This window comes from Hakea prostrata, chromosome 8 (genome assembly GCF_041222555.1).
Source record: "Hakea prostrata isolate BN-2017 chromosome 8, UWA_Hpros_2, whole genome shotgun sequence".
In the NCBI taxonomy this organism is placed as follows: Eukaryota; Viridiplantae; Streptophyta; class Magnoliopsida; order Proteales; family Proteaceae; genus Hakea; species Hakea prostrata.
The window spans coordinates 13,857,327-14,088,487 of record NC_142607.1 but is presented as its reverse complement, the minus strand read 5'-3'; the positions used below and the strand labels follow the sequence as shown (position 1 = coordinate 14,088,487).

The 231,161-nt window shown below is 38.2% G+C and overlaps 18 protein-coding genes, 1 non-coding gene and 1 pseudogene across 31 annotated transcripts; 11 read left to right on the top strand and 9 right to left on the bottom strand.

Annotated features, from left to right (window-relative positions):
- Positions 1-6,684: 6,684 nt before the first annotated feature.
- On the bottom strand, positions 6,685-29,137 carry LOC149007110 (zinc finger (CCCH-type) family protein / RNA recognition motif (RRM)-containing protein). The gene is made up of 7 exons (XM_089164768.1): positions 28,852-29,137; positions 21,277-21,395; positions 16,911-17,863; positions 13,296-14,528; positions 12,689-13,024; positions 10,347-10,881; positions 6,685-7,644 (listed from the first exon to the last, which is right to left on the bottom strand). Exons 1-7 carry the CDS (start codon positions 28,917-28,919, stop codon positions 7,598-7,600), a joined length of 3,291 nt encoding a protein of 1,096 aa, XP_089020894.1. The 5' UTR covers positions 28,920-29,137; the 3' UTR covers positions 6,685-7,597.
- Positions 29,138-32,399: 3,262 nt separating this feature from the next.
- LOC149007109 (basic salivary proline-rich-like protein (DUF1421)) lies at positions 32,400-42,792 on the bottom strand. The gene is made up of 3 exons (XM_089165506.1): positions 42,389-42,792; positions 39,904-40,182; positions 32,400-34,509 (listed from the first exon to the last, which is right to left on the bottom strand). The coding sequence occupies exons 1-3, from the start codon at positions 42,626-42,628 to the stop codon at positions 33,373-33,375; spliced, it is 1,656 nt and encodes a 551-aa protein (XP_089021632.1). The 5' UTR covers positions 42,629-42,792; the 3' UTR covers positions 32,400-33,372.
- Positions 42,793-43,116: 324 nt separating this feature from the next.
- Positions 43,117-51,528, top strand: LOC149007108 (D111/G-patch domain-containing protein). Of its 3 annotated transcripts, XR_016175112.1 has the most exons (11): positions 43,117-43,241; positions 44,883-44,988; positions 45,076-45,142; positions 46,554-46,611; positions 46,689-46,783; positions 46,852-46,944; positions 47,042-47,314; positions 47,672-47,895; positions 48,737-48,955; positions 50,280-50,909; positions 50,988-51,528. XR_016175112.1 is itself a non-coding variant. In XM_089166160.1 (10 exons), the coding sequence occupies exons 1-10, from the start codon at positions 43,147-43,149 to the stop codon at positions 50,367-50,369; spliced, it is 1,311 nt and encodes a 436-aa protein (XP_089022286.1). In that variant the 5' UTR covers positions 43,117-43,146; the 3' UTR covers positions 50,370-51,528. The 3 variants fall into 3 exon arrangements, 2 of the variants coding, with proteins under 2 accessions (XP_089022286.1, XP_089022285.1); XM_089166160.1 differs by having other exon boundaries at positions 45,076-45,133; positions 50,280-51,528; XM_089166159.1 differs by having other exon boundaries at positions 50,280-51,528.
- A 4,748-nt stretch (positions 51,529-56,276) lies between these two features.
- Positions 56,277-59,736, top strand: LOC149007107 (short-chain dehydrogenase TIC 32 B, chloroplastic-like). The gene is made up of 8 exons (XM_089165394.1): positions 56,277-56,453; positions 56,912-57,143; positions 57,258-57,337; positions 57,813-57,966; positions 58,579-58,657; positions 58,747-58,834; positions 58,960-59,006; positions 59,120-59,736. Exons 1-8 carry the CDS (start codon positions 56,324-56,326, stop codon positions 59,300-59,302), a joined length of 993 nt encoding a protein of 330 aa, XP_089021520.1. The 5' UTR covers positions 56,277-56,323; the 3' UTR covers positions 59,303-59,736.
- A 13,586-nt stretch (positions 59,737-73,322) lies between these two features.
- On the top strand, positions 73,323-77,038 carry LOC149007106 (protein neprosin-like). The gene is made up of 7 exons (XM_089166729.1): positions 73,323-74,193; positions 74,279-74,365; positions 74,456-74,668; positions 74,978-75,142; positions 75,337-75,390; positions 75,518-75,664; positions 76,221-77,038. The coding sequence occupies exons 1-7, from the start codon at positions 73,810-73,812 to the stop codon at positions 76,596-76,598; spliced, it is 1,428 nt and encodes a 475-aa protein (XP_089022855.1). The 5' UTR covers positions 73,323-73,809; the 3' UTR covers positions 76,599-77,038.
- A 2,628-nt stretch (positions 77,039-79,666) lies between these two features.
- LOC149007105 (2-oxoglutarate (2OG) and Fe(II)-dependent oxygenase superfamily protein) lies at positions 79,667-89,380 on the bottom strand. The gene is made up of 9 exons (XM_089166213.1): positions 89,093-89,380; positions 88,607-88,768; positions 85,708-85,870; positions 85,418-85,535; positions 83,944-84,013; positions 83,757-83,837; positions 82,312-82,368; positions 82,111-82,222; positions 79,667-80,487 (listed from the first exon to the last, which is right to left on the bottom strand). Exons 1-9 carry the CDS (start codon positions 89,306-89,308, stop codon positions 80,006-80,008), a joined length of 1,461 nt encoding a protein of 486 aa, XP_089022339.1. The 5' UTR covers positions 89,309-89,380; the 3' UTR covers positions 79,667-80,005.
- Positions 89,381-89,691: 311 nt separating this feature from the next.
- On the top strand, positions 89,692-99,721 carry LOC149007104 (Sec14p-like phosphatidylinositol transfer family protein). Of its 3 annotated transcripts, none has more exons than XM_089166132.1 (6): positions 89,692-89,848; positions 90,677-90,829; positions 91,757-91,903; positions 95,174-95,326; positions 96,305-96,427; positions 99,437-99,721. In XM_089166132.1, exons 1-6 carry the CDS (start codon positions 89,723-89,725, stop codon positions 99,512-99,514), a joined length of 780 nt encoding a protein of 259 aa, XP_089022258.1. In that variant the 5' UTR covers positions 89,692-89,722; the 3' UTR covers positions 99,515-99,721. The 3 variants fall into 3 exon arrangements, with proteins under 3 accessions (XP_089022258.1, XP_089022259.1, XP_089022260.1); XM_089166133.1 differs by having other exon boundaries at positions 89,758-89,848; positions 90,626-90,829; XM_089166134.1 differs by having other exon boundaries at positions 89,824-89,903; positions 90,626-90,829.
- Positions 99,722-102,546: 2,825 nt separating this feature from the next.
- Positions 102,547-116,432, bottom strand: LOC149007103 (Core-2/I-branching beta-1,6-N-acetylglucosaminyltransferase family protein). The gene is made up of 11 exons (XM_089164986.1): positions 115,288-116,432; positions 114,104-114,220; positions 111,923-112,023; positions 109,149-109,220; positions 107,948-108,029; positions 107,740-107,820; positions 106,554-106,592; positions 106,278-106,343; positions 104,260-104,409; positions 103,805-103,933; positions 102,547-103,159 (listed from the first exon to the last, which is right to left on the bottom strand). The coding sequence occupies exons 1-11, from the start codon at positions 115,519-115,521 to the stop codon at positions 103,118-103,120; spliced, it is 1,113 nt and encodes a 370-aa protein (XP_089021112.1). The 5' UTR covers positions 115,522-116,432; the 3' UTR covers positions 102,547-103,117.
- A 4,565-nt stretch (positions 116,433-120,997) lies between these two features.
- On the top strand, positions 120,998-125,874 carry LOC149007102 (uncharacterized). Its single transcript, XM_089166899.1, has 3 exons — positions 120,998-121,331; positions 121,488-121,671; positions 125,188-125,874. The coding sequence occupies exons 1-3, from the start codon at positions 121,190-121,192 to the stop codon at positions 125,408-125,410; spliced, it is 549 nt and encodes a 182-aa protein (XP_089023025.1). The 5' UTR covers positions 120,998-121,189; the 3' UTR covers positions 125,411-125,874.
- A 2,127-nt stretch (positions 125,875-128,001) lies between these two features.
- Positions 128,002-131,478, top strand: LOC149007101 (uncharacterized). The gene is made up of 2 exons (XM_089165828.1): positions 128,002-128,220; positions 130,742-131,478. The coding sequence occupies exons 1-2, from the start codon at positions 128,021-128,023 to the stop codon at positions 131,193-131,195; spliced, it is 654 nt and encodes a 217-aa protein (XP_089021954.1). The 5' UTR covers positions 128,002-128,020; the 3' UTR covers positions 131,196-131,478.
- An 849-nt stretch (positions 131,479-132,327) lies between these two features.
- Positions 132,328-135,216, top strand: SIRB (sirohydrochlorin ferrochelatase B). 2 transcript variants are annotated; one of them, XM_089166784.1, is made up of 6 exons: positions 132,328-132,595; positions 132,948-133,045; positions 133,209-133,270; positions 134,396-134,506; positions 134,649-134,741; positions 134,835-135,216. In XM_089166784.1, exons 1-6 carry the CDS (start codon positions 132,555-132,557, stop codon positions 134,934-134,936), a joined length of 507 nt encoding a protein of 168 aa, XP_089022910.1. In that variant the 5' UTR covers positions 132,328-132,554; the 3' UTR covers positions 134,937-135,216. The 2 variants fall into 2 exon arrangements, with proteins under 2 accessions (XP_089022910.1, XP_089022909.1); XM_089166783.1 differs by having other exon boundaries at positions 132,329-132,595; positions 132,828-133,045.
- Positions 135,217-135,559: 343 nt separating this feature from the next.
- On the bottom strand, positions 135,560-137,727 carry LOC149007099 (chaperone protein dnaJ C76, chloroplastic-like). 3 transcript variants are annotated; one of them, XM_089166779.1, is made up of 6 exons: positions 137,495-137,727; positions 137,069-137,228; positions 136,759-136,945; positions 136,382-136,488; positions 135,942-136,149; positions 135,560-135,813 (listed from the first exon to the last, which is right to left on the bottom strand). In XM_089166779.1, the coding sequence occupies exons 1-6, from the start codon at positions 137,575-137,577 to the stop codon at positions 135,683-135,685; spliced, it is 876 nt and encodes a 291-aa protein (XP_089022905.1). In that variant the 5' UTR covers positions 137,578-137,727; the 3' UTR covers positions 135,560-135,682. The 3 variants fall into 3 exon arrangements, with proteins under 3 accessions (XP_089022905.1, XP_089022907.1, XP_089022906.1); XM_089166781.1 differs by having other exon boundaries at positions 135,560-135,810; XM_089166780.1 differs by having other exon boundaries at positions 137,069-137,225.
- Positions 137,728-138,109: 382 nt separating this feature from the next.
- LOC149007098 (U6 spliceosomal RNA) lies at positions 138,110-138,216 on the top strand. Its single transcript, XR_016175416.1, has one exon. It is a non-coding gene; the product is annotated as a U6 spliceosomal RNA (small nuclear RNA).
- A 76-nt stretch (positions 138,217-138,292) lies between these two features.
- Positions 138,293-180,658, bottom strand: LOC149007097 (alpha-glucan water dikinase, chloroplastic-like). Of its 4 annotated transcripts, none has more exons than XM_089164728.1 (34): positions 180,434-180,658; positions 179,780-180,077; positions 176,868-176,909; positions 176,671-176,780; positions 176,473-176,551; positions 176,254-176,345; positions 176,017-176,170; positions 165,948-166,172; positions 165,439-165,777; positions 165,238-165,345; positions 164,993-165,091; positions 164,746-164,877; positions 164,566-164,654; positions 162,144-162,278; positions 161,735-161,897; positions 161,503-161,592; positions 161,241-161,426; positions 160,764-160,826; positions 160,624-160,686; positions 160,465-160,524; positions 160,236-160,388; positions 159,982-160,065; positions 152,510-152,686; positions 152,318-152,424; positions 151,782-151,995; positions 151,556-151,659; positions 145,364-145,502; positions 144,961-145,086; positions 144,430-144,540; positions 143,393-143,491; positions 140,589-140,762; positions 140,390-140,482; positions 140,170-140,285; positions 138,293-138,746 (listed from the first exon to the last, which is right to left on the bottom strand). In XM_089164728.1, exons 2-34 carry the CDS (start codon positions 180,059-180,061, stop codon positions 138,542-138,544), a joined length of 4,413 nt encoding a protein of 1,470 aa, XP_089020854.1. In that variant the 5' UTR covers positions 180,062-180,077; positions 180,434-180,658; the 3' UTR covers positions 138,293-138,541. The 4 variants fall into 4 exon arrangements, with proteins under 4 accessions (XP_089020854.1, XP_089020855.1, XP_089020856.1 ...); XM_089164729.1 differs by having other exon boundaries at positions 180,483-180,658; XM_089164730.1 differs by lacking the exon at positions 161,241-161,426.
- Positions 180,659-184,898: 4,240 nt separating this feature from the next.
- Positions 184,899-185,453, bottom strand: LOC149007096 (uncharacterized). Its single transcript, XM_089167016.1, has one exon. The coding sequence runs from the start codon at positions 185,451-185,453 to the stop codon at positions 184,899-184,901; it is 555 nt and encodes a 184-aa protein (XP_089023142.1).
- Positions 185,454-187,171: 1,718 nt separating this feature from the next.
- On the top strand, positions 187,172-188,539 carry LOC149007095 (universal stress protein PHOS32-like). The gene is made up of 4 exons (XM_089166682.1): positions 187,172-187,431; positions 187,811-187,920; positions 188,028-188,146; positions 188,272-188,539. Exons 1-4 carry the CDS (start codon positions 187,257-187,259, stop codon positions 188,357-188,359), a joined length of 492 nt encoding a protein of 163 aa, XP_089022808.1. The 5' UTR covers positions 187,172-187,256; the 3' UTR covers positions 188,360-188,539.
- Positions 188,540-190,058: 1,519 nt separating this feature from the next.
- Positions 190,059-192,821, bottom strand: LOC149007094 (high affinity nitrate transporter 2.5-like). Its single transcript, XM_089165606.1, has 2 exons — positions 191,381-192,821; positions 190,059-190,445 (listed from the first exon to the last, which is right to left on the bottom strand). The coding sequence occupies exons 1-2, from the start codon at positions 192,565-192,567 to the stop codon at positions 190,199-190,201; spliced, it is 1,434 nt and encodes a 477-aa protein (XP_089021732.1). The 5' UTR covers positions 192,568-192,821; the 3' UTR covers positions 190,059-190,198.
- A 6,361-nt stretch (positions 192,822-199,182) lies between these two features.
- Positions 199,183-201,701, top strand: LOC149007093 (high affinity nitrate transporter 2.5 pseudogene; annotated as a pseudogene).
- A 4,730-nt stretch (positions 201,702-206,431) lies between these two features.
- Positions 206,432-208,874, top strand: LOC149007092 (high affinity nitrate transporter 2.5-like). Its single transcript, XM_089164661.1, has 2 exons — positions 206,432-207,576; positions 208,486-208,874. The coding sequence occupies exons 1-2, from the start codon at positions 206,432-206,434 to the stop codon at positions 208,859-208,861; spliced, it is 1,521 nt and encodes a 506-aa protein (XP_089020787.1). The 3' UTR covers positions 208,862-208,874.
- On the bottom strand, positions 207,571-225,182 carry LOC149007091 (putative apyrase 7). Of its 3 annotated transcripts, none has more exons than XM_089164659.1 (4): positions 225,009-225,182; positions 222,964-224,173; positions 210,658-211,227; positions 207,571-207,768 (listed from the first exon to the last, which is right to left on the bottom strand). In XM_089164659.1, exons 2-3 carry the CDS (start codon positions 224,060-224,062, stop codon positions 210,659-210,661), a joined length of 1,668 nt encoding a protein of 555 aa, XP_089020785.1. In that variant the 5' UTR covers positions 224,063-224,173; positions 225,009-225,182; the 3' UTR covers positions 207,571-207,768; position 210,658. The 3 variants fall into 3 exon arrangements, with proteins under 3 accessions (XP_089020785.1, XP_089020784.1, XP_089020786.1); XM_089164658.1 differs by lacking the exon at positions 207,571-207,768 and adding an exon at positions 209,333-210,000; XM_089164660.1 differs by lacking the exon at positions 207,571-207,768 and having other exon boundaries at positions 210,008-210,960.
- Positions 225,183-231,161: the final 5,979 nt, after the last annotated feature.

Below are 231,161 nucleotides of genomic sequence, written 5' to 3'. Positions count from 1 at the left end.
CTAAATCGTCCAATAACATTCCTATTTTTTTTTCTATTATTTATTATTTATGGGTTAGTCATAAGATCTTAGGGAAAACGAAAATTTCCTTTTCATTTCTTTAAAACGACAACAAAAGAATTACTGCAATCAAAGGGTCCAAACTTATGAATGTAGATGAATGAATTTTTAGAGCCGGAGAGGGAACAGAAGAAGAGATAAAGAAGGAATGGAGGGAGAATAAGTTTAGAAGAAGAGATAAAGAAGGAATGGAGGGAGAATAAGTTTAACTGTTACTCTAATCACCAGCGAAAATCTAATGTTATTTATTTTTTATTATTAATTTTTTTTTTCTTTCTGAAAATTTGACAAGTGATAGAAGATTATTTGAATTAATCCATAAATAATAAGAGAAAAAATATGAATTTTATTAGATGATTTAGATTTATTCAACAAATCTGACTGTATAAATTTAGAGTCATTCAGTTAACATATTCACACGTCCATTCAGCTACCCTCCTTTGAAATAGGTTTAGATTGGATTCAAAGAAAAACCCTTGCAAATAAAATCTACGAATCTGCATCTTCCTTAGTTTGTTTAACCTTCCAGTTCCACAGTCAAGGGGTTTCATATGATTTTTTGCACAAATTTGCAACGGTATGGATAAACTTGGACTGAATTGTCCAAATGAAGAAGAAGGAAATCCATCATTTTAGGGAGAATTTAGGGTTGGTCGCCAAAATCGTGATGTTTGCAACACCTTTCTTCTTTTAATTTGAAAGAACTGATTATATCAAGAGGCAATCTTCTAGGCATTAACATTCTCTCAATCACAAGTCTTTCTCATGCCCATAGAGTATTAAATCTGTCATTCAAAACTGCGATTCCCTTTGCAGAACTTGAAAAGAGGTTTTCTCAAGTGCAGAAAATATAATTTGGAACCCAACTCGGAGACCTACTCCTGTAAATTTGGATCATATAATTGTAAAGAGTAAAATAAAAAATTTTAATTTGCACTTAAGTCCTTGCTTTTTGATTCATGACTGTTAGATTCATTGTTGTACACATAGTGAGATCTTGATTGTCCGCTATTGCAGCAGCTGCAGCAAATAAAAATCTATTGTTCTACACTTCTAATGCAAGATATCGGAATCGAAGATATCCGAATCGAAACCAAAAACACTCATTTGTCATTTTATAAGATATATAAATATAAAATAATACAACAACTAAGGGTGTAGTTGTCATTTTCTCTAATCAATGAACGATTCTAACGGAAAAGAGGACAACATTTGATAATCCACCAAGTGTTTCCATTTCGAATAACATTAAAAACAATTTTGATTGTTTCTAGAAGCAGAAACACTCATCTAGGCGTCAAATAAAACTTGCTTTTGGAAGCGAGAACATTGTCAGCAAAGGTTTAGCAGAGTTCTTATGCTTAGGATGTCAAATTTTATGAATAATCCTCTCTAAACTCTTTTATGTAAACCTAGTTCGCACTCAATTTTTGCTTTGACAAATTGCCACAACAAATTATTTTTGCGTCAAAAACTTGTTTCTTGGGGGAGGTTGGAAGGCACAATTGGGCTTGTTTCTTGGGGTGAAGAGCACATTCGTGGCAATCCGTAAGGACTCGTGCACTCCAAGATTATACTCGGTGTGGCTTGCTCTAATATGATAACTTACCACGTATTTGGTAAGCTACCCGACAAGCCGTTGCCTCCGAAGATTTCGCCTTTATTGGTTCCAGCTAGTGGTAGACTCTCTCGAGAGAGTATCTTGTAGCGTGAGTACAACCAACCATTCAAGTGTTCGTGGAGATTCCTCAACAAGTTTTTTACTTTCTCATCTTTCCGTTCACTAAAACTTACCTGCGCACCACAACAACCATCGGCGTGGGATTCCTCAACAAGTTTTTTAACATTATGTCTATGTATTTTGTCAATTATCTTATAATGTCCTTAAAAATCTTCTCAATTTTTGGGTATTGACTCTCAAAGTATTCATATCTTAGGATTTGTTTGATAATCCACCAAGTGTTTCCATTTCGGATAACATTAAAAACAATTTTAATTGTTTATAGAAGCAGAAACACTCATCTAGGCGTCAAATAAAACTTGCTTTTGGAAGCGAGAACACTGTCAGCAAAGGTTTAGCAGAGTTCTTATGTTTAGGATGTCAAATTTTATGAATACCGCTCTCTAAATTCTTTAATGTAAACCTAGTTCGCATCCAATTTTTGCATCGAAAAATAGACACAAGAAGTCCTTTTTGCATCAAAACTTGTTTGTTGAAGCAAAAAAATTTCATCAATTTATATTTCAAAAATCACATTTCTCAAAGCCAATAACTACAGAAACTGTTTATCAGTTGTTGAGCCATTTTGCCCTATGGAAATCGAGAAATTGCTAACTCATTTCCTCAATGACCTCTAACCATAAAGAGAACTTTCTCACCTTCTTTCTCTTTGATGGGTCTCCATCCCAACCTTGAAGATGGCAATCCCTTCATGGAGAAAATATGTATCTTCCTTCCTGAGTTCTGGCCTTTTGGGCTGGGGACCATTCAATAAAGCTCTTTAAAAGTCATGCCATGAATGTAAATTTGCAAATAATGATCCAGAGCACATATAATGCATATAATATATCTATCAAGATCAGAGGAATATGAAAGTTATCAAACCCTCTATGCCTCTATCCTACTGGTACTTTTAGCTAAATATTCATTTACTCCATTATCTTTCCCTAAGTTGCTTTGCCAAATCTTTTGGGGTCCCACCTACATCCCATGCACTCTGGACCATATGAAGGATGTTTTGAAAGCTCCACTCAGTGGAGTCTGGATCACCTCTTCGTCAGAGTGACGGTTTTGAGCTACATAGTAGAAAATAGCACTCACGTATAAATATTATTAAAAAAAAAATTAAAAGTAAAAATATTAGTGGTCCCGTGTAGATCCTCATCAGTAACTGTGTGATGCAAAACCGCTAGAAGAGCACGTTGTTCTCCTCTGACGTGAAACTGATCTGAGATCCAGCAAGTGAGCCGCTAATTAAGGTTTCGTTACCACTTCAATCTCTGTACTAATAGAATCAGAATCAACATATACCAAGCTTTTAAGATATTCTCACATGGGATGAGAATAAGACCAATCATAAGACCCTGTGTTAGGCTTGAAGATCATGATTTGAAGTGTTATTTTTGTATCATTCATATTGAAACCACGCATTGATGCAGACACTTGGAGAAGTAAGTAGTTATCGTACACGTGTATGTTTAGCTTTCTGTTTCTTCTTTTCCCACCGTTGGATAAAGACCATGTGAACTATTTAAATTCTACACTAACGATTTTTTCACATGTATAAAATCATAACCTAAAGTCTCTAAGGATTTTAACTCATGGTCATGTAAGATCCAATGATATGACTTTAATGAATCCACTTGGCGTCAATCGAGTGGCCATATGGATAGGAAACACGAGGTTCCTGGACGTAAACGATCCGTGGTTCTCTCTTCCTAATTTTTCTCACTCGCTCGTAGGGCCTACAACAGGGTTGGGTAGGCCGGACTTTTGCAATTCTAAGTCCAGCCATATATATTATAATCTAAGTTCATTTCTGACCTGACCCTAATTCAAGGCCAATGATTATTGTTCTTGACCCTAAGCCCCATAGAGCCAAGTCAAACCTATTTCCGCCCTAATTGGTCCTATCCTTGACTTTGATTGGTTCTGTCTTTGGCTATGTCCCTAGCCCTGATTGACTCTATCCTTAACCCTAGCCCTTATTGACTTTATACTTGGCCCTGTCTTTAGCCTTGATTGACCCTATACCTGGCGTTGAGCCTGATTGGCTCTTTGTCCATGTTCATAATTCATTGAGATCAAGCACTAGAGACAAAATTAGAGTCAAGATTAAGGCTAGATCAAGGCAAGGGTCAGGGCAAAAAATTAGGGACAGGTCGAAACAGGCCTGGCGGGTTAAAGAGTAATCCCAGGCCCCCCTTGGCCCTAGTCAAGATCAAAATATTTTGGCTCTATTATGCCCTCAAGTAGGGGTGTCAACGGTGCGGTTTGGAGCGGTTTCGGGCTGAAAAACCCCCAACCCAAACCAGCCCATTTAAAAGATAACGGTTTAAGTGCGGTTTCGGTTTGGTGCGGTTTGGGTTCGGATTGACTAACGGTTTGGCCTAATGGTTTGGATTCGATTTGACTAATGGTTTTGACTAAATTAAAAATCAATATTGAAATTTTAATTTTATTTTTTCCTCAACTCCAAATCCTAGTTTCTCACACACAAAACTACAAAAGATAGAGGATAAAGACTCCAAGTAGATCCAACGACAAGTGATGGCATTAGCTTGATCCAAACCACTTTAAGAGTTTTTTTTTTGGTAAAGACTTAAGAGTTAAGAGTTGTCAATTAAGACTTTTAATTTTAAAATAATAAAACTAAATGAAATTTGAAAATTTAAAATTTAACGATTAAGATTAAGACTTAAGAGTTAAGAGTTATCAATTAAGACATTTAAATTTTAAAATAATAAAACTAAATGAAATTTGAAAATTAAAAAGTTAAAACTTAAAACTTAAACCGTTAAACGTATTAACAACTCTCAACTACTCAAACTCAAGTCTCAACGTCTCAAACACCGAAATTCATGGATCATTAATTACATTTAAACAATATATAAAAAAAAATTACATTTAATATTTTAATTTTATTTATGTAAAAGACTAACGGGCTGACGGGCTGCACATGGGCTGGGCCGGGCCAGCCCGAAACCGTTCGGGTTGAGGACCCTCAGCCCAATTACGGCCCATTAAGGATCGGTTCGGCGGGCTATAACAGGCTGGTTCGGTCCGATTTTAACGGTTTGGGTTGAAAATTGACACCCCTACCCTCAAGGCTAAAATATTGAGCTAAACCCTATTCGGGCTCAGGGCTAGACTTAGGGTGGGTCAAGGCCGTCAGGGCCAACTTGCACCCCTACTTGCTGAGAGGTAATTCTATGCTTGAATTAAAGCTCTTCTTAATGGAACTAATAATTTTATATTAAAGGGTGAAGGAATATTACATATTCGGATATATAGGAAGAATTGAATCAATGACCTCTCCATTAAGAGATGTTGGTCATTATGAACTAAGCAATCCTTAATGGTAAAATTAAAGCTTTTCTTTTTAAGGGTTCACCTCCTCGTCCTCTCAAAACTGTTAAGTGGAAAATCACACTAATGGAAGATTGGTCCCCGTAGGCCCTCGAGTCATCAGTAAAGGGTGGAGAAAATTCTAGGTACCTGGAGTTTCCAATTAAGAACCCTAGATTCCTCCCCATTTTTCTCCACTTAAAAGATCGCATTGTGAAAGTTTGAATGGGACTTGAAAGAGACTTTATTGGTCTGAAGTGCCTGGACCAGCTATGTCATTTAATGATTGGAAGCATAAATCTCCATTTTCTCCAATATAGAGCACATTCAAAAGTATCTTTTTATATACATTCCTCCAAAAACACTACACGTTAAACACGAGATACCTCTCCAATAATCATACTTACCTTCATATCTTCCCAAACTAATCCGGTTAAATGCTCAACTAAATCAAATGAATAAAAAAACATACCAAACTCCTGACATCCCCTCAAAAATATTCACACCTTATATTTAAAGTTTCGTGTAAAAATAATCATAAAATTATAATTTTTTACCTGGAAAAACAAGGAAAAAAGAAAAACCTAACTTTGACCTGCTCCTTTCTTCCCTTTTTTTGGTCTTATTTTGTTCCTCTGGTTAGCCAATGTCATGAGAATAGACGCAGAAGAAAATCCACCCCTCTGCATCTTCATTCTCCATTTTTATCATCCATAGCTTTTTGCTCTTCATCATCTTCTAGTTGATATTTCCAACATCAGATTGGACATTTGCATTTCTTATTCTTCTTTGAACCGAACAGGGAACAGTACAGAATCTCCATCCCCTTCTAAACCACCCCCCCCCCTTCTCTTTTTTTTCCCATCTCCCAGTGAAACCCCCTTTGTCTTTTTTCTTCTTCCCATCTCCCAGTTAAACCCTATACAGTCATGGTTATACGTGAAGGAAGAAATAGTAGAATAAAAGGTGGGGGAAGAAAGCATATTTGAATAAAACCCCAATGGAGCTCCCTTACTACAAACCCCCCCCCTCCTTTTTCCTCTTCTTTTTCTTTCTTCCTTTCTTTCTTTCTTTTTTTAATTTTTTTTTTAATTTTTAATTTTTATTAATGAGGGAGTGATACTGAAGCTCTAATTTTAAATATTCATACCAAATAAACATACAAAGTAATAACCTTGAACTGAAACTTTGACAGTAAGAGTTTTGGAAGACTATTTATAAGGCATAGTTTTTGGCGAGGTTGTCTTTTTTGGTAAACAGCACTTCTTTTAAATAATTAAAAAAAAAAAATACAAACTGCATGAGTCCAAGTTCCGACCGGGCGGCTACCCGCGCCGCGGCGCCGCGTGGGGGGCGCCCAAATGGCGCGCCTTCCCTTGCAACCCCCTGGGGGTCCCCCCGGGGGTCCCCCCTGGGGCCCCGCCGCGGCGCCCTCCTCGTTGGGCGGGTGCCGGCGGGGGTGGCCGCCTCCGCTCCCGGGCGCGTCGCTCGCGCCTTGCCCGTTGGGTTGTTTCCCTTGTCGTGGGCGCGCTTGTTTTGTCTTGTTTTATTAGCTACATACTGTGAACTGACCCAAAAAGTTCACCTTTACCAATTAATGAATTCATGAGGAAATGAACACATCAGGGAGGTTAACCAAAGGAGTTGGGATCCACTACCCTACCCATAGGGTAGAGGACTGCTCCCCTCACACTTGTCAATCACAAATTTAGGAAGGAACCCACACCTCTTATTTACTTTGTTAGTACTTAGAGGTAGACCCCCTTCAAAATGTATAATTGAAGGATGTAAGGGAAGCACAGTCCTCTACCTCAGCAGGTAAATGGTCTAGCCTCCAACCATGGTGATAGAGCTCTCCGGCCTGGTCTAGACAGACCTGGATCCACCCTCAACCAAAGATATCAAATCCGAAATGTGGCCTCAACAAATAGCAAACAAAATAAAGATCTGCGCAAACTGGAGCATTGGCATTAATCAGAAGAAAGAACTTTCCCACTACAAGTACCAAGTAACAACCCTAGAAACGGAATGCAACATTTCACTGCGTTAAATTTGCTTGCAAGATAACCCAAATACATGGGACAAATTAAACCCACCTTAATCTCAAAACAAATTCCATCTGACAACAGTTTCAATAGAAGTACACTGGGATTGGATCTGCACAATGGCCTACAAGCAGCCCATATGAATGAATGCTGTTCGAGTCCAGGGAAAATTTCCTCAGCCAGGTGAAGATTGGTTTACTTTATCTCTTTTCCTTAATATTTTTTTTTCAAGAAATTGGGGGGAAAAAAATACTCACAGCTGAAATTAAACTGAAGGTGTAGATACAAAACCTGCCGATTACCGATTTCATGAATAATACCTGCAGATATTACAATTAGAATGAGTCTACATTAAGAAGTCGAACCTGCTGAGAAGCCCATTCAAGCATTGGTATGGTCATGCAGCCTTTGTGCACTGATACTGTCATGCACCCTCAATTATACAATCTGATCCTTGAGCATCAAAATGATCTGTAAAACCAAGCAACAATAGTCATAACCCATAAGTCGCAAGGAAAATTTTAAACCAAGACTATTCTAATGCAAAATTCTAGAAAATCAAAATCATGTATAAAAGCAGAATATTTCTTTTAACTTCTACTCCAAGCACTTGACTTGAATGGTACAGAAAAACTCACGCGCAAGATGGTGATGTTGCATAGATAACTATGACAATGTCCTAAGCCTATGATAACTACAGTGGGTAAGTGAAGACAATTGTGCACTCAGAAAAAGATGGTGGAGGTTGCATTCCAACCAGAATGCCTAAAGAAACTGGAAATCCTTGCATATATCAGTTACCCATATAGCGATTAGCAAGGCAATAGCTTTGCTCAACACACTTTCTCCATCACGGGAAAGCAGTCCTATTTCCACCCTATTGCTTTCCACAAGCTTTCACTACTAGTTCCTGCACAAAATATATAGAGTTTCTTGCCTGTGATACATTTATGAGTGGCAAGAAGGCCGCATGCATGGGTATGAGTCCTATGACCGATGTGGTCACCAGCATAGCCAGCATGGCATTGCCATAAATTCTTTAACTATTATTTCAGCAATTTCTTGAAGACATCTCCATGATCACATGCTGCGGGTCTTTTTGTAGTTATCATGGGTAGTTACTAAGTGGATTGGAAGCAATATGACTTGGCAGTCAACACCCATGACCCATGACCTACACTAGAATTCCCACCACTCAACCTGCTGAATTGCTACAGCTTAAGTCAGCTGAATCACCACAGTACAAATGAGAGGTAGAAGGTTATTCAACTCCAAAAGTCATGGGTTAGGCTGCAAAGTGCTGCATATAAATAGAATCTAACAAAATTTAACTGTGACCGAATTTAACAAGTCAAAAACAACTAAAAATCCATCGACATGCAAGCTGGAATGAAAGATCCCATTCAGATCAGTCCTTCAATGAATAAAGACTAAATAGATTCTAATTGTGTGGGTTTCAGAAATTCTATTCTAGAAATGGGAAACAATACAGTAAATAAAAACTCCTAAAAGTAGCCACAAACTGAGAGGCTTGGCAGAACCAGAAAGTGGTTCGAATGAACTATGAATGGACTCAAGCTGGAACCACAGGTTTTGAGTTACACCTGGCCTGATTCCTATTGCTGTATTTCAGCTTTGATCTCTGATCAGCATCAGTTACCAACTAAAGCTCACTAATTGTCACACGAAGGCAGCAGATTCAACTAGTCAAAATTGTGAAATTCTAACCCAACTAGGACTTGGGAGTAATAATCTTAATCACAGTAGCAAACAAATGGAAACAGGAATTGGAAGTTGGAACCCACCCAAATTGTGTTAAAATCTCTACACAGAAGACTAGAGTTTCTATTTCAAATCAATAATAAACTAGAGCTCAGATTCATATAGGAACTGAGCAAGCATAACAGACAACAACAATAAGCCTTGTCCCAACTAAATGGGGTCGGCTACATGGATTCTTGTCTTCCAATCAGTTTTGTTTGAGGCCATGCTAGATACAAGGCCTAAGCTATGCATATCCTTTCTCACCACTTCTATGGTTATCTTAGGTCTACCCCTAACTCTTTTTTAGTTCCTTCAATCTAGATTATATCATTTCTCCGTACATGGGCATTTAATGATCTTTGTTGAACATGGCCATGCCACCTCAAACAACTTTCCCAAAGCTTATCACTTATGGGAGCAACACCCAAACCAACTCTAATATGATCAAAAACAGAATGAACGAATAGGATAACAGACAGCAGCTGATAATGTGAAACAATGGATGAATAAGATAACAAAAACAAAATTATGACAATTTCCAAATGGGAAAAGTTGAAGAGCAATACAGGGCCTAATTCAGATTGAAATACACTCGAACCGGCAACAGCATTAAGACATGCCTCTCAAATGTAGTCGTGAAGGTGTCACAGAGGTGTCTTGTGGGTAGTGCCTTGATTTTTACCCCTCCATCAATGACTAGGTCACTTAGATGCCTTGACAGCTATTCTCTCAAATGAATCCCAAATCTAGAACGGGGCTTAGGCGCGAACACCTTACCAGAATTTGGACAATTCTGTATCCACAACTTCAACTAAGAACGTAACCCGAGATCATAAGATTCAGCAGCGCTGGTCAACAATGGCCAAGAAACAGCCCACAGCTTTTCCCAAGCAACATAACATGATCAATTTCCACCCACCTAAGAAGCTTCAATAAAATGAGTGTCATAATAACTCACTTTCGAACTCCTCCATGTACAGGTAATTATCTCTCTAGGTTACTGGGTAAACCATATGTAGATAACCAAAGGAAAAGGTATGCTGACTCCAGACATAACTGAGCATTGAGCAAATTCATCAGAAACTACTCTAAGGCTCAAAAATCCGATCCAAGCACAACATGAGCTTCTTAAGGCGGTAAACGTAGGCCGGTCAAGTGGACCCATTAGGTTCAACTGAAGATGCATATCAGCCTTCCATTTTACCTGAATCGCCTCCCTTATTAAGTACTAGCATTTAAAAAACAGATTCAATCACAGAACCAGCACTACAACACAATTAAAGCATCCAATGCACAAGAATCCTGCCACTTTAGGGGCATGCATAAGACAACAACAATAGAGAAACAAAAATGAAAAATCCCCTAGGAAGGAACCCTGAGGTTAATGTCCACAAAAAAGCAGTGTTTACCTAAATGTGGAGAACTGACATTTGTGCCTTCCTCAATCATCAGAACGTCACCTTTAGGTGACAGAGTCTCACTTGAGGATACAGTGGTAGAGCTTGATGGGTTACCTTCTACCACTTCCATACCCTCAGCTTCACCCTTTATCCCTTCGGAATTGCTAAGGCTGTAATCCCCAGCAACAGGCCCATCCTGAGAACAGATGTCAGTTGATTTTCCTGTACTTGAAGACCCAGAAGTTGATGTTTTACTTGGAACTTCAGCATCTGGGAGTACCCCAGCAGAAGGAATAGGAGAATTTTCTTTGCCACCTTGCTCATTGCTAGAATTACTGGAAGTAGTCAACCATGAAAACTGTAGGCTGTGGCCTTGCCAGGATTTACCATTCAAGAAAGCCCTCTCAGATGCACGACGTGTTGTGAAAGTTACACGAGCAGAACAATTTGCAGATGGCTCCAAACCAGTATGGGAGTCTGAATCGTCTAGTTCAACAGAGACCAGATCACCAAATGATTGAAAATGTTCCTTCAAGGCAGCAACCTGGAAATAAAAAGGAATCAGTACCAGCATACAACGAACCTGATATTGTTCAGAAAACATAATTAACAAGTAGAAAACTTCTTGTGAGCGGCACATCATTGTTTATGCCTCATTGTTTACAGCAGGTCCTAAAAGCAGGGTTTACTAGTCAAAACCATAGACAGCAGTCTATGCTGTAACTACATGCAAGACCCATCAAAGCTCACACGTGTGTAATACGTTACCAGCAAAATGAACATTCGACCTTTCTAATAGGTTTTTTTTTGGATGAATAAATAATGATATTAAACAAACAACGGACTACAAAGACAAAACCAAGCGAGAAGGATCAGGGAGAAGGGGTGATTTGGGAGTTGAGGCCCCAGGAGACCTTTCTAATAGGTTAGTGACTAGTAAAACTAACTACTTTATAGGCATCTCAATGCAGCATAGCCTTATACCAACCCAAATCCAATTCAGACCCAGAATGGGAACAGGTCCAAATATGGATTTTAGACTAGAAAGGTGTGGGGAAAGTCCAAGATGAGGGAAATGAGAAACTGAGAGACTAAAAAGTGAAATCGAGGAGGAAATAAAGAGGTGGTGGTGGCTGAGTTCCAGGCTCAGGAAGAATCCCAAAAACAGTTCCTGCTTTAATACCTTGATAAAACAGAGAGAGCCTTGGGGGAAAAATAATGACTTGTGTCTCAACAGAGCAATCATGTTCTACTTACAACCATAGATAGAGAAAATAACAGGTAGACCCCAGAACAATATGAAATTATAAATATACCTAAGGCTCAGATTACAACTCTTGGAATTATTGTCATTAATTTCAGCAAGCAATGCAATAACTCCTTACCCTAGGACTTGACTTCTCCTACTGAGCTTTGACCTTAGTTTGGTCGCATCAGATGAATACCATGACTGCTATCTGAAATCACCCAAACCAGCAAATTTTGGCATTCAGAACTAGTTTTATCCAGGCCACTTCATTGATCTAATTCTTTTGAGGGCTCCCCCCCCCTTTTTTTTTTTTTGGGGGGGGGGGGGGGGTGTTTGGAGTAGATTGTTGGAATAGAGAATCAACCCAAGTTTCATTCAGTTTTGTTGGCCGGATCAATTTTATTTTAGTTTTCCATATAATGGATCTCTAGCTATCAGATCATTGTTTCTCAAATTAAACCCAAACATTTATCAGATCACTCCCATATTTAAGGGATTCTCATCCTTCTTATTAACCACTGTTTCTAAAAGTCTGGAGCTACTCCAAGGGGCATTTTCAGTCAATTTTCTGTATTATCCGCTTGAAATGTATTGTCTTGGAATCTTGCCGGGAAGGTTGTTCTTCAAGCCTCCACCATACAGAACACAAGCCCATAACCACCTCTAGAAACAAGCCGCAAAACAACTCCAGCAAGGTTGTGTGAGGTGGCTGCTATGGGGGAAAGCTATTAAAGTTCTATTTATGTAATTTTGTTTTCATCATTGTATTGACCCTGGCTGCCATCAATCTCCTGCCGGTTACCACTATTCAAGGTTAATACTTGCACCAGAACTTCTGTTATGTTTCTTATTTGAAGTGACAACAATTCCTTTTGACTGTCTTCAAATCTGATGGGGATTGATATAAAATTATGATAATGCATTCACATCCCATCGGGTTTTTTGGGTCAACATGATTATTCCCATATCAATATTAGATGATGCTTCATTGCTCTTTGAAAAAGGACATGACTCTTTTTATTTACCCAAATATTAAAAAGCATCAACAGCATAGAGAAATATATGCACCACAAAAGCATATAAAGAGAAAGAGAGGACCTACATTTGCCAACTCAGCTGGTAACGGCGGATGAATTTTAAATGCAGTCGGACGGTTATCCAACTTGAACCTATTCACCAGAAAAGGAGGCCCTATTGGTACAGATGTACGACTCAGCTGCTTCAAATTCCTAGGTGACTGTGACATCAAGTTTGAACTTGTTTTTGGACTGGGGGATGCACTATTCTCCTCTGAATTGTTTTTATCAGCCTTTCTTTCACCTGTAGTACTAGGATTTGTGGCTCGTGGACTAGCAGCCCTGGCAATATCAGTTGCAGTCCCCACTTTATGCCTTTTAATAGCTTGGTCAGCAGCTGCTTCACCTTTAACTGATATAGCCTGCACAAACACAAAATTCAGGGTTTGAATGCCACCCAGTGGGCTTACAATTTTACATAATTCACGTTATTTGAATTTTTTTGCCAAAACCTAATTTTATGCATGCGTCTTCAAACACAAGTCCATACCCAAGACCTGTACAGAACTTTCTTTTTTTGCAGATAAATAAGAATGTAATGACCAAATGATTGAAAACTGTAGGCCTCTCAAACATATCAAAAATGCATTTAAGATTGCATAAAAGTAAAATAAAGGTGGAAATGGGTCTTACCTGTTTTTCAAGCTTATTCAGCTTGCGGCGAAAGTCATCCCGCTTCTGGTCCAGCATCTCCTGCTTTTTTCGGAGTTCTTCCTTCAAAAGCTCCAAATTCTCTAACTTCTTTTGCACAGGGGGGATAGCCTTGTGACTATCTACCACAACAGGTTTAGGGTGAATGGCAGCAGGCACGGGAACATCAGATGAAGATGTACTAACCTTCAGAGGTGCAGATGGGATATTTTCCTTTGCTCCATCAGTCATTGATGTCTGGGAGGGAATAGAAGCAGTTGTAACACCACGGGAAGCTGCTGACACAGCATTGCTACTGTTAATGCCGTCATCAGGAATGCTATCCCTATTAGCCCACCACAACTTGATGAAACGGTTGCCCATCACAGCATCAGGAGCCTTCAGAGCAGCCTCTGCTTCTTGTCTTTTGGAGAACTGAACAAATGCTCTTTCGCTGTTCAGTGGAATATAAATGTCAATAACCTCCCCAAATTTTTGAAAATGAGAAAGAAGGGCCTCCCTCTTGTTGCTTTTCTGGGGAATACCATTCACAAAAAGTGTACGTAACGCCTTCTGCATCGGCCGTCCACCATTTCGCCCAGGATCATTCCGTAGCTTTGAAATAGCAGCAGAATTCACAGTTTTTGGGTCATCGTCCCCCATAAAAGTCAGTTTCCCATGAACAGCCATACCAGGAAAACTAGGTAATGCCTCCTCAGGATCTTCCTTTGCTTCATTCCCAATAGAACCTAAGGAGGGTAATGGATTAACATTTGCACCCGAAGCTTCTACTTTAACTCCTGAATTCCCAATCCGTCCCCAAACAGATGCCGTTGAAGTAATGCTTTTACCTGGACGTTCACCTTCAACTCCATCAGAAACCCTTGAACTGTGGAAATAAGATGTATCAGAATCCCACAAGGACTCAACATCACTAATCTTGGAAGAAGGGGCCCTTAAAAGTGCACTTGATGTCTCTGGATGGTCAGTATTCCACAAAGGCTGGTCAGGATCATAAAGATCAGCTTCACCCACACCAGCAGAGGAAGACGGTACCCCATTCAGGCCTATTCCATCATCATTTGTCCCAGGTTTGGTACTTTTACCATGCAAACCTTTGTTATTCGTCAACAGGCCTGAAGGAGCACTAACTGAAGCTAAAGGTCCTGTTCCAGATGGCACCCCCAATAGGCGTGCACTAGGAACTGAAACAGGGAGGTTGAACTGAGAAAGGCTCTGTAATTCAGAAAACCAACTGTTACTGCCAAGTTGGGACATGATTTAAGCACAGAATTTGAACACTCTGATTGCAATGCACTATGACTACCTCAATGCAATACAGTCTTTTCTTATCAATTATACTAGCGGCATAATATATATATATGAATTCATCTAGGGAAACACCAACATGCACCAAGTAGTTTAACCAATCAACAACTCTTCGATCTTGATGATTGTTCTGGGAACAAAATTCCATGAGTTGAATGACCCTAATTATTGAAAATTATAAACTTTTTCAGATTAATCATTATATAGTCTTTCCAACCATTTAAACAGTTTTATAGGGTTAGCAATCTGAAAGTGTGAATAAAAACTCAATAGCCTAGACATGGATTTCAAGTGCTATCTCAAACAGGTGACTGGACAAGACTCATGAGAACATAAACTGAATATGGACATAGCATTACAAGTAGTAACAAAGCAACCATGTCAGGAAGCAAGTACACAAGAAGCCCTTTTCCAGACCTTATTAGTAGTACATCTAATACAGATCCAAGAAGATATCATGACCAGCAGACAGGTACATAAGAGATCTTTGAGGTCAAGACCTGTTATGATACAAATGAAGATAAACATTATACTAAAAGATTATTTTCCAGGCTTTGCTATTCCCAAACCATTGAAATACAAGACACATACAAATTGTTGAGCTAAATCTGATTTAGTACCAGGTGAGGAGTTCTCCTGTATCAAATCCAACAAGATGGTATCTTCATCACATGCATGGCAATGTCAGGGAATGATACTTTTTTTCCAGATTATTCATCTTCAACTTCAGGTACTCTGCCTCATATGGTGGCAGCCATGGATCAAGAACTCATCGAGATCTTAGTTATATATTTTCTTAGGGATTCGCATAAAACACTAGGTATGAGTTAAATAGGTAGAGAATATCTTCATAATATCTCAATATTTTACTTTAACTGTATGCACGGTACTACTTTTCGCTGAAATTCGCTAAATTTTGGCTGTTTCTGTGATCAGCGATTTGTTTCTCCCAGCGAAAACAAAACTTTCTGAAATTCGCCAGAATTCTGGCAAGTATTGCCGAAAGTCTTGAAAAATTACTGAATATCGACGGAGATGGAAAAGAAGGCGGAGACGATACCAAACCCTCATCCCTGTGTTCTCTGGCAAACCCTGCAGTAAGGACCACAAACTCAGTTGGTTAGGGAGAAACCCCTTTCCCTGTGAATGTTTGAGTCGATATTAGACTGGCTGATTTTCTTCATCACATCAGATCTCGAATCATTCTGTTTTTTTCTGGCCGATTTTCATATCCCAGAACTGATTCTATTACAAACCTCCAAATATCTTTAATCGGTGAGTATAAACCTTATCTCCAAGAAAGAATCTTTAGAGAATTTTTTGGGAGCAGCTTCGATGAGAATGGAAGAGGCCAAAATAAGAGCGACGGGGATTCAAAAGATCGCTGGTGAACTGAGATATTTCAGTTGAAGGGAATAATGAAAAGCTCCAGCGGATAAGAATGAACGGTTGACTGGCAAGTTACAAGGAGGCAGAGAAATGGAAGCTGACATCACCATGGTCGCCACCGGTAGCTTGCTGCTGTAGTATATAGCTTTTTATGCAAAACCTGACCTTCCCCCATAGACCATATTCACGGTTTCTGGATATTAGACTCATAGGAACGTGTTAGGAAGAAGAACAGTCCATTTCCCATTTAAGTCTAGGCCCAAGTGAAAAAATTGACTGACATTTAGCATTTCTAGCCACACACGTGGTAGAAGAATGAATGAATCATAATTTTTGTCTTATTATTTTATCATTTGTTTTCAAGAATTCTGCACAAATTGCGCCATTAATGTTGGTGAAATCTCGCCTAAATTTCTTACAGTGATCGTATGCTTCCCACCAAAACCTAACTTCAATCTCCCCCAACTCCCCAAAATAATAACTAAAAAAATGTCAATGAAATCTCGCCAAAATTTCTTACCATAACCATATGCTTCCCACCAAAACCTAACTTCAATCTCCCCCAGCTCCCCAAAATAATAACTAAAATATGTGCATGCAAACTCACTAAGATTTTTGGCCAACTCTATTTTAGCTAACCAAGCTGCAACTTGAAACCAAGACAACATTAGATATGAGTTAATATCTTGGATATCTCAGTATTTTATAGTAATTGTAAGTTTTGCACTGAACCTGGCTTAGATTCAATAAGAAAAGAGAAAGAAAAAGTGCATCAACTAGCTGATAACATTGCACAACTCAGTTTTTTGGCTGAATGAGTTGGGTTTTGAAATGGCAACAAGGGCTTTAATCCATGGGACAAAATGAAATCGCATGAAGCAATTGAAAATCAAGTTGTACCTGAACATCTTCAACAACAATCCGATTCACACCATGCTCCATTGGGCACATATCCCCTCTCAGACAGAATCCACGCTCCTCAAAGTCTCTACACCGTTGGCGTGCCATGCCCATATTCAAGGATGGAGGGATTGGTGGTCTGAGCGTTCCTTGCAAACCAAGGGAATGGAATGTATCAAGGTTTCCATTGGGCATTCTTGGAATTAAACCAAAAGCATTCCAGGATCCACTCTGTGCATTTCCAACACTTGGCAATCCTCTTCCAGGAAATAGGTTAGAAGGGGTTGCTACTTGTGGAGGCATATGCGACGCAAAATCAAGCGACTCCACAGAGCTGAACCTGGAATCATGTTGGTTCCAGAGGCCAGAACTCCTTCCTCTTCCCCTACCCAAGGGACGACCTGCCAATGCAGATAAATCAAAACGAGCACCAAGATCACCACGAGATGCTTGATTTATTCTTGCTCTCTGACCTAAGTCCAATTGAGCATGTGGATGTGTTGCTATGCCAAGACGTCTTTTTTCAAATTTTGCAGAAAGGTCTCTCTCTGACTGGGAAAGATTATATCCTTTTCGTGTTTCACTAGGCTGAGGACCACTCTCAAGGTATAGCTGCCCATTCTCAAAAGGTTTACGCTTTCTGTTTGGCCTGCTCAAGAATTGTTCAGGTGCATCTCTGTCAAAAGACCCAGATCTTGGCTCCCTCCTACGATGTTTATGGTTTCGATCATCATCCTCATCATCACTGACCTCTTTCTCCTCAGGGTCACTGATGCAGCCTGTAGGAGATAGGTCCTCTGGCTTTGGAGATGAAATTCTCAGTTCTGTCTGATCCTGCGCAATGAAAGATGGAGATGGTTCACCCTTCCTGATGGCACCCAAACTCTCAGCAGGTGCTACAATAGAACCATCTTCTAGAGCCTGAAACAACTTTGTAATGAAGGAATTTGTACCTGTGAACAGAAATAAATAAATAAATTACGGCATCAAGCTGCAGTCAGCAACCTAAAGAGGGATTAGAGCTATTTAAAACAAGTTTTTCTTCTATACATCAACAAAAATTCGTATACTAACAGAACTCAGCAAAGGATTTCAAATATGCTTGAGCTCTTCACATGAAGAAAAAGGACCTGCAGCACTTGCACAATACACTGCAGGTTGAAATGGAGAGAAGGAAAGTGCTCACGTATTTAGGATTTTGTTATTTATTTATTAGGATAATTATGTAATCAAATTTTTAATTTGAGTAGGATATTTAGGATCAGTCTTAATTAGTTTTAAATTCCTAGGAGTCTTGGTAACTGGTAAGATCAGCCTTTTTTTGTGTTAGTTTTAAATTACCAAGAGTCCTACTATCGTAGTTTTTGTATTGAAGCAAGTCTCTTTTATTATTTAGACATTTGTAACTAGTTACTAAGCAAGGAATAGAAAAGTGAGGTACAGATTGAGATTTGTACATTTGCACCCCCCCCTCCCAGAAAACAGAAAAAGACTCTCTCCTCTTCTTCTTCTTCTTAAGAGTGTTCTTCTCCATCTTCCCCTTTTTCAAGTCTGATTCTTCTTAGGTTTCCCTTCTTCCCCCAATCTTCTTTATCCTTCATTCTCCTGTATTATGTCCCCCATTACCCCCTTCATGAAATTTGGACCGAAGAGAAAGGAAACAGGACCCTGGCTTGGATCCCTTACGAGCCCACCCAAGCATGTAGTGACTCAAACAATAGGGCTGATAGCATTTCTGTAAGCAATTCAAATTTTACAAAGGGAGTGACATACTTCGTAAATTAAACATAATCTTAAAGGGGTTGCTTGGTTGACAGTACGGCTAGGATTACAAAAGGGATTAGTATCATTAGTAAGGTAAATCGGTTACTCACAAACAGAGAGGGGGAAAAAGAGCAGATTAAGAATAGGACACAGAAATTTGGGAAAGAGAAGAGTACAGTAAAATGTAGAAATTGACGAAACTATAAACCAAGTTTCAATTACCGTTAAATTTTAGGGAACACTTACCAACCCAAAGCCCCTTCAAATACAACCAATCACCCCAAACAGTACATGAAGAGGGAGATTTAGGGTATGCAATTACACCCTAATTGTAAGCACTAGTTCAGATCTGATAGATGGTATGATTCTCACAATTCCAGTAAGATTTGGATCTAGGAATTTGAAAATCAGGGAACCCATAGTATTTATTCTAGCCCAACCTTTGAGGCTGAAAAGTGAATAATGGAAAGAGGTAGTATTTTTCTCTCCTTGAGCCAGCAGTAATGCCTGAATAGGCAAACGGTAGGGGAGAGATAGCAAACAGAGAATAACAGAAGAAACAGCAGCGGAAAGAAAATAATAGCAGTAAGGAACAAGAAAGAAGAATAGCAGAAAGGATAAAGGAACAGAAAACCTGAAACTGGAAGAAGAACAGATAAAGGATAAATCAGCAACAAACGATCATGTCACAATATTGTAACAACAGGTAACTTTGAACTCCCAATGCAATATTCATCTGTCTAAATTGTTGGATTACGAGCATTTGAATAAAGAGAGCTCCTAATTACATTCCAAAACAAAAACAAAATTCAACTAGGAAAATGACACTCAAACAGAAAAGTAAACTATCTCCTGTGTCAGCCACTTCCCAAAATTCAAAAAAGAAAGACGTGCCCAGTGCATGAGGCTTCTACCACCATGGGGTCTGAGGAGGGTCATACTGTCACAGCCTTACCCCTGCTTTCGCAAAGAGAAAGTTTGCAGACTCAAATCCATGATCACTTGTTCACTATGGAACATACAATTGCACCCTCTAAAATTAACAAAATAAAAAATAGACCATGATATTATATCCTGCCAACCCCCTTTTGACCAAAAACCTGTTTTAAGTCTGGTTCTTGTAGGTCTGAGATCCCAAATCCAGATGCCCATCCAACTAGGCAACCACGATATTGCTACTGTATTACCTTCTCGCCAATTAAGCTAGAATCAATAAGTTACTCCCTTTAACCTAAACTTCTCAGTCTTTGTCCATAATCTCCCCATAAAGTTACTATTGTTTACAAGATCCCATTTCCGTTCTTGTTTTTTATCAAGATACAATAATCAGAAACATATTTGTGAGTAAAGCAATAGTTACCATGTCCCCATAAAAGTTACTATTGTTTACAAGATCCCATTTCTGTTTTTTTTTTTTTTTTTTTTTGATAAAGATACAATAATCAGAAGCACTTCTGCGAGAAAAAGCAATAGTGAACGTGTTGAAGTAAGATAAAAAAAGTACATATAAATTTACCAAAAGCCAAACCTAGACAAAGTATTATTAGAATGGACAAGAAAAGTTTTGACACACACGGACACCCCTAAGGACATGTAATTAACAGAACATGTCCCAATGATACTTAAGACCAAGACTGTAAAACAAGCCAAGGGTTTACACAAAATGCTTTCACACAAGAGGATGTTCTTCTAGAGTATTTAGCCTAGGACACATGGCATCCTATAATTGCAAAATGAACTTTCATACTTTTGCATTTTGAGCATATGTGCATGAGCTGCTATAGGGTCAGACCTTAGGACAGTTGCCTGTTTCATAAAATGATCTTTAAATTGCCTAAAATAAGAGGCAGGGGAAGTGCAGATTGACCATTGAGCAGAATGGCCTCATTGACCATCGGAGTCAAAAGCCTGACAGTTGCAACTGCCAGGCCTGAAGGTCGACCATCAGCCTGCTGACTCATTACCATCAAGTAACCGTCAGGCCAACTAAGCTTCCAACGGCTATTTTTCACCAGCTAGTTGTGTGGGTCAACCATCTCATTGTATAGGTTGATTGCTAGGCCAGAGATATGACCATTTGCTGTCCTTTGGGATTCAAATCAAACATACATTTTGGATAGAAATAGAGTTCTTAATGACACTCTAAACCACAATTCAGAAGACACTAATTAGCTACTCATTATTGCTACTCATTATTGCTTCTCTCTATCAAGCCTCGTCTCCCTAGCCAGGTGTGAAGGAACACAAGGCATCCTCCCTTAAACATCATCAAGAGGAAGAAGCAAGTTGAGGAGACCTTTGGTGCATTGCTCATCATTCCCAATATTGTGCATCACCGTCACTCATTCAAAAGGGTATTTTGCCACACCCTTTAATAAGTAACACCACTATCAAACGTCTAAGTTGATTTAGAAAGGTATTATTAACCGATAATTTGAAAACTCAATTAGAAGAAATATAATATTTTCTCTAAGAGATAAGCAACCCTTATCAACAGTATTTTACCACACTCCATTATGCATCTGAGAAATAGGAACACTGCTTCCAAAAGCCCAAAGTAGATAGGAAAAAGAAAAAGGGAATCACAACAAACCAAACATACCCTGACCAAGAAATTCAACTAAATTCTCAGTACAGAGCTTCTGTAATTCTTCAACAGGTTTATCTTTCTTTAGTAATGCAGCCACATATTCAGCAAGAATCACAGGGTCAGCCTCTGTCCTGAAAAATGCAAAACACACGCTATCAGAAATTAGTCCAAATAAATTAACCGAAATAGCCTTGATACCCCTCCCCCCCAAATACCATAATTATCATCAAGACCTTAATCAATTACTCAGAGACACACATGCGAATCTAGATCATCCATTACAAGGGATTCAATAATGCACTCAACTCAACACAACTCTACCTCAACTACTTCAGCAAGATAATTAACCTGGTATTTATCTAATCAATAACTTAAAGTGAATAGCCAGTGAACAATTGTGGAAGGAGAAATTAAAAGATTTGAATCCTACGAATGAAAGACAATTTAATGTCTGTTCAACTGCATTCATCTGAATGGATTATCTTTTGGAGAATTTTGCTGACCCACTAGCTACTGTTATATAAGTAGAAAAAGTAAAACCATATTGGTTTCAGACCAGCACACACAAAACATTTTTAAGAATCACAACATCCAGTGAAGAAGTTGGATATCCAGCCGCCTTAAGTCAGTGCCAAGTTTTCAGCAACTGAGTGTAAGTAGTGAACTCTGTTGAAATTAGAAAACGAGTTCAGTACCTCACCAAAGAAGGCATCATTTCAGAAGATTAGTGAGGATAATTGGCTGAGAACAAAAGTTTCCAGTTCCAGATATGTTTGAAATGACAACCTTGATCATTTTCATTTTTTAATTAGAAATTCTTGGATTTTTTCCCTGGATACTTTGGAACGCTCAGCGCATAATTAGTGATGCAGTTAAAACACAAAATTGTGCTATTTTAGTGGAAATAAGCCTCAGGTTGTATTATAATGGGTTGAGCCTTTAGATGAATGGGTTTTCTTTGTAATAGGCCATTTAATGAGCTGAAATTGTAGGTAGGAGGTAGGAAAGCACAAGATTTACCTTATTATTTAATTAATTTCATTAAGGAGCTGTAATTTTCTTGGTTATAGGATAGGATCGTGTTTGAACTTTGAATAGACCTCCTTTTCTACATTAGGTAAGAGTTTGATCATATGGAACTCCTAAAAAAACTAGTTAAAGTAGACTTTTAGTTACAAGGATATGAGTTCCATTATTGATAAGAGTTTTCAATTTCTCTTTCCTATTTTAGTATATTCTACGTTCTAGTTATAAAGTACACCTATAGTTTCTATTTAAAGGTATAAGGCCATAAAGCAAAACACCCTCCCCCCCCCAAAAAAAAAAATGTTTGGAATTTTTCTGTTGAATAATACTCAGTTTCAAAGTTCTTCAAAATTCAGAATGCTCTATTGTGGGATGCAACAATCCTCAGTGAGATGCTAAGAGAGGTGCTTAAGTCTAGAGATTTTGGTAATTAAGTATGAATCCCACTCAATGGGATGTACCAAATCGACTTTTGCAGATGATATCTTCTTCTACCCAACCCACCAACCGGGCATACCACTAGTGGCATCATATGACTTGTATCACAATGGATCGGCAGGTCGCTTCACAGTTTAATGATCCATCTATGATGCGTACTCAGAAAACAATGCGCATCAGATCCATCAGGTGTTTACTAAGTACTAAACAATTGTATTAGGACTTTAGCAGAGAGTATGATATGACCATGTCCTTGAAAATTATGTACTTAATTATTAAGAATCTTTAACAATATCTAACTTGTTTGAAACTTTAAATTGATTATCATTATGCCCTTTAATACTTAAGCGATGTATAATTATGCAATTAAACATGAAGAATCAACCGTATACTGCCAATCAAAGGTGTAAAAAATACCAATTTTTCGTAGCAACTTTTGCAATATGATCGTCTGAATTTCTTGATATAGCTTAAAATAGGGTTTCCACGATGTTTCAGGCCTCTTTCTTTTTTCGGCTGACAAGGGCATCTAGGCCTTCAACCTGACAAGTCCCGTGGGTCCATACTAACCCTACAATCACATGGAATGGGTCACACCAAGGTCAAAAAAGAACCATTCAACTTTCAACAGAAGCAGTTACAAGCACCAAACACCCCCTATGTGAGTCTCCCAAGGGCATGAATAGTTGAACTCAGGACCTCACGCTTCCTTAGGCAATAGTCCCTTGCTAACCTGACTCCCCCTTTGGAGTATGAAATTTCATGCCTTAACTTGGCCTAAAATCAACCAAATGGCCCATCGAAACTTGGCAGTAAAAAAAAACCATACTTCAGCAAATCACACCAAAATTCCGGTATCTCGGTCAACTTGATAGGACCAAAATGCCACAATGAAATGAAACTTTGAATTTGGAGATGATAGGGCTGGAAGAATTCCTAATTAGCATGGAACGTTTCCTTTATTGGAAGATTGCAATTAATCAATAGAAAGCTTGCACAGGTTTCATCATTGTCTTGATAGAATTGATAGTGGCAGTAAGAGTGTCAAACTTTGGATTAGATTTCACTAATGGCTGCCAAAAAGAAGATAAAGAAGTGTATACTCAAAATTGACTCTATAAGTGGATGGAAAATTGTAAAATATAAAACTCAGTTGAAGACAGATAGTTAATAAATAAAACTTTATCCGTGGATGTCTTAATTAATGATACCCTATTAGTGGAAGACAGAATCATAAATAAATGAAACTCTACCACTGGATGGCAGAATTGTAAATAACTGAGACTCTTTTAGTGGATAGTAGTTTTGTAAATAAGGTGTTGTTTGGCAATGCTCTTTTGGAGCTGTTTCTTGTGCTCAGGGCTATTTTGGCACAGAATCAATGAAATCTTGTGTGCTAAAGCATGCTAAAAAGGTGTGCTGGTTCACCAAAATGGGCAGAACGGGGCATGAACTGGGTGTTTTGGCAAACTTCAGATCATGCCCAATAAGCTCCAAATTGAAGCTTCTTGGGCACGGGCAAACTTTGGGGCAAAAATGCAGGGCACACATGGGCCAAAAGGCTGGCCAAAACAGTAAATGAGGGTATCGATGTAAATTTACCTTTTAAACACAAATGCCCCAAAACCAAGTCATTCCTCTCTCTCGTTCACACTCAACTCTCGATTGATCTTTTTCTCAGCTCTCTCTCTCTCTCAACGAAAACCCTCAAATCAAAGGAGCAACAACAAGGTATACTCACCATTCACCATCGATCGCAAGTCAAAGCTACTGCAGATCACAAGAAGATTCGACACCGTCTCTACAAATCAAAAAATCCGTTATGAAAGCTTCTCGATTTAGGTATTTTGATCCAGCTTCTTCTCTGCTTTCTCTCTCTGTTTAATGTTTGATTCTGACGTTAAAGCGGCAGTTCCTCTCTTCTAACCTGCTCTTCTCTGCTCTTGATTTATGTTTTTTTCCCCACCTGACAACTATGGAATCAAATCTAGATTTCTACCTCTGTGCGATTTTTGGCTTTGTTTCTCTCTGCTGTCTAGGTAGGTGATACATGTTGTAGGAAGGCCAACCCTATAAATGCATGCTCCACAAGAACAGGAACTATTTAGGATTTGCAATACAATTCAAAGTCTGTTGTGAATTACTCTGTAAATCATTAGAGTGGAGTGTCACTTTTTCTAAAAACACTTGATTGAAGAAACTGAAGTTCATTACCTTCCAGTTTCTCCATCATATTGATAGCATTCAACAAATATTGATCATTTTCCGTAGGAACTATTCGGTGATAACCTCAATCTAATGTATGCGTCTCAGCACAGAGTTGTGAAATATGGACTTGCATATTAACTTGCAATCCAATGGTACACAAGTTGGAAGATTCCATCAATTTTAACTCACATGAAATACATATTGGGATTGACTTTAATAGATTCAGTATAGACTGAATATTGACTTCAATAGATTCAGTATTCACAGTGAATATTATGCCAAAAGTGGGTGTCCAAACATCCACTTACTTCTGGCTAAGGATCCATAGAAATTTGATCAGCAATGATGCCACAGCAATTCATAATGAATAGTTCTTTGTTTATCTTTTCAGGTTCGGGGAATTTTGATCAGCAATGATGCCATAGCAATCCATAACAATTACAAATGAATTGGCAGCAAAAGAGGGATTGCCTCCAATCACTTAAGACATTATATTATTTGGAGCTGTAATTATATTGTTAACAATTTTTATAATAATTGTGGTATTGTGACCAATTCAGGAGTTAAGTTTAAATACTTCTATTTTAACTTGTTTTTAAGATGGTTTTTATTTAAAAAAATAATAATAATAACATGCCCACTTTTTGCACTTGCCAAACAAGATTGTGTGCCCATTTTGCCACTAGCACATGCCCATTCTAGTTTTACCAAACAAGATTTCAACTAGGTGAAATGAGAAAATGGGCGCAAGCACACCAGAAACTGATTCTCGCCCAAATAATCATTGTCAAACAACCCCTAAATGAACCACTATAATTGAATAGCAGAAATGAAATACTGAAAACACAACAAGGTTTTAATCGCTTGGAATGGAGATCAGGACAAAGATTAAAGGCAAAAAAAGGATTGTTCTGGGATATAACTCACTATACGGATATCATTTGCTGCTTACTGGGGAAGATTTGGCTATATTCATCTCCATTAGGCAAACTTACTATCCCCAATATTAGGTTCAATACTGCCAACCAAGGTTGTAAATCCAAATTGCAGAATACTCTTTTCTGAAAATTTATACTCAAAAGATTTAAGTACATCCATTAAACCTAAAACAACGCTCCCCTAAAGTTTTGGAGACAACTAAGTCCATTTGCCTCCACTAATAGAACAAACCAAACCCCGACCAACCCTCCCCCAACCCCCCCCCCCAAAAAAGGAGAATTTGCCCATGTTACCTGTTTTGGTTGTCTCAGCAGTCGGTGCCGGTGGGTTTTTGAACTCTGCGACAAGTGTGGGAATCTCATCATCCCCAGTGCATCCTGCAGCATAGCATGACTCCAAAACAAAAACTTTTTTTTTCTTTTTTAAAATTAAATCGTTGGCAACAGAATCCAAAAACATCATTGTGTTTATAAAGTTGACTCCAAAATATACTGGATGTTTTCCTAATTAAAAACAATTACAAAACAACCCAACCATCATCTAATTAGTTAGAAGACAACTAATCCTAGAAAAAGGAAAGTACTAAACTACTAATAACCTATAAGAAGAAAATAGTCTCTAGCTTATACGCCCAATGCAGGATATGAAAACTACAAAAAATTTAGGACTCATAAGGCCACAAAATTCTTCCCTGACATAGCCAATCAAATTTCAATCTCCTTCTCCAAGCTAGCTGGCTTTGGAGTCCACAGGTTCTGGTCACTAGCCTCTCATACACCAGCAGAAAAATCTGGGAAACATCTTCCTTCAATAAAGGCTGTTGGACGTAGCAGAATGGTAAGGTATAGACTACTAGATATAGATTTGAATAAACACAGAACTTGGGCCAGATATAATCCTGTGTTAGCCCAAACAAAAGTCCTGGGTCCATCGCTGAGATTCTCTTTAGATCAATATGGATCTAATTCTTCTTCACTATTTTAACCCTTTTGGAGGACTATAATTCCAACAATATCAATGTTCTAGGATAAGTTTGGTATTCAAACACTAAAATCCCGAGATGCTTTTCAGGGAAACCTTCCACAGAAGCTGTAACCTGAATGCTGCTTATTGAATAGATACACATAGCACTCAATAAGCCTTACATAAGAAGGTTCTTATCATCCTCTACCTTGGATACGTTCTCTTCATATTGTACCAGTATCTTTCTTCCTTGCCATTCAAGTCTATAATAATTACCATTGAAGGGAATACAAAAGATGAAAATGTTCCATTCCTCCTACACCTTCTCTGTTCACGTGTTGCAGGCCTCACTAGTTATTCAAAACCTGTGCAAAGTTCCTGTGGTTCCAATTGTTTAGTTCTTTCCCCATCTAACCAATAACTGCCATGTGATGTCCAACAAAAGAAGGATACTTGGAAACACAAGGATTCTGAAGAGTTATGTTCTTCATATGACACATTTACTACTTGTACAGACAATTTCTGATTGGTTACTTATGTGGTTGTCAAAGCCCCATTTTTGGGTTGAGGCTCCCGCTGTCGCCTAGGAAATGCTTTGCCAGTTTGGTTTTCATTGCAACCACTAACTTATTTGGTTGTCAATTGTCCACCTAGGAGCCTAGGCCCATTTTTGGATCAAGGTACCTGGTGTCACCTTGTCACCTTGGTTTTCATTGCCCTCTATTGCCTAGCCTTGCCTTGTTGCTTTGACAACCATGTTACTTGATTCCTATTCCACTTTTCAACTCTTTTAGGACCAAACTCTACAATATTTATAACAAATTTGCTTGTCCGTTATAATACAACTTATGAAGTGCAATTTGTAAATCTCCTGTGCTAGTAATATCCTTCCTACATTATGATTATACTGATAAGTGTTTAAAGAAATAATAATAATAATAATAATAATAATAATAATAATAATAATAATAATAATAATAATAAAAAAAGCAGATGTCATTAGCAGGCCACATGACCCTTAAATTGCAACAAATAACTATCAAACAAAATGAATAGCTAGAAATACCCCAAGCTCAGGCACATACACATCTGCAATTGAATGTGCTAGATTTGAACAGGCATCGACCAAGCAGAGGTTACATCTCGAAATTAAGTGCAAGTTCCATAAAAATGATACTGACATCCATGCATCAATCATCATGCTGGAGATGAGCAGAACTCAAGAACCTAGTTATAGTGCATGAAGCTTGAAATGATCACACCAATACTAATGTTACACGACAGAATCCTAAACCTAAAATGAACCAAACTGCTGTAGTCCGAGTCTACATGATTATCAGGTTTAAGAATTTTTGGAGAAAACCATATGTTTAACACTTTGCCTTTCACACTAAATAACCCGAACACTTTGAAGTCCTAAATCTAATATTAGTTACGTTTTTTTCCTCTGCCTCTAACCTCTAACTATGTTTAAGTTTGATTTGGCATCTAAAAGGACCTAAAAGAATTGAAAGAAGATAGTTGAAGTATTTAGACCTATTTTCAGCTCAGTAATAGCAAAATATCAACAACAACTACATTCGTTGTTGAAAAAATATATATATATAGGGTAGATAGTTGAAGTATTTAGACCTATTTTCAGCTCAGTAATAGCAAAATATCAACAACAACTACATTCGCTGTTGAGAAAATATATATAGGGTACGACTTTTTAAAAAATTGCCCAAAAGAAAATAAAATTGCAATGAAGCATGTTCAGAGATTAATGAACAAAACCGTATTATCAACCAAATGGCTTCAAGAACTATCAACAATATTCTATTGGCGTATAGAACGACGCCCATCTTCTCAACCATAATTTTAGGCAGAATGAATATTTTACGCATCGAACATGTTCAATAAATAAGTTCCGAAATAGAGACGGTCCATTTTCACAAGCAATTCCGAACGCCCCAAATAAATTTGGATGAACAGCGATGAAAGAACACCATATATAAAGTAGAAATCACTCACAGTGTTTCGAGATTCTTCACGAGATATCCAGTTAATGACGACTCCTCAAATTTCATATCCCCAACCATTCCTCTTCATCGTCTATGACCCAACCGCTCCGAAGACGAATCCCTACAACGCCATTAGCTAATAATGCAACTTTCAAACCTCACGCAGAACACTATTTCTGAGATAATTATCGAAACTTCTCTTCGGAGCTTTTACTGTAAGACCCTGGTAGGGTTTTTTCCCAAGCTATTTCCCCTTCCTTTGGGAAGAAGCTTAGAGGGATACGGATGCGGGAGTCTTCTTTAATTTGTTTTGTTTTCGTTTTGTTTTGTTTTTCTCTCTCTCTCTTCGTTTTTCCCCTTCAATCGGGGCTCGGGCTCGGGGCTCCGACTCTTGGCCCGTTAGTGACCCAAACAGAATAATTTCACAATTCTATTAGATAAAAAAGAATTTTTTGAATGCTAGGTACCTTAATGTAATATATTACATATAGATCCCAAACCAACTAACACCATTTTCACCTTTTAGGTTTTTTCAAATTTCAAATATGGAATGATCAAAATACCCTTCAAGGTGTTTAATAATCAAAATAACCTCATTTATCTATCATGTTTTTATTCTTATGCTACTCATCCTAATACCAACCAAAACTGCGGCTTCTTTATTCAGTGTTTGATCGAAGACTCAGCTTTCACAAAATTTTTCACAGGCAAAAAGTCCAAATGAGAGAGAAAGAAGAATTTCCCATGGTACCTTCATTTGTCACCCACTTCCGTCAGCCAACTGCTATCATCACACCACACGCCCAAATGCTAATCCAACAGTCGTAAATGAAAATGTAGGATTTAAGTATATTTATATATTTACAAAATCTCACATAATCTTTTGAAATTTATAGAAAAAACTTTGTTCACTCGAGTCAAATGAACTCAATTTAAGGCTTTTAGATTTCTTCCGCTTTCTTCTTCCTCTCTTCCTTTCCTTTCTAATATTGAAAAGCTTGGGACTAGCGTAATTGGTCAAACCCATTAGATTTGTGGTGTTTGAGAGATTGTCTTTTTTCATAAGCCAATTTGACTAACCAAAATCAGCAAAAACTACATAAAAACAAAAGCTCAAAAGTCATAAACCAAGCATAATGACAATGAATCCCAAATCCATTTACAAAGAAGCAACATCAGATGCTAACCCACTTACAACTATCACACGAGAACATCAAGAAACATAAAGAAAAAAGAAGTAGACCAAATTGAATAGAAACCAAGGAAAGGAGAGAAGCGAAGGAAGAGTGAAGAGGTGTTAGGAATGCTTGATATTGAAGTGAACGTTCTAGACCTCAAGGTAGTATATCAAGCGAGTTACACACTTGCACCCCATGCCCTGGTCGCAATTCCTTGCTTTGTCTTCTCCCTCACATCTCACCTCGCATGATTTACAAGTCATCTCTCTCATTTATGATAAGTTTCCTGGGAATAAAAAGTCACGGTTTTGGTTAGGTATTAAAGATGGGTGGCATAAGAATAAAAATATGACAAGTAAGTAAGGCTATTTTTGTCACTAAATGTTGTGAGGGGTATTTTGGTTCTTCCGAGTTTAAAATTTCAAAAAACTTAACAGTGGATTACGGTGTTGGTTGCTTTAAGACTCATACGTAATTTATTGCATTAAGGGGATCAAACATTAATTTATGTTTTACTAAAATGACCCACACGTAATTCTATAAGAAAATGATAATATTGTGAAAACCGACCAGAGCAAACCCTAAAACCGATTGGAAATGGACTCAACATATATGGTCGGACTATACCTAGATCCGACCCATAGGTCCATGACCCCCTCATCTGAAAACGAATGATTTTGAGAACTAAAAGCTGAAACTTAACCAAACAGGATGGAGTTCTATAACAGATGGCAAGAGCATTTGATACTAATGGTAATATTTCAAGATCAATAAATATGGTAGGTTTTGATTTTTTTTTTTTTTTTGGGCGATAAAATACGGTCATTTTTAAGTGTATTGATTAAGTTAATGAACCAAGTTCTTACATAAGTCCTAATTTCAAAGACCCTTCTTCCTACAACCACTTGTATTGTCGTTGTCAATTCAAAGTCCTATTTAGGTGAAGACAAAATTTGATGATAAATTGCAATTCAAACCCACTTCAGGGTAGTTGACATGAAAAGCAAATGAGGTTGTTGTTCCCATAATGCATGTTCTACCCTAACACATAGGGAAAAAACACTCATAAGATGTACTTCCCCACATAATGGTTGCTATTTCAAATTCTTAGCCAGGGGGGTAATGGCTTGTCATTTATGTATTCAATTGTAAACTCTTAGCAATAAAAAAAAAGGGGTGCCATGAATTTGGTTTCCAAATGACATTAAAATAACATCACCCCATGATAAAACTCAAGGAATTATAACATTTATATCAAGGAAAAAAAAAAAAAAAAAAAGAAACACGCATAAGATGTACCGATGATCCCAAATAATGAGTCAATGCATATGTCAATATGTCTGCCCTTTCATCCATGGTACCACCATTAATTTCTTGTCATTTATGTAACTCTAATTGTAAAACTCTTATTCAATAAAATAAAAAAAAAAAAAAAAAAGACACCATGAACTTTGGTTTCCAAATGACATTAAATAACATCACCCCATGATAAAAATCAAGGAATTATAACATTTATGAGTCATAAGATAAAATTAAATGAAAAGGTAAAATGAAAGAAGAATCATAAGAGAAACTATTTGATCGATTTGAAATGATGAGACAATGAATATGTGAATATGTGAATATGATCTGCCCTTTCAAGCCCTCTTCAAGTAAGCCACCATTGTTTTCTTCTTTACCAACCTAATTTCCTAGGGCTACATTTAGGTGCCAAAAATAAACAAATAAATAACAAAAAAACTTAAGGGAAAAAAAGAAGATATAGATTGCAAGAGAGATAAACCATAGAACAAATTTTTATCTCAATATGTTTTTTTACTTTTATTTTCTGCATATCCAAAACTAGCCTAGATCAATACATCCTTTAGTTTTAGAAATTAAATTTTTGGGGATTGATAATGTTCTCTAAGGTTGAGGTTAAACCAAAATCAAGATGAGTGGGTAGGGAGTAACCAATGAATCACCCAAACTACTTTAATTTTTTGCTACCCTAGCTGCCTAGCAACTGAAAAACAATTTAAAAGAAAAAAAAAATGTGGGTAGGGAGGATGTGCCGTTAACGTTTCCATAAAAAAGACCACTTGATGATTTAAAAAAGTGATAATTACTGTTGCTCCCCTGTAGTTTGATTTTATTACTAATAAATCCCTGTTCTTTACGAAATCACTGTTGCCCCCTTCCTTATAACGATGTTAAGTAGCCGTTAAGTTTGAATATGTAATGTCTAATTTGCCCTTCATTAAAATTAAGAAATCAAAAGACAATGCTACCCCTTTTATAAAAATCAGATTAAATGTCAATTTTACCCTGAACTTCATTTATTTTGAATTAAAATTGAATTAAAGAAGTAAGCAAATTCCAAATTCAATTCAATTTGGTTTCCCACTTTCACTAAACTTCATTTATTTTGAATTAAAAAAATGAAAAAAATCCAAATCCAATTTGGTTTCCCCCCTTCATTAAACTTCATTTATTTTGAAAATATTTTAAGTAATATTCAGTTTTCAATTTGAGTTGAATTCGATTTGCCTTCATCTTCGGTTTCTATTTGATTTTTATTCAATTATTCTTTATTTATTTGGTGGTTTTTTTTAGAATAAAATGGGTTATAGTTATTTTTTACTCCACAGTTAATTAAGGGTAATACTGTAACTTAACAAAAGGATAAATAAATAAAGATATATGTATAAGGGTATTTTGGAATTTTTTTTAAAAAATAAAAAAATGCCACATCATTAATAAATTAACAGAACTTTACTGTAAGAGACAATAGTAATTGTAGACAAAGTTAAAGGTTGGATTAGTAATTTTAAAAAGTACAGGGTATACAGTAATAATAAAATCAAAATACAGGGAGAATACAGGGAGACAATAGTAATTATCCCTTTTAAAAAAAGGAAAAAAAAGAGTTTCCCCGCCAAGACCAACTTCTCTTTGACAAATTTATAAATGACATGAGAAAAGCCATAAACAGAGAAATCATCGACTAAATAGGGAGCTCCGAACGAGTTGAATGGAAGAACACACCAATGAGTCATGCATTATGTATCTGCAGGATCAGTCAGGGGACCAATAATCCTGAATAAACAATTAAAATAAACTGGTTTATATATGCAATTAGAAGATGTACAGAAAGTTACAACCCTCAAACCCTCAATGCTGAACAGGGAACACAACATCAGATCCCGAAGAACATTAACAATTTGTGCAATTATTATGAATCAGGCATCCACAAGCAAATCAACAAATGCAGCAGGTACAGTGAAAAATCTTCAAGCAAATAAGAGTCGTAACAAAGAAGCAGTAATTCACTTTATACAAAAATAGGTGAAGAGTGCCAAGAACATAAAATGTCACCGACCGAACCAACCTTTCTGGGGCTGTACTTCACCCCCACCATTCATGAGCGTATCGAGCACCACATTTAAGTCTACTGATTGTCCATTCTCTGTCAGTTTCCTCACTGTTGCCCTCACCTGGTCCCTTGAGAATCCCATCATTGACACCTTCTCAACCACATCATCAACTGGAAGTCTATTACCAGCACTGCCAGAACTAGAGCTACCACCATCGCTGGTGGCAGTTGGCAATGCATGTGGTAATATCTGAGCAGTTGGTAGACGAGGGTAATTGCTTCCACCACTTGGGGCTGAAAAAGAAGACGAATGTTGGGATGGCTTCAGCATTGAGCTTCCATAGTGAGAAGGTGACCCACTGTAAGAGTATGAATCATTATAGTTGGGCACAGAAGTTTGGCCATATCCTTGGGAAAACCCTGAACTGGGTTTGCTCGAAGGAGGTTCATATGCACTGGAAGGTCCACCATAATACTGTTGGGGTGAAGGAGCTCCAGTGGGTGGCTGAGTCATTGATGGTGATTGGCGGATGCTTGGAGGGTAACTCTGAGATGGCATGTAAGAGGCTTCTTCAGTATGGTGGCTTAAAGGAGGTGGGAATTGTGGAGGATGACTAGGGCCCATGGGTGGGAGATGCTGAGGATGCTGAGGTGGTTGAGAGTATTGTGGAAGCTGGGGAGTTGGCTGATAATGTTGAGGTGCGGGTTGGGACTGTTGAGTTGAAGGTAATTGATATTGTTGATGTATGGCCTCATGTGTCTGTCCAGGGGGTGGGAAGCTGGGTTCTTGCAGTTGGTTGGATGGATTCTGGGGCAGTTGAGTTGGAGGAGTCTGATGGCTGGGAGGTGGAGGTGGTGGAGCATTAGGATGAAGAGCAGGAAATGGTTGAACTGGCTGTTGAAGAGAAGCAACTGGAGGAAATGGTTGAGTTGGCTGTTGAAGAGCAGCAACTGGCGGGAGGGGTTGGTGAGATGGCTGAGGAGCGGAAGCTACTTGCTGCACAGAATCTGTGTGGACAGTAGCATTCTGGTTTTGAGGTTGATGCTCAGCGCTGGATACTTGCAGCTTCATTAGCTGCAACTGGGCCTCTGCTATTTCTTGCTTATCTCTTACCACTTGTACACTAATTTGCACCTGCAACAGATTTGATGATGTACAATAATAGGTATCAAAGAATGATTTAGGAACAAATTTCCAGTTGAACTGCCTGAATAAGAAAACCTCTCACTTAGGTGATGAATGAAAAAAAAAAAAATTCAATATTTATAAGGGAAAATTTCCCAAATGGTCAAATTAAAATTTTTTTTGCTTAATAAGATATTAAAAAAAAAAAGTTTTAATTAAATGAATCTTATTTTTAAAAATAATTACCAAAATTCCAAAATTTGTGATAATTTTTCACGCCCAAATAATATTCTACTATTTACCTAATTACCCTCATGTCTTTAAAACTTTGTGAGAAGCGCTTACCAATTTCCTTCAATCTCTGGCAATTCTAGGGCTGACAACATTTTGTCTTTTGTAGCTCTCAGTCCTCCTATCATTCGTCAATTTCATCGTTTGCAACTGTTGGTTGGTTCAATTATAAGTTGTGGATCAAGTTATTATTATTAAGTTGTTTAGTGAGGGTAATTATGTAACTTTGTATATTTCACGTTATTATAAATAAGAATCTTAGGGGTCACATTGATTACCTAAGGATTCAATTATTTCCACATGGCATCAGAGCCAAGTTAAAATTAATTGAAAAACCAAGATTCTTCTAAGCAGTTTGAAGATTGAAGAACAGCAGGTTTTATGCGGTATTGATCCGAAAACTACTGCAACATTGAATCAGAAAATTACAACTGCGCAGAGAAATATTTTATGACCTCTTAATTCTCTTGGGATATTTCAGATTCTTCTAAATGAGTTTGAAGCCTGCAGAACAACAGGTTCTATCAGATTTTTTTTTCCCAGCAGATTTGATCAGCCCTTTCAGCAGGTTTGAACAAAATTGTTTTTGGTGGTGGACTGAGGATATGACTAGACCGGATGTTTCTGCAGTTCCGACAAGTCATGAAATTATCCCAACCTTCCTTCACTCTTTGTTAAGTTCGATGGAACTAATTACTTGATTTGGTCTTGTTCTGCCTATTTAACAATTACTGGAAGAGGTCTAGTCGCTCATATTATGGGCACTAAAACCAAACCTTTGACTGCTAGCATTCTTCAAGATAAGTGGATTTCACACGACTCTTTTATCATGTCGTTCCTCTTGAGTTCCATGCATCCAAATCTAGCCAAAGGATATTTATTGTTGGATATAGCAGCCCAGATTGGGAAGGCTACTAAAGAGACTTATGGACAACTGGGGAATGAAGTGCATATCTATGAGCTACGAAAGAAACTTCATGAGACCACATAGAAAGAGTTGACAGTTGCCCAATACTATGCTGAATTACGCTCTCTCTGGCAAGAGTTGGACCATTATGGTGACTACCAACCGACTAATCCTGATGATGTGGTTGCCTACAGGAAATATGTTAACAAAATTCGGGGATATGATTTTTTGGCTGCCTTAAATGTGGAGTATGATCAAATCCGAGTACAGGTTTTGATTCGCTCTCCCTTTCCTACACTAGAACAATCCTATGCACTTCTTCAATGTGAGGAGAGTCGTCGTCTGGCTATGCTACATAATCCGATAATAAAAAAATCTGCTCTTCAAAGTGTGAGTATGGTGTCCCGAATAGAATCAGTCAAAGATATGGTTAAGTGTGAGCACTGCCACAAGCCTTATCAACCAAAACCACATGCTGAAAATTACATGGGAAGCCTGCTGATTTTGAACAAAAAAGGGCTAAAACCCAAGGCTCATTATTCGAAAACTATTTCTACCGTACCTACTCCAGATATTGGTTTTCCCCAGGAAGAGTTGCTTGCTCTGAGGCGCATTCTATAGTCATCTACTGCTGCCATTGCCTCGTCAACTGCACATTCGAATTCCTACCTTGCTACTTCAAGTACCGTATTTAAAGGCTTCCATGCTTCTTCAGTTTCTGCTCCATGGATTATTGATACTGAAGCAATAGACCATATGACAGGTTTTGCTTCTCTTTTCTTGAATTATTTACTCTTCCATATAACATTCATCGTCCCTTTCTTTGTCCTCAGTTTTACATGTTCCATCTTTGTCTACTAACCTTCTTTCCATTAGTTGTCTTACCAATGACTTGAATTGTAAGGTAACATTTCTTCCCTCCTACTATGTTTTTTATGATCTGGAAAAGGAGATTGGAGGTGGTAAACCAGACAATGGACTCGACTTGTTGGAATCGAATGGAGCCTCTTCTTCTGTTATGCTTGCTACTCCTCATCATGTCAACTTGTCAAGTCTCCATCAGTGGCATCGTAGGCTAGGCCATCCCCCTATATGAACTCTAAGAAAACTTTTCCCGATTTAGTTTCATCTTGTCATAGGGAATTTTTTTTGTGAAGTTTATGTTTTTGCTAAACAGATTCGTTCAAGTTATTTGCCTTCTAATAATAATATAAGTTCTATTCCTTTTATGTTTATTTATAGTGATGTGTGGGGGCCTTGTCGCCGTATATCTATTACTGGCCATCGTTTTTTTGTTACTTTTATTGATTGTCATTCTCGCTTCACACGGATTTATCTTTTAAAACAAAAAAATAAAGTTTTCCGATGTTTTCAAGATTTTCATAATGTGGTTAAAACTCAATTCAATGCCACTGTGAAGGTCCTTCACAGTGACAATGGAACCGAGTATAGTGAAAAAGAATTTCAGAGATACCTCTCTGATTCTGGCATAATACATCAGACTAGTTGTGTTGATACCAAAATGGAGTGGCCGAACGGAAGAACATACATCTTTCAGAGATTGCTCGTTCTCCTCTAATTGCCATGAATGTCCCCAACCAATATTGGAGTGACACAGTTATCATTGCATCATACCTCATGAATAAGATGCCTAATAGAATCCTTAACTTCAAATGCCCCAATGAGGTCCTTCAAGGGACATCTTCCTTTATAGTTCCTACAAGGATATTTAGTTGTGTGTGTTATGCTAGAACTTCAACCCACAAAAGTAAGTTGAAACCTCGTGGCCTCCACTGCATTTTTCTGGGGTATTCTGCTATTCAAAAGGGTTACAAATGTTACCATCCTCCTTCGAGGAAGACAATAGTGTCCATGAATGTCATCTTTAATGAGTTTACTCTTTATTATACACTTCTCCAGGGGAAGACTCCAAGAGCAGAGGTGTTTTTTCCCACTTTAGATGTTCCTGTCACATATAGAGACCTACCAAACTTAATTCAGCCCCAGTTAGAGGTTCAAGAAGAGATTCCTGAACAGGGGGAGCATTCGGCCAGCATACATGTAGACCCAGTCTTCCCTATCCCTATCATAACCTTGTGAGGATCCTATTTAGGGGAAGACCACTCCTATAAGGCACACTATTGAGGTATTTCAAAGGCTAAAATGACCAAAGTAAGGATGTGCAAACCTATCAGAAGAAGAAAACCAGTAGGCAACAACAGGTAAAGAAGGTTGACATATTACCACTCCAATCTCCTAATTCAGATTCAAGTCTTGTAAGTATCCCTGAGGTATCTTCTTCTGACCTCCTTATTGCTGTTAGAAAAGAAATCAGATCATGTACTTAGCATCCTATAGCTAAATATGTTTCCTATAATTCTTTGTTTGGCTCCTACCAAGCTTTCATATCTTCTTTATCTACTGCATCTGTTCCAAAGACTTGCAGGAAGCCTATACTAATAAAAATTGGAAGATAACAACGGTAGAGGAAATGCAGGCTATGAAGAAGAATGGTACTTGGTAGTTGGTTACTCTTCCTCTAGGGAAACAACCAATAGGTTGTAAGTGGGTGTTCGTGGTAAAACAGAACATGGATGATTCAATCAACCGATTGAATGCTAGATTGGTTGCAAAAGGGTTCACTCAGACTTATGGAATTGATTATCAAAAGACCTTTGCTCTTATTGCAAAATTGTATACAATGAAACAATCAGGGTCTTGTTATCAGTAGCTGTAAATCAAGATTGGGATTTACATCAATTAGATGTAAAAAATGCATTTTTGTATGGAGAATTGAAAGAAGAGGTTTACATAGAAATCCCACATGGATTCTCTAATAGCAAAACAAAAGGGAAGCTTTGTCGGTTGAAGCGATCAATTTATGGATTGAAACAATCTCCCCGGTGTTGGTTTGACGCCTCCTAAAAGCCGTGACATCGATAGGTTATAAGCAAAGTAATGTTGATCATAGTCTCTTTTTGAAAAGGTCAAGAACTCATATCATGCTTCTTATAGTTTATGTAAATAACATTGTCATCACTAAGAATGATGGGGCAGAAATACAAAAGCTGAAGAGCTTCCTCGACAAGGAATTTGAGGTTAAAGATCTAGGGAAACTCAAGTATTTTCTGGGAATTGAAGTCGCTAGATTAGAAAAAGGCATCTAATTGTCCCAACGCAAGTATATCCTGGACTTACTTCTGGAAGTGGGAATGTTGGGATGTAAAGCCATGGATACCCAATTGAAGCAGGTATTAAGCTTACAAAAAAAGATGGAGTACCAGTAGATAAAGGGAGATATCAAAGGTTGGTTGGAAAACTGATTTCTTTTGTCTCACACCAGACCTGACATTGCTTTTTCAGTAAGCCTAGTGAGCCAGTTTATGCATGACCCACAACTAAAATTTTTTCCCTATTTATAATATATTCAATCCAGCCTCAAATCACAATCCTTAACAGAAGCGGGGGCCGGGGTTCAGTCAAATATAAGCTGCTGTGAAGGAGACAAGGAAAATCAGTTCCAACCAAAAGCTTGTTAAAGTATAGCCCATTCATGCAGCTTGATATTGGGCAAACCCGGTCCTGAAGGCTTCCACACAAGTAGGGTCTAAACTAACATCTTGCTGAGTTGGTGGACCTTTTTTCAGTTAAAGTTGCACCCAGGATTGGGTCAGAAGAATACAATCAAGGTAAAATTCAGAGGTCTATTGGGAAATTGTAGAGATACCTAGATATTTGAGATATTACTCATGTACCATCTCATCTCAAATCCCCCCCCCCCCAAGAAAATAAAGAAAAAAAATATAGATACCACAGAGATCTAGGGAAGTTCTCGACCTATGGCTAGGCAGCAGAAAAAGATAATATGTAGCCAAAAACTAAAATAACCACATGTCAATTGGACCTTAGTTCGATGCAAGCTAAACATTCCACATCTAATCCTAGATATCAATTGCAAAACAGAAGGTACACAAGATGCTAGCTTGTTCACTGGAAACCACAGACTTCAGTTAGAAATCACCATCCAACAAGCAGATAGTTTGTCACCGAAAAAAGTTCACTTCCTTTCCAGTTTTCGATTCAACATAGCAGCATAAAATCATGCGACTTAGGATGCAAAATATTGTTATGGCCTGAATAATTAAAAAACACAAATGGAGGACCATGTGAGATTGGTCAAGTGAATCATGGACAGGGAAAGATACCTCTCTTAGAATATTCTCTAGCTGCCTCAATTTTCCATCAGTGCTGCCATGATTATTTCCTACTGATAATTTCAAATCATCAACCGAGTTCTCAAGGTGGTGACTTCTGCTCTCCAGCTGAGATAATCTTGCACTAACTCCTTCCAACACCTGTAGCAAGTTATCAGCATGCTTCTTCATTGTTCGATCAATCTCAGAAACAATTGCTGTGTCACAGTCACTCCGATCTTTCTCCACAGAAATCTTAGCAGGTTCACTAGGGTATGAAGAAACATAATTCTGCACAGCCAATGCAAGAACAATAAAGAGATCCATAAAAGTTGACAGCAGGAATGGACAAGAAGAAAAGAATAACATAAATACTTCTCATATCAATTTAGAACAAACATTTCAGTAGATATTGGACGGCTGGCTGGTGCCTCAGTCTGGAGCTGAACACCTGCTAGCCGCCCCATTCTCTCTTGATTCCCCCCTCCCAACAAAAAAAAGAAGAGATTTTACAGAAACAATCTTGTCCCCTTTCTCTCTCCTCTTCTCCCCTTTGTATATTTTAACTGCTGAGTGGACCAGGCCCATCTAGGACTATTAAGTGCTGTTTGACATTATTATTGTAATTACGCAAATGCTTCTTCTTATATTTCTGTTACATTCGTTTCTCTTTTTTGCTTTTACTATATTTTGCAAGAAGGGAATTCCAACATTCCTTTGCGCTGCATATTTTGAATGGCTTGCCCTTTTTGACTGCTTGTCTCTTTTTCTAAGTTCACTGCTACAGAAACTGATTTCATAGATCAATTCATATATTTGTATACAACCCCACAACACTTCCCAATTTAACATTTTAACTTTTGGTGTTTTAAAGAAAAGGATAAATCAAGAAGGCCTGAATTTTACATCCACTGGAAATTATATCTCAGATTTCCATTGGTATAACCAAGTTGGGCTTAACAAAATTAAACATGAATCAAAAAGGGAAGATGAACAATTTTTTTCTGTTTTAATGTTTTAACTATAGGCCCTTTTTAATATTAGGATATCCGAAAAGCATTCAAGTACAGTTAGGTAATTTAAAATATGGTCCTTCATGTTAGGGGTATCTTTGCCCAGGTCATCCATGTTACAAATACCTTAATTTAGGTCTCTTTACTAAGGCAACATAGCCGGAGCAGTAATATCTGAAGTACAATGACTAAATACAGCATCTTAGGGCCTGTTTGGTTACATGAGTCTGGAGATTTCAAATATCTAGAGATTTCAAATCTATAGACTTCAAATTTATGGAGTTATAATTTATAAAATTAAGTGTTTGGTTGTGGAATGAAATCTATGAATTCATCCTAAAAATTTATTTGATCGACATGATTTTGTGAATGTACAATTATATAGCTTTTTTGAAATCTTTGGATTTCACCCCTTACCCATAAATCTACAGATTCACATTTTTACACTAAAAACGTGAATCTGTAGATTTCATGAATCTAGAGATTTTTACAACCAAACGGGTATAATTCTTAGATTCATGAATCCAGAGATTTGAAATCTCTAGATTCATGTAACCAAACAGGCCCTTAAATCATCCTATTCTGAATCCCAAACTTCCCTTCCTCCTTCCATTTGCATAACACAACTCTGGTAATAACTGCTAGACAACAGCGGCACCGGGGGTTGAAGGAGAGGCTTGCATAGAGGCAGATATGGGAAGCTCAATCTTGCATGGCAATGCCAGCATCAAATGAGTGAAACAGGAAAGCAACATAACATACTTGTCTGGGAACAACTACTACTGTTCTTTCTCCTTCATATTTGGAGTTAAAAAGCATTGATTAAACTTTGTCTATACTGTTTAGCATGTTTACAGAGAAATTCCCAACCCTTTGTATCTGACTCCTGAATCCTTGGTTCAGGCTTTACAGATCTGGAAATTAATGAAACAAGTCTACAAAACCATTCACAGGTCTGAAGAGTTCACAAACTATGATTTGCATAATTCCAAGTATACTTCCATAAGGTTGTCTGCAACTATCTGAACTTGCATGACAGGCTCATCCTGGCATTGGCAGGACTGAAATTGTTAAAGAAAATTTCTTAGGTTCACTGGGTATCAAACCTGTTTTCAGAATTGGCCAACTATCACGCATTCAATTTCCCTTTAGATTTCCATTTGAATGTTATAAAACTGCCTGAACAGCTTGAAATTTTTTATTACAAGCTACAAACCACTTTTCCAAGATACCCGAACAAAAAAAAACAAAAGAGTCGTCAATAATTATGATATATGATGACACCTCCGTTAAACCATGCCGTCCATAATAACTATCCAAAACTAACTATTCCTCAGGTGCATTACCGGCCATCTCTATCTCTACAACTTTAAAAACCAAAACAAAAGGATTTTAGTCGCCGATAATTGCAGCAATAAATTCTCAGATTTTAACCCCGTAAACTCCCAAATAAATGAAATCATTTCGAATTATAATAATCTTACCTTAGGATTTGATGCGTTGGCCCATGAATCTGCCGAACTCCAAACCCTAGTTCCACCAACATTGTTGCCCTCCAGATTCATCGATTGAGAAGCACCAGCGGGGCGAATAGGCATGAAATCATAGCTGGGCAAGACATCTTCTTTCTTATCAGCACTCTTTTGTTCATCCGGAGGATTCAAAAGCTCGAAGAAGTCGTTGCTTTGCATGATCTGCTTATCTGTAAACTGAGAAGAATTCATCGACCTTCTATATCCTTTCTCGATTCTCACGCAATTAAGGTGTTTTTTGACAATCGTCACAAATCCTTAATAAATAACGCGTTGCAGATTTTCCGAGAGACCAAACAACGGAGACGTGAAAAATGACTCTAGTTCCTTCGTTACCAAGGAGCAAAGGGTCAGGAACGTGACTCTTAACTCTTAAGACTTACAAATTCGGGTGTACTGCTTAGATGCTACCCCCGGTGCATGTTAGAAAAACCTCCACGTTTGATTATACGTGGTCGACCTTGGGTCCCACGTGAAGTAGATCATTAAATCCAAGCCATGAATCTAGATAGACTTTTTTTTGTGAAATGCATCTATATGGATGCCGATGTAAATGTGATGGATTCGGATCGAACGGACGATGATTGATTCCGGTTTACCATCCCGTTAGTCATTGAAGCGGAAAACCCGAAAAACCGACCTTACTTCGGTTACTTTTATAGATCAGACATCATAATCCGCAGCAGCTTTGCTAACTGAGATGGAAAGAAATGGCGGGAACCCAAGACCTCGAACTTCAAGAGTTGCAGAAGGATGAATGCTCCTTTGTATGGGATGAAGAATCTAAGCTGTATTACCATGCCAGGTTAGCAAATATGCAAGTACTTTCACAATTTACTTTTGTGTATTAGGGTTTCAATAATTTGAACCTTCATGCGATCCAACGCCTTCTCAACTAATAAATTTGGCTGGAGTTTGATTTTTTTTTCTTTTTAGCCAAAGATTGATCGAGTTTGATTGCAGATGTAAAACGAGATGTGCTGAGCATCAAACTTGTGGAACTTGAACAAGGTTTTCAGCGAATAAAATCCTGTCTTGGGAGGTTTATGTATCTCCTGCTAGAAGAATATCGTCTTTCCTGAACCTGTTTCTTAGGGTTTACTTTTATCCAGTTATCCTTGTCGTCTGCACTGATTATCGTTCCGGTCTTCATGGTAGTTTTTTTTTTTATCTCTTGTCGTTCTTGCCCCTAAACCAACACTCTGGATTATCCTGTTTTTGGCTAGAAGTTCTAGTCATAGAATATGCTTGGAAGTATCGTTGGTATCAGAATCTCATTTGCACTAGTCCAGTTTTAAATGCTACTCAATGTTTGTTTGGATCCACATCCATTGAATTAGAAAAAGATTGATCAGCGATCAAGTACCATAATTTATGGCCTTTCTGATTTTAAGTTATTCCGCCTGTGTCTTTAAGATGGCCTATTTTCTCATTTTATCTTTCTTGGTGATTGGTGTCAGCCCGAGTATTACAATTATTTGAATTACAAGCTTTATGATGCTCAACATTAGGATCACCACCCTGTGGTTTAGCTTAAGTCAGATTTGATTAAAAAAAACAAATCACATTTTGCATTTGGCTCCCCGGTAGCATCGAAATATGACCAACTAAAGACACACTCTTATCTCATTAACAGAGACTGTTAGCTTAGTGACTTTTATGATGAAAATGCCCTCATAAGAACATGCCTTCACCTCTACCAATTTCAAACCTGCAGAAACGAAGATGGAAAATAGCCTCCTTTTGGTAACAGAATTCTGTGCCAGGCTAGTGTGCATTTATATACTGTTCATAATCTTGTTGGCTGGTCAATGCCTTGTTCTGATCCATGTCCTGTGATCTGGTTCTTTCTTTTACCTGTTTCATCCACTTCTCTTTTCTGTCTTGAATTTGATCTCTAATCCATTCCCATTAAATTCCTGGGGTATTGTTTCGAGCATCCAACTCTGACTTTTGCATTCTGTTCTTATCATTATTTAGTCAGCCCTGAGATTCAATCGTCGGTATTTTGCATGTTTAAACTGTTTTTGGACTTTACTTGATTTTCAAAGAGATAGGGATTCTTCTACTCTGAATTTTATTTCCAAGGTTCTTGTTTCTGCTGTCAAGTCTGACCAGATAGTGTACTCAACCCAAAGGTCTTGCTCATCTGATCATTATTCTGTTAGTTACTATATTTTTCATTTTATTCTTAGTTCTGAAGAAGTTCTGGTTCATTATCTGTTGATTGGGAAGAACTACTAGGAAACTAGACTTGGATTTCTGGTTTTCATTAGGTAGGGTTCAAGAATTTTTAGTAAATCATAGCAGCAGTTTGGAACTAAGTTACGAACGGGGAGGTCCCTTAAAGAGCTATAAAATGCCTGAATACTTATCCATCTCTCTCTTTTTGGGTGTGTCTGGTAGGGATATTTTACTCATCTTGCTTTTGCTTAATCTGCTGCAGTACTGGATTTTATCATGATCCTGATGCTGGTTGGTACTACAGCGGTACAGATGGTGTCTATTACAAATTTGAAGATGGGCATTATGTTCCATTGGAATATGACAAGGTATTAGTTGGGATTACGAAATTTAAGTTATATATTTTTGAATTCCATTTTTGCTGATGCTTCCTGCTGTTAATTCATTGTTTATAGGGTGAAGAATCTAAAGCCAACCAGTGCATGGAAATGGTTTCTGATGAACATGTACAAGGTAACCTGGGTACGTTGTATTTAAGTTTTGGATGTCAACATTCTTATTTTTATTGGTGATTAAGACAAATTTTTGTTCTTTTTATTCGTTAAGCTTGTCATTATACCTTTCTGCATCCCAAAAAAAATGCCATCCACAATATACATCATATGGTGGGTTACAAGGCATAGAACAAAATTCCATCGAAACTTTCGAAATTTCCACCTAAATTTCCCATTTTGGAAAATGTGAAACGAAACTCATGAGGACCGAAAAAAAGTCCTCAGCTTTGATCGAAATTATCAAAATTCGTCGAAACTTGTCGAAACCTCGAAACCTGTCAAAACTTGGTTCAACCCAGTTGGACCGGCTGGTTCATGAGGAAAAAAATTCCCAAATTTCGTGGGAAACTTGGGAAATTTTCATGGGAAACTTGGCAAATTTCGTGGAAACTTGGGAAATTTTGTGGAAACCTGGGACTTTTTCCTGTAAATTTTGTAGCTTTCCCAAAATTTCCATTTTTTTGTTTATTTCATGTTTTTCAAAATACCACGACAAATACCCCCTCCATCAGGACTTCCCTATCCAAAGTGTGTATTCCTTCAAGTTGGTTATCTTAAGCATATTGATGACCAGACTCATAAAGTTACAGTTGTCGATTAACTTGACAACCATAGGCATAAAATATCATGGGATGTCTATGTTCATTGGTTGGAGGAGAGGACGTTACAGGCATAGTACTACTCAGCTCATAGGATGAATCCACTCTTGGCACTTTTCTTAACACTAAGTTGTATTTTCCTTTTATTGTCAACTATTTTGAAGTTAGAAATTATATATTGAATGCTATGTGCTTAAGTAGTTAAGTTTATGATGTACTTTTTGGACAACTCTACATTGATGTTATGTACATTGAATGACATATCTACATTGATTTTTTAGCAAAATACAACAAATGTATTTTTTATACTCTCATTAGCTTAAATACAGGATCCCACCCCAAAATACTCTCTAAAACCTGTCAAAACTTGATGTCGAAACTTGTACGGAAAAGTCCTCGGTTTCCTCGAAATTTCCCAAGTTTCCACCTAAGTTTCCCATTTTCACCCGGTCGAAACTTGAGTTTCCCTCGAATTTTTTACCATGTTACAAGGAGTGCCATGATTTACATGTTGAATATGCTGAGTGAAGGAGGAAACTAGGACAGTGTCAGTGTCATTAAGAAGGGAAGTTTTGGAGGTAATTGAGTGTTATCTCGCTCTGCATCTTGACTACAACCATGATACTCATGGTGTTTCTAGTGGACCACTTAATTAGTTCTTCAGATTTATTAATTTCATATATAAGCATGGTGTACTCACAGTATCAGGAGCACTTTTAATCCAGATTTCTCCACACAAGTGTTAGGTGGCTTCAATTAATCTGCCTTCTCCATTTCCAGGTCAAATAGAGTGCATTGACAGTGGTGAGCCGGAGAATCCTCCGCCAACTTCAGAATGGTATTCAACAATATTCCTATGTTATCCTATTCCTGTGAATGATTCTTCGCTAATGTACATAAAATTCTTGTTCTCAGGTTAGAGGACACACTTATTGATCTATACTTGACGGGGTATCCCAACTCAGAAATAAATACTTCAGTTAATCCAGCAATGCCCTTGGAAGATGATGGTTGGTATAATCCTACTTAAAACTTGGGTCTCAATTTGGTGGGGGAATTAACTTGCCTTCTATTTCAGGTTCAGCCAATAATGATACTTATGAAATAGAGGAAGGTGAATGGATCCCGGAAGACTATCAAGATACTTCAGTTAAAAGCGTCTCTGATGAAGGTGAACCAATACTATAGTTCTTATTTCCCCTTGCTACCACAACACCACATAAGCAGAAGTTAGCTCCATGCGCTTTTAACAAGATGTTTTTCTGCAGTTGTTTCATGGGATGAAGAGAACTGGCGAGCTCAATATGGTCAAGTTGTAGCATCTGGGGAAGAGGATGTGCAGCCTTTCCGTGCTGTAGATTTATGGGATTGGAGAATGGTTAAGGAGACAGCAAGAAAGAAAAAACACAAAGTGGCAAGACTGGTTGGTAGGCTGGTGAAACCATCCACTAAGCTTCATCCATCCTTGCCTTGTAGTGGGGGTATTCTGAAAACTTCTACAATATGTGAAGTACATCTTGATCTGGTACGGGTTGCATCAGGTTCGCTGCTAATTCAGGTCCTAGGAAATGCTACTTCTGTTCTGTTAAATAACTTGTAACTATTATTTGTTGTTTTAGTTATGATGAGGCTTAGTTGAGTCAATTTGGTGGATATCATTTACAAAGCTTTCTAGGTGGAACCTATTAATCATAAAACGGTGGTTTCTAGCTGGGACTGGTGAACCATGGGTTGGTGTTTCTCTTGTCATTTTACCACCTATGACAAGTTTAGGCATTTCATTTTTTTCCTTCAGCAAAAAATATTCCCTTGGATTTGTGTTTCTGTAGCAACTATCTCCATCTTTTGGTGTTGTTCAGGATGAAGCTTATGTATTTCATTTCAATCTCTTTCTCCAGGGGAAATATATAGGCTGAGGACACCTAGCATGGGATACTTGGCTTCTTTATCAGCTTATGATTCTTGTAACCCAACAAAGGACTGGGGCTTCCCTGACTTACCAGTTAATAACCAAAATCTCTCCATATCAAACGTTGGTGAAACTTGTGAAGCTGCAACTCCAGTTGAAGTTCCCATTGGTACGGATTCTTGTGCATCACCAGTTGAAGTCTCAGTATTGAAGGTACATACTGATTTACACCTGTCAAGGTTTCCTTGGAAAGCAAACCCCCACCCACCTCTCATCCCCCAGAAAAGAAAAGAAAAAAAATCTCCTTTGTTCTTTTAGCAAGTCTAAGTCATGAATTTTGGAATGTGAATTGAAGATGAGAGAATTGTATGAAATTTTTTAAGAAGTTATACATAGATGCTTTCCTGATGAGCTTAATAGGTCAATGTGATGTTATGATAAGATTGAGAGATTCTAATAAAAAAAAATCTCTTTTTTGATTTATATACAAACCTTCCTTGGTCAACCCCTGTTTGATCATGTTAACGAATCTAGTTTCTAGAATTTTAGGTTGAACATGAGCCCAAGTGATAACCAAATTGTACCATAAATACTGGTTTACTGCCAACTAATGTGACAGTTGCAGTATTTCAAAATTGTTTGAGATGCCATGTGAATTCTTACTACCTATCTCATCATGTTATAGATCTTAGCCAGGAGATCCTCTTAGCTAAATGTAGATCATCCAATTTCTCTGGTTCTTCCAGGTGTTGGTAAATTGCAGGCTGATTTCCTTAAATTTCTCTGTCAATATAATGTTACTGTTTGAGCTTACCAGAGATTCATAACCGTGTGCAATCTTCCCATGAGGATGGATTATGCGGAAGCTATATTCTTGAATATGGACTGTCAGCCACCTTCAATGTATATGCGGATGCTATATTCGTGAATATGGACTGTCAGCCACCTTCAATGTTCTTTTTATCTACTTTTATTAATGATTGAATTCTCTCTCCATTCACAAGTATTGGTTTCTCCTTTTTCTCTTGGAACTTATATCCAGTATGTCTTGCAGCACAAGATCCCTGAATACAGGGATAGAGCCGCGGAGAGAAGAGCCTTACATGGCAAATTTGGAGTGGGTCTGGGCCAAAAGAATTCAGGAGTTGGTGATTCTGATACAGAGTCATCTCCTCCTGTTTGTTCAGAAAAAGCTGCTGCTGAAGCCTTGGATAACTCATTTGGAGCTGGTAGTTATGCTAGACGAATTTTACAGAGCATGGGCTGGAAAGAGGTTGAGATCTATACCTGTCTGTTGTTTAGATTAGTCTGTTAGAGATGTGAATTATGACATGTGCTGGAGTTGGGGTTACACTAGGTTCTTCCAAGTTCCAATATTGAGATTCTTCTGGTGCATTTTTCATATGATATGCACTTGCAGTCCTAATCTATCCCATTTGTCCCTTGCATGGATCCCTTTATTTTAGTCAATGATTACACTTCATATTTCATAGTTCCCCTGCCTTCTTCCATAAACATGTTCAGTTCTTAATTGATGCTTTTGCAACCAACCAGTTATTGGGGTTATGTGGCGGTTTCTTCTGAAGAAAACTTCCGTTGCTACCGATGGGTTTCCATTCAAGTAAATCTGACCAGTTGCAGCATTTGTTTGCAGTAGTCCTTTCAAGATAGTACCTTACAGTTGCAGCGGGGTTTATTTGTATGAATACTTTTCCATGGCATTTGTGCATGACATGGGCTGGATGCTGTCGCTGGTTCCCAAGGCACCCAAAATATGTGCAATGCTTTGTGCACCCCTAATTTCAGCATGGATGCCTTGGAGCAAGCACCCTTCTGAGACTATCTAGTGCAAATTATTTGTCCTGCTCCTCTAGCATTTGTACTATTGTTGAATCTTGCTACCCTATAACCTTCTAAACGTTCTTTGAACCGGAAGATGCTTTTTGCCTTTCAATTCAAGCTTTAATGGCACCAATGACATTATATTTTATGCCACAACATGCACATGCATTGAATGGGGTGGGGGAGATTTCAGCCTTTCATGTGGCACAGGGCAGTTGCTCCTCCATCCCCGCACTTCCCCTTTCTTCTGTTAGTCTGTCTGGAAGTGAGCAGTTCTCTCCCCCCACCACCTATCCACCCACAGAACTTTTCTCCTATTCTTACATACTGTTGGCTTCACTCCGTGCCACTTGAGCAGTAAAAGCCTACTGCTGTATTATTTGACCTCAAGATGAACTCGATGCCCATAAAAAAGTATGACAAGAATTTTTGATATTAATGTGCGAAGCTGCCACATGTAGGTTAATTGGTCATTTCAATGTTTTCATGACATCTTGGTGGTTTCTAAAGGTTCTTCTATCTCGCTAAAAGCAGCAGAACACCTGCAATTGATTGAGACCTGATCTGGCTAACTTTATGACACACACATTTAATTGTAATAGATTCATGGTTTCATGAATTTCTTTATAATGGCCATGTCATTACTTGGATGGAGTGCTTTCTGGATTCCCTACTGCCCGAAATATGTTGTTTCTTTGCTTTGTAGCTTACCTTTGAAACCTGCCTAACTTCTCTCATCTGTGATGTATATTCAGGGTGAAGGTCTTGGAAATACCAAGAAGGGTCTTACAGAGCCACTAAAAGTAGTTGGGAACAAAGGTTATGCTGGATTGGGATGGGGATAATAATGGATCCATCAATCACTTGAACAAGCGGGGCCGTTCTGCAGACTCATTTGTAATCAATTTTAAGTTCCAACTGATAATTTATAATGAATTACTAATGGTTCTATTAAAGACTTCTATGCAGTACTGAATAGAGAAGGTAGCCAGTAATGATACTCAATGGCACAAAAGCAGGTGGCATCTGAAAAGTGCTTGGCAAGATAAAACTTTGGCATATCTTTAACTGTTTAAGCAGAGTTGCCAAGGCATCCTAGAGACTGCTGTTTCACTTTTTGTGGATAAAGTGGCCATACGAACCCCTATTTGTGAGCATGCAGAGCAGCAGAGGATACAATAAGTATTGAGTTTAACCAAATGCAGCTAATCCCTTTACATGCCTTCCATTTGCCTCTCTTGTGGAACCTTATCATTACTAGTAGTTCCACAAGACTTGGAGAGGATGCTCTCTGATTTTCTTTTTAAAAAGTGCATATGATGAAGCTCGTGCGGGGGAGCATAAAGTTCTAATGTGCATACATGAAACATGCCGAGGAGATCAAAGTAATAAGCTTCTATGATTATTTGCAAAATCCAATTTCCAGCTTATCCCATGCTGACATTGCTTTCTTTCTCCTGCAGAGCCAACATTATCCTTTATACTCAGTTCTTCTGGTAAAGTTCGGCTCTTACGTTTCAAATTTCAGAATTCTTCTTCTAGTTGTAAATTAAGCACCTGAAGCTTAATCCAACTTTTTCTTAGAGTTAGAAATTATTTTTGAAAATATAGACAGTTTTCATTTTTTTTTTGTTTACCTAACTTCATTTGCCTTTGCTATCATTAAATGGAAACTATTGAACAATTTCGTTGTTCAAAGTGGGGTTTCAACAGGTTGGGTTGGGTTGGGTTAGCCTTTTCAAAACTTGACCCAACCATGAGTACCCTTAGATTGGCTAGATTGCCCAGCCTTAAACTCATGAATGGGAAAACCAAACCATGACCCACCCTTTGGATTGGGCTAGGTTAAAAGGATGATGAAGGGTGATGCAGGGTTAAAACCATGATGATGAAGGTTACAATTTGACTTCACTTTTTCCTCACAAGATGCACAATGTTCAACCCCATACAAAATAGTAAAAAATGGTCTTGTTTTATTGTTTTCTCCAATTCCATTTCACCATTTCACCCATCCAACTTTTGAACTCTAATTTGTAATTTTATTCGTATTACCTGTATGCATTGGTTTCTTTATAGAATAATAATTTCTTAATTGGGCTTTTTAAAGTTTATGCCGGTGAGGAGGAGGTATGCTTCTTATCCTTTTCAATTAACTCTTAAAACTTCATGGTATTACCTCTTTTCTTTTAAAATGTTTCTTTGGAGATGAAGAGAAACCACCTTTTCTCTGTATCTTGCCAGACATGGAACAATTAGAGGAGAACTTTTGTTTTTCTTTTAGTATTTTATTTCCTAATGATGCCTTAATGGCAAAATTTTACTGGAAAACACGGGGGGATTTTAAAAGGATGGTTGATATGATTGTGGAGAAGGAAATTTAGGGTTTGTGGGTTATGGTTTTGTCAACTTTATTTCTTTTGGATAGAAGGTTTTGTCAACTTTATTGAACACATGATCTGGCCCATCTGGGTAGGAAATTTCAATGATGGAGGAGGGAGACATGGTTTGTATCAGTTAGGTTTGGTTTGGTTTAGATCTTCTTTACCTTTCACATTGATTTAAATGGGTTGTCGGCAAATTAAGAGGAGAAAGTTAGAAAAAGAAAAAGTAAAAAAAGGCTTCTCATCTTTAGTTTGGTAACTTTGCCTCTGTTGGGCAATTTAAAGTCCAAACTCCTCTTAAGCTCTTGCTGGTGGAGTAGTTGGGAGATGAAAGGAGCATTATTAGAAAAAAATAATGCTTCAGATGTCAAATAAAGGAAGAGGAGGAACGAGAGGGGGATTGAAATGATACAACTTGGCACCCACTGAGAAGATTAGTTTGGATTAATTATTACAAGAATGTCTTTCTTGTGTCTTGTTCCACTATTTAGAGCTGTAAGTCAGAGAAAGAGGTTACCAAAATTGTACCAAAAGAAGTAAATGGTTGCTAATGCAAGCCCAAGATCTCTAATGGGAAAACAAAAAATAGAAATGTCAACCGAGAAATTTAAAAAGAATTTGGAAAGTTGACAATTTGTGGGTTCACATCATATGCTTTTATCGTCTTGAGTTCATTTATTTCAATCAATGTTCTGTAACCTACAGAGATCTTTTAAGGGAAGTAGATTAAGATGTGGACACAATACTATTCATGGTTAATGTTCACTTGTGACGCTTATGTATTATATAAGAAAAAGATTTACAGTTTACATTATTTTACAATTGATAAATGTAAAAATTACAAAGAAAAAAATATTATTCTTATTTATATTTTTGACAATTTACATGCTCTTATCTTTGAGCCTAACTAGCAATCTTGTTCTTACCAAAAAAAAAAAAACTAGCAATCTTGTTAGATTCCCTTCAAGCGACATTGCTCTTTCATCCAAATGCAAGGCTGCAGGTAGATATGTTAGTTTGGTGGCTGAAATCTGTCAAAAGTTCATCTCAAATGGTCATGTCCATTTTGCTCACATTGGCAGGGAAGGAAATAAGGTAGCTGATTGGTGCTCAAGAATGGTTTGTGAAAACAATACCATGTTGAATATCTTTCAAGAACCATCTCTAGAGTTGGAGATGATCCTTCAGGCTGATTTGCTGGCTAAGCCAGCCTAGTTGTTTTTTGGTTTTTTTGCTTTAGGGTCTCGTGACCGCGTTCTATGTACCAAAAAAAAAACTAGCAATCTTGTTAGGTCATCACCCTCGACTTGACGTGAGACTCTTCTTCTTCTTCTCTTTATTTATTTATTTATTTAATGTAAACCTAAATATTTTCTGGGACTCAACGAAATTCATAAACTTTTATTCTTAAAGAAAGTCTAAGAATTATGTTGGTGATATAGCTCATGTTACACCCTCAAAAAGTCCTCAAAAAGTGTTCTAGCTCACTTCAACAAATTAATGGAACTCCTCTTTGCAAACACAAGCTGCATGCACGACATTCTCTTAGGGCCTGTTTGGTTACATGAGTCTGGAGATTTCAAATTTATGGTGTTATAATTTATAAAATTAGATGTTTGGTTGTGGAATGAAATCTGTGGATTCATCCTAAAAAACTATTTGATCGACGTGATTTTTGTGAATGTGCAAATGTATAGCTTTTTTGAAATCTCTGGATTTCACCCCTTACCCATAAATCTACAGATTCACGTTTTTAGTATAAAAAGGTGAATCTCTAGATTTCATGAATCTAGAGATTTTTACAACCAAACGAGTATAATTTTCAGATTTCATGAATCCAGAGATTTCAAATCTCTGGATTCATGTAACCAAACAGCCCTTAAGATTTTGAGGAATGTCTGTCTTAAAAAGAAACAATGTGTTATATAATGACATACATAAATGGTTGGCTGAAAATTTGGCCATAACTCAATTGTTTTCAATGTCAAATATAGGTTCTCCTCAAGCTTGTCAACCGAAAATACGTGTATGAAACAGATTTTGTTTGGGACCAATGTTGCTTTGAGCAGTGAACATCTGAACCATTTATATGTGATTCACTTAATTTGGATTGTTTATATGTGAATTAATTGCACGTTAATTTGGACCGAGCAATGAATTTGTGTCGTTTGCTACTTGGAGAAGTGCTGCTTCCAAGCAAAATCCCTATGAAATCAATACCAGAAACTCCACAAAGATAAGATTCTTTTGGTCACCAAAGTCATAATAGTAGAATTTGAACTAATGCAACATCTTAAGTATCCTGAGTTGCCTGACTTAAATCATTTAGAAGATAACTCAACTTTAGTTTACAAAAATTTATAAATGCGACTAATTCTAATTCCACATCTTGGGAACCCCAAAAAAATGAGAAGAGATAAGCTCTTCATTTATTAAAGGTTTATTTATTTATTTTTTATATTAAGCAAAATTAGGTTTGTGACCTTGGGAAAGGACTGTGTACCATGAAGCTAGCTTTTAGATATGTCACACAATTAATCAGTCATTATATCAGAAAATAAAGATGATTTTAGGGCCCATATAGGGTTTCTATACATCACCTCATTTGTGGTAGATGAGTATGATATGATTTTGGGTTTTATAATCAATAAGATTAGACAAATATCTCAAATTTAATCTACCTAAAACCAACTTAAAGATAACCTATCTAAGTCATTAATTTAACATTTGCAATTGTCAATCTTTTCCAAGACAGAAAGAACCTCTTTTACTTAATTTCTAAAATAAATGATCAACACACGAGCACCCTAATCTACAATTTGATTCTTCATTAAGAACCCTAATCTCCATTTTTTTCATAAATCATTGCAAAATTGTCTATGTTAGTAGAGATGCTTATCACATCTCCATCCATCCCTTATAGGGGGACGAACAAAAAGCCTGACCTTAGTGAGATTCTAAGTAACCTTTAGAAGAAGGCCATGAGTGGTGTATGCCAAGAGGAAAACAGGTGGGTCCCACATGCCACACCTAATGGTTGAAAAGTCAACATCAATCTACCTTTTTGTACAATCGGTCTGTGAAACCTCCAACATGGGCCATCATTCTCTGGGCCCACAAAGAAGAGAAACCAAAAGAAAGAAGCGTGTGAGGCACGGCCGCAAGTCACAACATAAGCAATTCCTGTCGCCTTGTTTTCTCGCCATTTTCTTTCTCACGCTTTGTAAATAATCAAGAGGTAATTTCTCGTCGCTCCGCACCAATCATTTGAACGCTATACACGTGTGAGTGTTGCGCCCCTTCTCAATTTCATTTACGATTAATGATGCGCTGCAATTCAGGGTATTTTCGTAATTCAATATGTAGGGACAAAAAGGATGTTTCTCTCGCACCCTTTCACTATATATTTAAAAGAAAAAAAAAAAAAAACTATTTTTCTCAAAATTAAACTTTTCTTTTAATTATATGGGTCAGCCTAAACCCTAAACCCTAAACCCAAATTCTATCCAACCTTACCAAAGTTTAATAACCCCAAACTCAAATCCAAACCCTACCTTGCGAAAATTGTCATCAGCCCAAACCACCTAATTTATCTTGATGGAATCAATTTAGCCCTAAATTACCATGACCTGTCTTTGAATAACCTTGAAAACAAAAGTCCACCTGGACTGGCTTATGAATATATTGACTACTTCTTCGCTCTGGCCCCAAGGAGATTCGAACTTTGACCTTCTACTCTTTTGTCAATTGTGTCAACCTCCTTAAATTGAAATGTTAGTTTTTCCCAATAGAACTAATCTCATAGAATACTTAATTAAATAATTATTCTTATATAAATGATGGAATATGAGTATATTGAATTAACCCAAAGGATAAACAAAAGAGCATGAAACGACCTAATTTTTACAGATATTTGGTTTCTTTGTACATTGATCATTTACACAATCAAAATTTCTAATTCAACCTTGAAATATATATGAATTTGTTAGGTACCTATGCAACCTTATCTTGGTAATTAATTATCAGTTATGCTAGTTTAAGCATAATAAGTAATTACCATAATTATTTAAATAAAAATAACTGACCAACCACAAGATGAAGTTGGACAAGTACGTAACAGAATTTCTCGCGAGTTGATGCTATAAAAGTAAAATAGAAAAGTTAATCAACTGTAGCCTTCACGGACATAAGTCCCGAAGAATTAGTGGAGCCTCAGGAAAAAGTGAAAATAAGAAAAAGAAATCTAGAGAAAGAAAAAAAGGGAAGGATAGGTGGTAAAGATGAGCAGTATAGTCTACTGCTTTCATTCTACTTTGCCTATATATGTTGGATTATTATTTTGAAGAGTTACAAATTTTTCCAGTACCAGAAGTCTCTGCTTCATCAGATTTTCTCTTGCTTGCTTTAGGTTGGTGATCATGAAAGAAACTCTAAGATACTTAGCAGGTGTTGCAGGTCCAAGTGGTTTTGGATCAAAATCAACTGCTGAGCAAGTTGCTGAAGATTCTCCTTGTTTATTCCCTTCTCAGTTAACTGCAATTATCACTGGTTTGTCTCTCCTAAACTATTTCCATGGGCTTTTATTTAAATTGTTCTTTAAGGGTTCTGAAGGATTTGATTTTCCATTCATGGGTTCTTTTTTCCCATTAATTAATGAGATTTGATGCAGGGGTAACTTATAATATGAATTTCTTCTTATGATTTAAAAATAACAATATCATTATCTTGGTTGATTCCCTCTTTTTGTCAGTATCAGGCTTACAGCAGCAAAGTTTCCTTCTTAGTTAATTTCTTATTCCATATTTGAGATGTCATGCAAGCTCACGCTACCCAACACAATCCTGGATGAATTTCATGGGTGTTTCTCTCTAAGAAGCAAGAACATCTGTGAAAAGGTCCAAAAAAGAAGAATGTTAATGGGTTTATGAAGTAGAGAACTATATATAGATGTGATATTGGGGATTTTAATCTTCTGATGATGACTTGATGTTGTTAATGGTGCGAAGGTGCAACATCTGGAATTGGAGCTGAGACAGCAAGGGTGTTAGCAAAGAGAGGGGTGAGACTTGTAATTCCAGCAAGGGATGTAAACAAAGCAGCTGAGGTGAAAGTGAAAATGCTAAAGGAGAACCCAGAAGCTGAGATAATCTTGTTGGAGATGGATCTCACTTCTTTAGCTTCCATTAAGAGATTCTGCTCTGAGTTCCTCTCTCTTGGCTTGCCACTCAATATACTCATGTGAGTTGTCTTCTTCTTCTTCTGTGTGTGTGTGAGAGAGAGAGAGAGAGAGAGAGAGAGAGCAGAAGCTGTTGTATTAGCTTCTTATCCTCCTTTATTTTTCACTTTTTGCAGAAACAATGCGGGAAAATTCTCTCAGAAATTGGAGTTTTCTGAAGATAAAGTGGAGATGACTTTTGCTACAAATTACTTAGGTAAGCAATAAGTATTAAGTGACCAACTTTATGATTTTTGTTACCTTTGAAAAAATAGGATTTGATCTATTGGGTCCAACATGGATGACTTGTTCCTGATGCATGCATGCATGGGAGGGACCCATATGATCAAGAACCAATAGATGGGACCAAATAGCTTAATGGGCGATAAACATATGATTTGTTGTAAGATAATACATGCATAGGGCACACGTGAATCTTAGAATAGTTAGATTTCTTTTGAGGAGATCGAAAGGAAATAAATTAGAAACTCTCGGCGAGATTTGTGGGGAATGATTTCAATCTGGAAGAATCTAGAAATAAATTAAGGGCAGAATGAGATTTTTAAGTACAGAGCTTTATCATCTGCTATCTTGCCAGAAAAAAAAAGAAGAAGCTTTACCATCTGCTAGCTTTACTTAATACTTGTATTTTGGGGGATTAAAACTCTGATTAAATGATTAAATGGTTGCAGGGCATTATTTTTTAACAGAGATGTTATTAGAAAAAATGGTTGAAACAGCAAGGGAAACAGGGATTGAAGGGAGGATCATCAACGTTTCATCTGTAATTCACAGTTGGGTGAAAAGAGATGGTTTCTGTTTCAATCTTTTGCTGAATCCCCAAAGGTAGTTCTTTCTCTCTTTTCTCTTTCTTGAGACTCTTATGAGTCCAGATCAGGAATAGTGGGGACAGATCGATCTGGACCCTCGATGGTAGGGCCTTCATCCCTTGGAGGGTTCAGATCTGCCCCCACCTGCAGTTTCCCATTCATCCCACTTAGGAAGAAAATCTACTTCCATGAGAATTCACATTCTTTACTTTTAAGGGTAGAGGTCAGTGCTCCCCTTATACTTTTTCACCATACAATAGTGGTAGAGTCTATCATTTATATAAGATTTGCTGGGTTGACGAATAAATCAGAGGTGAACCTCATTTTATAGTGTAGTATAGAAGTATTGGGAGAGCATAGATCGGTTGAGGATCAGACTCTCTTTATACTTCTCTACTATAAAATAGTGGTGGGGCCCACATAAGTTCCATCTCTGATTCATTTTGTCAACATTTTTAAGGGTGGACTTCACTTAATTGTGTGATGGAGAAGTATGAGGAGAGTATAGACCTCGATCTTGATCCGTAGAAGATCTAAACTCCTTCCATGACATGTGAATCAAATCACAATCTTGTTCCACGGGAACAACAAATACAGATTATAACTGAGGATCTCAAATTTTGTGCAGTTATAACGGGACTCGTGCATACGCTCAGACCAAGCTAGCTAATATATTGCATGCCAAGGAAATCGCTAGACAACTCAAGGTAGTCTCCATGCATGCACTTTCCTTTACCAGAAGAATGATACAAAATTTGAAGTCGTGAATAAACGAAATGTGTTTTGCTGGATACAGGCAAGGAATGCAAAAGTGACGATCAACGCTGTCCATCCTGGGATTGTGAAGACCGGAATTATCAGGGACCATAAGAGCTTCGTCACAGGCACGAAAGAACAATCTTTGAATTTTGTCTCTCTTTTTCATTTTTGCAAATGTTTTAAGAATTTGACCTGGAAAGCTCATTGATCAGATAACTAACAGTTTCACTCATGTTAATTTCTTCTACAGATTCACTCTTTTACCTTGCATCAAAATTTGTAAAGACAACATCTCAGGTTTGTTCCTAGTCTTAACATCCAAAAAGAAACAAGAAAGAAGAAAAAAGAAAGAGGGTTGTTCTTTCTAATCTGAAAATCTGGTTTCTCCTTCAATTTGAATGTCTCTGCAGGGTGCATCAACCACATGCTATGTAGCTTTGAGCAAGCAAATCAATGGAGTAAGTGGGAAATACTTCGCAGATTGTAATGAGGAGCACTGTTCAGGTTTGGCAAATGATGAATCTTTGGGACAAAAGCTTTGGAAGCAAACCCGTGTGCTCATCTGTAGACGACTATGTAAATCATCAAGCTGAACTGATGATCTGCAGGTACAGAATTCCAAAAGAGGAGTGATATTATATATAGTAGATGTGAATATCAATCTAGGTAATATTGCCAAAAATAAAATAAAAATAAAAAAATCTAGGCAGTACATATCAAAAGATTTTGTCGCAATTTTATTTGTAATAACTAGTTCTAGCCAGCATAGTATATATTTGTATAGAGCAGAGAATATTTTGAATCCTGGCTCCAACGATGTAAAAGAATACAATGGCAATGAAAAACCTAGAACATTATTAATTAAACAGTTATCATTTTTGGTACAAAGGGGCTTTATTAAGCCGGGGATGGGGATATTAATACGCTTTAGCGAGAGTCAAACCCACGAGTTTTTCATTAAGAGGTGTTGGTTTTAACCACTAGAACAACTCTGCATTATTAAATAACCATCATTTTTTTCGGTGGAAAAAAAGGAAAAATCTATTGAGAAGAACTATTAATTACAAGCACTGACATCTAAAATTGGCTTACATAAGTTATTTAGCTAGGAGTTGGAAATTTTCCGGATTTTGGGAAGTTCACAAGGCGTGTTTGGTAACATTCTTAAAAACTATTTTTGGTGTTATTATGTTCATTGGGAACTGAAGAACGAGTTAAAGGCATTTGTGAAAATGGTTTGTTTTTTTTTTTTGTTTTTTAAGAACAGACCGGTTAGAAAAGTGGTCTAAAGAATGCCTTTCGTAGAACATCATAAATATGTTTTTACCAAAGAATATAAACGGAAGTGATAAATTTGGTCCCAATTGAAACCTGAGAACGAGTTTAACAAAAGACTAACTTATTCTAATAGTGTTCTGAAAATATTTTCAGAGCGGATTTATCAAAAGCCCATTCCCAAGCAAAAAACGGTCTTTTAGCACATAAATATTAAAAAATGGTTTTGCGTGAGAACTGTTCTCTTAGAATGGAAATGTTACCAAACACATATTCAACTGAAAGAGCAATCCTAAAGAAGAAATTTGCCACCAAATTGGATTAGAGTGCCATGAAACAAAGAAAAACCACACTTGTAAAAAAGGTTTGTTTAACGAGTTGGGATCCTCATTTCATCAAAGTAGAGGTCTGTGCTCCCCTCATACCTCTTCTCCACATGATATTCAAAGATGGCCCACCTCTGAATTCTAAACAAAATGAATCGGAGGTAGGACCTCTATGGAGCCCCTCCTAATATGTGGTGAAAATGTATGAAGGGAGCACAAAACTCTACTGATAGAATTCATCTTGAGCCGTTACCATATGTGAGAAGAGTCCCTCTGGTTGATAAATTGTTATCGCATGACTGATCAGAGTGTGATTTCCTATCTTATGTAAACACTTCAAGATATGAGAGTCTATAGGCTGCGTTTGTTTGAAGGAATAAAAGTGGGGTGGGAAAATTCTTGAAAAAAGTGTAAATTTCTTACTTTTCCCTTAAATCTCAAAATTGTAGATTGTTTGGTTGCTTGGGGTGGAAAGTGAGAGACAAGCTTCCTTGAATCAAGAAAATTTGTCTGGTGATGTGGCAGCCCAACTTTCCCACCCCAAGCCATTTTAAAACCCCACAAATTTGGTGGGATTTTGTGGAAAAGTAAAAAGTGGGACCCACCACCATCATTTTTCCACAAAACCCTTTCCTTTCCTTCTCCCTCACCCCACTATACATGGGACCCACATGTTTTTTTTCCCACCCCACCTTTGCAAACAAACGCAGCTTAGGGTTAGAGTTTTGTGAGAACGATCCTTGTGAAGAATTAACAGGAGTAACGGGTCCAGACTCTTAAACACCCATCAACTTGATCTGTTAGTATGTTAAGCCTGGTCCAAGAAAGAAATATTTGGGTTTTGAACGTTATCTTGGGATGGGACAGGACTTTTCAAACTGGCACGACTTTCAAGAAGATTTTTTTCAGCTGAGACCACCTGTCTAGAAAATGAAGAATTTATTAAAGCAGTTTGAGGTTGGTAGGTAGAGGGAGGAATGATTCATGTGAGAGAGGGAGTAAAATGGCTTCTTGATGTTGGCGTTCGGTCTAATTTTGCGGTTGGTGGATGGAAAGGTGTTGGCTGTTGAGTTTGGGGAGATATGGGTTGATGTGAGATAGCTCACCGGTTGGGTAATGTTCATCAAGCTCCTCGTTATGAATTCCGGCTCTTCCTCACCGATGTTGTATCTCTCTGGGGGCTCACTGTTGAGTGTCGGATTCGGGGCTGCTCCCTTGTACGATCACTCTGTTTCTTGTTTCTAACGCTACCATCTCTGCAACTTTCTCCGGCCAACTTCCGATCATCTTCCTTCTCCTTCCTCCCTATCCCGTTGTTTCTCTCTTCACTGCCTCTACTTCCTTTCGCCTCCCTTTTGTGTTCCTTCGATTTCCTTGCCGATTTGGATTTCATCGCTTCATCCTCTTCGTTGTCCCTCTTTTGAAATAGCATGGTTACTTGTCGAAGTAATCTATCATCTGGAGTCATTCCTCTGATTTCAGGCCCGCACTTGGAAGTTTTCCCTTTTTTTCCCCTCCTGGAATTATTTCCTCTGCTTTCAGATCCTGAGTACTCCATGCACCGCTTATCTTCATGTCCCAGGGTGCTGCAAGTGTAACAAATGGTAGGTAACTTCTCAAACTTCACCATGATAATTTCAGATCCGCCACTACTACGTTTGCATTTAATGCGAGTTTTAAGAGGCATCCGTATATCGACATTTACTCTGGCTCTATAAAACTGAATGTGTTCACCATACTGCACACCCTTGACTTCCATTATTGTTTCAACTGCTCCAACGCTCTCAGCGATCTGGATCAAGTCATCGATTTCTCTCATTTCCACTGGAATATCATACAGTTGCACCTAGAACTTGCAGTGTGAAAAAGCCCAGATTCTCTCCTTGTTCCAGTGTTCCATGAGTAAGAGATTGCCGGACACAGACCAAGGTCCCTCTCGTAGTATACTGTCCCTATCCACCGATTCAGCAAATTGGAAGAGTAGAGCCGCTCTGCAACATTGAAATTTGTCGCATCTGGTATTCCAAATACGGGAGCCCTTCCGGTCGCTTGTTTTCTATATGGTCTTCCTTCAATAACATAACCAACCCAGGCAACTCGTTTAGAGAATTTAGCTTCCTTCTCTCTATCTATCACAAAATCATCTTCCGATTCTGATGAGTTCTGATAGTCAGACGATTCCTCCGATGAAGTCCTTTCCAAACCCAAACTACCAATAAACTACTTCATTACGAACCCAAACATACCCCACTTCAGCCTTTTCAACCCTGGGCCTGACAAATCAAAGTTCATGTCAAAGAAGCCCACTGAGCCCACCAAGAACAAATTCATCAATAAGCACCAACACATACCACAATATAGCCCAACCCATTTTCAAAAGCATCCCTATGCCATTGAAGCCCATCCAAGACAAGTAAAGATCCGGCATTCACGTAAGGCCGAGAGTCTGAGACAATCTGAAAGCTTAGAAATGATGAAGCTAAATCAAAGTCACAATGAAGAAGGTAGTGAGAAGCTGAGTGTTTCGGAAGCAAGACCATTGACTTTTTTAACATCTGGACCCGTGGAGACCGGGGTTTATCATCCCCGGGTCATCATGAGGTTATTGCTGGAATTGTCGAGGTTGGGGAGTCCTCTGCATTCGAGCATTACATAACCTCTCCAAGGAAGAGAAACCTGATATAATTTTTCTGATAGAAACAAAGAGTGGAGTTGCAAGGATGGAGCTGATTAGGAAGAAGATCAAAATGGATCTCAGTGCAGTTGTTGAGTCTGAAGGTAGTGCGGGTGGTCTAGCTCTCTTGTGGAACCAACAATTACAGGTTACAATTTTGGAACAGAATCGTAGGTTCATTGATGCAAAGGTGGAAACGGCACAAGGAGAAATTTTTTGGCTTACTACAGTGTATGGTGACCCAGTTAAAGAAAGAAGACAGGAGGTGTGGGATAACATTATCCAGATAGGGGGAACAAGGCAAGGAAAGTGGGTCTGCATTGGTGATTTCAATTCGCATTTAGCCTGGTTTGAAAAGGAAGGAGGGAATACCTCCACTCGGAGAGACACTGCCTCCTTCCAAAATATGTTAGATGAATGTTCCTTGTTGGAGCTTGGTTCAAGTGGTCCTGGCTTCACATGGTCAAACCCGGGGGAGAGGCTTGTTCAATTAAATTACCTCATTTCCAACCCCGTGGAGAAACCGCTTTGCTGTGCACCGTGGCGAAGGCCCATTTTACTCTGATCATAATCCTCTATGCCTTGACACAATGGGAGGTAGAACAAAGGGTAAGAGGCCATTTCGGTTTGAGAGGATGTGGCTTAGGCATCCAGGCTGTAAGGAAGTTGTTGCATGCTTGGAAAAATCAGTAGAGGCTCCTCTGTTGTGATGGGATTGGAGATTGCGTCTCATTTGAAAAAGTGGAATAAAAAAGAGTTTGGTCATGTGCAGGATAAAATCAGGACATTGAAATTGAATTTAGAGATGATCCAATGTCAACCTTATTCAGAGGAAAACCACTTGTTGGAAGATGAGATCCTGCGCTGCTTAGAAGAGGAGTTGGAAAGGGAGGAAGAAATGTGGCATCAAAAATCTAGGCTGAATTGGATTCAGAGTGGGGACGAAATTCAAAATTTTTTCACACTACTACCATTCAAAGGAGGCATAGGAATCGAATTGAGCATTAAAAATGATGAGGGGGAGTGGGTAAAAGAGGAGGATGAAGTTGGGGAGCTATCTTTAAGCACTTCATCAAGTGGTACGACTCAGGAGTTGATAACAATGCCATGATGCAAGCATTGGGGTGTGTTAAGAGCTCCATATCGGATGAAACAAATAAAGATTGTGTAAATTCCCTCTATGACGGGTAACCAAAGTGGTGAACCTGGTCCTCTCAGGCTCCGGGCCAGGATTTCCACCTATATTCTTTCAAATGTTGGGAGACCACTAAAGATGATGTGTATGCAGCAGTAGGATTTCTTTACACATGGCAGTTGCCCTCAACCGCACTTACATTTGCTTGATTCCCAAAGTAGCCCCCGAACTAGCGCGTAGACCTATTAGCTTTGTGGTATGGTTACAAAGGTGATCACAAAATCATGGCCAAGGATGAAGTCCCTTCTTGGAGGTATTATTTCGAATCTCAATCGCTTTTGTGCCCGTAGAATCATATCGATAATGTTTTTATTGCACATGAGGTTCTACATTATGTTAAGAATCAAAGAAGGAAAAAAAATTAGTGCCATCAAACTTGACATGAAAAAGCCTATGACCGTATGGGTGGTGTTTCATAAGGCCACTTTAGAAAAATGGGATTTTGTAGCAAATGGATTCAACTGGTAATGGAAATTATTGCTTCGTATCGTATACCATCGTTCATGGTGTAGAGAGGGGTCTTTCTCTCCCACTCGTGTATCCTCTCCCCTCTCTCCTTTCCTATTTATTATTTGTTCTCGGTCTTAGTGCAATCATTGGGCTTCTAGCAATCTCATTCGTATCTGTGAATGAGCTCCAGATGCCCTTATTGTTTCGTCTCCCTATGTTCTCGGTTGTTGGAGAGTTGCGCTTGGTGCCTTGATACCTCTTGGCTAGTGGTCAAGAGTGACTTAGAAGTCAACACTCGCTTCAGTCCCAATACTCCACAAAGATTCAAGAGGTGGTTCTCTTTCTCAATCCCTTCAATTCCTATCCTTCAAAATACTTGGCTTCCTTCAGATTGGAGTATCAAAACGGGTGTTCAGTGGGAGAGAGATGGAGAGGTTAGTGGTTGGAGGTAGATGCTTTCACATTCGGCAGAGTTCTTAATCGCCTCCTCTATGTCACTACTCCATCTCATTTCATTCTCCCAAATACGCATGATGATATCAATCCATTTTTTGGACCGGATAGAATAGATGCATTTTCATGGCGGTTTTCGTCTAAAATGAGTCTTTTTTCTGATCCTACTCTTCAAAATAGGCCTTACTCGTGCTGGGTTATATGAGAACCCAAACTCTTTATGGGCAAGTTTATGGCTATCTACTTTCCTAAGCGATTTCTTTAATGCCGTGGGATCCCTCTCTTGGAGTGTTCTTTCCTGCGGCTCTTTGGACATTTTCGGAATGTGATTCAATAGTGATGGATCAACTCCAAACCGTTACAAAGTGACATCGAAGCCTTTTAATTGCCCTATTCGTTCACTCATTAATCCCATAACTACGGGAGTTTGTTGTTTTGTTTATCAGATAGAAAGGCTTAATTGTTAAATCCTTTTCCTCCTGCTTTTTGGGAGCTAACAAGAGTGGAGTGTTCTCTACAAAGTCCCTACCACCTCCTCACAAATCTAAGACGGTACAAAATGCCCTCTTCATCCAAAATTCATGTGGATACAATTAAACCAAATGTGTGGAGCTTATTTGGATACAAGACAATGCCTAAGTTAAACTTTTCTCTGGGGTGTTGTGCCCCCCCGGGAAAATTTAAGCGACAAATTAGGCCACTTCCTGCAATCGTTGGTTGGTCATCTATTCCATATCTTATTAGGGTGTTTCGTTTTTGTTTGTGTCACTTGCTTTATTTCTCCTGTTGCCGCTCTGATGCATGGGAGACATTTTTCAAACACACCACGTGGGTATTTGTGTTCCTTTATTTCTCCTTTCCCATGGTTGTTTGAAAATATCTTGGAGCCCGGTGATTAGGGAGCCCAATGCTTTTGAGGGTTCATCTTCCCCATGTGGGGTATTGCTCTTCTTGTGGTCATTCCCCGGATCAAGAGGTCGCCCCATCCATGTGTGCACTTTTCTAGTGTGTAGAAGGGGAGGCTTGGGTTGCATTTGGAATGGCTCATTTCTTATATGCTTTCCATTCCTACTTGTCTTGCTCGCTCCCGCCACGGGCTCTCCCGGCTTGGGTTGGAGGTGGTGGTCGTTGTGAGGTCTTGTGAAAACTCTCAACAACCTTTGTAATGGAGAGATTACACTCGCCTGGTGGATGTATTCTTTGTTTGGCGTTTTCCTCTGCCCTTTGTTGCTATTTCTGGTTGTTGGGCTTGCCCACTCCCTAGCCCGAGGGCTCTCCCTGCCGGTGGTGGGTGGCCTTTATCCTGTCCATGGGCCGGTTTGTTACTCCCGGGTTCGTGTGTTGTTCCGTTTGTGTTTGTGTTCGTTTTGCCAAAAAAAAAAAAAAAAAAAGTATGTTAAGCCTAACCCCCCAAGTAGCCTAGTTTAGGCCCTTGTGAATGAGGTTGGTCTAATTAACGGGCTGGACTTAAACCCATTACTTTGGGCCCTTAAAGTAGTCCATGCATTGGGGCCTATTTGCTAGCTCTTAAGGCCCATATGCCTGGACCAGACAGGAGATAAGTTGAACCGTTTGCTCATTGGCATTTAGCTTTTGAATCAACCCTGGCAAGGTTGTTAATACAACAAGCCCAATGGACTACCATTGGACCTCAAAGGTAAAGCTCATACTTAGTTTCTCATGAAACCCAAGCCCAACCCAGACTGAATCTTTGGGCCATACCTTGAGTTTGGCCAGCCCAAGATAAAATCTTTCATTGGGCTTCAAAAGGATATTAACCCAATGCCACTATAAATGGGCCTCATAGGGCTTAAACTACCTAATTGGGCTATTAATGTCGATTAAAAATCACATACTAGTGTTGGTCGGCTGCGTAGGAAAATTGCCCGGCCGAACTCTGCTTATGCCGAATCCTTCAGCACCGGGTTCACCTTTTTATCTATAGTAGTGTTCGTCCGGTACCCGGCCGGGATAAGACCTAACATGTAACCGGTTCGGGATTTAACGGGTAAGGTCTGCCGGGTCGGGCTGGCATTCACACCCTTATGTCCACTCTCAAGTCTCAACCACAGAATGTGGGTTGGTGGCCAAGGTCGGTTCAAATCCACTATTTGGGGCCATCCAAAGCCCAAATCACTCCCTAAATTGGCGAGGTCAACCTGCAATTGATGATTCTCATTCTGAGTCTTCCCTAATTTGGACTTTGGAGTAACAAGAAAAGAAATTTTTTCTCAGTTATTCAGAAACCCAGAGAGACAAAGAGACACAAGAGGTGATCATCTAGTCAGAGCTAGACTTCCATGAACGCCTGATCTATACCATCATGGTGCCATCCCCACTAACCAGCAGTGCGTGTTCACATTGACCTTCTTACCAACACAAGCTTAAACATCATCATGATCCAAGCTATGATGTAATCACTCAGTTTAAATATAAAATGGGTTCATATGGTTGGACCACTTGCTCAACAACGTAGAACCGTTTGATAACCCAAAAAAAACAGTTTCTAGTGTTTTTTTTTCTTAAAATAATAAAAAAATGACCAAAAACCGTTTGAGATATAAATTGAAAGTAATGAAAATTTATGCTTCAATAAATAGTTTTGATACATGTTTCTCAAAGTTGGGCGCAAATTAAGTCTAAGTAAAAAAGTTTAAAGAAGCGCCTTACTGAAATTTACATTCTAAACATAAAAACTCTACCAAAGCACAGTTTATCAAATCCCTAAAAAAAACGTATTCTTGCTCCCACAAACAACCAAAACTGTTTTTTATATTTTTTGAAATAATTCCACCACTACACCATGATCAAGAGGGAAAGTGGACCTGACTTGTATCAGGTCGGGTCGGGTCATAGATCCATTATTCGAAGCAAACGTTTCCCAAGCTCTTTTGGTAGTCAGTCATGAGCCAATTTTTATTTATTTTTTGGGCCAAGAGCCAGTTCTTATTTATCCAAGAAAGCTGGCCTTTGGTTTCTTTAGACACAATGATTGCTTTTGTTTAGCATCACCATTTCAACATTCCTTGCTTTTAAGCCTTTTTAGAAACCCTCTTCTCTCTTTCATTCTTTGTTATTTAGTTTCTGTTCAGAGAGAGAGAGAGAGAGAGAATAGTTTCTGTTCAGACTTCAGAGAGAGAAGAGAGATGAGATGCATTTAATATCAAAAGTAACCCATGCATGGTCATTTTTGTGGACCATATTTCCTTGTGGTGTTCTTCCCATTTGGTTGGTCACTGCATCAACATCCAAAATCTTAGCTACTATACATTACAGTTCTTGCTCATGATTCTATTCTCTTCTTTTGATGTAAATCTAATTAAGTGGGAGAATTCCCTTTCTTATTATTCCACTGCAACACCCCACATGGAAACTTCATCATCATCCAGCTCCTCTTATGCTTTTCTGTGCTTTCTCTCTACGCTATTCTCTTGCAGCATCAAAAATAGTTGCCCAGTTATAGCCTCTCTTTTTCTACTTTCCTTCTTTCCAAACATTATCACTTCCCCACAAGGAGAATTCCATTTTACTGTTTGTGTCGGTTGATTTTATCTCATTCCAACCTTGTTGAAGTCTTCCTTGGACTTTGAAATTCAATTCATCTAGAAGATAAACCATCATTTTAATCTCAAGTTGTGGCCGTGAATTAGAGACTCAAAATTTCCACATTGACTCAACAAGGAAAAAAGAATTGAGAAGGAAAAGAACAAGCCAATCAATTAATTATGACTTTCATGTCAAGTGTAGACATTCTCTTTCTTTGATGCTTATCTTTTCAGGTTTTCAGGGAAAGCAAAAGAGAACATAAAAGCTCAACCTTGGCTCTGTTCTTGGTCAATTATATCTGATCCCCTTTCCAACCCCCCCCCCCATTCCCCACCACCCCAAAACAAAAGAATTCCTTGTTAATTTTCCTTGGGTGTCTCAATTCCTTGGCCGGTGGCCGGCAAGAACAGGGATTCAGACTGTCTCCGTCCAAGCCTTTAGTCCATCCGGTCCATTCGATTGTCGGATGGTGTAGACAGAGCAGATTTCACCGTTGGACGTAAAAGCCGAAACATAATCAGTCTATTTTCAAGAGGTGTGATTCCTTTTCTACACGGGATGCTTCGGTTTCAGTCTTTACATCCAACGGTTGCCATCCTCTTCCTCCACCATTGCCCATCCGATGATCCGGCGAGAGACTTGAACAGAGAAAATCCGAATTCCAAGAGTAAACTCACAAATATATAGCTTGAAGCCCTCAATGTGCAGGTTTGGGCTATAGTTCATCAAGTATATGGACCTACCCATGGCCCAACATGTTAAACAACACAAAATCATGTAAGTGTTAGGCAAAAGCCAATTGTATAAGGTTTAGAGTCAAGGCAAACAAGAAAGTCTAAAACTGTCAAAGATGAATAAGTGGTTATGGCTCCCACTTGGTCTATTCACAGAGATTTGGTCCAGTTCATTACCCACTTTGGAGTTGATAGCTTAGAACTAATCTTGTCATTAAAAAGTTCATTAACTTAACCAAAGTTGGAAGTCTTTAAAAATTCATCTGGTTTCTCTATTCTTTCAGATAAAAAAAAAAAAAAAAAAAAGAAAAAGAAAAAGAAAAAGCCCAACCCAACCCTTTCAGTGCCTTATTTTAAATTTAATGACTTTAGGGCTTTCAGCATTACAAGATACATTAGAACACAAAGTTAAGAATTGTACAAAAATGAATTCTCCTCAGGCATGTACGTATAGATTCAAATGTAGATTTTCCAAACAGTATCAGACATTAAAAGCACTGAATCTGAATGCATGAAACCTAATATATCAAAATATCAAACACTTAAAAAGAGTCTTCATTTGGAGACTCCATGCATGCACACCTGCTCATACAAACTGGTCCACACGCATATGCACGCGCAGATAGCTATGCTTTATAATTTTTTAAATCTTACAAATTAATCATTTGATCTTGTAGATATCAACTCTTCCTTTATCTCTTCTTTTATTATTTATTAATATTCTTGGTTGTCCCCTCCAAAGCTCAACCATGGCAGCCTTTCTTCCTAGCTATCAGATGAATTCTAGTTTAGTTTTTCATACTTCTCTTCAAGTGACACCATTAATTAAACCATATTAGAGTTTGTTTAACAAGTTTTAAGAACTTTTAAGGATCTATATCATGATCTGATTCGATTTGGAATTGAATTGGCTCCACTGAGATATTATCATATATTTTTTTTGGCCTAAGGGGTTTGTAATTGAGAATTCTTATTTGTGGGGTCCACAATATTCTTGCATGCTTTGATCTCCCTCTTTGTTTACATGGGAAAGTGGCCACTGAGAGATTATCATGGAAATGGCAAGCATGATTGCTAAGGAACAAGTCCCCCAACGTTTGGTGCTTCTAGGAGTCTATTGAAGCTACTTAAGTAACTAAATTAGTTTGGAGATTATTAGAATGAATGCTAAGAAATCACAATTTGAAAAAGATACAAATTGAAGAAACATAAAGATTTAACGTATTTTATACATCAACAAAGTGTACCATGCTTACAAGTGAAGAAAAAAACATTTTGTTGTGAAGGAAGAAGATTATAATGAAAATCTCTCAACTAATTGCTAAAATAATGTTCAGAAAACTTCATCCATAATACTAAATAACATGAATATCCCGAGTTTCACAATGACTCCATAAAAGAACATGGAAAACATATTTATAAAGTTTAGAGCAAATTGCACTAGCACCTCAAAATAGAGGTTTTAAAGCATTGACACCCCACTTTATGTTTGAAAAACACAGATACCCCAATTCATTAGTTCATTCTATTAGTGCAACAATTAATCCACTGTTTATAGAATATGACATATGTGTTTTCAAACAAAAAGTGAAGTGTCAATGCTATAAAGCCTCTATTTTGGGGGTACCAGTGCAATTTACTCTAAAGTTTAATCAGATAAATAGTTGGTTCCATCATGTTAATTCGTACTATATCAAACCCTCAACTTGTATAAAAAAATCTTACGAATGGTGTTATTCGGGGTTTTTTTTTTTTTGGTAGAAAACAAAACTATATCCAAGGAGACATAGGCTCTGGCTGAGGAACAGGCTCCTTCAGCCAGACAGTGGAATTTGGCCAAACTAGTGCAGTCTCAAGCACTAGCCATCAAATGCCAGGAGAGATTTGATCCAAAATGCTATAAATCATGCATTTAATAAAAGATTAGGTAAAAAATTAGGAATAAACATGACATCATCATTGATGAGTTAATGAAGTTAAAAGGGCGGTCCCTTATGAAGTTAACAACAATAATAAGGGCCACAAGAGTGTAGTTAGCTCCATAATCATGATTAGAAGAAGTCACAAAACGAAAGCAAAACGAGGAACCAAATTAAAGAAGGAAAGAGAGAGAGAGAGAAGGTGTACATTAGAGAGAGAGAAGGTGTACATTATACTAAACCTCGAAAGACATAAAAAAGAAAATAAATAAAGAAAGAAAGAAAGAAAGCAAGTCTTACCAATCCCATTCATTATGTTTACCATAAAAAGATCCCATTTGGTCCATCCATTAAAAGGCAATGGAGCGTGGGGCATGTGCCTTCACAATTGTAAATACCAAATTCGCGTGGGCCGTCACTGTTGGCAAGCGCCGCGTACTCATAGAAATCCATCAACCTCTCTCTCTTTCTCTCTCTCTTAAAATAAGTTGAGAAAAATTTTAAAAGGAGAAGTTATTATTATCCATCTAATCAAGCTTAAAGTATACTTAATATAATACTTAGACAAAGATAATGCTACTTGGGTACTACGTGATCTTCTTAAATTAGATTTAAAGGCATGTGAAATAACCATTGTGTCCTTAGGATTTGTTTTTTGGGGAAAAATAATATATAACTACTGATATAATCATATAATCCAAACTTAGTACTGAGAGTTGTGTACGGCGTTTGAAACCAACAAGTCTTCTTGGGGTTCATTGCCGAGAGGGGCTTGGTCGTGGATAACTTTTGTTTATATCGGAGTCCGCCAAGCCCCGTTCTCGGGACGATGAACCCTACAAGGAAGGTTAGACGTGGGCCGGCTCGTGGCTTAGCCATCCTCCGATGGCTTTTATACAATGAACATGTAAGATCCGTGCCCGAACTACACACTATGTTCGAATGTATTGAATGCTTTCCGAAGGGGTGTCCTTGCTTTATCGGGTCTTTCGTGGGTTCCCGCGGGGTTTGTTCTCCCGGATGCTTCCTGTCGTTGGTCCCCCTTAATCGGTGTCGAGTTGACCTTCCATCTTGCGTGGTTGCCATAAACCGCGTATGAAACGCCTTGGTTGGTGGTCGGAGTCCCGCCGGGTCATATTTAGCCCCAACCCGGGTTGGAGGTAGTTGGCTAAGTCTTCCCGTATCACCCAGAAACAAGTTTTGTTGTTTTTGAAAGCATAAATACTTTTTTAGACATATGATAAAACTTATTTTTAGAAGTAAAAAAAATAAATTTAAAAAAAAAAACAAAAACTATCAATAGTGTTTTAACAAATTTCTTATATTTAGAATGTCAAATTCCATGAATATTCATCTCTAAACTCTTTCACTAAATCCTAGTTTGCCCTCAATAGTTACTTGAAGAAGTAGATTGCATCATAACTGTTTCTTGAAGCACAACTTTCAATTTATGTTTCAAAAATCACTTGGAACGAAAAAGTTTCATCAAATGATCTTTTTTGTTTCTCGAAACAAGAAACACTAGAAATTATTTTTCGATGAATTATCAAATGGGTAAGATGCATACTAATTTTTTGGAGACCAAATGAGGATTCAGTTCGATCCTAAACCAATTTACACCCTTGAGATAATTTTGAATAGTTTTAGTAGGAATTTTTTTTAGGGTTCAAAGGGTTTTAGTAGGATCAATGTCTTATGGATATGATATCAATACTTAGAATCATCAAGAAGAATGCAAAACTCATATAGACTTTGAACAAGAGGTGACAAATGATAAAAGTACAATCCTATGAAATTAACCAAATTATTTCTGTAGTGGAGGGCAGGACTGTTTTTCTTCTTTCTATTTTTGAGATGGAAGAAGATTAGAAGGAAAAAAAAAAGTGATTTGGCTTTTTTTCTTTTATAATTTGAAATACAATAAAATTACTAAAACTACTCCAGTAGTAACTGACATGAAGAACATCTAGGGAAGAGTGAAAGGGAACACCAAAAGCAAGGAACTTGGGAAACCCAGAGTGGAGTACAAGTGTAATTCTCTTCTGTCTTCATAACCAAGGCAAAGCATAACAGAAACCAGAGCCTCTTGGCCAGTTGGCCCTATAAAACTCGAACAAAAGCTAAAAAGCTTCAGTCTTTGTATTGAAGACTGGAAACACTAACCAAGCCACAAGCCCATATCTCCCCCCTTCCAATCCTTTTCAGGCTTTCCAATTTTCCCTCACCAAATTAAAAAGAGGAATCGAAAACCCATTTGTTGTTTTTATTGATTTTGTTTCAAAAAAAATTTGGGTTTCTTTTGATAGCAACCCAGGAATCCAAGTCTTTATATCTCCATACCCACATGGGAAAAACTCTAAAAAAATCCTCCATTCCCGGGTTTCTTTAATTAAACAGCTCGTGCTCGCAACTACTAGGCCTGTGTGTCAGATAGAAAATCAAGGTATTTGAAGCTCAGAGAAAGAGAGAGATTTCTTAATTTTAGGTGTTGGAAACAGTAAAGAAGCTGAGGTGAATTGGGTTTTCTTATGAAAGGTTATTTAGTTTATATGGATTCACTGGAAGAAGCGTTTCAGTGGACAAAAACTAGGAATATATGGTGTTTTGTTGATTACAGAAGAGGACAATGCCAATGTGTACAAAAACAAACGGGTTTAGTGGAAGAAACAAAACCCAGAAATTCCTCCAGAATGGCTTCTAGCTATTGCAAGATCTCTTCAATAATTCCCATTTTTGTTGGTTTTCTTCTTGTTGCTTCTTCCCTTAGTCCTGTTGTAGTATCCACTTCGATTTCGTCACAAAACGACATTCAAACCAACCAGACCTTCAGACCTGGTGAAGAGTTGCAGAAGTTGAAGAGAATAAAAGCCCATCTCAGAAGGATTAACAAGCCTGCTGTGAAAACAATTCAGGTACTTTTTACTAGTTTTTCAATTTTTATTTTGCTGGGTTGTTTTGGGTTTTGACAAATCTGGATTTTTGTGTTTGTTGTTGCAGAGCCCAGATGGTGATCTTATAGATTGCGTTTTATCACATCTACAGCCAGCTTTTGATCATCCTGAACTAAGAGGAAAAAAGCCACTGGTATTTTTTTACTTAATAATCGACAAGAAATTGAAATTTCTATTCCTCTGTGTTCTAAAAATCTAAGCAGTTTCTTTTTTCTTCTCTCAGGATCCACCTGAGAGACCCAATGGCGATAATCCGATGGATTCAGTGCCGGAAGGTTTTCAGGTTTGGTTAAATTCAGGCGAGTTTTGTCCAGAAGGAACCATTCCGATTAGAAGAACTAAAGAAGAAGAGATACTCAGAGCTAGCTCCATTGCAAGATTTGGAAGAAAAATTAGCAGACCCGTTAGACGCGACACTACAAGCAGTGATCACGAGGTTAGAAATTCTTTCCATTGTTTCCATTACCTCGGGAAAGAAAAAAGATTGATATGGTTAATCCAAATTTACCATTTGGATGGAAAAAAAAGAAAAAAGAAAAAAGAAGAGCTTAATCAATTTGCAGACCCTGAACAGAGAGTCTCTGAAATTTTCCTTGACAAAATTAGAAATTTGGTAGATGGGTCATTTATGAAACATTGATTCCATTCCAGTTATAAGTTTTTTTTTCGAACTTTCATGGCTTCTTCTTTCAAGATTAAAGCATTAATAAACTGGGTTTCCTCTGCAACTTTTTGTTCTTCACAGCATGCAGTTGGGTATGTGATGGGAGATCAGTATTTTGGAGCTAAAGCCAGCATTAACGTATGGGCACCTACTGTAGCAAATCAGTATGAGTTCAGCTTATCCCAAATGTGGGTAATTTCTGGTTCATTTGGAGATGATCTTAACACCATTGAAGCTGGTTGGCAGGTAAGAACTTGAACAATCTTGCTTTTATCTGAGCTTTACATCCTTCTTTCCCTGAAACTTCAATTCATCTTTCTAATTAAAGCAGTCATTTTATTACAGTACTATCAACTACCCATTTGTTCTTCCATATAGTGTTTCCAGACAACCATGTTTAAAGCTACTAAAGCTGTTTCATCTCATTTATTTTGCTTCAGGTGAGCCCAGAATTATATGGAGACAACTACCCCAGGTTCTTCACTTACTGGACCGTAAGTATCAAAAAGATTTAGTTGAATTGCTTGTTTCTTACTTCACAGAAAGAGAAAGTGAATTTATTACTAATTATGAATAATGATTAGCACTGATTAATCTTATTGTACATGTATATTATTACAGACAGATGCTTATCAAGCTACTGGATGCTACAATTTGCTTTGCTCAGGCTTTGTTCAAACAAACAATAAAATAGCCATTGGAGCTGCAATTTCTCCAACATCAGGCTATAATGGCGGCCAATTTGATATCAGTTTATTAGTTTGGAAGGTACTGATGCAACTCCATAATTAAATTAATTCACTCTTTAGATTGGTTGTATATTTGCTTAGTTCATGCAAATAAATGGTAATTAAGATAATTCACCAAAAATAAAATTAGTTCTTATTATGCTAATTCTTTTTAATTTTTATCGTTTTTTGGAAAAGCTGGAAATTTTGCATCTTTTGACTAGAAACAAAGGAAGAAGCTTTCATGCTAGCAAACCAATGGGCCCCACCTGATGAATCTCTTTGACCAAAAAGTCCACTTTGATTAACGATTTTTTGAGCCATTAGATAAGCATTTCCTTTCTTTTGAATTGCTTCCCTTTATCTCTCTGGTCGTCCAAACAGAATATGCTATTTGGACGGCTGAGAGGACGGGTCAGGGCCTGACCCCTTATGTCGGTTTAAACATGCACGCGTGGGTAGTCAATTACCAAAATGCCCTCGTGATATGATTCTCTTCTTTTAATATTTGAATGCAAAGGGATTCGATTCACTGACTTTATATACTTTTCCTTTTTTGAAATGAAATTTTTTTTTTTGGGTGAAATTTGAAACAGGATCCGAAGCATGGGAATTGGTGGCTTGAATTCGGGCCGGGTGTGTTGGTCGGGTATTGGCCTTCATTCTTGTTTAGTCACTTGAGGGATCATGCAAGTATGGTTCAATTTGGAGGAGAGATTGTGAACAGTCAACCGTCGGGTTTTCACACGTCGACCCAGATGGGAAGCGGTCACTTTGCCGAAGAAGGCTTTGGAAAAGCTTCTTATTTTCGGAACCTACAAGTTGTAGACTGGGATAACAATTTAATTCCATTATCGAATCTTCGGGTCTTGGCGGATCACCCGAATTGCTATGATATTCAAGGTGGAACTAATACCGTATGGGGTAATTACTTTTATTATGGAGGCCCTGGAAGAAACCCTAAATGTCCCTAGAGAAAATTGGTATAGAAGAGCTTTCTTGAATTCTTTTTCTGAGGTGGTTCTGGGTTTTGTTACTTGAATCCTTAATGGGTTTTGAGAAATTCTTAGAATTGTTTTTTTTTTTTTTTTCTTCTTTTAAATCTATTTTTTCCCCTTATTCTGACTGTATACCATCTGTAGGGCTCTTATGTAAATTTGAAAACAAATGAAAATAGTGAAAATACTATGGTTGTGATTTATATATTTTTTCTCTTCTCCCCTCTCTTGCTTTGTGAGGAACAAATAAATTGTCATTAGTGCAAACAAAATGGGGGACCATGCATGTACATAAGGACCACCTAAATTGTACCTAGGATCCTTAGCTACCATTTTAAAGATTACATTAAATACTTTTCAATTTGATGTATCAAATAATCTTATTAGAGTTCTAGAGTGATGGAAGATTGCATACAGGTTAGATACCTTTGTCATTACAATGATCTTATTGAAAGTGTAAAAAAAAATTGATTATAACAAATGAGTTTCTTAAAGAAAAAAATATTATTTATTCAAATTAACTACATAATCAAATTATTTATATTAAACACATACTTCACCTTCTCTGCCCACGCTCCAACTACTAATTCCGAAACCCCAAAAAAAAAAAAAAATCGATGATATTTAAATTTCACTCTTGTCTGGAAGGTAATGAATGTGCTTGACGATATTGTTAGGCATGCAGAGAGTTTATTCACCGAATAAGAAATCTAAATGCTTGTACTGATTATCTTGTGGGCCTATTGACGGAACCAAGTGAAGTTCAATTTGATGACAACTCTCTTTTGTAGGCACCGATAGAGTTGGCCGGGAATGATGCTAGAAAGTTATTATCGTATGTAATATGTATTTATGGTTTTTTTTTATTCCTTTTCTTTAATATTGTCAAGCTATCTTTCTAGAAGAAGGGGAAGAAAATCCCAACTAATTTTGAATGCAAATCACACCAGCTGGGATCACATGGATATGTTTAGAAAATCAAATTGAATAATCACGCTAACTGAGATTCTCTTTTCAAGAAGATTACATGAACTTAAAATATTACATGAACGAAGCACAAAGTGAGAAAATGAATAATCTCTAATATTAGTGGGAAAGTGAGGAAGAAAGACATTGACGTGAACGGCAAGTCGGGGTTGGAACTTAACGTACGTAGACAACCTGGTCTTTGCTTAAATCACAAGCCGAAGATGTTGAGATCTACAATCAATATCACAAGTTCACAACATTCAAAGTATAGAGAGAATGAAATCGTGGAAGTCAAAAGAGTAGCATTGCAACTTCCCATTAATAGCCTCTGATCACGGAGTTGTGGTTCTGTTTGGTATGAATTTTCAAAATTGATAATGTTGCTACGCAATTCTGCACGCCTCCTCAACCGAATGAACATGCAAAAATGAACTCGATCGGGCTTTTCTATGTAAGAGTTTGATTGGGATTCAAACATTGTTTAGACTGCAATCCTCTTCTTAGTGAATGAGTCATACTCAAATATAGATAGTTGACTCCCAATTGAATACCTTTTCTTTGACTACAAGTCTTATCGGATTCGTCTTGCTATTCAGCCTTTGCACTTGTTTGACCGACCTTGCCTTGGTTGGTTTAACTTAATCCTGAACTAGTTCGGGTTTAAACTAGTTCGGGTTAAACCCGAACCAGTTCAGGATTGTCTATTTCTCCTTTATCGGATAAGATCAGATTTCAGAATTTGATACTTGAAAGAGAGAGGGGATCCAATTCCAAATTCCAGGTAAAGTGAATGATTTTGAGTGGTAAGTATGGCAGAGCCTTTCTTTTTAGCCCTTTTGATTTTTGACTAGAAGGTGCCTTCTTTATCCGTGGCTGGTTAGATAATAGAAATTAAAGGAATGTGAGTGGTGGGTTAATGGAATAATTTTATTTTTTTTGGGGGGGGGGGGGAGGGGGAGGGGGTAAACAATTGATGTCTATATTCCTACTTATAACATATGATGATGATAATTCTGTGAGAATATTGAGACCACACCACCTAGAGTGGCAAATACCTTGAGTATCAAGGTTCCACACATTGTATCAACATAGTTACGAAGCATAAGGGTATTGATATCCTCTAGGATCCTAATTCATTTTTTTCCTAGTAAAAATCTCATCACATGTGGGGTTTTTCAACCCTTTTCCCCACCCCTTGAGGGCAATCAGTTGGCAAAAGATCCCAAGATTAATGCTTTTTCCTACATAAGAAATCCTGGGGAACGAGGGCTCAATGAAATAACGCTCCTCAGGAGTCAAACTCCTGGATCAACACTGAAGTTCCACCTATATTAGTTATTTAAAAACTCTCCTGAGGACTTTCCTCAAGATGTAGTTGAGGTATGTGTAAGCTAAAAGCTCAAATGAACCTCAAATTAAAATAATAAATAAATAAATAAGAAGAAAGAAAGAAAAAAAAACCTTTCAGCGGCTCCAATCTTCTAAAGTAATGTAAAAACTTTAAACCCCCAACATTTTGCCTCCGAATAATAAATTAATGAAAAAAATTTAAAGGAACCCAATATGTTAGTTAAAAATATTAACACCTCAAAACTATGAATATGCCCCGTAAAAGAAATGACGAATGGTGGAAGAATAAAAATAAATTGAACCCAAAAAAAAAGAAAGAAGGAAAAATACAGAAATGGTGAATTTACCCCCAAAAGAAATCACAAATGGTGAAAAAATAAAGAATTCATTGGAAGATGAAAGAAGATAAATTAAAATTAAAAAAAATTCATTAATAGACAATTTAAAAATTATATAATTATACTTAAATAGAATTTACTAATAGATTTTAAAAAATATAAATTTAAGAAACATTTTAGAGGGTCATTTATTATATAGCATGATTTTGGATAACCGTACTTTTTGCCAATTATCTCTAATATTTTCCAAATACTGAGAAATGCCAACCAAAGAAAAGACACAAATTTCTATTTCTTTCCTTATCAAAAAAAAAAAAAAAAAAAAAAAAAAAAAAAAAAGATCCTATTTCTTTTCAAAAATAATGACATGAAGCAGTGACGCGGAGCAGCAGATTTGCTCTTCAGCATATCCATAATCAAGGTCATCCACCTGCAGAATAATGAATGTTCCCTATAGTTCTCCCACAAAATGTTACATCTTGAATTCTCCATTAACAATCCACCGACATAAGATCTGGCAAATCAGGGGCATCGTCTGAAACTTCCTTCCATCATCTTGATATCAGGATTCATCCCCAAACCCTCGTGTGACAATGATTTGGGACTGTACAATTTAGTCCTCTCCACACATGTGGCAGAGCAAAGGCCAAGAAACCCACCACCTCAATGTGCTGGACAAAATATTGGAATTGCTTCTCCAAGACTTGCCCAGAAGTTCAGTAGACTTCAATCAGCTGCAGATATCAAACTAAGGCCCCCTAATTTTGAGATGCCATTAAATTTCAGCAAAGCAGAGTCTAAAGCTTGAATTAGACTTTCAGGGGTCAAGAATTCCATGCCAGATGCTTCAGCAATACCTAGATTCTCCAAATCAACTCTGAAAGGTTCCTTTGTTTCAGGACTTTGTTTCGTTGGGTTATCAAGGACCTCATATGTTCTATCCAAAGCAATGCAGAGGTCTAAGAACTCAGGCTCCTTCAGGATTTCTCTGATATCCAGTGAAGTAGCTGCATTGCCTCTGAAGCCACCCATTGCCTCCATTTTCACACAGACTTTGCGTATAGAGGTAAGATTTGAAACTAAATACTGAACTCTTGCAGAAGGATTACAAGCACAATCTTGATAGTTTCTAATAAGGTGGTATAATTGGAGCAAGTTAGCCAAGGAAAAGCGTGTGATGAAGATGAAGAAATCAGAGAAGTTCATCCCTGCAAAAGATACAGATAGTTATTAGAATACCAGAATAAACCTAGTTTGGCATAAGCCTCCGTTAAGCGGCAAGCAGAATGAGCTAAGACTATAAGACTGTGCATGCCATGCCAATGATACACTATCAAAGTCCATGGCAGGTGTGGATTTTAGATCGGCTCAACATGAAAGAGACTTCCCAATCTGATTGCAGGACAAGCATGAGGAGGAATCACAAGTAGGGTTCACAGAGAGAATATGTGCTGCATGTCTCCCTCCACAAAAAGCCCCGTGGCCCAGACTCTAGCCTTGTCAAGTGATGATATTACAAATATAATTCAAACCTAGTTTGCCCGCTCAATTGGGGATCCCCAACTGACAAACTTTGGACATGGCAAAGGATGAATCTTGGGTGCAGCATACATTTGCTCCATTTCATTATCTTACATTAAGTATCAGATACAAGCTAGAGCTGAAGTCTAAAGTATACAAAGTAACAAAGCCACCAAATCTAGTTCTTTCTGATGCAACACATTGAAGGAAAAATCTCTGAAACAGTAAATGATGGATATTGCCTATGGTTGTGCGCCTGATGAAGTCTGATCCTGGGTCATCCACAGGGTTCTAGTAATTAGTATTGGTCTCGGACGATACCAATCCAGATTGGTCTGCCTCAGATGATTTTACCCTTAAAATCAATTTCGTTTACACTTTTACCCTTGGTCCGTACCATACCGGTCATGATCAGTATATGTTTCTACTGATACAGCTATGATTGATCTGATACCAATCCCTTGAATTATGGCCACACATCAAGCCGGCAAAATATGCCATTTGCTCAAAACTTGCCTCTGATAGAAGTGAAGCGAAAAAGAGTAAAATCACCAATATTTCCACTTCGCTTCCTTTAATGTTTCATTATCTTTTTTCATTTAATTTTACTACAGTTCATGTTGCCAATGTAAGTTTTACTTCATTCCTAACAGAATCATCAATCATTGAGGTGCAATTTGCTACATAATGTGGAAAAAATGCAGGTGTTACAGAATATCTCAAATGAGATGACGTTCTCAGCTAGTGATTTTTAAAGCAACCCCCCCCCCCCTTTTATTGTTTGGGTGAGTGCATGTTACACTGTTGAACTTAAAACTATACAAAATTGATTTTAGGACCTGATCTTTCCTATCCAACTTGAGTCGGACTTTTATCGTACAGACTGGATTTTGATTTGGAGATCCCTTTCTTCTTCTTCTTCTTCTTCTTCTTTTTATTTTTTTATTTTTAGGACCTGATCTTTCCTATCCAACTAGAGTCGGACTTTTATCGTACAGACTGGATTTTGATTTGGAGATCCCTTTTTTCTTCTTCTTCTTCTTTTTTCTTTTTTCTCCTTTTTTTTTTTTTTTTTTTTTTTTGGGGGGGGGGGGGTGTTGGAAGGAGAGACTTTCCTGGTTATCCACTGAGAGGTATTTCCAGGAATAATGCCATGATCTGGATTTAGAGGATCACCTACTCGTGTAATGACGATGTTAGGGATTTGAAAACCCTGATACTGCCCAAGGAGTATGAAGATCCAAGCTTCCCCACTCCTAGATCCCATAATATGCTGTTCAGAATGCTGTTTTTCACCTTACTTTACTCACCTGAGTTTGCTGCCAGATTGCGCTGACAGAGACTTTCAAAATCATCACAAATATCTCTGATGTCCTCTATGTATTCCCTTGCCTCCATGTAGTCTTTGACAAGTAATTCCCACTGAAAATGGATACAGTTTAAGAGATATAAGTTAATTTTATCTAGTTCAATCTAACAGATAAAATCATGGATGAGCATGCTCTACGTACCACCCAAGAAAGATTATAGGCATTGAACCAATTGTGATTTATGGATATTGTATCTTCCTATAAATAGTACAAATGAGGATTCTGGTGTTAGTCAGAACACATAAGTCTCTCAAAGATAGATAAGACAGTATTAGGCGATAAGATAAGTAGACCAAATATGGCAGACACAGAAATTAGTTCTTGTGAAAATTTCAGTAAGTCTCATTTCGCTTCATACCAAACACATGCCCTACAGGTTAGAAACAAAGTAATGGGGTTGGGACTCAAGACAGATTATACAGAATATATATGCATAGAAGATATGAAGAAGAAAAAGAGGGGGTTTACTTCCCCTAAGATTAAAAATGGTTTTTAACTTGCAACTGGAAAAAGCAAGTGATCTCAGGGATGCAATAACAACATGGAATCACTTGAAACTGATTCCATCTTAAAGTCTCAACCGCCATTCCCACTAGAAAACAATATTCATATTCTCATTCAAGCATTTGCAGAAATCAAGACCTTCCTGATTCAACTTGCCTACTCCCTCCTATGGACATGCTTCTCAAGCCACCCATTTCAGCAGCCCGGGCATCAATTGAGGCCTTGGTCCAGAAAATGATCATATATGAACAACAAATAATGAGGAGAAGCTCTACTAGCTTAAAGCTCACACCAGAATATCTATTCTCGCAGATCCAGGACCCACATAGGATGTATATAATTCTTTTTAATCTGTAAAAAGGAGTTCTGTGAGTGCAATATTTGGTTAATGTAACATTCCAAGCCTCTTCCCTCCCCACCTGCAAAGGCCTAAGAAGCATTACGGATACAGAAAACTATGAAAACTCTCCAGTTCCTGTATGAGTTATCCCATCCAAGATGGTGACTTTATGCATTGGGTTTCAGTTTTTCCAGATATTTAACAAACATCTATTTTCCAGATCTAATGAAACTACCCAAACTGAGAAAGTCTCTTCAACCAAGATTTGCCTCTTTTTTTTTGAATGGGGTGGGGGGGTGGGTACCCAAACTGAGAAAGTCTCTTCCACCAAGATTAGCCACTTTTTTTTTTTTGGGGGTGTGTGTGTTTGGAGGGGGGGGCGTAGAAAGATTTGCTAGTTTTGTACTACCAAAAATGTGTAGAAAGCCCATGAAAAAACCATCAAGCATTAACAGGAAAACAAGCAACATGCATGAAAGTATGAAACCCCCCCCCCCCCCCCCCCCACAAAAAAAGAAAAGAAAAAAGCTTGTACTCAAGAGTCAGGAACACACAGTATCCAGTTTCAGTATCACCATTGCATTGTGCAGGCCAACAGGCAGACACCAACCATGTTCAGTTTTGAGTCTTTTGACGGTTATCATCGAAGCAGACACGGAATAATTTTGAACAGGGAAAATGTGAAGATGATTATTTTGCAAATAAGCAGTCCATGTAACCTATAATGGGAAATGAGGAATACCAGATTGTGGACTTGGTGGTACCATCCACTAGGTACAAAGATAACTTCATTTTGTTCTTGAGTGCATTCCAACCAAACAGCCTGCAAATTAAATGCATAAGCACTTACAGACACACACACACACACTCACACACAGAGGGAGATAAGATAGAGAGAGAGAGAGTCAAAATCCTGTAATGTCGAATACCTTGTTAAAGTCTGGAAATTTTGCTTCTGGGACATCACCAAAAATGTCATAGACAGAGCTTTTCATATTACTGCAAGAATAAATTAAGGCAAGGTAAGGTATTTCCAAGTGACCGAGCAATAATTTTCCGCTTGTTTTCCTCCTTTTACTAGTTTCCATCACTTGGCATGGGAATGTTTACATCAATAAGCTGCTCCTTCTGTCCCATCCTTAACCCCTCCCACCCACAAAAGAAGTACAAGTACAACCAAATATACAACATGAATGGTGAATGTTTCATCCACTGTTGTTCTACCTAACATTCAGTATTTGATGATTTGGGTTCTAGTCCATTATAGGTGTTTCACTTTGTAAATTTGATGAACAATATTTAAGATTTATCGCAGTATACAATTTGTGCCATTAATCCAGCAAAAACAATATGCAATACTTGCGGAAAACAGAAGTCAAGAATATCATACACCACCTTCTCCCCAGGAAGAGACATCAAGACATATTTCAAATGTATATTTTTCAAACAGAATATCTTTAGTATTGCATTGCACAGTTCCGGATTTGCTCATTGCCTACAAACAAAACAGGGAGAGAGCAAGGTTTTTAAAAAAAAAAAACACCATGATTGGTGGCACTTGATATAGGGTTCCTTGGGCTACTATGCCATGGCCAAAACCAGCTTTATCCTTGAATCAGTTGCTGGTAAGTATGCCCGAACCCAATTCATTATTTTTAGGCGTGTTTATAAACCAACGTAAAAGGTAAAATACTAATTAATATCTGTGCTTAATGTACAAGACAAACCATTTTCATTACAATAGGAATATTAATGGGTCACCCACTGGTTTGAGAGGTTCTAACAGCTGTCTTCTAATTCATTAGATCTCAAAATCAGGGTCTTAAGTTTGTGTTGCATTAATTGGGAAAATTGTCATGCAAGTGTTCACATTACAATATAATTTTAAGTTAGATATACTTTGGTTTTGAATTTTTTTCGTAGGGCCCTATAGCTAGATGCTTAGGGGAGTAATATTAGTCTTCTTCGTCAGAAGTTCACTTAAATGGACTATCAAGCAGTAGTCACAGGTTATAATACATAGAATTGCCAGTTATAAGGAAACTAGAGTCCTGAACTTAGTAGGAAAGATTGTTAGCCATCTAGAGTCCCTGTTAAATAGGAATGGTGTAGCCTCAAGTGAATGAGGGCTAGTTCTTTCAAGAGAACCAACTCATATGCGACCAACAAAGGGTTTCTGAAATTTTAGTTCTAGGATATGGGGTGGATTATGGGTATGACCTCAATTGGATTTAAATAGTGGCTATCTTTCCCTGGTTGGATTAATTGGCATAGAGGAACAAGGATAACAAGGTGTTAGTTTTGGAGAAATTTAAAATGGACAATTCCTAAACTAGATTCAGTCCATTGTCAGAACCCAATAGGTATCTAATCACTTGATAAATGCTCCAAAAGTTCACATACCTGTCAAACACGAGGTTAAACTGAGGAGGAGAAAGAAGAAGCCATTTTTTCTTCCCACAAACATTTGCTGACCAACTATATGACCTGAAAACATCAGCATGAAGAGGAGTCCATGTACCTGCAGTAACAATTAGAACCAACATTTAAAGGAGGTAGGGAAATTTGTCCTCCACATATTAAAACTCTGTCCCGGACAACAAACAAAAATAAAAGCTGGGTCAGCGGAAGGGACATGGGCAATAATCAAGCATAGACTTAATATACAGAGAATGACTAAGTTTAAAACATACCTTTTGGTCCCATGTAAACAAAACGATAGTCAGAGCAATTTATATCATTTGTGTTGTGTTTGGTGTCTGGATCCCTATGCATATGATGACTATCGAGATATATATTGAGCCAATCATCACAAAAAAATAATGGAGTTGCGTACGGGGTATAATCTGGGTACTCCTGGGAGTTGCATTAAGAGATGATGAGAAAACATACTGGAAGAGTGATATTACAGTGTATTTACCTTAGGAGCAGAATGAGTGTCAACTATCAGAGATGAAGAAACAAAAAAAAAAACCATCACTCTGGCATGGCAATATGACCATTTGAAAATATTTGTATGCAACCATCTTATACATTCTAATCTCAGAATATCAAAATAGATGCCTCTATATAATCATTTACACTGTGGCTCAGGTGCAACGTAAATGAAAAGTGAAAAACAACAGAATGCAGATAGGAACTGGCACATCTTAGGCTGTATCATCTGGATAATACAACATCAAAGCTCCTTGTTAAACATGAATGAAAAGTAAAGAACAACAGAGTGCAAATAGGATAAAACACATCATAGACTGCATCATCTGGAAACTTCAAAATAGAAATAGCTTCTTCTCTCCAATATGTAAACAAGAGACTTTAATTATGAGTGGCATTGGGTGGTTTTCATGGCATTACCCTTAAGCCCTCGCCTATAGGGTCTAGTGAAGATTCTCCATTACCTACAAGCACTAGCAAGGCAGGTAGAACCTCTCTTTTTTTTAGGTCAAAATAAAACTTATATTAGACTGTGCATATTAATACTAGAGGAGTTAAAAACAGAATTCACAAAGAAAGGGGGTGGAAGGAACCACCAACCCCTCAACAAGGAGAACTTTTTAGCTCCTTTTGCTAGATAATCTGCAGCCGCAGGGTGAAATTGGCTTAGAAGGTACCAATTGGTATAGGCTAGGAAGCTAACATACAAGGACCAATTCTAGAAGACAACATTCTTTGTATTTAAGATGAAATATCTACAAACTGTGAAGAAAAAGGATGAAGGTGATGATCAGAAGACGAAGATAGAGAGGCAGCCTGGAATCTTACTATTTGCCCAACAAAAAAAGTTCCACTTAGGCACACGTCATTCTCACAAGTTTTTTCTCAAAAGAGGATTTTCACCAAAGTTCTGGCTGCTGAAACAGCAATCTCCATACTGTAGGCGTAATGTAAAGAAAACAGAGGCTCAATAGCCCATTGGTTACATCAAGTTGAATTAAATGTAAGTTTGCAAAACAAGTATGGATGGATTCAGGTAAGAGAAGAGTTAACAGCTAAGGAGAGATGAAGAAAAAGCAATAACGGAAAACGCAGTTGAGGGTCAATTTATCTCTTTCAGACTTATTTGTTTAACCATCTTCTTGGAATTACATAAGCCTCTGAGGGAGGTAAAAGGGAGAAGAAGATATTTTTGATTCCAAGACGGAAGAGGGGACCTTCATTGTCTAATTATCCACTGAGGTTGAGCCTGATGTTCCTCTGTCTAGGAACCTAACATCAGCATGTGGACCATGCAGGGAGTCAGCCAGAATGCCCAAACCAGTGACTTCTTGAGAAAACAAAATCTTGAACTTCTACACCCTTCATTACTTGATAGATTTGTTTGGAAGCTCTTCTCTGTTCATTTATAATTCCATTTGGGCCTGACATCCCCTGCCTAAGAACCAAACTCAGCATGTGGACCTTGCAGGAAGTGAGCAGAAAATGCCCAAAACTAGTGGCTTCTTGAGAAAACATCAGTGAGTCAGTAGAAACACCCAAAACTAGTGGATTCTTGAGAAAACCCCATACATAATCAGTCAGTCAGTATATTTGTTTTGAATCATTTCTCTCTTCATTCATGATAATTGCAAGGATAAGCAATCTGATGCACAATCTGACACGTCAAAACATAAGCAAGCCTAAAGTATGGTTATCCTATTTCTGCTGAAACTATAAACCCCGACTAATAAGCAATCAAGTCCATTTTTGGTTCCATAGGTTCTACTTTGTTCCAGGTTTGTACGACAATGGCTAAAGTTACTTGCTTATAGACAGAAGGATCTTGGGGCTAGAACTAATTCGTTTAATATCTCCATGTTGAATTTGTGAGCTGATATAGTTAAAAAGCACACTATCCAATGAAGAAACATGTGGCACTATGTCTTTCCGTAGTATGTCGAGAACCTCATCAAGGATCTTACCCTAATAATTGCTAACAAAAGGAAAGTTAGCTTCCCCATCAGAAAGGCCACATCCAAAGGGATTCATAACTTCTTTAAAAGAAGGAAGACCAGCAAAAGAACATAAACACCCACTTCCTCCAATAAGTGAAAGTGGACTCAGTCACAGTCTTATCCCACCTATTGGGGTAGAAACCATCTCTTAAGTAAACAGAAAGAAGACTCCCACTAAATCACGAACTCAACTAACTAAGCCCTTTTCATAAAGCACAAGACCTTTACAACTACAAGGACTCCAAACTGCCACCCAGAGGTACATGCTCCTCAAATAGTCAAGGGGTAAGGGGTCGAGGTGCAAAAGACTCACCTTTTCAGTAGCTTATCGCTCTCTCAGTTCCCCGTCTACAAGCCTAACTGTTACCCGAACTGAGTTAGGCATGAGAGAGTCACTCCCAGAGTATGTTCTGATCATTTTCTGTGATTTTTTTATTTTTTGCAGGTGTGCACGTATTGGGTAAATTTTCTGTCGCAACATGAGCCAAATAATATTTTTTCTTCTTTTTTCTCTTCTTATAATAATGGATTTGAAAAGCAATGCACTAAAATTGTCAATCAGTACATAAACAAACCTTCAATCATATATTTCTATAACGGTATCATATTATAGCAGATTAGCTAATAAAATGAAAGGATGATAAAGAATTCTCATGCGCACCTTCACAAAATGCCAATCCTTTAAATATAGCAGGGTCTGACCGTTCCCTGGAGCTGAAGTGCAATCTTTACCAGAAATCTCAAGCCAATGGCTAATAAATTCTGAGACAGACATTTCAATTCGCTTCTGATCTGTGAACTCTCTACTACCGCAATCAGCAACCTACAATTGAAAACGATGTCCAAAAATGATGTAACAGATAGAACGCTAGCTATGATTTCCGTCTCTCCACTAATTCTCAACAATTACAAACTATGAGGTGCACCATAGCATAAATTAGGACTAAGCAGCAATCTGGCTCAATTTTTGCCATGTTTCTATGGAATTTTACAGAAACCAACGCAACACAGAGAGTCCAAAGGTCGGATTTTAGGTTAAGGCAATGGCTGCATGCCTCTGGGTTGTAAAATGACCTTCTAGCCAGAGAAAGAAATTGTATAACATCCTCTTACAGAAAGACCTGTAGAGATGAAAACATCAATATACCTGAACTCCGGAATTCCCAAAATGAGAAGAGAAGAAATGGAGATTGGGCTGTCCATTATAGAATACCCAATCACTGCAAGCCCTCCATCCATCCATAAGTCCTGTAAGAACAACGGGTTGGTTCTTCTCCATATACCTCTTCACAAAATCACTATAACTTAGTTCTTTGCCGTTCACTTTCTCTACATACCCTCCTATGTTGATATCGACACCCATTCTAACATGCAGAAGAATGATCTTCGATGGCCAACCCTATCTCTCGCTCTCTATTCAACCGGAAAAAACTGCTCGGCCGCGTCTGCAAGGTCTTTCGCCACCTCGAACTTAGAAGGATTAAGGAAGATCGACCTTGAACAGAAAATTACAAGAAAGGTCCCCTATTTTTTCTACAATTACATTTACACCCTCTGTAACAAGATTTTTCAATCTCATTGCTCTCTACTTCAAAGATTCTTCCGAATTGGCCAATGAGACACTTCAAGTTTAGCGGGTCGCCACGTGTAATGCGTAATTTTCTTTAAGTAATTGCCACGTCAGATCATCCGAAGAGTACAAATTCCATAAACCCGCGATGCGAACAGTTAAAGTTGAAGACTGAACACGGAAGCTGAAGGAGCTGCAGCCTTGGAAATGGCTCTGCGATGGGGTTCCCCTCTTTGCCATTCCCTCCATGGCTTTGTCCCCAAAACTAAACCTATCCGATTCTTCAGAGTCTCCGCTCAGAATTCGATGTCGCCGTTAGTGGAAACGCAGAAGGTGATTATTCCATTTTGTTCTCTTCTCCGGCGGTTATCGATCATCGAACGTTAAGGTTTTTAATTCTTTCGTAGATCCTCAGATTTTTCTTAATTTTATCTCACTCCTCTCAGAATTTGAAGAATTTAGGAACTCTATACGGTACTATTCTTCGATTACTGCACAATGAATTTTACCTTCTCTATCTAATTGTGGCCGAATTCGTTGCATCTGTTGTTAGATTCAGATTTTTTTGTTCCTCTCTCTAGATAACGTGTTCCTTTTCTATGTTGCTGAGTTTACATTTACTCTCTGCGATTTATTCCTGCTGTTAGGTTCTTCTTTACTTGACTGTAGTCATTGTGAGTATTCTTGTGCTCCTTGGTGTCGATATTAACTGAAATCATAGTTCAATGGTGTCATTGATAGTTGCTGGGGGAATCTTTTCGTTTAAGTACCAGCATTTTTAACTGCTTCACTAGTTATCATAAGAACATTTGGAGAATCTAACGAGGTATGTGAGCTAGACAACCTAAGTGATATACGAGCCAATTACTTAGATTCGGAGGAAAACTGAACTTGAACATGTAATACTATATGCATTGCATTCAATAAGCATTAACTAGAATTTCATGGATGTTTTTATTTTTAAGTTCCTATGTATTGATTTCAATAAGCCTTTCATCGGCCATCAGCTTGTTCAAGCAGTTATGACTTAGGAGGTCTCATTAGCTTTAATTCATTTTCCCATCAATTCGCAACTATCTTGTTTCATGTGTCTCTTATCATCCTTGACAGATCTGAAAGCTTTAGTGGATGGATACTCACATTGTTTGAAAAAGTCTGCAGCTCATAATGGAAGTAAAGGAAAAGCTTGAGAGAGATCAGCCTAGTCTTCATGTAGGTAAGAATGGAAGAGATGATGATGAGATGATTTTGTGGTTTCTGAAGGATCGGAAGTTTTCTGTTGATGAAGCTGTTAATAAGTTGACGATAGCCATCGTATCCATGATCATCTTCATGATTTGCCAGACAGTGACTGGATTTATAATGTTCCCCTGATTTAGTTTGATATTTCTCTGCTATATATAGTCCTCTTCAGGTATCTACTGTTAAAATTTTCATAAGAAAATGAAACATATCCCCTTCCACAAACAAGACAGACCTGAGTTAGTCAATCAGAGGACTGCCTCATCTCTCAAATGGGGATAAATCATAACTGTTAATTTCTCCTCTCCTTCTTATCAAGTGAGACCTAAAATTCAACATTATCTTCAAATCATTGTGCCATTTGCTTAATAATTTACTTCCATCTATTATCAAACGATTTAAAGAAATGCTAAATATTAATCTTTCATTTTCATTTTAGTCCCTCTGTTTGGCCACGTTTGGTAGCAAGGGACATTAGAGGGAATGGAAGTAAATTTTCAACCTAAAATAATTGTTACCTGATGTGATTGTATAAACTACATGATTTTATGATATTTAGTAGTGATACTTTTTAGATATTTTTCTTATTTCCCTTTTCAAATCCAAGGATTTGGATGCAAAGAAAGGTGAAATTTGATAATCAAATTTAAGCTTATACAAGTTTAGCATGGGTGTTGGCACTACTTTTATAAAATTCCTGGCTGTCTCTTCCTCAGGGATTGACCACAATTTTATGTGGGTCCTTTTGTTAAAGATTACAGATAGCAACATTCTCAACTTGATCTAAAACTGCATTTCTTTTCAAATAAACTATCCTACATATCTCTGAGGAGTCTAGTGTTCCATAGGGTTGGTTCTTGGACACAAGCTGAACTGATGCTTTCAGCCATTTACATATCACCTGAAACCTTTTTAGTCAAACTTTTAAATTTTTTAATAATAAAAAAAAATCAGTATTAGATAGCAAATATTTTGTGGTTTTCCTTCTATCTACATTAGAAATGGCGTGAAGAGTTTGGCGTATCAGAATTGTCTGAAGAGTCAGTGGGAAGCATTGCTGAAACCGGAAAAGCTTATGTGCATGACTTTCTTGATGTTGATGATAGACCTGTACTTATGGTGGAGGCAGCCAAACACTTTCCAGCAGTAAGTTTGGAAGTTGACTATGCCATTTTTCACTTTTCAAATTATCTGTTCATCAACTTCTCGTTGGTCAGCTACCTTAAATCAACATAATTTTTGCAGCCAAACACTTTCCAGCAGTAAGTTTGGAAGTTGACTATGCTATTTTTAACTTTTCAAATTATCTGTTCATCAACTTCTCTTGTTGGTCAGCGGTTAAATCAACATAATTTCCCCCCCCCCCAAAAAAAAAAAAAAAGTGAGATCAATTATGGGAAAAGATAAGAGAAGGAAAAAAAAACCAACACTTTCTAAATTTTATCAGGAAAAAAAAAACACCTTCATATTTCAGCAGGTTATGATTCTGCAACCAAAAGGTTCAGACATCCAGAAGTTTATGGTTGAAAATCATCCCCAACTAAGATGTTTACTTATGATGTTTTTCTGGGGGTTTAACAAAGAGGGTTGGGGTTTTCGTATTTAATATCTGTCTCTCCTAACATTTGTGACTTCAGAACCCAAAATTAATGCAGAAACACTGATGAAACTACCTTATGAATAGTTTGCCTTCTTGTTTCTAGAGTAAAATAGACCTCTTCATGACAAGGTTCCATGAAATGGATTTATGTTATATTTTTTGTCGCCAAAGTTGGGCAGCTTGTAATATTAAAACTAGAAATCCATTTCATGGAACCTTGTCATGAAGAGGTCTATTTTACTCTAGAAACAGTGAGGACTGACTGAACTGAATGAGATGAAACATCCTTTCCCGTGAATTTATTACTACGGAGAGTGCTTGTTAAGTCTAGTAGCTAAAACATCACAAAACTACTGTCTCCATCTCAAGTCAATCATGCCATAAGTTGTCAACTTCAATAACAACAGGTCTCCAATCCTTTCAAATTGCAACTTAACTCCAAAGTAATTGTCAAGATGATCAAAGAATTTCCATCCTTGAATTAATACTTTTTCACCAGTGAGGTTTCCAAGTAGGGTGTTAAGACAGTGGAAGATCTTTTTATACCCAACCCTTTGCCTTTTGGTGACGGGTAAACTGTATGAGTTCTGTGGGTTAAAATAGTTACTTTTCAACTAATCATTTGCTACTGCTAGTCTAGATCATTTAGTAAATGACCTGAATAGCCTGATAGAATTGGTTATATTGAGTATCAATTTGCAGACATGAGACACCTTTAAATCTTTTGCTTCTTTCTTTCTGAGTTAGTCCAAGTTGATTCATGTCATAATATCTTGCGTATGTTATAATGTCATTTGATTGGTTGATATTCCTGGAGGACGAGAGCATCCTCTGATTCAACAGCAGTTTAATTACTTGTAAATAAGATCCATCTTTTCTAGAGCAAATCACATATACATCCCCTAAAGTAGCAAACTACTACGTCTACTACTCGTTAAGTTTTTTCCTATCACAGATGTACATGTTTCAAATTTTATACAAACTGCTCCTCTACATGTCTGAATCTATAATTTTATGCAGGTTTAACCTTGCCAATTAAACTGGAATCAGATGGCAGGGGTAAGGTTGGCATGAAATTTGAAACACCAGGAGGACGTTTGTAATTAAAAAAATTGAAGGGTCTTAGACAATAATAATTTGCAACTAGAGGGGGGGGGGTGTATACTTAATTTTCTCTATTTTCTAAGAACAATGTAATCCAAAATCCATATATGAGAACAGTTATGCCTTGATAATGACCAATTGAAAGACCTGTATAAACCATATATGTGTTTTGATTATTCAAACTTCTAATAGCGTACTTGTTCAGTTCTGTCGTCTTCTAATTCTATCTTGATTTGATTATTGACTTGATATCAATTTTTTGTTACTTGACATGACTTGATCTTTTTATGTCAATGTAATTAATATTTTTGATGACTTGATGCATCTTAATTTGAAATTTTTATGATATAAGGTATATACTGCAACATACTAAACAATATTAGCAAATGGTGAAAATTTAAAAATAAATATATAAATAGTTTATTTAGGCATCTAGGCCCCTTGGCTGCTGCCTTGTCGCTAAGTGTTTGGGCACCTCTTCACTGCCCTTGGTCACATTGACAACTATTGTTTTTAGTTATTTTAGGGTAACAAAGATTTTATTAATTGGTTGTTAATTTAAAGTCAGAAAGTTGAGTCCTTACTGCTCTTTATTTCAGGTTTCTCACAATTTATGAATTTGGAATGGAGTGAATCGATTTAGTTTGGTTTTGGCATTGCTGGATGAAGAGTTTTATCTCCTCTCTATTTTCTTTCTTATTTCTCCTCATCCTTCCTCTTGATTCATGATGCTTCTTTCCTTAACCATTTTCTTTTCCCCTATCATTATCTTTTCTGCTTCCCAATCCCCATGGTTTCTTTCTATCTTCATTTACTCCTTTTGTGGTGAATTATCTCTATTTTTCTTCATTTGCTTTAAATTTCTAACACATTTTTGTGGAGAAATTTAATCTTGTCCCTCATGTTATTTCCTGCTCCTCTTCACAGTAGCTCCTATTTTTTCTCTTTTCTTATTTTAATTGATCTCAATCTCTGGTAGGTTTCTTTACTACTATATCTAAATATGTTCTCTCCTCATCTCCTAAGCTTCAAATCTGGAAATTCTTATGTTGAATATTAGATCTAGACTCAGGTCTGCCCTGCATCCAGCTGTTAGAGAATTTCTTCCACTCAATTCATGGGACCATTACCCCCAGGCCAATCATGGTCGTCGAAACTTGAAAAGAAATTCTGAATGCAAATAGAACTCCAACTTGAATTGTAACAGTCTACATCTCAAGTGATATTAGTTTCAGAAAATGGATATTAATTTCAGCAAATGGATATAATCTCATGATACTTTGAGCAAGTTGCATCACGCAATGGACCTCACTGAAGAGATTTACTGCGCGATACATGAACTAAAACAGATGACCATAGCTGGCGGCTTTATTTGAATTTTTGACTGTCAGAAATGAGTGGGGCCAGCTTAAAAAATACTGGGATAAAAATGGTTAGGAGTCATCTGATCATGCTATAATTTATGTCGGCAATATTAAGGTAAGAACCACCTAACTGTAGATCCTATTACTCTGAACAGAAGGTGTGCCACAACTCACAAGGTATGGGACATGCAGACACATCTATAGATCCTTTTTCATTTGTTGGTTTTAAATTTAATTTATAATAAATGGTTTCACTTCCTGAAGTGTCATATTATCATTTTTTTGGGGGCACTCACATTCTTACTACTGGTGGCTTTTAATGACACATATAGAATAATTTGGCTACAGATGCATGATCCAGTTGCAGACGAGAAGCTTTGTGTTTTTTTGGTTGAGAAGGCATTGAGTAGACTCCCAGATGGAAAAGAACAAATACTTGGAATACTCGACCTTCAGGAATTCGGTCCAGTGAATGCAGACATGAAATTCTTAAAGTTCTTGGTAACTAAATACCACTGTAATATTTAACTTCTTTATACAGCAGTTGCTAACTACTTTCTGTATCTCAAGTGCTACTGTAGAGTAATAAATTTTCTTGAGGGAAACATTTTGCAGAAGTGCATTTTAAATTGGGATGACAGAACAAGATTACCTTACAACTTTCTGCCTATTTCATTCATATACCAGCCATTCTGTAGTTACATGACCATAAAATGACTGTTCGGTTGAAACTGATGTGCATATACATGGGATCCTTTAAATAACCAAAAGGTCTAAATTAGGGGTTTGTCGAGATCCTGTTGCCTTTGTCAAAACGTAACCAGATGCATAATCCTCGTCAATTTGACCTCAGACACATTTTTCTATGTTTAAATATTTTATTTGATATGTTTGGATGAATTAATTCTACGTTTTGTGAGTAAAGGTAACTAGGAAAACTAAAATAAAAATACTTCATCATTATTGCTAAGAAGGGCTCATGGATCAGATTTTTGAAGGCAGTCATTGTGGTAAGTTACAATTAGTATTTATGCAGCTGGTACTAGAGCTAATTAGGTAGCTGAATGATCATTTTTTTACCGTTGGAGGAGGAGAATTGTTCGTGCTTAATTAATGAGAACATTCCAGCTAAGGTTTGTCCAATTATTTTCTTTTCAGTTTTTGATCATGATACCAGATCCAAGCTATATTTGGTTTCTTAAATTTCAGGCCTTGTATAAGTTTTAATGGGTCTGATACCTATATTGTATTATGGCTTTGCTTGTGTGGATGGGGCAATGTAATTCAAAAAATCTCCCCATGGTCTGCTTTTATTGTTTCAATGTTTTGTGAGCACACATTCCAAAAGGTTGTTGCTTTTTCCTTCTTCTTTTTTTTTTGCTCCTCTTTCTTTTCTTTTCCGTTGGTGTTGGGAAAGTAGGTTTGCAATTGAATGTATTGATGATCAGACTGTCTTATTTCTGGTTTTCTGTTGGGCAGATTGATGTCTTCTATTATTACTATCCAAAGCGCGTGGGAGAGGTCCTCTTCGTGGATGCTCCCTTTGTATTCCAACCTCTTTGGCAATTAGTCAAGCCTTTAATGAAATCATATGCTTCTTTGGTAAGTTCAGTCGTGCTTTAGCAAATTTTATATTTACCTTACTGCATGGTAACTCTTCTCTCTTTTTGTTTAATCCTAGCATAGCAAAGAAAAAATACTTTTTTTATTGCCTTGGACTTGCCACTATCCCCTTTTCCAATTAGATCAAGATTTCACTCCTACAATCACTTTTTCATTGAGATAATACCCCACGGGAGGGTCTGATTTGTGAGGATGACGAATTACCGGATCCACTCGTCTTCCCGCCCTTAGTCCGGTGGAACCCCCCTTTTTTTATTTTTAGGAAGAACTTTAATTCAGAAAGTTGTGTACAAAAATCTTCATCTGTGATCGTATGTATTAACATACTTTTGAGCTTGTCTACCATAAGATATGGTGCACACTGGATGATGTAAACCCAGGTTTAGGGTTTATTTTCAGGACCTTGCACACTAGTTGCAGCAGCCAATTGGAAGGTTTTAGGCTTTTGGCTAGGGTGGATAGTTGGTCCAGGGTTGCTGATTTGGTAGTCTGAGGATGCTAATAAGGGTTTCTTAAGGGTTAGGACAGATCTGGGAAGTTGGGACAGAAACAGGTAAGTCTTAAAAAATTCTGGAAGTTCAATTTTTCTGCAACTACTCTATAAAGAAGATGTATAGCAGGAAAATTTCAGATTAGGGTTTAAGGCGTTGGAAAGGGTTAAAGGCTTGGGGAATACAGTCCTAGGCTTGGTGCGATCCTAGGAGAGGGATTTAGTAGTCTAGAGGAGCTGGGGAAGTAGCGTTTTTAATGGAATACTGCTGCTGCCTGCACAGAAACAGGGGAGGGAAAGGGAGGACTTGTGGACTCTAGGGAGTGGCCTAGGGTGTAGGGAAGAGTGAGGGGAGAGGTGGGGGTGATTTGCGATTAGGAGGGGAGTGATTTTAAGGTCTGAAACCAAGGAGGAGGGGCTGGGATGTCTGCAGACAGGAGGGGAAGAAGGCTGAGGCTGGGGATGGGGTTTAACTTGCTTGTATATTGAAGGGACTGCAGAAACTCTTTGTAGAATGCTTGAATTGGTGATTGAAGATCTTGAGGTTGAAGAACAATGCACAAACCTAGCCGCAAGATGTCCTCTAAGGATCCCACGACTTTCGCAAGCCAATATTCTCTAACTCTATTTTCATTCAATTAAATCTAAAATAAAAAAAATTACAAAAAGAAAGGGTATTCGTAGCCTGAAACAAAGGACTTTGAATCATAGCGAGTTACCCTGACTGTTAAGGTCCCATCACAACTTAACTTGGATTCTGAAAAAGGTATCTAATTACTACGGGATCTCAGCCCTTGGATCTAAGATCTCACTTAAGTGACCTAGTGCTAATTAGATAACTTAAGATTGCAAACAAACTGGACCCCAAAAGAAAATAACTCTTCCTAATTTAAGTTATCCTTAAAAGTAGGACTTCTTAAAAAGGAAACAATGCTTTCTTAAATCAACACAACACTATGACTCTTTCCAATTGCAACTTCAAAACAAAGGACTTGACTCTTAAGACTTCTAAACAAGTCTTGGGCCCCCTTTTTTCTTCTTTCCTTTCTTTTTTTAACCTAGGATACATCAGTGGAGGTATTAGGAAGACAAGGGGGAAGGGATGATCTACCAATGATTAAACTGTTAGAAGAAAAATGAATAGTCATATGGCAGTAAACAGAATGGCAGGACAGGATCTGTGTAGCTGAACCTGATTCTTGGGGTTGCTCCTGCTATTGCTTGAGCTCGATCCTTCACTTTACTGAAACCACCAGTGATTTTGTGAATGCATTCTAAGAGGGTGTATGAGCTCTTTGGAATTGGATTGATAGGCCTTCTGATGGTGGTCACCGCTCCTTGAATTCAAGCTTGAAGCTCCCTCTCTCTCTCTCTCTCTCTCTCTCTCTCAACTTAAAACTGAAAATTTTTGTTTTCCACTTCCCCACCTTAGTCATCTCTGGATTCTGGCCTGCTTCTGTTTCTGCAAGATTTCAGTTAAGAAGGCAGACCGATGGCTAGAAGAACAATCGAATTTGTGGCAAATTTGAAACAATCGAATTTGTGGCAAATTTGAAGGGAATGGTGTATCTATAATAGAAAGTTCTCATCAACCTTTTAAAAAGGGGGGTTTAAAAAATGGAGAAGAAAGGGGAGTTCATGATGGAACCACATATGTAGTTCAAGATGGGGGATTTTGAGTAATTATAGGACTAGGGCAGGGTACCAATAGAATTTTCTCCCCTCAATAATTGATACCTATGGGCAAGCACAAGGATACGTCTGTCGGTGTTAAGTCATGAGGTGGCTCAAGTCTGCAATGGGCTACTGCAGAATCCAATATGGACTCACGGAAAAGATTATTCATTTGTGGTTTTGTTTGCTGATATCATCTCTTTTTGTTGATCTGGCATTGCCAAACAGGTTGCCTGACAATTGGACAACCTAGTTTTGGTATTTCCTTTTGGTAATGCAATCTAGATTTGGTAGGTTGGTTAGCTTAGCTTGACATTGGGGGAGAAATGTACATGGAAGATAGGATGTTTAGTTAGAAAGGGTAACAGGTTTTTAAGACAATTCTTTTGCACAAGAGCATCACTTGATATGAACTGTCATTTTTTCATGGAGTTTTCAGGTTTTTATTGGAGGACAATTTTAGGATGTTAGATAAAGGGCACACCTGGGCACTAGTCAACTTGGTTTTGTAAAGTCGGAACCCTTGCTTTGTTGGGTTTTAAAATGGTGGACCAATCAGTCTACTCACCCTAAATATGAGATGGATGCACCTTTCACAGTATCCTGCGAGTCTCTAATTTAGAGCTAACCAAAGCGTGACTTACAAGAGCATTCCCTATTGTATGTTCAGGTTTCTACTGTCCTTAAATAATGGATTTATATCATTTGTTTGACCAAAAAAGATTAGGTTAGCAATTGATATCTTACTCATACTACCTCATATCTATACTTTTATCTGTTTATTTGGTGATTTTGTTCACTTTATTTTTTGGTTCCTGTTGAAGGTGAGATTTTGCTCCAAGGACACCGTCCGGAAAGAATATTTTACAGAAGCAACAGTACCTATGCGCTTCAAAGACTAAAGGTCATGGCTTTCTTTAAACTTCATCACTCCTGCTATGCAAGTGTCATTTTTATACTGTATATTTATACTCTAACAATATTGTTGTAGTGTCAGATATACTCTCTCTTTTTTTTGGTGGGTACAATTGTAGTGTAAGATTTCAAAAAAAAGAGAAACATGATAAGGCAATTTATCCCTGAATATATAAGCATGTATCAACTATTTCCATCAAGGAATCAAACCAGTGGGACTGGTTTTAGGCAGTGCATACCAGTGTCGTTTTTTATTGCCTCAAACAAGTGCAGGACATCTCAGGTAAGTGACTTTCAGATGGAATCCACCAGAAGTGGCTGTGAATATTCATGGGACCAGACCAATTTACCAAATCCAGTTCCCTGAACTAAATCCTTTGAAGCAGGTATTGACACTTTTCTCTTGTGACAAACTGATACCTGAATTTCTTTTTTTGCAAAGCCTTTACTTAGGGATGGGATACATACTGCCGGGGACCCGCCTCTCCCGGGGGCCCCTCCTCGCCCTCCGTTGGCTGTCCTGAATTCGGAACAAGTAATGGGGACCAGGGATTCAGGATCTTACCAAAAATGGGAATCCGGGTAGGTCCCTAATCAGTAATGGTCTGGATCAGAACCGGTACTTGTGTTTTAATGCTCTCCATGGTTTTACCGTCCAAAGATTTGATGAATCTGATCAACCAGAATCCGGGTTGATCAATTCCAATCATGACCGGTCGGAATCATTATTGGCCAATTCATGATTCTCAAAACCGCTTTTCTTTCTCACTGTCTCACATTGTGGGATGGATTCGGATTTTCTGGATCAACATCAAATGGCAAGTAAGGGGAAGCCCACAAGGGTATTCACCACGTGCTGCTATTGCTTGCCCTACGTCTCTGGGTAACGTTAATGTTTACCAATTTGTAGTGGATTCTGAAACTACAGTGATTGCATCATGTGTGTAAATGAGATTCAAGATTCCAAGTCTTGGCAGTCCTCATGTCTAAGCCTGCTTCGGTTCTATGTTGTTGAAACATTACATGAACTTCTGAGATGTTTAAAATCCAGTCCAAATTCAGCCCGAAAGCAAAGTCAGAGTTGGGATTCCGGATCACCTATTCCAGTATCGACTCAACTGGGATTGGCCTGACGCTTAAAAGAACAGGGGGATTTGGTATCGCAGAGAATGGCAAGCAAACTGTCCTTGACCAATACAACCCATCCAAATTCAGTTCTTGAAACCGTAAGCACTAGTCAAGAGCTGGCACGCTGTCGGGTTCCAATTTTTGGTAGGACAGAGGTCAACAATTCCCAGGTGCTTAGATTTAAAACCACTTGAGATTCATTACCGGAAAAGAAGAAAAAAATAAATAAATAAACCCACCTGAGAATCAAGACACCGGTATTTCTTTGACTTTGACACAAATAGACTAGATGTTTTGTACAACAAGATATTTAAGGGCCGGTTTGGTTACATGAATCCAGAGATTTTAAATCTCTGGATTCATGAATCTGAGAATTATACCCGTTTGGTTGTAAAAATCTCTAAATTCATGAAATCTGAGATTCACCTTTACACTAAACGTGAATCGAGATTTATGGGTAGGGTGAAATCCGAGATTTCAAAAAACTATCATTTGCACATTCACAAAAATCATGTCGATCAAATAGTTTTTTAAGATGAATCCACAGATTTCATTCCACAACCAAACATCTAATTTTATAAATTATGATTCCATAGATTTGAAATCTATAAATTTGAAATCTCTAAATATTTGAAATCTCCAAACTCGTGTAACCAAACAGGCCCTAAGAGAATTTTGTTCTAAGATTTTCTTTTTCTTATCCCATGGACACTTTCACAAACTCTTGGGACCAGCTTTAGGCACCGCTTGCATAGGTGGGATTCCGGGTTAAGTTTCATTTATTATGTTTTGGCTTCTGGCTTTGGCTCTTCAACAGCAGAGATTTTGACCGTGCTGGACAGCAATAGGTTCTTACCTTCTAGTTACACCGTCCAAGCCCTCTTGACAGACCTGAGCTCAGGCTATGCTACTGCTAAATCCGCCTCGTCCGTGCCCAACCAGATGTATAGCTTAGCCTGCATACGTGTCTACTGGATAGTTTCTCATTCATATGAAACACATTCTCAAATCCAATTGGGATTTTCCCTCCGTCTCCCCTGTTGGCCGCTAGTGTGAACACCTGCTTATTCTAATCCTATGATTGATTCAACCTTAACCTTTCACCCTAAGTATTTCTCTCCTCTCTGTCTTTTCCCTCTTTTCTCCCCCTCCCCCCTCTCTTTCCTCTTCCCTCTTCCCTCTTCGCCCCCCGTTTTGTGTTTTGGCTCCCCTTCTCCGTTTCCAAGATCCGGCTCTCGCGGAAGGGTAAATTCTTGCTTCTTCAAGATCTCGTATGATAGGCATTCCTTAGGCATTCCTTCTTCCTCTCTTAATGGTGGCTTGCCGTTGCCAGAAAGAACTCCAGATCCATGAAGGGCACTCTTTTGATTTATTCACTCAATTCAGTTCGATTGAACATTTTTCACTCGGGAATCCAAATGGGTAGCATTTATGCTTCTCTGCAAAATACTCTTAAAGTGAAATACCATAAAAGAGTTGCCTATATGCTAATACGTCTCATGGGTCTTTGTTCTTCCATTGTTAATCTTTATGAGTTCGAGTGCAGGGGGGGGGAGGTTCATTTTATAATGAATTTTTGAAAGAAAATGCCCAAATATTTCTTCTTTTCCCTTTCTATTTCTCTTGCAACGAACAAGTCTCCAGAAAAACAAGCTTCGAACACCAGAAACCAAAAACTGAACCCAGATCTAAGAAGAAGAAGAACAGAGATCTAAGAGCGACGCCGATCGCTCGGTCGCTCTCTCGCTCGCTCGGATCGCTCAATCCCTTGATTCGCTCGGCGGTGAGTCGGTGTTGCGGGGTGAGAGGAGACCCAGCGGGGGAAAAAAGTAAAAGATAAACTGGTTAAGTTGGAATAATTGTAACCATACGATTAGAATGAAACACATGTTGACGATCTAATGGCTAACTGGAGGAACTGGAGCCTGACACGAACCGGAGCGGATAAAAATCCATCCATGTCTTCATTTGGTGAATTGAACATCAGTCAGAGCAAGTGCCATAATCATCACCCAACAAGAACAGCAGTACTCTTTGTTCCCATAGAGATACAACGCTAGAATCCCTTCGCACGTAAGCATACCGAAACAATCATATAAACAATATGAAATTGAAATATTTTTCCTTTTTAATTTGGTGGGACTGGGTAAGGGGTTAATCCATGTCAACTCCTACACCTAAGTGTTGGAGGCTTGAACAGCTAGAACAGTAAAGCCTCTCAAATCTTCACTAAGAGGAAGTCTCCTTATTACGTAACTGGCTCCAGTACTACAATTACAAAAAGCCGAAGAATTACATGCAAATTATTTTTTTATTTTACAAAAAGGAGAAAAAAATGCGTGCAAACAACTTTTCTTTTGTGTGTGTGTGCTCTATTAGCGATATTTTACAAAGAAGATTACTTGGTTTCAAATTAGTATTATTACTAGGTACAACTTGCAACAGGATGCATCTCACCATAATCATGACTCTCCAATTGGTTCATCTGAAACTCGCAACACAGACTGTCCAAAAGAAACACCAACACATAAATAAAACCCAGTTAAGATGCAGATAAAGCATATAGGCAATAGCAAATTTATCCACAATTTCTGAGTTCCTTGTAAATATATAACATGTGTCCCAACACCACATCAAATGGTTAAAATCCATTTATAAGTCACATTAAAGAATTGTGATTAAATTTAAAAAAAAAAATTATGTAACTTGTAAATGGACCTCAACCTTTTGATGTGATGTTGAGACACATGTCACATATCTACAAGAAAATGGATGGCTTAGAAATAGACAGGATATTAGTCTATATAACATGTCCTTGGATCCGACTGACTGAGGACAAAGAGGCACCAGCCCCTGGGTTTAAAACCCACAATCGAGATCCAGATTGGAACAGATCAGGATCAGTGAGCAACTTACCACAATTGTCCAAAACATTACCAACCCTACTTTCTTTTACAGTTATTAGCTTAGCTGAATGGGCCAGAATTAGGATCTGGCTCAGCCAATCCAATCATCATTTTTATAGAACACTGACAGAAGCCATTAGAGCAGACAGAGCAGAGTTGTCCTCTGCTCAAGACTCAGCGTGTTTCTGTTTAAACAAGTAGTAATTACCGAGAAGAATAACATGAACAAAGAGAATGACTGACCTCATTAAGGAGCCGGAGACCAGCAGACCGTGTGAACTTCCTTGCAAATAGGAAGCAGCGTGCTGGCTTCCCTTTGCTGCTGCACCATTCTCTTCGAGATTCAGTCTCATAATAAATATTATCTATGTCCTGGATAACCCAAACCACTTTGTTAATTGCTAACTAATCTATAATACTCCATTTTGATCAATGATTTACTATGTAATTGTAAATTCATCTTTATCAATCTACAATATTTCTCTTAAAAGGTATGGAGTGTAAATCAACTCTTCCTGCAACATAAATGCACTCCTGTATGGTTTAATCTTAAACATCCTGACAGGAATTGATATGCATCAGAAGTCTAGTTTTTGTTCTGGGAGAACTTATAGATCAGACTTCAGAGTCATCAGATGGAATGAGCCACACCTAAATGCTAAAAAATGGTTGCTAGTGCTGATCAGGAGCCTGCATACCTTTATTGATTGAATAACTGATGGAGTAGCATCTGACATTTTGTAAGTGACTGGATGCCATCCCCGTCTCTCACGGACTTTGGAGGATGAAAGATCCCAGGAAGTATGTGTCAATGATCTCCGAGTAATTTCTCCTTCAAGTCCCTTTTGCTGTAAGGGAAGAAATATATAAATTAAGAGATGCATAAATGGGGTGGGGAAATTCTTCAAAGAGCAATCCAGAAGTTCAAAAATATTATATATAAAATACTACAGATAAAAGCACAAAAAGTTTAAAAGCAAAATGGCTTCCTGGGGGGGTTCTTAAATAAGCATTGTTCTGAATGCTTGTGATTAAAACCTAAATTTAAGGTTTTAATAAAATTCTAAATGTCCTGACAAATGAGCTCTTCCACCACCTCATCTTGTGATGCAGTTAAGTTCATCGAATTGGATCAACTGGGCTTCAAAAATACCTTATTTTGGCCCCATAATTGGCGTATATAGACTACATCATCTTTCCTTTACAGAAATGGATCAGGAAAAATAAAACCTTGATTCCCCTAGATAAGCCCCATTAGGATTAGTAATTTAGGCATTGATGTTATCCTAGGTTGAATAACCCTTAAATTAAATAAATATGGTCCCAAATGTTATAAATAGCTGGATACTAAAAGATAGTGGGAATCTCGTCAATTCTGCAACATCCAGAACTTCTAAAATTATGGTAAATAGGACCATGAATGTGATGGTAATTAAGATTCGGAAAACAGAGAACAACTACTATACTTAATTTTAAAACTGGGAAAAACTTAAACCAAAGTTCTTCCCAAAGTTCAAAGAATAATGGTTCTTACTTAATTTCAGAAGACCGTCCTTAAAAGCAAATAGGAAGACTTGAAGTCCTCTCCTTCCTCACTACTTCAACTTTAAAGGTGATAGCTGATTTAGATAAATCAAGTCCAATTACATGGAACTCTGAGAATAAGATAATCAGAAGAAGCAACATATTCAGGAAACTTGCGATATCAGAACTTGGCGGTAATTGCAGGTTCAGAGATAATCCAAGGTCTGGTCTCAAAGGAGAATAAATTTTAGGAGATGTAAATGGATTAACTTCCCAAGTATAAGAACTGATTTTATGAGAGAGATTAACACAGTCCTTTATAGCCAAGTAAGAAATAGTAGCAAGAAAAGAAGGAAAGAACAAAAGATGAGGACGACAAGAGAGGATATGGCCACATAACACATATAAGTAGTTAGTAGCTACAGACTTTCTACATTCAACTATCCAAATGTGTCAAATTATTCGTGGACTACAACCCTCTAAAACCGAAAGAAAAAAATTTGTACTTGAACTTTATCATAATCCAAAATTAATCAAACTCAACTTCCTACTAATCAATATTCAGTAGATAAAATAAAAAAATAAAATTAACAAAACTCTGATTAACCCATCATCTAACTGCATCAGCCATGTTGATTCACTTGGGAATTCAAGGCAGCACTAGAACACTAGTTCCCAACAGTGGTGAGTTTATATTGGAGTGAATAGACAATATAAAAGTGGATTTAATTCAGTAAATCACTGAAGTACTTTAGGGGAAAAGGAAGGCATATATTGGGAACTGCTTCTTAAAAATTTATCAGCAATAGTTCTATTTTTCAATAAAAAAGAAAGTATTCCACTCCAAACAGATCAGGTACTAAGAGGGTATTCTTTTATTATCAAGTCATGCCATGCACCTGAAACTAAAGGTAGCATGTAGTATATAACCTACATGATTTTCAGTAAGCAAAATGAAACTTAATGACAGTGGGAATTTATAAATTGACAGAACTGCCCCCAAATGATCATGAAAGGAAATTAATGTAAGTTAATTATTCACCCAAAAAACAAATGAAGTTATTATAAGCTGGTTCTGTCAATTTCATAATCAATTGCTTTCATACTCTTCACATATTTTTAATCTTCAATAATTTTCTACAAACATGAATCAGTTCAGGGTTGGAAAGTAAAGAATGAGAAACCAACTTACTGCCAGCAGTGTCTGAACATAATGTTCATCTGGTATACAGTTATGCTCCTTTGAAGCATCCTTCGGCTACAGGGAGAAGGGGAAAAAATTAATCATGCCAAGTTGCAATTTGTTACTTAAAAAGCCAATTCCTATTTCTTGTCTTTAACTGAGTTATATCTTCCTGCCCTATGATAATAAGTTCATGAATTTAATATGATGTTACAGCCATAAATTCCCCCAAAAAATGCATTTAAAATAGCCAATTGAGTGGTGACAAAGAAGACAAGTACTTACAAGAGGACGGTCCCGCCAAAACTCAGGTAGTGACCTCCTCTGTACATCAATAAAAATAATATATTAGGTATAATTGAAAGAAAGAAAAATAGTTAATCCTTGAGAATAGTGTTTGATAAGACAACAAATGATGGCCACTTCATGTAAAGTTCAAATTCAGATCACCACAATGTGAATTTTTTTCTTAAACAATCAAATCATATGCAGTAAGAGTATAGAACCCTGTAAATAATGAAACCAAAAAATATATATATATATATATATATATATATATATATATCAGCTTATCAATGCCATATAGTGGGCCCACTTCCCACTGTTCACGTGAAAATTGTCTATAATAATTATCACCGCTTTCTCTGCTTAATAGTAATGGGTAATGGGGAGTGAAATTTCTGAGGGCCACCCTGGGCTTTCTGTATTCTGAATAATTAATGGAGACCAGAACATATGCAAGAGATGAGAATCCTTTCAGAAAGTAAGAACACCCAAACCAGTTTGGAGATTTGCTAGAAAGAGAAGCAAGACAAAAACCAAATCAGCAACTATGGACAATCCCTTGTTTAGGGAATGGAACTTCTGGGCTCATCGGGTTCACATGACAGAAATGGGAGAATAAACCAAGACAATGCCCAATCATTCACCCAAATGAGAGAGGAGGTTGGGGGGAGGAACGATAACACCCAATAAATGGTACACATGCTGGTGTCAGTGTCAGGGAAGCATGTGTGTGTGTGTGTGATGATTCATGAAATCTGAACAACAGATCTCTGAAGGTTCTCCAATTAGCCCTTTTGATACCAATCATTGGATGATGGTTCAGATGGTTAAAAGAATTATTGAATTGCATAGTAAATTTGGACTGCTATAATCAAGACACTGGAATCCCAAAGAGGATTGAAGGTGCCTCTCAAGGTAAATAACGTTTATGAGATAACCTTCTTAGACCTGCTGATGTTCATTGAAAGTAAACCAAAATGATTTGATCTGGTATATATTGGATCAGCCAATCCTCACCATTTGAAAGTTCTTTGTTTTTAGATCAGCTGATCATTTGTAGATCATCCACTCAAAAGGATCCAAATTGTTAACCCCTGATAGGGTCGACATGAATGTGCCCTATGATACAAATCCCCAAGACCCTTGTTCATACAACTTAAGAGGTACAAACCACGTAGTGACTTACTCTGCAATGCTGCTGAAACACTGGGTAGACCATATCATCTTCAACTACAACCTCAGCATGCTTCCTGGTTAAAACAACCCACTGAAAAAGGAGATCATAAAAAGTAGGATCAAATAAACACAAGCCACTGGGATACTGTGGGAGAAAAATCAGCTTTTTCACCAAATTCAGGCAAACTTCTGAATCTAGGGAACCGTTTAACTGTTACCTGAGATCCCTTTCTCCAATTATGAACAGGAATAGTAGGATGCATTTTTGGATTGTAACGACCTTGTTTTTTATCTGCAAAGCTGCTTGATTATTGAGCACATGTTATTAGAATCTATAAGACATTTCACATACATTCTTTTCTCATTTCATAGATAACTAGTTTTAGTATTATTTCATCATAAGATACTATCTGCCTGGGGGAAAGGGTAATGAACCAAAAGGCATAATAGAAAAGCATAGGTGATTTATGAACACGAGAAGTTCCATGTCGAGGTTGTCTAGTACCTTAAGAAGATAAAGCTAGTAAGCTTCGAATTTTTTTTTTAAAAAATGTAGTTCTCTTTTTGATTGTTGTGTATATTCCTTTTATTACCAATATTTTCCTTTTGACGACTAGGATGCAGGCTTCCAAATTAAGAAATATATTTCCAGAAATAAGTCAACACCACCAACTATATAGACAATATGAAAGATGAAAATGTGAAGGGGATTAAACCACTTGGCATTACTAATGTTCATCATACTTTATCATGCTTTTGTAGTAAATATTTTAACTATTATTTGGCCACCATCAAGGTTTCATGCGATTATTATTTTCTCTGGCTAGTTTGGCTTTTTACACCAAAAAAAATTTCACCTTATTTTAGGAACATCTCAGCAAAATAAGGGTTTTTTGCACATATACATATATACATACATATATACAACATATATGTATATATGTATGTATTCATCTCTAAGTGGAATATGGAGAATACACTTCCATTACTCACACAGATATTTGTTGTTAATAATTGTTTTTTATTCCTGTGACTGTCTTACCCAGACATCATTCACCAGATTTCACAAGCAAAAAAGGTATTCCAAGCTATTTCAGTAACTAATTTACCACTGCATTAATATAAACACCCCTAGATACCTTTTCCACTCATGCAATTGATTGATCAGGTAAGCTCACTCACTCATCAGTGGTTGATTTAACTTCTACTCTCCCTCTCCTTTTTTTTTCTTTTTCCTTTTTTTTAATTTGTGAGCAATAAAGGAACTTTATTTGTATCTATTGATAGTAACATGAAAGCCATTGTTCTGTACGTGACCCAAAATCTACAAGAAAGAGCATCTTCCAAAAAGAAAAAGCAAATGAATCACTAAAGATAATCAATGATGACATGACAGAAGATAGTAAGCAATCCACTCACCTGTCTACAAAACTATTTGGTGTAGACATGATATAGTCGTATATAAAGCTGAAGCTATATAAGGGCAAGCAGCTGCCATGAGATCAAATAATAAGATCAGTAGCTGGTTGAGGTAATAATTTGTTACTAACTCCAAATGGTGGAAATTCAAGCAACATGACTTATGAGCAATGAATTAAAAAGAAGCTATTATTGTTGAGAAAAAAAAATGACAATACCCAGTGATGCTCAACAGGATTCCACAAGATAGGACACTGATCCATGTGATGGAGGAACATGCACCTCAGTCATTGATGAAATTACTAATATGCCATTTTTATTTTGCAAAATTTTTCCTCTCAGGAAAATTTCTTAACCTTATGATGTTAGGATTGAACTCGTATCCACCTAGCTCACTCATCTGGGGCTGAATCTTACCCTGAGATTTGTGACAGTCCTCTATAATACGGAGACAACCATCTTCTGCAACAGGTTGTGAAGTCCTAAATGTCTCTATGCATGAGTATCAAAAGCACCCTATAATCACACTGCCATGTAAACCTTTTACATTTTTAACCAATTTTCTGATGTATCCAGCCCCAGCCAGCCCCCAATTAGGGCCCAACCCCACCTGTGAGCCAGGGCCCAACTAACCGAATCCATCCCAAGGGTAGAGTGGTCATTTCCTACCCCCTAGATCGAGTATAAGTGACCAAGTCCAGTTTAATTAGCTAATTCAGTCTTATTTCCTAATTTAGAGTCTTAGAGGTTGAGTTCTTATTGGTAATTGATTACTAATTGGAGTCATTAGTCAGTTAGGATAAGATTCGTAATTTCAAGGAAACCTCATCTTAAGAGTTTGAGTTGGTTTTTAGAGTCCAAATATGATAAGTGTCAGTTTGCTTAAGAGTCAAGATATTTCCTATTAAGGAGGTCCTATTTTGAGGTGCCTTAAATTAGGAAAGAGTTATTTCCCTTTTGGAAGTCTTATTCTGAATTTGATTTAAATTAGGAAAGTCTTTGAGTTTAGCTGCGTTTGAGTGGCTATAAATAGCCAGAATCTTTCTTGTGATGGTCAGTCTTGATCATTGAATGAAATTGGAGTATGTGAATATTGGCTTGTGGGAGTCGTGGGATCCTTAGGGACACCCTACGGCTGGGTTTTTGCATTATTTCTTCAACCTCAAGGTCTTCAATCACTGATTCAAGCATTCTACAAAGAGCTTTTTGCAACTCTTTCAATTCACAATAAGTTTCATCCCATCTCCAACCCCAGCCTTCTCCCCTTTCTGTTCGCAGCCATGCCAACCCCTCCCCCTCAGTTTCAGAGCTTAAAACCACTCCCTTCCCAATCGTAATTCACCCCTACCCCTCCCCCTTACTTTCCCCTACATTCTAGGCCTCTCCCCTAGCGTCCGCAAGCCATCCCTTTCTTCCCCTGTTTCTGCGCAAACAGCAGCAACATCCTTGTGTAAACCCCACCTCCCCAGCCCCTCTAGACTCCAAAACACCTCTCCTAGGATTGCACCTAACCTAAGAACACATTTCCTAAGTTATAAGCCCTTTCCAACCTATTTTACCTTAACCTGGAATTTTCTGCACTTCATCTTCTTCAAGAGAAGTTCCAAAAATTTTTAGTTTTTCATAAAACCCTAAAACCTTCAAACCCCAGGCCCCTCTCTCGTAAACAGCTTCTAAACTACTAGTTTAACAGCAACAGAAGTTCAGATCTGCAAAATCAGCAGCCTTATAATCATCCTACACCCTAGCCGAAACCCTAAACTGGTGTTGGACCTGTTTCTGAAGTTCCTGAAAATCTGACCCTAAATTTCTGGGTTACATCATTTTCTCCATTTCGTAATGCCTGCCGAGTAAAGTCTCTCATATTCAAAGCCCTGAATAAATTCCTACAACACTCTACATCATCGAACTTCCCCAAACCCTATATCCCTCAACTTTTTGAAACCCTAAATTTTATTTGCTCATATCTTTCTTTCTTCTTTTTTTTTTTTTTTTTTTTTTTGTTTTCCTTTCATCTTGCTTCTCAAGAGCCTTTAATTCTTTGATGGATCTATACCTCTCACCAGCAGAAGATACCACTATAATTCTTCTTGCATGGGATCATATCATCATAGTATACCAGAAATACGATGGAAGCTTCACTTGGAAAATGCTCATTCCAACAGTGATGGCCTTTTCACTGAATACTATACAGTGGACAATACTAGAGCATAAACTTGTCTGGTGCCATCCATTAACATGAGCATGCAAAGAGAGATGGAAAGAGGGGGGGGGGGAGGGGGAGATAAGAAGGAGGATGCATGCATAGAACTAATTTTCAGGAATAGGAAAAGTAAATAGAAATGAGGATACTAAGATGGATGAGTGGCAAACTAGGAAGGAAAAGATAAGGAATGATCATATTAGAGTTTTTGTTGCTCCCATAAATGATAACTTTAAGAAAATCGTTTAAGGTGGCACGGCCACGTTCAACGGAGACCTATAAATGCCCCTATACCAAGAAGTAATATAATCCAGATTGAAGGAACCAGAAGCGCTAAGGGCAAACCTAAGATAACCTTAAGAGAAATGGTGAGAAAGGATATGCATAGCTTAGGTCTTGCATCTAACAAAACTGATTGGAAGGCAAGATTCCATGTAGCCGACCCCATTTAGTTGGGACAAGGCTTATTGTTGTTGTTGTTTTTGTTGTAGGAAAAGTAAATAGAAAATAACCAATATTCAATGCATGAACAAGATAGAGCCACTAGCACCCAGTACTAAATCAAACTCACCTGTCTGATAGAAAAGCGAATCGCTCATTAAATGGATCCATGAGAGCATTTTTCAGCAAAATACGCTCTGCCTGGATCATGCTTGCTTCTCCCCAATCTACCTGGAGTTGAATCACAAATGTAAGACATCTTAGAAAATAATAATGAAATAGATTAAGAAAAACAGTAATCCATAGTAAGAAATTAAAGTTTTGATTTGAGAGATTTATAAACAGAACACCCCAACATTACACACCCCACTTAATGAAGGTCCTCAGTGGTTAGCCGTCTAAGGACTTCCTTATACCCAAACCGATGCTCAACTCACAACAGATTGCAATCAAATCAATTGTGGCTGTGAGCAGGAGTACCAAAATATATGGCCATATATGTAAAGAAAGACGACAAGAATGCAGCAGAGAAAAGCAAGTCATAATGTCTGAAAAAGCACTCTGTGAAATCATGGTCTGGACAATTACCAGACCTAAACCACATAAATTGATGCGAACCAAAACTTGGTTGATGCTTTTGCCTGAAAGTCACTAGTCACAATTCATGTTCTAAAATTTTCTTTATCACAGCAGCACTATAATCGAAATAGACGAAACAGTGAACAGTGTGTATCATCAGATACATGATAGTAGGATAAAGAGATCACTACCTGGTCATGTAGCACTTGACAGGGTGGGGTTTATTAGTTTAACAAGAGCTAAGTGGTAATTTTGCAAGGTTCTGTGTCTAGGCATAGTAACAACACAGCCGGCAAATTTCTTTTTCCATACATTATATAGGACAAATGCTTTCCTTCACTGTGTAGTGAAGGTTCATGCCACCATCCTTAGGGTTCATAACAGGTTATCATGTAAGTCTCCCATACAATCTCCAAACCATTTGAAGCCCAGAATGAATGGAATCCCATTCAGTACATTCACCATGGCTGAAGGTTTTTTTTTTTTTTTTTTTGGGGGTGGGGGGTGGCATTGAGATTCTGAGCAAGGGAAGGGTCCAACTCAGTCATAGTGTTAACCTTGCTGTGGTGGAAATGATCAGTTTGAGACATGTTATCCCCAAACCCACCGTAAGTTTTACTACATTGAATTGCTCCCCTGCTGTGATTGAGTGAGAATGAATCAAAGGTTTTTGGGGTTAATGTGGCCGAGCAAATGCTGTGTGAATACGAAGTAAATGAATACAAATTATACCTTGGAATGAAAAACAATTTGAATGATCAAAGAGGAAGCTAGCATTTAGTACTCATATTGATATTGTACAGAAGACTACGCTATGCATACTTATCTCATGCATGCAAATTTTGGACAATCTTTATAACAAGAACTGCATTAAGCAAGGTAGCTACACACTCTTCCACCTCCAAGCCACAATTCGCATGACTTCCCATTCAAATAGCTTGTTGAATTTTTCTAAAGCTTTTGGAATGATACACATTTAAGAAAGTAGTACCACACTTAAAATTATGTTGATTACAGCCAAAGCACCAGGTCCACCAGAAATTATTTGAAAATTAATAAATAAATAAAATCCTCTCCTGTATACCATAGTTCCTAACACAGCTAATTCAAGATGGAATCTCATAACAACAGAACCTAGTTTTGTCACATAGATGAGTGACAGTGCAAATCCCACTTTTTGGATATCTAGGAGAATGGTCTGAACAGGTTACATGCCAAAATTAAGAGGCAAATCCAATCATATTTCCTCCCATGTATGTCCTTGTACCCCCTTCGTGGTCCCAGGCACTGTTGGTATACCTAAATTTTCTTTTTTTTAAATGGTCTGTTTTACCATGTGGCTAACTCCATTTAGGCTGAATGACATAAGAGCAGCAGAAGTGGGATCTGGCTGTCTACAAAATTTCAATTCTATCTGATCATCACATGGCAGCACTGGTGCCCATTAATGAGATTCCATCCTAAATGGTCATTTAGAAATTCCATCCCTGTTCTATATTAGTTAATTCCAAATGAAGACACAAAAGAAACAACACAGAAAGCAGCTATAGAGAATTAATAAACAATGCAAAAGCAATTCCTTCATTCATCAATTCAAAACTTTCAGAGCAAACAGCAAAAAGGAAGACATCAAACAAAGACACAGAGAGCAGCAATAGCAAACTGATGAACAGAGAGATGAAAATAAATCTATTATCATCATTTCAAGACTTTTCTGCAAAATGCAGCAGACCTGTACACTATCATTGATCTGGCGGCCATAAAAGTACGCTGACTTGGTCGTTGCCTTATTGAACACAAATCCAGGCCTAGCATGGATAAAAATTGAAAACCTGTTCTCCTTTTCTGCCTGCAAAAGATGGAAATTCTAAGAAGAGATAGACAATACAAAATTATGAATATACCCTGACCAGCCTTCTTTACAACGTCAGGAAACTCTAGTCTCTAGGTAATGGCATTTGAGAACTTGGAGTACATCAGTCAAGCCAAAACAGAAGTAATATTGACTTGTGTTTTAGCATTTTACATGCTCCACTTCAGCTTTAAAGACCAGATTGAAGAAAAAGTAGAATAAAAAATTCAGCACTCAAGATAGGTTTATGCTTATTTATGCCATTTCCGTAGAAGAGAAAACATAGAAAATAATTGAACCAACCAAAACTTCTAAGAATAAATGGAGACAGAAACACAACCAAGATAATATATAATTGATTACACTACATCATGCCATGAAAAAAAAAAGGGGAAAGAAAAGAAAACCAACACATGAAGCTTCATGTGAAGTTCAGTCCACTTTTAAGTTTTTCATAACAGATAAAAACCATATTAGCTTAGAAATATTTGTGAGATCTTCTATTGTTTTCATAAGAGGGAGGCTTTGGTGTACTGGTACAAAGTTGAAAATTTGACCAGCTACTTGGACATTTGCAAACAGGACAGACTGATGCTTGGCTTCAGAACTTTATCTTGCAACGATTATACCAACAGATACATTTCCTTTCAAAATAACACCAGACACTCAGAAAGCAGGAAAAAAGAAACTGAATGAGAAGTTTCAGGAAGACAATCTATGTCATTAAAATTTCAGGATAAGCGATAAGAGTCACTAAAGTTGCTTATGATATTGATGCATGATGGTCATATGTGATCTTCACCGAAATCATTGTGATTTCCTAATAGAGTAAATAATTCATCAGGAGCTAGATGAGTAAAACATCCAATCAGAACATAAATCCGCCTTACATAAATTCCTTTAAGAGATCATTATTATGACGCCATGAGCAACAATTATGTTAATGCAAATATAACAAATTTGAGCAAGTAAAGAGTTTAGGGAGTAAACAACAGAAAACAATTCCAACATGACAAAAGCTTCTTCTACCTTAAATAAACCAAACAACCAGTAAAAAGAAGTACCTGAAAAAAGGCGTCCCATACGCTGTCCAGAAGAAGCCGGTTCCGCGTAATAAAGAGAAATGCGATCTTAGGCCTCTGAACAAATGGCGGAGGTGATGAAAGGATCATTCTAATTCGACTGTAACGTGACTGCATCAACACTACAAATCCAAAACAAAAGCTCAACAAGATCACGGCAGAAAGCTTTTTGTTCCATCGACAGTCAGATTTACTTTTGGTACTCCTTCGCTTCATCTCTTATCAATTCAGATATAAAGCTCGCTCATCTCCAAAACAATCTTGAAAAGTTAGTTTTCATTCCACTGTCACAGCATATAAGCGATCACTTCCGTCTAACTGATAAAAGTTTAAGCACCTCATCTGAGACGATCCAAATCCTTGATGCAGAGCTGCTTAGGTACATTTTCTTCAGAAGAAAACGAATACAATTCGACCAAAGCGTGAACCGAGAGAGAGTTGCCAGATACACTTCATACTCAAAGCTTCAGTTTTACGCCAAACTAAATTTTGCGGAGAAGAATATTCGAACTAGTTCGGCTTTACCTAAGGAGCCGAGATCATTAATTTCCACTTGGTCCTTAGTCCAACCAGCTCGAAAATCACTGCTCAGTCAAAAACTAACAATTTTTTCTGGTAGAATTTAATCAACAACTAAAGTAATTTCGAAAAATGCAGACGCAGATCTTAAACTTCTCTTCAAAAATGCAACCAGTGTAAATTTACCAGTAAGAACTTAACCTAATTTTTGCGGTGAGACACAAGGAATCCGGTTGTTCTTCTTTTCTCTTTCACGGATTTCAGCTGAAACTGGAAAAAGATGAGACGAAGAACAACTAACTTGTAAACCAATCAAATTTGCATCTCAGGAAGTTAACTTCGCGATTCAGCGACTGTAGAGACAACTCTGTGAGCTGGATATTTCGACTGAAAAGCAAATTCGAGTGGAATTGAAATATAGAATCGCTTGTCGCCAAGAACTACATTTATGCAGTCGTAACAGGCCTATTTAATGGCGAAGACACCCTTGTGTACCAAATAAAATAACCGAATTACCGGTTCGATTTATCTTTACCGCATCGATCTTCCCTCTCCCAAACCAGGAAGTAGCTTTCAGCCAAAACACTCCTGCAGCAAAAACATTTTCATGAAAATAAAGAACAAAAGAGATAGATCTCATCTATCTAATATCTATTCTAAAAATAACAAGGATACAAATATAAATAATCTTTTTGATAAAATATATTAATCATCATACATCATACAAATAAATAATAAATAAACAAAGATCAAAGGGAGTAAGTTAATCATTTATGGTAACCCTTGCATCACAAATGATGGTGATACCTCAAGTCCTCAAAAGAGCCAAGAAGTCCATCTATCTAGGGAAGAAACATTAAACCACCCAAAATTTTGGTTTGTCTTTAGTGAGTTGTTTACTATTTTATTTTTTTAAGGCAAGTTTTTGAACTTTAATCGTCAAATGGCCAACCCTAGAGATTAATTGAGCGGCTAATAATAAATATATCTTATATTGAAGGTCTCTTGAAACTAATGGGTGTAAATGGATAAGCGAAATCAGCTTCCGCATCCGTTTAGGGGTATTCGAATCTATCCGATTATTAATATGATGCGGATATGGTATACCCCTTTCTTACCAATTATTATCCTCGAATCTGTCCGATTATTAATATGATGCGGATATGGTAAACCCACTTCTTACCGATTATTATCCTTCCGATATAATTATCCAATTAAGTTACTTATTTAGACTTATTATTCTTATTTTTATAAATTTTACTTATGATATGTGACTATTTTTCTAGATTTTTTACTAAAATAGCTGTCAAAGTTGTTAAATTCTTAAATTTCAAACCTAACCCTAACAAATAAAAAGGTAAAGATGTAAACAGATAGTTGAAAACTTGTATTCAATCTATATTCATGCTCATTTAAAAGAATCTATTTAATAAAATAATTATCCGATTAACATCCAAATCCAACAGAATCCATCCGAAAACCAATAGGATATTATCCGAATCCGTCCGAATATAATAGGATGAGGATATGGATATACCACTATCCAATCCCTATCCGGTCCGAATCCAGTCCATTTACGCCCCTACTTGAAAGTTGAAACCACCCATGTAAATCAAAATTTTCAAGATGTAGATTCAGTTGGGAAACATTTTTAAAATGAATTTATTAATATATATGTGTAAAGAGAGAACCATCTCCTAATGCAAAGATGTAATGGAAATATTACCAAACGCAGACAAAAAATTTGAGATTATTTAGTTCTTTTGCTACTACCATAGATAGTATCAGATTGTTAGTAGTAACAAAAGACTAAAACATTCCAAATTTGAGTCGGAGTAGCGCAACCTCTGGTCCATCTTGTCAATATTCACATGTGAAATTTCCTCAGAAGTGTGAGGGGAGTACAATCCTCTATTTGTAGATATGGAAAATCCAAAGTTGTAGATTTTGGTCTTCGAATCAGTCTTTTGAGAAGTCTTAAATTCTAATTTATGCATTCTCTAGTAAGCTATTAGGTCGAATAGTTTGGATCAACTCTTTGAAATGCTTTTGAACTATATAATTAGAGTGGAATCCATGGTAGGTCTTAAGGATGTCAATTGCGTACCAAAACCGTTTAACAGTACTAAACCACGTTGTCTAAAACTACACCGTATTACACCATTCAAAATTTGGTATAGTTCCGGTTTCAGGTATTTATACCATCAATATGTACCAAAACCATACTAAATTGGTATCGTTCCAAATTAAAGAATATAAATGTAATTTTACAATTAAAACACTTTACCTTTACTCTATCCCTAATTCTCTGTTTCAATTTTTCATTTCATCATTCACTCATTTTCTTAGATTTACTTGTTTTGTCTCTGTTAATATCAAATTCTATTGATTGTTTGATCGTAATTTCATTAGGATTTTAATGAACTAATAACAAAAGTGGCATGGGTTCATTTGTACAAAAATTGTACCGCACTAGATATTGTGTTTAAATCATTTTTCTGCACCGATTTAATACCAAAACCGTTTCGAACCATTTTTGTAAATACCGAAACCGTACCGTACATTGTAAATTATGTACAGTATAGTTTTGATTTTCGGTATTTAAAGTTGGTACCGTATCGAATTATCAAAACCATATCAATTGATACTCTTATTAGGCCTTACTAAAATTTTACTTTTTTTATTCTCTAATATCTATTGGTGGCGGCCCTTACCACTATTGTGCTGTAAAAAAAGCGTCACGGAGCATATTGTTCTCTCCAATAACGGAGATGATTGAGACTCAATTGTACATGTTGAACCGGGCCGAAGCCCTGAAAAGTGTGAAACCCTAAAAGCCAACGGTCAACAGATCCCTGACGTGTGGTTGAATTAAACATAAGAACCAGATACTCACTCAGTGGTAGTGGGCCTGGAGAGTATTGAATTAATAGAACTCACCTAACGTCGTTACTAAATACCAACCATCTTACCAAAAAGAAAAACTACCAACCAACTATTAGTTGCAGAGATAGTAATATAATAAAAAGAAGAAGCAATTGAAGTTGAGGATCTGAATGCTTCTGGAAATTACAATCGGCTTTTGATGTAAGCATGGCATCTTAAAATAGTTTAGCTGTTGCTCTCATAACTAACGTAAGATTTATAATTAAAGACAGCATTTCAATTATATTTGTTAGGAGAAATTTAAATTTTTATTCTTGGTATGAATAACTGAATGGGAATAAATTATCAAAACTAATAAATGTGAATAAACTACATATTTCCTTATGTTCTCTTCAGCTTTGTCTTATAATATAAGTTTGTTTGATTTCGATATCATTGAAAATGGGCCTCACTAGTAGGTAGGTCTAACTGTTAATGGAGACTCAAAGTTCTTTGACCTCTTTATCGTAAGGTGTTAGTGCCCATTAATTGAACTACTTAATGGTTAAGTTAATTACATGTTTTTTCCTTGCTCTTGACGATATCCATTCCTCTTTTTTCTTTCTTTAGGTTAATGTGTTTTGATTACCAAAAAAAAAAATCAAATCTAATCTGTCTTTATATATATGAGTTCAGATCAGCTCCCGACGTGTTCCCGACCACACAAAACAGTAGGGCCACGGTGAAAAACACTTTTTGGAAAAAACAAAAAAAATTTAAAATTTCATCCATGGGGCCCACTGTTTTGTGTGGTCGGGAACCCGTCGGGGAGCACTCTGTGCTACCCCAACGGAGTGAGGATCCGGAATCTGGATTCCTATATATATAGATGCCCTAGTTATTATAATTTTACTTAAACTAAAACCATGGGAAGGAGAGATCTGAATTCATACCAAAACCTTTTTCTTTGTTAGGTGGAGGGGGAAGAGAAGAAATCAGGTCTTCTCAAACACAGTACTACCTGATAAGCAATGGGCCCAGCACAGCCTAAAATTTTGGGCCCAAGGAATTTTGTTTTGGATGGGCTGAACTAGGCCCAACTTGAGTATGGTCTAGGCTCAGAATACTATAAAACTCCCCACCTTTGCCTGACCTTATTTCCAACTCCCCAGGCTATATTCAGTGTTTGTGATTTTTTGAGAATAATTTCTAACCAAATTTTATTCAAAATTGGAGCAGGAATAGCTCAAGGCCTCAGTAGTACAAACTTTAGAGAGCTAAGGAGTGGATTGTGACTGCCTTTCTAACTGAAGAATGGCAATAGTATTACATTATCTTGGGATATAAATAAACTTTCAAGAAAAAAAAAAGAGAAACAGAGAGAGATGTGAGGAATAATTTAGGATGACCGTAATTCAACTTGATTTGATTTTGGAATTTGAAATTCTGGTTGTCGATAGCAAAAATGTTGGACTTGTACTTAGCTTATGAATTAGACAAATTTCTTTTTTCATCTAAAGTTCATTGGGTCAACTTATGTGCACCTCGAATTATCCTTCACATAGTTTTTATTCTTTTATATAGTTTAAATATAGGGCAACAACACGCGTTCACCCCTGGCATCAAGGAGAGGGACTTTTGATATTATATTATAAGGTGTTAGGATTAAAGTGATCAATCACACACAATCAAATAGAAAACAAGGAAGAAAACATGGATTTTACCCTGGTTCACCTCAATGTGAGGCTATGTTTAGCATTAGGTTTTTCACTATATTTTTCTTGAAAACAACTACATACAATGTGTCACAAGAGAATATATATATATATAAGCCTAAACTGTAAGGAAACTCTGAGGCTCACTGAAACATAGACCATCTACAATGTCCGTTAGCAGTACAATGTGAAGCATGTGTCATATTCAAGTATTCAACATAAGGCATTGCTTGTTTGCCAACTGAACCAACCCTTGGGTTGCGTTTGTTTGCAAAGTAGGGTGGAGAAAAAATATGTGGGCCCCATGTGTAATGGGGTGAGGGAGAAAGAAAGGAAATGAATGAATTTTGTGAAAAAAACGTTAATTATGGGTCATACTTTTTACTTTTTTCACAAAGTTCCACATATTTTATCGAGTTTTGAAAAGACTTGGGGTGAGAAAATTGGCTTACCACTTTATAGACAAGTTATTTGTCTCTAATTTTTCTATTACAAGCAACCAAACAAACAAACTAATTTATTAAGGTTTTAGACGTGGAACTATTTTACTAGTTGGAATTGGGATCGATCATGGTGTACTCTATAGTCTGATCCAATTTTACGAATTCCGGTTCGTGAAATCAAGCCGGACTGGACGAGCACAGTTTTTTTGTTTTGCTTTTGGGTGCAAATCGGCGCGTGTTCTCTGGAGTCTGGAAAACTGCGAGAACTGAATGGTTGAATCGAACACAGACGCCGCATAAGACCAAGAAACGCGATTCTCCTAAAGCACAAAGAGGTAAATTATGCAGTCAATTCGTAGATTTGTTGCTGTGGGGAACCAAAACCCTAACCTCTGGATTGGGATCCGGAGCTTATCGACTTCCGATGCCGCTTCTATGAAGAAAAACGTTGGATCTTTCCTCGATTCACTTGGTCTTAAATCAGGTTTGAGTATCGATTTAATCTCACATTAATTTTCAGATAAAACTAGTTGATCATTGTTCGATTCTGTTTCTTTAGAACCAATTGCCTATGCAACTTGGAGTCATTCTCGTGGATTCATGTTTGTCTGAATTTCGGCTGTGAAATGTCTACGCTTAGGTGTTACACTGGTGCAGAACTGTGGCGACAGCGAAATTGGAAAGATTGTGATTCAAGCGGCTAAAGAGCGCAAGTTTCAGACCATAAGCATAATTGATGACAAGCCTGGAACTCCTGAGATAATTGAAGAGCTTAAGGCACTTGGTGGGGATATTGTTGTACCAGAAAGCTATACGAAAACTTGGTACGTTTTCTCTTCCACCAGCGCTGTTGTTGCTTTTGTTTGAAGTCTACTATTGTTATTGTTATCCCCAAAATGAATTGATCAGATTTCTGGGGTCATTGAAGATGGTTCCCAATTTGACTGGGGCATCGTCTAGCCAAGGGCCCTGTAGATTGGATTGTTCATAAAATTTAAAACTAATTTGATAGTTGAGCAAAGTTCCTTTCTGTCTCTCCACTGCGTTTAGAAACTTCCACGTGTAATCTAGTGTCATGGGTAAGCATCTGCGTTTCAAAGTAGTTTACACTGCAAAATGGTGTCTTTAGGAGATAAGTACATAGGACCCCCCTTTCCTAGTAGTTCATATCTTCAACAGGCCACATGTTGTAGCGTACTTTTCTTTACTGAAGATTGGTTAAATGCTGTATCATCATTTTTATTTCAAAGCTGTAGCATCTTTTGCTCACTTATTTGTTAAAAAATAAAACAAAAATAAGTAAAGAAAGAACAAAAGAGAAAAGGTTGTAGGTAAAAGAAATTCTTTCTAAAAATTTCTATAGAAACTCTTTTCAACTTTGGGATCTAATCCTACCAGTCCAGGCGGCTCTGCAGGCCCCCAGGTGATATCTTTCAATTTTATCACATCTTATTCACTATGTTGTTGCCATTGTATTTTCTTAAAATGCTTCAATTTGTATTCCTATGGTTTTTAGTTTTGCCACTTGTCCATCATAAGATTTTCATTAGAAATATCGCTCTTAATACTGTCATCGAGTTATCTGCAATCTATGAATTTGCTAAATTTTTGGTTGCTAGGAACGGTTCGAATATGCATTGCTCAATGGCATATAAAAATTTTCTCCTTCAACAGTATTGTTGTCTTTATTGGTCACTGACACAACATTCCAGAATGCCTCCTTGCTTGCTTCATTCTCCATGAACAATTATTCAGTATGAAACTGAGATCTGACACTGGTTGTGATTCCCAAAAGCGTAGGGTTGTCACAGTGGTATTAGAGGAAACTCCTGAAACTGATGGTGGGGCCACATCATATGACACCCAAGAAAGGGGCCTGGGTTTTTACAGAATGTGACAACCAAGAGGATGGCAAAGTACCTGCCCACCCAGGAGATCATTGAGAGATCCATAACAAGAAATGACTTAGTACCTGAGGGTTTGGGAGATTGGTGATGGCATGTAAACTTAGTTCCACATCAGCTAGGAAGGGAGATCCTGGGCTATTGATAGCAGAAATAGCACCCTTTATTTTCTATTGGCTCATTTTAAGCCCTTTATGCTGGAAGTGCCAAAACGGACAATATCATGCCAAGTGAAGGACTGGGTTGTTTCAAAATTGTATGAAACACTTAGTTCAAGCGAAATTCTTCAGGATCATTTCTTCTAGTCATTCTCTTGATTAGTTAAATTCCCTTCCCCCAACCCACTTTGTTTTAGAATGTAGAGATCTAACACCATGTGAAACATATTAAACACTTGAGTTCAAGCTCTGAAATCATCTGAAACACTTGAGCTCAACCCCACTCTTTAGGATCATTCTTCTAGTCATTGTTTGGAGTATTCAAGTTTCCTCAGAATGCAGCATCCAGGTAATAAGGCCTTTATTTTATTGATTATTGTATCTCTTCCTTAGAAGATCTGATAAGAAGGACATGGCTCTGATCCTGGTAAGTGTCCATGTTTACAGTGGTAGATTTATTCCAGACGCATGGTAAGCATTGAAGTAAAGTCTTAGACCTAAAGGGTATAATTCTTCAATCTGCAATTGTGTGCTTATAGAACATCCATGTTGTGAAGGAAAAAAATCTAATGTGATGCTTCAATGTTATGGGGTCATTTTTCTTTAATTTTCACCACTTCACCCTATTCAGTAAATTTTATGCTAGTAATCAAGGTTTATATGCAAGTACGGCTATGTACAGTTATATCAGTATGAGTAGCTGAGGGAATTATTTACTTACAAAGCATTTTGAGTCATAAAATGGGCTATAGCAATTCACTCCAGTGAAATTTCAAGCATTTAACTATGAATATGGACAGCAGCAAGTTGAAACTCTTTGAATATATTAATGGACATCCTTGGGCTGGTTCTGAGAAGTCCTCAAGCTCTTTGATGTTATTAAATACCGATATATTTCTGCAGCTATGCTCTTAGGCATCATCCCTGTTTGCGAAGTGTCTGAAGAGCACTAGAAGCATGATCTTTTCAAGAGTGATGAGTATGGTGGAATTGCTGACTGTGCTCTATCCAAGATGCTGCAGAAATGCACTTCTTAAAGCAAAGCGTCTGCAGCGGGTCAAAAGATGATGTGCTGAAACCCATCATTTCTTCATACATTACAATTGCTTAACATAGTTAATGATATGTCAGTGGTAGAAGTTTGTTGATTCAAGCAGTCTACATGAAGTAGCAAGATCTAGGACAGTGTGTGCCTGATGTTTTGCATGGGAAATGAGAGCCATCAGGGTGCTTGGTGTTGAGTAAAGAACAAATTGGTAATATACCTCAGTAAATGTTGTGCCCTTCTCTTAGGTCCCCTGTCAAGGTTGAAAATTTTCGCAGGTTTAGATTGCAAATTTATTTAGGGGGTTGAGGTTCTGTTTCCTTCTAACCATTACAGACTGTCTCTAAACATTTTTCCTTATCATGGGCAAATAGAAATATGTTTCGAAGAGTGGCACTACCCGACTGAATTTTGTGGCATATATCTCCAAAGAGCCAGCATCTCATTGAAATCTGTTATGGTTAGTCCCACATTGGTGCCTTACAAGCACTGATGTGGGCTGATATACCTTGGCAAACCCCCACTTGGTAAGCCGGTTTTCCAGGTGGTGTGGAACCGAGGTCGTATCAAAATCCATGATCACAGACGAGTCTTGCATTCTGGTCTATTGATGGATATCCATTTTAGGCATTTGCATTACTAAATAAACATTGACCCAATTAACCCACATTGAGTATACTGGAATGGTTTCCCTATTTTTTATGTCGAGTGGTAATCAATACATGACTCTTGGTTGGACCCTGTTCATTCCTAAGTGATAACATCCTGCCATATGTATCAAATAGCCCCTCTGTTCCTAGAAGTTGCTGCCTTGATGAACTGCGGGTCTTTGACACCAATGACTTGTTTTTTAATTAGTCGTCGATTAACATATCGATTATCTAGGCTATTCATATGGTATAAGTGAAATAGTTGCAATCTATTGGCTCTTCACTTGGTGGTTTTATTTAGAGCTATTTCCAAATGTTGTGCCTGTTTGACGTTACAGTTTCTTCTACTTGTGATGTCGTACTGGTAATTTTTCAGCCCTATCCTGAGACTGTTAATTCTTAGATATTCTTTTTCAGGTAATCTGTTGATTCTTAGAGTTGTAATCCAGTCTTTAAGCTGAGAAGAATTCCCATTATGTGTGAGCATGCATGTCGAATACCTATTCCCTCTGTCTCGGTTCAGCATCCTTATGTTGTGTATCTTCATTGGTTACTCTATTCACTCTGGTCTCCCTGTAACCAGGTATATGAAGCGACTGGCTAATGAGCTACGCCCTGCTGCCGGTTTAAATTTCAGTGTTGGATACCAGGCAACTGCTGTTTGCAAGGCAGTGGCTGATGGTGGCACATTTATAACATATGGGAAGAAATTGCCACAACATGTTGTTTATGGTGGTGCAGAACGTAAGCCAGTTGAATGGAGTACATTCCTCAAGGAGAAAAACCTGAAGGTGATGACTCTTTAAGCATAAGCCATTGGATTTTTGTGATACCTGATGGATGTGGATTGGCCTTCCAGCTATCAATTCTCAGAGGTCTCTCCCATTTTCTTAATGAAAACTGAGAGGATTAAGTTCTTCTTCGTATTTTATAATGAATTGTTGCTCTTTTTTTTGGGGATTTTTGGATATTCATAAATGGATCTGGAACTTGGAACTGGTGTGCATATTTTGGGAATATGCAACTCAATTGGGATTCATAAATGCTGATTTAACTTGGATCCAAAGTTTACAATCATCTCATTGGGTCTACTGTGTCTTTTTGAATATTTGGAATGCTGGAGGGTGTATATCATGATGCATTCGGGTGGCATAAGCTTAAACATTTTATTATTCTAAACTTGGGTCACTGATTTTAAATCGTTCCTTGGGACTATAGAATGAACAAGATTACCTACTTGTGACTTCCCTGATGTGATCATCGACTGCTGAATCAAAACCATTAAAGTTTATTTCTCAACTGAATTCCATCTTCTCCTTCCTTTTCTTCCCTGCTGTCCAAATTCGAGATATATATTCTAGTAAAATTGATGAAGAATTATTATTTTTATAAGAATTGAGGTTTGCCCAGGCTAGTTCACGCGCGCATTGGTTTTATCCTTATATATAAGGCGTCACCCCTGACTCCTAGGGATTCAAATTCTTACTTCAGATTATGAGGCATTGGTTTTTGACCCCTCAAGTTAGAATTATTAAGAATCTTATGGCTCTGAAAGGATGAATGATGGTTCTAACTTCTACCCCTAGCATAGACTTCAAAGCAAGGTTTTTAAAGCCGTATCAATATTCAATCTATATTGGCCTTGATTGATGCTGAAACATTTCAACTAGGCCTGTAAACGGACCGGATTCGGCTCGGATACACCAGTATCCGAACTCGAATCCGATTAGCAAATCCGCTATCTGAATCCGGCAAAAATTTAGAGAAGGCATCCGAATCCGAAACTTTATCGGATATCCGATAATAATCCGATCCGATAAAATATCCGATTATTGATTGATAATTGTCACTTTTTTACATTTTTAACTATAAATTTCTAATTTCCAATTACCGAATACCGCTGTCCGAATCCGATTACCGGTATCCGAATCCGATTATCATCTATTTTTAAAGAAAAAATGTTAAATACTTTACTCTATCTGGATAAAAATTTATCCGGATATTATCCGATCCGATAAGCAATTATCCGAATCCGAATCCGGTTGCTTAACGGACGGATACGGATATTTTCCGGTAAGAAAATTTTCGGATACGGATACCCTTAAACGAATACGAATGCGAATTCGGAGGCGGATTTCGGCTATCCATTTACAGGTCTAATTTCAACCCATCTGACTATATCGGATGGCTCAGCCCTTAAAAATAATTTCAACGGATATTTGACATCATGCTTGAACTCTGGAAGGTTGGAACAGGGAGGATGGAGAAGGGGGTTGAGGTTGCCTTATATGGGATACACAAGGGTCTTTCCTTAGCTGCACATAGCAGTCCGTGTAGGGAACCATCAGCGGCAATGGTGGAATTAGAAGCCATTAGAGATGATGATCATTGTGGGTAGAAAATCTTCAAGTTCTTTTGGGACTATCAATATGGATGCTTTTTTTCTTTTTCTTTTTTTTTTGGGTACAAAGGGGCTTTATTAAGTCAGGAGATGGTGATATTAATATATGCTTCAGCCACTATCTCTTCACTAAGAGTTGTTGGTTTCAATCACTAGAGCAACTCTACGGTATTTTGTTGAAAATTTATCAGGTCCATTTCTCATTTCCTTGTGAGAAATGGACCATCATTTCCTTGTAGATGTGTGACAAGTGTCCCAACATCACATCAAATGGTTGAAATTCATTTATAAGTCATACCAATCAACTCTTTGATGTGGCTATATAAATGGATTTCAACCATTTGATGTGATGTTGGGACACATATCACACATTTACAAGTAAATGAACCATCCATTTCTGACAAGAAAATGAACCTGATAAATTTCCGTATTTTTCTTGTCCTCATAATTTTGAATGGACCATCATCTGGTATCCTTCTCGGTCTATTGGGCTTTAAATGTGGCCCAGGATTAATGGGCTCTTCAAAATTCTGAGAAACATTGAAGTAGTATTTTTCATGGAATAATTCATTTAGGGCCTGTTTGGTTACATAAATCCAGAGATTTCAAATCTCTAGATTCATAAATGAGAGATTTTTAGTCGTTTGGTTGTGTGAATCCCTAGATTCATAAAATCTAGAGATTCACATTTTTACACTAAAAACGTGAATTTGTAGATTTATGGGTATGAGGTGAAAATTATCAAAGTATTAAAACATTTGAACCATAATTCAATAAATATTTTTTTAAGATAAATCTACAAATTTCATTCCAAAAATTCAACTAACTAAACAGTTAATTTTGTGAACCGTGACTCCAGAAATTTGAAGTCTATAGATTTGAAATCATTTTTGAAATGACTCAACCAAACAGACCCTTACTCGCTGGGCAGAGTCACTTTCTTTCTATTTATGGGCGACGAAAGATGCTTGTTAGTATTGCTAGTTGTAACTTGTAAGTTGCAACTCGCAAGACGATGGAGAAGCTGTCGTTGTCGCTGGTCTTCGTTGTTCTCTACCGCTTCATATTCTCCTGCACTGCCATCGAGTCTCCCCAGTTCACGATCGTTCACTCTGAGTCAGACTTCGAGATAAGATTCTATGGAGAATCTTCGTGGATGTCAGCTCCTGTTACAGGAATTTCGTTTCATAAAGCGACCAAAGAGGGCTTCCACAGGTGAGCTAGTTGGGTATTTTGTGTGTTGCAGAAAAATGATATTATAATGTTGAAGGTTAATCAGACTGTGAGATGATGTTAGTTTTATGGTGGAACTCTACGAACCTATGTCTCCCCACTCTTCCATAGGATTTGCAAGAGCTCATTTCAAGTAACACACAGCTTATTCTGAATTTACCTAATAAGTTTTTGAATGATCTGATTTCAATCCTGAAGTTTGTTAGCGGTATGACTATAAATTGATTGGTTTTATATGTCCGTTCGGATAGTGGAATTTAATGTCAAATTTACTATAACTTTGTTAGTGCTGTCAGACTGGCGGATTTTTAAAATTTGTAACTGATGTGATTTAGTGAAGACCTTGGTTGTTCTGATCACTCTATTTTCACAACTTACAATAAAAGGATGTTCATCTGATTCTGAACTGAGGGTGATAGCGTGTAAAATGATGCTCAAAAAACATTGCACTCTTGTCATCATCACCGTTCTTGCACTGTTCTTCTCTGGGTTTATCCATATAAACGTAGCTCTTAAGTCTAATTTTATATGATCTATGCTAGCTAGTATTATCTTATCAAGCATCGTAGTGGAGGCAGATGAATCTGTTAGTGGATATTTTGTGATTTACCGTGTGGCTCCAGATTATCAGGGTGCTCCTCCACTTGCCTGTGCAGAAAATTAATTTGCAACTTGGCAAGTTTGGGGGTTATTGTAGCTATTAGGGAAGTTTCAGGGTTTGCTACAACCATTTCTATTGCTAAGGAAGTAGTCTTCTTGTGTCCATTGAGGCTTACCATATTTTATCCAATATTTATCATTGCTACTATAAAAATTGCCACAGTGAGAACACTGATGTAAAACTTGCTCAGTTTCTGTCCTCCATGACCACGTGGAACTAGATCCTCGATCCCCCTGAATCACAGCCTCTACCATGGAATTCAGAACCATTATCATTACTGCTAACGTCAAAGAAGAACTTTTCCTGGAAGAAAAGCACTAAAAAAATCTTCTTCTTTCATAGAAGGGGCCTTGTAGGTACTGACAGTACTGAGTTTTAATGGCTTGCAAGTGAGAACCCAGCCCACATAGAAATTTAGCAATCCGATATTGTGTATGTTGGATTTCCATTAGCAGTTTTACAATGCCTTCCAAGACATTGTTGTATTCACTCACATGTGTATCCACTTGTGTAAAATTGAAAATCCTCTTATGGGTATCATGCATAACAACCAGTAACACACATGCAAGTTCCCCACCACAGCACAGGTGCATACAGCTCTGCATGTGACATCATCACTTGGCAACAAGGGGGCACAACAGCACATAATGCTAATCCTTCATAATTATGAAAGTTTTAATGCCACCTTCTGGCTCTAATGTCATGTGACACTGCCAACCCAATATCACTTCTTTGGTGTATTAATATCCGTTATTCGTTTTTCGTTGTCAAGGAGAAACTGAGGCCTTTAATTAATGGTAGATGTACAAGAAACTGAGGCCTTTGATTAATGGTAGATGTGCAATCTTAATTGACTAGTTAGGTTGTAAATGGACTTACTAGTTAGTACATTATATTGGCAAACTATGATACAGAGGTAGGTACAAATAGGTGCAGTAATTTTTTTTCTTCTATCTAATCTCTTTTATTTTCTGTGAAGTTTTAAAACTATCTTTCTGGTTATGACATGAGTCGATCTGTTTCTCTCTGCTAAGCATTTATATTTTATCGGCCATTGGAGTGTATGTCAATTCCCGTCTCCAAAGTGTTATGATGTATTTTGGTGTAAGCTTGTGGATGGCTCGTGGTCAGAGCAATTAATACTCCAGTGTTGTATTTTGTGTTGGAGCAGTTGAAAGGCATCTAAATTTCAAGAAGCAGAAGCAAATAGGATTTGAGATTTATTAATATGGATCTGTTAATTTCCAGACGACGAACTATTAAAATCCATGAAGGAGAAAATAATGATAGTGAGAAATTAATTTAGGCTTTGTTTAATTGGTTGCATTAATTTAGAATCCTGCAGCAGCAAAACTTGAAAAGTTTTCCAAGATGCATAATGACTAGGTTGTTTCAGGAGATAGGTACTATTTTTGGTTCCTTCCAAAGACACATATGGTGTTTTTTTGAAGAGTTTGTGTTCTGCTTATGATTCTTACTTTCTTGAACTTCTTTTAGAAACCTGCATGGTATGCTTGCATACAGTGTGTTCTACTAATTATTAGTGTGCTTGGTGGTTACTGACAAGTGAAAAGTTGGGAATCCTTGGTTCCACCTTCCTGATATTAGGGAGAGGATAACAACCCAACAACCTTTGATTACCTTTACCTTGTTAGGTTTCTCCTTGAAAGTACCGAAGCATTAAATTTGAAAATTGGATATCCATCCTCAAGGGTCGTTTCTTTTGGCACAACCATTAGACTGAAGCTTTATTTGAACATCTTTGACTTCATGGCTTCATTCATTGAGATTATCTAATGCACCTTGGTTTTTGCTGAGTCTTTTCTCATGTTGGCTTATCAGATTGTTTCAGTACATCCAAGGTGCCAATTTAAACTCCTCTCGCATTAGAATGACAGCTCCTGTGCTGACAAGCATTGCCCCTGGAGAAGGGCCCCTCGGCTCTTCAGCTTATTTTGTTCAGTTTTACTTGCCAATGAAGTTTCAAGCAGCAGCACCTCTACCTCTTCCAGAGCTGAACCTTCAATCTGATAAATGGGGTAGCCAATGCATTGCAGTCAGGAAGTTCTCAGGGTTTGCTCGGGACAGTAATGTTGTTGAGGAAGCAGAGAAACTTGATTTAAGCTTGAGCAGGTCTCCATGGGCAAACTCCACTGCCTCTGATGGTAAATATGCTTACTCAATTGCACAGTATAACTCTCCTTTTCAGCTTATTGGGCGTGTAAATGAAGTCTGGGTGACGGTTGATGGATCTGAATTGGACGGCTGTGGATCCAATGGTGTCGCTACATACTAAATATTCTCCGGACTCTCCTTGATGGTATATGTAATAGTCGTTCACTCCCTTAAGCTACCAGTTCCACAAAAAAAGACAAATCTGGAGTTGATGGCCCCATGGAGAGTTGCTTGAACGTATAATGCTGTAGTGCCTCTATACTTGTGTATCCCTGAATAGTATACTAGAGTACCTGTGTGCTGCCTGATGTGATAATTTCACCTTAGCTCAATAAGTAATGGATTTGAAATATATGTGATCATTACTGTATATCCGTTGTCATTTTTTGCACAAAGGAATTCCCCCCCCCCCTTCTCATTAGTGGTTTGATTTCAATTTAATTCTGACTTTTCCGAATTAAAAATCATTTCAACGTTTTATATGGATTCTGGTTGGAATTACTAAATTGAAATGGCGGACTTTCAGTGATAAAAATTGGATTAAATTTGTAATTCTGTTAGTTGCATTCCATTGTCTCTATGAAAAGGTCCTTCCTGTGAGGGCCTCACCAGGGATTATACTGTGACCTTCTCCAACTTTTTTTCTATTGAAAGTAGGGGAATAGAGAAGGGGCATCAGATCGGTTCCTAGATGGGTTTCATTCTTACCAGTGACAAGTGCCACCTCTTTGAGTATAACACAATCTTAGACCAGAAAGCCAAATTCTGAAAGTTCTAACTTCTTGATTTAAAAACCTCACCCCTTTGGTTTTTCACTACATCACCAACTCCATAACTGGTACATGTTAGTTTGATTGGATTCATATTTTAAAGTTCTACTCAGTAGGGTTATGAATCAACCTCCTTTGATGCCAATTCAATTAAGGTCGAACTGCCATGAACTGATTAGGACCTGAAGGCCTGTTTATCACTCCAAAGGAACAACTCTCAAAAGAATAAAAAAGCATCTCAATAGTTGCATAGGTATGATTTTTTTTTGGTAAAAGCATAGGTATGATTTACGGTATAGGTAGTTATGAATGTTATTACAAGTCAATTGATAATCCCAAATGAATGTAAGAGTTTGAATACTCTCCCAATGAACACTTAAGATTTTGGCCTGATTGTGACATAAAATTTATAGATTCAAAATAAATTAAAATGTAAAATTTTATACTTAAAAGTAAAATTTATCATTAAGAGAAATTATATCGCAACAAATAGAACCTAGATATAAAATATTGCACGAAAGGACGTTGAATTGAAGGTTTAATTGTGTCAAAAGCTGCAGTTGAAGCGGGCATCATTGGCGGAACGTCTGGTTCAGTGAAGAAACCGCACGAGAGGATCGAAGAGAGCTAGTGAACCAGGAAGAGTTTTATCAAATTTGCATCTGCGTTTGGTATAATTTTGATTTCGTTTCTCCAATCCAAAGATTTCAATGGATTCATCTTCATTTCCATCTCAGTTTACCATTTCCAGGTACGTTTCTTCGCTCCATTTCTTCACCCTTTGCACCTTTCCCCTGTTTCCCCTTCTCTTTTTAGTAACTGTGTTCCCCAAATTCCATTGCCACGAAATCCAACCTGGTTTGCTCTACGGTATACTCCTCCCAACCCCTGGATCCCTCATGTTAAAAAGATATACTACTAACTTCGTTGCTGTTCTGGATTTAATTATAGCTCTTTTTCTTTTGTTCTTGTGGTAATCAAAGAATTTCAGTTAGGGGAACTGTGGAAAACCCTCGGTGGTTTTCTCCCAGGTTCGTAAAATTACAGCAAAATTCAGCAAAGGCCAGATTTTTGTCCAAAAATTTCTGTTTGACTGCTAACAGTGAGGGGTCTCGACGGGAAATGCACGGTATAGGCGATAAAGATGGTGTTATCATTGTTGATCATGGCTCCCGGCGTCAAGAATCCAACCTCATGCTAAGTATGATAGTTATCTCTCCCATCCTTCCTCATATCCTATTTTTCTTTTTTCTTATACCTAAGATTTTATTCCTTTTCGTAGATTAAGTAGTTCTGTATTGTTGGCTTTGACATTTTTAGGCCCCGAGTCATGACTCTGAGTTTTTTGTCTCCTTAAATTGCAGATGAGTTTGTAGCCATGTTTAGAGAGAGAACTAGATACCCAATCGTGGAACCTGCTCATATGGTTAGATTTATCTCTTGCTTATCAAAGTTTCTGTTTTCATTGACTTGAATTGCAATGATGCTAATCTCAACAGATAAAAAAGGGTACGCACAGAAAATAAATATGAATAGATTAATCATGTACATTTTTTTTGGCTATTTGTCTAACGTGCTACCTAATATTGATCTTAACAAATGTTTGGGTTTTGGGCACAAAATTTTGTGGTGGTTCTGGAATTTGATTATATGTTATCTGTTTCTCTTGTGCTGGAGTTTAATAGCATTGGTCTCAACTCTCATGCTAGATCAGTAACACTATCGCCTCTCCAGAGAAGTGGTTAGGTTTTTTAGTCATTTCTAGACAAGTCCCATTTCTTTCCACATTTTGTAACCAAATGAAATTACCAGGCTATGCTTTTAGCTCAGAAAACATACTGGAACTGGAGTTCCGGAAAATGTCTGTTTTTTGTTGCTAAATTTGTCAATTACAGAACCACTAAAAATGTTTGGGTTCTTATTAATTTGCAACGATGTTTGCTTTTGATTTTCCTTTTTCCTTGTTTTCCAATGAACTGTCCCCTAAGAAATTTACTTAGGCTGGAAGCCCCGTTTGTACTATGCATCGTTAAATTTGATCAGTTGAACACATTATCTTTGCCTATTTATTGACCCAACCAATTCTTTTCTGTAGTCAGTAGTAAATGAGCATAGTTTTTCCCTTAGGTTGGCTTGGCAACGAACTAACTGTGTATTAGAGTTACCTGATGGTGATTTCTCATCCGGTTTTTGAAAGCTGAAGCCATAAAGGCTAAATATGATGTCAAAAGTGAAAGAAAAAATTCAGAACTTTGTTTTCTGATATCATATTATATGATATGGTGGTGCTTTGTTTTTCCTGTTTAAAATTGGATATATTTATATACTTATTTGGGGTAAGGCTGCGTAGGGAAATTGCCCCCCCCCCAACTTTGCTTGCATGGAAGCCCTCGGCACCGGGTTCCCCCTATTTTATTTATATATTTTTTTGAGAATTTGTTGAGTTTGAGTTGGCAGACACTTGTCTTTGGTAATGTACATTTGTAATTATGTCTATTTACTTTTCTGGATCCCTGAACCTTATATTTCAGTGTTTTGTTAATTTTACTAGGAGTTGGCTGAGCCGTCGATCAAAGACGCATTCAATTCATGTGTGCAACAAGGGGCACAGCGTATAATTGTTAGTCCTTATTTTCTCTCCCCAGGCCGGCATTGGTCCAAGGTGCACTCCGACACACTCTAACCTCATGATATATGGTGTATAATACACACCTCAGATATGCTTTGTTTATAATGAAGAATATGGAGTGATATGAAAACCCTTCACAGCACTTCCTTTTGTGTTTTTTCCCCCCGTTTTGTAGGATATCCCATCCTTGACAGATGAAGCTGCAAAGGAGCACTCAGGCGTCTCATACATTGTAACTGCTCCTCTTGGACTGCACGAGTTAATTGTGGTATTGGGTTTTCACCGAGCCTGTAAGAAATGTGACACGATTGTAGTTTCTAATTGTAACTCCTGTAAATGTTTGAAATTTTGTTTTTTGCAGGATGTTGTGAATGACAGGATCAAGCACTGTTTGAGCCATGTAGCTGGGGATGTGGATGAGTGTGCAGTTTGTTCTGGCACAGGGAGATGTCGTCTCTACTAGCTACCCATTATATTCTCAGCTTGGTAAGCTGCAATTTATGGTGCCATTCAATGGATGAACATGCTGGACTTATGAGTTGGTCTTGTGTACATTTTCTGATAAATGGTCTTGCAGTTCCTGGGTTGATTCCCAACCAAAGGATTGATGGTGTGGGCTTTAGAGTTAGATCTGAGAATCTGTGCTAGCATAGTGTAGAAAGTTCATCCAATATGTTAACTCAGTTGAGACTGTTGTACAAATACATATGGCTTGAATATAAGTGCATCCGCTTTCTGAATTATTTGAAAGTGGGTTCTGATCAAAGATTAAAACTCTAGTGTGAAAGGTGAGCATGTTGGATGTGTGGTCATGGTTAGAAATTTTGATATTTCAACCAGGGTCAATGAAACTCCAGTTTTGACAAGGGTTGGAATCCCACTGAACTCAAAATTCAGAACCTTATCTGTGGTCTTTTTTAATGCCCCAAACAGTGAAGTGCATGCATTGTGTTTATATTTCCCCCCTCATGTTAGGGGAGGTTGCAGCTGAAAAGACGAACGTTATATTGTCTGTCAGATTAAAACACACATAGCTTAATTATCTGTACAAATGGACTCTGTATACATAGAGAATGGGACATTTAACAGGCTCTATTAATCTTTTGTTCTGTATGTGCTATATCTTTTGCGCGTCCCTTGTAAATGAGAGAGCACCTGGCATTTTCTGGTGGCTGTTCAGTTCCATGAGATGCAATTTTGCTGTCAATGTCATCTGTTCAATCCAAGGCTATCTCTCAACCAAGACCAGAGTCTTGAAAGTTGCTCCGTTTGTAGCTTAATACTTGCCATAGCTCTAGCCTTCGCCTGGGCTGTGGTTTCTTCATCAACAGGTCTTTCTGCTGTAATTCCCATGCAGTGATACATAAAATAAAGCATCTGTTAAGTAACCTTAAGTAGATAACAATCACTCAACCATAAGCAGAGAGTAAGTCTTTGGATGAAACACAACATAACTAACCGTTTGTACCTCTTCCTTGATTGTGATGATGATCCTGCTGTTTCAGTTGCTTACTGAAATATTTAGCTGCAGCAAATACATTTGAGGGTCTTTCCCATCCGCCCTGAAAGACACCATATGATTCTTTTGGTTGAGGACGGATAAGGTGTTCAAGCACTGGCAAGTCTTCTCTGTCCACCCAATGAATGCAGTTCACAGGGCATGAATCAAGCGATACCTATCATCACTGCTTCCATCATTTACCTTACAAGAATGTTAAGATGAAATACTGGACAACATTGTGCATTCATGTTTCAACCCCAACTTCCATTACCTTTCAAATCTTTTTAAGCTTTATGGCCATACATCTGAGATAGTAAGCAGTAATGTTGAATTGGGGCATCAAACTTCCTATATGGAATTAATAGACTAATGTTAAGGTATTGAAGTTCATATCCTTTATGGTTTACCTCAATCTTCCTGTCTTCATCTCCAAACTGAACATTAACGCGGGCACATCCGAGACTTTCGTCCATCATGAATGTGTTATTTGCATGGTACACACATTCCCCACAGCCTGCAACCATTTCAGACAAAGAAATGGTATTGATCCTATCAGATAAATGGCAAGATATTTAACTGATCAAATTTTTGTGCTAATGTTAGCCTTGGAGGCTTAAAACAGGTGGTAACCAAGTGAATAAACCCAATCTTTGTGATCAGATGTATTTTTCAATCTAGTGGAGGGCTTCAAATTAAAATGTGGAAACTTAATGGGGACAGAAAAAAGAGATCACTATGTCAGAAAAAACACTGGAACTATTTGGTTGTGAAGAGGAAGAAATACCTATGCAAGCATTTTCATCAACAAAAAGAGCGTGAGGTCTCAAGGGACCCTTCCAAGAGCTGTAGGCTATGCCAGTATATTCTCTTCCCTTTGCTGCTCTGTCAATAGAAGCATTATAGTTTCTTCTGCGATCTTCTGTCATTAACACACGATAGGCTTCATTCAGCATTATGGTATATTCATGACCCTGAAATAAGGATAAACATCAAATGCCCATTAAGGAATAAGTAAAGATTGAATCAAGAAGCACACTTTCCGACATAAGAAGAATTAGCAAACCAGAAGAAAAAAGGACTTAAAGATAACTGACCCTTTGGCCTGCAACATCTGGGTGATGTTTCTTCTGCAATTTCCTGTAAGCTTCCTTGATTTCTTGTCGGTTTGAATCAACAGAAACACCGAGCAAATTATAATAATTCACACTTTTCTTTCCAGTACAGCATCTGATAGTAACGGACTTCTTCCTCCTTCTCAAAAATTAAAACCAACAATTAAAAAAGGAAAAAGCAGCCACTGTAAGACCATCTATTTATTTAATCGAAAAATGAACTTAATAAATCCAAACCCAACTGTTCAGCAGGCTGTTACCAGATTATTACTTAATTTTAGTTCTAAGTTATAAGATATTCCTCTTCTTTTATCTTGCTGGGTCATGGGTGGAGTTGAGAAAACTCTTCACAATTTAGATCCTTGTTTAGGAAATCTAACAAGAAGTTTAAGCCATGGAAATAATTACCTTGAATTGGTATTTTCAAAACGATGATGAAATCCAGGGGATTTTGGCATGGAGAGGAGGTGATTTGAAGCTGTAGAGAACATCGTTACTCTTCAGAGTCCTGTTCTGACTTGTGGCACGATAACTGAGGAAAGTCAATCAACGAAGGCTAAATCCTAAATGGTTGGAGGTGATTCAAATAGCTTTTCCATATCCATGATAGTTGTTTTGGTCATGGAGTTATGGAAATTCGAAGCAAGTCAGCAACAGCAGAGACGAGCAGACACCTTATAACGTATTCTATATTTCTACGTCAATGTCAAGCCCGTAGATATTTCCACAGCCCGTAGATATTTCCAGCCAAGATATTTTTAGCGTTCAAAACTCAAAAAGTGTGGCGAAGGAGATTGGTTAAGGCACCGTCACTTTGATGCCACGTCACACATAATGTGGCTATGATTGAAAATTTTAGACTTCGACGAAGTTTACTTTCAATAAAATCCAATACTTCGGTAAACTTTTAGTTTGTTTAGGTCAATTTCATAAATTTTGAATCCTTTCCACAATTCTAATGATCTGTTGCAGTTTCAGCTAAATTTGAAGTACTATGAAATTTCATTGTTTACAAAATCCACGATATGAATTTTTAGATGTTTCTGATAAAAATGGAACGATACAGAGAAGATCAGCATTGCCCTTGTATAAGGATGGCACGTACAAATTGAGAAATTCATAGTTCTTTCTTCACAAAGAATTGTTAATTCTAGTAGTCTGTAACTATCAAATTCTTTTTTCTCTTAGAAACTGTCTAGAGAAAAACTTGGATTTTTCATTATTATAAAATTATATAACTGTAACAGGAGATGCGATTTTACATATAGTTACAACAATATGCTTCTACCGGGTATTTGAGATCTACAAGCCATACTTGCAACAAAGAAGAAGAGCAAACATGGAAGTCTTCTTTTCTGTGGTTATGGACATGAATGGTTAAACTATTTATATATCCACCTAGACCTTTTGACAATGTATCCTTAGGGAAGACAGAAGAGAGGCAGAACTCTCATATCACATCTGTGGTCTGGTCTGAACAACAAATATTTTCCCATCTCTTACCACACCTTCAATATCTTGTGGGAATCCATACAGATCTTCAATTGTGCTTCCCGCGCGTGCAATGCTTGATAGGATTGAATGGCGGAACTTGGCATCAGTGATCAGTGGATCAGAACAGTAATCAAGCACGACCTCCTCTTCTTCATCCATTGGGACACTGTCAAATAAATTTCTCCATTAATGCAAGAACAAAGAAAATAAAAAGGTAAACATATGACGTGGATGGAAAATCTATGAGATATTCTCTCTTCACCCAGAAATTTTTTTGATGATATAACCAGACCAAAGTTCTAGAAACACCCTAAAACAATCAATAGTATAGTGCAGACCTGTAAAGGAACGTTTTACTGTCCTCTTCTTTTGAAGTCTTTGCCATGAGAAATTCTTAGCTAAAGAGATAGAGAACCATTAACCCATCAAATGTCTAACTTATAAGGGAATCATCACTATCATCACACTAGTGAATGATCCCTGCCCTATGTTATTTTGGGCTGAACTGAATGTAGCATCTCCAACAGGAAACGCTGTCAGATTGCTATGATCATCCAGATACAGAAGAGTTGTGCATGAGAATAGGCCAATGACTCGATATTTGAGCCATCAAACTAGATCAACAGGAAATTGGCGAACAGGGATTCCTACTACACCCGTCTAAAAAAGCGTCTTTAAGTCTGTCTTTTAGCAATGAAATGAGAGAGGGAGAGAAGAACTGATTGAAAAATCTAGTTTTACTTAATGTACCATCTGAATTTTCCTGTTCTGTTACATTTAGTCCACTCCCACTTTGATGGTAGGTCTAAATGACTATATTTACCCTTTCCATTAAGAAAAGGTAAAATTAGCTAGAAACTAACAAGGAAAAGAAGGGAGAAGATCTAAAATCTCCTCCAACAACAGGAGAGTTCTGAAACATGAATTTCTGTTTTGAAACTCACTAAGTTTCATCAGTCACCAACAGACAGCAGAAAATCCTTCAGACAGATTAGAACACATTGATTTAATTCCAACATTATAACTAAGAATATCAGAGGTTTTAATTTTATTTATTTTTAATATAAAAGAAAATTCTGAGCCATCAGTACAGGGCTGACAAACTCATCAAAATTTGTCTTCCAGTTGTGTTTGGGCATCCCCCAAATGTTTTACATATCCCACCAAACGAATGAATCAATCTGTCAAGGAAACAAGTAGGAAACAGGTGCAACAACAGAAGGCAAGCCCCTCTTTTTTTCCCTTTCCCTTGAGGATTTGGTTATTTTTTTCAACATTTTTGTCATAGAAAAACATAATTTAAACTTACTAGTTTTGTATTTCAGTTTTTTAAAGTAGCAGGTCCAAGCAATTTTCTCTTAAAATAATGAAACAAATTCTATGGATATACTTATTGTCTAAGGAGGCCTTTATTTTATTTTTAAAAAGAAAAAAAAGGCAAATTTTTATTTGAGTGGAGACTTGGGAATTACACATCACCCAATAATTAGTTGGCAAAGCTTAAGAAACATTACTTATGTGATGAGTTATCTTTTTCCTGCAAATTTAGTCATCAGTACAAGAGTGATGGTTAAAATTTCAAAGTTTACCTATCATACAGGCCTGCACCAGCATAACCTTCTAGATCTTCACCATTGGAATCAGACCGGAAAATAATTGACCGTCTTATAAAGAGGCCAATGGGTTTGCTTGGGTAACCTAGTAGCTGAAAATGAACAAAAGACATGAACCTTGATAAAAATGCAAAATTCAGTTTAAAATTTTTGTTCTTTATGAAACACTACTCTAATTGTTACCATAAACACTCACCCTTGGAGAGTTGAGGTCACTTTTCCTACAGACAAAACTGAGAGCACGACCAGGATAAGCTCCAACAAGAGTTTCTCCAAGTCCTTTCACCACCTATGTCAGGTTGAGACAAACATAGATAAATGATTAACATAAGAAAAACAAAAATTGTAAGTACAGAAATATTCAGTGTCCTAGCACAGTGGAGCACATGTATTACCTCAGCATATATCTCCGATGAATCTCCGGATGAGGGGTTCATAGTGTGGATGACAAATGCATAATCAGCATTAATTACTTCTTGAACCAAGACAGCCATGCATATATAATCATGATCTAGTTTTACTTTCCTAGCACTGAAGTATGCTCTTTCATTCCACTTTGAAGCCCAGACCTGGCGTGAGACAGGCAAGATAATCTCAATATTTTAACAGCTCTCTTTAATAGACAGTAAACATGGAAATTACAATAACCAGATAAATGGACCAATAAATGCAAATGACTAAAGGAAAAAAAAAACTTGCATTTCTAAAGCTTTACTCTTTTTGGGATGAGATTTAAAATCAAAGTGCAATGCTGGATAGTCTAGCAGGAATACAGGGGAGGCCAAGATACTTAATGGGAAGGGGTTCTAGTGAGAAGCCCATATGACGGAGGAGAGACGCTAATGTAGAGTCAGAAACCGATGAAGGAAGATTTACGATTTCAGGAGGCTGATCCAAAAGGCTAGACAGGGATTCAAAATGTTGTAGATGAGGGCAAGGTGAGTTAGGTTGAGGGACAAACATTTGGGTGGGGAATTCAGATGTTGGTTAGTTTTGGAAATCATACTCTGAGAGCACTTTGAGTATGAGTGAATAGAAAGGGAGGAAGGAGGCAATCTTGAAACATGCCAACCCTACAGGAAAGAAACCAACTGGAGAGCCATTAACAACAGCTGAAAAGGAAGGGGAGGAGACAAGTTTTAATCCAATGGACAGAGGTAGAGCCCGCATAGAGGTCCTAGAGGAAGGGCATTTGAGTCAAAACATCATAGAGAAATCCCATGATTCCCATCCAAGGGAATCAAAAGTTGTGTCTGTTAATATTCAGGGGAGCCAAAGGGAACTTAGATTTGCAAACAAAACCTCTAACAATTTTTGAGCAAAGGAGAATATTGTCAGCTATGCTCCTAGAGCAAAGAACGCCCATACACTGTGGGATAATAAGCAGAGGGGCCACAAATTGGAGCCACTCAGACAGGATTTTGGCCATGAATTTATATAGGAAGTTGCAGAGAGATGAGCCTCCAATTAGAGAGGGAAGAGCCACCGTCGATTTTGAGGATGAGGCAGAGGAAGGTTTGGTTAATGAGATGACCCCCTCCCCCCCGAAAAAAAAACTGTATGTAAGGATTAACGATAGAAAAGCAGAATTGCACGTAAAATAAAAAACACGAAAGACAATGACAGAAAAACCCCAGTGACTTGACTTAAATATATTAATTAAAAAATAGGAACACATGAAAGTGAGTGGATTTAATCACATGAAATTTCACCTGAAAGAATAGTAAAATTGGGTTTGGACTGTTTGGTGATGGCTAGTTGGGTATCACAAACTCTTCTAATCATAACTTGGAAACTGATAAGCCTCTAATAGTTTGGGTGTACAAGCGCAAACATAGGAGAAACACAGATCTGTTCCAGCTGCTACAGGGAATCATTCCCAGCTGGACACCTAGGGGACAAGATCAGCCAGCAGGGACAGGTGGCAAAGAAACATGGACAGCAGCCACAACCTTTGCATACAGCAGGGGGACAGAGAATATGGTCCACTTGGCAAGAGGAAATTGGGAGAAGGGTAGGTAGCAGGTAGCAGGTAGTTAGGAATGTTTCATTTTATGTAGGGGAGAGGGAGAAGGGAAGGTGTACGAGTGACATCGGTAGTGCAGAGAGAAGCTGAGCTTGCTGGGGAAAGCTGGGCTCTCGGGTGTGATGTAGAGATGTAGCAGCTAACTGATGGGTAAGTAAGGTTTTGAGGCATTGAGTTGTTGCTATAATGAAATGAACTCAGTTATGTTGGTGTAATGCTTTCTTATTGAATGAATGAATGAAGCAGTCTTGCCTCGCACTCTGTTATCTGTTGTGAATGCTTGCTAGTTGTATTTCAGCTAGGTGAGTCAGTAGGGCCATAACAGAAACCCATCATGATAAGTTCTCGAGAGTATAGTGTAACAATTCTTGATCATTTCTTATGACGTCGGAGGACAAAGCATGAGATAAAAGAAAAATGAGAAAGACAGCAAGTAATATTGGGAGTATTGTTTTTTAGGTGACATGAAAAAACACCTGTGACACTTGCTGGTATTCCATATCAAATCTCAAATGCTGCTATCATGTCCTTTTTATTCTTTCTTTTCCTTTCTCTGGCTTAATAGTTGGAGATGAAGGATAATTTAATTTATGACCTCTTCTTTGTGTGGGGTTGGTTTTTGCCAACTGAGCAACTCCCTCATGGTTTCTGCCATCGTCTATCTGATTCATGCTTGGCACAATTTGGATGATTCTGAGGCTGCAAGTAGTGAGTCTAGAGACAATTACAAAATCATACCACTGCCATATGTTCATGGGTTCCTACTGTTGATCTAAGGTAAATTTTGCAGCATGATATCGTTGAAAATCTTCAACAGAAGGAAAACATAGCTCTAGAGTGCAACTTTGTAGAAGAAATTATGGAATAAATTACCAGGAGCCCATAGGGAAGGACCAAAAAGTATCTGGAAGAGCTTTCAATTGCAGCCAATGATGAGGGAAGGGTTGTGTTCACAACAGAAAATCTAAGCATGTTTAATTGAATAACCAAAAAGGAATCATATGGAGTTAGTAAAAGTGGTGGAGTCATGTTAGGTTCTTTTTATTCAAGTCAGGTTTCTTATTATTGGGATAGGTGAATTCTTAGGGATCCATCCTCCAAAGGAACCGGACAAGTTCACTTTCCTTCAATTCTCTAGCAACCTAGCAGGTCAATAGTATTCATAATTCTTACCTTCTTTATTGCCATCCAAGCTTGATCCCACCTTTGTTCCCCTTCATCACCAGGCCAGGGCATCCCTGAACTTTTCATCTTGTTCTTAAGTTCTTGCACCTGGAGCACCTTTCCTCCATCAGTTTCTGCATTATCTTCTATGTAAACAAGTAACTTGGAAAACCCAAAAGATTGCTAGGGAGTGCCTTGGCTTATTCAAATTGTCAGACACTGGTGTTACACAGGTCTTACTTATAATTTGAAACATCTGGAAACACAAATTCCAAGTCAAACATTTTACTTATGCAGAAAAGATTTGAGTTTGTTTCATAAATTCTGAGATGACTTCCCTGACAATATAGCTTATCCTTCAGAGAACAAACCTCAATAACCAAGACAAGAACCATGTGGAAGTTGCAATATCAAATGAAACCAATTATTGCAGATGTGACATTTAATTGAGGCAGAGTTCATTTTAAGTAACAGATTAAAATGTTTTTTTTCTTTGATAAAGTGATAATTCATTCCAGGGCTTTGGGCATGTCGTAGTTATTTCATTAAACAAAGTCAAGGTAAAGTAGGACCATTATCTCATAAAAGAAACCGCAATCAAAATTGAATCAACTACTTAAGTCTTTATCTATGGTTCAACAACAAACAGCTGTAACAGATACTATTTAAGTGTCACAGCACACTCTCTCTAATACCATGAAGCATTGAGACTATAGGTGATGAAAAAGAAAGATTAATTTATATCCTTAGTCCTTACAGACATGATTACCACTAAATATTAAGCCTAAGCCCTGGCTGGTATTGATGGAATATATATAAGGTTGGAAAGGTATATTCCAATTTAGACAACACAGCATACAAGCATCAGTCCTATTGCAATCTCTCACTTTTGAAAAGAAGAAAAAAAAATCCTTTCATTGTCGCAAACTGTCCACAGATTACCTTGGTTCAAGGTGAAGTAAAACTTGTTTCTTTCACTTTTAACATTGTCTGAAGATAACATGGTATATGAACAAATATTCAGAGTAATACCAGAATGAACATACCAACTGAGGCAGGACTGCAAGCTGCAAAACTGCCCTGCGGATCTCACCAAGTGCACTGAAATCTCCGTTTGCTAACCTTTTCTTCAAGAACTGTAATTTGTCAGCTACAGCCTGCAGGATGGGATATAAATCCCGATGTGTTTCTTAGATAAGGTGCATAATTACATGAACCTTATTCTCCATTAGGAACAAATTTTAACATGTATCACCATGCAAGGGCAGTGAACCTATTCCCCATCACACTGGAGTGAAGAGATTGTCATTTCTCATATAACTAAATGATGCTTGGGAACATGCTACCAAGATCATTGTTCTCTTTTGCTACAATACAGAAGAAAGCTTTGATATTCACGAGAAGAAATAAGTAAAGATAAAGTAATACCAACACCAAGAAGTGCAACGAAAGTTCCCATCTGGAAAGTTAAATATATGTATCCAGAAAAAAGAGGAAAACTAGAGATCTCATTATTGCATGCTAAATGATTAAGTATGAAGACACAAAAGGAGTAAAGGTTACTTGAGATGACAAACCTTGTTTGAACCATCTGATAGAACCTTCTCAAATACACCAAAAGGTAAAGCAATTGATGTTGGAATTCCCAGCCAAGACGGCACTTTTCCTTTCAAGTATGCAATATTACGTGATTTAGCACCGACCTGCACAGTTCGATATCTCTACACAGGTTACACGAGTATTACATGAAAATTTGAATTCAAGTCACAACCTATGCTCTGTTCACCCATCAATTCACAGAAAGTCCTGATTGTGTAGATAATGTTTTCTATTACCATCTTAAAAATCCTAGCAAGAAAAGATACTATCAATATTCTTCGAATGGAATCTACAAAGATAATGAAAACAAGATGAAGCTACTTCGACAGGAAGATGGGAAGAACATAATAAGAAAACACGATGTTGATTTGCAAGCCTAACCATTTCACTAGTAAACTCCTCTGAGGATATGGCATATCTACCAAGAAACTTCTTTCTGACCAAAGATATAGATGGAAGAGATGAATCTTCCTTCATAATTGATGAGCTTGACATCAGCAGTTCAACATCCTTCATCTCACTGGATAGAGGAAAACAGAAAAGAACTAGACGTTAATGCCAAAAATCGTGTCTATAATACTGAACAAAATTGAGAAACAACTCACTGTATTGAGCTCCTTTGCAGGAAGGGAACAACTTATCTTACAAAGACAACAACATCAATAGCCTTATGCCAACTTAATGGGGTCGGCTAGGGCAAATAAAAATAGTAATAATAGTAAAAATTAAAAAAAAGACAACAATTAACTAGTTCGAGAGTAACAACCATAGCTATGTATTGCTTCTTCCCCCCCAGCAATTAGCCTCAAAATGGGGTGTCAAACAGGAAACCACCTCATATCAACATAGTCCTACTACATGGAGTCAACTGCATGAATCTTTGTTCTCCAATCAGCTCTATTTGAGGTCATACTAGGAACTAGGCCTAAGTTAACATGTCTCTTCACCACTTCTCCTTTGGTCATCTAGCTAGCCATTGGATCTTTTGGTTCCGTCAATAATGATCATGTCACTCCTTTGAACTAGGGCATATGAAGGTTTCCGTTGAAAATGTTCATACCACCTCAAAGGATTCTCTCTCTAAATTTATCATGTAGCAGAGTTAATACTAAAACAGTTCTAATAGCATATTCCTTCCATGGACAGAAAATCTGAACTGAATGGCTTGAATGTTCAATGTGATCCCAAGCCCTTTATTTATAATGATATGAAAAGTACAATATTACATAATTACCCTTACTTGGAAAACAAGAAATAACAAGTTGAATAAAAAAAGTCCAAACCACTACTATAACCGAACCAACCAACATCCCCCTTAAGTTGAGGCATAGATGTTAGTCATGCCCAACTTGCCCAGAATAGGGAGGAAGTCTCCTTTCAACCCTTTAGTGAAAATATCAGCTACTTGGTCTCCAAACCTCATAAAAGTCATGCATATCAGCCCTTGTTCCAACTTCCTTTTGACAAAGAATTTGTCAATCTCAATGTGTTTAGTTCTATCATGTAGCACAGGATTGTTGGCTATATTGATGGCAGCCTTGTTGTCACAATACAACGTTATGGGACTTGTACCTGGAATTGCAATGTCTTTTAACAGACCTTTCAGCGACAGTAGCTCACATACTCCTCGAATCATAGCTCTATACTCGGCTAATGTACTAGACAATGCAACCACATTTTTTTTCTTACTTCTCCAAGTCACTAGATATCCTCCAACAAAGGTATAATAACTAGTTATTAATTTTCTATCAGGAGAACTAGCCCAATCTGCATCTGTATATGCCTTTACTTTCAAATTATCAGTAGGTGATAAAAGAATTCCTTTACCAGGTGTAATCTTCAAGTACTAGAGTATTCGATTGATAGCTTTCATATGAGCCAAATGTGCATCATACACAAATTAGCTTACCAAGCTTACAACAAATGCAATTTCAGGCCTAGTGTGGGACAAATAGATAAGCTTCCTTACCAGCCTTTGATATCTGCCCTTATCCATTGGTTCTCCCTCATTTTCCTTAAGTTTTGCTCCTGCTTCAATAGGAGTATCAACTGTCTTGTATCCCAACATTCCCACCTCTGATAATAAGTATAGGATACACTTTCTTTGGTATAGATAGACCCCTTTTCCTAATCTAGCAACCTCAATCCCTAGGAAATACTTTAGCTTTCCTAGATCTTTAATCTCAAATTCTTTGCAAAGAAAGTTCTTAAGCTTTCGCATTCTTCACCATTATTCCCAGTGATGACAATATCATCCACATAAAAAATAAGGAGAGTGGTCTTAGTATTTGATTTCTGGAAAAATAGAGTATGATCAACATTACTCTGTTTATTATAATAAATAGATGTCACAACCTTTTGTAGACGTCCAAACCATCATCTAGGAGATTGCTTCAACCCATAAATTGATTTCTTCAACCGACAAACTTTTCTTTTTGTTCTGCTGTCAAAGAAACCATTTGGAATCTCCATGTAGACTTCTTCCGACTCTCCATGTAGGAATGCATTCTTTACATCTAACTGATGCAAGTCCCAATCTTGATTTATGGCCATAGATAGAAGAACCCCAACAGTGTTTAGTTTTGCAACAAGGGCAAAGGTTTCTTGATAATCAATCCCATAATTCTGGGTAAACCCCTTGGCATTTAGTCTAGCTTTCAACTTATTGACCGAACCATCCATGTTCTATTTGACCACAAACACCCATTTACAACCCACCGGTTTTTTCCCTGGAGGAAGAGTGATCAAGTCTTCAAGTATCATTTTTCTTCATTGCCTGCATTTCCTCTACCATAGCTGCCTTCCATTTTTATCAGCATAGGCTTCATGCCAATTCTTTGGGATATATACAATAAATAAAGAAGATATAAAAGCACAATAAGAGTCAGATGAAGAATCATATAGAGATACTTAACTATAGGATGCTGCATACAAGATCTAACTCCTTTTCTAACAAAAATAGGAAGATCAGAAGAAGAAACCTTAGGAAAAACAGTTGAATCTGACTCTGGACTAGGAGATTGGAGTGGAAACATGTCAACTTTATGCACTTGTTGCCTATTGGCATACTTCCTCTGATAAGTCTGCACAGCCTTTTCCTAGTTAGTTTGTCTTTGGAAGACCTCAATAGTGTGCCTCACAGGAAAATCCTGAAAAAGATCCTCACAAGGTTTAGAGGTGGGAGGAGGAGAAATAGCATCCTCAACTATGTTGGCCGAAGGCTCCCCCTAGTCAGGAATTTCTTCATGAACCTTTAAGGGCTATTGTGAGGGGGGGGGTTCTATATGTTTGACAAGAGTGTCCAGTGTGGGAAAGAACACCTCTCCTCGTGGACTCTCCCCCTGAAGAGGTGTATAATATGGACTAGACTAGTAACAATCACATCCATCGGAACCATTGTCCTCCTAGAAGCAGGATGATAACACTTGCAACCCTTTTTAGTAGCAGCGTACCCCAGAAATATGTAACGTGGGCCACAGGGTGCCAATTTACTCTTGTGGGTCGAATTTCTGGCATTAATACACACAACAAAGACTTTAGGAGGAATAATGAACGAAGAGGTTCCTTAAAGGACTTCACTGGGACATTTAAAGTCAAGTATCCGACTAGGCATCCTATTCATAAGGTAGGAGGCTATGAGTATAGCATCACTTCAGTATTGGTCTGGTATATTCAAGGCAATCACAAGGGAATGAGCTATCTTAAAGAGACTTCTGTTCTTTCTTTCGGCCACCCATTTGGGGCAGCCGTATCAGCACAATTGGTTTGGCATATTATGCTAGAGTCAAAGAGATATATCTGAAGTTCTCCTTCAATATACTCGATTTGTCACATCCACCCAATACCCGAGGGAGAGATCCGCAATCCAACATATCAGGTCTCAAACAATCATAAACCAATTCACCCAATAGACTAATCATGTGCAAGAATAAATCAATGTTATAAATAGTAATTAAGATGTAAATTAAATTAAACGAATCTTAGAAAGATCTCAAACTAAATCAGAGTGCGGAAGTGATGACATAACTAAAGTAATCAATCTGAAAACAATGAACTAAGTTAAAATCTAAGCCTTCTAATGTTTCTTCTTCTCCAAAGTCAACATAACTATTATCAAATATCAATGCAAATCCTGATCCCCTTTTGAATGGCCAGTAATTCCATACTGAGAACTGATAGATTCTCACTTATACCCGCATAGGCGGAGATAGGATTTCCTTCTTCATTTCTAATCAAACCACCAAAAGAGGCCCTGTCATTATTAAGAAACCTATCACAATGCAAAGCCACTGTACTTTTCGGAGGGGGAAACCAAGAGCAAGCTTTACGAACATTTAACTTTCCGCATAATCTAAATGCCCCATTTATCTGCTACAAATTGTGTTTCTGCATTCTGAGTTCCAGATAAATGGACAGTGGAGCAGATGGATCTGAGCAGCTCTTTTATAGCTGCCACAACTTGAAATCTTATCATCATCTTGTCTTTAAAAATTCTGTTGTTCCTTTCTATCCATAGATGAAAAACAGTAGTACAAAGTGCTAATTATCCAACCCAGCTAATATACTCCTCGTCTCCAAAATAATACTTTGCCCAGAATGCTGCCTCTTCTACACTCTGTGGAACACTATCCATTGAGCAGTGTATATATATATATATATATATATATATATATATATATATATATAAATCAGGTCAAACAAGCTGCATTCAAAAAATAAATGATCTCTAGTTTCTTGTGCCACCCAACAGAAAATGCAACATGACTGCACCTGGACTTGCATGAGGTCATCCTAGTTGGAAGCACATTCATCAACCCCCGCCAAGTAATGAAAGAAAGCTGGGGATGTTTGATGTGTCCTACAAACCAAACTGACTTGCACCAGGCCACTCTCCTTCCATTTCCTCTGATGGTATTCCAAGTTTCTTTCTCGGATGAATAAGTAATTCATTAACCAGAAGGTTCTTGGTCCTCTCTCCCCCATCCCAATCTCACACATGTTTGGAATGCTCTCCCCCCCTATCCTTAGGCAGTCCTACGATTCCACCATCTGGACCCCTTCACCATCAAAATCCTTCACCACATCCTCCACCTGGAACCATCTACGCCCCCACCATCCCCCTGTTCCTTGGTCCCAATTGGTTTGGTTTAAAGGTTATATCCCCCGCCACACCCTCACTCTTTAGAGAGCTCTCAACCTAGCCCTCCCAACCCAATCATTCCTTATTAGCCACCACATACCTGCCACTCCCAGCTGTTCCCTCTGCTGGATTGATTCAGAGGACATTGACCAGCTTTTTTTTCTCCTGCCCCCTTTCCCGGTCCCTATGGGATAGAGCCCTTGCCTCCATTTGGCCTCGCTCGAGATGTTCTCATGGATTTGCCAGTGATTGGTCTTGGATCTTGAGAAACTTTGCTGGTCACTCTATTTGCAATCGCATTGGCAAGCTAGTTTTCGGTGCCACCATCCACCATCTCTGGTGGGAGCGAAATTTCAGAAGATGGACTCCCAAATCCCGCTCTCTCGACTTGATTTGGGGAGCCATCTATTTTGATATTTCTTCTAGATTGCTATCTATCCCCCATCCCCCAGTGGCTGGCTCCCCCAGAAATAGGTTAATTGTTAGTTTTTGGGGGCTCAGCTCACCCCTTATCCCCCCTCCCTTAGCTCTTTGAGTTCCCTTTGTTTGCTCTTACTGTTTGCTGGTTTTTAATATAATTATTTATTCATCCAAAAAAAAATCATTAACCAGAAGGAGAGAAAAGGGGGTTGGGGTGAGAGAGAAGAACAAGAAAGCAAAGGGCAGAGCCTATCAAGCCAACAAGGCCCTAAGCAAAAAGCAAAACAAAGAACAGGGAATTAGGCACTAAAAACTGAGAACAAAGAGCCAAGACAAACTCAAGGCTTGAAACTATTTTTTTCCTATTTTCTTCTTCTTTTTCCTAGAAGACTGGAGCTCAACAGTGATGTCTTTGTTGAGATGGTGGCACCCTTTAGCAGAACGGATACTCCTCTAAACGTTCATGTTGAATTTCCAGTCCATACAATCAGATCCATGTGTGTGATGATAAACATTCATGTTGAATTTTCAGTCTATACAATCAGATCCATGCGCATCATGATAAAAAGTCTGTTCATCTCCATCAGTTCCTTCCATGCCATATCTAAGGCTACGGCAGAAGGAATTTCCAGTCCATACAATCAGATCCATGCATGTCATGATAAAAAGTCAGTTCAGCTCCGTCAGTTCCTTCCATGCCATATCTAAGGCTATGGTAGAAGTAAAGCTAGTACACTGGTATCCTCCTCTCAAAATAGTCCCCGCCAGCACTGGCCTTGAATACCTGGTCTCTAACTATATCTCCAAACTTTTTTATCAGAATACTGTAGGATGCCACCCATCTAGCCAGAGCCTTGGGTTCATACCATTGCAATTAGTACAAGAGTTTCTATTTTATGTTTATACTAACATGATTTCCATTATGTCCACCAGTTCACCCTATTTAATTATCTTACAAATAAAATATAGTACCTAAGTAACTCAGACACCTCATGTGAAGGACACATAATTACCTGTAAACTACATCTGCTGAAGTAGGTTTAAGCCTTAACAACTTCCCCTCTTTTGCTTGGAGGTCAGATAGAATGTCAGAATCAAAACATGTAGCAAAGCAGACCTGCCAATATGAAAATACTGAACTCAGAGACTTCACTCAGTTCCTGATATCATTAATATCACACCAAAAGTAAGAGATTGGCAGCAAATAGTTCCTAAATTTCCAATATGATTGGTCAATACCTTGCTATTTCTTGCTCGCACAGAAACATGAGATAGGACATCAGGCATGTCAGGGGTCAGCACAGCAACTATACCATCTGGAATTTCTTCCTCTCCTTTTACACTTTTTGCTATTAAAATTGTAGGTTGCCCATAACGCTTATTCTGGATAGCAAGCAGTTCATCAACAACGACAACATAACCGGCAGTTTCAACTGGGCTGATAACCTGCCAACTGTCACAGGCATGTTAAATTGGATTAGAATGTAATGGAGAAGTGTATAACTGAGCCAATGTACACAACAATCTTTAGCATCAAATCAAAGCCAGACAATAAAGCTCTTTCATTGAGGACAGAGGATGAGAAACTGTATCAGAAACTATTTGATTCTAAAGTTCCCAAAATTAGCCTGTGTGTAGCATTTTAGGGATTCAAAATGGATATACTCTCCCCAATCCCCCCCGGGCTTGTGCTTGCGTGGAAGGCTTCAGCACCAGGTTCGCCATGTAAAATGGATACAGTGTTCAAATACAGAGATCAAACTCTATTTACAAACCTTCCCAGATTTGCTGTCTTCCGAAGAACAGGATCAAGTCGGTTAAGAAGTTGTGACAAGGAAGCAGCTGATCCAGCACGGATAACCTCTTCAGTAAATATTTCTACCTGCAAGAGTTGCTTGTATGAGCAATATAATACAGACACAAGCTGCAAATTGCAATAAGCATGTAACATTAAGTTAGCCACATACAGCCCTTTGATCAACTCCGAGAAGTGATCCCAGGTACTCAGCAGATGGTTGCAGAATTTGATGATAAAGCTCTGCCTTGCTTGAAAGAGCAAGTCGACTGCGGTCAAGAACCGATTTTGCAAATAGTGCCCAGTGACAATCGCTAGTCTTTGACATTTCCAGTGCATGATTCCATCCCTTCAAAAACAATTACACATTAGCTTAAGAGCAAAAGATTGGAACACCAAATCATAGTTCAGAGTACAGACCAACAGATCAAGATTCTCTTGATCTCCACATTTTCTAGAAATAAATGAACTCCGGCACAGATTAAACAAAGAACCAAAACCTCACAGAATTCAACCAAGAAATAGGAGAGAAGGTTTTTAAGACATTCAACAATTACGTTTACTATATCCTTCAGTGTTGGATTCTATTAGGAGTCTAATAAGAGTTTGTATAGGAGTTAAGTTAGAGTTTGTATTCATATAGAATTCTATTCCTTGTAATATTCTACTTTCCACTTAATTATAAATAAAGGGCTTGAGATCATGGATCAATAAGCCATTCTACTACAATCGTTTCTTTCAACATGGCATCAGAGCCTAAGTTCGATTAGTATGTTCTTCTATTTTTTTCTGTGTCTTCAAACCTATAAACCCACAGCAGATTTTTTTCTCCAAAACCCTTCGCAGTTTTTTCTTGGTCTTCAACAACCTAATTCTGCAACCATCGTTTGGCAGAATTTTTTTCCCTTTTCAAACCCATCGCACCGCACCGCTGCACTATTTTTCAGTTCCACCTAGAAGACCAGAGAAGAAAAAAAGGGAAAGAAGAAGAGAAGAAGAACCACAACCTGCTGCTGCTTCTTGCGATTAGAAAAACAGAATCGCAGGCCACAACCTGCTGCTGCTTCTTGCGATTAGGTAAACTGAATCACAGTGGGCTAGGCCAAGAAGAAAAGGAAAGAAGAAGAGAAGCCACCATCGCCATCGCCTTCACCTTACTGCTGCTGCTGCATCATCTTCCCAATCGTGCGCAACATAAATCTTTGATTTTTCAGGTATGTGGAAGAAGATATCGATTGTTATTTGGTTGGTTTTTTGGGTTCAACTTCTGATTTGGTTTTTTAGTTCATTGTTTGGTTCAATTCTTGGTTCATTGTCCAAAATAGACTAGACCAGAACCATATTTTTCGTTTTTTTTTTTTTTGTCTCTGGTTCTATTAGACCAGACCAGAATTTTTCTTTGGTTCAAAAAAAAAAAAAAAAAAAAAAAAAAAAGAGGGAGGGGGGGAGGGAGATTTGATCATATCATTGTTTGGCTATTGCATTGTGCGACGTTTTAGTTTTTTTTCACAAGGTGATCGAAGAACTCAGAGACAATTTTTTCAACATGGCAACTATCGATGGTACTACTGCTCCCACCGGACCTGAACATTACCCAAATTTTCATCCTCTTTCGGTAAGATTTGATGGGACAAATTATTTGATTTGGTCACGATCTGCTTACTTAACTATTGCTGGAAGAGGACTTGTTGGATACATTACGGGCACCACTATCAAACCTTCTACCACAAAGCGTTTCCCAGGAAAAATGGATCTCGAATGACTCTCTTATTATGTCATTTCTCTTGAATTCCATGATTCCAAATATTGCCCGTGGATATCTATTACTTGATACTGCTGCCCAAATCTGGAAGGCTACTACTGAAACATATGGACAACTTGGGAAATGATGCACAAAGTTTATGAGCTACGAAAGAAGCTTCATGAGACTACCCAAAAGGAACTGACTGTGGCCCACTATTATGCTGAGTTGCGATCTCTTTGGCAAGAGTTGGATCATTATGGGGATTATCACCCCACTAATCCAGATGATGTGGCGACTTATAAGAAGCACATTGATAAGATTCGAGTATATGACTTCTTGCGCAGGTTTGAACGTGGAGTACGATCAGATCGTAGTACAAGTCTTAAGCCGTTTCTCCTTTTCCTACACTAGAACAATCTTATGCTCTTGTTCAGTGTGAGGAAAGTCGTCGATTAGCCATGCTTCATACTCCTATTTTGGAGAAATCAGCTTTACAAATTGTCAGCACTAAATCTGATCCGGCTAAGGAGATTGTCAAGTGTGAGCACCGTCACAAACCCTATCATACTAAGGAAAATTGTTGGAAACTCCATGGGAAGCCTCATTGATTTTGAGAAAAAAAGAGCACAAAAAAAGGAAAATCGAAAGCTCATATCTCCGAGACAGCTTTCCACAAGACCCTCTCGCAGATGTTGGTCTCTCACAGGAGGAGTTAACTTCTTTGCGACGTATTCTGCAATCTTCTACTGCCGGTACAGCCTCTACCACTGCTTCCTCTACTAATCAAACCAACTCCTACCTTGCTACTTCAAGTAAAACTTTTACAAGCTTCCAAGTTTCTTCAGTTTCTACTCCTTGGATTATTGATACCGGAGCCACAGATCATATGACAGGTTTATCCTCTTTTTTCTTACAATATTCTCCAACTTCCGGAAAGGATAAAGTTCGAATTGCTTGATGGCTCCTATTCTTCCATTGCTGAAAAGGGACCATTCAACATTCTCCATCCCCTGTCTTTGTCTAAAGTTTTACATGTTCCCTCTTTCTCTACTAACTTGCTCTCTATCAGCAGTCTTACACATGACTTAAATTGTAAAGTGACATTTTTCCCATCTTATTGTGTCTTTCAGGATCTGGTAACGGGGAAGGAGATTGGACGTGGTAAACTAGACAATGGACTTTATTTGCTCGAGCCGATTGAAGGATCTACTTCTGCTCTGACTACATCTTCTAATCAGGTCCATTCGGTAATATCGACCTTCATCAAGTGGCACCGTAGGCTAGGTCACCCCCCTCTAGGAACTCTTAAGAAAATATTTCCTGATTTAGTTTCTTCTTGTAATGAGGATGATTTTTTTTGTGAAGCCTGCATTTTTGCGAAGCAGACTCGTTCTACTTATTTACCTTCTCTTCATAATAGAAAAAATATTCCTTTTATGTTAATTCATACCGATGTGTGGGGTCCCCGCCGACGTGTGTCTATCATCGGCCATAGGTACTTTGTTACTTTTATTGATTGTCACTCTCGTTCTACATGGATTTATCTTTTAAAACAAAAAAATGAAGTTTTCCGATGTTTTCGTGATTTTCATAATATGATTAAAACTCAATTCAATGCCACTGTGAAGATCCTTCGCAGTGACAATGGCACAGAGTATATTGATGGTGAATTTCAAAGATATCTCTCTGACTCTGGCATAATACATCAGACTAGTTGCGTTGATACGGCTGCCTAAAATGGGGTGGCCGAAAGGAAGAATCGGCATCTCTTAGAGATAGCCCGTTCTATTATGATTGCTATGAATGTACCTGACCAGTACTGGAGTGATGCTATTCTCACTGCTTCTTACCTTATGAATAGGATGCCCAGTAGGATACTTGGTTTTAAATGTCCTAATGAGATTCTTCAAGGAGCCTCTTCTTTTGTTATTTCCCCAAAGGTTTTTGGATGCGTGTGTTATGCCAGAATCACAGCCCACCGAGAGTAAGTTATTCTCCCGCAGCCTACGCTGCATATTTTTGGGGTATTCTGCTACTCAGAAAGGGTACAAATGTTATCATCCTCCCTCCAAGAAAACCATTGTATCCATGGATGTACTTTTTCATGAGTTTTGCCCTTACTATACACCTCTCCAGGGGGAGAGTCCTAGAGGAGAGGTGTTCTTTCCGACTCTAGATCTTCCTTTCACACACCAACACAACTTAAGAGTCCCAGAAGAGTTTCCTGACCAGGGGGAGACTTCGGCCAGTATACCTGAGGACTCTAATCCTCCCCCTTCAATTTCTGAACCATGTGAAGAACCTAGCCAAGGGGAGACCACTCCTTTGAGACACACTGTTGGGGTCTTTCAAAACCAGATTGACCAAAATAAAGAGGTGCAGACTTATCAGAGGAAGAAATACAACCGGCTAAAGCAGGTGGAGAAAGGGGATACGTTACCACTTCAGTCTCCGCTCCCAGAATCGATTCTACCGAGGTATCTTCTTCCGATCTTCCTATTGTTTAGAAAAGGGGTCGATCTTGTACTCAACATCCCATAGCTAAATATGTTTCTTATAACTCTTTGTCCGACTCCTACCGTGCTTTTATATCCTCTCATCATCATCCGATCTCTGTTCCTAAAAGTTGGCAGGAAGCCTATCTTGATAAGAGATGGAAGGAAGCTATGGTAGAGGAAATGCGAGCAATGAAGAAAAATGACACTTGGGAGCTGGTTACACTTCCTCCGTAAAAAAAACCAAAGGGCTGCAAATGGGTATTTGTGGTTAAACAAAATATGGATGGATCACCAACAAGTTGAAAGCTAGACTAGTTGCAAAGGGGTTTACCCGGACCTATGGGATTGATTATCGGGGAGACCTTTGCCCCGGGCCGAAAACTAAATACTGTCGAGTTTCGTTGTCAGTAGCGTGAACAAACACCGGAACTTGCACCAACTAGACGTAAAGAATGCCTTCTTACATGGGGAGTTAGCGAGAAGAGGTCTATATGGAAATCCCACATGGTTTTTCCGATGACAATACTGCAGGGGAAAGTCTGTCGGTTGAAGAGGTCAATATATGGGTTAAAACAGTCTCCTAGATGCTGGTTTGGACGCCTTCAGAAGGCAATGACTTCTATTGGGTACAAGCAAAGCAATGCTGATCATACACTATTTGTCAAGAAGTCAAGTACTAACATCACACTTCTCATTGTCTATGTAGACGATATTGTCATCACAGGGGAATGATGGTGAAGAAATTCAAAAGTTGAAGGACTATCTTGGCAAAGAGTTTGAAATTAAAGATCTAGGGAAGTTACAGTATTTCTTAGGGATTGAGGTGGCTCGATCAAATAAAGGTATATTCCTATCCCAAAGAAAGTATGTCCTAGATCTATTATCAGAAGTGGGAATGTTGGGGTGTAAAGTAGTTGATACCCCTATTGAAGCTGGAGCTAAACTTAAAGAAAAAGAGGGAGAACCAGTGGACAAAGGAAGATACCAAAGGCTGGTAGGGAAGCTTATCTACTTGTCTCACACCAGGCCAGACATTGCTTATGCTGTAGGTATAGTGAGTCAATTCATGCATGACCCATATTTAGCTCATATGAAGGCTGTTATCAGAATACTACAGTATTTGAAGGGAACTCCTGGAAAAGGAATACTTTTGTCACCCACCGATAATCTAAAAGTAGAAGCATACACTGATGCAGATCGGGCTGGATCTCCGAGACAGAAGTCAATTTCAGGTTACTGTACCTTTATTGGAGGTAATCTAGTTACTTGGAGAAGTAAGAAACAGAATGTGGTCGCTTTATCTAGTACTGAAGCTGAATATAGGGCTATGGTTCGTGGAGTTTGTGAGCTACTATGGTTGAAAGGCTTGCTGCAAGATATTGGAGTCCAAGTTCCAAACCCCATGATGTTATATTGTGACAACAAGGCTGCTATTAGTATTGCTAATAATCCAGTGCAACATGATCGAACTAAGCACATTGAAATTGACAGGTTTTTTGTCAAAGGAAAGTTGGAACAAGGGCTTATCTGCATGCCTTTTGTAAGATCTGAAGACCAATTAGCAGATGTTTTCACTAAGGGATTGAAAGAAAGAGATTTCCTTCCTATTGTAGGCAAGTTAGGCATGAGTAATATCTATGCCTCAACTTGAGGGGGAGTGTTGGATTCTATTAGGAGTCTAATAAGAGTTTGTATAGGAGTTAAGTTAGAGTTTGTATTCATATAGAATTCTATTCCTTGTAATATTCTACTTTCCACTTAATTATAAATAAAGGGCTTGAGATCATGGATCAATAAGCCATTCTACTACAATCGTTTCTTTCAACATTCAGTAACCAGGCAAGGGCCTTTTGTCACTCAATAGATCCGTAAAAGTTATACTTGATGGCAGATATCCATCTCAACATCCATAGCAGATTTCCACCCATCTTTGGATAAAGCATCTTGATTATTCATCAAGAATGAAATGAGAAGTAGTAATGGAGGAAAATTAAAAAGAGAATTGGGAAGATGGGAAACAGAAACGTAATGAGAAATAGGATGCATAATCACAGATTTTGAGTAGATGAGTGAAGACCACTTTTAAGCAACAGTAGATCATCACTAGGAGAAGAACCCCTAGGTCAAAGAGTTTGATCGTAAGGCAACAAAAGAGGAGTGGCAGCAAATAGGGGGATTCAGACAATGCTTGTAATGATCTCCTTTGGGCATTGAAAATCCATTAAGGAAATTTACTATGGAATAGGAGCAACGCAGAAATGACTCTGGAAGCAGAAAAAAATTCACAGGCACTGGATCTTAATGCTCTGATATCATGTTGCTTCCAAAACACTAGAACCAGCACTTGAGCAAGTGGAAGAAGGAGAACTAGGAGAGAGAGGAAGAGAGAAGAAGAAACCCTCGGAGATGAAATAAAGCTCATGGTTAGCTGCTAAAGCTCTAATATGAGCAATATTTACATAGAACGATGTTTCTATCCATAAGCTGAGGGTACATAGAACCTCCACTTTCAGTTTCTCTCTCTGGGCAAAGAGACTATTCTTGCCCGGAGAAGAGAAACACAGAGCAGGAGAGGTGCTAGCACACCCTGCACTTCTGGAAGAAACATTGTCCCATGCATATAAAATGGAAGATGAAATTGGAGAGTTATAACACTTGTTGTAAGAAAGCAGTACATATAAAGTTATAAAACCCTTCACAGACAGTACATAATAAACAGAATTCTTAAACAACCCTACTGGCAGTACATAAGCTGATAAACATAGCAGCAAAGTTAGCCAAAACTTATTCTGACCTCCTACCAGGCCAGCCATCACTTGGTGCCTTGCAGAGTAGGGGCCAGTAACAGTGCCCTGTAGATTGAAAGACCACATTCCTATAAAGCATTACAAGTTTTCATTGGCAATCTTCAGCACCATGGAACACTCAACCCCAAAGGGAATTTTTTGAGGTACAATTTAAGTTATCTTCATCAATCTTTATTTAGAGAGCAACAAATTTTTTTGAGAAAATTTTCCTTCCCCCAAAGTAATGGAAACATCTATACATCTACCATCATTATTACTCCCGCTATCAATTTTCGGATGTCTGAAATACATTAACTGTCCACTGGCACCTGTTTAAGTGGAATGATGCCATAGATGAAGGAATTCCTCAACCATGTCTTGTTGGAAACCCAGTCCATAAACTTGACAAAAAGAGAAGGTAAAATAGAGAATAGAAATCCAAGGGCTAACAGATCCACAGGTTCCTACCATTAGGCTGCCATTTGTTATAATACAAAGCAACTGACACCCGAACAGCCTCCAATGCACCAAAGTGCGCACAATGAAGACAGACAATTTCATATTCTAAAGAATTGAGTACATCACAAGGATAACTTAAATACGAGCTGTATCATACCTTTAAACAATAGACCAGATCTTCATTATAATCCGATGAAAGGGCAAGGTTTTCGACAACTAGAGTGATAAAGTACATAATTTTCTGCAAGCAAAGAAAAATAGAGTTAGATCAAATATTTTATGTTCAAAATCAAATCACCATAGTTGAACATGGGTATGAAAAAGCATTAGCAGAAATGACCAAAGAGAAAAGAAACTCCTCGTCTACTTATGAAAAATAAGAACTTAGAAATGCAATGAAAAAGGACATACCTCTGGTCCAGCATTATTCAGCTCCCCATATCCCCTCTCAGTAGCTGTCCTAACCATGGAATCGAGGGCAATATCCAAAAATAGAAGATCCTTCAGACGATCACGGGACTTAAGAAGAAGAGGTCGAAGCTGCTCACGAGCCTCCAGCAAACCCTGTATGGAAAATGTGGAATTTGGAATATATAGACATAAATAAATAAATAAATGCCAGTATCTATTTGTCACACACCTCGAGAAGTGGTTCCACATTTTTATCTTCAACATGATCCATAATAAATTGAAGCAGTTCCTGTCAAAGGCATAAATTGTATAGATGGATCCAGATCCAATTTTGACTAAAGGTGGCTAAGTCAATAGAAGTTTTTGGTGGAAAAGGTGAAACCATTACCGGAAATCCAGATGGCAAGCCTGGTACAGGGTTTATCTGCACCCCAACCATAAAGTCGTGGCCCTGATAGAAATAGAAAGCAATATCAAGTACCACATAGATGAACTTTTATAGAAACATCCAAAAATTAATGATATTACCTCATCCCTGTAGCCCAAGCATTTGGTGATGGCAGACTCAAGATCAGCACCTGAATGAACTGCCTGAGTAAGCACCAGAGAAGCTTAATTAGCGCGAACCCTGAGAATAGAAGACTAAATCTATATAAACAAAAGATGCACAAAGTAATGTTTAAAGTAAAGATTAGAGTTTTTTTTTAACTGATGACCAAAGACATAATGTACAAAAATGAAGATAACAGGATCAAATTGAACGCATTGTATTCTGTGGATTATCATCTATCACACGGAAAGCATTCAATTGAGTGGTATCAGCATCTGATGCCCTTTCTATATTCTCTGAGGAAGCAAATACATAATGTGTGTTCTGAAAATGAAGAAGCAAAACCCTTAAAACAATAAGATTCCACTTCAAACAATCCCCAATAACTGAACAAGATAAGTCTGCAGCTTTCATTCATATTAAGCTTTTTGACTATAAAAACTATTCAATCCAACCTTTAATGTTCTCAAATAATTTTCCAAATCATGCAAAAGGCCATCCTTCCGGTCTCTCCTGAAATTTGGTTCAGAATGAATTCCACGATCATAACTTAAAAGACGCTCTTTAGTAATCCCACTTGAGTTCAGCGTTTTCCAGTAAGCTTTGATATCAAAATCACTTTTAATATAATCAAGAAGTGCCTGAAGGAAATGCATTTTGAGACAAACTCAGCAACAAAGTGAATATAAATTTCATCATAATTTGCATTTAAAATACCTGACAGATTACAACATCATCAGGACTTGTGTTATTATGCAGTTTCTGATGCCATTCTTCCATCATTCCACCTTTGCAATCATTATTTCGCTGCAGATAACCAGCAACTCATTGTATTTTGCAAATGAACATTCCAGTATAGAAACAATGCATATATTGTATTAAAAAAATAAATAAAAAAATAAAAAACCATGAAAGAAATAAATATTCTAAAGGTAGGTTGAACACCTACTTGAATGAGTAGGATCTCATCTCGGATGCGCTGGCCCACATCTCCTTCACCTCCACGGCCCACAGTGGATAAGATCATCCGCAAGATTTCCCTATTTTCCGGGTAATTTATGTATATATTCTGTAGCAAGTCTGTAAGCCTATCCTGAGCTTTACTGATCTCACTGCAAGGAAGGAAAAACCAATTTGGCTTTAGCCCTGAAAAGTAGAGGGACGGATATGGAAAGAAGCCCAAGATTGTAATTTTATAGAGGAATTTGTTCATGAAGATTGGTCTCTATTTTGTGAATCACTACAATACAGAAGCAGACCAGTGATGTTTAAGTGAGGCTTTAATAACTTAGCCTGGAAAAAAGGAATAAGAAAACTTTGCATCAGTAAATTAAACAAAGATTTCATAAGAGGATTACCGCGGCTTCACATTGTAGTTCTTATTCCATACGAGCTGCCTTGTGGCCATAAACCTCATCCACACAAAGATTCCAGCAAGACCCAATTCTCCAACATCTTTACCCCACTCTAGCAAATCTGATGCAATGTTAAATCTGCAACAGAAAAGAATGTTGTTTTCTAATTAATCTCTAATGTGATCATAACATATCCCAATAAACCCTCCAAAGATAGCCCTAGCTAACAGATGAATTTCTTTTATGTACCCAATGCTGTAACTTGAAGAAAATAAAATTTAGCCAATGAAATTTAGAAAGTGTACTCCATAGTTCAATCCAACCAGAATGGTTATAAATACATATTGTTAGAATTTCAGCACCTGTAATCAGCCTAGGGACTGAAAGGAAATTCAGAAAGAGGAAGAAGCATAGAAGAAGACTGAAGAAGAAGAAAAAGAAGAAGAGAGAGAGCTTGCATGTGTATTTTGGTTCTCCCCTGGTACTTTATCTATAACGTAAAATCAAGTCTTAGTTTAGGAAAGTTTTCTTACAGCCCCCCAAAAAAAAATTCCATATTGCATAAAATCTCCCAAATCAGTATCTACATTATTTGATTTAGTCTTACTAACTTTGCTTCTTTCAGAGATCTGCAGAGGTTCAAGGAAAAAGTTGAAGAAGCCAACAACTGATTGGCAGCTAGTTACGAGGTTTTTGTCTGCAGGTTTCGGAGGCAGAGAGACGCTGGCGATCCTCCGCTATATGTCTCTCCGCCTCCTCCTCCTCTCTCTTCCTCTCTCGTTCTTCTCCTCATCTGGTGTCTCTTGGGGCGGAGAGACACTAATGGTCCTCCGCTATGTGTCTCTTTTCTCCTTCTTCTTTCGCTCTCCTCCTCTTTCTCCTCCTCTCCTCGTCTCCTCTCTGTTTCGGCTGTTCTCTAGTCGTGCTCTAATATCTTAGCACCTTCTCCTCCCTCTGGCCTATTTTTATAGAGGTTAGGTCAATCTTGATCTCAGATTTGGGATCAGCTCTCTTCCCTCTGATTCTTTTCTTCCCTTTACTTCTCCTCCTCTCTCTGTTCTCTCCAGAGGTTGGGTCAAACATGCTCTCTTCCCTTTGATTCTCTTCTTCTCTTTGTTTCTTCTCCTTCTATTTCTTTGGTGGAGTGGTCGAGCTAGATCTCAATTTTGTGATCCAAACTCCCTCTCTGCTTCTCCCCATCTTTTGTTCTCTCGGCTTCTATTAAAAAAAGGGGGGCATGTTTAAGCCCGTTTCAGGGTAATTCTTTGTTTGTTTAGGGTTCCTATCTCAATGGCTTCTTGGCGTCGAGGGAAGCCTTAAGGGGTATCGTTGCCGTCTCTCGGAATTGGGTTCGAACTCTGATACAGACTCATCTCCTCGCTATTTCTCCTTCACTCTCCATCTCCCCTTTCTGTTTCTGGGTTCAACTTCACATCGTTGAGGGTTATTTTCCTCTCTGGCCTCTCTAGTGTTGAGGGGTAAGCCGTGAGAGCCATCATTGTTGATCTCTCCGTATTAGGTTCGACCTCAGATCCAGATTCTTCTCCTCTCTCTGTTTCTCCTCCTCTTCCTATCCTGTTTATGGGGTTCGCTTCAATTCGTCTGGGGTTCTAGCCATCGATGGCTTCTTTGGCATTGGGGAAAAGCTATGAGGGCTCAATGCCTCTTACTTTGGTGTTGGGCCACTTGCGCTTGTGTAACGAGTTTGCTTTAATTGTTGCTCTTAGATGGTTGCTTGGCTCAATGCCTCTTAGGTTGCTTGTTAGTTAAGGCCTCTACCTCACTTTGCCTGGGCTTTGTCGCTTGTGCTCTTGTATTTCCTTTTATTTTGGCAATGAATTATTTAATCATCCAAAAAAAAAAAAATTCCCAAATCTACTAAAACGGAAACTATCCTAGGGAGATTACTTGTCAACCAAGCATAAAGAAAAATAAAAAGTAACCAAAGTAGAAAGCAACTAAGATAGAAAGTAACTAAAATAGAAACAAAAGGAAACTCCAGGCTGCAACTCGAAAACTTGTGCACCAAGGTAGCAACTCCAAGTCTTGCACACCAAGGCAGCATCTCCATAACTTGTGCAAATCTCAACACATATATTAATTTGGGAGAGAGGAGTCTCTTTAGCAAGTATACTCCATTGGTTAATCCAACCAGAAAGTTTTCGGTTTAAATAACTATTTAAGATAGAGCAACCTCCTCACCACCTGGTTTGTTTAGCATGTGTACTCCATTACTCCATTTACAGCAAACAGTTGTTCACAAATCAGTACACCTCCCTTTATTAAAAGATGTTATATGGGATACTTTTGAGTTCTACAATGCATCAAGTAGCAAGAATTTATGAAACATAAGGCTTATCCATGAGGGACTCAAATGCTCAGAGAACTGACAACATACTTTTCTAGGTAGGAGCAACCCACTTACCGATGCATAAAAGATTTTTGTGCCTCACACTCCATAGCCGCTATTTTCTCTAACAAAGCCTTTGCAGTGCCTTTGCCATCACCAGCACTCTTTAACAAAATGAGATCTAATAAATAAATGCTTAAAATAGTAGGACGAAGTACAATAAAAAACATGACAAAGAAAATTTTGTACAACAACCTTTATAGACACAACACCAAAATCGACATAAAAGTCAGAGCCATTATTCTTTATCCATGTACCACTAGATAGTAGCACAAATGGCATCCCAGAAAAACTTTCATCATCAATCTCAATGTCCAAGGATTGCACCTGAAAATAAAATTGGATGATTAAAAGCCTTTTCAGTAAATGTCCTAACCATGGACAAAATGTATTGCTTCAGTACTAAGGCACACAAAAAAGGACCTAGATTCAAGGAAGGTACCTGGCAAGGAGGCCCAGCAGAATAGCTTTCCGCAAATTGTGTTTGACAAGCATTATGTAGTGAAACTGAACCTTGGGGCATTGAGCCTCGAGGTGGTGCCTGAGAAAGCACCATAACTCATAAATATATGCATAGTAGACAAACATGAGAAATACAGATAACAATAATAATCATAATAATTTATGTATTCAGGCATCCACCTTCTTCCAGTAGTTTTTAACTATAAACTGTTATTAACACCTTACCAGCCACTCTCCAGCTTTTTTTGATAAACCCCAATGAAGGGTAAGTGGCCCTTTAAGATCTGTAGCCAGATAAATTCTTTTCTGACCAGAAGCCTTGGTCACGGTTACCTTTAAGTGTCAAGGAAGCCATAAGTTAGGGTAGAATTCCAAAAGTACTATCTTGATGAGGAAAGTGATCCAGTAAAGCATAGAATAACTCACCCGAAGCTCCTTATCACCAATCTTAAAAACTGACTTATTTAGGATGGAACCACCATCTTGCTCTTCCTTAGTGTTCAGAAAATGTTCCACTGCTGTTGGGTGCTCTTGTGTAACAGAAATCTTTTCTTTCATGGATTTAGTTGGAAATTTATTTAGAAGTTGCATATAGTCCACTTCCTTGCGCTTGATCCTTTCAACACTAGCGTAACTTTTTTTCTTTAACTTCTTGGAAACTTTAGTTTGGATCTCTCCTCTGACAACATTTTTTCGTATTTCATCAAGAGAGGTTCCCTTATTTAATTCAGCTTGTAGCTCTTGCCTGGCTTCTTCAAACTCTATCTGTTTTTACAAAGCATGCAAGTCAGGACTATAAGCAAATCCACAAGTACCATCTTCCACAGTTACATGAAAGAGAGAATCAATTCAAATGTACTCTGTTCAAAGATGAAAACAAGTCATTAATCAATAATCAATAACCAACTAAACATCAAATGGAAGCTTAAACTTACAAGTTGCTCTTCTGGTGAATAATTGGGTTTCCCTGCTTTTTCCCACCGTATAAAAGCTTGTATTTGTATAAGATCATCAGGTATCTTGCTCTTACTTTTAGGAACAATAGGTTCTCTTCTCTCACTCTTGTCATCACGTTTTTCCAATCTTGCCCGGATTTGGTCAACAGATGCACCTCTAACAATTTCATCCAGTAGTTCAGCCCTAGCTGCCTCATATTCCTCCTATTGCATGCATAACTCTTTATCAGAAATAGTCCAAGAAAATAAAAAGATAATTATCCAACTAAGCCATAATCTTCCACTTCAAGCATTACATATTGGCTATTTTTAAAGGTAAGATTACTGAAAGACTTGATGTTTCACCTAGAATGTTTTATGATCTCAAGTATCAGCTATGTCATTATTTCATACCGAAGAGGAGATTTAAAGGAGATTTTTCATAACACAACTTCCATATCAAAGCTTACTACTTCCCTGCAATAGAACTTTCCATCATTTTCCAGCAGGGGGACCCCTGCTGTTCCACCACCCTCGGCCGCAGCCATTCTGGCACCACCCTCCATTCCAGCTATTCTGCCACCACCCACCAACCCCTCTGCTCCTCTACCTTTGCTGTCCTGACTCTCCCTTCCCACCTCCATGGAACCACTCTCTACCCTGCTTCTCCAGCTCACCCCTTTTCCAATCATGAACCTAGCCGAGGAAGAAAACCTCATTGCCGTCATCACTACTGTCAGAAGCCTGCTTCGATCTCTCCTCTGACATGTCCCTCTCTGGCTTACAACACCTCTGACCCTGGCGTCTCTACTCCAAGTGGTGTTGACTCAAGGAACCCTGTTCCCTCACCATTTGAGAAACCTGCACCGCAAACTTGTGAATGTGATCATCTCACTACCTTTGCTCCAATTGATTCGATGCTCCCTGCCACTGCTGAAAAGACCTTTTGTGAAGCCCCTTCAACTGCTGTGACTACCAATTGCTCTAAAGCCTGTCAAGACTTGCTTGCTGCAATTGCACCTACGCCAACTGCCCTAACCAATATTGTTGCAAGCTCTTCAGGTTGCCAGACTAGTCAGATGAGGGATTCCACAATTATGGAAACCCTCTTCTGACTCCTGGTATTGCCAATGATCTCTCTGTTGCCCAGGTTTGAGCGCCTTTCACTATTTTGGAAGTTTCCCTGCTTGTGACTGCATTTGCTCCTGCACCTAATGCCTCTGCAAAGCAGAAAATGGCTGCACCAGTATCCCTTCTGCATTGTTCATCTAGGAGCAAACAACCTCCCTACAAGATTTCTATCTAGCTACCCTTTCCCCCTTATCAACCTCATTCTAACCCCCTCCCCTTGTAACTCGAGTGTCCATTCCCCTTAGACAACTTCTTCTAAGCCCGTATCCCCAAATGCCCACATATCCACTCTAACCTTTTGACACAAACAGACCCTGCCATCCCTCACCCACCCAGCCCATTCTGCTCCACATCTATTACAGCCAAGCCTCCTTCTCTTAGCACTCCCTACCTTAACCCCTCCCAACTCGCTAGTCAGTCCCCCCACTCGTCCCAGCACTCCTACACCCCTCTTGGCCCAATTCTGCACTTACCTCAACCCCATTCCTTTCCTCCCAGCCCTCAATCTCCCCCCTCTCTGATCCAACCCTCTCTTGACCCAACCCTAGTCTCCCCCACAGCCTAACTGAACCCCCCCCCCCTCTTGGCCCATTTCCCCCCACCCCTTACCCTCAGCCTGAAGCATCCCCATCTCCTACTTCAGCCAAACCCTCTTCCCACCAGACCCCTTTCTCCCCCCCCCCACCATGGTCTACAATCCCCCCTTCCTCCCCCTTCTCCTCCAACTCCCTCTCTCTCTCATGCCAAATGCCAACATTACCTATAGTTGGAGAAGGCCCAAACTTCCCCTAGCTTGCCTCCATCCTCCGCTCCTTCCTCACGATTTACAAACTTACTTGGAACATTCAGGGTCTCAATCCCTGACAAGCAATTGGAAGTGAAGACTTTAGTTAAAAATTCAGGAGCTTCCTTTTGCACCATCCTTGAGACCCGGGTTTGCCCTGAAAATGCTTTTTCTATTACAGCTTCATCGCCCATTGTGGTCACACTTCACTATTTGTAACCACCCTAATTCGGGCCGCATTTAGTTTCTTTGGAACCTCACCATTCTGGCTGCTTCTCTCTCTCTCCCACCCCCTCCTATTCCTCCTCTCAACTCCTCCACATCCATATCTCCTCCTCCTCTCTTGAAGCCTCCTTCCCTCTATTATCTATGACAACAACCAAACTCCAAACATAATCCTCTTTGGGAATCTACTCTTCTCCCTCAAAACTTCCTCTACTGCCCAACCCTGGGGAATTAGTGGCAATTTCAACTTTATCCATTTCGCACATAAAAATTGCAGGGGTAACTCCATTGATCTCAAAGCATTAAATGCTCTCAATGATTGCATTAAACCTCAGGATCAATGACTTTTGTTGGACTGGGGGCCCTATCACTTAGCAAAATTGGCATACTAGCCACCATACATATTGCCATTAAACTTGACCAGTTCCTTGTCAGTGACCATTGGCTTTCCCTTTTCTCTTCTTCCTATGGGGGACTTTTCCTCCTCTAGTCTCTCTTATTAATGGCACTGCAATCTCTTTTACCAATCCCTTTAACTGTTGGCCCCAAACCCTCCAAATTTTTTGACATGTGGTCCTCCAACCCCTCCTTCCTTCCCTTAGTCCACTTTTCCTGGTCGAAACCTCCCTTCTACCTACATCCAGCCCAAACCTAGACCAGGGCACCCTATTTGTTTTGGGTGAAGAAAGACTTGTTTGATATTAGACCTTAAAGTTGGACCTTGATTTCTGTGTTATTATCTTTGAAAGCCTTAAGAAGTCATGCTAGACCTTTCCTTTAGGGTAGACCTGTAATATTTGGCCTTATCCTAACCTTGGCCCGGTCCGGAATCTGTTATGTTTATAGGTCCGAAGACCCAAAGTGGGGGAAAAGAGACTTGTGGACCCTTTTGGTTGATGATTGGTGTCGAAACCCAAGCCCATGGACATTGACGATGATGCCCCTCACTTAAGAGCATTGTCAGTGTTAGTTTTGAATCTGCGCACCGAAGAGGGGTGAATTAGTTGAAATACCAAATGAACTCCTGTGCTCAATCTGAATATATTTCCCGAAACTAGACTTCTTGATGGACCTATAGAAGAAAACCCCACTTAATTTGACCCCATATAGCCCTCTGAATCCCTGTCCGAAGTTGCTGAACTATGTCTGGAAAATCCTGCTTGCGCATCGAAGAAGGTGAGCTTAGTTGGTGGACCTAATGATCTCCCATGCTTGATCCAAAGGTATTTCTGGAAACTAGACTTCTTGATTGACTTGTAGGAGAAAACCTCACTCAATTTGACCTTGTATAGCCCTCCGAATCCCTGTTCGAAGTTGCTGAACTATTTCTGGATTTTCTGCTGAAACCTGTTACCTGTTTTGGTCGATACCATCAACCAAGACCATCGACCAAAGTGGCCCAGAATCGAGAAAAAGATGCTTTTTGGATATTCCTTCATCTATTTAAGTGAAATCTCGAACCTAGAACGATATTTTACTCATTTCAACACCTGAGAACGTGGGAAGGCTCCTCTTAGGCTCCTCTTTGGCTTGGGTGATGATCTTCTACAATAATCATTGTCTCTTTTCTCCAACTATCATCTTCCAAGGTATGATTCTCTCTCTTGCTCTCTATTCTACTCACTTCCCTTCTTCTTTTACTGATGAGACCATGGCCAAGGTGCTGCAACCTTGCAAACACCTTGCCATGAACGTCTCTTCCCATTTATACTTGCTTTTCCTTCATTCTTGCTATGCCTCACTTGCATCTTGATCCTTACATATACATTACCATGATTCCTTGCTTAATAACTTGATTTCTTATACTAAACTGAGATGTGGAGTATGATTAGTCTAATCTCTGGCTTGCAAATGATTGTAATCATGTTCCTAACCTATTCCCCAACTAATTCTCTAGCTTCCCTTTCAATTCCATCAATTTGTCATGAATGCTAGGATTCTTGTCTTTAGAACATAGGACCTCAATTTGGGGGTTTTCATTTGGACCATTGGATTGTGATAATACTTGCTAGGTAGTGTCCTTACATTGTTATGAATCATCCCTCCAAGTTTCAGATCGATTCAAGCCCCGGAAGACCAATTTCGGACCAAAATCCACTATTCTGTTCCGAAGAGAATTTTGGTCGATCCTTTTGGTCGATACCATCGACCAAGGACCATCAACCAAAGTTGTTGCTGACAGCAACCTTGCTCCGTTTTGACCCGTTTGACCTCCGATTTTCCCGATTTCTTTTCTAACCTTTCATTTATGTTTGTCTAGGGTCTTATTACCATCTTTGGATCATTCTTTTGAGATTGTTGGATTATCATCATCGCGACTTAAGGTAAGGACGGTTGTTACCATAACTACATAGATTATGTGATTCTTGCTTCTATGTTAGAGACTTAGTAGATTTACCTTCTTTATCGTATTTCCTACCGTATATGACTGTTATAAGTACTTCAAGTATAGTAGTGCCATGTTTACATATTCTTTTGTTATCATGATTATGTATTCTTAATAAATTCATATGTAACTGATCATGTTATGGTACGTATCGTTCTATATGATGAAATGTCATTTATGTATGATATGATGGAATTGAGAATGTGATTGAATGGGTATGATTTGGGATTGGGGAATGTCCTATTGACATTTCTGTCCTTGGACATCGGAGGGAATAGTATGGGATGTTCTCCGAAGATGCCCATCGACGCTTTTCCGAATTATTGGATGACATATATAGGACTTGTCTAGATGTATGGCTAGGATGTCCCTGTCATATCAGACCCGAATCGGAAGGGCATTGAGACCGAACGACCCGTGGTATGGTTTGATGGGCACTCTAGGCCGGTAACCAATCCGGTAGGGGACATAAACCATGCTACGGATACCCGAAAGGGGCCATTTATTGGCAGGGTTGCAAATGGCTAGACTTGGGCTCACGGGCGCTCAAGACCGGTAACCAATCCGTGAGAGGACGTGAGAGCTTCCCGTTTACTATTTGTGGATGACCAATAGGGTTGATGAGTCCGTAATCTGGGATTACGCTGACTCTAGTGAGAAGGATACCGGAAAGGATCGCCGGGGGCGAGGAATGGACGTATCTGGATCTGAGTTGATATGACTAAGTAGATGACTTGCATTGGGCTAGGCTTTACTGTGACATGCGCCAATACTTATACCAAACGGTGATGTGAGAGAGCGGTGACCGATTCCCCTACCATGGTTTTTGAGATGACTTTACCGAACTTCCCTGGCAGACCCAAGATATCTTGTATGATTGAAGGGGAGTGACTGACAACCCAAAGAAGTATGGTGATATGACTTAAAGCATGTCTACCATAGAGACTAGCATACATTGAGTTAGAATCATAATTGCATCATGTGTTTCATATCATATTGCATCATGCTATGTTTTGTATCATGTATCTATGTTATTGTGGAATAACTTGCCTTGCTGAGTTCTTTTGAACTCACTCCTTTTTGCAACATTTTTGTTAGACTTTACTGCAGGTACCACCACTGTTGACTATGATGGTCAACACTCTGAATACCAAGTTGATGACCCGTACCCCACTGGTCACGGTGTACAAGTTGATAAAGACCAGTAGTCCGAGATTGGGACTTATCTGGAGCAGTTCGGCCTTTGCACTTGTGTGCTAGTGTTGGGATATCGTCCCATTTTCTTTTTAACCTTTTAGTTAACTTGTTGAGACCGTAGTTTAGTCTGTTCCCTTGTCATATTGGGAACCGGTTGTAACCCTTAATTTTAGTCGATCTACCTTCCACTATTATTACAGGATGGGTTTCCTCCCTCCTGTTCACACTTTGACTATTTGTCCTACTTGTATCATTTCCGCACTCTGATATTATTTGTGAAACCTTCTGAGATCTTTTATAGACTTTTATTATTAAATTATTTGAATACAAAGAATTGTTCTTGCTTTTAATTATATTATTGTGCTAAGTGGCTATGATCGTTCCTAAACTTGATCGGCGGGACCGTGATTCACTCCCCGGGTAATCCAGATAGGGTACCCCCTTGGTGGATTTAGGGTGGGATGTGACACTACCACTCCCTCCAACAACCCCCCCCCAAAAAAAAAAAAAAAAAAAAAAAAAAAAAGAGCCTCCACCCACTAAAATCTCTCCCACATCCAATCCCAACTTCTCTCTAATCTCCATAACACTCTTATAAAAGACTCAGCTGAGCTATCCATCCTTGTCTCTAGCGAGGAAAGCTTTTTTTACCAAAAGTCTAGGGTTAAATGGCTTAAACTTGGGGACTCCAGCTTCATCTTCTTCCATTGGACCATCAAAGCTAGGAACAGTGCAAACTCCATCTCTCTCCTCCACCCGGATGATTCATCTACTACCTTGGTTTCAAACATAAAATCTGAAGCCATCAACCACTTTCACACCCTCATTGACCCTCCTCCCCCCGCCCCCCATCCTCCCCTGCCTCATCAACAAATTTGTCCCCTCCTTGCTCTAATCCATTCCAATGGATGGAGAAATCTCCTCCCCTGTCCAATCTCATAAATCCAATTGTCCCCCATCACTAATGGCTTTAGTATACATCTCTTTAAGTTGACACTGGTCCGTGAAGATCTTACTGGTGCCAACTAAAGGTTCTTCCTCAACCCTTCCTAAATCTCCCATATCAGACAAACCTTTCTCTATCTCATCCCTGAGATCCTCAATGCCTCCTCCATGTCAGATTTCAGACCCATCTTACTTTGCAATCTTCTTTATAAATGCATAGCAAAGATCCTAGCCAACCATCTCCTTAAAGTTGTTCCTTCACTTGTGAGCCCTGATCAATTTGCCTTCATCCCCAGCCGTAGCATCTCGGATAATATTCTCCTTTGCATGGAAATCTTCAAAGGCTTCGATCAAAAACACTCCTCCCCCGCTGCCCTCCTCAAAATTGGCATTCACAAAGCTTGTGCTTCCCTGTTTTGGGACTTTCTCATGTATGTCCTCGACCAAATGAACTTCCATCCTAACTCATCCACTGGATTTACTCCTACATCTCTTCCCCCCCCCCTTTCTCGGTGCTAGTGAATGGATCTCATGTGGTTTTTTTTCCTTCCCGTGATGGATTCACCAAGGCTGCTCCCTCCGCACTATATTTTCTTCCTAACCCTTGAAGTTCTCTTCAACAATTCAATCCAAAATGAACCTCCACCTCATCTCCCCACTCCCAAAATGTAAATCTTTCTTGCTTACTCATCTTGCCTTTGCAAATGATTCATGATCTTCTACAAAGCAAATCATCCCTCCATCTCTAATATTATAGACTCTCTTTGGCAGTTCGAATCCCTCTCTAGGCTGCGCATGGACCTCCTCGTCCAAGTTTTTCCCCTTTGACACCTCTAGTTCCCTTTCCTCCTCCCTCTTTCACCTCATGAATTTCTTTCTCAACTCCCTCCCTGTCAAGTATCTTGAGCTCCCTCTCATCGCAACTCGTCTTCGTCCCCACCGTTGTCTTTTTGACCAAATTCATAAAAAGCTTCAACTCTGGAAGGGAAAACTTCTCCCCTATGCGAGTAGGTCCATGCTAATCATACTTGGCCTTCCCAGAGGAAGCTACGGAAGAGGGATAACATAACATTTATCAAAGATTTGGGGATTGAAAATGTCACACCAGTAGATATAGGACGCTCCATCCCTCCAAACTTCTCCATCCCACCATCTACACTTCCATCAGTAGGCCTAAATCAAAAGTAGGCCTCAGCCTTTGAAGAATTAAAGGCTACAATATTGCTAGCCTCTTCAAACTCATCTAGAAAGTCTCCTCCAAACAAGACTCCATCTGGGTCACTACTCCTACTTCCTCAAAAAGGACTCGTTCTGGACTATTCCCCCTCTCCCTCGAGATCACTTCTATCCCTCCAACCCTTGTTCTCTCTCCCATCTCTAACTCTAGCGCGGACGAGCCAAAGATCTCCTTCTAGTTGGACCCTTGGCATCCTCTCAGCATTCTCTTCCATGTTGTCGGAGCTAAAGCAGTCTACTCCTTAGGCATTCCAAAGAATCCCCTCTCTTATCCCTCCCCCTTTGAGTTTAACTAAGTCAAGTCCCTCTTCCTCCTATCCCTCCTCCCCCCCCCCTTAAAACCAAAAAAAAAAAAGAGATGCTCTCCTCTGGCTCCCCTCTAAAAAAGGTCCCTTCTTCTCGGCCTATACTTGGAACCTCAAATGCACCCCTTGCCCTAAGGTTTTCTGGAGTAACCTATAGTTTGCTTCAAAGGCCAAATCCCCAACCCTTTCCTACTACCTGCCCACCCAATCCATCCTGATTAGCCACTTAATCCCAACCCCCCCCCCTTCCTATATCTTCTTCCCTGAGCTAAAAGATCCTAACCATCTCTTCTTTGCCTGCCCCCACTCCAATCTAGACCCAAGCCTCACCTCCATCTGGCTTTGAAGTAGGCGCCCCCTTCTCTTTGAGTCTGAGTGTTGCTAGCTCACCTTTACATTTGGAGGCTCCTCTATTGCTTACATTATGGGGAATCTCCTTTCTTGCACTTGTTTCTGTCACATTTGGATGGACTGAAATTGCCACAAATTGACCTCGAAATCCAAATCTCCTAAGTAGATTTGGAAGGCCATATGTAGAGGTGTATGCTCCAAGCTCTCTATTATTATCCACAAGCTGCTTTTAGACGCCAAGGAGCGAGCTCATTGTTGTTACCTAGGGTCTTGATATCGCTTTGTTGTCTCCTCCTGGGCACTTTTACCCTGTTTATGATATTTTTTATTCACCCAAAAAAAAAAAAAAAAAGAACTTCCCATCAACATAGCATGATGCTACAATATATTAAAATTGAACATAACTCTACCCAAACATATCCAACATTTTTTTTTTTTTTGAAAATGAAGTAACTAACCTAAATTTGTGAAGAAAATTAGACCTAGACATAAAAATCCAATGCAAGAAGAAATAAATAATAAAAGTGGTAGACATTGCTTTAAGGGTTTGATACAAATGAACTGGTTAAGAACTTAGTTTTTAGGATCTTCAAGAGGAAATGTTTAATTCAATGGCTGAAAAAAAAAATAAAGCTTCCATGGAATTCTGTAACTGCTTCGTTTTTCCTCACTCATTTTTTCCCAGGTGGGAGAGGGAGGCAATGAGGGAAGAAACTTTGACTCATAAAAAGTACGAAGGCAACACCAAACAAAGCTACATTTTCAATTGAAATGCTAAACCATGCTTACTTTAATGACTTATGAAAATCAACAAGATGCATATCCTGAATCACCTTCATTGGCCATGTTGCATCTCATCAAAAGGTATTAGCAACTTCAATTTGTAAGGACAAAATCCTAGCCTTCCTAAAGCCAGAAATGAACCTCAAGGATGACATTTTCTGAGTATTCCAATAGTGCACCCAACAAACAACGAAATTCATTCCAGTATCACAAGCTTTAGGCTCAGTCCCTATTATGTCCTTAATGCTAATCTGATTTAACTCCTCCATTGCTTGAGCCATGTAAAGTCTTGAACTTTTCCAACCACAAATCCCAGAAAAGAACATTTCAAGCAGAAAAAATTGGTGAATCATGACCTGCTCATCTACAGAAGAGGATATCAAACATGCAGCCACACATGCTTAAAGGAAGCATGCAACACTGACCAACCTCCAAAGATAACATACTCCAATTTCTTCTAAAAACATAAAATCTGACCCTCTCAAGTATCTTAAGTGGAAATAATGAATACTAGCTAAAAGTTTGTCAAAGAATCAGCACAAGTCTTGCCCATGTGTAAGCTTTGAAGTTGCACTGTTGAATGAAAATTAGCAAGATGCAAAAAGAGAATGACATTAAGTAAAGAAAGGGTACCCACATGCAAAAAGAGTGCCTTTTTTTTTCTAACTTCATGCAAAAGCCACAATAAATGATCAAAGATAGAGTTGAAGGAGCATCAGTTCTTGCCTTTTCTTGTTCTGAAGTATACTGCTGTTTACCCTTTCTTTCCCATCTCAAATATGCCTGAATCTGTACGAGGTCTTCTGGAACTGAAATGGCCGAACTTTTTTTGTCAGGTCGTACTAATTGAACACGAAAGTTATTCCCATTATCTTTAAACCTACACCATACAATAAGCCAATTCACTTCAAAAGAGTGTTTTAAGTTACCATACAAAAATCATCAACACTGCAGAGCACTAACCATTTATTTCGTGCCTCATCAAATATAAGAAACTCTATTGCTTCTAGTTGTGGATCCTTAACCTCAATTTTCAGTAAGGAATCAGAACCAGCCTACAAGAAATAAAAGTAAAAAAGACAACATAATCAATGTACTAAGTCCTTCTACTGACAGAATACAAACAAATATGAATTATGCAAAAACCAAATGGAATGCATTTTCATACTACATAAAACTCACTTTTGAGAAAGGAGACCTAAGAGCCCTGTTCTTGTATAGCTTTGTTCCATTAGGTCGACAAGAGGGAAGCACCCAACTCCTAAGAAGAGTCGGATCAAAGAAAAACAATCCATTGAGGATAAATGGGGACAAAAATAAGGTGAAAAAAGTGGAAATAAAAGGAGGCGAAAAAGCATACAGGCACACCTACAGACTTACTTTTTTCCATACGGAATGCCACCCCAATGTAAGATAAGAGAATTGCTGCTATTTGTAACTTGAATCTCTACTTGGAAGCCTGGTCCTTCAGTAGGAGCAACAATACCAACCTGCTCAGTTGCAGATATAAAACACTGGATTACAAACTTATTTGGATTCATTTCCAGACAGCTTCAACAATGTAGAGAAAAAATTACCCGTAGTTCAGAGTTTCCTTCAAGAATGTATTTTCTTGAGAGCTGGGAAAAGACAAGTCAAAAAGATAAAGGTTAAAATATTCATCAGTGTTGAATAAGAATTATCAACTTTTTCCACTGTATTTTAAGTATATCAATCAAGGTTCAGGAGCATATATAAATCTATAACTAGGTAGCTACAAACCTATGGGTGTCAAGAGAACATCAATGAAATTTGATTTTACAGTCTCTAAGCATACTAAAGGTGAAACCATTGACATAGAAGTAGAACCATGAATATCTGGTGTTTTCATCAGTTTACCTAAACTTCATCTCCATTACCAAATGAAGGGCAACCAGAGGAACTTTGTTGATAGACACACCTAAAGTAACACTTATTTCACAAAGAGCTGTGTGGGGCTGGTGACTAAAAAGCTCCAATGAACGGATTATTTTGAATACGAACTTCAAGTTCAAAATACTTTTTTTTTTTGGTGAATAGAAAATATTATACACCCCAAAGGGAAGAATAGAGAATAGAAGGGGGCAGAGGGGGGAGGAACTCTAGGCCAAAAGAGCCTAGGGTTAAACAACAGAGAGATATCTAAATCCCAAGTGACAACAATGTGCATGTTCCTTTGGGTATCAATTAAAGGTTTGATAGGAAAAAGCGAGAGCTTGAGTGGTACACCGTTGCATATGGCCTTCCAAATTGATCAATAGAGCAAAATTTGGGGGTCCCTCTAAAAATTACATTCCATCCAAATGTGAGAAATACAGGCACCAAAAATAAGCTTCCCAATGATGTCAGCTATCATGGTACCATCCAAAGAGGAGGGGATCCAACTAGGCTCAACGCTAAAGTGGTGGAGGCGCCTAGATCTAGATTAGACAGAAGAGAATGTAAGAAGCCAAATGGATTTGGAGAAATGGCAAGCAAAGAAGAGGTGAGGTACGCTTTCAGCTTTAGGACAAAAAATACAGGTAGGGTCAACTGGGATGTCAAGGTGACTGAGCATGGATTGGGTGGAAAGGCACTGGGAAAAATTCTCCAAACGGAGAAAGCTTGACAAGGGATGCACGGCCTTTGAACCAAGTGAGATTGGCCCAAGGGACAGGGCAAAGGGGGAGCGTATGTGGTTCCAAGTAGAGGCCAAGGAGAAGGTATTAGTCCAAGAGGGAAGCCAGAGGAGCTGATCTCTAGGAGGGCAGAGGGAAGAGAGGCAGGAGGGGCTAGATATGGTCCAACTCATGAAGGAAGAGGAACCAGGATCTGAAATTTATGAAATGGAAGAGACGGCAGAGCTTGTGATTGCCTGAGTAGTAGATTGCCCCAGCTCCAACCACATGATAGAGGATGCCAAGGGTATGTGAAGGATCAAGCTAGAAGGAGATGGAGGTTCCATTGGCGATCTTGAAGGTTAAAGTAGATAGCGTTTTAGGGGTGAAGGGAGAGAAGCTTACGGCAAGTTCAAGAAGGATTAAAAGGAATGGAGACAATTCAAAAGGAATCATCTAGAGGAGATGGGAGCCTAGGAGTGGATTAGATAGAGAATTCCTTGTTTGAGATTCTCCAGATGAGTTTGAGGAGGCCTGCAATATTGAAATCTTATTTGCGGATGCACAGGCCACCCTTAAATTTATGTTTGCAGATAGTGGGCCAACTAATTAGGGAGAGGTACATATTCAAAATACATGTTTATCGAAGCAAAAAAGGATATTACAAGTTTTATGTAACCAATTTCCTAATTAAGTAACTATAAAGCAAGATCACTATGAAAATTTGTATTAAAGCCTTCAATTTATGATTTATATTTTGAAATCAAGGCATTAAGGATCACCTGAAAACACAAACAGCTCAATTAGATAACCGTTAAGATATGGGTCACAATAAGGGGGTTCCAAGTTATCATAGTTGGTTGTCATCTTTATCTTTGGTTTTACGCTTTCCTAGTATCTAGTGTCTACTTCTTAAATTAGAGTTGGACTACTAGGACTGGATTTCCTCTGTAATTGGTTTTTGTTACTACAAGTATACAATGAGGGGGACTGCAAAGCTATCAACTGTTTTTATTGACAGTCTCTCTCTTCTTTTCCCTCGATCCCTTTCTCTCTTCCTTCCTCTATTGCTGTTACTCGTTGCAGATCCTTGCTTGTCACAATAACCAAAATCAGGGTCCAAGTCAATCATCTGCTGTTGAAGTTTCAGCCCATATAGATTCAACTGGGCTTTGACCGATCAGGTCAAGAAATAATTAGGTAAGGTTCACCATATCTCTTTATGTCTAAGCACCGAGAAAATTTCAGCTGTGGATTCGTATATAATGATGCAGTCCTATTCCCAATCTGTATAGTCATTCTTTTCTTTCTCAGTGATGGGGTGCGAACCTCTGATTTCAGGGTTGAGGATGGGGTAAATAAGTATATTTGCGCTTCATGGTGGAAGTAAGATCTAGAGCCTCGTAATTGGATCAAGAGACATTAGCTCATTTTTGAAAATATAAATAAAACAAAGAGAATATGATGCAAATTTAACTGTTGTATTGTGCATTACAAGTAAGAAAGACACATGACAAGGTGCCCTCCACATTGTTGGCCACAACGTAATGACAATTCTACTGTGTAACCTTACAATACAAAGCTATCTAAGTCGTGCTTTTCAACTCTTCCTCCGTTGGTAAGTTGCCGAGCACCCCATGGCTCAATATTTATCAAAACAGAGATTCTATAATTTGTAGTGTCAGTCACAACAAGGCAATTTGTGAACCAATTCATCATCTCTACTTGCACACATAGGCAGTATGATTGACTGCACCTGGAATGTAACATGATGATGTGCAAGCTTCAAGCGCTGTGTGAGCATAAAGCATTCAGAGAATACATCGTCTGTAGAAGATAACGACCATTTTTAAACCATATGAAAAGAAAAATACCTCGGGAGCAGGGCCTGTAGTTAATACGGCACGTGGAACAACAGAAGCAGAAGCCATGCGTCTTCCCTTTATAATGTCCCTCTTTTCGACCTTACGACCGTTCTGTCGATATCTAGTGGGAATTAGGGCCTTCGATAACTGTAGCGTCTCTGGTTTTGCCGGTGAAATGTGATACAACGCCTTTATGAGGACTCTGTGTGGATTGGTTTTACCCCGATGCTCTAGAACAGTAGGCCGGTAAGGAGATTGGTGGAATAAGCCACGGCATAGGGTATGGCTCATGTTCTTTTACTATAACCTGGCATAAGAAGAGGAAGTAAATTCTGGAATCAGATAAAGGAAGGGAACCGAGAAGGAAATCTGGTCAGGTTGTAGCAATTTCGCTAGAAGAATGTCTTCTGGAAAATAATCATTTACGATTTAAAAGAGCTGAAAAAAAGACAATAGATATTCAGAACTTCAATTAGTGTCAAAATTCAATCATGACTGATGGCTGACAAACTCTGCACGGAATTTTCAATAAATGAACTAGGATACTGGAGCTCAAAATCTATCTGGAGTTATAAAAGAAAAGATCACTAAGAAAAATCAAACAAAAGCATTTCGATCAGATCAAAACACTATTCAGTGCGATCAAATATGAATCAGTCTTACTAGTGCTACTTCAATCCAAGGAATTTTCTTTTTTCAGAGGCAAACAAACCAGAATTCAAGTTCTTCGCTCCAGATCTTTGAGTCCTTTTCATACAGCTAAAAAGTGATTGATATAGATCTATACTTCAAGGTGATAAGCCATCAAATTCGGACCAACTTTACCCAAAAAAAAAAAAAAAAAGTTCGGACCAACTGCAATTTTGCCGTTTCTGGAGTTTCTGAACTCCTGCCTAATGCAACACTCGGAGAAGACGTTATAATAGATCGTTTTATTGTCAAACTGTATTAATACGTGGTGACTTACTATTGGTCCACGAGTGAAGCCACCTTCGGCTTCGAACTTACGAGACACTCTACCCACCAGGGGCGAAATACTGGGAAAAAAGTAAAAAGATCAGACTTCGGCGGGAATTTGAGATCCGTGAAATACGAATATTTAAATTATTTGTACGTAAATGCCCCTTACTTTTCAAGAAATTATCCAAGCCGAAGCTAATGGCATGGAAATAGTAACCTTTTCATGTTGCCAAAAGTTGGGCTAAAACTCTTATCGTCTATTTAATTAAGTGGCAAAAATTATATACTGTTCACCCTAATTAATTTGAGAAATTATAAATTATTTATTATTGGTTTTTTTTTATTTTAAAATTAAAATGACCATTTTGCCCACAAATATAAGTTTTTATATTACAAAAACCTAACTTAAGTTTCTAAAATTTACAAAAAAACTGACTCAATTGAACTTTTATGTCATCTTTCCTGAGTATTACTTGAAAAAAAACCATCAAATTTCAATCAAATTAGACAACCAATAAAAAACCCACAGTGTCAATTAGTGCAAAATAGAGAGAACTTAACAATATTGGAAGGCACCTAGAATATTAATCTTGTAGATGTGAGCAATGGGGGCAAGTCAATCCATCAAGGCTAGTGATCTAGACCACTGACAAAAGATTGGAGGGCTCCGGAAGAAGAGCTTGAAGGGGGTCTCCTAGCAAACTCTCTACCATCATGATATATTAGGATTGAGCTCAAAAGGAAATTATTTTCACTTGCTTAAAAATTTGAATCCACAAGATAACAGAGGCCTTAGCATGGAGATTCCACATGTCATCAAAGTAATAGAGCTTCATTGCTTTTAATGAATCCATGCTTAGTGTTGAACCCTTCAACCACTGCCAAGACTAGAGAGAGAGAGGAGATAGATTCCAATACAAGACTAGGGTATTGGATTTCACCAATCTGAGATGTGTAAATTCCAATACAACCCCGAGGGGTGGCTCAGTTGGCAAAGCCCAACGCTTCCACGTAGGAGGTCAGAGTTCGAATCCCCTCGGGGCCAAGGGTGAAGCCCCGCCTATATTAATTATATAAAAAGCGCATTGAGGATGTAGTCGTGGTGCGCGCAAGCTGGTCCGGATGAACCTCATTTCAAAAAAAATATTGGAAATTAAGAAATTGATGAAATAAAAACTCTTAACATCAAGAAGGTCATGGCTTGTTTGGTATAATAATGTTAGCTTTGAAGTTTACAGAGCACGGAGCAAGGTCTAGAAGGTTTTTCGCTAATTGACGTTGCAGGTTCCAGCCAGGGAAGGTGGTGGGTATTTTCCGGTGGAGGCCAAGGTTTAGGTTCACCCACTTAAGGGTGAGTGAGGGGCATTATTGTCATTTAAAATGCTAAGGGATATTTTGGGTCATTGAAATTTAAAACTTGAAAAAACTTAATATTCAAAGAGTCAAAATCTAATATTGGATAATCGTAAGTGACAGACAAGAGTTTTAGCCCAACATAAGTGAGCAACATGAAGAAAAAAAAACTCCTTCATTGATGATTTAGGCCCCTATAAAATATGATACTTTAAGTGGATTCTACATGTTCTGCATTAAAAAATTATGAAAGAGAACCAACAATACTCTTTAAATTATGTATATATTAATACTCAAATGAGGTCAAGAGTTTGAATTTTTCTTGGTCACTCACCATACATTCAAATACAAGACGGAGCAACCCGGGCCAAAGGGGGCTCATTTTTTGAAATTTCCTCTTCTCTTTCCTAATTTAATAAATTTTCCCTTTGGTTTTCTTTCCATCAACAATTGCTCCACTTTCCTACTTTTTTGAAAATTTCTCCCCTTCTTCCCCATTTTTTGAAATTTTCTCTTTAACCTTGTGCCATGTGTAAAATATCTATATTTTGCCACACCATTGTAGAAAATTTTTATAAATAAAAATAATAGGTAGAAATGCCATTGTGTTACGTGTAAAATATTATTAATTGACCACCCTGATGCTAGTTTCACCCCTATTTAAGCAACAACAGTAAGAGGTCTCATTCCAACTAAACGGGATTTGGTTATATGGATTATTATCATCCGATCAATTTTGTTTAAGGTTATACTAGATATAAGGCCTAAATTATACATATAATTTCTCGTCACTTCTTGTTAAGTCATCTTAGGTTTGTCCCTAACTTTTTTAATTTCTTCGCTTTTGTCAGGAAACACCCTAGCATAGCATTCATCATATGAGGTTCAATCCGCAAAAAAAATTTGGCTGAATTTTTTCCAGTGTCGACCCTCATCCTTTATTCGGGCTGGGACCAGCAACAAACACTGGCGGAATTAGTAAACACCGACAAAGTTGGCTTCTTCTATATTTAAATATTATATAAAATTATGCCATGATGATGAAATATAGTTGACATGCGGATAAAACGGCCCAAAGGAACCTCAGTTGCATAAAACAAAAAAGATTGAGGTGACCCTTATATGCTCTCTTTCAGGGTTAGGGTTCGTTTGTTTGAAGGGTACTGTTGTAATTTACACAATAATTTGAATATGAGAAAATCTTTTTGGATGAATAAAATTGATACTGTGACCTTAATTTTTTTTTTTCCCTTTCTTTTTTTTTTTTTTAATGGAAGACACAACCTGAGTTATTCTCAAAAAAGAAGATAACATTCTTTTTTGAAGTGTCAAGAGAGAAAGGGAAGGGAAGCACAGAGCAGTGCAGTGAACGCAAAGAAAGAATCTTTAAAAGGCTGATCTACCAAGCTTGAAAGCCTAAATTCACGCAAGTAAAAAACCCAAGTTGTGGTTTGCTTGGCAACCTGGAAAGATACAACAAGGAGACACAGACAGTAGATTAAACCCATGGTGAAGCGATTCCATGCATGTCACTTTTTAAAATGATATATAAAATGACTTTAAAATTTCTTTCTTTGTTTCTTCATTCTCTTCAAGACAACAGGTTTTGCTATTCTAAACCAAATAAGCATATCCAATGATACGGGGAAAAGGGGGTTTTGTTAGGAGCATATTTTCTCAGTAGATTTTGGTTTATAAACCAACATCATACAGTAGAATTAGGTTCCAAAATAAGTTATGGATCCAAAATGAATTTTGGAGAATGCATGCCAAGTTGCCAACCAGAATGGGGTGAACTGTGCAGTAACCATCAACCGGGTTCAACCCACACCAAGGAACATCGCTATGAATATATAGTGGAACACTCAACAAATGAATGAATCAAAGCAATGAAAGGCAAGAGATTAAACCCCCTTTGTTTACAATAAAGGTTTGCATGACAACATTCTTTTTCTTTTGAGTAAATTGCACTAGCACCTAAAAGTTGAGGCATTAATTAAAACATTGACACCTCACTTTATGTTTAATAAGCACAGAGACCCCAAAATTGATTTTCATTGGATATATTTGTCCAATTTATCTGAATTAAGGAATATTTTTGAAAATAAACAGTCATTTAACTATTTTCAGTGATAAATTTGATAAATATATCAAATGAAAATCAAATTTTGAGGTCTCTGTGCTTTTAAAACATAAAGTGAGGTATCAATGCTTTAAGGCCTCCGTTTTGGAGTGCTAGTGCAATTTGCTCTTTTCTTTTTGGATAGAAATGACAATATTCTTGTAGCTTATTTCTTGTGTGTGTGTGTTTTTAATATGTTTTTGGAATAGAAACAATTCAAATGGTTTTTTTTTTTCTTTCAAGCGAATTGAACTGAGAAGAAACATTTCTCATCAAAAGACAAAGGGACATTCTTATCTTTTTATATTAAAAACAAATTCTCATATATTTAGAGCCCTAAAAGCAAGTTTGCTTTTTCTTTTCATTTTTCCTCCAAAACCTTAACAAACAAACATACATCATTTCAACACTTAGAAACAATGAGAAAGAATAATAATATATAGGAGGAAGAAAAACTGTTTTTTACCTAAAAACCTGTAAAACTGAACCAAAACTTGCCATACAACTCCTAAAAATTTCGGTTTTTACCACTAACGAAATGAAACATCTAGATCAAAATTTTGGTCTCGAACGTCGACAGCACAATTTCGACGCTAGAAGTACAAGAACAGCACAGGATTCTTAAAAGCCTAAGCTAATAGATCCGCCGTTACATGCAGAGCCTTTTCTCTTTCGTTTCAGGGCTTCTTAATTTTAATGTTTCATTGCAGTTGCCAAAGCCAACGTGTTGCTGGTTAGTTTTTTGAGGAGTGCATTGGATTTGCCTATAGGGGAATGCAAACCAGACTCAACGAAGGAATCACCACAAGTTGAAATATCAGCACTGGCAGCAGAGAGATTGTTCAACAGGTCAGGAAGAGCTTTCCGCTTGATGTTTCTCAATGAAATATTAAGGTTATCAATAGCACTTCCATAACTTTCCAAGCACTGATTGAGTTCTGCTTTTCCTTGAGCACCTCTAGCTCCAAGAAGCGCAGCAATCCTTTGCTTTGCACGGTTGATCTGCAGAACAGTTGCACTAATGGCAGAGTTGGTGGCTTGCTCACGGTTTCCTCTCTTCATGGCTGTCAACATAGAGTTGCAGAGATCTGGATAATCTGTTTGACTGCACCATTCAACCTTGTTTGGACTTGCATGAATAAGTTTGGGTCTAGAATGGAACAAGGTGGCTTCACTGGTTTTGGAGAAGATGATGGTGGTCATTCCAAGAAAGACCAATGAGGAAGAAAGGATCCACTGGATTCCCATTTTTCTTAAAAGTTTTCCTTTTGTTGTGGATTCTTTCCTTCCTTCTTTCTTCTTTTCTCAGGGTCTTTCTGATTCTTGACCCCTAATCTGGTCAGAGTTTGGAAGGTTTGTCTCAGGTGAGGTCAATTTTTAAACCATGCTTTCAACCAAATTTAGAACCTCAATGATGCATTGTTAATTTTGGATTTGTGGATTTTGGTTACTACTTGCTAACTATGGAGACCATTTGGCAAGTCTCACCTGGATTTTCGCTTTTCTCTTGTTTCATTGTTTATAAATAGTTATTTCTCATCCTAATCTAGCGCTTCTTTTTGGGATTCACATCCTCTGTAATTCCTTTCCCTACAATTCCCCGTAATTCCCTCATAAAATTGTGCCATGTGGCATTTAAATAATCCAATGGTTATCTAATTTAAACTAAATTTGAATTTTATTTAAACCCACCTATAAATTTGAATTTTATTTAAACTCTAGTTTGTGGGGTAACATTTGAATTACTTAAATGCCACATGGCACAATCCTATGAGGGAATTACAAGGAATTGTAAGGAAATGAATTACAGAGGATGTGAATCCCTTTTTGACACCAGTGATTCAAGTGCATCATTGCATTTTTGCATAGAAATGAATTAACATGGGTCAGGAAGGGCTGGACCGGATTGGTCCGGCTAACTCTACTAGAGCTAATTATTTTGTAGCCCAAATTCATCTTTCATGTTGAGAAGTGAGGTCAGTTATAGACGAGACTTAAGATGGGTTTGGGCTGGTTCAAGGTAATATGATTTTGTATGAAATTGATAGCTTTATATAGGGGTGTAGAATTGTTACATACTAACAGGGAGAGTCGAATCCATAACCCTCTTCGCTAAGAGGTTTTGCTCATTACCAACTAAATTAACAATCCTTTGATGGTAACTAAAAAATTTTTATGACAACCCTAACCAATCTCCCCATGTAAAATAACATAAATGAAAATAAGATCTATCCGGTACACATATATATATATGGTTGTAAACTTTTTCTAATGCTTGGATTAAATTCGAACATGCTCAGCAAGTTTCCTCGGACACAGTTGAGTTTACTTTGCCTTCACACAAGCCAAGTGACAAGTTGGTATAGGATATAGACCTACTTCTTCACAGTCCTCTTCAGTTTTGCATTTAATTCCTGCTGCTTCCATTGTGGACACTGTAATCAAGAACAAATATTACATCATCTCTCTATAAAAGAGGGAGGGAGAGGTTTAAATCATTTTATTATTATAGTTAGTTTTCTCAAAATAAAAGTTCTAAAGAAAGAGACAAATTGAGTTCAGATCTTCTATTTTGGCGCCCATGGGTTGTGAGTCTTAATGTACGATGAAGAAGTGTCATCAAGAGAAACGCTAGTAAGTAAAATATCGAAGCTCAACAAAATTCATCTCTAACTCACCTTATCGCTGCTAAAAGATGAACACCCTATTAAACATGTGATGGTAAAAGAGTATAAAAGTTACACATTATCAATGTCATCCACTTTCCTAAACTTCTCCTTTTGCAACGAACCTACTTATCTGGTGCATGTATTCCTTGGACACATGCAGCATTGCATTGCATGTGTCACTTTCGTGTCATGCATCCACTTTTGCAACTTGTTGATGCGTGGATCCTAAGCAGATAAGAGAATCAGAATGTAACAGAAGCTAAGATCTTAAAAGGAAACAAGTCCACACTACTCTTCTCTCCTTCCAATACATCTCTGAACTCTGAACTGAACTGTTCCTCCTTGAAACTCAGTGATATCGATAAATCAATTAGAGAAGAAGATGGCGCTGAGCAGGAACGTTGGAGTTGCAATTGATTTCTCTCCATGCAGCAAGGAAGCACTGAAATGGGCCTCTGAAAATTTAGTTAAAGCAGGAGACCATCTTATCCTCATCAGCGTTCAGCCCTCTGACCAAGAGCAAGGAGTAGCACAGCTTTGGCAAGCTACCGGCTCCCGTAAGTCTCTCATGGCCTTTGGCCTTTTCCCAATTAATCATGATCAAGTTCAGATCCGCTACTTCTATGGAAATTTTCCAACCCATAGGTTGGATTATTGATCACTAGTTCTCAAAGCAAGGTTTTCTTTTTTTTTGAATAAGTGAGGTAAAATAGAAGTTAACACTATTAATCATGTTATTAAAAAGAAGAAGATTTTGGTTTGAGATTGAACACATATAAATAATCCAATGATGGAGTTTAGAAAATTTTCTTATCCATGTTGGTAGAAGATTTAGACTTCTGTTTCTACTTGTGAAGCTCTAATTCCCTTCTAATCCAAAATTGCTAAGTTTGAGTTAGTTACTAACTATATATCTACAAACCATTTAATATGAAGCTTTGATTCCACTCATGGAGTTCTCTGACCCGGGCATAACCAAGAAATATGGTATCAAGCCAGACGCGGAAACCCTAGACTTACTCAATGCAGTCGCTAAGCTAAATGGGGTATTAGTACTCTTCCCATCTTCTTCCTCTCGATCATCTCCCTTTATGACCTTCTCTAGCTCTCTGGTTATCTATATATGGTTGTCACGATTTGAATGCTTTAACAGGTAGAAGTAATGGCCAAGATATACTGGGGAGATGCTGGGTTAAAGATATGTGAAGCCATTGCTAATGTGCCCTTGAACTGCCTTGTCATGGGAAGTAGAGGACTTACTGGAGTTAAGAGGTATATATGGCTTCTCTTCTATTATATGTTTCCATGCATGGATTTCTAATAAATTTGGCAGTAGAAAGTTTTTCTACTGTTATAGATTGATCAGTGACGTGAGTGTTTATTTATACAAATATCAGGGCGCTTCTGGGGAGTGTCAGCCGCTATGTTATCAACCATGCAGTGTGTCCTGTAACTATCGTGAAGGACTCTCAGTCTCATCGTTAAATCATCCGTGCATGCATGCATGTATGGTTCTATATATTTACTATGTGTGTACTTAATGTATGGTTTTAAAACTATAGATGACACAGCTGAATTGTTGATGGATGATAAATTTGGTATGTATATGTAAATCATATAAGGCATTCAAGTTATAGGTTTGTACTTGATTATATATATCTTGTGTTGGACATATGTGTCTCCCAAGGATCCACATCCTCTATGGCTACAATGTCATCAGTCATCTATTAGCCCTTTAAGAAGAGTTGACCACGTAAATATGATAGATCCAACAATAGAGCATGTTTTCTAAAAATAAGATAGTGACCATATTCCTCTAAATTATTGCATTTTCTCCTTATAAGTTTCTTATTTTTAAGAAACATATTCCACTGTTGGATTTATGAATATATGACGAATTTTTCTTTAAGGGACTGATGGATAGTTGATATCTTTGTGACCACTAAAGATGTGAAGCCCATTTTGATTCACTTTGGATTGTATAAACCAGATCTGTTTTATCTTGAACTCTTTATATTCTGTGGTTGTGGATCATTCTCTGGCTGTGGATCAATACATATCATTACATGCAATATAATTTTTGAGAATTGCTTATCAGTCAAGGTTATATTTAGGCTCTTTTTTTCATTTATTTTCATTCTCATTCTTAAAATTTTTATTATTTTAAAATGTTTGGCATCTATTTTCAGTTTTATTTTTATTTAAAATAATAAAAAGAACCCCATAATCCATAATAGATTTTTTGTTATTGTAGGTGAGATTTCATTCTCCTCATAAGCATGGAGATTTCAAAAAATTAGAGATTTCAAACTTATGGAGTCATGGTTCCTAAAATTAATTGTTTGGTGAGTCTAAATCTTTCGAATGAAATCTGTAATTCATCTTGAAAAAACATCTATGGAGGTGGCTTTCCCGTACTCAGAGACGGCCTACTTTCACTTTGTTTTGGTCTCAGGAGTAAGAGCTAGATCTAGAGCGAACCACGGAGCTAAGATCATATTTCTTGCACCAACAATAATAATTGCCTACACTGTGGTTGACAACTACTGCAAGTGTTTTGCAATGAGAGATGCCCTCATTTTGTTTGGTGAAATCACTCAACCAAATCTAATCACTTGGAAACTCATGATATCAAGTTAAAACCTGAGCTAGAAATTTGAAGATGCTTGGAGAATCTTTTGCAGAATCCATTCTTGTGGGATTTACTCTCAACCAACCCACATATAAGAGTGTTCAGTCAGCTTGTACTGCCTCTTAACCTCTGCTTTGTGGTAAGCAGGTTTACTCTCTCATAATAAAAAAAAATGGGTTATTTTCTGATGGTTATGTAAGGACAGGAATGACAGACATCTTTACCAAAAATTGTTGCTTTGAAGATTCTTTGAGGATATTTTGGAATGTTATCTGTGAGAATGTGGTTTGTCGCAATATTGTCACAATTGCTGGTGTTGTTAGAAACGGGAAGACCTTTGTGGCATTAGATCTTTTCACCAAATGGTAGGTCAGATGGTGCCAAATAGCTTTACCTTTTCAAGTATTTTCATTGCTGGTGCTATTAGAAAATGGGGAGACCTTTGTGGCATTAGATCTTTTCACCAAATGGTAGGTGAGATGTTGGTGCCAAATAGCTTTACCTTTTCATGTATTTTCACTGCTTGTGCTGCAACTGGAGCCTTGGAGGAGGGTTCTCTTCAAAATCCCCACAATACACAACATAAGTAACTTTACTTTCTTTCCTTTGCTTTACTACAACCAGATGAAACCATTAAACGTATCTCAAATAAGAAAAAAAAACAAAAAAACCCAGATGGAAGCTACCAAAATCTATTCAAGCAAATAGTAATTTTGTTGGCCCAGGGCATCCTGATGCTTAGACGGGCCACAGAACATGCCACCCCATTGAGGAAAGTAAATTAAAGGAATTGAAAGGCTAGAACCAATCATCATGAACCCCATGAGAGATATCCCCGTTTGCTTAGAGAAGTTCGAGCCTGAGAACAAGAGCAGCTGTGTTACTACAGAGCCCACTGTTCCCCCACTCCCAGTCATCCCTGCTATCACCCCTAGTGACCTGCACACAAGTAAAACCAAGGTGAATTTCACATATAAGATTATATTTGAATGCCTCAAGATCGACTAGGCTAAGAATCATTAGGATTAGAAAATGAAGGGTTGCTCAATTGGTAATAAACGCCATTTTTTAGTGCAAGGGATCAAGATTTGACTCTTTCTGATGGTATATTTAACACAAGTCCTCTATGTTCTATGTGTCTGGCCGCTGAAGTCCTCTCTGTGTACCCGGCAACCAACTCTAGTATCTAGGGGTGCAAGTTTGGCCTAACGGCCCTAACCCTCCCTAAGCCTACCCTAAACTTGAATAGGGTTTGGGCTCAAGATTTTGGCTCGAGGGCGGATTAGGGCTAAAATATTCTAGCCCTAATTAGGGCCAAGGGCGGGTTCGGGGTTACTCTTTGGCCCACTAGGCCTATCCCAACCCATCCCTGATTTTTTGCCTTGACCCTAGCCATGATTTTGGCCATAATGCTAACCCTAATTTTGTCCTTGATGTTTGATCTCGGTGAATTAGGAACATGGACAAGGATAGGGCCAATTAAAGCCAAAACCAAGCATAGGGTCAATCAAGGCTATAGCTAGGGACAGGACCAAGAACAGGCCAATTATAAGACTAATTAGGGATAGGCCCAATCGGAGCCAGGAACGGGCCAATCAAGGCGAGAATGAGCTTGACTTTACCCTATAGGACTTAGAGTCAAGAACAATAATTATTAACCCTGAATTAAGATTAGGACACGAATTGGCTTAAATTATAATATATAGGGTTGAGCTTGGAATTGCAAAAGCTCTGCCTCAGCCGGGCCTCATTGCAACCCTAAGAGTATCCCAGCAGCCGGATTCACAACTCGATGGTAGATGCGTAATAGTCCCAACCTCCTCATAAAACATTAAAACTACGATTTCTCCAAAAAAAAATTATATGAATCTGACCTTTGAGAGACGAAAGGAACGACCCCAAACGTTAAGCCAGAAGCAGCTTGAACAAAGAAGGAGAAAGCACTCATCACGATTATGGAAGTAGCGAGCGAGTTAACTCGCCCGAGTATCACGCACAGTAAGCCAGCTATAGTCATCACCACCCACAAGCTCCATAGTCTTCCTCGAATCCCAAACCTCTTCGCCATCTCGTCCGATAAAACTCCTCCTGCCGGACGAGACACAATATTCGCCAATCCGAAGCTTGCAGCAATTGCTCCTGAAACTTGAATTTCAACATCAAATCGATCGTAAAAGTACTCTGCAATTATGTTATCGATCGTCAATTCAACCCCAAAACAGAACCCATATATCAAACCCAGTATCCATCCCCTGTAATTCCTGAGCCCATGAAACAAAACTTCGAAAAAGCTGCTTCTGGGCTTGTCACTGGCTCGTCGGTGCCGGATTTGCATATAATTTCCGTCCGGCAAGTCTTGGCCGTATATCAATACCATCAACGCCGTCAGAGTCTGAAAAGTTGCCGGAATAATGAATGCAACACGCCATGCTGTAAACGATGTGACTCCGAGATTGGTGATTAAGGAGTAGATGAGTGGCATCAAGAGCTGTGTAGCGCCGGAACCCACGTTGGCCCAGCCGGCTGAGACACCGTTCGCGAGGCCGACGATTCTGGGGGAGAACATTGAAGTCATCCAAAATTGATTGGCGACGAAATTGGCGATTGAGAATCCAATAAGGAATCGAAGAAGGATGAAAGCTTGAGCAGAGGAAGCAAGGGACGTAGCAAAGACGACAGGGGCTGTGACGAGAGAAAGAGTTGCAGAGGCTAGACGAGGACCAACGAGGTCACAGACTGGACCCATTGCAAGACGAGAGAAGATAGAACCCATGAAAGATGCGATTCCGGCGTTACTGATGTCACGGTCGGTTAGATTCAGATTATCACGGATAACCGGAAGCAGAGGAGGAATGGCGAAGGTGGAGAAGAAGCAGGCGTAGAGAGAAATCCATGACAAGTGAAACGCTCGCATATGTGGAGGAGCCCATGACCATAATCTCAACTCAGTTGCCTTGTGATCGGAATCCACAGGAAGAGCAAAAACTGGTTCTTTTCTTATGAGTTCTCCTCCTAATTCTGCTCCTTCCATTGAAGAAGAATTAAACAAGTTCTGGGTCATCACAGAATCGCCAGAAAAACAGAGAAATCTACAGTTATCTCTCGCCAACTGCGATCATACTTAGAATCTGAATTACAAAAAAAGAAAAATCCAAGAGGTTCAAAATCAATTGATGTCCCAGGAGAAGGCTTCATTTGGTACAGGGCGATTTGGGCGAATGGGTCGAAAGCAAGGTGTCAATTGAAGACGACTGATAGCTGGAAATATCTAACTGATTGGTTAAATTACATTCTTTCGTAGCTAGAGGTTGATATTGTTACAAGTTTACAACTGATTTTTCAAATAAATAACATTGTTTTGTATTGCAGCTAATAATTAAGACGGTAGAGGTTGATTTGGGTCAAGCGAAAAAGGTGAAGATGGTAAAGAGACGAAGGTGAAGCGATTGATTTGAAGTAGTGCGGTTGTGTGGCTGAGCGGAGCTCTTAATTTATGATTGTTTTTTTGGCGTGGAGCACGTAAATGTAGTTTGATTACTGTTGGTATCTACTTAGTAAAGATGACGTTAACACCAGAGAGTTGGATTACGATGGAAGGAATCTGGTCTCTATGAAGTTCTGAAAAATGCTCAAAAAATATCAAAAGGTGTGATGGAGAGAGAGAGAGAGAACAATGAGATAAGAGAAACCGATGACCCATCTACATAATGAAGGGTTCTCCACTTCTCCTGCAAATTGAGAAGTTAAAATTGATGATAGAATCCGCCATGAGACACAAATTAAGGTGCCGCGTGGGTAGCTCATGCGGTGAGGCTTGACTCTCAGAAGGTAGCGCCAAAGGATGGGAAGTAAATCATATACCCCAGATAAAACCTGAGTTCAATTATCAAAAACTGATGATATAATAAATAAATAAATTTATATAAATTGTTGGTATAAATTTATATAAATTAAGGAACTTATTTGTTAAGTAGCAATTTGATTTTTCCTATTTTATACCTTCGAAGTCTTACAGATGGTAGTAGAACTTTGTGGAAAATTAAAAAATGGAGATTGATTGCTGATCAAATATCGAGCTTTATTGTTGACTATTAGATCAATATATTTGGTGATATATTTTTGGGATTGAAAATTATATTTTAAGGGGTGGGGATTATACATTGGGAGCATTAACACACGATCTCTTTATTAAAAGGTACTGACCCTTGCTGACCAAGCAACTTTATGTTGGTCATATAAATTGATATTAAAGAACCACAACTGTGATAACTGAGTAGTATAAAGGGTTCATAAAATCAGCAAGTGTAGAATTTGAATATGTGGTTATTCTTCACTTTTCAGTTTCTTCAAACTAGTGAATATGACCATTATAGAATTGCTTAATTAGTAATAACCAACACCTCTTAATAGTAAAAAGGCTATCGATTTAATGCTCCCTATATGTAAATGAAAATAAAGGGAGAAGAAGCAAATTACACGGCACCCCTATGAGAGGGGGTACAACTCTTTGCCACCCGTTATTATTCTTAAATTATATGGCATGCACATTAAAATGGATTCACATCCTCTGTAATTCATTTCCCTACAATTCCCTGTAATTCCCTTCTAGGATTGTGCCATGTGGCATTTAAGTGATCCAACAGTTATCCAATATAAACTAAATTTGAATTTTATTTAAACCCACTCATAAATTTGAATTTTATTTAAACTCTAGTATGTTGGGTAACCGTTGGATCACTTAAATGCCACATGGCACAATCCTAAGAGGGAATTACAGGGAATTATAGAGAAAAGAATTTCAGATGATGTGAATCCCATTAAAATACATGTAAATCACCAAAATACCTTTTCTTATATTAAAAATTTAAAATTTAAAATTATCCAAATACCCTCTAATATGAAAATGACGATAATACCCCATTTTGGATTCTGAAAATTACACAAAGGAGGGGTTAGGACTGGTGGGCGGTACCCGGTCGGAGATGGTCGGAGAAGACGGTTTTGTTCTGTTTTCTTTATTTTTGAAATTGCTTCGTGGTCGTCTTCTTCGATCTCGAGGCTAATTTGCCTGCAAATTATTAGGTTTTGACTCCGATTGCTTGATTATTTTCTCTGCGAATTAGAGTTTCTCAACGATAATTGGTTTTAGGAGGCAGAATGCTTTGGCTCTTGAGGTTTTCGTGGTTGTGGTAGGGTTCTGAGTTGGGTTTTGGCAGCTTTAATCAACAACAAGGGCGGAGACGAAGAGGAGGAAGAAGAGAAGAATCATGAGTGCCTAAAACCTTCAGACACCACAGAGAAAGCGCTCAGCAATTTGCTGCCCTCTCCCATGTTCTTCACCCAGAGAACTGCAGTTCAGCTTGAGATTCTCCAGAATTTATAACATCCCATGAAACTTGCAGCCCACTGCATCTCCTCTTTAATTTCCCACAAAAAAAAAGAATTAAAGAGATTCTTTTCCGAAGGATTGCTGATGTTAATCCCTTCCTCAGCTCTACACCTCGACCTCTCTTAACCAAACACAAACAATTAACAGTCTTTTCCACTTACTTGTGTAAACCGAAAAAGATTTCCCCTTTACTTCTTGTTCACCTAAAAATTTGGGAATCAAATTAAAATTTCCTATCACTTCCCTAACTTGCTCGATCAAAAATTCGAGATCTGTACAACGAAGCTTTTGTAAATAACACGATTCAAGGAGTAAACTTGAGATTTCTTTTCACAATGGAGAGAACAGCAGAGGGTGGTCGAGGAAGACGACGGAGAAATGGGTTGTAAAATTGAGGTATTTTAGTAATGTAGCAGAAAGGAGGGTGATTTCGTAAATTTACTTTAGCTATGTGATTGAATTTAGTAATTTTAGTTAATAATAATTTCACATAAGGGAAAGGGATTAGGGGAGGATATTTAATTTATGTAATTTAAAAATTAAAATTGAAACTTACAAAAAAAAAAACAAATTAAAACTTAAATGCATTAAATATAAGGTATTTTGATCATTTTACATGCAGCTTAATTGAAAATGCAATTATGTAATTGTGGATAACTTATATTTTTTAGTGGATACTATTTAATTTAAAAGGTAATAGCAAATGTTCAAGAGTTTAGAAAAGAGTGAAAGAGAAGAACTAGGCATCGTTTGTTTGTTGAATTAGAAGCAGGGTGAGGAAAAAGGAGTGGGAAAAAGTCTTAAGTACTCATTTGATAACTCACCAAGTGCTTTTGATTCGAGAAACACAAACAACAGTTCTTAATGTTTCTTATATGCATAAACATTTTTTTTGGTGTTTTATAAAACTTGTTTCTGAAGTAAAAATTTGAAAATTGTAATAAGATGTACGAAATTTTCCATTATTATGTTTAGAAAGTCAAATTTCATAAATACCCCTTTTAAAATTGACTTACTTAAATCCAACTTGCTCCCAATAAACACTTTATTATTACATCAAAAGTGTTTCTCAAAGAATTTTTTTTTTTAAATTTCAATTTGTGTTCCAAAAATCATGGTAAAGTAAACCATTTTATCAAATGCTATTGGGCCAATTTTTCTACTTCTCACATCATGAAATACTAGAAACTATTTTTCAGTGGGTTATCATATAAGTCCTAACTTTTTTATGAAGTCCCAAAGCATAGCTTGTTTGATCCAATCGAATGAAAATATTGACAAATTTTTAAGCAAACTAAATAAGCTTATTTGCTGATATGACATACTACTTTTTCTATTTCAAAATCCTACAAAATATATGAAAGTTTGTGGAAAAACGAGAGAAACAACAAAAGTAGAACTCACATTTAAAGTATTTTCACAAAATTCTTTTATTTATCATTCCCCCACCATACTATATATGGGTCTCACATATTTATTTTTTTCACCCTTACTTTTGCAAACAAACAATGCCCTAGCGAACATAGCATGTAGTTGGCCGAGCCCAATATGTCCAAGACCAAGAATCACGTGTAGTTTTGGGATAAAATGAACGTGGCATTAGGCTATCTTGGGCCTTAATTATATAACTTTCTCCCATTTGATGGATTCTTAATTAAAAAAATTTCATGCCATCCCTTGTGGGTGAAAAATAACAACTCCTTGCCATTTGGGTTAAAGCTGCACATCATGGATTGGAAGGAAACAACTCTATTTACAAACATACATTTGATATGGTAAGCCTTGTGACTTGATAATGCTTAGATGTGAATTTATACATAAAGGGCAAGGAAACAACAAAGATTAAAAACAATAATGAATCCAATGAATTATTATGTATGTTTGCCATCATTGTGCTAGAAGTATATTTATGGGCAAACAACTGGTTCAAAGACTCCCTATCATATATAACCATTTAACTTATCAAATCATTATTGTAAATTTTTTAGTTAACAATTAGAAATAAACATCACAAATTAAAAGTTTGTGATTGTTTCGCATCCTTCCATCACAAATTTGAAAATGTCTCTCTAATTCTGGCAAAATGAATTAAAAGTGAAATACTCAGGAGATCCTCCACGGGTAAAGGATCCAGTCTCATATATTGTCACTCAACCAACTAATCTGAATTTCTATATCAGTTTACTAAACCCGGACAACATTGAGATTCAAGTAACAATCTACAGCGCTTGCAATCAATCATCGGTATGTGGGTCGTCTTGGCCCTCAACTACAGAGCTGATTACGACTATCTTATGGTGAACCCTAATCATCTCTCCGTTAGGGGAGCACTTTGTGCTCCTCGACGGCTTTGCAACCACAAACTACAAGGGGGCCCACAGGAATAGGTGATGATATTTTTTAAAAAATATATATTTTATTAATTTTTACTTGTGGACCCCATATAATTTGTGATTGTAAAGCCGTTAGTGCTCCCCGATGGGGGGATGATCCAGACTAGAATCTGAGCCCCAAATGGCAGGCTGTTTTCAAGGAAACTATAGACAACCCATTGGGCCACTGCAAGTTGTTGAATTTAAGTAGCTGCAATAGGAAAACTAGAAGATTGTGAAAGTGAACGATCCATGTATCTAGAGTTGATATTCTTAGTAATGACAATTCATGCCACTCATTACATAGATGTACAAAGGTACTTATAACTGTAAAATAAAAGATTAACAATAACAGACCAATGAAAGGGTAAGTAAATAGATAAGATTGATGAGTTCTGTTTTTTTATTTGGTGGGATAAGATTGATGAGTTGTGTCATGGAAGGGTGTCAATTCAGCACGGTACGCTATGTACTGAATTTAAGAACCTCATACCAAAATTGTACTGTACCTAATTTATATAGTATGGTATGAAAATGATATTTTAAAAAACGATACCGTATGATTTCATTATAAAATAGGTATGCAAAAGCGGCACGATTTAGTATTTGGTATGGTATAAATAGGGTATGAGAAACTACATTTTTTTAATCATAATGCCGGTTTCACTCCCACAAACCCTACTACATATACATATTACCTTGAGCTTGCTTTTGTTTCATCATAAAATACGAGATCTATTGAAATCAATATAAATAAATTGATTATTTTACTGCATGCAATACAAAAGTATCAGTATCTTCAGCATTCTTATTCCTAGATTATCTACCTCTATCGATTTTGCATTTTTAAGGCTGCAACAAAACTAGGTTTGGCTAGCTAGATTTTTGCCTTAACCTAAAATCAATTTTGTTAAGTGAGGCATTGCCCAAGAGCTTAAAATCCTTTTTTTTTTTTGGGAAAACTAAGAGCTTAAAATTCATGAGATTAACTGCCTGAGAAAGTTCTGACCAACAACCATTAATAGAGAATTAGCGATACAGAAGAACAACTCTATCACCAAGCTGGTGCCAATTGAAACCCAATAAACAAAATGAAACTCTAACAATGACCCAATTGAAATTTAAACTCATTGTCAGGTCCCATATTGAAAATAAAAGACATCCTTCCTGTTAGTCCAGATAGAGAAATATAAAATGTTAGGATTTTGTAACACCAAGATGTTTTGAATTAGTCAAACCTTACATTTTGCAACTCGTACATTAATTGTTGAAATTACCATTTACAACAAATTATATCATATCTCTTGTAACAGATTCTTATAAGTATACTTGGTTGGGTAAGCCAGTCGATCTCATTTAAAAAGAAAGTTCTTACACAGTATTAGTTTAAGGTTCAATCATCCATTTTCCAAGCACAGACATTTGAATTTGAATTCAAGAGATATCTTTCATGATAAGATGAGATCTAATCTGCACAAATGGAAAGTATTTGAACTCAAATCCAAGAGAAATCATTCGTGATAAGGTGATCTTCTAAACACAAGTGGAAAGAATTTGTATCTAATTATATCATATCAAATTGTAAGAATTACATTAGTTGTTTAAGTCATCATTTGTATAAAACTATATCATATCAAATTATAGAAGTCACATTAATCATCCGTTGCCTTTTGTAAGTCAAAATAATTGTTGAAGTTACCATTCTGTATAAAATCTAGTTCTTAAATGCTATCTGGATACTGTGTTATCCTTAACACAGACACAGTATCCTTTTCTGCATGGGACAGAATAGCATGCGCTGGGATGTAGAGTGAGGGAAGGAAGTAGCTTATACTCACTGATCCTTAGCGGATCTCAAAGTTACTGACGCCAAGAATCTCATTTACTCCAATCCTGTGCAATCTAACTATCGAATATGGAACCATCTGGTTCTGCAAAAGATGCCGAGCATCAGAGATTTGCTTTACCAGTAGACTCTGAACAGAAAGCAACGGAGTTCCGATTATTCTCTATTGCTTCACCACATATGCCAGCCTTTCACCTCTCATGGATATCATTCTTTGCTTCCTTCGTATCCAGTTTTGCAGCCCCTCCTCTCCTTCCTATTATACGTGATAACCTCAACCTGACAGACACTGACATTGGCAATGCAGGGATTGCATCAGTTTCTGGTGCAGTATTTGCTCGGCTAGCCATGGGGACAGCATGTGACCTTGTTGGCCCTCGGCTTGCCTCAGCATCGCTACTACTCATCACTTCACCAGTTGTCTATTTCACCTCCTGTGCCAATTCTGCTGTCTCATTCCTCCTTGTTCGCTTCTTCACAGGCGTCTCCCTCGCCACCTTTGTCTCTTGCCAATATTGGATGAGCACCATGTTCTCTGCTCCCGTTGTAGGAGTAGCCAATGGTGTAGCTGGAGGATGGGGCAATCTCGGTGGTGGAGCTTCCCAGATCATAATGCCACTTGTGTTTGAACTCATCTGCCACATTGGTGCAACAAATTTCACTGCTTGGCGCGTTGCATTCTTCATACCTGCTCTGTTCCAGACTTTAACAGCACTAGCCGTCTTTATCTTCGGCCAAGACTTGCCCGATGGAAATTTTTATGAGCTAAAGAAATCTGGGAGTAAGAAGAAAGATGAGGTCTCAAAGGTTCTCTACCATGGCATCTCCAACTACAGATCATGGATCCTGGCATTGACTTACGGCTACTGCTTTGGAGTAGAACTTACAATAGACAATATGATTGCAGAGTATTTCTATGATAGGTTCAATCTGAAGCTCCGAACAGCCGGAATCATCGCAGCAACCTTTGGGTTAGCAAATATCTTTTCTCGACCATGTGGAGGACTGCTCTCCGACATTACAGCAAAAAGGTTTGGGATGAGAGGCAGACTTTGGTGCTTATGGGTGGTGCAGACTTTAGGTGGACTATTCTGTGTCATACTTGGGAGAATGGGATCATTAGGTGCATCCATTGTTGTGATGATCATTTTCTCAATCCTTTGCCAAGCTGCATGTGGACTAACATTTGGAGTTGTTCCATTTGTTTCCAGAAGGCAAGTGATCTCATCCTACTATATATCACTATTTCTGTCCTTCTTTAACATATTTTACTCCCTCATTTCTATAGCTGGCTACGCTTCTTTTATCAGACAAAGATTTCATCAGTACTTTTCTCTTCAGAATCTATTTAGTTTTGTGTTTTCTGACTTGGATCAAAATATATTGTTCAGGTCCAGTAGTTCCTGTATGAGCTTTTCACATAACAGAAATGTCAATAAGAATGCCAACAAAAGAAAAGGGATCAATTCTTACTTGTTCTACAACTATTTAAGATCCTATAGAAAATATCTGTTTCTGTAAACAATTAGGTGGAGGATATAATAATTACCTATAGAAAAGCTTGGACTGTTGGACACAGTTTAGATCCTCATGCATGAGAGGGACTTATATATAAGCAAACTGTTGACATTGAGGAATTTCAGTCATAGCAAGCACATCTCCTTTTCATTAAGATACAAGAGTGATCCGACCATTTTCTGAACTTCTCCCATTTACTTTCAGAAAGAAAAGATGGCAACAATAGCATATTTCATGGGGTGTCACCCTATAGTAAATACGAAGCAAAAATTTCCCAGAGGTCTCTTCCGTTCATCTTTTACCCTTGGTGTGAGAGAGAGGCTGAAGCACTCATAGTATTGAGTCCAGGACATCCAACCAGCCCAAACCCAGAAGCCCAACATTCTTTATAGTTTAATTATTTTGCTTTGGATGGAAGAGGAGCTTTTTCTTCACTCTTAATGCCACAGGGAATATACCTTCTTCAGCATCTGTTGACTCTTATATTATTGCTGAATCCAACTTCTACTTAATTTTAACAGAGATTGATCAGAACTGGTCTTATAGTTGAACAACTAGAATGACTTATGATCTTTTTACAGTGCAGCTACTTGACTAAGATCTTATCCACCCCCCCCCCCCTTTTCCCGTGACAATTGATTTTGCAGGTCACTAGGAGTAGTATCTGGAATGACCGGAGGAGGTGGAAATGTTGGTGCAGTTTTGACTCAACTGATTTTCTTCAGAGGTTCCAGATATTCAAAGGAAACAGGGCTGAGTCTCATGGGTAATATGATCATATGCTGCACTATCCCTCTTGGTTTGATTTACTTCCCGCAATGGGGTGGGATGTTCTGTGGTCCAGTTGCTGAAAAGAACATTACAGAAGAAGAATATTATTCATCTGAATGGAGTTCAAATGAGATAGAGAAAGGTTTCCATCTTGCAAGCTTGAAATTTGCCCATACTAGCAGGAGAGAGTTGCTTCAGCATCCCCACTCTCCCATGGAACCCCACCTACAAGTTTGAATACCAGAAAGGTAGCAATGGCTAATGAATTACCATTCTACTATGAAAACCTAGAAAGGTGAGATGGAAAATCTCTTTTCAATTTTATTTTTTTGGGTAGATTTCAAAAAAGTTATTGTTGAAAGGTGGTGAGAAGGTGAAATAAAACGCTTCATTATCTCAGTACAAAACTAGAGAAAATCCTCCAGTGATAATTTCTCCATGGAATTCCAATTGTCTCAAATCTGCAGAATTTTATTTTATTTTTTTTTTTTAAGTAATAAAGCGCTTTTTATATATAGGAAAACTGGGGATGAGATATTACATATATGCCGTCGGAAAGGGTTGAACCCACAACCTCTCCACTGGGAGTAGGACTCTCAACCATTCCACTAATCCTCAATTGGCTAATCTCACTTATAGTCAAGTTTTCGAGTATCATGTTGGTCAGGTGATTTTAAAAGATATATCGTCCTGTATCGAATATTGTATCACTCGGGTTAATGTATTTTAATGTAATTTAATAGAGAGATATCGAGATGTATCGTATCGGTTGGGTCAAATATGGATACGTATCAGCTAGTATCATATGGTATCATGGGATACTTTAAACCTTGCTTATATCTGCTGCAGATTCCTAGAAAAGATAGCATGTGGCTCGCCTAGTATATTTTAACATTTGGACTTTCGAAAGGTTGGGCTGGGCTAACTTAAAACCCAACATATGTCCAAGACCAAGGATCGCCTTTTGGGCTAAAACTCAACAGACTCGGATGCTTGTACCAGCCCATTTTCCTTTATCGGTATTTAATGGGCTAGCTTGGGCCTTCATCAGGGCCTTGGTTAAGTTAATTTAGAATTTTTTTCCCCACTTTCGATGGAATCTTAATTTTATCATAGTATTGACTATTGACTAAATTGAATGGAAAATATTCATTTTATATAGTCTCGTGGGTGTCTATTATTTATCTTCAATTGGATTGATTGAATCTACAAAATTGAGCATTTTGTATAATATTTCCCCTAACCATTTCTTGATCAAAAGGTCAAATCTTACATCTATCTTTACTAGCTTTACTTGCCCAAAACTTACTTCTTGACTTTTGCAATCTCGGAGACCATAAATTCCGGCATCTGAAGATAACGTTATTTTGTGTGTCTAAGATTTAATGGAATCTACATGGCGTCTATCCAATTGCAAACACCACATGCACTAGGTCATTAGATGCATTAGCCTAGCAAGATTCAAAAATCATGTTTAGCCGAATAAATTATAGGCTTAAATTATCGAGCTTTTATCTAATTCAAAAGTCTGAAGAGGCATACGAAGATACACGAGGTTTGTGTATCTTAGCCCATACCCTGTTTAAGCTTAGGACGTGTAATTGCCATATGATGATCAAGGCTAAGGGACAACTCAGTTAACAAAACATATATAGGTTTTTTGGGGTAATCTATTCTGCTTATAGTGAATTCATACAGAAAGGGCAACGAAAGAAGGCATAAGAGCTGATGAAAGCCTGAAAGGAATAGAAGATTCAATTATCTCAAAAGAAATGGATGCAATTAGTTCTCCTAACTATACCTTAAAAATGTGAACTATTCGACTTCTGGGCTCTATGTATATGATGGCGATTAGAGTGCAATAACAGTTCTATTTATTCAAAAAACAATTAAAAACAATAACGAATGCAATGAGTTATCGTGTACGTAAACATCTATAAACATATTAGAGTATTCAGAGGGGATCTACAGCTCTGGTGCATCCAATGATGTTTGCTTCCGTATTATTAAATGTACTTAGCTCTAACCGAATCAAGTTGACCCGGCCATTATGGTTGCCAAAAATAACGCTACACTCATAAATGCAACTCACAAGTTTTCCAATCCATTGGCTATGTATTACAATTGGCATTTAGAGAGTTTTTTTTTTTTTCTTCCCAAAATGCATTTGGCAAGTTGTTACCTGTCACCAATCACTCGTGACCTCAACATAGAGATCTCCGCATGTGCTATCATGAGTCCGGATCAGCGACCCCGACGCTTCCTGACCACAAAGATCAGTGGGGCCTACGGTGAAAAACATTTTTTTAAAAAATTTTAAAAAAAATAAAAATTTCACCAGTAATACCCACTGATTTTTGTGGTAAGAAAGCCATCAAGGAGCACTTTGTGCTCCCCCGACGGGGAGATGATCCGGATTCTGCTATCATCTCACATATTCATGTAAAGTTAAATGCAGAACCTGCTCACATGAGGTAGGACCTACACATGTCAAATCTTATGTGAGAGTGGGTGTATAGTGGTACGGGAAGGTTGGGTGAAAATGATTAATTTTACTTGGGTCATGCGCATTAAATGAGCATGACCGTCAAGTGAGACTTCAAATCATTCGATCCAAAATTTTGGTCGAAATTTAATTTCACGAACTAAAGAAATTTAGATCGAAATTTCGGGCGGTTAGACGGTTGAATTTGAACGGCCGAGATCAAAATTTCAATCTAACGACCCGAAATGCTTTGCTTAACTGAACTGAAGCAAATTCCGAAAAGGATTGGGATGGCTCAAACCTTACTTCTTCTTCTTCTTTTTTTTTTTTTTTTTTTTTTGTGGAAAAATAACTTGTTACTATGGGGTGGGAATTAAATTACTAATATACGCCGCCGAGTGGGTGGGAACCCAGAACCTACCCGTGAGAGGGCGGGTCTTTAACTGCTTGACACTCAAGAAGATAGGAATTTTTTGCTCAATGGCACATTGGGGTGATTTTCACCTTCCAAAGGCAGTTTGTCATAAATGGCTCAAGCCAAAAGGTAATTGGGTGGCTATAAATTGTGATGGTTCTAGTCGAGAAGACATAGGTGGGAACGGAGCTATTGCCCGAAATCATCATGGTAAGGTTATTTTTGCTTTGACAGGTGGTAGTAATGAGAAAAATATTATTCGGTTGGAATTATATGCAATCAAGCTTGGCATGGAAACTGCTTGTGAAATGGGTTTGATGATGATAGAAATTTGATCCGATTCCATAGTGACAATCCAATATATTCAGGGACATTTTTCTACATCTTGAAGGGTTGCTGATTTGATCATATAGATTAGGGAGCTAAGGGGTAATTTTTTTATATGTAATTTTATTCATCATGTTCGGGAGATTAACGTTTGTGCGGACTTCCTGGCAGGTTTTCTTAATATCTCCCAAGAAATTCATCCAACTGCAGATGCTTAGATTTCCTTAATACCTTCTAAAAATTTCATCTAACTGCATATGCTCTTTCGTTAGCTCTTTCTACTTTTGTTTAGGATGATGCTTACCGTAAGAAATTCTTCATAATATAATTTTTTTTTTTCCTTTTATTTAAGAAGAAGAAGTCCTCCGAAAAGGATTTGGATCCCGTGACCTCATCCCCACATAGGCGCCTAACAAACACGCAACACAACAGAAACCAACGTGCCCAATAAAGTCTGAGCAACCAAGTGGTTCAAAGGTCGCCTATCATACTGGATTATTAGTCAACCGTTCCATCAATCAAACGAGGCGTTTTTTAATATCAGATGGAGACCGCTACAACAACCCTGTGTTTGGCTGTTTCTGTAATTTTTTTCAGTTAACAATTAGATAATAGATATAAGCATCAGCATTTGAAAAATTCGATGTCTCCCCAACCAAGCTTGAGTCGGAACAGCAAAACTCAGTGCCTGTAATCTGTCTGAGCCAACTGATCTGAATTCCGATTTCAGTTTTCTAAACCCAGGAGGCAGGAGCCGCAGGACAACGTTGAGATTCAACTAACAATCTACAGCTTGCAATCAATCAACCGATATTTGGGTCTTGGCCCTCAACCACAAAACAAGCCGGTGATCAGGTGATGAACCCTAGCATTTAATGAGAGCAGTGACACCTTCACCGGCTTCACGTAGCATCTGACCCCCAAGAGTGGCCGTTTTCAAGGAAAATATTGAAAACCCATTGGGCCACTGCATGTTGTTGAATTTAAATAGCTGCAAGAGGAAAACGAGAAGCTTGTGAAAGTGACATGATTGGATCCTTGAGCTCAGGATGGTGAAAATAACGATTTTGATTCCTGTATCTAGAGTTGAATATTCCAGCCGTCACCAATAAGAGGCATAGATATTCCACGGTCAAAGGAAGAAAGATATTTCACTTGATCTTAGCCACAATATAAGACGAATTTATTCCCTGCTCGACTCTTGAATCAGACGAACAAGAAGCCCTACACTAAGCTGCAGAAGAAGCAAGAAGCAAGACACCTGCAAAACACAGGAGAAAGATCCCCGAATCCACCCACGAGTCAGAAGTCAAGAGTTTTAATAGCTAGCTTTCGGCATCTTCTTCAATAAAAAAACAACTGCCAATTCCTTCCTCCCACAACACACAAAGTCCAAACAACACTTTCACCTTTCCCGTTTTCAATGGGGGGACCCAGTGAGACTTTACAATAAGCTGCGAGTTCTGAACACTCAACTGTTTTCTAGCTCAGCAAGAAGCAGAAACAAAAATGCCGGCCACTTCTAATGCTTCCAGTCATCTTGTATTCAGAAAGCTCCCCAGAGGAGAAGGCTTCCACATACGTTTGGAAACAACTCCAAATTTCTGTTCCTCTGGCTTTCTGCTCAACCGTATGAATTTAGCTTAATACTTGCACAGTATCCTTTTCTGCATGGGAGAGGGATGCAGAGTGAGGGATGCAGGTAGCTTATATTCATTGATCAGCTTACCTTAGCTGATCTCGAAATTACTAACACCCAAGAATCTCATCCACTCCAATCCAGCGCAATCTAACTATCAAACATGGAAACATCTGCTTCTGCAACAGATGCCGAACATCAGAGATTTGCTTTACCAGTAGACTCGGAGCACAAAGCAACTGAATTCCGATTGTTCTCGATTGCTGCACCACACATGCGAGCCTTTCACCTGGCATGGATATCATTTTTTGCTTGCTTCGTATCCAGTTTTGCAGCCCCACCTCTCCTTCCTATTATACGTGATAACCTCAACCTGACTGCCACTGACATTGGCAACGCAGGGATTGCATCAGTTTCTGGTGCAGTATTTGCTCGGCTAGCCATGGGGACAGCATGTGACCTTGTTGGCCCTAGGCTTGCCTCAGCATCGCTAATACTAATCACTTCACCAGTTGTCTATTTCACCTCCTGTGCCAATTCTGCTGTCTCATTCCTCCTTGTTCGCTTCTTCACGGGCTTCTCCCTCGCCACCTTTGTCTCTTGCCAATATTGGATGAGCACCATGTTCTCTGCTCCCGTTGTAGGAGTAGCCAATGGTGTAGCTGGAGGATGGGGCAATCTCGGTGGTGGAGCTTCCCAGCTCATAATGCCTCTTGTGTTTGAACTCATCTGCCACATTGGCGCAACAAATTTCACTGCTTGGCGAGTTGCATTCTTCATACCTGCTCTGTTCCAGACTTTAACAGCACTAGCAGTCTTTATCTTCGGCCAAGACTTGCCCGATGGAAATTTTTATGAGCTAAAGAAATCTGGGAGTAAGAAGAAAGATGAGGTCTCAAAGGTTCTCTACCATGGCATCTCCAACTACAGATCATGGATCCTGGCATTGACTTACGGCTACTGCTTTGGAGTAGAACTTACGATAGAAAATATGATTGCAGAGTATTTCTATGACAGGTTCAATCTGAAGCTCCGAACAGCCGGAATCATCGCAGCAACCTTTGGGTTAGCAAATATCTTTTCTCGACCATGTGGAGGACTGCTCTCCGACATTACAGCAAAAAGGTTTGGGATGAGAGGCAGACTTTGGTGCTTATGGGTGGTGCAGACTTTAGGTGGACTATTCTGTGTCATACTTGGGAGAATGGGATCATTAGGTGCATCCATTGTAGTGATGATCATTTTCTCAATCCTTTGCCAAGCTGCATGTGGACTTACATTTGGAGTTGTTCCATTCGTTTCCAGAAGGCAAGTGATCTCATCTTATTCTCACTATTTCTGACTCTTCATTTAACATATTTTACGCCCACCTTTCTATTGCTGGCTACACTTTTTTTATTCATAGAGTTTTCAGTACTTTACTCTTCAGAATCTAATTAGTTTTGTGTTCTCTGACTTGGATCAAAATATATCATTCAGGTCCAGTAGTTCCTGTATGAGCTTTCCACATAACAGAAATATCAATAAGAATGCCAACAAAAGAAAAGGGATCAATTCTTACATGTTCTACAACTTTTTAAGGTCCTATTGAACATATCAGTTTCTGTAAACAATTAGATGGAGGGTATAAAGCCTATTGGAAAGCTGGGACACAGTTTAGATCCTCATGCATGAAAAAGACTCATAAGCAAACTGTTGACATTGAAAATTTCAGTTATAGCAGGCACATCTCCTTTTCAGTAAAATACAAGTGCGATCCAACCATTTTCTGATCTTATCCCATTTACTTTTAGAAAGAAAAGATGGCAACAATAGCATGTTTCATGGAATGTCACCCTATAGTAAATAGAAAGCAAAAATTTCCCAGAGGACTTTCCTGTTCATCTTTCACCCAAGGCTTGAGCACTCACAGTATTGCCTCCAAGACATCCAACCAGCCCAAACCCAGAAGACCATTCTTTAAAGTTTATTTTGTTTTTGGATGAAAGAGGAGCCCTTTCTTCACTCCTAGTGTCACAGGGAATATACCTTCTTCAGCATCTTTTCACTGTTATATTAATGCTGCATCCAACTTCTACTTAATTTTAAACAGAGATTGATCAGAAGTGATCTTATAGTTGAACAACTAGAATGACTTCTGATCTTTTAGCAGTGCAGCTACTTGACTGAGATCTTATCCATCCCCCCCCCCCTCCTTCGTGATAATTGATTTTGCAGGTCACTAGGAGTAGTATCTGGAATGACGGGAGGCGGTGGAAATGTAGGCGCAGTTTTGACTCAGCTAATTTTCTTCAGAGGATCCAGATATTCAAAGGAAGCAGGGCTAAGTCTCATGGGTGTTATGATCATATGCTGCACTCTCCCTCTCGGCTTGATTTACTTTCCGCAATGGGGAGGGATGTTCTGTGGTCCAGTTACTAAGACGAACACTACAGAGGAAGAATATTACTCGTCTGAATGGAGTTCAAAAGAGAAAGAGAAAGGTTTCCATCTTGCAAGCTTGAAATTTGCTGATAATAGCAGGAGTGAAAGAGGACATAGAGTTGCTTCAGCGTCCACACTCACCGATGGAACCCCCCACCTACAAATCTGAATACTAGCAATTGCTAATGAATTACCGTTCTACTTAGAAAACCTAGAAAGATGAGCTGGGAAACTCTTTTCAAAAAAATTATTGCCCCAATGTTGGTTCAAAATGGAAGGGTGGTGAGAATGTGAAATAAAACAGAGCCCAGCACTGCAGCTGCCTAGCTCTATTCACAGCTGATTGTAATTCATCATACTGTACGTTACTTTCCATATGGAACAATAGCCCCTCTTATTCTATATTTAATAGGCTGTCCATATGAATTGAACACAAAATTTTACTCTTTAACATTCATTTTGTCAGGGTATCAGAGCAAAACCAAGCGAGCATCATCATTCAACCCAACGCTCCTCTCTGTCACAACTCACCATCATGACCAGTGAAAAAAATTATTTTCAATCTGAACCAGTTAATGCAAAGAAGATCACAAACTCCAGGGTTTTGATCATTCATCCCCTCATTACCTGCATCCCTCTGCTAATCCTAGGGTGAGTTCTGTATCTCAAGTTCTCAATGGACACAATTATCCCCTTAAAAAATACCATTAAGGGTGGGCCTTGGCTGTGAAAAAAAAAACTCTATTCTATTGATGGTACAATGTCATGACCGGAGATGCCTGCAACTCTTCTTATGGTCAGAGAACACTGTAGCAAAGATAATTTCATAGCTGTTCAACAATGTTTCTGCCAGTATAAATAATGGTGCTAGTTATGCTGACACTGCTAGAGAAGATAGGTTAGATTTAGAAGAGATTGAAGGAAGTTTGCAAATATATAACTTTAGTTCAAAGATTCTAGGGCAATGTTTTCAAAGATATCCATTTGCAAACTTCCTTCAAACCACATGCCAGATTCATCTTATTTCACAGCATTGAAAATATCATGTGATGAACTGGCATCATATATAAAATTTTGCAATTGTCCATGCATTGCAAATAAAAACTTTCAATCTCATCACCAGACCAAAAAAAATCCATCAGTTCTTGATGGGTTTCAATAAATCTTTTAGCACCATTCTTACTCAAATCCTAACCATAGATACATTAACCCACAGGTAAGGTGTATTCCCTGCTCCAGCAAGATGAGAAGCAAACAAAGCTGCATACTTCAGCATATTTCACAAACGAAGCTGCTGCCCTTATGTTTCTGAAAGAAAAAAAATCCACCAATTTGTCCAGGTGGGAGATACTAGAGAAAAAACCATTCAGAAACCCTTATAACAGTAATTCTAGTCATCTTTCAAGTAATTTCCTATACCATAACCACGGTTGTTGCAACATCTAGATGACACCCACAGCATTGAAAAGGGGGGACAGGGTCATGGATGAAAGGTGACACTACAGGACAACCACAGCACCAGGATGCATTGACAACTTTGAAGAGTGGATTAATTTAGACATCATGTGACACAAAAATCAAGTCAGGTCATTATCCTTCAGTTTGCAGATTAGAAGAATAAACTTCCTCTGATATTTTAGATTGTTAGTCCTCTGATATTTTAGATTGTTAGTCCATTCTTTACCTTCCAACTATACTCCGTCTTCATAAAAATTTATAATTTTCAATCCCAAATGCAACATATGGAAGAAAAAAATTAATTTCTATATCTCAATAACTTCCATGTTTTTGAGAACTTCCACTCCTTCCAATTTTATTTTTGAACCAGAATCAGAAATAAATTAATAGAGTTCAAATTTAGATGCAATACTTCCTTCCAATGAGAGTGAGAACAATCCTAGTAAAATAAGAGATACACATGAACTAAGCTTAAAATAGAAATATGTCCTAGATGTTTTTATATACCTCAATCAAGCTCTATCTTTGTTGCTGTATTTTGATTTACATGAGACACCAAATGTACACCAACAACATGATTCTTTTTCCCTTGCATAGGCAGTAACAAGTTTGTTGTCCTTCTAACTTGACAATAAACAGAAAACAGAATGCATAAGAGAAGCACAAAGTAAAGAGCATGATAAGATATGACCTCAGCCTTCAGACTTGACATTCCAGCATAAGGTTCTGCTTGACTAGGCAACAAGTATTCCCCTTCAATTAGTGCAGCTCCTAATGTCCAAGAAACATCTCCTGGACCAAAAAATATCTCTGCATCACCCAGGCACAAAGCTTCCTCAATAAGTGACACCATATATGGTACCCTGAAACAGTAGTGTACAGCATGATTTATGTTTTTTGAAATTTTCTTCAAGTCAGCCCATGATTTGGAACACAGTTCCTGGCCTTTCTCCAAGGTCTTAGACAAATTAGCTCTAGGACTCAAATTTAGCACATTATAGGCTGCAAAAAAACCAGATAAAGCATGGAAGCGAGCAATGGAGAGATGGGTAGCTGTTGAATTACTGGAATCAGTATCTGCAGATGGCAAAGAAAGTATTTAGATAAAAATGCATGCATCACATCTCATATAACTCATTGCTGGAAATGCAGGGAGAGGATAGTAGTTAAAAGAAGCTAAGCATGGATGAGAAGATAAGAGTAATGAATTATATAATAGCCCAAGAAAAGATATAAAATTGATGATGGACCAGTCAGAAAAGCTGCATTGAACCATGTAAAGATACAAGTATTCATGACAACCAACAGATTTAAATTCATGCCTAAATTAGACTCAACAATACCATCATCCCCCCCCCCCCCGCCAAAACCAATTTCTCTCTAGGTTTGGGGTGCGAATCCTGTATACGTTGCTCAAAACACAAAAACTCTTAAAAGAGTCGTATTATTTAATCAAATCACCTTTAATTGGCGGGGGATGTATTACATGTAAAACCATGCAAAATTCATATCTTAATCAGAAAAGGACTCCTTAACACTCTCAAAGACCTAATAAGGTAAAATAAACTCAAAACAAATTCTATCTAGCTATCAAATATCCAAATTCAAGGAGGAGCCAGGTCTGAACCTCCACCCCCTCCCGGCTCTACCCTGCCACCCTCCTCCCTCCTCCTGATCCTCTCTCTCCACCCCTTCTTCTCCTTCACCCAGACATGGTTTCACCCCACGCCTGATTACCCCCTCCATTATCGATGGCCACGTCACGCATTCTATCCTGATCTTGAACTGGAGCACCTCACTTGCAGAGTTGTAGGTCACTTCTTAGGTTCAAGACCTTCTTTTCACATCGTCAAAGCCTCAGTGGAAAAGCAATGCAAGCCAGATATTCATCTTCTCAACAGGTTATTTTCTTTTCAGGTTTTCTGATGAAGAAGACTTACACAGGGCCCTTAAAGATGGGACATGGACTGTTGGCAAGAGGCTTCTCTTTCTCAGAAATTGGCATCGCAAGTAGCTTCTTACTCGAGAGAACCATACTTCTCTACCTTTTTGGATCTCCTTCCAAGCTTACCTCTCCACTATTGGAATGCTGAGGGGCTGAGGATAGTAGGTTCTACCCTTAGGGCACCTCTCTTCTCTGATGCCAGGACTATGAAGAAAGACCGGCTTGCGTTTGCCTCATCTGTGGATCGATGTTACAGCCAACGCTCCTCTTCCTACTTCCATCACCATTAAGGAAGAAACAGCCACTGCTTTGAAATCAATGAAGGTTGAATGGAACCCCCTTTGTATCATTCCTGTAGATCTTTTGGGCATCATTCATGCTCCAAAAATCTTCAGCCATCTCCGATCGCCCCCCTCACCCGCTTCTCCAGTCAGCCCTAGCCTGAAAGTTGCCTCCTCGGTTGCGGAAGACCATACAATGATCAAATCCTCTATCCTGACTGCAATAGTTCCTCTATCTGCCCTCCTACTAACTCCTCTATCAATGTTCGTCCCAGCGATCTCTCTACCATCGTTGGCAAGGACTTTCTCCTGGTGAATTCAAATAGACTTGCCGCCCTCTCCTCTGCAGCTGGAATTGAAGCCTCTAACCAGCCTCAAACCCTTTCCCCCAACCGTTGCTGCTCTTGATGTCCTTTCAGTTGACCCTCTCTCTGACTGGTTCTCCCCTGCCACTGCTGGCAGCAGTGCTCGATCTCTCTCTCATACCGCCCTTTCCTTTACCTCCCCTTTCCTGCTAAAATTGCCCCGCCCTTGGTCACTTCTGCCTGCTCAGTGCTAATTGTGTTGTCGGTTTCCTTTGGCCTGCCTGCCATTTCTCCTTCCACATTACCTCCCCCTGCTCCTCTCATCTCCCCTGTTTCTCCTTCCCCTTTTCAGTTGTCCTCTCTTTCTCTCCTTCAACCTTCCTCGTATGTCTCTCCTATCGGCTCAGTGGATCTCCCCCCTTCTCCCCTCTTCTTCTAATCCTGCTTCTATTCTGGGCTGGCCCACCTATCAACTGAGCCCTCCCCCCCCTTCCTCCTTTGTTGCTGGGCCGAGTTTCTCTCCCTCTCCTCCCCTCCCCCTGAACCTTTTGTTCGGCCCAGCCTTACTCTCTTCTCCTCTCCTGTCGACCCCCCATCTGGGCTTCCCTCTTCCTCTCTCCCCCTTGGCGTGGCCTAGTCTTTTCCGTTGGGTTTGTCCCTTCCCCTCCCCTAGAGCTTAATCTTGATCCAATTTTTGTGGCCGCGAGTGAGGTTGGGGCTCTTCTAACACTAAGATTCCTTCTCCACCTCCTCGGGAACGCTGGAGAAGTTCACACTTTACAAAAGGTCGCCTCCCCCTCGCTGATGATTATCTAGTTGAGCTCCTGTCTTCCAGGAAAAAAAACAGAAAAATAGGAAGTAATAGTTGGCCACTGTTTGTCTTGGGTTTTTATTCTTGGCCTTTGAGGCCTATCTTGTTTTCTTTTGTTTGGCCTTGCTGGCCTTTGTAGGGCTTTGCCTGGTTGCCCCCCCCCCCCCATCTCTTCCTTTTTCCATCCAAAAAACCAAAATCCTAAGTGAACTCAAGCACTAGAGTTAACTATTAATCCCAAGAACTGACATTACCCACATTTTATGGGTTCATTACATTAAAGATCCAAAAATAAGAAACCTAAGGGGCATGTAGGAGCATGGGACAAAGCGAAGTCCTCAGGCACACTTGATCCATTGGACAGTCTCCAACTGCATCACAGGAGCTGCCAGGAAGTCAGTCACCTAGGTGCAGCAGATTTTTAAATAACCCTTAAATTTTTGGAGCCATCAGGATGCTTTTTTTTTTTATTTGAATTAATATGTTTTTTATTTTGTGCAATTGGAAGTTTATCAGATAAAAGTTTTCATATTTTCTTATGTTGATTAATGTCTATGGTATATGTTTCATTTCATATTAAGATAGATCAGTTGCTACCTATATGTGATCCAACTACATAACTTATATAACACTTATGAAACAACACCCCCCCCCCCCCCAAAAAAATGTTGATTTATAATCCCAAGGCATGACTAGGCAGATTTGCCTTGAGAGGTTCAAATAGATGACTGGAGTATTTGATATCAAATAATTCCTCATCAGTGCAAGTCATACTAATAGTGTATCATTCACAATTAAAAGTTCGGAACCGATTTGAAAACTACAAGATTGGAACGCCTCTTGTATGCCAAGATTTGTGTTAATATTTCAGCAGCCAAGCCCCTACTATCCCATATCACCATTGAAGACGATAATGGTTTGCTCTACAACCAAATCATAGCCTATGATTGGATACCAGCTAGATGTGAAGCATGTTCATCCTTTGGTCATGAAGAACCAACCTGCAACTCATTGATGTCTGTGAAATCTTTGTCTTTGGAATTCTGCCCAAGCTGGTAGCAAAGACTCCTCCACCGACTAACAAAGAATGCATACCGCCGCCTCTTGAAGATAGAATGGAAGAAAATACTGTTTCGTTTGCTCAGATTCCCCTAATCGACAAGCTTGAGCAAGTCTCTGTGCTCATTACTCCTACCAGCTCCACTCCCATGACTCCTCCGGCGGCCAAGACCTACAGGAGAAACCGAAAAAAGAAATTGTACTTCCTCTGGTTTAGCTATTCTGACACCTCTGACTTCTGCAAACCTAGCTTCTTAGGTGAATGATGTCGCTGATGCTCCACTGCTCGAGGCTCCCACTCCCACTACCACACTATAGGCATTGTTGACGATGCTTCCGCCTCTTGATCGACGCAAATTCCGGTTTCCCTTGATCGTGCCCATCACGACAACCCAGGTGTTGACTCCAGTAGCCCATCGCCATTGTCTATAATGGGAAGCACAATTCCCCCTTTACCGCCTGCTAGGCCATCACCTCAACCCCTACACCTTTCCTCTTCTGTGAAAACAAAAAAGGATCCTCCTCCTGTATTGTCTAACTTATCCTCTCTCCTCCCCACTAGCGGTGTGGTGGGCCCCCACACCTCCACTAACCCTCTTTACCCACTTTAACCCTTCTACCCATACCCAATCCTAACCCATCGCCTACTGGGCCTCCTCACTCAAGCCCATTACATCCTAACTTAAACCCGTCTAATGCTTTTGGCCCAAACCACCGACAACCTACTAAGCCCAATGATAAATCTCTCCAAACCCACCCTTCTGATGCTTTTGGCCCAACCACCACCACCCCTCTAAGCCTAATGAAATTCCTTTACCAAACCACTAGCGTCCTCTGGATCAAAACCATCCCATTCTCATCTCCTATTCCCAACCCCCTTGAGCCCACTTTTGATAGCCACTTTAAAAACCAACCTTTTTACCCAACTACCGATTCCTCCATTGACCCAAACCTATTTGAAACTCCCTCTCCCCTACATTCCCCTTTGTGTGAGACTCCCTCCATTGAGTCCCCTCCCCTCTCTCTTAGTGGTGCCCATACCCCCAATAGCAACTTTGATGCTCCTTTCCCATCAATAGTAGTTATGCCCAATATTCTCATTTGGAATGTTAGGGGGTTAATGCCCTCTTTAAGCAAGCCAATGTGAAAATTTCCATTCATTAAGCAAAAGTCTCTTTTTGTGCCCTCCTCGAAACCCACATTCATAATAACAATGCCCATCCGATTGCCAGGTCTATAGCCCCCACTTGGTCGTTTCTCTCTAATTCTAATCTTGCCCCCAATGGCCACATTTGGATTCTTTGGGATCCATCTAAGTTTCAAATCACTCTTCTTTCATCTTCCCCTCAATTCATGCACCTTCGGCTTATCCCTCCCTCCTTGATCTCTCCCCTCTTCCTCACCATCATCTATGGCTTTAACCGGCCCTCTAACCGTACCCCTCTTTGAACGATCTCCGCTCTATTGCTCCTTTTACAGAGGGGTGCCCTTAGGGTATTGGTGGCGATTTCAATATAGTATGGTACTTGCATGAGAGAGTTTATGGTAATCTTTTGGATCCGATGGTTGTGGATGATTTTAAAAACCTGCCTTGAGGATACGGGCCTCTTAGATCTTCGTTGGTCAAGCCATCTTCTCACTTGGCAACAACGGAGGATTGGAGAAGCCCGTATTGCCTCCAAGCTTGATCATTTTATGGTCAATGAGTCATGGCTATCCATCTTCCCTGCTTCCCATGCCTGCTTCTCCTCCCTGCATTATCCATATTCTCGACCCCCCTTCTCAAGTCCCAATCCCTTCAAATTCTTAGATATGTGGACCTCCAGCCCTTCCTTCTCCCTACCATTATTGAGGCTTGGAACCAACCGGTCCATTTTAATTCCCTCCCCCTCATTTCCTTTGCCCGAAAGCTTAAAAACACAAAGCTTGCCCTTCGATCTTAGAACTCCTCCACCATCGGAAATATCTCCTCCAGAATCTCTTCTTGCAGCTCTAATCTCTCTATAATCCAACACCTAATCCAGGGGGACCCCACTGACTCCTCCCTTGCTAAGGAAGAGAGATCCCTCTCCCTAACCCTTTCCTCCCTCTCCTCTCAGGAGGAAAGCTTCCTTCAGCAAAAGGCAAGAATCAAATGGCTTGACCTGGGGGATGCAAACACCGCCTACTTCCATCGATCCCTTAAAGGTCGCCTGAATTTCAACTCCATCCCTTGTCTCCTTTCTAAGTGGATCCTAGATCTCCGACCTCCCCAATATCAGGTCCGAAATCGTTTCTTTCTTTTCCAACCTTCTCTCTCCATCTTCCCTCCCCCTCCCCTGATAAGCATGCATTTATCATTATTTATTTGATTTAATTCCTCATACTTATTTAATTAAAAGAGAGCTAATTGATTATTTTTGTGTATTTTTCAGAAAAAATGTGATTTTGGTTATTAGAGATAATATGGAGTAAAGTTGGCATATATATTAGATATTGGTGGATTTTAAATCATGGAATTCAATCTTGCTGTCCAAGAAATCATGAAAAGTGAGATCTTAGCCAAATTGGAAACATGTGGAGGTCTAAGGAACAAAATTGGTAATAAATCTGAAAATCGGGTAAACAGACCTACCTTCAGTATTTTGGGCATATCTCTCTCGTATAAGCTCGGATTGCGGTGATTCAAGATGCTATGGAACGATATCAAAAATATCTACAACTTTCTAGGTTTGAGTTTTTCCAAAATCCGAATTAATAAATGTCGAATTGACGAGTAAAGAGAGGGGATTCATTGTGTGCGGGAGACATAAAAGAGAAGCCAGCCACGAAAAGAGGGGAAGACGGCGAACGCGGATCTTGGCTCTCATCTCTCTCATTGCTGAAGAAGAAGACCACATCCTCTCTCTCTCTCTCTCTCTCTCTCTCTCTCTCTCTCTCTCTCTCTCTCTCTCTCTCTCTCTCTCTCTCTCTCTATGTTTCATCTTTATTTGTCTTATGAACTTTGTGATAATGAGTAGCTAGTTCCTTTTCTTTGGGATGTAGATGAACCATGCTTATTTCATTAATTTGATTGTTCTATATCTTCTAGTTGATTGTGTTTGAGTTTGGCCAAAGATGTTCTATAGCTTAGCAAACTAAGAGTGCCAAGCTTCGGCGAAGGACGATAGTTTTGCGAAGATAGGGCATATCTAGGAAGACCATCCTTAATTTGGTTTGAAGTGTAGAGTTATATCGGTTAGGGAAAAGCATTGGGGATTCGAAATCCCAAAGATCTTCACATATTCATAGTTTTTTTGCATTGATTAATAGATTTAATTTAAATTTAGTTTTATTGAATTTAATCTTAGTAACTTAGCCTTTTAGTTCCCCATAGTTCGACCCCGTACTTTTTGCTTGCTAGATTAGTATAGGATTTTATTTTTGATTGGTTAGCGACACGATCAAATTTTGGCGCATACCCCCACACTTGAGTGTTTGCTAGTTCTCGAGCAAAACAAAACAATAAAAGCTATCATTTGAGTCTCCACTTCTCCTTCTGTTTCTGCGATCCAAACTCCCTCTCCACCTCCTCTCTTCTCTTCCTCTGGCGACCTCTGTCTTCTGTTCTAAAAAATAAAAATAAAAAATTGAGCGTGTCTAGTTCCATTTCAGGTTCATCTGTGTTTGTTGAGGGTTCCAGTCTCTTTGGCTCCTTAGGCATCGGGGGAAGTCCTGAGGGGTATATTTGTTGTTCTCTCCAAATCAGGTTCAATCTCAAATTCGAACTCATATCCGCTCTCTATTTCTTCTTCTATCTCCCTTTCTGTTTTGAGCTCGTCAGTTGTTGATCTCTCCGTATCAAATTCGACCTCAGATTCATATTCTTCTTTTCACTTTGTTTCTCCTTCTCTTCCCTTCTTGTTTCGGGGGTTCGCTCCAATTTGACGAGGGTTCCATTGACCTTCTTTGGCTTTGGGGGAAAGCCATGTGAGCTATCATTTTTGAACCCTCCATTTTGTTTAGAGTCTTATTAGCTCTCTTTGTTTTTTTCTTTCTCTTTTTCCTCAATCTTGTGATACTGCATTCCCTTGCGTCCCTTGCCTCCATGGTGCTGCTGAGTTGGTCCTTGTGCTTTGTTACTAGGAAGGCTTCCCATAGTTCCAATAGATCGGGAGACTACGTCGGTTCTGCTGGGCCCCTTTGATCCACTTCCATGGATGCTTCTAGTCTGGCTATGGATCACTTATGTTGTGTAACAAGTTTGCTATTATTGTTGCCCTTAAATTGTTGCTTGGCTCATTGTCTTTTAGTTTGCTTCTTTGTTCGACCTTGGGCCTTTTATGCTTGTGTATCTAGTTTGCTTTAATTGTTGCTCTTAGGTAGTTGCTAGGCTCAATGCCTCTTAGGTTGCTTGTTAGTTGAGGCCTTTTTCTCGCTTTGTCTAGGCTTGTCACTTGTGCTATTGTATTTTCTTCTCTTTGGTAATGAATTATTTAATCATCCAAAAAAAAAAAAACAATAAAAGCAATACAGAAAATGAATAAATAAAAACCTAACTCACTTTTGTAGGAATCACGGTTGCACTTAGCATGTGCAAGAAGCCTTTAAACCCCTAGGTTACCCTAGTGGACGAGTTGTGTCTCGTGAGTGTTTGCAAAGAATATGCACACAAAATTCTTAAGTATTCTTCTTGTTGATAGTTGGCAGAGCAATGTCACAAAGATACAAAGTGCCCAATTTTTTCTAGCTTTGGTAAGATAAATGTTTTAATTCCTTGCTTAGATACAAAATGAGAGTTTAAGGGTTTTAGAAATTCCATCTGATGTGATGAGCACCCTCTTAAGAGAATAGTAATGGGTTTTACATTTTGAGACTGAGGTTGAATCGGAAAATAGGAACTCCAAGTAGTCCGAAAGGTTTGACCATCTAGTTGTCTTGTATTGCCTTGTGCTTATGGTGACAAGTTGAGACCGATTTTAGATTGTTTATATGTGAAGTGAATTGAAATATAATGTGAAGAAAAAAGAAGAAAAAAATATACTAAAGTTTAAAGTTTATACCTCCTTCTTAGTAACCGGGTCTCGGTGTCACCAACATCGTGCCTTGTGTCAAACAGTTGAGGTGTCTTTGGTCCAGTCTTGACCTGTAGCCTGGTTGGCTTGAGTAAGTAGGTTCGAGGGGTATTCTACACCTAATCCCTTAAGGCCATCTGGCTTGAGAGCAACTAACACAACACTCTTTACTTAGGCCATCTAGAAAGCTTAAGAGGCAAGATATTGCACAGACTAGAACTATGAACATTAAAGAAATAAGTGAATTAATGTGCTTATAAAGGTGAAATGTCTAAGAAGGTCAATATTACTTAGATCTTGAGTTCTTGGTATTATTTGGTATCTAGATTAGTCTTACCTGAGGGTGAACTAGTAGACTGAAGATAAGAGGAGACTTCTCGATTGAATTGTTTGCCTAGAGCTAGACTCAAGAGAGAGTGTAAAGAGCTTAAATGTGGGGGTGCCTATATTCCCTTCAATCTTTAATGGAGTGTCTTTGTCTTGGAATCTATCTTTTTACTCTTACTATTTCCAGAATAATTAGAAGAACACCCCCCGGCCATCCCTTCCCCCCTCTCTCCTCAATAAATTGGTCCTCCTTCCGCCTTAGATTCTCTCCACTCCATCCCTTCCCTTAAGGAGATTCTTTCTACCATCCTCTCTCACAAAGCCAATCATGCCCTAGGTTCTGATGGATTTAGTATGATATTTTTCCTGGCTTCCTGGGATTTCATTAAAGATGATCTAGTTCATGCCATTCGGAGTTTTTTCCTTAATCCTTCCCAACTATCCTCCATCAACCAAACATTCCTCTACCTCATCCCCAAGAAGCCTGGAGCCTCGTCTCTTTATGACTTTCACCCCATCTCCCTCTGCATTATCATCTACAAATTTATCTCTAAAATCCTTGCCAATCAAATTAATAAGGTCATTCCCTCGCTTGTGAGTCCTAACCAATATGACTTCATTTTGGGTCGCAGCATCTTGGATAATATCCTCCTTTGTGCGGAAATAGTTCGAGGAATTGATAGAGCCTCCCATTCCCCGACGGCCCTCCTGAAAGTGGACCTTCATAAAGCCTTTGATTCTATCCATTGGTACTTCATTAATGAGGTCCTCTCTGCTATGGGCTCCCCCCAGCCTTTGTCCGCTGGATTGAGATTTGTATCTCCACCCCCCCCCCCCACTTCTCCATCATCACCAATGGCTTTCCTACCAATTATTTCCCCTTTAGGGTGGGAATTCGTCAAGGATGTTCCCTTTCCCCCTACCTATTCTTTTTGGCTCTCAAGGTCTTCTCCCGTATCCTACAATCCAAAACGGATCAGCACCTAATCTCTCCTATCCCTAAGTGCAGATCCACAAATCTTACCACTTCGCCTTTGCGGATGATCTCATGATCTTCTCCAAAGCTGACCATCAATCTATCTCTGCCATCCTCTCCTCTCTCTACCTTCGAAAGCTCTCTCTGGGCTCTGTATCAATTTTAATAAATCTACTTCTCTCCAGAGTCTCGGACCCATTCCGCTCCTCTCTCTCTTACAACTCTCTGGGTTCAACCTTAGCTCCTTTCCTGTGACCTATCTTGGCCTACCTCTTATCCCCGGCAAGCTCACCCGCCACCAATATGCCCCTATGCTTGATCATATTAGGAAAAAACTCCAACTTTGGAAAGGAAAACTTTTATCTTTCGCTGGAAGAGTGGTGCTCATTCAATCTGTCCTCCAATCTGCATATCTTTATTGGGCGGTATATTCTCAAGTTCCCAAATCCATTATTATGTCTATGGAATCCCTTTTCTATGTTCCTCTGGAAATACCAAGAATCCTCCTGATTCCTTCATCCCATCTCTTGGGCCGTAGTCTATCATCCCAAATTTGAGGGTGGCCTGTGAATACGTCGTATCCTTGACATTAACATGGCTTGCCTCCTGAAGCTCATTTGGAAAATTGCCTCTAAGCATGATTCTATATGGGTTTCCTAGGTCTACTCTTACAGTCTCAAGCAGGACTCATTCTAGACTGCTTTGTGCCCTTCAAATCCCTCCTAGATCTGGAGGAAGATCATGTTCCTTCGTCCTCGAGCTCTTCTCTGCAATCTCTATCCAAATTTCTTATGGAATCTCCACTCTTATCTGGATAGACCCCTGGCATCCATTGGACGTTCTCTACACACTACTTGGCCCTCGCATGGTATACGAAACCCGCATCCCCAAGACTGCCACCCTTGATACCTTCATCATCAATGGGTCTTGGTCCCCCTCCCCCACCCTAGTCTCACACAAGTCTGGAATGCCCTCCCCCCTATCCTTAACCTGTCTCGAGATACTGCCATTTGGACCATTTCACCCTCCAAAACCTTTTCCACTTCCTCTCCTTGGAACCTTCTCTGCTCCCCTTACCCTCATGTCCCCTAGTCCCCTTTGGTCTGGTTTAAAGGCAACATTCCCCGCCATGCCCTCACCCTTTGGAGAGCTCTCAACCATGCCCTACCAACCCAATCCTTCCTTATTAGCCGCCACATCCCTACTAACCCTAGTTGTACCCTTTGTTGGAATGGTTCAGAGGACATTGACCACCTTTTTTTCTCCTACCCATTTTCTCGGTCCCTTTGGGTAAGAGCCCTTGCTTCCATTTGGCCCCGCTCGAGATGATCCTTTGGGTTTGTTTGTGACTGGACTTGGATCCTGCGGAATTTTGCTAGGCCCTCCATTTGTGACCATCTTGGCAAGCTCGTCTTTGGTGCCACCATTCACCACATTTGGTGGGAGCGCAACCTTAGAAGATGGACTTCCTAATCTTGATCCTTAATCCTGATTTGGAAAGCCATCTATTTTTATGTGTCTCCTAGATTGCTATCTTTCCCCCATCCCCCTGTTGATGACAATCCCATAAATAAGTTAATTGTTAGCACCTGGGGTCTCAGGTCCACTTTTATTTCTCCCTCTTAGTGTCTGGTGCCCCCCTGTTCCTCTCTCCTCTTGTTTTTTCTTGTTGATTTAATATAATTATTTTTCATCCCAAAAAAAAAAAAAGGTTCAAAACCACCCTTCTAGTTGTGAACCTTCCATGAACGACAATAATAGAAACCAAATAGTTAAAAAAAAACTTCCTACAGCAGCCTGCAGCCTAGAAGGCTCTAACAAGTTGAAGAGTCAATGTTCAGCCAAAACAAATCAAGAAAGATAGCTTAAGAGTTACTGTAGCATCTTTCTTTGGTACATAATATTTGGAAGCCAGAACTTGCAATAATCATGACTCGGCCATATAATAACATAAAATTGAGATTTTCAGGGTACTGAACCTACCCAGGGAGGAAAGCCTCCAAAGTACACAATGGACATATAGATCTTTAACATTCTATTTGGCAATAAAAGATTAGGTAAGATAAGCTAACTAACCATTAAAGGAAGGCAAGGCTTTGCAATTCATAACTTCAGTTATCTGCAACCAATCAGAGCTACTCGAATGCATTGAGGCAGCCCTTGCAAGTTCCTTGCATTGTTCCCAATCTGGATCTCCGACCAGAGTAACTAAAGGGAAGCCATCACTATTACTCGATGGTACACCGCTAGAATTTCTTTGACCACTAGCATAAGGCTGGAAGCAACCATAGCAAGTATAATTCTGCTTGAATCCCGAACTGAGACAAGGATGGCTGAGTTCAAGGTTTACATCAACATTATCTCTAGGCTGCAGCTTCTGTTCACTCAGAATTACAATGGTTCTGTCAAATGCATCATTCAGACCAAATGCTGGTAATGAGTATGCTAATATCTGGTGCTCAATCAGCCCAATTTTTGATGAAATGGGATGCATATTATCTCTTGATTCATCTGTTTCTACGACCACTTGCAAGGATGAACCACCCAAGTCAAGGACTCCTACTGTGGAAGTGTTCAAAGACTTCTCCAGGAACCCCAATTTATAGTTTAAAGCAACCCAACCATAATAAGCCTCCTCCTTCCCACTCAACACCCTAGTTGAACTCATTCTATAACCAAATGGGTGCTCACTTACAACAGCTTCTGCATTCTCTAGAATCCAGCCAGCATCCTCATTTGGCAAATTTCGTAACCCAGCAGTCGCTAAAAGGAAGAGAGAAGTATCACCATGCCTTTCAGAAGGTATTTGCTGCTCTGCCCAGATAAGCAATGGCTCCAATGCTGCCCTTATGCCAGAAGAGTTATGAACAAATTTATCAAGACCTGGCTCAGTTTGCATGCAGTGGTAATGACAAGCATCCTTGTGGAGGGGGTTCTTGGTTGATAAATCAGGAAATGCATGCAACAAGGTAGGCAAGTCGTGGTTACTTGTGATATTTCTTTGCCATTCATACACATTTACTCGAGTACCAGTGCTTCCGCAATCCAGAACCACAGTGAAGTACGAATGTCGAGCTTCTCCTCGTCTAAATGCAATAGAAGCAGCTATAAGTATCACCACAACAACAAGGATGATACTGATTTTCAGACAGCATTTACATTGGAAGGAACTCATTAATAGAGACCTAAAATTTGTGGGGCTGGCTCAAACCCTCTTCCTTTTTACTCTTTGATTCCTGACATGCATTTTAACAATACCTCAGAGGGGGGACTGAAGAATGTGGACCTGTTTCAAAAATTTCATAGATGATGATGAGATGACCAACCAGGAAGCATTACCAATATGTAATCTTTCCATTCTTCCACGTTGAGTAAACAATTCATGATTGCATTACACTAACCTTACTTCTAAAGAAGCATGAACAGAAAAAAAGTAATAAAGTATGTTTCGTTCTTGATGTGTGTGTGTGGGGGGGGATAATGGCTGCTTTACATAGCCACAGAGACGAAATTAACATAAAATCAGTCATTGTCTAGCCAATGGAATTTTAAAGATTGCCAAGACTGATTACAATTGCGAATTTTTTATGATGACAACAATAATTACTTTATTTAATAAAATAAATAAAATTCCAAATTTGAATTTATGAGATTATGCTGCCTCCTGTAAAACTACAAACAGAAGCAGAAACGCCGCTGTTGGCATTATCGCTGAGAGAGAGAATTACAGATCCGGTAAAACCTTATCGCCACCCTAACACATCAAGCATCAAAAAGCGAGAGATAACTGAAGTTAATTGTCAATATAGCCTCAGAACAACGAAGTAATCTACCACTTGAATTAGTGAAACTAAAAAATCTTAAATATAATAAAAAAATAAAAATAATGGATCCAAATCTGCAGGTCCAATTGAAATTGCGACTCTTCATAAAATCACGAATTTTGTATAATTTGAAAGGAAAAATCTGAAAGCATAGCAACAATTTTACTCCAAATGTCAATCCAAAACCAACTTACAAACAAGTCGAATTGCCATTCGAGCAGTAACAGATGAAATAGATATCACAGATACAAACACAAACCAGATCGAACTTACTTTAATTGAGTTACTGTGACGTACCTCGGCTCGTTGCGGAAACCCTACAGTGTGATCTTCAGCTCCACCTCTTCCCCTGCCTCCCTTTCTGGTTCGTTGTCTGTGTTCCAACTCCCAATTTAACTGCCGTTGTGCTGATGTCACTCCATTCTCTCTATCGAAAAAGCTTCGAGCTGCCAATGATTTCCTGACGCTTAACACGTCATGGTCATAAAACTTCCATGCGATTGATTACACAAATCCACCCAAACAAGATAAATGGATAATTACTATTGCTCTAGTGTTATAATTTAATTATTAAAAAGACTTTACCCTTTTAAAATTACTGAATCCCCTTCGATGGGGTTAAGATGGTGTATGTTTAATGTTTATTTTGCTCTTCTAGATTAAGAAACGTATAACTAATATTCTCTTTATCTAGAAAAAATCATAAGAAATATCAATTTTACAATTACTCTTATTATTTTGAATTTAAAAAATCAATGTTAGTGTTATAAAATAAAGAGAAAATATATTAGATACAAAGAAGAAAGACAAGATGAGTTCAATCAGAACTAATTCATTCAGTTGAGTGCATTACATATTTGTAGTAGAAGGAGCATCTACTCGATATAATACATATATGATTCCCATAAGATATTCTTGATATGGAAAATGATTCCCAAGATAGTCATGATAATATTGACTCCAATATTGTGTAATGAGATGGTTGTATCTTCACCAATTTGCATCTTGAGGTATTGGATCTTCATTGGTACAATCTCTTTGGGGTAATGGACATTCATAATAAATATTTTTATAACACTCCCCTTTGGATGTCCTCTAGTTGTCCTCGTTAAACCTTCTAGAAAACCCGTGGAAAAAATCTTGTGAGGAGGTATTATCTATATCTTTGTGTCCTCTTAAAACCTTCAAACCGGGCAAACCTTGGTTAGGAAGTCTTTTTCTCCCCGTGTCTCTTTTCTTTTCGTCATTCCATTATCATATAGCACTTCTCCTTTGAGTGCCGCCTCTTACCCGTCGTTATCCTTGAGCGTTTAATAACATATTTTCACCATTTCTTGAAATCAGAGTGAAGAGTTTCGTTATGCTTCGTTCTATCTTCTTTGATGTATCATCCCTTCAATTAGCTTTGCATGCGATAATCTTCATTGGCTTTGATCGCATTCTTCATATTATTATGTTGCTGCTTCATGAATTGTTGTATCATTGATCTTAACCATATTAGCTAACATTCACTTGAATATAGCATGTTTGAGATCTAGTTTTATGTAGATCGATAATATCCTCATCGCAACTGTGTTGATATCCACATTCATATTATCATGTCTTTTCTCATATCTTATTGTTTTATAACATTTCGTTTGTTCGTATTGAATATTCTTTTAATACACTTATGAATGCTACATCCGATTGTGTATTATCGATACATTATGCCTCTTGCACTGATATGGTACTTCATGACCATTCTCCTTGTTTTCTTGGGGTCGAATGTCTTTCTTTATATTGGCGATCTTACAACCATTAGAGTACTCTGGATGTATTTTATCTAGATATCTCTTCAAATATTCTCTATATAGTTGATTGATGACGAATATTTCATTCGTCAATGCTCAATTTACAATCGACAAACATTGTCTTTTCGATTTTCATTTCAACTTTCTTATATCTCTCGCTTTTGGACTCTTCGGAGTTTCAATGATATTTAATCATCATTATATATTTTACTAAATTAGATCCATATCCTTTAATAGGCACAATTATTGGATCATTTTTATGCTTTTCATTTAGTAAATATCCACTAGAGATTACCTATTGCCTTGATAATCTTTGGCATTATTGAACAAACTTCCTAGGATTTTTATATGCTTCGTCATTTTGAATCCTTCGGGGATTTTCATATATTTTCACCTCGTGAGCCATATTAGGCTGTTATATCCATTGCGCTGTCAAATTTTCATATCTTGCCAGTTATAGATATCTGGTGATTGCATCCACCCGCATGTTTCCATGTAATCATGCCGCATCTCGTTCTTGTGCCATAATTCATACTTTATATATCCGATTTCATTATTTTTCTCATTTCATTTTTCGAAACTCAATTGTACCCCTTTACTTTTACCTTCGGATGTTGGACTCGGTCCCTTTATTTTCGCGTTCAGTTCGCTTGATTGCGTCTCTACATTTTGGCCAATCATTTCTTGATTTATATTCATCCTTTATATTCAGATCCTCGTCTTGTTGATTATTTCAACCATTATATGCAATCGTTGTCACAACTTTATATTTTCGATTCCATCTTTTCTGCGATGACATAACTAATCGATCTCTTCATTTTTTCGTGCCAACCTCTTCGGGGTTTTATGGTTATGTCTTCGGGATCTTCATAATCATTGTCTCCATATTATGCCATTTTAATCATTTGCTCCTTTCCTTTTCTAGGATTTTATCATCGCCGATTATCTTCCCGTTTTCGTGGTTTAATTCATTTGCCTCGATAGTTGTCCTCTGACATCAATTCTTTGGGCATTTCGTTGGTATGAGTTTAGTAACTCTTCGTCGCAATCGTGTTGATTTATAATATTTATTGCATTATCCTTTGACTTCGTTCCGGTTCGGTCGAGGATCTTGAGATAATGATTGTATACATCAATCTCTTTTTCCAACTGTTTATTCTCTCCCCCTCATGTTGGCTTTCATCTTCTCCGTTTGCATTATATCTCCTATCCTTAGCATATATTGATTATATGAGATTTATATCCAACATATATTCCCACTTTATTTTGGGACTCATCTTTGTCTTTGTGGTGGGCAATTACGTGCCGTCATCCACATTTTGATGATTTTTGGCTTCGCCATGCCATTGTTGGAAATTTATGACAACCTTTTGGCCTGTGCATACATGTCTTTGTTCTCATAACATGGTTTAGCTTTTGGAGACTTAATAATATTTTACCAAACCATCTTGGATATACATGTCGGCTATTCACTGTGTCTCGTTGTTATCTATCATGCCGGTTATTCCCCATTATCGATCTGTCTTTATCTTATATTCATAATTATGCTCTTAATCTCATTATTTGGCACATCTCGCATCTTGCGAGTTCATTGCATACTGTGCCACTTTATGTGCATCTATTAAATCATATATTATTTGAATGATCCACTGATGGGTGATGGGCCCTCATTTCACCCTCTTCGTTTCGTGAATGTTCAATCTCCTTTAGCTGGTGTATTTTTATATTTCTTGAGACACTACAATTCACTTAATTGAAATCTTCGGTTCTTCAATGGATGACAATTGATTTTCAATATTTTTCGCATCATACTTGATCCGGTTGGTCCAACCGGTCATACCTTTTTTGGATCATGTTCATTTGATTTACCCAAGCCGTGTTTCAACCATGCGATATTGGTAGTCATTGGGAGTATCTTCTTTGTATAGTATTTACTTATATCATTATTTGTAGTCTCTCTGATTATTTTGGCAAATAGCTTTGAAACTTAATGTTTCTTTGAGACTTACTACAAAATAATGAATTATTTATAACCAATTTTATCTCCCGATAATAATAGATTAGCTCTTCCGAGCTTCCAATCAATGTTGTACTACCGATTTTATATGAACATTGGCTTTCGTCATCAAATAAAGAATATGTATATTTTTCTCTCGGTATAATATCTCCAGCATATAAGAGAATATTCACATTCTTCATCAAAATGAAACAAATATATTAAAAGATATATAGAAAGTCAATAAAAAAATTTATAGAAGAAAAATTAAATTTAAGATAAACTAACATATGAGATGAGTTTGAAGAGAAAAGAATTACATAATCAAATCTTCAACTATTATCTTCAAAGAAGTTTCAGCATCTAGATATGTAGTACATGTGAGGCCATCAAAATCATTCCTTTTATAGGCAAAGTTGCTCAAGTATCATGATTTTGGAAAATCTAATTTATCTCCACATTATTTTTATTTCTTTAATTAAGGCTTGACAAAGCTTAATTAAATATTGTGGAGTATGATAGATCGTGTCTAATAGCTTTCATACCACATCGGTAAAAATATTATCTTCACTTCTTGAATTGTTATATTGAGAATCCTTATTATTCTCTTATTTACTTCCATAATAATGACGGTAATTATTCCGTCTTTTGCCTCATCCTCTTCTACAGTCATGATCATAATTTTAATTTTGCCTTCTTTCGGGCATATTGTGAATTGCTGCATTCACTTCAGGGAATGGAGTAAAACTAATAAGATGAGCTTCATGACTTTTCATTAATAGTCCATTATTTTACTCAGCCACAAATAGGCATGATATCATTCAGAGTATTTCTTAAAACTCCTTTTACACTATTACTATTGTAACAACAAATCTGAAACTTGAAAATTTCTGTGGGATATTTTCATGAATAATATTTTCTCCTTATAATTTCAAAAGATAATTAATTTCAAATACTCTATTTATTTACGGTTTCAAATCTTCGGTTTCAAATCTTCCTTCCCCCCTCTCGCGTATTTATTCGTTTCAAATCTTGCAACTTCATGTGCATCTGGATGTATTCATTTACGGTTTCAAATCTTTCAACTTCATGTGCATCTGTAGAACTGTATTCATTTACAATTTCAAATCTTGGAACTTTAGATGCATTTAACAATCTTTGTAGTGCAAAGCTAGCAGCCACTATATACAATAAATAAAACCACAATCATTAAAGCAACATAATATCTTATTATTTGATTGATTCTTATATTCAATAAAACACATACCTTTTATCATGATGCACTTACATTTCAAGATGGACAAGGTAAACTCCATTGTTTACAAAAACGTGCGAGGAGATTGATCATTATTTTCACTTTGGAATAGAAAACATAATGATACATTGTCTCTGTCTTTCTTCTCAAACGCAACTCTCTGAGCGGATTCGTGCTGATAACGTGTTATAAAATAAAGAGAAAATATATTAGATACAAAGAAGAAAGACAAGATGAGTTCAATCGAACTAATTCATTCGATTGAGTGCATTACATATTTGTAGTAGAAGGAGCATCTACTCTGATATGGAAATACAATATATGATTCTGACACACAATAAGATATTCTTGATATGGAAAGATAGATTGCCGCCCAAGATAGAAGGTGCATAGAATGGAAATATTGACTGCCAATATTGTGTAATGAGATGGTTGTGATCTTCCCATATTGCATCTTGAGGTAATTGAGATCTTCAATTGGAAGTACAATCTCTTTGGGGTAATGGACATTCATAATAAATATTATTTATAACAGTTAGGAATTTTTTTAAAATGGAAAATATTAAATTATAAAAATAAATAAATAAAAACCATCAAAACCTCATAACATCAAATTATAAAGTAAATAATAACAAAAATTTTTTAAAAAAAAAAAAAAAAATAAAAAAAACAAGTTTTAGGTTTAGACAGGGGGGGGGGAAGGAAATTTTTTTTTTTATTAATTAAAATTTTAAAAATTCCATTTTTTGGTTTTTTCTTGGGTGGGGGGAGGAAAGGAGTTGGGTTTAGACTTCAGTATTATTGAGACGAAAACAAATTTTTTTTCTTTATCTTTCTTTATTTTGATTAGAGAAGAAGACGGCTTAATTATGGTTTTTTTCTTCTCTTTCTAATCAACAAATGTAGTAAGGGCCTGTTTGGTTACATGAGTCCGGAGATTTCAAATATCTAGAAATTTCAAATCTATGGAGTCACAATTTATAAAATTAAATGTTTGGTTGTGGAATGAAATCTGTGGATTCATCCTAAAAAACTATTTGATCGACGTGATTTTTGTGAATGTGCAAATGTATAGCTTTTTTGAAATCTCTGGATTTCACCCCTTACCCATAAATCTACAGATTCATATTTTTAGACTAAAAATGTGAATCTCTAGATTTCATGAATCTAGAGATTTTTACAATCAAACGGGTATAATTCTTAGATTCATGAATCTAGAAATCTCTGGATTCATGTAACCAAACAAGCCCTAAGAGACCGTTGAAGATTTTTAACCAATTTGAAAGAAGCTGACCCTAATCTAATGGTTCCAAGATTGATGAATCAAAACCTAAATACGAAGGTTCAATGGACCATAAGTGATTATAACGGAAGGGTTCATTGGATCTCCATTGAATGCTTTCAATACA

Excerpts from the sequence above, each read along its gene's own strand:
- LOC149007092 (XM_089164661.1), top strand. The coding sequence starts at position 206,432 with ATGGAAACATCTGCTTCTGCAACAGATGCCGAACATCAGAGATTTGCT. Across the intron at positions 207,577-208,485 it reads GTTCCATTCGTTTCCAGAAG|GTCACTAGGAGTAGTATCTG; the intron begins GCAAGTGATCTC and ends TTGATTTTGCAG.
- LOC149007103 (XM_089164986.1), bottom strand. The coding sequence starts at position 115,521 with ATGAAGCGAAGGAGTACCAAAAGTAAATCTGACTGTCGATGGAACAAA. Across the intron at positions 114,221-115,287 it reads TATGGGACGCCTTTTTTCAG|GCAGAAAAGGAGAACAGGTT; the intron begins GTACTTCTTTTT and ends CATCTTTTGCAG. Across the intron at positions 109,221-111,922 it reads TTCGCTTTTCTATCAGACAG|CTGCTTGCCCTTATATAGCT; the intron begins GTGAGTTTGATT and ends ATCTCATGGCAG.
- LOC149007106 (XM_089166729.1), top strand. The coding sequence starts at position 73,810 with ATGAAAGGTTATTTAGTTTATATGGATTCACTGGAAGAAGCGTTTCAG. Across the intron at positions 75,143-75,336 it reads CCATTGAAGCTGGTTGGCAG|GTGAGCCCAGAATTATATGG; the intron begins GTAAGAACTTGA and ends ATTTTGCTTCAG. Across the intron at positions 75,665-76,220 it reads TCAGTTTATTAGTTTGGAAG|GATCCGAAGCATGGGAATTG; the intron begins GTACTGATGCAA and ends AATTTGAAACAG.
- LOC149007095 (XM_089166682.1), top strand. The coding sequence starts at position 187,257 with ATGGCGCTGAGCAGGAACGTTGGAGTTGCAATTGATTTCTCTCCATGC. Across the intron at positions 187,432-187,810 it reads TTGGCAAGCTACCGGCTCCC|CTTTGATTCCACTCATGGAG; the intron begins GTAAGTCTCTCA and ends TTTAATATGAAG. Across the intron at positions 188,147-188,271 it reads GGACTTACTGGAGTTAAGAG|GGCGCTTCTGGGGAGTGTCA; the intron begins GTATATATGGCT and ends TACAAATATCAG.
- SIRB (XM_089166783.1), top strand. The coding sequence starts at position 132,555 with ATGGATTCATCTTCATTTCCATCTCAGTTTACCATTTCCAG. Across the intron at positions 133,271-134,395 it reads TCGTGGAACCTGCTCATATG|GAGTTGGCTGAGCCGTCGAT; the intron begins GTTAGATTTATC and ends TAATTTTACTAG. Across the intron at positions 134,742-134,834 it reads GACTGCACGAGTTAATTGTG|GATGTTGTGAATGACAGGAT; the intron begins GTATTGGGTTTT and ends TGTTTTTTGCAG.
- LOC149007105 (XM_089166213.1), bottom strand. The coding sequence starts at position 89,308 with ATGGGTGTCGATATCAACATAGGAGGGTATGTAGAGAAAGTGAACGGC. Across the intron at positions 85,871-88,606 it reads AGGATTGGCATTTTGTGAAG|GAGTACCCAGATTATACCCC; the intron begins GTGCGCATGAGA and ends TGCAACTCCCAG. Across the intron at positions 85,536-85,707 it reads TGTTTACATGGGACCAAAAG|GTACATGGACTCCTCTTCAT; the intron begins GTATGTTTTAAA and ends TTGTTACTGCAG.
- LOC149007096 (XM_089167016.1), bottom strand. The coding sequence starts at position 185,453 with ATGGGAATCCAGTGGATCCTTTCTTCCTCATTGGTCTTTCTTGGAATG.
- LOC149007097 (XM_089164728.1), bottom strand. The coding sequence starts at position 180,061 with ATGAGCCATACCCTATGCCGTGGCTTATTCCACCAATCTCCTTACCGG. Across the intron at positions 152,425-152,509 it reads TCGGAGTTGATCAAAGGGCT|GTAGAAATATTTACTGAAGA; the intron begins GTATGTGGCTAA and ends CAACTCTTGCAG. Across the intron at positions 151,660-151,781 it reads TGCGAGCAAGAAATAGCAAG|GTCTGCTTTGCTACATGTTT; the intron begins GTATTGACCAAT and ends TCATATTGGCAG.
- LOC149007094 (XM_089165606.1), bottom strand. The coding sequence starts at position 192,567 with ATGACCCAGAACTTGTTTAATTCTTCTTCAATGGAAGGAGCAGAATTA. Across the intron at positions 190,446-191,380 it reads GTTCCTTTCGTCTCTCAAAG|GTCACTAGGGGTGATAGCAG; the intron begins GTCAGATTCATA and ends ACTTGTGTGCAG.
- LOC149007101 (XM_089165828.1), top strand. The coding sequence starts at position 128,021 with ATGGAGAAGCTGTCGTTGTCGCTGGTCTTCGTTGTTCTCTACCGCTTC. Across the intron at positions 128,221-130,741 it reads ACCAAAGAGGGCTTCCACAG|ATTGTTTCAGTACATCCAAG; the intron begins GTGAGCTAGTTG and ends TTGGCTTATCAG.
- LOC149007091 (XM_089164659.1), bottom strand. The coding sequence starts at position 224,062 with ATGAGTTCCTTCCAATGTAAATGCTGTCTGAAAATCAGTATCATCCTT. Across the intron at positions 211,228-222,963 it reads AGCCTTGCCTTCCTTTAATG|ATACTGATTCCAGTAATTCA; the intron begins GTTAGTTAGCTT and ends TGCCATCTGCAG.
- LOC149007102 (XM_089166899.1), top strand. The coding sequence starts at position 121,190 with ATGCAGTCAATTCGTAGATTTGTTGCTGTGGGGAACCAAAACCCTAAC. Across the intron at positions 121,332-121,487 it reads TTCACTTGGTCTTAAATCAG|GTGTTACACTGGTGCAGAAC; the intron begins GTTTGAGTATCG and ends GTCTACGCTTAG. Across the intron at positions 121,672-125,187 it reads GAAAGCTATACGAAAACTTG|GTATATGAAGCGACTGGCTA; the intron begins GTACGTTTTCTC and ends CCCTGTAACCAG.
- LOC149007107 (XM_089165394.1), top strand. The coding sequence starts at position 56,324 with ATGAAAGAAACTCTAAGATACTTAGCAGGTGTTGCAGGTCCAAGTGGT. Across the intron at positions 56,454-56,911 it reads GTTAACTGCAATTATCACTG|GTGCAACATCTGGAATTGGA; the intron begins GTTTGTCTCTCC and ends AATGGTGCGAAG. Across the intron at positions 58,835-58,959 it reads CCATAAGAGCTTCGTCACAG|ATTCACTCTTTTACCTTGCA; the intron begins GCACGAAAGAAC and ends TTTCTTCTACAG.
- LOC149007104 (XM_089166132.1), top strand. The coding sequence starts at position 89,723 with ATGGCTCTGCGATGGGGTTCCCCTCTTTGCCATTCCCTCCATGGCTTT. Across the intron at positions 95,327-96,304 it reads TGAAATTCTTAAAGTTCTTG|ATTGATGTCTTCTATTATTA; the intron begins GTAACTAAATAC and ends TCTGTTGGGCAG. Across the intron at positions 96,428-99,436 it reads TGAAATCATATGCTTCTTTG|GTGAGATTTTGCTCCAAGGA; the intron begins GTAAGTTCAGTC and ends TTCCTGTTGAAG.
- LOC149007109 (XM_089165506.1), bottom strand. The coding sequence starts at position 42,628 with ATGAATTCTTCTCAGTTTACAGATAAGCAGATCATGCAAAGCAACGAC. Across the intron at positions 40,183-42,388 it reads CCAACGCATCAAATCCTAAG|AATTATGTTTCTTCATACCC; the intron begins GTAAGATTATTA and ends TTGGCTGTGCAG. Across the intron at positions 34,510-39,903 it reads TAGAGAATATTCTAAGAGAG|GTGCAAATTAGTGTACAAGT; the intron begins GTATCTTTCCCT and ends AATCTGTTGCAG.
- LOC149007099 (XM_089166779.1), bottom strand. The coding sequence starts at position 137,577 with ATGTTCTCTACAGCTTCAAATCACCTCCTCTCCATGCCAAAATCCCCT. Across the intron at positions 137,229-137,494 it reads TTTGAAAATACCAATTCAAG|AAGGAGGAAGAAGTCCGTTA; the intron begins GTAATTATTTCC and ends TTAATTTTTGAG. Across the intron at positions 136,946-137,068 it reads CAGATGTTGCAGGCCAAAGG|GGTCATGAATATACCATAAT; the intron begins GTCAGTTATCTT and ends TCCTTATTTCAG.
- LOC149007110 (XM_089164768.1), bottom strand. The coding sequence starts at position 28,919 with ATGGTTGGGGATATGAAATTTGAGGAGTCGTCATTAACTGGATATCTC. Across the intron at positions 17,864-21,276 it reads AGTTGAATTTCTTGGTCAGG|GTACAAATTCCTTCATTACA; the intron begins GTATGTTTGGTT and ends TTCTGTTCACAG. Across the intron at positions 13,025-13,295 it reads TGAATAAGCTTGAAAAACAG|GCTATATCAGTTAAAGGTGA; the intron begins GTAAGACCCATT and ends GTGTTTGTGCAG.
- LOC149007108 (XM_089166159.1), top strand. The coding sequence starts at position 43,147 with ATGGCGGGAACCCAAGACCTCGAACTTCAAGAGTTGCAGAAGGATGAA. Across the intron at positions 47,315-47,671 it reads TCTGGTACGGGTTGCATCAG|GGGAAATATATAGGCTGAGG; the intron begins GTTCGCTGCTAA and ends CTCTTTCTCCAG. Across the intron at positions 47,896-48,736 it reads TTGAAGTCTCAGTATTGAAG|CACAAGATCCCTGAATACAG; the intron begins GTACATACTGAT and ends TATGTCTTGCAG.